Source organism: Argentina anserina, chromosome 5, assembly GCF_933775445.1.
Source record: "Argentina anserina chromosome 5, drPotAnse1.1, whole genome shotgun sequence".
Lineage (NCBI taxonomy): Eukaryota > Viridiplantae > Streptophyta > Magnoliopsida > Rosales > Rosaceae > Argentina > Argentina anserina.
In genome coordinates, this window is record NC_065876.1 from 15,463,173 (window position 1) to 15,746,443 (window position 283,271).

Consider the following 283,271-nt stretch of genomic DNA (forward strand, 5'->3'; position numbering starts at 1 on the left):
CATGGAGAACTAACAGAGGAAGTGTACATAGATCTTCCGCTTGGATATGTGTCTGCTTCTCCAAGTAACTTTGTATGCAGATTGAGAAAGTCTTTGTATGGTCTTAAACAGTCACCTCGTGCTTGGTTTAGAAGATTCTCACAGTTTATGAGAAAAATTGGCTACAGACAGAGTAATTCAGACCACACATTATTTCTCAAACATCAACAAGGGAAGGTAACAGCCCTAATTATATATGTTGATGATATGATAGTTACAGGGAATGATACTGTTGAGGTGGATAGATTACAGAAACAGCTAGCCATCGAGTTTGAGATGAAGGACCTTGGTACACTCAAATACTTCTTGGGCATTGAGGTAGCCCGTGGAAATGATGGTATCTATCTATGTCAGAGGAAGTACATCCTTGATCTACTAACAGAGACCGGTATGCTAGATTGCACTCCCATTGATACTTCTATTGAGCAGAACCATCGGCTAGCAGAATATCCAGATCAAGTGCCTACTGAAAAACCTCGTTATCAGAGGTTAATTGGACGTCTGATTTATTTATCACATACCAGACTAGATGTTGCGTATGCAGTAAGTGTTGTGAGTCAGTTCATGCATAATCCCAGTGTAGACCACATGGATGCTGTTGTAAGGATTTTGAGGTATTTGAAGTCAGCTCCAGGAAGAGGAGTAATGTTCTCTAATCACAATAATATCCTTGAGGTTTGTGGCTTCACAGATGCAGTCTGGGCTGGAAATATTACAGATCGGAGATCCACATCAGGGTACTTTACCTTTGTTGGAGGTAATCTTGTTACATGGAAGAGTAAGAAACAAAAAGTGATAGCTCGATCTAGTGCTGAAGCAGAATACAGAGGTATGGCTCAGGGAGTGTGTGAATTGTTATGGCTTTCAAATTTGCTACAAGACTTGGGTATTAAGCCTAAGGATGCTATGAAGCTATACTGTGACAACAAGGAAGCTATTGATATCTCACAGAATCTTGTACAACATGATCGTACAAAACATGTGGAGGTTGATCGTCATTTTATAAAGGAGAAGCTAGATGCAAAGATCATTAGTTTTTCTTTTGTTCATACAGAAGAGCAACTTGCCGATATGCTCACAAAAGGAGTGTCTAAGAAGGCCTTTTATGACTCACTTAGCAAGTTGGGCATGGTTGATGTGTATGCGCCAACTTGAGGGGGAGTGTTAGCGTGATTTATGCCAAAAATCACGAACATGATTTGTGGAATTAGTGGAATGTGTATTAGGTTATATATAGGATAGATCATGATGTAATTAAGGAAGAAAGTAAATACAAGTTCATTCCTTTCCACTATACCCAAAGTAAAACGGAATGATCTACCAGTTGGAATAGTTTAGGTACCAGACTGGATATCTACGTCCTGCCCGACACCCACAGTAGGAGTGTGATCCCCACTGCCCCACAATAAGAGTGTGCGTAACAGTTCCAGACCCAGCAGCTAGCCCGGACCCAATTGCAGGCCCAAAAGCTCCAAACCTCACCCAGATCAGTGAGGCCTAGACCCTTGCCCTACCAGCTTCACTACCGCCACCTCCGACCAAACCATCGCAGGCCAGCCCCAATCCAACTCCGACCAGATCCGGCCACGCCAACGACCACTTGACAGTCGCCACACCGATAAAACCACCACCAACCATCAGAGTAATCCGCCTAAGCCAAAAGACCTCCGACAAGAGGTTTCCGCCTACGGCAGCACCCAGAAACACGGACAAGGACATGGACAACAACCATAGCAATCCGGCGTTGAAGCCCCAACCTGCCACCAAAGAACGACCACCACCTCGGTGTGGTCAAAACTAACATGCGGGACTTTTGATCATTCATTTCCATTGCCATGTTCTGTTTTGCAGTCGGAAATTTACTGTTCTATTGCTAGTTACTACATGACTAAAAACAGTGATAGACTTTATTGGTTAGTTATGTTTAACTTTCAGTAAAGTCCTTTGTCCATGACACTCAGCAGTCTCAAACCTTCTGCTAATAGTGAAGAATCAGTTGGGTCCATAGCTCAGTGGTAGAGCATTTGACTGCAGATCAAGAGGTCACCGGTTCGAACCCGGTTGGGCCCTAAACTATTATCATCTATAGATACTTTTTGTTACTTTATCTGTAATTTATCTTCTATTTTTTTATACCAACAATTGCAAGAGAAAAAACAGCTGAAGGACAAACTCTTGGCAAGTTGTCATTGATGCATGATTTCTAAGTTTGTCAAGTTGTGATCAATTTTAATTTAAAACGAGTACGAATTACACATTGATAAACTATAACTGCCTCAGCTTTTATAAAACTATAAATCATGCAAGGTACCAATTGCCTCTTCTAAACAAATAGGTGCTACATTATATCAGATGTGCTCACAACCAGAGAGGTTAACCCTCTAAATTCTAATTCAACTTCAGTAGTCTCAGAAGCAGCTTTACAAAAAGGAATAATTACATCCGCCCTGAGAATATCTGTCTACAATCTGACATAAAGTGGCAGATCATTGTCATCTTATACGCCTACAAAGAACAGTATACACATCCCTTCACTGGACCTCTGCTTTATAAGTAGCGACACTCGATTAGTTTCAGCTGTAGATATGAAGAAATCTTCCAAAAGCGGATATGCGCCACCATAAAATTAAAGTTCTCTCTCTATTCCTTATTCATCTGCTTCAGGAACGTGAGGCTCTTCTAGGTAGTTTGAGCTGCAGAAAAGCAAACCCCATATTACGACTGCGCTACTAGGGATTCAGAATGGCAACTTTGTTGACATTGGAACCATTAACAGGCAAGGAATCCTACAAATAAGATAGAACGTGTAACTTACAATATCAAAATCAGTTTCTGTATACAAGCAATTCTTAATAGATGATTTTAGCAAGGAGAAATTTACTGTTGCATTTAGTGTTGAGTCTATTGACTAACTCTTTGGGATTATCCAGTATTCAATTTTGTTCTGTATTTTGACCCACATTCTGCGACAACTCAACCTCAGTCCCTGAGAGGTTCCATAAGAATTTGATACCCAATGGTGGCCTGCCTTATCATGCTTTGGGTTTTCTTTTTTCCTTTTCAAATACACAAGAACAGTTGGACAAAAGCCTACCTAAGATAAGACACCCTCCTCATTTAACAAGTCGAAAAACAGAAGTCGCTGAGAGAGGCAAGGACATAGAGCTATGATTTGATTAATGGACACGAGTACCAATACTAATATTTATCTCTTTTGGTACATATTTCTCAAACAACCATGAGTGAAACGACTAAAAAAGTATTTACAAACTTACCTTCTCTTTTGAAGCCTTTACCTTTTCTTTTGAAGCCTCGTCACTAGATTCTTGAAGATTTGTAATTTCCAACTGATCTAAGTACAGCATTATCTGCATCGCATATAGTAACAATAGGGTAAAAAAAGAGTGCCAACAAGACCTGGTATAAATATGCAAATACGCCACAGCTAACATCAAGCAGTCATGAGATTGTTGAATATTCTTTCATTTTTTTGTGAAAGCATTTGTAAGACTTTAAGCAAGAGGAAACTCAGTAATCATAGCTAAGTTCTATGAAACAAATTTGCAAATTCAGGCACAATATGAACTTTCTTTTTATCTTTTTTGGTACTGACCAGCGTAATTTCAATTTGGCATCCCAGTAGTTTCCCTAGAACTGTACCTTGTTGGGTAAATGCGCAGTTGAAGAATCAGTTGCTATGACCTGTACGCCAAGGAAATTATTGTGGCTAATCTTGTGGTACTGACAAAAGGGGCACAAGATGGTACCAAAAACACATCCATCTTCATCACACCATTCACCCTGTCCAAGACTCGACAATCAACTGATGACATGTCAGTTATCAGTACACGTATGCCTGCTGATGTCTTCCCAGTCTGAGACTTCAATATTTCATTATGAAGAGATTCTGAGTGGTTTTGATGACGACGATGACGAAGTCATTGAGCATGTTACATGTAGATTATTCTCAGGTAGCCCCAATGGGCTTCTGCAGAGTGAGCAAGAAATTTCTAGTTTCTTGTCCATGAAAGTACCAACTGACACAGATGAAGCAGCACAACTACTCGGGGTCAGATCAACTTTAGAATTACATTGGTGTTCTGAATAATCAGTCTCGCTGAATTTAATTGTGTGAATGGCATCTCTATCTGTTATTGTGTCTTTTATGGAACCCGGACAATCATTAGAATCAAGAGCACCACCAGATTGTACCTGACTGGAGTTGACCAAGGATGAATACATGGACTTTCGCCATTTCTGGATATGAGAATTTACACTCAAATCCAGAGATGATTCTGTTTCTATCATTGAGCTGTAAGAGCTCAAAGTTGCATTCTTTTCAGGAGTGGTGGCTACAGAACAATGAGCCCTTGGAGAAGAATTTCTATAATTGGTTAACAATGCCGATTGGAATGAGAATTGGTCTGAGAAGAAAGGAGAAGATTCAACAGTAGTCGAAGAAGAACAACAGTTCTCATCCTTAATAACTGATCCTGGACTACATGTGGAAAAGAAGCCATCTGTATAAGGGAATTCCTTGACAATTGAGATGTCTGGATCTGCATCAGAGAAGGCCATGGACAAAGATGGCTTAGGGTACCTGCAAAGAGATGGTATCGATCATGTAAAATGTTCAACTGTTTAGTTATATCGACAGGTGGGAAAAGTTTCTGCTACCTAGCAATTGACTACAGAAAAATAGTCCTGCAATAAAATATTAAGAAAATCCATCCTGATTAAGACAAGACTCTGCAGGCAACTGATATATCTACAAATAAGGTGAAATATATAACTTCAACAGTTCAATTTCCATCAAACAGGTAAAACAATATTTTTCCTTAAGAAGATGCAGCAAACTCAACCCCCTAGATTAAGCAATGTTAGCCAACCCTAGCTGGGCTGGGACAGAGAGAGTATAAGGCCATAACTACATGATCATCAATATATAGAGCTGAGCCTGTAATTAAGCTGCCTCAAGTATCTGTAATCATGAAATGAGTAGAAAAGGTATATATTCTCTCTTAATTGATATGAACAATTACAAAGTATTTATAGAGATCTAAACTACTGTTTATCTAGTATGAAACCAAATACAGATTTGTCAATTAGTATGGCTATAGATTTAGTTGGTGAGATTGTTTGTTGTTTGTTGACTCATGCTAACACTCTCCCTCAAGTTGGTGCATACATATCGACCATGCCCAACTTGCTAAGTGAGTCATAAAAAACCTTCTTAGATACTCATTTTGTGAGTATATCTGCAAATTGCTCTTCTGAAAGAACAAAAGGAAAGCTAATGATTTTAGCATCTAGCTTCTCCTTTATAAAGTGACGATCAACCTCCACATGCTTTGTACGATCATGTTGTACAAGATTATGTGAAATATCAACAGCTGCCTTGTTGTCACAGTACAACTGCATAACATTCTTAGGCTTAACACCCAAATCTTGTAGCAAATTTCTAAGCCATAACAACTCGCATACTCCCTGAGCCATACCTCTGTATTCTGCTTCAGCACTAGATCGAGCTACCACCTTTTGTTTCTTACTCTTCCAAGTAACAAGATTACCCCCAACAAAAATAAAGTACCCTGATGTGGACCTCCGATCTGTAATATTTTCAGCCCAGTCTGCATCTGTGAAACCACAAACCTCAATGGTATTGTTGTGATTAGAAAACATTACTCCTCTTCCTGGAGCTGACTTCAAATACCTCAAAATCCTCACAACAGCATCCATGTGATCCATACTGGGATTATGCATGAACTGACTTACTACACTTACTACATACGCAAGATCTGGTCTGGTATGTGACAAATAAATCAGGCGTCCAACTAGCCTTTGATAACGAGTTTTGTCAGTAGGTACCTGATTTAGGTGCTCTGCTAATCGATGGTTTTGCTCAATAGGAGTATCGATTGGAGTGCAATCCAACATACCTGTCTCTGTTAGTAGATCAAGGATGTACTTCCTCTGACACAGATAGATACCATCACTTTCCCGGGCTACCTCAATGCCTAAGAAGTACTTGAGTGTACCTAGGTCCTTCATCTCGAATTTTGTGGCTAGCTGTTTTTGTAATCTGTCCACCTCAATAGTATCGTTACCAGTAACTACCATATCATCAACATATATAATTAGGGTTGTTACCTTCCCTTGTTGATGTTTGAGAAATAATGTGTGGTCTGAATTACTCTGTCTGTAGCCAATTTTCCTCATGAATTGTGAAAATCTTCCAAACCAAGCACGAGGAGACTGTTTAAGACCATATAAAGACTTTCTCAACCTGCATACACAGTTATCTGGAGAAGCTGCCACATATCCAGGAGGAATATCCATATACACTTCCTCTGTAAGTTCTCCATGAAGGAATGCATTCTTAACATCAAATTGTCTAAGCGGCCAGTTTAAGGTAGCAGCAAAGGAGAGCAATACCCGAATAGTGTTCATCTTTGCAACAGGTGCAAAAGTCTCATCATAGTCTATGCCATATGTTTGGGTGAACCCTTTTGCTACTAGGCGTGCTTTACTGTAAACACCCAACGACATCCCACTACCTTCTTGCCATGTGGTGGAGATACAAGCTCCCACGTATTGTTCTTATGTAATGCTTCCATCTCTTCCTCCATCGTTTTCCTCCATTTTGGATCTTCTAATGCATCCATGCACTATGTTAGGTATTGATACAGCAGAAATTTGATTCACAAATGATTCATATGACTTAGACAATCTTTTAGTAGACATAAAATTTGCCACATGATACTTAGCTTTAGCCTGAAGGGTAGGTTCATATTTTTTTGTTGGCTGACCCCGAGTAGACCTATTTGGCAGGATATATTGTCTACTATTAGCTTCACTAGTACTAGTCCCAATAGAATTACTAACCTCCGATAAGTGATCTTCTGTACCAGGGGAACGTTGGCCAGGGGTATAAATAACAGTAGGGGAGGCAGTTGTGCTCTCAGCTTCCGGTACCTGAATCTCTGGAGTGTTTATACCAGAATCATCTGGTGGTGCATGTGCAGCTGACACATCAGTAATCCCAACCGAATCTGGCACCATATCTCCTGGCTGACTTGTCTCCCCCTTTCCATGATACAGTTCTTCAAAATATGAAATCTCCTCGTGAAGAGCAGTATCAGAAGATGTAAAATAACTCATGTCCTCAAAGAAAGAAACATCCATAGTGACATAATACTGTCTGGTAGGTGGATGAAAGCATCTGTACCCTTTTTGATGTCCTCCGTATCCAACGAACACACATTTAACCCTCGGGCATCCAACTTAGACCTATGATGTTTTGGAAGATGGACAAAAGCAACACAACCGAAAACACGGGCTGGAAGATTATGAAAAGAGGGTAAGGAAACATGGGAAACAAGCACCTCATATGGAACTCTGTCTTCAAGGACACGAGATGGAAGACGATTAATGAGGTGAGCGGAAGTTATGACAGCATCACCCCAAAGGTATTTAGGCATATGGGCACTAAAGAGAATACACCGAGCCATATCAAGTAAATGACGATTTTTCCTTTCAGAAACTCTATTCTGCTCAGGTGTGTAAGGACACGTTGTTTGATGAACAATTCCGTGTGTGTTAAAAAAACTCCTGAAAGACACGATTCACATATTCCCCCCCCATTATCAGAACGAAGAATTTTAATTGTGGCATTATATTATTTTTGGACAGTGGTATAGAAGGCTTGAAAAGCTGAAAAAACCTCCTTTTTGGTTTTTAGAAGAACAATCCATGAAAGACGTGTGCAATCATCAATAAATGACACATAATACCGCATTCCCGACACAGTAGATTCTTTGGAGGGTCCCCAAACATCAGAATGAATTAATTCAAAAGGAATAATACTTTTATTAGAAGTACTAGGGGAATAAGTAGACCGATGACTTTTGCCCAAAACACATGTTTCACAACGAAAAACTGACTCATCCACACCAATAAACAAAGTAGGTATGGATTTTTTCATAACACTAAATGAAGGATGCCCTAAGCGACGATGCCATAACCAAACTTCACTTAGCTTATCAGAAGTGGAGAGCAAAGCAATCCGGGACTGTGCCCCTGGTTTTTCCCCCGCATATGTCTGATCCAGATGAAACAACCTGCCCCGTAGATACCCCCGACCAATTAACTCCTCGGTGAGAAGATCCTGAAATATCATATACATCGGAAAAAATGTCACAGAGCACTTAGCTTCAGTGTTCATTTGTGGGACAGATATCAAATGATGAGATAAAGCAGGTACATATAAGACATTGTGAAGCTCTATTGTGGGAGTAATACGAACTGATCCTTTTCCTAAAACGGGGAAGGCCTCACCATTAGCATTAGTAACATATGGTACTGGTGGGGGAGATAATATAGTAAAATAAGATTTGTCATAAGTCATATGATCAGACGCACCAGAATCAATAATCCATGTATCAAAACCATCAAAGTGAGAAATATGTAAAGCCATACCAATCTTACCACGACCAGCTATTGATGCTATGGGTGTTGCTCCTCTGCTGTATGATGATCATGTCCAACCACACCATAAATATCTGATTCCTGGACCAGTTGAATAGCTGCTTTTGTCTTAGGACGATAATTAGGCCTTTGGGGCCTAAGGTGTGGATACAACTTCCAACAGGTTACACGAGCATGGTTTGTATCATGGCAATAAGAACAAGGAGGGCGGGGCTGGTTCCCGAAACCTGGTGGTGGTTCTCGGTGATGAAGTGGAGATGAAGTGGCCTGCTGAAGGGGTGGTGCTGAAGATCTAGCATGAATAGTAAGGCTTGAAACTTCAACTTGTGTCTGATGAAGACTTTCCTGGTGAGATTCATCCTTACGGATATAGGTGAAAGCTGTAATTAAGCTAGGGGGTTCGGTCTGGCGGAGTAATTCCCCTTTCGCACTGTTATGTTTAGTATCAAGACCTTTCAGAAAATGGTGGACTCGCACAAGCTCCTTCTCACGTTGGTACCAAACAATATCCTCCTGATGTTTGATCATGCAAGGACGTTTCACATCAATCTCTGCCCAAATATTTCTTAGTTTGGTGAAATATTGCGCCACCGGTTGCCCATCTTGTTGCATCGCCAAAGCGGTGCACATTAACTCATGAACCTGTATGAAATCAGAATCATTAGTGTATAAACCTTCAAGTGTCAGCCATATTGCCTGCGCAGTGTCACATGCCTCCACCAAATCAATTATTTCGTCATTCATAGCTTTCCACAAGACGGACATCACAAGGCTATCATCATCGTCCCATTTAGTGTAGGCAATAATATCATCTTTACTAGGAGCCTGAGTGAGTCCGGTTACATGCCCCATCTTGTGCATACCGCGAAGATGAGCCGCCATAAGTCGCTTCCATTTAAGGAAATTGGTTCCATTGAGTTTAGTACCCCTAAAGGACCCACTGTCAGAACTCTTGACAGATACTTCAAATTTCGGAACATCAACTTCGTCTCCAGAACCCATTGGAAAGGAAATAGAAAAACAGAATCAGGATTTATGCAGCGGAAACACCAAAAAAACTGATAAGAACCTGTCTTCGGTGCACGTTCACTGTCAGTGCACCTACACAGATATTAAAGAGATATGAATTCTGGGCCGGGTCGGATCTTGTGCGGGTCAGATTTGAAGTCGGGTCGGGTCAAAGCCGGGTCGGGTCGTATCTGGGTCGGGTCGGACCCGGGATAAATCCGGGTTGGATCGAGTGGGCCGGGCCGCACCGTTTATGGGCTGGGCCGGGTCGAGTTCGGGCCGGGTTTTAATTGAACCGGGTCGGGAGATCGATTTAGGGTTGATTTTCTCCGATTTGGGGTTGATTTGATTTTCTGCGATTTGGAGGAGAACACGTCCGGTGAAGTGCGGCGACTGAGGAGCGGCGACTGAGGAGCGGCGAGCGACGTCGGAGCGGGGGGCACGGAGATAGCAACAGCGGCGCAGCGGTGACGAGAGGACGACGTCGGGGAGAGAGCGGAGCGGACGGCGTCGGGCCGAGAATCAGCGGGAGCGCTGGAGGAGTGTCGGCGACGTCGGGCTTGGCTCAGGTGAAGGACGACGTCGGGGAGCACCGGGGAACAGCGGTGATGGAGCGCCGGAGGGGAGGAGGCAGCGGCGAGCACGAAGGCAGTAGCCTGCCGGAAAAAAACGGGAAAAAATTGCCCAGAAAAACAGAGCACGGAGGCTCTGATACCAAGTAGAAAAGGTATATATTCTCTCTTAATTGATATGAACAATTACAAGGTATTTATAGAGATCTAAACTACTGTTTATCTAGTATGAAACCAAATACATATTTGTCAATTAGTACGGCTATAGATTTGGTTGGTGAGATTGTTTGTTGTTTGTTGACTCATGCTAACAAAATGCTCATGAGCCCAGATCTGTAGTAGCTCAGAAGACTTGAGAAATACACTTCTCTTCTGATAATGCAATAATATAATCGTAATTGGAGGCATCAATTTAGCGAGTATTCTGCGAATGGCTAAAATGGAGTGACAATTTTCAGAGGAGAGAGCTGTCGAGCTCATGGAGAGACTCAGTGCTTATCTTAAATCTTTCTGCGAAGTAGATTCAATACTGATAAAGTCCTTGCTAGGTTCAGCATCAACACCACCTTGAGATGTCAGTAGAGAATCGTGCCTGCCTTCATAAGTTTTTGTCTGTCCCTCATGATCAGCTTTATTCAAACTCTGATTTCTCAAAGAAAGAATGACTCTCTCTAGTGTCAGAACTCTGTGACACATTGACCATATTATTGCTTACCCTTTCTTGCAATATTAATACGTAATTGGTCATCCATGACAAAGAATAGAAAAATAAGAATCAGTTAGATATAATTGGAACATGCAGCTAACCTTGACACTGCTGAAAAAGGATTTTAATTCCTCCATTGACGTGTTGAAGCTTTCATACTGTCTCATCGATTTCTTAAGCCACTTTGACACATATGCTGTATTTCTTCCTACCTGATAACGTTCATCTGCTTGCAAGAAAAGATAAAACTAGTGAAGAAAACGTGAACAGATAGATATGAAAACAGCAAAAGATTCAGAATTGCAATCAAAAGATATATCAAAGAAATTGTATTTGAAGAGCTCTTATATATAATCTGAGGACCGAATAGATTAAAAAAGCACTGCTGGAGTAACTTGTGAAAAGACATGATTGAGGGTTAGAAGTTTAAACTTTTCTGCAAAATATATCCAAGATAACATTGTCAATGATTTAAGACACATGGAATTATATTCAGGAATATGTACCTAATATGATGACAGCTCCATAATCAAATCTATGTCGTATACAACGTCCTACAGAAAAAAAAAATTAATAGTGTACCTGAAGAATTAATATATCGGATAGTGCACAACAGGCTATACAATTAGGGAAAATTCCACAAACTTTAGATGATATTATAAAATTCTCCCAAGCACAAAGAAATGTGTGAGCTGATTACCACCATGAGATTGAAACTAAAGTTAGGGTACCTGCAGCTTGATTTAAAGCTCGGAAAGCCTGATGACAGTACCATTCATTTCCACTCAAAAAGCCCTTGGATGACTTATATGCATCATTGTATTTCTTCTTTAAGGAAACCTTAATATCATTCCTGAAAAGAAGTTGAAGGAATGAAGATTTAGCCAATTGCTACTTACATAGCACATTTCGGCTCCAACAGCATTTTAATGAAAGGAAAGTATCTTACATGTTGGGAAATGGAATTCCCACAATTATCTGAGATGGTTAAGATAAAACTGACGGTTGAGGATCTTGTAAACAAACCCATAATACTACTATACTTGTGTGGTTAATTTCCCCAAAAATTATCATGCCTGCACTGAACAAGTTCCTCCCTGATGTATTTAACACCTCCACCAAAGAAAAAAAGATAACACAATAGGACGAATACTTATTGCAGAAAAGGATACCACTGCCCGAGCATTGTCATCTGTGAAGTCGATTCCTTCAGAAACCTGCACGCACAATGTAAAACTTGTGCATGTCAAATTCGACAATATGTCCTACATATCAATATTTATCTTTAAGACCAGAATCGTGTTCACCTTTCCCCGGCACACAGCCAGTAAGGCAGCTCCATCAATGTTATTCTTTTGGGCACACTTGACTGCAGTGAAGCTACTTTGTGTTAATTTCTTGTTAGCTCCTTTAATTCTGCCAAAAACAGGCTTTTTGCCCCAACTAATTGAATCATAATAACTCTTCAGTACAAACTCAAATTCCTCCTGCTCTCCTCCACCCGGCTCTGCAATAAGTTAAAGATTCTCAACAAAAGAAAATCACATGTAGTGAAATGAACTTTCAGTATCGACATAAACTATATACATAGTCTACTCGTATATACCAATGCAGAAACGTTAAACATATGGCATGTCAAGTAGATAGATATAATCTTAACCACAACTTTCAAAGAAGCATGTTAAGCCTGCTTAACATAAGAACTACATAAAGAACAGACAGCCTCACCAACAAAAGGGACTTTCTTTAGTTTAACAGAGACCGTTGTCCTGTTTCACGCCAACGCTTGCATAACTTCCCCATTTACTTGTAACTTGGGAAAAACACAAGGCACCCACCTGGCACACTTCTGAAAATTTCTTCTAAGGATTTTCCAAGTGCATCCGTCAAAATATAATGAGAAAAACTTAATGTTGCATGGGAAAATAGCCCATTTAAAATTAAAATTAATATAATTTTTCCCAAATTACCTGGGAAGCATATTCACCTGCTGTCTTATAACTTGCATTCAATGGCACATTACCAGGGCCAGTAGAAATAATAGTAGGCCAAACCTAGAGAGGCAAAGTTGATACCTTGTAAGTTGTAACTATATGAGCTGTGCAACCAAGAATCTATAATCAGTAAAAGAACAAAGAAGTGACATTGAACATTCCTGTGATTCAACATCAATGACATGAGGAGCTTCCAGAGTACTTCCAAACTGAAGGCCAAGCTCAGATGAAAAGGAATTCATTGGTGACAATGTCCTAAATTCAATAAAGAATAGATTATTATTGCTGTATTAGATATAATACATAGGGGAATGTCATGAAACTGAAGCTTGGGGTGAAGATATCAACAAGCAGAGGTAGAGATCTTTGGTCAATTATGAGTATAACAGCACAATGTATTTAGTTCAACAGATCATGTATATAATGCTAAATATGCAAATCTAAATATCACAATATAGAAATAAGCAAGTTCCAGTAATATAAATTTTATAAAACTTACCCTTCTCAATTGCCTCCAACTCCAAGTAGACTTTTTAAGTCATCTTCTGTAGGAGTATCGTACAAACTAAAGTTTGGGGGTTCAGCCCTTAACCAATCAGCATAGCAAACTAGAGCCTCAACCGTTCTAGGTGTCAATGAAGTTCTAAAAGGATCTACAACTCTTGACCCTAAACTGAAGGCATTTTCAGAAACTACTGTTGAGAAAGGAACAACAAGGATATCCTTTGTTAACTTGGATAAAATTGGATATACAGATTCATTACCCTTCCACCATTTAGTAATGTCAAAAGTTTTAGCAGTAAGGCTCACATACCTATCCGAAAAGTACTGATCAACCTCATTCTAAATGCATTGTGATTGTGCAGTCATCCTCTCCCTTGCTATCTCCCTACTGATTTCATCCAGCCCTTCTAATTCATCCCCTCCCAATCCTACATCTTCATCAACGGACTGCTCAGCTTGATCGGCGCCCGCATCTCTTTTATATTCTTCATACAACCTCATCAATATTCTTTTCAAGTTCTCTTCTATTGTCTGAATTTTCGCATAACTTGCATTAACCTTTTTCAAACCTACATGTGCCCACTGCAACTTGGATCTAGGGTCCAGGACATTCGCTATCATGATGATCTTGTTAATTGACTCAAAAATTCCCCAATACTTGTTGAACTTGGTCTTCATTGAAGCTGCAACCCTCCTCAAAACATCATCCTCTAAAAGCACAGCCCTGCCAATCTCAGTTTGTAATGTGATCATTTCAACAAACAATAGGTTTGTAGTGATGCTCTTCCTTGCACCAAGTTTCAAGGTAGCTTCATAAAACTTCTTCAGAAAGACACAAAAGGCTTTTGCATTCCTCCAATCATCATAACATGGAGATCCAACCCTTTTCTTTCCAGCTTTGTCTTTTTCTTCAAACTAACTCTTGAATGCAGAGTCCTCTTCAGCCATTCTGGTAAAAGTTGCCTCATACATCAATGCAGCTTTAAGCATAAGATATGTCTTATTCCATCTTGTAATGACATCTAATAGAACATTGGTGTTTGCCTTGCATTGTTCCAAAATAGCAAACTCTCTGAACTTGTCAAGTCTTTGAGATGAAGATCTAACATACTTAGCACAATTCTATATGGCTGCAACTCCATCCTCTAACTCCTTTAGACCATCCGTCACTATCAAATTGATAATGTAGCATGCACATCTCAAATGCAAAAAGTCTCCATTGAACATCAAAGTTTTGTAAGTTTTAAGCCTTCTTTTCATGTATCCCACAACCACATCATTGGCACTAGCATTATCCATAGTTATTGTAAACACTTTGCTGATCTTCCATTGCCTCAAGCATTGCTCTATCATCCTACCAATATCATCCCCTTTGTGACTAGTGATATTGCAAAAGTTAATAATCCTTTTATGAAGCTTCCAATCGACATCCATAAAATGCATAGTCAAAACCATATAGTTTATGTTCTGAATTGATGTCCAAGTATCGGTAGTGACAGAAACCCTTGTCTGACTCTCCTTTAGTTGACTCATTAGAATAGTCTTCTCCAAGTTGTACTTGTCTAGCACACCCTTTGCAACTTGCTTCCTGTCCATGAGTGTCCAATTAGGCTCTAACTCTTTACAAAAAGCCAGGAATCCTTCTTTCTCCACAAACCAAAATGGGAGTTCATCCTTGATTATCATTTCAATGCAGCTATCATCACATATCTTCTTATTATACTTGTGGTATCCACTGCCACCACTAACATTACTCCCATTCAACTTTAATAGCTTCGGATCCCTGTTTTCATACATCGGGTGAGAAGTGCACTTCTTGGCATGGTTTCACATCGAGCTAGTCCCATTTTTTGATGACTCGCACAACACTTTATCATTACAATGGTTACAGATGCACCATTTTGGATCCAAGGTCTCTATTCCTAGGAGCTTGCACCTCGTAAAATGATTCCAAAGAGGGCTTTTGTTGGCATGTTCCTTCCTTTTCTTGCCACAAACTTGTGTAGAAGTTGCTAGAGCATCAAATGGAGGTGGTGGAGGTGCAGCTAGTGGTAGATGCTGCCCTGACAAGGGTGCAATTGTCTCTACATTTGCAACAGATCGACTTGATGGGGTCGAACTGCTTGCTTGACTCATACCATTCTGTGACAATTGCGTATCCATATCCTTGTACCTAAAACATTTGGATATATCATTCAGTACCGTAACAATAATCAATTCATCAATTCATCAATTCACCACAATGAACAGAAACTAATACCCTTGTCACATATATAGGATAAACTAATACCCTATAAAGAAGCAAAGTCTATGCTATGATTTTCCACAGGAGGACCCTATTTGTCCTGGAGATATCAAAGTTCTGATATTCTTATTTTTGGAACAAGAACTAACCTGTGATAAGAAATTACCTATAGTTTCAACCATTCAAATATGACGATCCCATATAAAGGAATTGTAAATAGAAGCATTACACCATAACAAAACATTGGTAAATAGAAGCATTACACCAGAACAAACATCTAACAGAGAAGCATCATATATTATTATAGATGTGAGAAAATCCTAATGAGTTCTTCCCTGAAAGGTTCATCGGTAAGGATATTGATGTCAAAGACCAAGACTTTGAGCTATTGACATTTGGGTCAATGAGGAGGATGTGCCCTAGTTACAGTCTTGGCATTAAGGTCATTCAGTCGAGTCTGGAGAATATCTTGCATAGTTTCAGATGGAGATTTCCTGACGGCATGAGGGAAGGGGATTTGAATATGGAAGAAATTTTTGGGCTTTCGACACCCAGAAAGTTCCCCCTTGTCGATGTCGCCGAATCTTGTCTTCCTGCTCTTGTTTACTCACTGTTATTGATCCAACTTCTACTAAATTTAAGTATCAGTTCTCTATAGCTTTTCTTGTATGCTAAAATTTCGTATGTACTGTCATCACCCCATTAAATAAAGTAATCTATATATCTCTAAATAAAACTATTGGTAGAAGAAAGTATGATAACTTATTAATCTACTGTTACACTAACTCACTGCAGATATTGATCAATAGCAATTATAGCATATATATATATATATATATATATAATCTACCATAGTATATATATTTGGCTGCAGTTTAGCAATGTTACTTAAAATTTGCTTCAAGCATATTATCCTCCTCTTCTGACAAGCACAAGGATACAACCAGCAACAGCTGACCAATAGATCTGGGAAAGGCGAAAAGGTTATGATCTCTTAGCCAGGAGGCCTGCAAAGATATTGATGCAAGATAAATGCATATATTCATACACACAACGCATCATACCACTCACTCAATTTCAAATTGATTATAATGAAAATAAATGGAACATTGGATGCAACAACAGAAACCTAAATGCAATCAAAACAACTTGCTTGAATGAAATCAATGAATATAATTGGATTGTTGATGCAACTACAGATACGCAATCAAACTTGCTTGAATCAAGGGAAGAGGTTGGTCAAGTTTCGGATTCACAAATTGAAAGAGAATGAGAGATCGATTCAGTTTACCTGGGCCCTGATATGGAGAAATGGAGAACGAGTCTTTGTCTCTCTGATTCAGTTCAAGAGTTTACGTCTTCACTCGGGCTGGGTGTTCGAGTCTTCGACGAGAATGAGGCGCGCAAGTCCGCAAGTGTGGGTTGTGTGGTATTAAGATAGGGTGGGTGAGTGTGACTGTGTCTGTTTGAGAGAGATTTGTGAAGGTGTGAAATCACTGAAATAGGGGAGAAGAGAGGTGAAGTTTCAAAATGGGGATAGATGCGGCAGACAAGAATATGAGTTTGGACTTGGAACTTAGGAGTAGGGCTGAAATGTTCGAGGGTTGAGATTGTGGTTGGATATATCAATGGATAAGATCAATATATGTAATAATAAATTAAAAAATAAATAATTAAATATTTAAAAACTCGGTTGGTACAGTATTACCAACTTTCGCTAAAATCATTACCGTTACCGTGCCAACTTATGGAAGTTGGTTCGGTACTACCGTACCGAAGTGTCGGTTACCGATATACTTGGTAACCAACTTAGTTGGTTCGGCTGGTAATGGTTGGTTCGGTTTTGTTTGGCTCATTTTTGCCAACCCTACTAGTGATTGTTTGTTAGATAAAAAATATACCCCGCACTATCTTTGGCTGTTAGATAAAAGCTAGCTAGTAAAGTCTTAGAGCGAGTTGAGCCCCGAGTTTTTCCAATATTATGAGTTTAAATTCTCAAGTAATATGACCAATGTGTTTGATAAATGAAAATTGTATGAGATTATAAGTGAATCTCACGCACACCAATGCATATTTTAGAAGCTGAGATTTGGAACTTCTGATTTTAGAAGCAGTTTTTTAGTATTTATCTAAACTCACCACACTTTTATACCAATATTCACTAAACACTTCAAATGCTCACAGCTAGTTATAAAAAACGCACGGCCAAACTCGCCATTAGCTATCAATTTTAAAGTCGAGCTAGCTAGCAAGTTGGCTGTTTTGAACTTGTTGGCCAAGGTTGAGATAAGCCTTCTCGGGCAAGTTTGAGAGAAAGTGATTGACATGTAGACAAACAAAGAGATTCGTACGGAAAGCGAAGAGTTGGCATGTAAAGTAGCTCTTATTCGACGAGGCTTGTGAGTCTTTGAATCTGAACGAGACTTTTTCCAGAAACAAATGAAACATATCAAACAATGAGTGCATTTCCAAGTAGCAAAGTTTCCCTTTAGCTAAAGTGTGAGATTAAAGATGGTGATTTTTGTCTCTTATGTTGCACAGATTAGTATGCGGTAGAGAAAAAGGTAGAAAACCTTGGGCTTTGGGCAAAGGCAAATGTTCCATGCCATCAAGACTGAAAGGTGAAACCTTCTCAAGGTAGCAGAATGCCTTCACCAACAAGGAAGAGTAAAAGAAAGTGAAGAGAAACATTTCATGGAATAATAGTGAGATTTGTACGAGAAAAGCTAAGACTTGCAAATTGATTAGACTGATGATCACCGGACTCTTTCTTCACTTGTTCGTGCATTTTCCTGAAAGAACATGTATACCGAAAATGAGATATAGTACGTGAAGACTAGCTTTCACTCGTTGATACTACTTTTTGAGTCTTAGAAGATTCAGAACAAAACTGATCGAAACGATATAAAAGAAAGAAACTTCAGGCACTCAGGACATAGGAGAAGGCGATGGATAATGCAACTTTGTTTGGGCAATAGATACTGTGAGACCCTAACAACGTTTACTTCAAGCTGATATTCCAAAGCTATAAAAAAAATGAATTTATTCAGAAACATAGAAATGATGAAATTGCAAATTTTATGGAAAATACAAATTTGAGAGAAAATGTTGATTGATAGCACGAAAGAAAGCATCACTTGTCCATGGAAAAAGCAAAAACAAAGAAAAGCCTACAAGGAAAGCAAAATGGAACTTCAAAAGATCAACTGATAGAGACTGAGGATCCAATTTATTGTACAGCATAACCAGCCAAGAAGGTAGCTAGCAGTTCTGAGAAAATCCTCATCCTCCATGAAGATTTGCAAATTCTTGGACTTCATCAAGAAATCAACTGATTCCTCATTGAAGTTTATCAAAGCAGCCACCTTGATCAGCTCAGAGAGTGAATCTATATGATCCATGCTATCCCAAAACACAGTCTCAGATATTGCTTGACAGAAAAAAGTAGCAAACTCAATGATACACTTCTGCCCTCTAGAGTCGTATTTCCTTATCTATACTATTAATTAACTCAAACATGGTTTGTCAACCAAAACACCAGTGAAATTACATTAACACATTTTCACCATATGTTATTTGAAAATGAAATTATATAATTCAGGGACAAAAATGTAAAAACTAAAATCAGAATTAGAAAACAATTTTTTAAAAATCATCTGTATATAACTTCCACTATAACTCTCTAATTCATGTGCCCACACACGTAGTGGGTGGTGGTTACTAGTCTCTATAACTCACTAAGTCACTATACCTCAATTTATGTCAGTGTTGCACACATGACGAGATAGATTATCAATATTAACTAAAAACCATGTATTATAAGTTTATAACCTTTGATGATGTATGTCACAATTCCATTCACGGGGAGAAAGACTCGGTCATTATTGCAAACCACTCCACCAAGCTACCACCAATCAGTGCCAATCCGCCGAATCATTTCACTTAGAGATTTATTTATACTTACCGCAATCTAGATCCAAATCAATATGTTCTCGTTTGACCAGGCAGTGGTCAACGAAAGCATGGCAATGCAACCGAACGAGAAAAAACACAAAAGAAAATATGTGCAAAATTAAGTGTGCGCAAGACACATTACAAAATATTTTGGTTAACTATTTAAGAGTAAGGATTACAAATGTTTGCATGAATATAGAACGTGTAATATCAAATAACAAATTTTCAACCTAAGTTGCTAGTGAGCGAATTCCCGTTTAACAACATAGTATCAGTTAAGGATATCATTGCACCCATGTCTTAGAGATGTTTCAGTCTCATAATTAGTGACAATTTTCGCTAGCTTATCCGTTGTGGAAATGATTTATACGTTATTACCTAGATATTGGACGATTGAGATGTGAAAAATCAATCGAAAAGTTGGTCAAAAATAAAAATCCATACCACAAGCTTAGATTCCGGCTTCTTTGCTATAGTGGTCCGCACCGTGGGGATTCGCCGATTTCAGTGACAGCAAGACGCAACGGTGGGGCGGACCACGATAGCCCACTACCCACCTCCCGACTATCTTGTTTGTGCTGACCATAGCTCTATTAACGACCCACGGCAGCCGGAATCTACAAAAATCAATTTTCAGGGTAGATTTCGGCAATTTCGCGATTCTGGCCACTGTGAATCGCCGATGGAGCTCCGGCCGGCACAAACGAGATCGCCGGGAAGTGCGACTGTGCTGGTCCGCGCCACCGTCGCCATAATCGGTAAATTCACACGGTGCGAACTACCGTAGTAGAGAAAAATTATATATATACATACAAATGCTCCAAGTGGCTTTTAAAATATTTCCACTGCGAGGGGAAAGAGATTAACAATACAAAATTGAAAAGTGCTAGAGGTCTTTGCCCCTCAAATCGAAATATCCAGAGTATGTTTCCTTGGTTTGTTCACTTGTTGGTAATTACATTCCAGGTTTCGGACATTAGCTATTTTGTACGATTGAACATTAAAAGTTTCTTTGGATTTTAGTTTTTTTGCGTAGTTGTTTGCTGTCCTGGTTTGGTACCTCTGGATTAGGGGGCTCTTCGGATTTAAACTAAATTGACCGACATGGCCGTATTCTTAGTATTACTAACTAGATTTGCTCCGTTACCTTTGAATGAAAAGCTACATTCCAATAGTTGTGTTCTTGTGTCATTTAGCCGATATTGTGCGAATTTAGTTGATTTCAAAGCATGGAAATAATATGAAAGACGGTTCTAATATGAGTATTTTGATTTTTTTTACCAAAGCTTTAAAAGAAACTGGGTTCTAAGGACTTGCTGCAGTTCTCATTGATAGGGAATTTGGGATATGGAGTAATATCTTGGCTTTATCTAGCCAGAACGATTTTGTATGCGTTCATCGCGGTTCTTGTCATGCCTTCCATTGCACGCAGGCATTTCGACGCTGCTCTTACAAATTTGGCTGGGTGTGCTTGCGGATTTCCCAACTACGGTTATTCAACTCAATCTTCACTTGACCTTAAGCAAATTCGCTAATTTTTTAAGTTGAAGACTCGTTTGAAGGAATAGTATGAAAAGGCAAACAAAAAAAATTCGATTTTCCAGTTGAGAGAAAGTTCTCCAAGTAACTTGAAATATTTCCGAAGTAAATCAGAACCTGGAAGCAAAGATGCAACCACATAGCAAGCCAACGAATTCTGTATACAATCGCACCATTAAATTCAAGGCATGTTTTGTTAATTATAATTGACGTCTCCTGTATATTATTAAAGTTTGTGGACTATCAGCTTGTGCAATACTAGATGCGAGTCTTGGACAACCATAAGCAGAGTACTGCCCAAGATTTGACAGAACCATTGTAATCAATCAAATTGAAAAATTGCATGAGACAATGGTGCTGCTAGCTTGGAAATTTAAAATTCCATGTTCTTTTTAGCTACAAACTTGTAGGTGAACCTTCATTTCCCTACCATCAGTGTCAATTTCTATCATTTACTAAAACTGAAGAAAAACATGTACATATCAACTCACACAAATGCAATATGCCGGGCACTAGGAACCGCAACCCCTCCTTGAAGCTCACCAAAAAATAACAAAGCCGCTTTACACAATAAATTAGGCACAAAAAAGAACTGATAGGAGGCGCCCTTCATGCTCACAAAACTGAACCCGAAAAGAAAAATGAGCATGCAAGCAAATTAAGCTTAATTGAGCGCACATATCACTAAGCTCCACTTGCAGTAGTACATAAGATACAACGCATGCGAGAGGCACCCTTTTGGGGACCGTCATCGTCATCATCCTCATCATCCTCGTCACTATAATCATACTCATAGTTTGAGACTCTCTCCGGGGTTGGGATCCCACTCCCATTAATCCCAGTAGAATAAGTGGAATCCATAAGACAGTTCATGTGATAAGCATGACAGCAAAAGAAAACAATGACATTCACACTTTGTATAGAAAGCGGATCGAAACAGATGCAACACCTTGCACCACCCTTAGGTTTTGATTTAACTTCCATACTTCTCACACCAGGTGACTTCTCAAATGTTTGAGGAGCCCTACCATCATTTCTTTTTGCCCGTGCCTCATCTTGTTCATTGCTCAAATAAATCCCATGTCTTGCCTCATTGTAGTATTTGACTAGGAGGTTCACGATATCAGCCTATTCCCCAGTTACACAATCAGAATTTTCAGACACTGCTCTATTCAAATACAGCAGAACAAATTTACAAGGAAGATTAGGGTACCTTAAGGATATCATTGCACCCATGTCTTAGAGATGTTTCAGTCCTATAATTGGTGACAATTTTCACTAGCCTATCCCTGAGCCTGCAAAGTAATACAGAAAGTGTTAATGGAAGTTTCTACTCAAAGGATACTTCACATTTGAATTTATCCTACACGACAGTCTGACTTTTGTTTATGTCATGGTAGCCTCTTTAGTTTGACCACAGAACTGATGTCAATGCATAAATATATACGTAATTTGTATGTGACCATTTCAATGCACCCAATTTCTTATAGGAATCCTCATACACCTAGACATTTAAGACAGAAAAAAAATTGTTGACACAAATAGTGTTGAAATATCAAATAATACTGCTCAAGGACGCATACATATGATTATTAAAACTATAATTACTAGGTGGTTTGATTATTCTAGTTTTGTAAGGGTTTGTTTCATGTGGATTTCTTGTCCACTGCTGCCTGTCTTTCCTTTCAAAAACAGATATTTGCTAGGATGTCTAGAAAACAATGGATTTGCTGGTTCAATGGAGGGGGTATAGGAAAGTAAAATCTAAAAAAAAAAAGATAAGTATTTTAATTAACTGACCGAGGAATCTCCAGTCCATTAGGAACCATATTCACAATATATAGAGGATCAAGATTTCCAACTGTGTGCTCCAATAGCACACCGACCTGTCAATAAAAGTTCAGAGTATCTTGATTAGGATTTGTAGATATGTCCACATAGGGACTTTGCCAAAATGTGCACAAACTACAAACAAAAACAACTGACTGGCTAATATAATACCATCTCAGGTTTATGAAGACACTGCTGGATCAATTCCTCCCATAGATCATCATCATGTTGCATATTCACAAATTCTACAGCCTGTATAAAATTACAGTTGCCATCATCATCAACTATGGATAAACAGGCGAGAAATAACTGAAGAAACGCTTAAGGTTTAATGCAGGTTTCCAGTAAGCAAGAGGTACCTCTTCAATGTCCCCTAGCTTATCAATGATTAAAGCAAGGGCTTGCTTCGCATTTCCCATTCTTCCAAGAATGAAAACTTGCTCCTTTACAAGATCCCTTCTGGTGCAAATATCATGTGCCTGAGGTTGATTTCTAAAAGTCAATTTATGACAAACATTCAAATTCCATCCTAACTGCTCATTCATGTAACTGTTCAAACCTTCTCGAGTGTATAATGTTGGCTACTGCGAAGAAAAGGAAGCAGCATCTTTGAATCATAGTCTGCATAAAGCTCTACCTACCACAGTAAAACAGGACAGCATATGTGTTAGATAAAATCTACTCAGTCAAACATGTAGATTAAAGTCCATTGAACAGCACATGTATTACAATAGCCAATCACAAGAACCTGAGGAAGTAGAAAAAGATTTACATTCAAAGAATCACAATTTTTTTCCAGAGGAAACAAAAATGAAATGGCCAAATGGATTAGTCTTAAGGTTCCCTCTTGCCCTCTTCTAAAAGGTTTCATAAGGAAATGGATAAAGAACCATCTAAATTTGTTTAGCGACAAGGTAAACAAACTATAATAAGACAAAATCCTGGAACTTGTTTCTTTTGCTAAAAAGGAAATTTCTGTGAGGAACTGGAAAGTATGTCGTTATGACAGTTAAGTTCCACCGACAAATGATAGGGAAATATTGTTGTGAATTGGTCAACAAGTGTGTCAGAGAACCAGAACAAGCACAGCAAACCAAGAGAAACAACCACAAAGTAGAGAACACAAGAACACAGATTTAAGGTGGTTCAGCAAATAGCTTTGCCTACATCCACCGGACAGAAACACACACTTCCACTATATTAATAATGGGTACACAAGAAAGACTAAGAAAACAAGGACTCTCTTCTCTTCCTATCTCTCTCCTCTCTGCCCTCTCTCACCCTCTAACCGAGAATGGAACACACTTTGCTCTGTCTCTGCGATGCCTAAACCTAGAGCATAACCTCTCCTTATATAGCCATAGGGACAAACAAGTTTCCTCACCAAATAGGAATCCTATTCCTAATAGTGGTAGGCTGTAAAGCCTCCTCCTTCTCTGTAATCAACAAGGATTACATGTAAACCATCATCAATAAGGATTCCCTATCCTTACCGGAACACCATACTCTAAGAAACCATCTTAGGAAAAACACATGGGCTGGGAACCCAACAAATATAAGAATTAGGGCAGGAGGCATACTGGATCAAATAAGTGAACAAGACTAAACGCAAAACATGCAGGAGGTTGTATTGAACAAGTCACACCAAAGAGCTGCAAAGACACTAATCAACTTACTTGCAGAACAATTAAGATACGTCGTACAAAAAATTGGTTACGTCAATAAATCATGTATAGGCTTCACCGAATTAACTATGCTACGTCAAGCATACAATTAAAAAAATAAAACAAGTCAAGCCTTATACAATACCTGCATATCATGGAAATCTCTTCCGGCATGAGGGTTTGCTTCAAATAGTGAATGCAAATATAAATACAAGTAGTATCTGGAATCGCACTTATCATTCGCATTCAAAAGTTGACTGACAACTTCAGATGGAGTAATCAAGTCTTTATTTTGAATCAACAAAGGAACAGCTTGCTTGCAATCCAGTATCATCAATGGGACAACCTGCCAAAGCACAGACAACAAACAACCGCATAAAAAATCGGATTGAGCAAATAAGGCCTAAAGAGAAATAACACACCTTCCAAACCCCCCAAAATAGATTTAAGTCCATTTCAATTGTCAATTTGTCTACTTTAGAATATCATTTAATTTACTGATCTTATAACATAAGTAGGATTCTAAATATGAAAGTAATTACAGACACTAGAACAAAAACCATCTCAATATCGAATTACACACACATACACACACATATACATATACATATATATAAATATATATATATATAATGTGATTACATCAGTATACCTTTTCCCGAATCGAATCATAAAGATTGTGTTTCTCAATGAAGGCAAATACATTTGGGTTCATAAGCTGAAGGAAAAATAAAGGAAGTAATCAGATATCAGGGGTATTATCTTGTAAGAAAAACTTAAATGTAAGGTAAAAACTTCTAATTAAATTGTGGTTTGCAAACAAAGTTGTCAGTGCATCAAGAACACTTACATCAGCATATAGTGAAAAGGCTTTCTCATATAGCCCATCAATGACATACAACTCTGCTAGTGCCTGAATATGAGAAAATGTGTTTAATACAATCCTAAATGCCATTTTATCGAGCTATTTCATACAAATGATAACTTTCTTACCTCTTTAAGAGCATCTGTCATGGAGGATGTGTTGAGCTGTGGTTCTATAGCAGAGATCACCGGTAATGCAGAATAAATCACAGGTGGCCAAGATCTGACAGTTGACAAGAGCTCCTTATGAAAAGAGGGATTTGTAGCAATAGCTACAAGAGCAACCTTTGCACATCAAAAAGAAGATAGCATGATCTTCTGGATTGTATAATCGATAATGCTACAAATGAAAATTTAGTTATTGACACAAATATATTTCCTCACAAACCTCATATGCAGTATCACGTAATCTTGGGTTTTCTGTCGGCATATATGGAACTAGTACTGGAAGCTGACGCAAATGAGCAAAGTGGAAAACCCATCTGTAGAATACAGTCTACTATAAGATTTCGCTAAATAGTATGACAGACTTGCCAGTTTAATTAAAAGTAGGAGATACAGAACAGACGAAACACCTTTCCCATGCAGAAGCTGATCCTCGCAACAATTTGGGACATAAAGATGCCGCTTCGGCATATTTTCTTTCCACAATCAAATGATCAAGGTATCTCGAGCCAACCTACAGGTAGCAAGCAAAAAATTGACCAGAGTTTTTAATTAGATATAACAAAGTTACACTCGATATAATAAAATGAAATATAAGGATATCAGGCCAACACAACTACTAGAATACAACCATGTGAATGAAAGTAGATGAATACATCAACATGCTTACATAAATTAAGAATGAGAACTACTACATGTTAAGGAATAAGATAGCCACTACCAGGCATAAAAACATAGCAGAGACATCCATATGTTTTCTATAATCAAATGTGAAAATGAGAAAACCTATCAATTACCTCGTCGATAAGTTCACTTCGTCCCTGGCCAGCTTCAACTGCAGCCAAAGCTTTTTCGTGTGCACCATGTTGAAGAAGCCAAGCGATGTGATCTTCAGCGTCTCTGAAAATAATATATGCATCCATGTATTCATCAAGTTTGCATGATCCAAATTAACAAATACTTAAATTTCATAAATATTCTATTCACTTATGATACTCCCTTTAAACACAAACCTATTAATTCAACTCATCTCAAAACATAAATAAACACAACCCCATACAAGATCGCCAATGGATAGTCATCCAACTAAGCTTAGATCATGATAAGTGTCAAGTGTCAACATAAGGAGGAAGATTCCATTATAGATGTTTAGAAGGAAGATAATTCAGTTCAACTAAAACAGAACTTAGGACTGGAGTTTGCTTGGAAAATTCAAATAGAGATTTTAATTATGGTTTTGCATTGCAAGTTCCTATTGCATATCAAATGATGGCCGTGTATTATATTCCTCTTCACCTGATGTCCGGGCTCATTTCTTCATAGGGTGTCTTAAATTCCACAATCCCATAACTATAGCATGGAAACTCTTCTTTGGAAGGACAAGCATATAAAAAATGCTTTCAGCAGGATGGTCTGATACAGGTGAGCCTGATAGAAGAGAGGGGTCAGCCTAAGCAGTTCATACTTGTAGCAGTTAGTCTTTCTAAGCACTCTCTATATTGTGTCCATTCCAAGGTTCACACTTGACAAATGAAAGAGGCTGAGCTCCATATTCTGATTTAAGGAACTCTCCTGATTTTGGTTAGATAACTGGTGGCGTGATGGTGCTTTTGACTCCTTACTGATTTCTCAATCCCTCACTTCCCTTCAGTCAAGGAACTCAAGAGGGGCTATAATTGGCACTGAAAAGAATCCAATCTCTTTCAAACAAGTTATATAGGTTTTCGATAGTCATTCTGTTGTTGTTTTTTTAAGCAGTTTCTTTGTTGAAAACAAAAAGCAAAGTACAAGGATGGCCTTCAGCCAGCTTTGAACCTTAACATCATGTTAACTTCATCCCAATTGTTAATGTTTATCTAAACCCTTTGGGAAGTTGAATCATAAATTGTATGTTGATTATGAACGAGTTTGAGGCAATTTAGTTAAAACACATACATCGGGAGCATAATATGGCTGCCAATATCCAAGCCGAGACTAGTACCTTATGCTAACGACATCTGCACTCTCAGATCCTCCTGCTCTAGTTTTAGAAATTCTCCTAGATGATATTATTGGAATTCCTAATCAATACCAGCAATGCTGGTTAGTTTTATTTTGCAGTTGTTTTTTAGGGTTGTTGCCCATCTGGGAGAGAAAGAAAAGAAAGCAAGATACAAGGAGGCAGACATGGAAGCCGCTTAAATAGCTAAAGAGGGCAGCTAGGGCTAGCACCTCATCTATTAATGCTAAATCAAAGGGCTTATACTAGAGCTTTCCAGTTTAAATTCGAGTATGAAAGATTATGATTATTAAGATTCTTTGATATATAAGCCATTCTGTGGGAATAACCAGTTTAGGAAGGTACTGACAGAATGTAGAAAAGACTGAAAAAAAAGTAATAGAAAGCTTTTTTTTTTTTGGGGTACAAAGAAAAAAGAGAAACTAGAATAATACAGTAGAAAGCTTCTTTCCATTACTATGTTCAACATTTCAGATCCACGAGCCAAAAGTTCAGGTATACTTTTCACTAGAGAAGTACTTCAGATGCTCATGCATATATTATTATTATTATTATTATTATCAAAAAGACAAGCTACAATAAAAGAACAGAACTGACCTGGGTTTTGCTATGACCACATCCTTTGGGGATACAATATAGTAAAGTGGTTCATCACCTTCAGCCCACTGACCGCCAGCATAGCTGCTACCTAGATTCACATTAAAAGGGTTTCACAACTATATAAATGTAGATTATTCTTCTGTACATAGACATTGAAATTTGATGATAAGCATGTAACCTGAGAAAGGAGCATGAGCAAGTGAATAGTCATTTGCCTTGTAATGCTCAAAGCCATGTACAGGTAGGGCATCTGTCGAAAGTTCATCATTATTCCATGTAACAATGCGTACTTCTGGTCTCTGTGCATTTCCCTGCTACAAATAGATTAAATGAGTTAAAAAGCAATATCAGTTCCGTCCAATTAGACAAAAAGCAGAAAAATTTGAATTTCTTTTATAGTTAACTAGAAATAGATCCCTTAGTGGGTTAATTATACTTTTTTCGAGGAGCTTGTCTACCCCTTAATTGTAGTTGTCTCTCCCATTGGCCACCATATTGATTCCAATTGTCATTACGATTCAGGCTTTATAACTTTCATTGAATATTTTATGGCAAAATCCTTTAAAGACTCAAGACTATATTCATACACAAATTAATGTTTAGGACAGATGCACAGTGGGCTTAATGGTAGTCAGTGACCAGAACACTGGCAAGGCGTTATGGGACAATAGTATAACTTTGAAAATCTTATATAATCAAATTGTCTTGCCAATTATTAGATGTTAGTCAATTACTATGCTAAAAATTTCTACAAGTCTGTTTTTCTCAACTTTATATTCTAAAAGCATTCTTCATCTATCTGAGCTTCCCCATATCATAATCAACTTGCATAAATAGGTCCATTATCAAAACATAAATGCAAAGAAAATTACACAAGCACATTACCATTAAAATTAAGACATTAATGACAAAATGATGCTTTATCCTGAACAATGTATTCGAAAATGTAAAAGCATCTAATTTTTCCAAAAGTTATAGAAAGCAAATACGAGATATAGAAGGCAACATGGTCATTGCAAAGGAGCAACAAAAAAAACAGGAACCACAAGATGCTTGAAAAAAAAAAATCAGAGATTAGAAAGACAAAAGTCAGTTCTCTTCAACAATAATCATCACAAATAATTCAGCTGCAACACCTTACCCAAAAAGAAAACTCTAATAGCAGTAAGAAGAGAGAAACCCCCCAAAAAATGGTGCAAATTCAAGAATGCAAGGAACAAAGGACATCAACAGCACAGGATGGAGAAAAGTACCTGGCGTGATGGAACAGAACTACTAAATTCCTTCTCCCCATCTTCTTCACCAGGGATATAAGCTAAAACGACCAGAGTATCACCAAAAGGGGCAATTCCCGAAATGAAATAGCTGGTACTAAAGGATGCCACAATATCGACCTGGTTCATAGTGGAAACTGAGACAGGCCTATACGAACCATTGGCTGCTCTAGATTGATTTGTTTTTATTGATGTAATTTTGATTGATGTTCCCCAAGCAATGACCAACAGAGTGTCATCCTGAAAATTACAAAAAGCAGTGTAAATGCAAGAATCTATTGCCCTGCGACCAAGACACCATGCGAAGTAAACCAGAGGTCCGACACATTACGAATCACAGAAAGTTCAATTGAAAGAAATTTGAAACATAACTTCCCATCACCATGATAGCCAATTAAGAGAAGTCCCTGAAATCAGATATAATTGATGCCCAAATTGAAGCCTAAAAATCTACTCTGTCAATCAATTGGTTCAGCCCTAACCTTGTAGAATACAAGTTTCTGACTTCTTCCCAGTCAAATGATAATAACACCAAGTACCAAAAGACGCACAAAAGTTTGGCATTGTTCCACTATAAAAAGCTTTATCCTTTATACTTCAAAACAATAAAATGATCCCCATGAAGAATCTTGCTATCAATCACCCCACCAAATAGATAGAAACACAATCTCGTTGCACCCTTTTTCTGTAGAAAACATCATTTTATCATAACAAAAGGAAAAAAGAAAAAAAAACAACAGAGAACAAGACCCATCAAGAGCACTAGCTACAGCAGAGACAACCAACCCCACCAAAGGCATATACACAAAAGAACTGTGGTTCAGCGAATGCAGAACAGTTGCACTCAAACTAAAAACTTGCAAAAGATGAATTGATGTCGTGAGTCTGAAGAACTTGTAGCCCACAAAGAAGCCCAGAACCAAATTATCTACACATATATCCTAAAAAATGATTGGGTTCCTCTCCCACATGAACATCTCCATCATAATCATGCTACCTCTTTATCCAATTATAGACATCCTCCCCCATAACCCTCAGACTATGATGCACCCTGAAGCCCACCACAGATAAGCACTGCCAGAGGGTTTTCTATACACCATGTAAATTTATTAGAAGTGCGGTCACACCTACTATCAGCATGATTCACTTTAACTAACCTGCCAAACCAAGTGAGGCAGCAAAAGCTCAGGACGTGGGCTTCCACGTGGTCTTTCTATAAATGTGATGCGCTGATCATTTGCAGTATCATATACTTTCACGCCTGCATCATTAGCCCAAGCAATGAGACTTGATCTCCACTTCACCACATGTATTGGACCCTCACCAGAATGCAAAACCTAGCCATACATATATATTAGTCTTCAGATTCTAAAAGCATACTTGAAAGTTAACATGATATAGTATAAGTTATGTACAAACCTGATCTTTAAACCCTAGCCATCGTTTTGCATTCAAGTATAAGTGGCCTGCGAGCCCACCAGCTACAAATCTTCTAGATGATTTTCTTACATAATCTGGATCCAGAGCAATAGCCTTCATGGGGCGATGATACTCAAACTTCATTTTCTCATCTGTAAAAAGGCTGTTTATTACAACAGACCCATCATCTGAACAGCTTCCTATATATTCACCGTCTATGTCAAAGCTAAGATCATTCACAGCAGCAGTATGAGCAGAAAATTCCTTGACCTGTAAATAAGACAATCAGGTAAAGATCCACGTATACCAGAGTAAAACTCTCTCAATTTAACTGTATATTGTCCAGAAACTCCACAGATGACAACATCACTAAAGAGACCAAAAAAAAAACTCAAAATGCTTGATGGATCCCTATTGCAAACACTGGTAGAGGATTTTTATTACTTGATCCTTTTGTAAACTATACAAAGTTACAAACATCCAATCATAAGCAAAGTTGATGTGCATATATTACTTGATTTCAGGTTGCAGAAAGAGGACAAGTTTCAAATCCCAATTTTTAAAAGGGATGCAAGTCACGCAACAGAATTCAAGATATCAAATATATGAACATGGAAAGACATGGGAGCCAAATAATTCGTCTGTTGCTTGAACATTAAAAAATCCATTTTTCTTTCCTCTTAAAAAAATAGAAACAAACAAGAGTCTTAATAATCACAAAGAATGATACTACTGTATAAAGTGTGTAGTCCACAAGCATAAAGAAAGAAAACCAGCAGAAACCAAAATTCTACATCTAAACAGAAGCTAAAAGCAACTGTTCTATGCTCAGACTATGGCTGCCATCTGGTAAAGCAAAATATCAGCAATGTCTGAGCTCTCCAGAGGCTGCAGAGCTGGCAAAATACTACTTCAACGTGCAGACACTTTTATAAACTTCAAATTTTTCAATTTCTTTCAAAAGCACCTCCTTGACAGCTAGAACACTACATTCCTAGAGAAATTAGCCTTCTGCCAAAATATTCCACTTCATAGAGCAAGACTCCATGCTACGCCCTCCCAAATCAAACTAGCCACCGGATCCAACTCTCCCACAAGAAAATAAGCAACTCCCGGTCCACACAAAACAATATACATAATGGCATCAACTACTCCATTTTCGGTCCTTTAACCTTATGAGAATCATAAACTTTAAGGAAAATGAGTCGTATGGTCCTCACTTCCCCTACCACTTAAAACGTTTACGATCCATTCCATTCACCTTACACCTATGTTGCAGTACTTAGTTCTGAAAATGTCAAACTCAACAACTAGCTAAAGATTTCCAAAGGTTTCGTGCATTATGTGCTGAAGGAAAGAATTAGTATGCCTAGAGTTAAATTAATCAAAGTTAAAAACCTACTTCTCTAAGCTAAACATCATTATGAGATTCAATTTAGAAGGATTAACAAGCTAACCCACTAAATTACTATATTTCAGTTTTGCTCAAGAAATTCAAAAATTACCAGCAAAATTAACCAGATCCACATCAAAATTCAAACGAATCCAACTTTGAATGCAGCAACTCGAATCGAATTAGAATCCAAAGCTGAGTCTCTCACTGACCTGATTGCCGAGGAAATCGAGAATATGAATCGCCCCGCCGTGCGTCCCGAGCGCGATCATCCGCTCCGCGACGGCGATACACGAAGCGACGTCGTTCGCTAGAAGCGCCGGAATGCTGCCTCCCATTCGCTGGTACTTGAGCCTCGGCTCCTCCTCTTCCTCTTCCTCTTCCTCCTCCTCATATTCTTCTTCTACTTCTTCTTCTTCTTCTTCTTCTTCCTCCTCGTCGCGCTCGTCGTCTCCTTCGACGCCGTTGTCCGGCGGAATCGGAGCCATTGTTATGAAGGTCTTCAGCTTCGTCTCTCAGAGCGGAAAGTGAAGAGAGAATAATTGAGAGCCTCGCTGTGTTTTTATTTCTTTTTTTCTTTTAAAAAACTAACTAAATGAAGAGACGGTTTGTACGACATAAATAATTCATGTGCAAGACGACAAAATGGGTAGTAACGAAGTAGAGGATGTCACATTTCACTTGGTAACTTGGTTACGCTTCCAGCCTTCTAGACACACTGAACAAGTGAACATAGAACTATGATCAATTATTTGGTATTATTACTACATCATGTATGGTGTCAAAGTGTCCACAAGAACAAGACTCAAAAAAAAAAATGTGTCCACAAACACCACTATGGATTTTTTTTCTTTTTCTGACAAATTAGCATTGTGTCATTTCATGAAATTAATTGGTACTAAAAGAATAATTTAACTCAAAAAAATTACAGTATAACTTTTATGAGTGAATAATGTATAGGATCATGATCATGAAAAGTTATTACTTTGTCAAGTGCCATAAGACTCTCCTCATAAGTGAGAAATTGTGAGTTCGACTCACAATAGTCACATTATAACATATTAATTCTTGTATTTGATAAAAAAAACATTATTACTTTCAAAAGGTTATATATATTACTGTATAAAATCCTATACTGTATAAGATTTGAATTCTATATATTTCTTCCCATACCATCACGGTAACCCCACCACCGTATATTGATCTTAATCTGTCATAGAAAACCCAAATTTCTATTTCAATGTAACTCTAATGATTAAGTCTGTTTCAAGTAGAAATATAATGTCTAAAATTCATGGTTACTCTAGCACTTATATAATTGTAGAAAAAAAATTCTTATCGTCTTCTCTCCCAAACCCTAGCCGCTAGGGTTGTTTTTTTAGAGAAGCTCAACAAATCTCAGATCTCCTCTGCAATGGCAAGTCAGATCAATCTTCCTTCCCGTGGTGGTATGTATATCCGTGGGAGTGGCTCTTCCTCCGTCCGTTCGTCAGGCGGTTCTTGGGCAGTGTGGTTAGGTTGCGGCATCTAACAAGTACTCTTATTTAGTTGGATAAATGGTTGGTCCGAATTTGGTCGGCATCAAGGGAACGATGCCGACGATCTGGGGTCTTCGTCATGGCCTCGCAATTCACGGCGAGGGGGATCGTCTTTTGTTCCAATTTGACAATATGGCGGATCGGGATCAAGTTTTCAATGGGGTCAGTGGTATTATAGTAACACCATGCTTGTTTAGAACAAATATGGTGGTATTACCCTAGTGGAGGAAGTTCCATTGTTTGAACTAGTTAACTGGGTTGCAATTCATGGTCTCTTGGCCAATCTCCGTTACAATGAGGTGTTATATTGCATCGGTGATAGCTACACTTTGTGCGGCGTTCTTAACATGTTTTTATCTCCAGTTGTACTTTGCTTAACTCTTATTGTTATAGTATTGAGTCATTTAGTCGAGTCAGGAGTCTATGGTGGAGTTGGTTGCATTTTGGTGTTAAAACAGATTGAAAACACATAAATTGTCGAGTCTTATTTAAAATAGGATTCCTTGTGTAACTAGGAAACCTAGTTAAGTTAGGAGTCTTCATTAATCGGCATTTCTATAATATTTGTGATATATTGAGAATCCTACTTACATTAGGAATCCTTTTTAGACTAGAAAACGTACCATTTAGGGAAATCTTACTTGAACTTAAACTTGTATTCCGTAACTTTCCTAATCTTACTCTCCTATTCTAGTAACTTACTTGATTTTTTTATATGAATTACCTTGTCTTTTATTATTTTCAGATTGTACAATGAAGAAAAAAAATAGAGGAAAAGTCAAGCGAATGAGGAAAATAAAGAAAGAATGAGACACCTACAAAAGAGAAAAAGAAGGAATTTATCAAACGAGATTGCACCCACCAATGACAAAAATAAGTGAAAGCAAAAGAGAGAAAGAAAAATGAAAAGAATAAAAAGAGATAATGCAAAAGAGAAAGAAGGAGACACCTAAAAATGAGAAAAAGAATGAATTTATCAAAAGAAATTGCACCCACTAATGACAAAAATAAGTGAAAGAAATTGAGGAGAAAGAAAAAATGAAGAGAATAAAAAGAGATAATGCAAAAGAGAAAGAATGAGACACCTAAAAAGGAGAAAAAAAAAGAATTTATCAAAGGAGATTGCACCCACCAATGACAAAACTAAGTGAAAGAAATTAAGGAGAAAAAGTTCAAACTATAATATTCAAGGAGCCAAAACTCTTATATAAATAGCACATCATTCACAAAGAAAAGTAATCATTTATCTGTTGCATTCAAGAGCCAAAACTCTATTAAAATACTACCTCAAACATCATTCACCAAAACAGTAAGCCGTTCTCCCCCATACCAATTCCATCTCCACCAAAATCACCATTGAAGACACACCTCCAAGGTTCCTACAACGTGTGATTCTCGCAACTCTTCTTAATGGGTTTGTTCGTTTTTTTATTTTTTACAATACTTTGTCTATGAAAATTGTAGTATGATGTTTGTGTGGAATTATTATTTTGTATTAAGAATCAAAATTTTCAGATTGTTTTATTGTATTTTTGGATCTTTGCCGAATTGATGGTTTCCTATAATTATGGAGTTTGTATTTTATATTATTGTGTTCTAATCATCTTTCTCATACTTTTAGATAATTTTCAGATATGTGCATATGAATTTAGTGCTTGGATGCAGTCCCTAAGATTGTGTTTGAGTCCTAGATTCATCAACCATATTGATACAAATCGAATCGTGCCCTAAGTAGGTTCGGTTTGTGTTGATTAAAAGTGGTAAAAATTCTGGAAATTTGCATGTGAAACCATGATGGGTGACGTCATACATGAAATATGTCTCCAACAAAGATTTGGTGCTTAAAATGTAATCTTGTTTGATTTCTACTCTAAGTGTTATTGAATTCGATTGCATGCAAATTTAGTTTAGGCCCTAAGTCAATCTAAATGTTAATTGAAATCTTGCATGATTAGATGATCCCCTAAGGCTCTAATTGTATTGATGTCTAAAAAGTATGTAATGCATGATAGGTTCGAACTTGTAATTATGTGGTGTAATGGTAAATTTGGTTTAAGTTTGTTAAAGAGAAGTCGATCATGTAAATAGTAATTTAGGTTTTTTATTTTAGTAGTTAATAATCAATCTCAAATCCCCCATTATTTGTTAACACTAAAAGTTTAGAGTTCGCTTCAATTCCCTGGACTGAACGATCCTTGCTTATCCTATACTAACGATGACATTTTACAGGGTTTATTATAGACGTTTTAATTAACGCTCTATCAATCAGTGAATCGTTAGGGTAGGTGGTGCAACCGGATTTTTCTGCTATGAATCGTCGAATGGTAGAGCAACATGTTAAGATTCGGTTTGATGTGCGAGATTGTATTCGTACATGGATGTTGTTTGAAGCTTCTGATACTCTGAAGATTAAATTGTCACTCTTCTTTGAGAAAGATTAAGGGTTTTTGCAGAGCTTGTGGCATTTTTCAACATGATGCATCAGGATGTGCTGAATTCCTTGTGCATGAATGTACAAATTTGCTTCAAGGTTTGTCTATTGATTTGGTTGGGTTTTCCCTTGCTTCTGGTTCTTCTCCGACTCGGTCAAGATCGGAGGAGGACGAATCTAGGGCTTTGGCGGAAGGACCGGAGATGAGGCCGCCTCTAGTTGCTATGGATACGGGACTGGCAATTTGGAGGTGTACTGTGCTAAGCCATCGGCGGAGTTAAGTGGTAAGAAGGTGGAAACAAATCCCTTTGGTGATTCTCAATTTCATTTGGATTCTATTGGTCATACTGCTTTCAAATAGGTGGCTCCATTTCCTGCCTCGGTGAATCATTTGAAATGGTTAGCCATGACTGAACTTCGTTGCCCAAGGAAGAAATATATTCAATCCAATTTTATTTTGGTTGAAGAGAATATGGCCATTGTTGTGCAACATAAGGATGGCAAGTTGTGGGTGTCTCCTAAGGCAAAACGTAAACTTGGTCGTCCTAAGGGTAGTACAAACAAACTCATGGCTGCAATGGAGTTGGGGGGGCTTCTGAAGATACCGAGAAGAATTTTCTTGAATCTGAGGACAAGTCTAAGTTAGTGTGGTTGGTAACTTTTAATCTTTCTTCTATATTAGTTTAAGCTTATTATTTAAGTGATATAAATAGTGGTGAAAATGTAGGTGAGTCGTGGCCATATTTGCTAGTTTTGTCTAGACTTTAGGGTCAAAATATTGCTCTTTCTATCCGGTCCTAAGGGGTATGTAATCTTAATTCTGCTTACTGAATATATTTCCTAACCTTTTGATTAAAAAAAAAAGATTTGAATTCTACACCGAGGGGAACATATTACTTAAACTCGTAATCATACAACTATAAACTCTCCTCAACAAGAACGTCCTTCAATAATATGTATTTCATCTATCCAAAACTCATCAATTAACGACCAATTAGTAAGGATACCAAATCCGTGCGTCCGCGTGCTACGCGCCGTTTACTTCACGATAAACATCTCTAAGTGAAACAAAATTAAAAGCTTGAAAAAAAAATTAACAGCTTGCATATAGTACCAGCAATCTTCAAATATCATTCCAAGCTCAGACAAGTCCTCTTCCTCCTTTACTAAAGCTACAAGCACCATGGCAATGTCACTCTGAACCTCTTTATCTTGCCATTGATAGCTATAAGCAGCCCAGCTCTCACAGCCTCCGCCTCCGCGAATAGATCATACTGAGCATGACCCAAAACCGACTCACACAACCCGCATGTTTAACCAACAAAAATTTGTTTTTATTCCGAGATCGACGTGTCATATCTTCCCGCCAAAATAACCGAAAGCCCCCACTCAGATTCTCTCTCTCTTATTAAAAAAGAAAGAAAAAGTTTGAGATTTTCTTCAACCCAGAGCAACCTTCCATTCCATCATCAATGGCGTCTTCTTCTTCAACCTCGCTCTTCTTCTCTCTCCTCCTCCTCTCTCTCCTCTCCTCCTCCTCCTCCTCCTCCGCACAGACCATAGCCAAAGCCGCCGTTATCCTCTCCGATTCCGGCTACAACTTCATGTCCCGCACACTCACCCTCGCCACGGCCTCTGTCAACTCCCAGCCGCCGTCACTCACCATCTTCGCTCCCGCCGACGACGCCTTCCCTTTTTCCGGTCAGCTCAGCTCGAACCGCCTCCGCTACCACCTCCTCCCCACCGCTTTCCACCTCCGATCGCTCAAGTCCCTCCCTTACGGCGCCAAGATCGCCACTCTCCTCGCCGGCCGGTCTCTCACCGTCACCAGTCTCCCCGCCGACGGCGTTGTCTCCCTCAACAACGTCACCCTCGCGGCGTCGCCAATCTACGACGACGGGTCGTTGATCGTCTTCGGAATCAAGAAGCTCTTCGACCCGAATTTCCAGATCTCGGGTCCGATTCGGAGCCTCCGCTGCCTGGCGCCGCGAAACCCTAACGGCGACGAAACGGCCGCGTTCTACCCGTTCGATGAAGCAAGCGAGGTTCTGAGATCGAACGGATTCTCTGTTGTGGCTTCGTTTCTCGAAGTTCAATTTCTCAAGTACCACACGACGTTGACCGTCTTCGCTCCCGTTGACCAGGCCATGGTGAGCCGAATCGGAGACCTGAGCCAGTACTCGTCGATCTTCGGCCGCCACGTGGCTCCCTGCAAGCTTTCTTGGGACGATTTGGCGAATCTTGATGACGAAGCTGTGTTGGTGAGGACCAATCTGGAAGGGTTTATGATCAACATTAGCCGATACGACGGCGTTTTGGTCCTCAGTGGAGTCCCTGTGATCATGCCGGAGATGTATCGGAACGAGTGGCTTGTGGTGCACGGAATCAGTGGTGTTCTTGAGTTTCCGGTGAGCTCGCCGGAGCAAGTGGTGGCTTCTACACCTGACTCTGAGCCTGAGGCAGTCGATAATAACAGCTCCGGTGAGGAAGCAGAGCCGGCAGAGAATGTGATCGAGAAGGAGCCTGCTTCACCGGAATTTGAAGACGGCGGCGATTCTGAGCTAATTGGTAACATGAATGGGGATGGAGATGCCATTTCATACAGGGTTCTTGGCCGGCACACATTGACAATGTTGGTATACCTTTTCTTTCTCTGTGTTTAAAGGCTCCATGATGAGGATCAAATGCTAGCTCTTATATCATTGCAGAAAGATTTAGGCTTGAGGTTTTAGAAATGTGGTTCAGAAATGAGAATTTTGTAGAGTTTGTTCATAGTTGAATGTGTGTTTGAAATGTTGATCTCTAGGTTTGATTTCCATAGTGGGTTTCATCAATAGATACCAATTCTGTTGTATCAGAATTGTGCTGCAGCTAGATAGATAGATCAACTTGATGGGTTTTCATGTCTCTATTTCTCTCACTATGAAACAATGATTGGAATGAGTCTCTGCAATTCAGTATGTCTATAATTAACTGGAGAAAACAGATTGTTGATCACTGTTTGCGCTTAATATGCATGTGGAAGTTTTAGGCTATTGTGCACTTATATCCAAATTAGAGGTAACTCTCTCATTTTCCAGTTTGTATGAATACAAAACAAGCAGTTGAATCCTTTGTCTATAACTACATGTGTAATGTATATATTGTCCCAAAATGTGACAGAACCTTCCTTGTTTGACTTGCCAGGAAATGAAAGTCGTACACATATTTTGTTTTAAGATCCAATTCATATTTATGTTCACTACACACAAAAGTTATTTCTACTACTCAATTTGGCTTTATATATATAATTCATGTTTCTGTTTCTCAGTTTCTGTACGACATAAACAGAAATATGAATTTACTTATTTTAGAGGTCACAATATACCGAAAATAGGATCCAAATCCAATATGGTCTACACCACCCCTTTTGAATTTGGCTGCTTTATTTGTTCCATTACCCAGTTTCAATTCTATGCAAAAACAAATAGTTGATGGTGTGGCTTGCTCTCAAAGCTGCTATAATTAGTACAAGCCTATGATCCCCTTTGTTTTAGATCCGTGTTTGTTCCACTAGTAGCAACCCATTCTGTTTCTACACCTTATTTTGCTTCCAAGAGGACCCCCAAAGAGGGTCGATTGTTGGTGAAGATAGTTGATGGACATGCTAATTCTGATGGAGGTACACTGCTATTCAGGGAGAGCATCCTAAACACCAACTTTCTTGCAGCTCAGGCAGAATTAGTGTTGCACCGTTTAATTAGTCGGCATGTCCAGGACCTTTTATGGAAACCAACACTCCCTTACTGGTAGGACAAGAACTTGAAAAGTGATGTGAGTGCTATTCATCAACTTCAACAGTAATGATCTGAGGATTTCACCTTCAGCATAACGCAACAGGTCAGCATTTTCATTTCCTTGACTGAAAAAAAAATGAGCTCCTTAGATCAGCAGGTTAATCCTGAGAAAATGAGCTCCATTTTTTTTATCTGCCATTGAAAATTTCTAAAAAGTAACTTACAATAATCATCCATCGCACTGAGGCTGCAATTTGGAACAATTGAAGATCAAATTATTATTTTCAAAAATATTTCCCAGTATCTAATATGCCCCCTGCTTCCATACAGGCAGTCATCTTGTTGCTTTTATCTTCTTTATATTCATCATCCTAAACTACTCATACTTGTACGCAGTCCTATTTACTTGATCATGGATAGTCTATGTAATTTAACTCGTGAGGGAGTATCCATGATGCACACTAGAATGGCTTACTGTAGTGGCAATCAGACTACACCTTAATGCTGTTGTAATTAAGGTTGATCCTCTTAAAGGGGATAGAGATGCTCTATCATAGGAGGAGAATCCAGTTCTCCAAGCTTAGTTTACCACATGAAACAACCCCAACTTCAAGCACATAATCAATCCCGACATTATCAGAAAAGCCTAGAATACCATTCGAATCGATGTAACACCCCATCACTAATGTTAGAACAAATTTGTGGGTATGAGATATAAGAGAATTTATGCTTCTAAGGCACGTTGTAGAAACGCTTTCCTTAAGAGAATCATCCCTGCATATCTACCAACATCAGAGTTGAGCTTAGAAATGTGATCAGTAGGAAGGCACCTGCGCAAAGCAGTAATCATTTTTGTGATTAATTTAAAATGAGCAATTTTCCCAGGATCAATTAATTGCATACTACCATACTGAATTGTATTGCAGTCAACCGTGGAAGACAAAAATCAAGCACAATTATACATTGACATTTTCAACGCTGACAGTAAAAGCAAGAAATCAAGGTGAAGATGTAGAGCTGTAGAGCAAAAATAAATAAATAAATAAATATATATATATATATATATGTTTGAAGAGGAACGAAATGAGACTAATAACAACGTAATGGAACAAAACGTAACCCTTTAATGATTGATAATGAGGCTTATATATAGGCATTACATAACCACAATCCCGTAGGATTCAGCGTCTTAATCTATTATAGAGATGCGAATTTATCTCTAACAAGAAACCTAATAAGGCTAAGACACACACAAGGATAAAATAGTAATTCTTCCGGAACACTCCCCCTTGTGTCGTATGCCTAGGTTGTATGGTGCACATATCGTTACCTCGGTAAAAACCTTGTCAAGCAAAATAAAAACCTCTTGGGTAAAAACAAAAGTTTGATCGAAGGGAAAAAGAGCACAACACACCGTCTACATTTGATAGTATCATGTGAGGTAGACTCCCCCTAAAGTCTACGAAACAACTCCTCCTAATTAGTGTCATAATCATGGAGTACAAAGAACAATGTATCCAACGTTCATTACATGCTTCTCAAAAGTAGTCTTGAGCTAATGATTAATCATTAATCTTGCCACACATCCTTAGATCATATTGTAATAACCCGAATTTTTCGGAACTAATTATCGAGTATTTTCAATTTGTTAAATTTGTGAAATTAATTCAAAACGACAATTGTTGGTTCACGACATTTTGAAACGAAAACGGAAACGTTCTCGGATCGTTTAATTAGAAAAACGTTATGTTTCCGCAACGTATATATAGACTTTTATTCCGTCGCTCGGTTGCGAAAACTTCCTTCATGAAAGTTGTAAAGCTCGACGATACGAGTTCGTGGACATGTCACGCGTTCGAATCGGACATCGTACATAAAAGTTATTAATGATGAAAGTTAGTTTCCGATTTAGAAAGGGGTATAAAAGGAAACTTATCAGAAGTAGGGTTTCCATTTTCGGAAACCCTCTTCTCTCTCCAAACCCGCGCCTCCCTCTCATCTCTCTCTCTTCCCTCGAGCTCTCTCCCTCCGAACGACCCTCCGCCGGTAATCTCGCCCTTCAGCCCTCTGTGGCTTGCACCGCCTAGCTAAGAAGGATCGCGCGACCCTCCTCTCCAAACCCCGAGCTCACGACGCTTTGTCTCGCCGCCGAGAGCCTTCCCTCTCTCCCCGAGCCTCCCTCTGCATCGCACCACGATCTCCGCCTCCAAGCCGCCGGTCCCTGGAGCACTGTGTGACCCTCCGCTGCAACCCTCAAGCTCGCCGAGCCTCGCACAAGCTCGCCACTACTCGAATCGACGTCGCCGGCCTCTCAAGCATCACCAACGACGAATCGAAGCCTCCACCGTTCGATCTAGGTAAGAATTGATGAAATTGATTGCTGTGTGTGATTGTGTGGTGTTTTTTGGATCGATTGGGAGAATTTTGGAGGAGGATCAGAGGTGTAGGTGGAGAGTTGAGCACCGCTGCCTTGTTGTGTGTGATTGTGTGGCATTTTCTATCCGAAAATTTTGAATTTGTCTCATCTTCAGTATCTATACTAGCATATGCATTAGGAATATAATCTTAAGTATTAAAGCTAGTGAATACAAGGCTCAACTTACTTCTTCAACAACCATTGTTGTTAGCAAGAGTGTATCCCAAGCCTTCAACACGAACTTCACTATAGAAATCATACACAAACAAAATATTAACACCAAATCAGCCCACATGCAAACAAAAATTTAAGATTTCTTGCAGAATTTGTACTTGTACTGGTACACCAAATAAAACAGCCACAAATACAGTCACACAAAATATGTAGAATCTTATTATTCGAATAGATTTACCTTGAGAAATAGATGAAGTTGTCAAAGTTGATAGTAATTAAATTTCATCAGTGCCTTTAGTGTCTTCACTATCTTCATCAGTCTATTTAGTAAAGAAAAATTGATATAATCAATAAAGCATAATGTCTTGTGTACTACTAAAGTCAATTCAATTGAACACAAATCAAAGAGAGCTAATAGATTCGTCAGAATATCTAAAAATATAACAATAAGTTACCGAAGAATAATTTGTCATTTCAGCACTATCACATCTCAGACAATCTTCATCATCAAGATTGTGGCGGAGTTGGGATATATCAAATGGAGCACATGGTATGTACTCTATCTCTGTAAGGTCTTCACTCTCGTAAAAACCTCTTGGTGGCGTTTTCAGTACTACATACCAGTTTGATGTCTTACTCTCTCTTGAGTAAAAGACTTGTTTTGCTTGTGATGCAAAAATAAATGTGTCCATGTCAAACTGATGCTGCACCTTCTCCAAATTAACTAATGTAAACCCATCTTCCACCTTAACATCGTTCCTTATGTTTGCACAATCACAATGAAACGGAGGCACTTTAAAGTCATTAATAGTCTAACAAGATAATTTCCCTTATAACATCGTAGTAGTGTACCATCTCTAACCTTGAGCAGTATCTCTTGCACTAGCTCAACAATATGTGTCCCCTTCAACAAAAACACCGTTGTTTTGTGTAGCATTCTATGCTGTCTTTGTATGAAATCTATTTCCATTTACAGTGAAACCCAAACAACTCTTCACCTCTCACCTAGGTCCACAAGCAAGACACCTCACAATATTTGGCATATCACCTCTCGCCTAGTTCATTATTTATGTGCTAGCCAGCTATCTCTCAATCACTCTTCCCGTTATAAATATTCAATATTCTTTCTTTCCGTTTGAAAGGGAACATAGACCTGATCGATGAAGAGTAATATGAATCACTAGCTTAGTAAGTAGACTTAACATGGTCGGTACTGAGCATTCGAGGGCCTAGTGCGAAACTGGAAATCAGGCTTACATCTTAACTTCTATTAATAAAACAAGTATGAGAATCTAATGGTTAAATTTTTGAACTACAAAAAAAATTTCATAATTTATTAACTTTCACAAAATTAAACCTAATGTATAAATAATATTATTGTAATTTAGACACAAAACTGAAAGTAAAACCATCCAGCAGATTGTGAGAGAGTAGAGAAGAATTGGAAGCTTTTGCACGCATGTAGATGCATGTAGAAATGTTAGTAAAAATATTTATTAAAAAAAGATGGTATTTAATTTTTCATTGAGATTTTGCTCTAAATTAGCGGCTTCATTGGCTAATTTTTGTGGTTCCTTAATAAGAAATTATCAAAAACCCATTTTTAAGATATGAATTAGTTCACTGATTCTTCTATTTTTTATGTGTTTAGTTGATATTTTCTAGTATCGGCAAGCCATTGAGAATTCTATAGGTAAATAACAATAATATGATCAGGGGGGTTCTGGTGTTTCTACGCAAAAGTTAAATTAGGGTATCAAATTATTGATTGAAAATTATAATATATGCTTATTTAGAATTATTTTTTTAAGTGTGAGTGTTTGTAAACTTAGCCAAGAAAATGTAAGCTTTCTTGTCAAAGAGACATAAATGCATAATATGTATAAAATGATTTTAATAATTATTTATTAGATTTTTAGTTTTTGGTAAAATCCAAATTTGGGGCATTTTCCATATGTGGGGCCCTTTGAGACCGCACCAGTGACACTCCACATGGCCGGCCCTGAGACTTAATGAGAACTAGAGGCTAAATCCACAACCAAACTATATTACAATCATTTTGTGGCAGTGCCAAGTCCTTTGTTGTGGAATAATACCGAGAACAAGTCCCTCTCGAAACTTTGTTTGGTGATTTATATATTTTGGGTCATTGACATTAAATACTTTCGCGTATCTATACTATACACATATACAAAGCAATGTAATCATCTAAACCTTAATCGATACTTGTATTGTATAGGCAAAGAAACTGATGAGCAATCAAGGAGTCCCGCAACACATTGAACATAGAAAATTCTATATGAATTCACAAACAATAAAATAAAGCCAACACCAACATTTATTTAGCTAAATAAAACAACTTTGAACTCAGATAGCCAGCATGCAGTCTTGATCGAGAAATAAGCACCAAGATACTTTATCGATCAGACATCACCACCACAGAGACGGAGAACAAGATGAAGAGTAGACTCTTTTTGAATGTTGTAATCAGTTAAAGTGCGGCCATCCTCCAACTGCTTTATGGCGAAGATCAACCTTTGCTGATCTGAGGGAATCCCCTCCTTGTCTTGAATTTTGGCATTGACGTTATCGCACTACAGGAAAAATGACCATTTACGACGTGCATTGCACGTCGTGAATTCAATTTACAACGCGCAAAAGCACGCTGTTAAAGACCGCGTCATAAAATGTCATTTTTAATTGTGATGCGCAATTGCACGCCATAATTTTTTCATTTACGGCGCACAATGCACGACGTAGATGATTATTTACTACACGCTTTGCACGCCGTAAATTTCTCATATACGGAGCACAATCTCTATTACTATAACTAGAAGTCTGACTTTGGTGTCAACAGCTTCACCAAAAAATGGATTTGCCTAAACTACCCATACCAGAGAGAATGCTAAGTCAAAATAATAATATATGAAAGGGTCAAAAACGTAAAATAGTAAAAGAAAAACAAAATACAAAAGATTAAAAGGATTGCGGCACTAAGAAGTGTTGTTGTTAGTCCTATTTTAGTGGGTAGTGCGAAGTTGAATCCGTGCAAATGCATGGGCTAATATATTTAAATAAAAGAGACAAATTAATAGCTTGAAATCCAAACAAAATAAGAGAACAAAGGAAATTTCCTGAAAGTTAATATTCCACTCCAATGAACTAATCCATTTAAATGTAATGATACATATCTAAATATTTGGTCCTAATCGATCCATATGAATCTACATTCCAACCTAATGAACCTAAAATATAAGTTTTATCACCGATGAACGAATTGGTTGAGTGGTACATCATCGGTAACTTCTTTTTAAGTCCTCTTTCCCAATTTTTACCTTAGTAGCTTGATGCATAGGATAGGCCAAGCCACTATGCTTCCTTAGCTGCAACAAGCATATCAAGCCCTGGGGTTAGCTGAAACAAAACAAATAAAATATTAATTTTTCACATAAATCAACGAACATACTAAGTCATTACAAACTTAATTGTAATTAAAAAACAATTTACTATTTCCCATTGAGTTGTGAATCTATATTACAAACTAATCTTGACCCTATATTCAACTAAATACATTAGTAAGTTGAGACTAAAGACATTATTAGTACATGTAGAATGACACAAAGAAGACTTACATACTATTTTAATCCTTGACCTCAACTCATAGGTGATAGATTGTAATCTCCAGTAGCTTTGCTATTTGTATTCCTTGACAGATGTCCGCAGTAACTTCACATCATGCACTGGCCTATATTTTAAACAGAGTTGAGAAAATGCAGACTACCAAAAAAAATACAAACTACAAATAACGTAAGCTCGTAGGATGAATTCAAAGTCTTGTGTAATCGGTAACCTGAAGTGTATAAAACGAGGGCAATTGAGAAAATGATAAGAAAACATTCTGAAAATTAATAAACTTAATTACACTAAGAATACTTTGAAAAGTCTTTAGAGTTGACCACAAGTATGCAAATATGTGATGCATTTCCAAATCTTGAGAAAGAATGAAACTGAGGCCTGATTTTAAGAAACAGACTGACTTATTCTCTTTCTAGGGAGTATATCATCCTCAAGATAAAGGTAAGATGAACTGAAGTGCTGGAACATGTATATGCTTTCATGTGAATCAAAAACAATGCAACAAATCCATTAAATCAAGGCCAATAATCTCACTGGGGAATTAGCCAGAGTGTTGGGGCCCCAATATTTCAAGCCATAATCATGTTGAATTTTCCAGTAACCGCAATATATGTTTCCGATGATGGGAAAGATTCAACCGGTCGAAATTTGAAGCAAAGTAATCAATACCTGCAAATTATGAATGAAGTTGAATACAAATGATGTGGATAGATGAAGGCTAACGATGGGCTTAACGTCTGGTTTTTTGAAAGGGGCTTGGAAGAGAAATTATTATATATACCCGTCACATATCTCACGTGGCGTACCCTCTTAATGTTATTGGTCCATTTTTTACTGTGATTATTTTTTATTGGTTATTATATATAAATAAACTTTTGTCATTTTCACCGAGTGCATGTTAATTATACCATGATGTAATATGAGTTGATAAGTACACCACATGACAATGCCATGTGGTGTGACAGGTACACAGAATAATTAGTTGTGGTGTTAGTCTAGCATGTCAAAATCTTCCACATGGCTACATCTTATTGGTTGGGTAGATCACTTGGCAATTAGCATGGGAACATTTCTCGTATAATACAAGATGGGATGTGAATTCTTAAATTTATTAACTTATATCAATAAAAATATACCAGACACAAACACACCCGCCATGTGTATTTGAATAACTGCATAAGGTGGTTATTTAGAGATATATGTGGTTTTTTTGGAGATATAGGTCGAAACTGTTTAAATATTTTTTATTTTGAATTATTTATTTATTTTGAAAATTACTATTATATCCCTCACTATTTTATGAGTACTAATCTTTTTTAATCTTTGAAGGTTAAAATTATATATTTTTTAGAAATGGTTAGCAAGTCCTCTTTTGGTTATTAGAGTATAGATTATATACTTCCTTAAGAGATTAAATTTAGTGAGTTTATATTCATACCTTTAAAAACACTTATCAAATATGTTTACTTAATAGACATTCCTATTACTTTTCAAATACTTAAAAATGTTATTTAAATCTCCATACTTTTCCTAAAAATGCCTATATTAAATATATCATTATTAGATATCAAATCAATTTACTATCCATAATCCTAATATCTTTCAAATTTTACTTTTATTCAATTATTATAAACAACTAAAAAATTCTTGATAATACATTTTCTCAAATTAATTAGAGATTAATCTCTTTCACTCCTAAATTAATAATTAATAATATTGTTCTTTTTATCATTCATTGATTTGAAACTCACCAAATAGTAAAAGTAATACAAAAAATTATAACATCTACTGAACAATTCTTTCTCTCAATCCTAACAAAAGTTTATCAAAATTTGTTTTCAATTTTTCAATTGATACATGAAGACTAATAATATTATTTATTATATTTTAACAATAAAAAGAGAAATTAATTAAATAATCTTATTATATTTATTTTTATGAATTAGGATTTTCCTAAAATAAATAAATAAAAGATCCAAAAAATAATCTATATCAGCTATTTTAAATTAGACAGGTTAAAAATTCTTTTTTTTTTTCATTTTTTGTTACTCTTATATATTTATTTAGTAATTTCATATGCGTTGAAAAAATAAAAACAAAGATGAGAAAAAATTGAGGTTTAAATACTGATTTAAGAAGTATGAATAAAAATTCTTTTATATTTAATTAGTTCTACGAAAAGTAAGCACAGTGAAGTAAAAATATTTCAACACCAGTTTTTACAGTAGATGGAAAATTGAAAATAGGCACATTTGAAAGGGATTACGGGGCAGTTTCGTAATATACATATATATATTTCTTCAGTTATTATTACATATAACTGTGTGTGATTTGCAACGACGAAGCCTTTCTTTTCTGGTCTGAGAAACCCAATTCCTTTCTCTCTGACCCGATCCACCAATCCCTCGATCCCACGCAGCCACAATTCGATTCGCCATTGCCGCCTGTAGTTTCCATTCCGGTGAGAAATGGCGGCCGGTCCGTATACGGATCAGCTCGAAGCTTACTTCCGGCGAGCGGATTTGGACGGAGACGGCAGGATTAGCGGCGCTGAGGCCGTCGCTTTCTTTCAGGGCGCCAATCTGCCCAATCCAGTTCTTGCTAAGGTTCGTCACCCCCTTGCCTCTCTATTCCAATTTGATTTGTTTCTCTGCATCTGTTATTGTGGATTATAGAGCTTGAATATCGAATTATCTCGCTAGATTGTAAGTAGGGAGAGTTGGTTAGATTTTGAATCCGCGGAGTAGAAAGCTTACACATTTTATGAGCTAGATGAGTGGAAATCAATGCCTGATTTGCGACGAGTTGGCTAATGGCTTGATGCTGTTGCCACTCAGTATCTATGTTTCGCTGCAATCTCGGTTCATTTTTTTTTGTCTTGATATTGTTATTGTGGACAAGAACTGAAATACAAGGCGCTAGGGAACTCCGGTGGAATGCCACACCAAGGACACTAGCAGGAATACGAGTAGAGTACTTTACAGTAGGATTCTGGATAGAAGAACAGCATTAAACAGATTTCCGATATTGCTCCTTATGAGTAACCAAGCAAACCCCCAAAATGTGTCCAACACAGCACATCCATCTATCACAACGCCCTTGCTCCGGATAACTCTATTGTCTTTTAGTTAGCAAAGCCTCACAGGAATCTGGAATCACCTAAACGAGCCATACCTGCTAAACAACTTTATTCACTAGGAGAAATCAAGTGGACTCGATTAAAATGTTGAAGCTTTCAGCATTATTTTCACATGGTGGCCACCACTTAGGACTTGAGAGAGAAACAAAAGTTAATGCTTTCTCCATTGCACTATGTCAGACTTACCTTAGGTTGTACTGTAGCCTTCCAGCTTGAGAGGGACCAAAAAGAGAAGAAAATACATTCATTAGTTTCTTTAGTAGGACTTGCAAGGAGAAAAACGTTCTGATTCTGCTTGGATGGGTACGACTCAACTTTTCTATAACTCGATGATCTCATTCACTCAATCTCACGATAATACAACAGAGCTAGGATTCAAATAACAGCTGCTGATGGATTTATAGTATGCAGATGCTATAAACAAGGAAACAAAGAGTATAAAACTGCTTTCCAGACTCCTTTCTGGATCCCCTCCCACTTCCCTACTAAGAATTGTTAAAAGAAGACGTTTTAGGCTTTCAAAGATGTTATTCTCCAACCCCTACTTACCATATAAGAACCCAACCATTTTGATGCACCCCATATTTGCTTTTGATGACAGCATACCAAAGAGAATCGCTTTTCGAACAGAACCTTCAAAGCCATTTTCCAAGTGAATTGTTTCTCTTTATTTCCAACTCCTTTTCTTCCACATATAATTTATTAAGAGTAATAACATAGCATGCTGCTCAGAACTGCTCTGGTTTATATGAAGTCTTTGAATAGTTTCATTCCATTCCAATTTAATAATTAGCTTGCTTGGCAAAATCTAAACTTCTAGTTTAGCGTGGAACTAATAGCTGATCAAGTATTGTTTGTTTATCACTTGCAGATATGGATGCATGCGGATCGGAACAAAACTGGCTTCCTTGGTCGGCCAGAGTTCTATAATGCTCTTAGACTTGTGACTGTGGCTCAAAGCAAGAGAGATTTAACACCAGAAATTGTCAACGCAGCATTATATGGGCCAGCTGTTACAAAAATTCCTGCTCCACAAATCAATCTTTCAGCCATAGCTGCACCTCAAGCAAAACCCGTGCCTGGTGTGCCTGTTCAACAGATGGGTATGGGGACACCACCAACATCTCAAAGTTATGGGTTTAGAGGACCTGCTCCTAATGCAGGTAACTTTCAGCCACAGCAAAACCAGTCCATGAGACCTCCTCAAGGCATGCCCCCTGGAATGCCTCCTAGTACCCATTCCCATCCACAACAGGGATTTGGAGGTGGTGTAGGGGGTTCCAATATAATGAACTCAAATAATTGGCTTGGTGGAAGCACCGCTGCACCTCCTTCTGTTCCCAGAGGAATTAGTCCTTCCATGCCCTTGTCTACTGCACAACCACAACCCCCAGTCTCAACCTCGTCCCTGCCTACTGTTATTGACAATAAATCATTAGTTCCTTCTGGAAATGGGTTTGCATCCAATTCGGGATTCCCAGGGGACGTATTTTCTGCAACTCATACTCAATCAAAGCCAGGAGTTTCTGGGTTAACATATTCTGCTAGTAGTGCCCCTACACCATCAGCCGTTGTTCCAGTTTCAAGTGGGTCCCAATCTTCTAGTAAGCTCAGTGCACTTGATTCACTGAGTGCATTCACAAAGCAGCCTTCTGTTGGCCAGTTTCAACAGCCCCAGGCACCTTCAAACCAAAACCAGCAAGTTTCAGCCGTGGGTTCTACATCTTTTGCATCACCTGCAATTTCAGTTGGAGTTGGAAACTCTGCTTCAGAAAATTCACAGCCTGCTTGGCCAAAGATGAAGCCATCTGATGTTCAGAAATACTCAAAAGTCTTTATGGAAGTAGACAGTGACAGAGATGGGAAAATTACTGGAGAGCAGGCACGAAATCTATTTCTCAGCTGGAGGTTACCAAGAGGTAAGGGTTTTCACATTTGGAATTTTGCGGACAATGTACAAGGTTGGATGCTCTTTGATTGGTGATTTTGATAACTTAGTAACATGACAAGGCAGTTTTGCTGAGTTTCTTGGTTGTTTGATCAAGTGCATCTCGTGAAGGGGTTGATTTAAATGATATCTCTTTGGTTGACTAAGGGATTATAGAGTGATGTTGTGTGCTTCTTACATGTTCTATCTTCTAATTATCATAATAGGAATTCTGGGTAAACATCTCTGAAAGATTATTCTTCAATTTGGCTACTTTTGTTCAGATTCCCACTCACTTCCATCGGGAAGATAATGATGCTTATACATGTATGCATGTATTATTTTTGGATAGATGGTAGCCTAATTATATGTGATTAATTAGAAATTATCCTAAGCTTTCCATTATTTAAAAAATTACATCTGGACACCTTACGGATTTTTATTTACTTTTGGTACTTTGAACTTTGTCTAAGATGTTTGTGACACCCTTAATAAGTTGGGATCAGTGTACTCTTACCTGTTGGAGAATTTTTTCAGAAGACTTTTTTTGGTTATGCAAATACTGAATAATATCCATTTGGTTCTTTCTCAGAGGTTCTCAAGCAGGTGTGGGACTTATCTGATCAGGACAATGACAGCATGCTTTCCTTGAGAGAGTTCTGCTTTTCACTCTATTTGATGGAACGTTACAGGGAAGGTCGGCCTCTTCCAGCGACACTTCCAAGCAATGTGATGTTGGATGAAACTCTGCTGTCGATGACAGGTCAACCAAAAGTAGGTTATGGAAATGCAGCCTGGAGTCCCCACCCCGGTAATATTCTGGGTTTCCTTTTCTATTCTTATTTTCTCTTCTTAGTTTACTCCTTAGGTTTGTTTGGTTGATATATTTCTTTTATTTGTATTTAGGCTTTGGACAACATCAAGGAATGCAAGGCTCCCAGATGATGCCACCTGGTACTGGTTTGAAGCCACCAATTCAGGGAAATGTTCTTCAGAATGATCGTTCAATGCAACCAAATCAGCAAAATTTGAGAGCGCCAGGAATGGAGGGTTTGTCTCCAAACCAGCTTGACAATGGAAAGCAGGAACCAGCGAACTCAAAACCACAAGACCATAATGATGCAGGGAAAAAGGCAAGTTCCTTTGTCCGTTTGGTTCTTTTAAGTTTCGGCAGCCTTAAGAGATGCTGTCTTGTTAATATCCCTAGTCAGGTTTGTATATAATAATGAATTAGTCTAGGCCATGTCATCATACTGAACAAAGTTCTTTGCTCGTCTTTTTGCTTTTTTACCGGATAAAGCCTTTTTTTTTGTCCAAATAAGTCAGTTGTACCTCAGAAATTCAAATCCCAAGATTCAAAAGATTATGTCTAGTACTTTGGAAAAAGTGACGTAATGTATCCCAACTAAATGGATATAATAGGAAAATCTATTAGATTGAATCACCTGCTATATCCTCCATGTCAATTACTATTTAAAATATTTTGGTTGCAAGTGTAGAGGAAGTGCAACATCCTTATTAAGATTTTCTTTATAGTTGAACATATTAATCTAGGTTTGATCATGTCATTCAAGATTGACACCGTTTTGTCTTATTGGTCGATGCCTGCCCCTGGTATTTCCTGTGGCCTTGCCATATGCCTTGCTCTTGGCATTGTATTGGCCAATAAGATGAAGCGGTGTTATTCTTGGGATTGTAATGGCCATCTTGGCATTTGAACCCTAAGCCCAAAGCTTGCTTGCGCTTGGTGTTCAATTGGCCTTGTGGCTATGACTGTAACTTGTGCATTGACTAGGATGACCTTTCTCATCTTTAATCTTTAAATTTATACGTGTTATCAAGCTCGCCCAGCCTTGTGCTTGGGCTACGAATCAGGAGCTTGGTTTCTACACAAATCTAGATATTTAAGTTGACACCAAATTCTTTTTTCCCATTCCTTTTTCTGATTTGTTGTTTCCCTGAGTCCTATATGGGCCTTTTGCTTACTTGCTTCAAGATCATTCATATTGATACAATACTGGATTTGTTAGGTCGAAGAGACTGAGAAAGTGATTTTGGACTCAAGAGAGAAGATTGAGTTCTATCGCACAAAAATGCAGGAACTTGTAAGTAGCTTCTATTCTTTCCTATTTTCCTCGCCTTCTCGTCATTAGCGGCATGCTGTTTATTATTATTATTATAATAATTATGTTTATGTACAGAGGATTTGAAATGTGTGTGTGTGTGTGTGTGTGTGTGTGTGTGTGTGTGCTGTTCTATAAAGACAGACGCAAGCATAATCAGGCCTCGCTCATGAGGTTATTGGTATGCAAAATTGTTTATTTCCATGTGTGAGGTTCTGAACCCCTCACAGTATCTGCCTAGCTATTTGCTAGATTTTTCCACCTCCTATCTATTGTGGTGTTCGGGAAGGTGGTTTTGAGCCTTGGTCTGTGATGCAGGGTTTAGGATTTCTGGGTATCAAAAGATTAAGTAGTTGAAATGCATGGTTCACATCTCAGATATCATTATCAAGTGTCTAGTGGTTCTGTAATGTTGGTTGTCGGCATAGGGTTCCTGAAAAAACAATTTTGGTAGTTGCAAACCTCTTGGTAATCTTTCTATATGGGTAGAATTTGAATCATCTCAGAGCCTGAGTTAGTCTTAAGACCTGTTAAGTTATGAGGTGAAGTACATTACTTCATTGCCTTTGGTAAGTTGGCTATATGTTTGTATGTTTCATTCAGAATATCACATGCTGTCTTCTTTTCTTAAGCAGTAGAATTCTGGTCAGGTCTGACTCTTCTGTGCTTCATCTATTTTTTGTCCATATGCTTACAGGTGCTGTATAAAAGCAGATGTGATAACAGATTAAATGAGATCACAGAAAGGGCACTGGCAGATAAGCGTGAGGTATTTGTTAATACACAGAATCACATTGCTCTCGTTTAGCAAGAAATGATTAGTTTGTCCTAACAAGTACTATTGCAGGCTGAATTACTGGCTAAGAAATATGAAGAGAAATATAAACAAGTGGCAGAAATAGCATCTAAGTTAACCATTGAGGAGGCCACATTTCGCGAAGTTCAGGTAATAGCATTTTTTTTTCAAATGGGTAGTAACTCTGTCAATATTTTCCATGTTGTGAGCTCAGAAGCATGCATCTGTTTCACGCATGGACATTGCTGTCCTTTCCTTTATCTTCCTTTTTTCCAAGCTTTCGTTTCAACAATCTCTTTATGGGTATGTATGAGACATTAGGACATCCTTAGATCAGTGTTCCCGTTCAATCTCCCTCATACCTGCAGATTATTCTCAATGCTTTCTTTGGTGATTGCCTAGACGTGTATCTTCTTCAATTGCCTACTGTTAGAAAGTGTTTCATTATTTTGAGTTTTATTTATTCTTCTCAGGAGAGGAAGACTGAATTTCATCAAGCAATTGTTAAAATGGAGCAAGGAGGTAGCACAGATGGTATCCTTCAGGTATAATTATCTGCTATTAGCTATATGGGCATAATACTATATGTTAATTTGTTCCCTGCTGATGGATTACTGCTGCTAGGTCCGTGCTGATCGTATACAATATGACCTTGAGGAGCTAATAAAGGCTCTTACTGAACGTTGCAAGAAACATGGGCTAGAGATGAAGTCGGCTGCAATAATTGAGCTTCCGACTGGTACGCAAGTCCTCATATCTTTTTCAGACTTTTTTCAGTGATGTTTCAATTGAGCAAGGACCCACATTTGAGGAACATAAATTGGTAATAGTTAGAAATGAGGGAGTTGTTAGATGAACATGGAATTAAATGAAACTTTGGCAGAGATATTTGAAGACACTTCGTTACATGATAATGTGAGAATTAGGATGAATATTATGTGTGCTGATAAACAACCTCATTATTCTTGAATATTACTTTATTGCATTGTTTAACAATTTGGCATCTATTTCCTAAAACACATTTTCCATATGATGGTTCTTAAGGCTGGCAACCTGGAATTCAAGATGGAGCAGCTGTTTGGGATGAAGATTGGGACAAGTTCGAAGATGAAGGTTTGTCCTGATTTTTCTAGCTGATTTTCTTGTTCGTATTCCTCATGATTGTTCTTTTTCGTTTTCAAATTCGATAATCTGCATACTTGTTCATCCTCATTGATAGGAGTACCGATAACTTTTTTCAGGATTTGGCAATGATCTCAAAATTGATTCCTCAACAAAACCAGACTCTGGATCTGTCGAGAGAGGACATGTTTCCCCAGATCGTAGTTTAACTCCTGATTCATCAGCTGTTGCTAATGGGGTCAGCAATGGTGATCATGCACATGAAAGTGAATCTGTTTTCACCCACAGCGAAGATGAACATGTCAGAAGTCCCAATGGCAGTCTGGGTGGACGGACTGCTGTTGACAGCCCGTCGCGAGAGTTCTCAGATATCCACTATGGTAAAAGTTCCGAAGCAGATGGAGAAACACATGGGTAGGTGTATATATAATCCTCTCCATTCTAATGTTTATGCTACCCCTGGCTAACACTGTATCTCTGGTCACAGAAGTTTTGATGAATCGACCTGGGGTGCCTTTGACAATAATGATGATGTTGACTCTGTATGGGGTTTCAATGCTGACAAGGGCAAGGTGAGACTAAAATCTGAAGTACTTTAGCTAGTGATTAGAAGACAACAGCTGATACTTTGATGTTTTTCCCTTATTTTATGTCAACCTGCAGGATGCTGATTCTGAGAAGCACCGAGATTTCTTTGGATCTGATGACTTTGGTGTCAACCCAGTAAGAACTGGATTCCCGAATGCAGATCAGAAAAAGAGCATTTTCTTTGAGGAGTCTGTTCCTAGCACACCAGCCTCAAGGTTTGCCAACTCCCCAAGATACAGTGAGGCCGGGGATCAGTACTTTGACAATTTCTCAAGGTTTGATTCATTTAGCAGCAGGCAAGACAGTGGTTTTTCTTCTCAACCTGAGAGGTTCTCAAGGTTCGATTCCATGAATAGCACTAGAGATTTTGGCCACTCAAGGTTTGATTCCATAAGCAGCAGCAGAGACTTTGGCCAAAGTCATGGCCTCACAAGGTTTGACTCCATAAACAGCACCAAAGATTTTGGCCAGAGTACATACTCTTTCGACGACACAGATCCGTTTGGCTCTTCTGGCCCGTTTAAAGTCTCATCAGATAGTCAAAATCCTAAGAAGGGTTCTGATGATTGGAATGCTTTCTAATGGGCAATCCACTATATTATTGTACCTCACAAAAACCCCATTTTTCTCCTCTTTCCCCGTTTTGTTCGAGGGTTGTGCATTAGCCAATTTTTGTGTCTGTTGTATAGCTTAGAGACAAATATATCTGGACATATTTGTGTTGTTTGTATGCCCTTTTATTGTATTGGATTGATGACGATGTATAATAACATACGGAGATGAAATGAGTAAAGTTGATTTTTGTTCTGTTTTTTTTTGTAGATTATGCCGTAAAGTTAAACGTGTCATGCGATGTCAATCTTTTCCTGTTACCTAATGCAAATTATAACCCCAGATTACTTCAATCGGTCCTTTCCTTATTTTTCGAAGTAATTTTTGAGGTGGGTCAATAAAATTCATTAAAATCTAAGTATTCAGCCAGGATTTGAATTTCACTCTTTCTGGTCGAATCTCCAGTCCAGCTACTAAAAAGTGGTGGATGTGAAAAACCATCAAATCATACTCGCGATGAATGCTATTTTGGCCAAAGACTCCAGCTAAATGTTTGGATTTCCTACTTCAAAGTAATAAACTGGTATTTTCCCAGAGGATGATGATAAAAAATTCAAGATTGTAGTCCTGCATCAGCTTTACCAGAATGGAGGAACCAGCTTCAATCTCCACTGTTTATTTTACAATCAACAACAAATTTCAGGCCATAAAACAATCCTCAAGCTTCTGCATTCAAAATGTCTCCGTTGCCGGGATTAAATTAGAAGCCTTTGGTCCAATTACCAGTAAAATTTCTCATAATACCGCCAGCACCACCAATCTTCCCTGAAATATACCATTTCTTGTTCCTCAATTGCAGACACCATGATGCGGTTTACTCCAGATGAACTTGTTAGGACAATAATCTTTATTATCAAGACTATACTTACCTGGACTCTACTCCAGTTCCTCACGGTATTCCATATGATCAAAAAGGCACCCTCAGATGATTGAACTTTGGTTATTAAAATGTGCTTGTTTCTCCATATCCAGATACACCAGCTAATATAAATAAAGTAGCAAACTGCGTACTGGATCCACATAACTGAAACAATGCATGTGAGCATAAAACCACAACGTCCAGTGCATAGCAAAGCCATTGGCAACTAAAAAAAAACAGGATAGAAAAGGCATTTTCCATAATCATTTTACATCAGGGCACTCTAAATATAGATTCTGAACCCTGGGCAAATAGGATCTGCTTTAACAAATCATAACTATGAGGAACAGCGAAAACTGGATCAATATTGAGGCAGCCATGTAATAGGTTAACATCCAACCATGTACCCAAAGACCACATTCCAAAGCATTAGTATCAACAGCAACATCAAATGCAACATCTCTATAGGAACTTTTTATGGGTTGGAAACTGATTCAATAGTGAGTATAAAGATCATCACATGCACTCATTGGGAGCTCGACAGTTAGCGGCACATATATATCAATAACAGTGTAAAAAAATATTCCTAGCCGTAAGGTGCAGATGCAAGCTTAGAATGGATTTTGTAAGGTTTGATCAGGTGATGTTCTATCTGGTTGTGCCCTGTACCAGAAAATACAATTATTTCCGTGTGACATATGATCACTCTGTCTGATAAACTAGTGGAGTCCACTATCCATCTGCATTCTTATAACTTCAAAGATAAAACTACCAATCCCACACAAATCAACAAAACTGACTACATAAAAGCAATATCTACCAAAGCATCATTGGATTATCCAGTCTACCACATAATGCATAAATAGCAGAGAAACAATTATTTCCGTGTGACAAATGATCACTCTGTCTGATAAACTAGTGGAGTCCACTATCCATCTGCGTTCTTATAACTTCAAAGATAAAACTACCAATCCCACACAAATTAACAAACCTGACTACCAATCCCACACAAATCTACCAAAGCATCATTGGATTATCCAGTCTACCACATAATGCATAAATAGCAGAGAAAGAAGACCCCTTCCACAGCCTATTGGCATCATTGCTTCAATTTGACCAAGAGATACCAACGGGCAGCGACTTAAAATTTTTGTATCATGAAAGTGAACAAAAGTACAGGAATAGGGAGAAGATGAAAAATCTCCGACCATCAAACCTTATCCGTAGAATATAAATATTTGCACCTTTCCAACTTAGGGAATCTTATTAACAGGGACATACAAGGCCACAATCTCTCAAAGATATCCCCAACACTTACGCCTCAATAAGTTCTTTGCTGGAACCTCAAGTTGGTCAAAATCACTTGGGTTTTGTCATTCCAACTTTCCAAGGATGATAACATCTTTGAAGATTGATATATCAGAATTTTCAAAGGCAACCATTTTGAAAGAGCAATCCTGAGTTCCTGACTAGTCTATCCGAGCACTCTACTAATAATTTCTCAGAGGCAACCTTTATAAGAGTAAACCCCACTAGTATTTTCAAGCTCAATGCTCTGATGACAATTTCTCCTGTCAGATACCCTTATTCATATGGGAACTATTGTCAGCTCCGTCTCGGGTCAGTACTCAACATATTCAGAAATAAGATAGCAGCAGCAAATGAAATCCCTCGGCAATTTCTGCTTGATTGCCGCAGACAGAAGGAATATGATGAAAAATAGCCTCTTAACCTCAACAAAAGAGGGAGCACCAATGTTTCAATTGTAGTATCATGCATGTCTAATTACAGTATTCATCATCAGAAATAGGCCTGACCAGCAACACATTATTTACTAGAGGTGAGGCCACTGACCTTGTGAGCAACCAACCTATTACCCTATTTGCTACTAATACAATCCTCACCCTCATATATGCATATTCATGTGCAATTTCTGAAATAACAAGATACTACATTATCATACGGAAACACTACGTAGCATCAAACCACCAAGGCATGCAATAGCTTTGAAATTTGATAGATTTCATGCAGACGTGCAGAACACATACATTACAGTGATGTATCACCTCTGTTGGGATGCTTCCGGACAAGACACAAAACCAAATTTGCGATATTGCATTTGGAAGTGGCTTGGACAGTAAAACAGTGCTAACTTGGAACTTAAGTACATATTCCACTAATACTTCAAAACAAACCAAAAAGTCTCCGATCTACATCTACGCCTACTTTTTAATCCCGAAAAGAAAATTGGACTGGAAAGGGAAACATACTTCATAAGCAACTGAAAACTATATAGCCAAGATGATAGGTAGCGATATTAATTCTAACAAACAGAGGGCAACAGAGAACCTAGCAATATCATAAGTTCATGTTCTAAGAGCAGAACTTACCTTGAACCATGCATGAAAGAAAGACAAGAACATTGTGAAGACTAGACAAGATACCGCACACATAATCCCAAATATATTTGAACTGATTGTGACATCTTATTTCAGGGCCAAGAGTGACAATACAGCACAGTGCATTCAAACATATTTTTGTCATTGAATTTTTTAATTTACCTCAAAACGGGTCTCATGAAAGAAAAACACATAGAGAAAGGCAACTTCTGTTTTCAAGAAATAGAATCAAACTATTTCATACTTTTTCACCAATGAACAATTGATAGAATAAACTCAGAAGTCATAACTATACAGAAAACTGAGGTGATCTAATCTATATATATTATACCTCAATAAACTGATGAGAACACCCACATTCTGGTAAATTACCCCATTATAAGGACAAGATAAAGCTAATATCATCGCATGATATCAACTTGATAAATAAACTCTGAAGGAAACAGAATTATCTCTTGAAAACCAAAATTTTGAGATAACAATTGTCCACCAGAAATAAGTATCTCATAAAACTGTCTGAAAACAACAATTCAGCTTTAAAAGAACACAGTATCTGATGAAGCCAAAATAGCACAAGGTGTAAGTAGCAAATGCAGCGGAATCAGTTGCATACTTGCATATTAGGGACAATTTAGCCATGCAGAAGCAGGTCTAGTTACTTTGAAAGGCTCTAATAGATGACGATCATCCAGTGCACATGATACCAAGAAACTGACATGTAAACATTCCTTGTCATTAAAAAACTAAAAGTACCAGCACCAGCAGCTATACGTCTGGCAAAAACTTTGAACAAGACCTCACAATCATATCATGTATTTGACATTAGCTTGTATAATAGGATGAAGTATGTGTGGCATTATTAAAACTTAAATAAGGTCAGGTAGCAGCTAACAACAACAAACATAACAAACCCAAGATACATCTTTATATTTTATTGAACATAAAGCGACAAGGCAACAAACTCCGTAGTATGGACTGGTCTGAATAGTTTATATACCTAATACAGTTTCAAACTAGCAGAACACGACCTTATAAGGCAACAATCTTGTAGCTATTCCCAACAATATGCCTCAATGACTTCTTTGTTGGAACCTCAAGTTGGGCAAACATCACTTAATCATGACATTCCAACTCTCCCAGGATAGCAATAGTTTGAAGATTAATTAAATTATCAAAGGCAACCGGTTTAGAGGAGCAAATACCGAATAGAGTTTCTGAGCCCACTGTCAAATAAAAAATTCTCAGAGGCAACCAGTCACATGGAACATTCCGAGTAATGTTTACGAGCTCACTGCTCTAATAATTAAATTTCAGAGGCAGCAAACTTCAAGGACCAATCGAGGCAACAAGTTTCAAGAGCAATGCTGAGTCAGAAACACTACCTCACTGCTCTAATAATGAATTTTCATAGGCAACAAATTTCAAGGAGCAATCGAGGCAACAACTTTAAAGAGCAATAACGAGTAATGTTTCTGAGCTCACTGCTCTAATAATGAATTTTCAGAGGCAACAAACTTCAAGGACCAATCGAGGCAACAAGTTTCAAGAGCAATGCTGAGTCAGAAACACTAGCTCACTCCTCTAATAATGAATTTTCATAGGCAACAAATTTCAAGGAGCAATCGAGGCAACAACTTTAAAGAGCAATAACGAGTAATGTTTCTGAGCTCACTGCTCTAATAATGAATTTTCAGAGGCAACAAACTTCAAGGACCAATCGAGGCAACAAGTTTCAAGAGCAATGCTGAGTCAGAAACACTAGCTCACTGCTCTAATAATGAATTTTCATAGGCAACAAATTTCAAGGAGCAATCGAGGCAACAACTTTAAAGAGCAATAACGAGTAATGTTTCTGAGCTCACTGATCTAATAATGAATTTTCAGAGGCAACAAACTTCAAGAACCAATCGAGGCAACAAGTTTCAAGAGCAATACTGAGTCAGAAACACTAGCTCACTGCTCTAATAATGAATTTTCATAGGCAACAAATTTCAAGGAGCAATCGAGGCAACAACTTTAAAGAGCAATAACGAGTAATGTTTCTGAGCTCACTGCTCTAATAATGAATTTTCAGAGGCAACAACTTCAAGGACCAATCGAGGCAACAAGTTTCAAGATCGAGGCAACAAGTTTCAAGAGCAATGCTGAGTCAGAAACACTAGCTCACTGCTCTAATAATGAATTTTCATAGGCAACAAATTTCAAGGAGCAATCGAGGCAACAACTTTAAAGAGCAATAACGTGTAATGTTTCTGAGCTCACTGCTCTAATAATGAATTTTCAGAGGCAACAAACTTCAAGGACCAATCGAGGCAACAAGTTTCAAGAGCAATGCTGAGTCAGAAACACTAGCTCACTGCTCTAATAATGAATTTTCATAGGCAACAAATTTCAAGGAGCAATCGAGGCAACAACTTTAAAGAGCAATAACGAGTAATGTTTCTGAGCTCACTGCTCTAATAATGAATTTTCAGAGGCAACAAACTTCAAGGACCAATCGAGGCAACAAGTTTCAAGAGCAATCTCGAGTCAGAAACACTAGCTCACTGCTCTAATATGAATTTTCATAAGCAACAAATTCCAAGGAGCAATCGAGGCAACAACTTTAAAGAGCAATAACGAGTAATGTTTCTGAGCTCACTGCTCTAATAATGAATTTTCAGAGGCAACAAACTTCAAGGACCAATCGAGGCAACAAGTTTCAAGAGCAATGCTGAGTCAGAAACACTAGCTCACTGCTCTAATAATGAATTTTCATAGGCAACAAATTTCAAGGAGCAATCGAGGCAACAACTTTAAAGAGCAATAACGAGTAATGTTTCTGAGCTCACTGCTCTAATAATGAATTTTCATAGGCAACAAATTTCAAGGAGCAATCGAGGCAACAACTTTAAAGAGCAATAACGAGTAATGTTTCTGAGCTCACTGCTCTAATAATGAATTTTCAGAGGCAACAAACTTCAAGGACCAATCGAGGCAACAAGTTTCGAGAGCTATTCCAAGTTAGAAACACTAGCTAGCTCACTGGTCTAATTATAAATTTTCATAGGCAACAAATTTGAAGAAGCAATCGAGGTGACATGTTTAAAGAGCAATTCCGTGTAGTGTTTCTGAGTTCAGTACTCAAATAATGAATTTTCAGAGGGAACAAACTTCAAGGAGCATACAATGCAACAAGTTTCAAGGAGCAATCGAGGCAACAAGTTTCTAGATCAATACCAAGTAAGCTCAGAAACAACACTACTCTCTAACAATACATTTTCATAAGCAACAAATTTCCAGGAGCACTCAAGGCAACAAGTTTCTAGAGCAATTCCGAATAGTGTTTCTGAGCCCAGCGCTCTAATAACGAATTTTCATAGGCAACAAGTTTCAAGGAGCAACCGAGGCAACAAATTTCCAAAGCAATACCGAGTAAGCTCAGAAACACCACAGCTCTAACAATGATTTTCATAGGCAACAAATTTCCATGAACAATCGAGGCAACAAGTTTCTGGAGCAATTCCGAGTAGTGTTTTTGAGCTCAGTGCTCTAATAAAGAATTTTCATAGGCAACAAATTTCAAGGAGCAATCGAGGCAATAAGTTTCAAGAGCGATTCCGAGTCAGAAACACTAGCTAACTGCTCTAATAATAAATTTTCATAGGCAACAAATTTCAAGGAGTAATCGAGGCAACAAATTTAAAGAGCAATTCCAAGTAGTGTTTCTGAGCTCACTGCTCTAATAATGGATTTTCAGAGGCAACAAATTTCAAGGAGCAATCGAGGCAACAAGTCTCAAGAGCAATTCCGAGTAGTGTTTTTGAGTTCACTGCTCAGATAATAAATTCTCAGAGGCAACGTTTCAGAAGAAGCAATGCAAACTAGTGTTTTCGAGCTCACTGCTCTGATAACATTTTTACATTCCGAAGGAGCAATTCCAACTGGTGTTTTCCAGCTCATTGCTCTAATTTCACATGTCAGACATACCCTTAATTATAAGGCATCAATTACCAACTGTAATAGTAATTCTGAATTTTGTCATCCATTTTCAATTCACCATTTAATTTTCTTACACGGCAACATAAATTCAAAACAAAACCACTCACAAATCTGTGCTCAATTTCGTTTCTTAATAGCTTTGCATCATTGGACATTTAAGCAGAGACAAATGGATGACAGAATTCATAAGTATATCACAAACAATAGACTCAACTGCATCAAATTGATGAGACTATAACAGAGACCAATTAAACCGACAGAATGACGATATGAAATTGAATTAAGCAAAAGAACCCTAGAAATTGAAATCGAAGGGAATCACGATGGAATTCGTTATAGGTGAGTATAATAGGGTCCAATTACACCGCCAGAATCACCATATCGAATTGAGTTAAGCAAGCAACACAGTTACCCAACCCCAAAAATTGGAAATTGAAAGGAATCACGATGGAATTCATTACAGGTTCTTGTTGAAGCGATAAAGACGAATCGAGAGTGAGAGAGCAACGTTTACCTCAAGCGGACGCCATCTCTCTCTCTCTCTCTCTCTCTCAAAGAATAACCAGACCGTTGTAGAAAGCAGAGAGAGAGAGAGAGAGAGAAGCAGACTTGAATTTCAAAATTGAAATGAGAGAGAGGAACCCACACTCTTCCTTTAAAGACGGCTTAACAAAATTAACGGCTTAAATATCTCTAGTTTCAAAAAATAAAATAAAATTTGAAGTGCGACACTCCTTACTGAGTGAGTGAGTGAGAGTAGTTTCCCCAATTTACCCTCACACTCCTTTCGCGTAAATGTGGTTTCCCTGACCGATTTGGAGTGATAAATCATATTTTCGATCTAAACTCACGTAGAACGAGAATCTGAAAACAAATAAGAGTGCAAACACGTGTATAAATAAAATATAATTTATTGATAATCAAGCGCGAGGTTACAATCTTTGTGAACTCCTCTGATTCTATCTCCGCATGTAACTTGGCTCAAGAGTGACGTGCACTTGATCTTGAAAATTTGAGTTTGATTTGGATTTTGATTTGATGAAAAACGATCGATTTAGTGGCTTGATGATTCTTCGTGGACTTGAGTTTGAATTTGAATGTGATAAAAAACGAGCGATTTGGTGGCTTGATGATTCTTCGTGGACTTGGGAGACTTTGAGATTTCTCGAGAGTGATCTTGCTCAAGTGATTTTTCTCTCTTCTTCTCCAATATAAAAAATCCCCCCTATCTTTATGTCGGACGGGGTATTTATAGTGTTAAAGCTTCTATTTTATGTAATATTTTAATGACACTAAAATAATAAATTTCTTTAATTGTATAATTAAATCAATATGTATTTTCTGATTAATTTAAAATTAGTTATGAGAAGAACTAAATTAAACAGATTCAAATAATTGATTTAATTATAACCGTAAAGGAATTTATTAATTTAATCAAATGTTCGATTACTATTTCGATCGTCAATAACATTCAATTTCTAATTTAAATCAGAATCACGTAGCTTTGATTACGATCATCCATTTATGTGCTGATACGAGTTTTATTCGGATCCGGACCAACTTTGTTGACTTTTGGGCCTCGTGTGCAATTTTGTCGGGTTATTAGTCGATTTAATTATTTAATAAAGATGATTTATTTCATTAAATTTCTTGTGTCTACGACCCGATATAAAACTATGGATTCAGACTGAATTTGAATTAAAATTCAGTTTTTTCTCAGTTCTACTTGTGACACAATGGCTTTGTTGTGTTAACTGATGTTGTGTGTTACATACATGGGTGGACTTTCAAAACCGGAAAAAAAAAAACAAAACAAAAAAACGAGCCGAACCGTTGTTCGGTTTTAGTCCGGGCAATACCCAATCCGAACCGAGCCGGAGAAACCAAAAGTCTTAAGAAAACGACGACGTTTGGTTATACGATAAAACAAAACCCGACTTTCGTTTGGTTTACTCTCTCACCCTATGGAGGCGATGGTGAAGAAGTACCAACAGAGGTTCCGGAAGGTGAAGGACGAGATGGACACCTGGGCCCACCTTCAATCCCTCCTCATTTCACAGTTCCGGAGCGTCTCCTCCATCATCCTCAGGCTCCAGGTACCTCTCTCTCCATCTCTTCTTCTCTTTTGTTTGCAAGTTTCAGTCTCTCTTTTTAACTTTGGGATTGATTATTGAGGTTGGGATTTGATCAGGTGCTTCAAGACTCACACAACTACGGTGGCGGCTTGCGTGGAGTTGCCCACATTCAAGAGGCCGTCCTGCTCAAGCAGATGGAGTCCTTGCAAAAGCTCCTGCTTTCTATGAACAATACCGTGTAATTACTTGTTTCCTTGACGTTTGGTTTTGTTGTTTAGTTTCTGCTGAATTTAAGGATCCTAGGTGAAGTTTGTGTTTATGAATATCAGGGAACAGTTTCATGGTATTGTGTTGTCTCTTGGGAGGATTCATCGTGACGCTAGGCAGATGATTAGAGGTGGTTCTAGTCAGCTCAGTGTCAAACAACTGCAGCAGCGAGTTGGTGTGAAGCCGAGTCTAGCAGATTGCCTAGATGGGCTCATGCTTATTCAGGACATGCATTGCTCTGAGTATGTCAGCTTTTTTATGTTTTTTATTTATTTCTGCATTGCTAGTTTACTAGAGAATAAACTTTAGTGAGGCTGGGGAAGTTTACGCTTTAAGAAACAACCGGGTTGGGTTACCCATCTATAATTTAAATGGCTTTTGCAAGAATCAGTTTGGTTACGTTACATCCTAATGCCACGAAAGGTCTTGTGGTGATACTGTGTTTCAGATGAGGGTACAAGCTATGGTATCAAAGATTATTATTGTTACAGCTTGGAGGTGGACACCTCTCATTAGTTCCTTCTGAGCTCTAACTAGGTCAGTCTAGTATAAATTTGTGACAGCATTTTCAATGCTCATAATATAGGAAAAGATGGATGGAGAGTATGCTTCAAAAGTTGGACTTATTAAAAGCGAGTGATTGATTAATTAAGATGGGATTTCATTGAAGAAGCTGTCAAGGTGGTTGGTGTTTTGGTATCTCTTTACTCTTGATCAAGAACTGTGTAGGATCTGATATATGTTAGATTGAGGTAGATTGATTGACTAAGATGAGATTTCATTGAAGAAGCTGTGAAGGTGGTTGGTGTTTTGGTATCCCATTACTGTTGATCAAGAACTATGTGATATCTGGTATACATAAGATTAAGGTACTGAGGATCTAAATCCTTTTAGAAGACTGAAGCAAAGACATGCTTCATCTCCATATTTATGTGTGTGGTGCATGGAACACGTGAGCCATAATCACTCAGAATTGTATAAGAAAGAATAGCAAGGCAGTGACTCAGTGAGACTGTAACTTGGGACTCTCTTATTCCTCACTTTCCTATGTAGGTAAACTTATTTCTATGGTGTAGCCTTATTGATCTTCTGACGTATCAATATATAAGGAATCGTAAAGACCCTTCCATATACCAAGAAAAAGTTTTAAAAATGATGAGGGGGCTGGAAAAAACTTGACTATCATTGCCAATGTCATATATGCTCTCTCCGACTGGGGTGATAATGAGTACCCCTTTAACCCAAGTAACAATATATTTTCTGTTTTTTTTTCCATATAAGCACTCTTTATGCCCTCACATGCACAAACTCTAATTAACTAATTTTTTTATCTCTTCCTGTTAAATTGTTGGTCGTTGAATCACTCTTTTTTCCCCTTTTTTATCAGGTACCTTTTAAAGTCATCATTGGTTTCAGCACTATCAGAACTTACTTTGAAACCCAGGTGTGAGGTCCTCATCTATAAGAATTGCTGTTTAGTGTTTACCTTATGATTTCGTTGAGGGCATTGATCCTCTAAAAAATAAGAGTATTATCTGGTACATCAGATCATTATTAGGAATATATTCTTCATATAGCTTACTATACAACATGTTAACACGACCAATACAGAAAACTATCAATATAGAGGCCCCCTCCCCCCAACCATTTGTTTTCATCTCCCTTCCTTGATTCTCCTTATCAGACTTTCAGGGGCAATCTGAGATGAGTATGCCATCTTTAGTATGACTACGTCATATTTTCTCTCTTTTTTGCCCTTCCTTTTTTTTTTTTGGTTTTGACGTTTATCCAATTAATGTTTCCTATATCATACCGTTTGTATACTTATCCTGGACAATCACTTTTCCAGCGCCAGTGATCTGGGTTCCCTCCAGAAAATCTTGATTGATCAGCCCAACATCCCCAAGGAGGAAGGTAAGAAAAACTGTTTACGGTTACATAAACTTTTTCGGGCTATATTATATACTCAGTTGAGCCAATTTAATTATGTAAATGTTCTGTTATGCTTGTCCATGAGAAGTTCTTCTTTTTGTTTGGAAATATTGGATATGTCATCATAAGAGAAACCATTATCTTGTTCATTTCATATTTGGTGCCAACTTATCTAGGTGAGATGTCAAATAACATTTGGTGTATCAACTAGCCGTAAAGGCAATGTGATTAAATTTTTTTTATGGTAATTGCTGAGCTAGTATAGCATTTATTAAATACTGAACTAATGCTCCGACTGATTAGCCTTTCATTTTCTCCGTGCAGTTCAGTTCATCTTTGATATCATATTCGCTGAAGAAATTTGTTGATCCTTTTTGTGAAATGAACTACGAATTTTCCCTGCTCAGAAAATGAGAACCATTTTGAAAGCAGGAACGTCTAGGTTTCAAAGAACGGTGAAGAAAGTTCTTCTCGGGTCCTTCCGTTCTGGCAGTTGTGCTACTGAGACTTCGAAAGGTGCTATCGACTTTCATTTCTGGAAACCCGCTCATGACGAAGATGAGAAATCATGAAAAATCAAATGTACCTGTTAGATTTAGTGTCAATGCATATTGCTGGAGAAGGGGATTTTGATGTGGTTTGTTTTCACTCTGGTGAGTAGGGAGTGTTGATACTCTTCCATTCTTCATCAGAGTCCAAATCACTTTGACAAATAGAGGTTTCCATTCAATGAAATTATACTCGATTCCAAAACCTCCAGAGCTGTTTGATTTGACATTCTGGTCCTGCCGTCCAAAGTACACGGTTTTACTCGAGTGTTGAGATTTGAGAATGAGAAGAAGAAAACGACGTCGTTTTGAAGTTGGTGTTTTTAACCGCGTAGTTAAAAAAACTTGTTGGCACGGGGCGGGGGTAAGTGGGGTCGGCGGCTGGTGAAACTGAGAGAGCTGTGCTTCCTTCACATTCACTGTTTTTTTTAGAGAGAGAAAGAGAAAGAAAGACTATTCTCTCTCTCTCTTTCACAGTCAACCAACTTTCTCTCTCTACAACATTTTACTAAGAAACAAACAAACAACAACCCCAAATGATTTCTTCTTCTTCTTCCTTTCTTGTTTTGTTCCGCTCTGTTGCCAAGAAGCCCCTCCCTACTCCCTTTTTTGGGTTCTCTCTTTGGCTTCTTTTGCCTCAATTCCTAACCCAACTTCTCCACAACATTATCTTCAACTCAAAAACACTACTTGAAATTATCAAACACTAGCCATACCCTAGTTTGGGCTTCTCTCTTTTCCATGGAACAAGATGAGCTTTCTATGCTCTTCTGCTCTCAGATGGACCTGAATTGAGATTCAATTGGGTTCTCTGTCTTCCCAATACCAACTTTGACTACAAGTCTTTAGACAAGGTATGCTTCTTGTTCCATTCTTAGCTGCCTTGATTATATAATTTTTTCATAATTGAGATTATTCCAATCAAATCACAATTTGCTTTGACCACCCTATGTTGCAAGATTTAGTTTTGCAGTGTTGTTGTGCTTCATTTTTTCAACCCCAATTATTTCATTGTTGGTTTAATCCATACCAGTTATACCTCTTGTTATTCAGTGCTCAGGAGATCATATCAAGTGGTTGATTGATTATTAGTTTAGTACTTAATTAGTTTCGACGGTCTGCTAGAAATTAGGGTATGGAATATTCAATTATACCTTCAAGCTCATGGGTCTAACTGAAGGGGTCTAAACTCTTTAATTGGTTGAAACATTACATGTTTGAGTAAGCATCCCTTATTAGTTTTTATCTGTAATGTTCATCTAAGTAACGCAAATTTCAATCTTCATTACATGATAATAGACACTTTTCATTCATTTCTTATAACTGTCTTAATTTGAGGTTGATTTAGTTGTATTGATTCTGGTTGCTATATTGCTATGCTGCAGTTGGTGATTAGCTGAGATGGCTGAAAGCTGGCATGGGAATTATGACAGCGGCAGCCAGTCAGATGACAGCTATAGATTTGAGAGACTGCACATTGAGCCTATTTATGATTCATTCTTTTGCCCTTTAACCAAGCAAGTTATGCGTGACCCCGTTACCTTGGAAAGTGGGCAAACGTTTGAACGGGAAGCGATTGAAAAGTGGTTCAGGGAGTGCAGGGAGAGTGGAAGGAACTTACAATGTCCACTCACACTAAAGGAACTAAAAAGTGCTGAGTTGAAGCCTAGCATTGCTTTGCGAAACACCATTGAAGAGTGGAGTGCGAGAAATGAAGCCGCTCAGCTTGATATGGCTCGTAAATCACTCAATTTGAGCAGTCCAGAAGGTGATATTCTTTTGGCCTTGGAGTATGTCCAGCAAATCTGCAATAACAGCAGATCAAATAAGCACATTGCACGCAATGCCGGACTGTTACCCATGATCATTGACATGTTGAAGAGCAGCAGTCGTAGAGTTAGGTGTAAATCTTTGGACACCCTAAGAATTGTTGTGGAAGATGATTCCGAAAATAAGGTAGTTTTATATCTTTTACTTTTCTTTTTTCCAAATAACTGGTTTGCTCGTTTATTTGCTACAATAGAGCCTCTTATTAGATTTATTTTTTTTTGTTATAGGAAATGTTGGCAGATGGAGACACTGTACGCTCAATAGTGAAGTTCTTGTCTCATGAACAATCTAAAGAGAGGGAGGAAGCTGTCTCTTTGTTATATGAATTATCCAAATCTGAAGCCTTATGTGAGAAGATTGGTTCGATTCCCGGAGCAATTCTTATTTTGGTTGGAATGACAAGCAGTAAATCAGATAACATTTTGACTGTTGAGAAAGCTGATAAGACACTAGAGAATCTAGAGAAGTGTGAGAACAATGTGCTACAGATGGCTGAAAATGGTAGACTGCAGGCTCTTCTGAATCAAATCCTTAAAGGTACTTACATTTCTCTTAAGGTTTAAGCTTTCCTCATTAAGTTGCTAAATGAAGGACAGCCAAACAGGCAAAAATACTCCTTGACTAATGTTTTTTCACATCCAACAGGTCATAGCTTTAAATATGGTACATAAGCATATCCCATTATTTTTGTAGAAGAAGTCAAAAAATATTCTTGATTTGAAATTTTTAATAAACACCCTTCTTATGGGACAGCTTTTCGTTAGTTTTACCTTAGTAGTTCTATGGCTGTCTATCCCCTCACTTCTTGGTCTAACTCTTGTGCCAATTATTAGATCTCTGCCTTTTTCTGACCAAGTACTAACATACCATCATTCATCCAAAAGAAAATGACATTTGTATCTATTGAGGGGATAATTTGGAAATTCCTCCTTGACTTCTGGTTCAAGTTTCAGTCATCCTAGTCATCAACCTTTTATTTTGATTTTGACTGCAGGCCCTCCAGAAACTAAACTATCGATGTCTAATTTCCTTGGTGACCTAGTTTTGGACAATGATGTAAAGGTCCTAGTGGCAAAAAGCCTGGGTTCATCTTTGATAAATATCATGAGAAGTGGTAATATGCAGTCAAGAGAAGCTGCTTTGAAAGCTCTAAGCCAAATCTCCTCTTGTGAGGCAAGTGCCAAGGTGCTCATAGAGGCCGGAATACTTCCACCACTCGTCAAAGACCTCTTTACAGTTGGCCCTCATCAGCTTCCTATGCGACTCAAAGAGGTTGCTGCAACAATTCTTGCTAATATTGTTTCCTCAGATTATGATTTTGATTCAATATTGGTTGGACCTGATCACCAGACACTAGTCTCAGAAGAAATAGTCCATAATCTACTACATCTAAGTAGCAACACGGGCCCGGCAATCTCATGCAAGCTTGTCCAGGTTCTTGTTGGACTCACTAGCTCTGCCTCTACAGTTCTGAGTGTGGTTTCTGCCATTAAAAGCTCTGGTGCCATTATTAGTTTGGTGCAGTTTATCGAAGCTCCACAAAAGGAGTTGCGTGTGGCTTCCATTAAACTTCTCCAGAAACTCTCCCCACACTTGGGTCAGGAACTAGCTGACGCTCTACGTGGCACAGTGGGCCAACTTGGCAGCCTAATTAAAGTGATATCAGAAAATATTGCAATCACTGAAGAGCAAGCAGCAGCCATTGGCCTTTTAGCTGAACTTCCAGAGAGGGATCTGGGCCTTGCCCGACAAATGCTAGATGAAGGTGCCTTCCAACTGGTGTTTTCCAGAGTAGTTAAGATCCGACAAGGAGGGGCTAAGGGTGGTCGCTTTGTCACACCATTTTTAGAAGGACTCGTACGGGTTTTAGCAAGGGTTACTCTTGTGTTGGCAGATGAGCAAGCTGCAGTTGCTCTCTGCCGTGAGCTTAACGTTGCTGCCCTTTTCATTGAACTTCTTCAATCCAATGGACTGGACAATGTACAGATGAGTTCTGCCGCAGCATTGGAGTACTTATCACAAGAATCAAAAAATTTGACAAGATTTCCCGAGTTGCCTACCCCTGGTGTTTGTGGCTCAATTTTTCCATGCTTTGGTAAGCAACCTACCATAAATGGACTGTGTCAGCTTCACCGTGGAATGTGCTCGCTTAGAGAAAGTTTTTGTCTCTTGGAAGGACAGGCTGTGGATAAATTGGTGGCTCTTCTTGACCACACAAATGAGAAGGTGGTTGAAGCAGCCTTTGCAGCATTATCTACTTTGTTGGACGATGGTGTTGATCTCAAACAAGGGGTTTTGGTTTTGTGTGAAGCAGAGGGAGTGAGACCCATTCTGGATGTGTTACTAGAGAAAAGGACAGAAAATCTGAGGAGGAGGGCAGTTTGGGTAGTTGAGAGACTATTGCGGAGTGATGAGATAGCCTATGAAGTATCTGGAGATCCAAATGTGAGTACTGCACTTGTTGATGCATTCCAGCATGGTGACTATCGAACCCGACAAATTGCCGAACGTGCTCTGAAGCATGTTGACAGGTTACCAAACTTCTCTGGAGTATTTCCAAGTGCAGGATAGCAAGCTTCAAGTAATTTGTTGTGGTTTCGCAAAGCTGCAAATGGGAAGGTATATATTTGCTTTATACAGATTTTTCATTTGTTTTTCAAAGTTGTTCATTTGTTCTGGAGGATGATATGGCCATCAACTTTGATTTTTGTTCATATACTGCATCTTGTGTAGCATTGGGGGTATTCATCTCTAATTGGTTTAATAGTTGTCATTTTTGTAATAATTTTATAGTAGGGTGAATATTATTGTTGTACCATGTTTTGAACTCTCGCTTTCTCCTCCCTATGTCACCAATGCATGCTTCATCCATCTGTTTAAAGCTGTGTTATATTGATTTTGGTCGTGACCAAAAGATGATAATATGCCTCACATACTATAATGCACATACCATGTCTACAAACTAAAACCTTGTAGTGCTGATAAGTGACAAAAACATTGCTAGTATATGATTCAGATTGCTTAATATGCCCAGTAAGCAACCTACCAGATTGCACACCCTTTATATATATATATATATATATATATATATATATATATATATAACTGAAAAGTGTGTGTTAAAATTAGAACTTCATGCTGTAATTTCCGAGTTAAGGTTCACTATGGAGGCATAGCCTCGGCCTTTGTAAAATATAGCGTCAGTGAAGTTCATCAAATTGCCAACCAGAGTCCAAGACTCTGGTTAACAATATCTGCTTAACAATATCACCACATAATCGTCGGGATTCAAAATCGGATCAGCAGTTAAAACAATCTTCAACTTGCTTATGTATCTTGACCGACCTAAGCGACAATGTGGGAGAGCAATGGACGACGTCGTCTCGTGATCTGAAAGGGTTCAGGAGAGTTATGCATACTCTTGGGGGCTTCGGAAAATTGTGGAACTGGCGGCGTAACGGATTAACAACTCTGGCCAGCCAACCATGGCCGGCGCCGAAATAATGACCCTTGATTTTGCCCCATAATGATAACTACATCATGGAAACAGGAACGGGAAACTGTTGTACACTTTGCCTTCAGAAATACTGTACAGTACTTCTTTTCTGTGTACATCCGAAGCAAATTTATTGCCCACACCTACCGTGCTCACCCTATGTCCACTTCACAAAAAAATATCAAGTACTATTTTTCTAACAAACTTATAATTATAGTTATTATAAGGATCATGAGCATGGAACCTAGGGCTCGTCAACGGGCCGGGCCGAGCCCGGCCTGACCCATGAGTGACGGGCCCGAGCCGGGCCGGGTATTTTTAAAAATACGAAGATCCAAGCCCGCCCACCTAAGGCGGGCCTTGCGGGCTTTTGCGGGCCGGGCCGGGTCGGGCCTTGCGGGCTTTTACGGGCCGGGCCTTATGGGCTTGTATTAGAAAAACAATATAATACTCTAATTTAAGGGTTTGAAACAATAAAAGAATTATTAGAAAACATTCTAAAACAAAAGTCACAAATAAATTCTAGTTTCAAAATATTGTCGATCGACACCAATAGATGTGATCGATAGATATATTTAGGGACCGTGTAAAAAATTCACTCAATTCGGACCTCGTTTAACCGTCGTAATTTTCGGTCAACAAAAAGAGGCGTTTTCACATAATAAAATCTCGTTGACATGGGCTTTGCCAAATGGTTTTCTCATTGCGACAACGCACGATCAGTGAAAAAAATTAGGTGATTTCAAATATGTAAACAAATTTCCACATTCGCATCTTGGTAATTGGTCCCCCCTTAGGGCATATTAGTGTTGTTTTTGGTTTACCGAAAATTCTGACGGTTAAACGAAGTCCGAATTGGATGAACTTTTATAATGATCATTAAATATATATATTGATCACATCGGATGGTGTCGATCGATTCCGAGAAATTTCCTTCATATAGTCGCTTCATAATGTGATTGTTTTATTATAAACCTAATATAAAGGTTATAATACATTAGTTGACACTTCGGCGATCGACAACTCAAATTCAAAATATGGTCGATCGACACCAGTAGATGTGATCAGTATATATATTTAGGGAACCCGTAAAAATTTCTTCCGTTTTGGACATGGTTTGACCGTTCGTACCAACGGTCAACTTAAAAAACGACGTTTTGACATATTTAAACCTCATTGACCGGGGCTTTGCCAAATAGATTTCTTCAGTTCGACCACGCACGATAGGTAACAAAAATTAGGTGATTTCAAATATGTAAACAAATTTTCACATTCGCATCTTGGTAATTGGTCCCCCCTTATGGCATATTAGTGTTGTTTTTTGTTTACTGGAAATTCCGACGGTTAAACGAGGTCCGAATTGGATGAAATTTTAAAATAATCATTAAATATATATATTGATCACATCGGATAGTGTCGATCGATTCCGAGAAGTTTCCTTCATATAGTCGCTTCATAATGTGATAGTTTTTATTATAAACCTAATATAAAGGTTATAATACATTAGTGGACACTTCGGCGATCGACAACTCAAATTTAAAATATGGTCGATCGACACCAGTAGATGTGATCGGTATATATATTTAGGGAACCTGTAAAAATTTCGTCCGTTTTGGACATGGTTTGACCGTTCGTACCAACGGTCAACTAAAAAAGAGGCGTTTTGACATATTTAAACCTCATTGACCGAGGCTTTGCCAAATAGATTTCTTCAGTTCGACTGCGCAAGATAGGTAACAAAAATTAGGTGATTTCAAATATGTAAACAAATTTCGACATTCGCATCTTGATAATTGGTCCCCCCCCCTTAGGGCATATTCGTGTTGTTTTTGGTTTACCGGAAATTCCGACGGTTAAACAAGGTCTGAATTGGATGAAATTTTAAAATGATCATTAAATATATATATTGATCACATCGGATGGTGTCGATCGATTCCGAGAAGTTTCCTTCATATAGTCGCTTCATAATGTGATAGTTTTATTATAAACCTAATATAAGGTTATAATACATTAGTGGACACTTCGGCGATCGACAACTCAAATTCAAAATATGGTCGATCGACACCAGTAGATGTTATCGGTATATATATTTAGGGAACCCGTAAAAATTTAGTCCGTTTCGGACATGGTTTGACCGTTCGTACCAACGGCCAACTAAAAAAACGACGTTTTGACATATTTAAACCTCATTGACCGGGGCTTTGCCAAATAGATTTCTTCAGTTCGACCACGCACAATAGGTAACAAAAATTAGGTGATTTCAAATATGTAAACAAATTTTCACATTCGCATCTTGGTAATTGGTCCCCCCTTATGGCATATTAGTGTTGTTTTTTGTTTACTGGAAATTCCGACAGTTAAACGAGGTCCGAATTGGATGAAATTTTAAAATAATCATTAAATATATATATTGATCACATCGGATAGTGTCGATCGATTCCGAGAAGTTTCCTTCATATAGTCGATTCATAATGTGATAGTTTTATTATAAACCTAATATAAAGGTTATAATACATTAGTGGACACTTCGGCGATCGACAACTCAAATTTAAAATATGGTCGATCGACATCAGTAGATGTGATCGGTATATATATTTAGGGAACCTGTAAAAATTTCGTCCGTTTTGGACATGGTTTGACCGTTCGTATCAACGGTCAACTAAAAAAGAGGCGTTTTGACATATTTAAACCTCATTGACCGGGGCTTTGCCAAATAGATTTCTTCAGTTTGACCGCGCACGATAGGTAACAAAAATTAGGTGATTTCATATATGCAAACGGCTTTCAGCATTCGCATATTTGTAATAGATCCTCCCTTAGGGCATAATAGTGGTGTTTTCAATTTACCAAATATTCCGACGGTCAAACGAAGTCCGAATTAGATGAAATTTTTATAGGGTCACTAAATATATATACCAATCACATCGGCTGGTGTCGATCGATCCCGAAAAGTTTCTTTCATATAGTCGCTTCATAATGCGTTAGTTTTAATATAAACCTAATATAAAAGGTTATAATACATTAGTAGACGCTTTGGCGATCAATAACTCTAGTTCGAAATATGATCGATCGACACCAGTAGATGTGATCGGTATATATATTTAGGGAACCCGTAAAGATTTCGTCCGTTTTGGATATTGTTTGGCCATCCGTACCTACGGTCAACAAAGAAAAATGCGTTTTGACATATTAAAATCCTCATTGACCGGGGCTTTGCCAAATTGGTTTCCTTGGTGCGACCACACACAATCGGTGACAAAAATTAGGTGATTTCAGATATGCAAACGACTGTTAGTGTTCGCATTTTGGTAATGGGTCTTCCCTTATGACATATTAGTGTTGTTTTCGGTTTACCGGAAATTCCGACGGTAAAACGAGTTCCGAATTGGATGAAATTTTTACAGGGTCACTAAATATATATACCGATCATATCTACTGGTGTCGATCGATCCCAAGAAGTTTCCTTAATATAGTTACTTCATAATGCAATAGTTTTATTCTAAACTTAATAAAATATGTATGTATAATATTTTATTATTTGGCGGGCTTTTACGGGTCGGGCCTTGCGAGCTTTTACGGGCCGGGCCGGGTTTCACACCTCTAATTTAAGCCCGGCCCTCTACTCACGGAAGCGGGCTTTGGCGGGCTTTCTCGCTGGCCGGGCCGGGTAAAAACCCATCGGGCTTGCGAGCCTCCGCGGGCTAAATGATGAGGCCTAATGGAACCTGTGCACAACATGGCGATGGCGAGTATTTATAGTAATCTTTTGCATCAGAATTCCATATCTTGCAGACGGCAGAAAAACGAATATGGTCAGAAAGGAACAACTTATCGAGAATCAAATACATCACATCTGAAGCAAGCTCTTTCTTGGTTTGTTATGATTTCCAAACCGTTTGCAGGGAAGGTATATCTCTGATTCTTTGCTCTGTACATAATTATTAATTGTTTTCGAAGTGGTTCATTTGTTCTCAAGAATGATATGACCATCAATCAACTTTGGTTTTTTGTTCACGTTGGGGTATTCATCTCTCATTGGTTTTTGACCACGTCCATATATCCTAGAAGAGATGTCTTTGATTAGATCTAAGCATGTAGCTACTGATGTAACATATAGATCTAGGCATATGTATATCTAAAATTGTGTACTTGCAACCTAAAATTCCGGTTGAAAGTAACAAAGCTGTTAGATTCAACCAACGTTTTACCAGATACCACAGATCCTATAGTGAATAGTCAAGTGCTTAAAAATATACCACTTTTATTGCAAGAAAGACACCAATAGAATGCAATACAAGTAAAGCACACAATTCAATTTGGTTTCAACATATGAGGTGGAAAAAAAAAGGGCCCGACTGAAATTACAGAATCGATATTTGCATGTTGGTCAAGAAATCGTATCCAAGAGCACATAAGGATGAGCATGGGCATACCAGATCGTTGTCTTCAAAATTTTCTTGAGATGCTCCACTGAATCTATCACCAAGGTACACATCAAGGGTACCCAAAGAATAAAGGATATAGGAAGGTACGCCCCAAAATGGTGTGCTCTTAAGTTTTCCAGTAGCAGGTACACCCCAAAATGGTCTTTTGGGAGAGAGAGATCACGATCATGATTCATGTGTAATTTCCTGTTTCTGTGAGTTGTAACATACAGAAGATACAATCATCTGTAATCTACAGATGTAGCACAGCCATTGATTTTGTCATGCAGGAAGAAGCATCCAGTTCACGAGTAACATGGTTCCTTGATATATGACTCCATTTCATCTCCATGTCAGACACATCACATACGGTGAAAAAATCCAACACTTGACCAAATATTTTGAACATCTCAATGCCAAATATCAGATTTCTATTTGCAACAAACCCAGCATTCCAATCCATTGGAGCATCAGGATGCACAGAGACCTCATACCAGTTGAGATACATGAGATCTAGCTCCCACAATTTCCTAACAGCCTTGTTTCTCCGGCCTATTTGACCATCCCCTTCACACCACAAGACAGAAAGCATTAACAGGCGTCCGCTACAAGATACCAGTTTTGGGTAATATTCTTGAACACGGGGTGGAAAGAGACTGGTTTGAATCCCAAACCAGAAATCCCGTTCAATGTCATAGCCTGCGAGTTTGTCAGTTTCAGAATAGACATAAAACATCCCATTACAAAAAACCCCAGAAGATATGACTCCAAAGTCCAAAGGCAACCTTTGAATTTCTGTCCATTTATTTGAAACGGAATCATATATCTCTCCAGAATCCAAAGGCTCTTCCCATTGTCCATGACCGCCTACAGCAATGAGCACAAATCTTCTATAACCCTTCATGCCTGAGTGATCATTTTTTTGTTTGATAAACTTGTATGACCTTCTACTAGTCAAGATTGAAGATTCATTTCCATTAACTGCATATCTGCCTTGACGTCTCTGAGACAGCCTGTGAGGATCTTCATAAATATCTGATACCCCACCAACCCGGGACTTGTGGATACGCCTATCTTGTCGATTGTGGTGGCTTTGAATGATTGAAAAATCAAAACTAATCTCAGAAACTCCTAAAATAGGCCTTGATCTTGCATGCTTCATAGATGCAACTTTACGCCAAGACTTAGTTAAGGGGCTAAACATCATTACCCCTTTGTGTGTCTTAAATGAGCTCCTATCCAGCATTCCAGAGTTGTTCAAGCTAGAACAACCCCCAACCATATAAATATCATCCTGGATGCTAGCGACAGAAAACATGAACCTTCCATTTAGAATACCAGCATCTATCCTGTGCCATTGGTTTAGAGACACGTCTAATGCATGAATAACACCAGAGCAATAGCCATCTTTAACAGCACCAAACAGAAACAACCACGGATTCTGATGTGAACCTTCCCGTCTCATATGAAGGAATCGAGTAGTAGTAGTCAAGCATTTCCATTTCTTACAGACAAGGCGTGCGGTCATGAGACTGGTTAGAGGGAGCCTGACTAAGCAAAGTTCCAGGATATCATCTGGAAGAAATATATGCATTCTGCTATGTCTTATTGATTCTTCAAGCTCAAATTCCTTTCGGTTATGTTTCTTCCAAAATCGCTCCCTCACCCCATATGAGAAGCAATCCACTCCAGATTCCTCAGTGCCACATATAGGTCTGTATCCCTTTCCTTCATCACTGGCATTCGACCTCCCCCTGGTACTCGTATCCCCAAGCTCATCACATGTGTCAGCACCTACTTTGCACCCCCCACCCCTACCATAAAGGGTAAGACATCTCAATGATAGCCCCTTCAAATCATCCTCCTCTCCCCTTCCAGATTTTTTACCCTTCTTCTTCACCTTCTGGCTAACACTTCTCATCAGACGACTTGACACCCTCAAAGCTTCAAAGTCTTGACGAAGAGTTTCTTCATCAGACAGTCTCTCCGAAAACATTCTGTTCTCTAGTCATCAAAAGGAAAAACATACACTTGCACAAGTCATGAACCCTGGTGGAAGAGAAACCATATGCATAAGTTTCACACTAAAAATGCACATCCGGATTGGGAAAGTAAAAAAAAAAAGAGCATTTCTCCATCTACTCATAAGTTTCTAAATCGGAGCCATGTACCACACACTCAATATAATTCAAACAATATCATTGAAAAACAAGGAACAAACACAATAAGATCGAGACATTTCTACTTTCGGCATAGTCAAAACTCAACAAACAATGGGCTTTATACCAACTTTTAATCCAATCACAAAGCCCACAAATTTGAAACCTTGGCATTCTCAACATTCATAATTAAGCTCAAAGAATGAAACCTACGAAGTAAAACACAATCACAAGTGGCATTATTTTGATCTCTCCAGCTCTCTTAGGTTCCCAGCAACCAAACCAACAGCAAAAGATCACATTTCCCAATAAACCGACACAACCGATACAAAACCAAACCGAACAAAAAGAACCATGAACTTAGACGAAATCAATGACTTCTGCTATACCTACTTCTCCAATAACAACACATAAATCCAAATGCAAAAAATGATGCAAACTATATGTTTTGGGTTGCCCAACAAAGTTTGCAGCTTACTGAAATCAAAACCCATGTCAGATTCAGCACCATTTTTTTTCACAGATACATATGCAGAGCTCTCTGAAGTGGGTTGCAAAGAAATAAAAAAAAAGGACTGAAATGAAAGCTTAAAAGAAGGAAGAGGAGAACTTACAAGGGCATTAGGGGCAGCTGCCAGAGAGAAGAGCGATCTGGGCCAAAATGGAAAGAAGGTAAAGGGAAGAGAGAAAGATAAAGGAGCTCAATCAATGTGAGAAAGATGGATTCTTTAGATGGGGGAATGAATTTTTGGAGTTTTTTTAATGGAAAAAGAGCTTGTTCATTAAACAATGGAAGTGACCCTAAAAAAGAAGGTTATAGAGGTTAGTGTAACTAAAGTGGTCTATTCGGCGAGGTTGGTCGTGCCTATGGTCTCAACTCGACTCTCTCTCAAGTCTCAACCATCAAATGTTACTCTCTCGTATAAAGCTCCATTTTTTTTGTTAGAATGCCATAATATCTAGATTACATAGAAGTGAATGGAAGCTCCATATGCTCCATACCATTTGGTTTTTAGACATGTCTAAACACATGATTACAATACATATTTAGAGAAAATATTGAAATTATATTGAAAATCTCTATAAAATACAAGTATTTTAACAAGCAGCAGCTAGCAGTGAATATTGTTGCAATGAAATATTAATTTGATTTACCATATAATGATACAATGTAAAGTTCACTAGATAAATCTTTACATATCCTGATATCCAATAAAAAGTACTAGAAGGTTGAGACCATTTGATCATGTTGTTGCGGGATAATGAACAATACTTAATTAATCATTTGATCATTAGAATGTTGAGACCATTTGACCATATAAATGTTGCACTTCATACCTAGAGCATATAAGACATACAAGATGCATAACCACGGGGTGTGGTGTAATGTTTTCTGACCGCGGTAATTCTTTTACCAGGGCTTAAACGTGGCATTGGTCATGAGTTCGATTGTTGGCGGATACATTACGCACCTTTTTATTTCTAACTTTGCCAAAATGGGTTTGAGTTGGGGTATTGAGGACATTATTGTGGCCAGGGCACCCGGTTTCTAGATTACCGGGTTGGAACAATTTCACATGGGCCCCGTTAGGGATTAGTCACATGCCTAAGGAATTACCTTCGACTGTGTGGATATCCTGATGCCCGGTTTCTAGACTAGCCCCTCCGCTTCGGTATGCAACGGTGTACCATTGTGGAGCATTCAGACCAAAGGTTAAAAAAAGACACACATAGAAAATGTCTTGGAACTAGAAATAAAATAAAAAACACACAAGATGCATAGACCGAGATCAAACCTGTAATGTCCTACCAAAAAATAAATAGCTTATTGCCTGCATAAATTCCTACTAGTTACTAAAGGTAAATAAAACAAAACAAAAAGTTGGGTCAAAGGTTAAAATCCAACCTCAAATACCTATATCCCAATTTGTAGTTAAACATTTCATCGTTTTACTTGTGACACCCTTATCATCCATCCACGATCTAAACCATATCTCATGTGAGGAGAGATCACACATCTAAGAAGTGACAAATAAAAAGTTTATAAGTGGGTGGATAATACCCAATTGTACCGAGACTTTTTGTGATTAAAACCAAACACATATGAGGTGGCTAAGTTGGGACAGTATTTGTACAATTGGTTCACGGGCCACGTTTATCGATGTTTAACATAATATCAGAGCGGGTCCCTCTGCAGTCGCGTCTCCAATCTATCATGGGCCCAAGTTGGGTGTCACTTTGTCATTGGTCCAAGTTGGGTTCCATTATCATGTCATCGGAGGGGTTTTCAATTGGTTACTGGATCTTGGTTTGTTTCGTCTCAATGTGTTAGATGTTAATCTGTCACGTGCAGACCTAAAAATTAGGTTGCATGTGAGGGGGCGTGTTGGAGAGGAAAGATCTCACATCTAAGAAGTGACAAATAAAATAAAGTTTATAAGTGGCTAGATAATACCCAATTGTACCGAGACCTTTTGTGATTAAAACTCAACACTTATGAGGTGACTACGTTGGGATAGTATCAGTACAATTGGTCAACGGGCCACGTTTGTCATTGTTTTAACAATCCCTTACATAATCTCCACTCGATCAGGATGTCAGCGTACACCATCCAACCCTCCACCAAGCCAACGCACGTCTAAATGCTACGTCTTTTGCAACCAGTTTATCAAGGTCACCACCACGGTGGGTTGTTGGACAAGTCATGGCTCAAACAATTTTACTATATATAGGGTTTCTTTTCTCTCTATGCATGTTGAATTACCTGTGTTCAATTATGACACTACCCACCTCAAATATTATTCTCACATTTATAGAATGTACACCAAAATTTCGGCATAATCTCCCTTTAAAGTAGCTAACTCAACCTGCACAAAAAAGACGCTTCTAATAACTCGAGTCCAATCTCAACACCTAGAGCCACCATGCTCCTCACAAAATCTCAAGCTCCACCACCACAACCAATATCAAGAATTCAAGATACAATAAATTTCAAGGTTCTTAGAGCAGTCTAGTGGAAGAAAATTGAATAAAGTACAAAGAGGTTGATATAGAATTGCGGCAGCAAAAGGAAGTAGTCATGTCTCAACTCCTACTAAGCTTAACTGAATGATATGCGTATTTGCTATGTCAACGCATCAGTTTTTTTTCGTCGGCGTCTGATTTGGATCTAATCACCGGCAACAACTGTGTGAAAAGTTGGAGGTAGTGACAATTTGGAGGAGCCGAAGGCGGCGGATGTGCAGCTGCTGATGCAACGGTGTGCTGGAAGGAGAGGACAACGGTGGCTATGCTGCTGCTGATGCAAGGCTGGCAGGAACGCCAAGATTGAAAGACGATGGTGACCATGGGTGCCCATAGCAATTCTTTGGGTACCCAGAACAATTTTCTATTTTTTTCTTCTCTGAAGGAGAATCTAATCATTCTTATTCTTCTTCTTCCTCTTCTAATCACAACAGTCACATAAAGCACCGTGACAACGGTTGTGACAGGTAGGGTGCTAAGGGATGTGACAGTAAGTGTGACAGGTAATGTGACAGTGGTTGTGAGAAATATTGTGACAACGGTTGTGACAGGTAGTGTGACATAAAAGATAGTGTGACAGAGAATATGACATGCCAAGAAATTGGTATGAATATGCTCAGAATGAAGAGAATCACTAGAATTAGAGAGCCTTGAGCTCCAATTTTGCCAGAATAACTTGGAGCACCACCATTAACGACGGCAGCCCCTTGCGAGGGTTGCTGCGCCTTGTATGGTGGTCGGTTCAGAGTGGATATGGTATCAAATGAAAAAGGGGAGAGAGATCTTTCCAACGGTACCAACCACACTCAAATCCATCACCATGCGACAAAATTATGGCTAGAATTCGAAGAAAAAGGAAGATGATGATGAAGAAGAAATTTAGAAAATAGGCAAATTGTCCAGAAAATATTTTAAAAGTGACTATTTTCTAATTTTTGTTGCCTATTTTCTAATTTCTAGTTAATTGAGATGACTTTTTTTATAATTGGGAAATAAGTGGTGATCTTTTTATAATTTATTATGGGAAATTGTACTTTTTTCTAATTTGTCCTTTAAAGAAAACCACATTAGAGTGAGTGGACATAAAATAATAAATCAAACTTACAATTTTGGCAAGAATTGAAAACGTTTAATACTTTTCCACTTAGATAAATATAATAAATCATGCATGTGTATAATGAGTTTAAAGTAATATGATTCCAAATTCAAATATGATGAATGATAATACTATCAATCACCATCCCACGTTTCTCCACAAATAGTAACGATCAAACTCCATACTCATGTTCGTCACATCCCTCACAAAACCAGTAGTACAAGTCTACATCAACATTATATGTGTCACCAGCGCTATATCTTAGGTCTACTAGTGTCACACCCCGGTCTCGAAGTCGGTGGCTTTTACCGCACTGAACGCCAGTCCCGACGCGTGAGTAAAATGTTATAGAGTGGAATGTAAATAGAAAATAAAAGACTTGCTTCTAGGATCTTCTTTCTAGGCTTGTCCAACCCTAGCTCAGTAAAAACTAAACTTCTCTGTAAAATAGTAAAAATGGGTGGGTGGGCAAAACCACATGCTCAGTGAGTAGATCATGTGTATGTCAGTGAAGTAGTATCATTTTTAACACACGCAAAAAAATAATATTTATCGTATACACATCGATCACATCAATTCACCACAACGCATATCATTTAATTTAGTGATCCCCACGGCTCACCTAATGACATCTTGCTCTATACATCAGTATGCCACATCCTTACTTCGGCATAACTCAATCACATTCACATATTCCAGGACTAGTCAAATAATTTTTTCAACAACATAATACGTATAATCCAACACAATTCACAAATCGACATGCTTCACTTGAAAATAAAATAGATTTTATATAAACATAATAGAACCATACTTTTGGACTATTTTAAAAGCATATAAGACTATTTGCAACACATTACATAAATCACTCATCTCGATACACTACCTTGTGTACCAAACGTAAACCTTAAACCGAGCATTCTAAAACTCATTGTTGGATCTAACCCAAACTTCTAGGATAACTTGTAGCCGCTCGCGGATAGAGAATTGAAGTTACGGATCAAAAGTTATGACCCTCTGAAAATTTGAAGTACAAAACCTAGAGAGAGAAAATATAGAGAGAGAAGCTCCAAAACTTTTGTGGAGAGCAAGGTTCAAAATATCGGTATCAGTATATATATCGTTTTTAAAAAAATATCATAGATATATCAGGAATATTGGAAAAAATATATCGTTCATGTTATGAAATTATTTATTTATTATTAAATTACTTACAAACATATACAATTGTTAACTTTATTTAGTACCAGAAAAAAAACTCTAGGTGTTTGCAAAGACACACGTTGGTCAACAAAACTACAATACTCTGGTCTTTGCCTAAGACATACTAGCCATATAGTACGAATTGTAATAGTTAACATGATAGACACATATCTCTTTCGAGCTGCTAATAGTTTTTTCCGAGAATGAGATAGTAAGGATAAATCCAACTTGATGATTGATCATATACTTCTACAAACTGATTATAACGTAAATATGATAACCAAATTGATAGTTTGACTTCATGTGATTCATTTGACGTCCCACTATGCTCGGTGCTCTATCAATATAGAATAAAAACTTAAGGCAACTAAAGTAATATCAGATGAAATACTTTGATCATCAATGACTATTCTTGTCCTCCTCCCGCACCTATTCTGTTGTTGCGCACCATGACTACCTACTCTAGATCCATGATCTTCATATTGGGTAGCATGATCAAAATTACTTTCACAAGTAAACTGTTCAAAATACTCCACTTACATAAGATTGTCAATGTTCAAACCTTGTATCTTCACCACCTTATCGACTTTCACCACCATCATCATCATCTGAATTGTCTGGAGTTGCTACGCCTCCCCACACACTAACATTATCATAATCATTTTCTGAGTCTTCAACTTCATCAAATAATGCATTTTTACATTAATTCCAAAATTAGTTGCATTTTCTACGACGTGTGGAGGAGGGTTGTAATTTTCATCATTGAGGTCAAGAAAAACATTTGTCACTGATATTTCTCTAAAATATTAAAGATGGATCTGATATATCGTAAATATCAAAGATATTTTATATTAACAAAAAAATACCGCAGATACGAAAAAATTATTCTTTAAGATATATCATTTTTTTTAAACCGAGGAAGAAATGCGGGTCAGTTAGCTATATATACTATATAGGCATGCTTCACCGACATTACGAGTCGGTTTGGGAAAATCCACCAATGAGAATTAGCCAATGGTCAAATAGTCATGTTCTCTATAAATTGACCAACTAGACTTCAACACTTGTCATGTTCTTATTGCACCACATCCATCATTATCTGCCACCTGCAGACCAAAGTGGAAAAGTTGTCCCCCTCACGAGTTCGTTTTCCAACCGTACATAAATAAATAGGAGAAATCGATATGCTTATTCATCTAATCGCTTCTAGCTTCATAATTCTATGAGACCATTAGTTCATCTTCTCTCTTCTAGTGTACCAATATATCACATACAGTCTCAAACATACTCTGACAACACCTCCAAGTCTCATTCGAAAAGATATGACTAGCACCCTTTTCAAACTCAATAACAACCGCCATAACCTACCAAATTAATCAACCAATACCACATTATTTCCACCAACAAGAACCTAGAATAACAACCACATATCCATTTCGACAAACATAGCTCAAACGCATCATCAAAATCAACTCAAAATGAATAACCGAATGTTTTTAAAAATAGAACCGCATGCATATATATATATATATATATATATATATATATATATATTTTTTAAAAAAAGAACAAGGTCCACTCACAGAGCATAGCTAGTGGCGTCCAATGTAAGGATCATTGTCAAAAGAAATATAAGTACGTCGTCGTGAATCAAGTGACATCACGTAAACAATAAACTCAATATTACACGTAACTATTAAAATCTTAAATTAACTCAATAATTTGTACGATAACCAAAATCAACAAACTATATGTTGTTAGGATTGTATCGTTAAATGCAACATAATGAAGTAACCCACTGCTCCAAACACTACCAGACGCGCTTCCCAAACAACTACGCATGGCCCCATGCGCCATCACCCCCAAACATCTCCAAAATCACTCGATCCCAACACCAAACATGTAGATCAAGGGAAAGTAACATCTTTTGTACCTACAACTCAACCCAATTCGGCCAGAAAGTCGCTGAAAAGCGGCTGACAAGTTTCTAAAAAGTTCACACTTCACACCTTCTCTTAACTCACGAATCCAAGCTCTAACACCTTTAAATTCATGCCTGAAAAGGAAGATTTGGGTAGAATGCCTCAAAATGTTTTTAATTCGTAATTTTTTCATACGAAATCCAATTTGAGTATGCAACATGTCTGCAAATTCGTATTGACGAGCTCTATCACTTCCGTGAATGAAGTTTTATTGGAAAACGTATGTATCGAGTCGCTAGACTTAAAACAGTTTTCAATCCGAGAAAAAAGGGTAAGAGTAAAAGTGTATAGAAAGTTACAAGGTTCGGATCATAACAAATTGTCATTTGGCTGGTAACCAACTTTTTTAATGGAATGAAATAGTGATTACTTTACCCTCTCATCCTATTTATCTCCACAAGTAATAAATTTTTCAATTCCGAATTAGTAAACGTATTTCTAAAACCAATATGCTGGGATCCACACAAATGGGCCGGGTGGTCCGGACCCGGCGGTTGACCCAGGACACGGTACCTAAAGTCTAAACCACCGCACGCTCTGAAAGTCATTGCGAATCAGAGAGAGAGAGAGAGAGAGAGAGAGAGAGAGAGAAAGAGAGAGAGAGAGACGAATCGAAGAAGATGCAAGGGTCAACAGTCGCCACTGTGATTCTGATATTCACCATCCTCGCCGTCGCTTCTTCCATCGACGACAAATGCGCCGCCTGCAATGCCGTCGCGGTAAAACTCTCGCCTCTTCTTCTTCTCCCGTTCGTCTCGTACCCCGATGGATCTGGTGGATTGACAACTCATCTTTGATTCTTTTGTCAAATGATTTGCAGGAAGAGCTGGAGTTGGGAATTTCCAAGGTTAGAACTCTGAATTCTCTGAATAGCTGAGCTGGGCTGAGTTGAGCTCGCTGTCGTTGGAGTTATTATAAGGATTTTGATTGACAATGTGTGTTTACTATTTACAGGAGAAGCCGAGAAATCACTTGGATATGAGGCACCGGTTGGACTCGCAAGGTCAACGGAGAGGAAAGGTAATCGACTATAGGTACTGCCTGCATTGCCTCCTCTCCCTCTTAGTGTCTATATCATAATTTGAGATCCAAATGTCGCACATTGTAAAACTCTAAAACCCTAACAACCTAGGCACTAGCTAGCTTACGTGATATAAGAGAATGATCTGAATATTTTGCATTGAAAAATTGGATATTCTGTAAGACTATAACTAGATGAAGTGATGAGTCAATAGTCGGTGTGTGCAAGTTTTAGTTATTCTGGTCTAGTTTTATTACATATGGTTGGTGACTTTCTTTTTTAATTGTTATTAATAGAGTCAGTGAGCTCAGAGTTGTTGAACTCCTCGATGGACTTTGTGACAAGATGCAGGATTACACTCTTAGCAACAAGGTAATTGACTCGGGATTTTAAAATTAGCCTCTCTTATAATCATTTTGAAGCTTGCTGTATTCACCAATTCTGTCTCTGTCTTTTAATTGCAGAGAGATTCAAACAGACCAGTGTGGATCAAAGTGCGTGATTGGGATAACCTTACAATAGGTGTGTATTTCTTCATGAGAAATTGTTCGTATTGAAACTGATACTTGCATTGAATAGTAATTGTATGTTTCTTTGTCAGTTCTATTCATTAAGCAACAGACTGATGTGCTGCTTTCATTTTAGGCAAATAGATTTTAATAGTGTAAATAGTTTGTTTGGGAAGTTCCTAGAATTGGACAATTTTTGTAGTTCTTGAAAGTTGCTTGTCATATTAAAAAAGTTGTTTCATATATATATGAAATGTTATGAAAGCTGTGTAAGCTTGTACTGAGTGATATGCCTCGTATTTCTTGGCGGTAAACTTTCAGATAAACAAGAAGCTAAAGCATATTCAAAGGATATATCAACTTATTGTGGAAGGTGAGAACCTTTTTTTTTTTTTTTTACGAGAGTTTGTTACCAACCTTAACTGATTGTCTTTGTCATTTGAAAATGTGACTTTTCCAAACCAGTCAAACTTCATATGAGTCATAAGGCTAATCAGTATATTTATTTTCTACAGGTTACTTGAGGAAACAGAAGATGAGGTGAGTAATAATTCTTGATATCTATTAAATATATGAAATGATTGTTTGCAGTGCGCCATGATGATATAATGGCTGACTCCTCAAATCACTCTTGCAGATTGCAGAATTGATAAAGAAAGGATCTTTAGGAGTAGGAGATGTAAGCAAGGTTCTATGTCAAGATCTGAGCAAACACTGCAGCAAAACAAGGTAAGTTACTCTTGGTTTCTAGTTTTGTACTGTTCCCCTCCCAGGGCATGAACTTTCATTGAAAAGACCAAGCGGGTCATACACTTGATTATCAACAATCGTCTTTTACATTGGACTGTGTAAATTAAAGTTTATATCACAGGCTTCACAGCAACCAAAAAAATTAGTTTTGAAACCGTCCACTTGTCTGTTGATTAGAACCTCAGGGTCTTGCTCTACAGCCAAGGATCTCCTTTGTACAATGCCCTGATACTAATTCTGGTGTTTGTATGTGCAGCATATCGGATGAGAAAAATGGGTCTATTGGTGGATCAGATGGGGAACTCTGACTGTCTAAAATCACTGCTATTATACAAATTCACAAGAGGTTAACTTTTATTAAAAGTCTGGTCAGCTTAGTTGGCATTACCTTAGAAGTGTAATGCTTGAGTGATGATCATTCTTATACGAGCAAATTTTGCTTCCATATGCCACATATGCTGTTAAACTAATACCAGGAGATGGATTTTTCATAGAACTCACGAGTGTTTCTATTTTTCTTGTCTTATCTTTATTTTCTTTGAAGAATTCCTCGTTTTTTTTTTTGGCTAGGCAAATGCATCAATTCTTGCTAAAATTAATCCTTTTTTCAGTAATTTCACATTGCTATTGCCCTAAAGTTCAATGCTTCCACCTTCCAATCACTTGACTCCCTCTCGCCGTAAGGGTGAAATCCCTTACAGAACATCCATTTTTGGATTATTACTTCATGCTGGATAAGTGGAGAACGAATCGCATATTGTAGTCGAAATCAAGTAATGAATAGAAGTATTCACAATGGTACACCACAGTCCACAGAGCTTGTTAGGTGTACAAAATATACAACATCACATATAACCCCCCTGTATAAGTAATGTTCCCTTGAATGAGGCTGAACTCAAAGAAATGCTACACGAACAGCAAAAGCATCTACTTGGGGTACAACGTGACCCCCTCACCGATTTTAAACCTTTGCAAATCTGTACATAACTCACTGGTCAGTTCCTTTCTATCTCATGAGTTGCACTCCAGTACACCCTTCAGCAAATTGAGCCCTTCTGCAGAGATGCTCCTCCGGACTCGGCTCTGAGGAACCTCAATCCGAGGGGGTGCATCTGGGGAAAAACAAACCACAATAACAGTTACATTATCACAGGTATGGCGCTTGAGTGCCTCTCTGACCAGTTCTCTTGAGCATCTTTCAGGATCATTATGGATCATCAGTTCTTTCCTTGCGATCGTCACAGCACACTGGCTACTCATTACATCCCACAAACCGTCACACCCCATTATCAAAAACTCATCTTCCTCGGACAGGCATGTCTCCTGCAACTCAGGCTCTGCACTTAGAGGGCATGCAGAGCCTTTTGGTCCCTTCATGTGCCAGTCTCCTAGAGCACGAGCCACAGATAATTGTCCATTGAGGTACCCGTCATAAATCACACCACCAAGTTTCTCAATTCTTAGCTTTTCAGATGCACAATTTGGTTTGTGGTCTTTTGACATCTCTATTGCTCTACCTCGTTTCCCCATCACAGCTCGACAGTCCCCAGCATTAGCAATTATCAGGGTCCTGTTAAGAGGAACCGAATGTAATATCTGCAAGAAAATCCTGACTCCTAAGTTCTATGTCTATGAAGAAATTAAATTAACATAAACAATAATAAGACAAGTCAATGATCATTCCTTATGGTTCTTCCTTTTTTCAAAAATTCCCTAGAGCACTATCACAAGTGTAAGGTACAATGATGTTCCAATACAGTATCTAGATGAATCAATATTTTTAAGAGATGTCCCGTAACATGGGAGCCAAACTTGTGGATAATATATCACCTGCTAAAAGAACTTTAGCAAATAGTATAGATCACCAGAATTATCTGATGCAAAATAATGGAAGTGAAAGAGCTAATTACCTTCCTGAAATAAGGGCGGTCAGAGCGGTGGTGCCAGAGGAGATATCAAGAGAACTTGCATCTGCAAATGCATGGTCAGCTTTCATGTAGGCACTCTGAATAGCCCTCTCCAAACAAGTTGGAAAATGTGAATCCTCAACTATGAATCTAAGAATGTGGTTTCTGATAAACGATGCTGCATCTGTGCCTCCATGGCCGTCAAATACCTGTTCAGATGTATCTATTAGTCCCTGTGAATTACAACGAGCCTCACTTCCTAGGGTAACTGTAAAATTTACAACATTGAGTAGAGGCAAGATCAAATAACAAGACAAGTATGAAACAAATACAAACAGTTATGATCAGATACAAGTTAACTGGTCTTGTAGTTTAAGACAGAATACCTACATGCCTCTACCACAAGTCTCTCTTCAGCTAGTTGATTAAATTAAGTAAATAAATATGAAAAAGAAGATTGAAATGAATTCTGTCCTAGTGCAGGTCAGTGATATTAGAGAAGCTCAAAGTAAAACTAGATCATAGATGTCAGGAGCCCTTCCAAAACAAATGGATCGGATAATCCAACTTTGATACGATACTGTATGACCACAAGGGTTGAGTGCAACTAAGCGGAAAGAGTAATTAACTAACAAAGTTACAAGTAACACAATACCACATACAGAGCCACAAGATAACGCAGAGAAATTAATTATGCTTTTATAGTCCAATTTTTTTAAGGTTTAAGAGCGCTATTAAATTCTCCTGTTTAACAATAGGTACTAGAAGGGAAAAGGAGCACAGGTGAGGTACTCACCCCATAGAAAGCACCAGGTGATGGGAAGCCAGATGTTTCACCCAAATGTTCAACAAGATTATCCACGCAAACGTGTTCATCCTCCATATACTGCTTCGGCCCTCTCTCAGCACAGCTTCCTGATCGGAACACTGGGAGAAAGTTTGTGTTTTCATTCGACGGTGACTTACTAGCTACAACCCCAACTTCCAACTGGATAAAAAATCAAACAAAAGGACTGAAAGGAATAAGTACAAACTGCAATCCCAAAACTTCTGATGCAAGGGCAAATGAGATATCGATCCAAGTACAACGCCAAGCAACGCAATGTGTAAAGTTACAATTTTTATAGCTTCCAAGTAAACAAGACAAGGGAAAAAAATCAAATTCGCTTCAACATTCCTAGTTAAATGCAGAGAACAATCATAACTAAGAAAGGGATTACACATGCATCTTCTAACCAACTAAGTTTAATATCAGGATGTAAAAACACATATCATGTTAATGACAATGCATATCCTCATGCATAAGCCATGAATTTACCAAATCCTCAGGTGAGAGAATCCTCATGGAGCTCAAACTGTGCCGCATTACCCTCGGCGGCTTTCCATTCGGAAAATGCTTCAAACTGTGGACATCATTCTCATCATCATCATCCAAGGCAGACATGTTGTCATTGTAGCAAACACCTTCAAATATCGTAGTCGGCGGCGAAAAATCCGTACTTGCTGCCATTTTCACTCGGATATCATAAAAAAAAAAAGACGACCTGATCACCTCGCTTCCACAATGTGCTGACAAAATCAAACCCACCGCAGATTTGCTCCGGATCACAAACCCAATCCAGGCCTATCTTATCTTATCGGAATCAGGTTCCTTCCCATCCAAGAATCAATTACACAATCAGCAGTAGGAATCAAACCTCCTCGAAATGAGGTTGAAATTGGACATTCTCACGGCGCAAGAATGAGAATGATTCTGGGTGGTGAAATAAATGAATGAGTGAAAACCCTAGAAAGGGGAAAATGTAGGTCTGGGAGAGAAAGGGAGGAAGAGAATCGATGGCTTGTTTTGTTGGTCACCGGCGATTCCAGGTAATCCGATACGTGGGGGGAATTGGTGGTGACGTGGACGGCGTTGAGGTCGGGGTTCGTTGAGAGAGAGGAGCGGGTGTCTTTGGATTCCTTAGAGGCGTACGTGTTCGGTTGGGATTGGAGGGGAGTGGGTGTTGCATTTATGAGCGTGATCTGGGGGGAAGCGGGTAATGATTGAGAGTACCAAAAGAAATGATTGAGGGCGGCTGGAGTGCTGTTCGGCCTTATTAAACTTCTAATCTCACTTTCTTACATTAATAACAGATGCAATGACCATAATGTCCTGATAAAATAATTTTATTTTGAAACACAAGGGTATTATTGAATTTTAATAAAATTTTTGGTTGTCGGAGGGGAACTCCCTTGTAATTTCCTTCGGGAATAGAAGTTAAAATTACTGTCAAATTTCCCTTCGAATGTTTAACCGGTGCATAAACCCTTTTACATGTCTTTTTTGATAAAAGGAAATACATATTTCACCAACTTTCTTTTACACGTCTAAACTCTAAACTAGGGGTCGACACGCAGACCCAAGACTTGAACAAAAAAAATATATATATGATCCCAAACTAAATTCGAAAAAAAAAAAACGAAAAAAACCAAACCAAACCGATATTATTTGGGTTGGGTTTTGAGTTCAGTCCCTCATAAAATCGAATGAAACTGAACCGACCGAAATAATATGAAGTCAACGGTCAACGTAATCGTCATCATTTTGATATATTTTTACTTTTCTTATAAAAGAGAGAGAGAGAGAGTAAAATTAAAGCGTAAACCTAATTGACTTGATCAATTTTGCAACCTCTCTGTCTCTTAGACAATAAAATAAAAAACTTACGGCCCCCTCTCTCTCTTTCTAATTTCGTACTCCTTAGTTTAATGTTATACTACAAATTCAATTCAATCCATAATACCAGTCCACATAGCTCATCCCTCCCTCCTCCCTTGACCTCCATCTCCCGTCGCCTCTTTTTAATTTGTACCGTGACTCTAGAAATGCATTCTCTTATCAATGATTCTATTAATGTTTCCTATACTGTAAGTTCCTCTCTAATTTTAATGCAACAAAGTTTTTTGTACTTGAGCTAAATATGAATTGTAAAGATGCTAGAATCAATTAGGATTGGAATAATCAATTGGACATTTTATTTTTCATATTGATGTTAAACTTTATACTTTGAAATTAATGTCTAATATTACGTATTTTACATACGTGTAAAACCGAAAAAAAACAATTCGTGCAGGTTGGGTTAGATTGTGGGTCACAGTCTCTATAATGAAAAACCGAACCGAATAGAACTGAATTAAAAATTTGAGTTGGGTTATAGGTTTCACCTAAAACCGAACTTTAGTGACATGTGTCCACCCCTATTCTAAACTCTACTATAATCAGTTTTGCCAACAATATAACATCTCTCAAAATTAGTGAGTGTTGATAGTCCATTAACAAAAACATCAAAATTGATCTTAACAAAGAAACCAGGGGATACTTGCCGCAATCATTGGGACCACCATGACCTTTCTTAACATTAACATTCGGAAAGCATAGGAATAAGACTTTCGTTGACAGTAAGGTATTACTATTTTGTTGACACATTCAGACCCTTCATATATAGTAGCAATAGGGTTAGAGTTGAGCCTATGAAAACCAAGTCATTCCTAGTTTTCTAAGTCTACCAGCAAATTTTTATAATCTTTGCAAAAGCCTCCACATCATAAGGCCGAGCAAGAACTAGCTCCTTAAACACCCATTAAACCTTTGCATCATAATCTTTCCTGATTGACCATAATCTCCATATTGACATTTTGATGCCAAACTACTATGTCAGCAATAGCTCTTTAACTCAAAGAAATAGCTAAAATCCAATTGTAGAACGAGAATCTGAAAACAAATAAGAGTGCAGACACGTGTACAAATAAAATGTGATTTATTGATAATCAAGCGCGGGGTTACAATCTTTATGAACTCCTCTGATTCTATTTCCGTATGTAACTTGGCTCAAGAGTGACATGCACTTGATCTTGAGAATTTGAGTTTGGATTTGGATTTAATAAACAACGAGCGATTTGGTAGCTTGATGATTCTTCGTGGACTTGAGAGACTTCGGGATTTCTTGAGAGTGATCTTGCTCAAGTGATTTTCTCTCTTCTTCTCAAGTCATCTTCTCTTCATGTTGAATGGGGTATTTATAGTGTCACGGCTTCTACTTTGTAGGATATTTTAATGACACTAAAATAATAAATTTCTTTAATTATATAATTAAATCAATATGTATTTTCTGATTAATTTAAAATTAGTTATCCTCATAACTAAATTAAGTAGAAAATAATTGATTTAATTTATAACCGTTAAGGAATTTATTGATTTAATAAAATGTCCTATTACCATTTCGAATCGACAATGACATTCAATTTCTGATTTAAGTCAGAATCACGTAGCTTCGATTACGATCATCCATTTATGTGCTGACACGAGTTTTATTCGGATCCGCACTAACTTTGTTGACTTTTGGGCCACGTGTGCAATTTTGTTGGGTTCTTGGTCGATTTAATCATTTAATGAAGATGATTTACTTCATTAAATTTCATGTGTATACGTGTTATAGATATGTCGTCGTCACGTGCCGAAAGTGCAGCTTGAAGTATGTACTTTGATTTGAAAAATTTATGGAGCTAGCTTCCGAGGCTCCGTAAATTTTGTAGTAATATTTCCTTATGACTTATGAATGTCTTCGAAAATATTCATCCCATGGACCTTCTTACAATATTTATGATGTCTGAATCCACCGATATCTTCAATATGCATCAAATTAACACAGTCTTTGTTCAAACTTGATGGGGCAGCAAGAGCTTTTAACTTCATCACTCTCCCAAGATGTCATGCTAAAATCTAGATGAGTAAATAGAAACCCCAACCCCTTGAGGTCTACCATAGAAAATGGTCCAGGCGAAAGCATAGAACATATTGAAGAACTCAGTTGGATGTATATACCATTCATATCAAAGGAACTGACAATTGGACGACCTTCAAATAAGTCAAGATGATTGCAAACTTTACAAAGTTGTATTATTATACTTATCATTCCAAAGAAGTTGGTACTCGCCAGAGTTGCTTGTGTTTCCGAGCTAGCAATAAAGTCTTCATACAAGTTTCATTGCCTCTTGGATAGTCTACAATATATCACATGCTCATGCTTCATAGGCAGCTGTTTCTCCACTGCCTTCAATGATTTACCTTAAGACTAGTTCCATCATCACCTTTAACATAGCCTCAGCGTTTTCTTTTAGTCGGCCAAAGGCATAATGCCTAGCATGATAGCTTTAACAGTATATGTCAACTTTTTCTTTCAGTCCGCCAAAGGCATAATGCCTAGCCATGATAGCTTGAATATTGAGCACGGGTATGCTAGCTTTTTACATGTCTGTTACATGTAATCATCTCATCTCTGTTACATGTAATCATCTTCAATGCTAGCTTTTTACAAGGCAATTCTAACTTTCTATAAACCCTTTTTTACAAACCTTTGAATATTGAGCACGGCTATGCTAGCTTTTTACATGTCTGTTACATGTAATCATCTCATCTCTATTACATGTAATCATCTTCAATGCTAACTTTTTACACGGCAATGCTATCTTTTTATAAACCTTTTTTTTACAAACCTTTGAATATTGAGCACGGGTATGCTAGCTTTTTACATGTATGTTACATGTAAATATTCTCATCTCTACTACATGTATTCATCTTCAATGCTAGCTTTTTACATGTCTGTTACATGTAATCATCTCATCTCTATTACATGTAATCATAATGCCTAGGAATGATAGTTTGTCAGCAATGTCATTGGCTTTTGGTTATGATTGATTCCAGCAGATAACACATGGTGGCGTGCTCACTTTCTAACTCGATTTCTACTCTCTATTTTTTCAGTCATCATATGACCAAGCTCCAAGCAACTCCTTAAAATAACTTTAAATCAGTACACACTAGTGTACCATATCTACCAGTGCACGGATCGCACCCTCTGAAAAACATGTTTTGGTCTCCATCTCTTTGATGCGGTATCAAATCGTGCTAGCAATCTGTTCTCTAGTTCATTGCAGTATTCATGAAGATTAGCAACTGCAACTTTTAATCCTCTGCTAGCGGCTGCATTGCCCAAGACTGATGGTACAGTTCTTCCAATATCTTCCTCAGCAAATGCCCGCAGGTTTTGTGCAATTTTAGCAGCCTCTGCAACACGACTATCATCGGAAAATAAAGGTGAAAGCTCCATTAGATCTTCGGGGCTGTTATTAAACTCCATCAAGTACTTTATGAGTTCTATCAATTGACTAGCAGTCTCCCGCTGATCTCCTATTTTTTGCAGTTGTCTGTCCAACACTTGATATACGTGAATCCAACTTGGCGAAGCTACCAAACAAGCCATCTCCTCATTTTTCAAGCTAAGTAAGTGTCTTTCGTTGCTTTGAATCTTGTGTAGAAACATTCTTTTTAAGATTTAATAGCTTTTCCATCAATCTGTGTCTGGAGATCAACCAACTCTTTACAAGAATCCTTGAACAGAGATAAGATCTTATCTACTTCAGGAAATAAAGGGTCAGACACTGCTTGCGCAAATCTTGTTGCATTTGACGAGGCTCGCATATGTCCATTTGGCAAATTGTCAGTCCCGCTGATGTTGCTATGACCCTCAGATGAATCTGCTTCATCTTCTTGAAAAGACGGGAGGAGACTTGGCGGGGTGGTGACGCGGCACGGTCTTGACGATGAGGACGATGAGACCGGCGAGGAGGCCGGTGTGGGAGGCAGATTGGTTGGAGTAGAGGACGTTGTTGGTGGGGGCGAGGGTGATGACATCGGTGAAGTGGGAGATGGCGGAGGTGCAGTCGCAGCAGAAGCCATAGTGCTCAAAAGCATAGCATGGTGGTTATTAGGAGACATGGTGGTCATGGTTTTGGCAGAAGAGGAGCAGATGATGAGAGAGATCGTTTTAATGATAAAAGCAGTCGGCTCGGCTCCTGATCGGCTCCAGCTCGGGTATGCGATCCTTTTTTTTGTAGGATATTGACAACAATTTGAGAGTTGCGATCGATCTAGCCATTTGACTGCTTTTTTTTATGTTTTCAAGCATGGTACTTTTTCAAGAATTTTCCGTTAATGGGACCGATCCTCATACCGTCTTCCACCACAATTTCGTAAGCTCCATTGGTGTATACTTCTCTGACACCGTAAGGACCATCCCACTTTGATTTGAATTTGGGGCTAGTCTTGTGCGTCATAATGATGGGTCTTCGAACAACAAGAACTAAATCATCAACTTGATATGACCGTGGTCGAACACCTTTGTGAAGGCGTATGACATCCGAGCTTGGTAGCATTCTAGGTGTTGTTGTGCATCAAGCCTCTTCTCGTCCAAAGCTTCTAACTCTTGAAGGCGCAACTTGACATTTTCCTCATTTGTGAGACCTTATTGCAAAGCGATTCTCAATGACAGAATTGTTTTCTTTAATGGTAACACGACTTCGACACCATAGACAAGAGAATAAAGTGTAGCATTTGTGGATGTCTGATACATCGTTCTATAACCCCAGAGAGCTTCGCCTAATTTTTCATGCCAATCCCTCTGCTTGCTGATAGTTTTTTTCAGAATGTTACAAAGCGTTTTATTGAATGCTTCTGCCAAACTATTTGCCGGAGCGTTGTACATCGAAGAGAAGTGAAGCTTGAAGTGGAATATCTTGCTCAACATTTCTGTTGTGGTATTCGAGAAGTACTTGGCGTTGTGTGTGATGATGCATCGTGGTATACCATAGCATTGTATAATGCTTCCCGTAATGAAGTCCACAACATTTCCTTTCTTTATTTCTTTGAGCGGTATCGCCTCTGTCCACTTTGAGAAGGAATCCGTGGCTGCCAGAATGTACATATGAACAGCCGATGATTTCGGAGTGATGAGTCCGATTGCATCCATTCCCCAGACATCGAATGGGTGCGAAGCAATTGTCGGATGCAACGGCTCAGGTGGCTGATGAATGAAGTTGGCATGAAACTGACAAGCTTGGCATTTTTGTACATACTCCATACAATCTTTGACCATGGTGGGCCAATAATACCCTAGTTGTCTTACTTGGAAATTTAACTTCGGTCCTGACTGATGTGCTCCACACACTCCAGAATGAACCTCTTCCATGGCTTTGACCGCTTCATCTTTTCCCAAGCATCGAAGGAGTACTCCATCAAATGACCTCCAATATAAAGTTTCTTTGTAGTAGAGGAAGCGTGGTGCTCGTCACTTGATGCTCCACCTTTGCTTCGAATCTTCGGGAAGCTTGTTGTGCTCGAGATAGTCGATAAAAGGATGCCTCCAATCTTCAACATCAATATTGTAAACTGACACTACATGAGAACTGACACACTGGAGTAAAGGCTTTGTTGTCATGACCAACTTTTGGCAAATTGGGATGTCCAAAATTTCGTTTCCAGATAATGCCAAAGTCTCCGCCAAGTTTGCTAATTTGTCTGCCATTTGATTTTCTTTCCGTGGCACATGTATGAATATAACATTATCAAAGCCCTTCAAGAGTTGTGTGGCGAGTTGAAAATAAGGTACCAAATCGTCATTCTTGACCTCGTAATTAGTGAGCAGTTGATCAATCACCAACTTCGAGATTCCATACACTTTGAGACTTTGGATTTCAATTTCTAACATTGTTTGAAATCCCATGATCAATGCTTGGTACTTTGCGACATTGTTAGAACATAGTTCCCCAAGAGTGAAAGAATAAGGCAATATCTGTTTTTGTGGAGATACAAAGATAACACCATCCCCTGCTCCGTCTGTCCTAGCTGAGCCATTGAAAAACATTTTCCAAGTAGGGAGGACCTCTGCAAGGAAGACTTCCTCGTCCAGGAAGTCATCTGAGATTTCCTAATCCGCTGGAATAGGGTGGTCTTCCAGGAAGTCAGCCAACGCCTGTCCTTTCACTGCTTTAGCGGGCACATATATGATGTCGTATTGGTTCAATAGTAATGCTCACTTAGCCATGCGCCCGGTTAGAACTGATTTAGATAATATGAACTTAACCGCATTGGCTCGCGCCACCAAGTGCATTGTGTAAGCTTGCATGTAATGCCTCAACTTTTGAATGGCGAAGACGAGTGCAATACACATCTTCTCTATTAGCAGATAATTTAGCTTAGGTCCGGTGAGGGTCTGACTTAAGTAGTACACGGCTTTCTCCTTTTTGGCTTCATTTTCTTGGGCAAGAAGGGTCCCAAGTGATCTCTCTTGAGCCGCGATGTAAAGGGTAAGAGGTTTCTCGGCGATAGGTGCACCCAACACCGGAGGATTCGCCAGGTATTTCTTTATGCTCTCAAAGGCATTGCGACAAGCTTTATCCCATACAAATGGAACATCTTTCTTCATGAGTCGACTGAATGGTTGGAAACTATGAACCGTCTGATGAAGGCAAGTCATCCTTGGAGACTTTTCAACTCGCGTAAATTTTTTGGCTATGGCATTTCCTGTATGGCTTTAATTTTGGATTGGTCTACCTCGATGCCTCGGTGCTTCAAGATGAATTCAAGAAATTTTTCAGAACTGACGTCGAAGGTACACTTCAAAGGATTCATTTTTAACTGGTATTTGCGTAACCTCTCGAACACTCTTCGTAGATCTTGCAAGTGATAATTTCTTTTCTTTGTTTTGACAACCAAATCATCAACATAGCATTCTACATACTTGTGCAGCATGTCACCGAAAAATTTCTGCATAGCACGTTGGTACGTTGCACCGGTATTTCTTAACTCGAATGACATGACCTTATAGTAATAAATTCCTTTGGGAGTTCGAAATGCAGTGAGTTCCTCATTCTCTAAGGCCATCCTTATCTGGTTGTAACATGATGATCCGTCCATGAATGACAAAACCTCATGCCCGGTTGTCGCATCCACCATGAGCTCTATGATTAGCAGAGGGAAATCATCTTTTGGATATGCCTCATTTAAGTCACGAAAATCTACACAAACGTTGATTTGTCTGTTCTTCTTCTTGACATGAACAATGTTTGCGATCCACTTGGGATACTGAACCTCTCTAATGAAGCCTTCAGCAATCGACTTATCAACTTCTGCTTTAATTTGAGGAATAAGTTCTGTTCGAAAGCGTCTTTGTGTTTGCTTAGTTGGCCGAGCTTCCATTTTGACAGCAAGTCGATGAACTGCTACCTTTGAATCCAGGCCGGGCATTTCTTTGTACATCCAACTAAAGACATCTTTGTACTCGAGCAACAAATCAAGATATTCTTTTTCTTATTCGGAACTTGAAGACGCACTCACAAAAATAGGTCTTGGATCTTCTTTTGTTCCCAAGTTAATCTCCTTAAGTTCGTCCATAGTGGCTTGCCCCCCGTCTTTAAGTTCTGGAGGAGCTTCGTCTACTTCAATTTCAAAATCTTCATGATCGTCTTCCTCTACGGCATCTGTTTCTGCCACCGTGACATGATAAGAGGTTTGACCAATCTTAACCTCACCGCCATTATCGAGGTTGCTATCTCCTTTTTGGCCAGTGAATATGATGGTATGTTGCTTCACTTTGAGTTGATCTGTTGAATTCACTTTCAACACACAATGCCTCTTCATGTGTGACGCGATAAGACTTCGGATTTCTTTGCTTTCCGTTTGACTACAAGTCGTTTTCCTCTCGTTTATTTGTCATTCCTTAGGTGCTTGGATCCTTTTCCAATGTAAGCTTTAACGGAATGAGGTTTGACTCTTTCTTATCTTTGTCTGAACTTGACATTCTTTTGAATACGGAATGCCGAGTGGTTGTACCACCGATGCGATTGAAGACTGAACCTCTACTCGCTGTCATGTTCACACGGTTAAAAACCGACATCCTTTTGATTGGTCATTAAATACGTTCAGATGTTTCTCTTCGAGAATCTAGACGAATGCGATCGAACGACAAAATGATAGGGGTTGACTGAATCTCTTGACTCTTCTCTTCAACTACCTCGACACTGATATGTTGCACATTGGCTCGCTCCTCCCTTCTTCTTCCTGAAATTTTGATTGGCTTACTCGAAGTGAAACCGAGACCAGCTTTAGAAGAATCAATGGTTGCCCCTTGCTCTCTTAACTTCTTTTGTGGCTCATCGAGCTCATGCGCCATCTTTGCCGCAGCTTGGTCGTCCTTTTTGCTTGAAGAACCAAAGTCGTATCCCTCCTTTTCTAACAGCTTGTTTGCGTTAGGATCGAACCCTTCACTTGTTCTTTTCTTGGGCAGCAATCCATGTTCCGTCTTACCTTGAATTGGTTTGACAAACCCCTTTAGTGGCTGTTTTGTTGGATTTTGGTTGCTCACCTTTATTAATGGCAATGTTGATTCATCCCTCAACAATTTCACATCATCATTTTCTAATTTTCGTGGGCACTTTCGTGACTTTGTCCCCACAAATGGAGACTCCCGCTCCCTTAAAACACCATCGGATTTCAAAGTAGCACGGTCTAATTCAAAGATATTTTATTTTACTCAGATTGGAATTTGCAACATATGGAAAGGTTTCATATCTAGACGTATGCTGCCCTAGGCTTCTGGAAAATCTTTGTATAACCAAAAAAGGATCTCCCCATACCTTTTTGGATGGGCCGAGCCAATAGGATTTATTTGGTCTAGACTTCGGAACATAGCGAAGGACCGGAAATACGTGACTGGTTTTTCTTTCCGCAGACGATGTTGCCGCTTCAAATGAGACTTTTTGCGACACTTCACCATGAAGCTTAATGTCTTTTGATTTGGCATCATTCTCCCTGACTTTAGCGGCTTTCCTTATAGAGGGTACTCCGACCGGAAGGACTTCTTTCGTTGACTCCTCATCTGTGTAGAATTTAGAATCCGCGAAGTATGATTCAGCTTCTGTGAATGGTTTGGTTTCTCCTACCATGGTTTTCACACCTCCGCGATAGAACTTGAAGCATTGATGTAAAGTGGATGGAACGATGCCATTTTCATATACCCATGGTCATCCCAACAACAAGTTGTACGAGGTCTTTGCATCGATGACATATAACAATGTGTTTGATTTTAGCTCTCTAATGTCCATGTCTAGTCTGATCATCCCTATCACTCTTTGTCCTCCTTGGTTGAAACCTTGGATCATGAGATGACTCGATAACTCATCAACGTTGATGTCGAGTTGAGATATGGTTGACTTGGGCATGATATTTACTGCTGACCCTCCGTCTATGAGCATACGATTCAACTTCCGCTCTCACATGTACCCTGTCACAAAAAGAGGCCGATATGTGGCTTAGAGCCCAATTGGAGGTCATCATATGTGAAGTGAATGGTATCACAATATGCATCACATGCGCCACATTCTTTCATGCTTGTAGAGTGTTTTCCTACGTCGATAAGCAACTCCACAAGTGCGCATCTCTTGATTTTGGCAATTGCATCAAGTTAAAGAGGCTCAGTTGGAAAGGTAGACTCTCCAATTGTTTCAACTCCTCATTTTTCTTTAACACTTGACTTGCACCTATTTCCCTTGATTTAGGTTTCTTGTCTTCTTTAGAGCTGACTTCACAACTTGTGGCCATTGAAGTGACCTTCGGTTGTTTTGTAGGCAAGTGTTCTATTGACAAGTTCCGGCGAAGAGGTTTCCACAAATATGGAACGATTTTCGTCTCAAAACGTCCTCGTCCGTTCTCCTCTCGTCGTGGAGGTGATTTCTTATGACTTGGTTGGGCAATCGGTGAATTTGGCATCATACCTTTGCGAGTTCTTCTCCGGGTGATCAATATCCATCCTTTATCATTGGCATTAGAGGCAACTTGGAGGATAGGCGTGGAAGCATGACATTCTTTAACTTCTTTAGTCTTCTTATGTTCGCGTGCCTCATTTGTGAAGTGGAACAGTGCTTTCAATGGGTGAAAAGGGAATAGAACTGGCCCGAACGATCTGAATGTTACGATAGTGCAATTGACTTCAGCAACGTTGTCAACGTCCAACTCAATCTTCCCTTGCTTGGCAAGATTCATTATCAAATCCTTGAGAACAAAACACTTCTCTATAAGGTGACTAACGAGGTGATGATATTTGCAATACTTCGGATCGTTGACACGATGCATTTCTTCTGGACGCTTGCACTCCGAAAGATCTATTATCTTGTTTTCGAGCAGATCCTCTAACATGCCCGCCACATCAGAGTCTGAGATCGGGTACGTCTTTCGCTCAATCTCCTTCAACGTGCGTTTACTCCTATCGTAGGTTCGAGGAGATTCCACCATACTGAACTCCTTCTTATCCCGCGTAGAGATCTTAACAGGTGCAATATTGATGACCATTGATTCTTTAGAAGGCTTCATCACAACCTTGTCAACCGCGATGTAGTCGACCGCGAGTTCATCCTTCCGTTGCTTCGTGTTAGTTAGCTCCATTATGCTCATCGTCCGCCTTATACTATAGAATCGATTGAGGAACTCGCGCTCGATTTGATCCCAACTGTCAACATACTCCGGCTCTAAGTCTGTACACCACTCAAAGGCATTTTCCTTCAACGAGCGAACAAACTGTTTGACAAGGCGATCGCTTTTTGTCCCGACGTTACTGCAAGCCTCCACAAAGTGGGCGACGTGTTTCTTTGGGTTCCCTTTACCTTCAAATTGTTGGAACTTTGGTGATTGATACCCCAGCGGCATCCTTAAGTTGTCGATCCTCTTAGTGTAAGGTTTGGAGTAAGTGAGGGAGTCACGAGAATGACCTCCATATTGAGCCCGAATTGAGTTGGTGATGATGTCCTGCAATTGCTGGAGTGATAAGGAACCAAGCGAGTCGCCATTGTTCTTGGAAGTTTCTCATTTTTCATTTACTTTGCTCCTGCCAGGCGACCCTTTGGTGGAGTTCTCAGCATCGTGATCTTCCAACTTGCTATAAAGTTCAGCGATTTGCACATCATTTTCTTCAACCGTTCGGGTGAGCTTTTCAATCATCTTCAACAGATTGGAGAGTTGCTCCTCGATTGTGGATGTCCCCATCACCAAAACCTGCACATTGTCATAAGAGGATTCATGAAAGTTATCGCCATCTTCTTTGGGACTTCCATGGTATGATGCCGTGCTTGATTCGTCATCAGAGAAAACGTCTTTCAAGATAGGGCCATCACCATGAACAGATAGAGGAGATTGCTCCTTTGTCTCCTTTTTCTTTTGACGCTTGCTTCTTCCCACTCTGAGAGGCATGCTCTATTGCTCCCAAGCTCTCCAAGGGGATGACTGGTTGACAAGGCTTACTAGCAAGTGTCATAAATGTTGTGGGTTGAGCTCTAGCCACGCTCCGGGTGACAAGGGCAAGGTTCACTCTTTGATTTGGAGAATGTTTGTTTGGATTTCTTGACCGGTTCGGCCTCTCCGCTTAACCTCGCGGTTGTGGACTTAGATTTCGTCGATGGAACGGCTTGATTGTTCTTGGAAGCCATCGCACAAACGAATTTGAAGATTTCTTCGAAGAATGAGATGAGAGGCCAAAAAGGTCCCACTGGGCGTGCCAACTTGTAGAACGAGAATCTGAAAACAAATAAGAGTGCAGACACGTGTACAAATAAAATACAATTTATTGATAATCAAGCGTGGGGTTACAATCTTTGTAAACTCCTTTGATTCTATCTCCGTATGTAACTTGGCTCAAGGGTGACATGCACTTGATCATGAGAATTTGAGTTTGGATTTGGATTTGATGAAGAACGAGCGATTTGGTAGCTTGATGATTCTTCGTGGACTTGGGTTTGGATTTGAGTTCGATGAAGAACAAGCGATTTGGTAGCTTGATGATTCTTCGTGGACTTGGGAGACTTCGGGATTTCTCGAAAGTAATCTTGCTCAAGTCATTTTCTCTCTTCTTCTCAAGTCATCTTCTCTTCATGTTGAAAGGGGTATTAATAGTGTCAAGGCTTCTATTTTGTAGAATATTTTAATGATACTAAAATAATAAATTTCTTTAATCGTATAATTAAATCAATATGTATTTTCTGATTTATTTAAAATTAATTATCCTCATAACTAAATTAAACAGAAAATAATTAATTTAATTTATAACCGTTAAAGAATTTATTGATTAAATCAAATGTCCGATTACCATTTCGAATCGTCAATGATAATGAATTTCTGATTTAAGTCGGAATCACGTAGCTACGATTACGATCATCTATTTATGTGCTGACACGAGTTTTATTCGGATCCGCACTAACTTTGTTGACTTTTGGGCCACATGTGCAATTTTGTCGGGTTCTTGGTCGATTTAATCATTTAATGAAGATGATTTACTTAATTAAATTTCATGTGTATACAGAAATTCAACATCAATAAGGTCAATAACTGAGTTCTTAATTTCCACTTTCCATCTAGAATCAACTATCGTTAACCTAGTTAATCAGGACATTTTTCGAAATAAAGGTATGAACATAGGAAATTCAGGGAACTCCCAATATTAACGAAAACACCGTTACCCACTAATAATATGATACCTTCCACCATAATCCTCATCGTTACTTTCATAATACCACCCCAACAAGCATAAGGAGAAGAACTTGTTAAACTCTTTAAATTAGTTAAAGGGTTATTACGGGCTTTAAAACGCCTTGTAATAACTGAATTTGGGTACTTCAAACTTCTCCAACCTTGTTTAGCTAAAAAAAACCAAATTTTGCGTATATAAGTACTGAAATCTCATGTTCATTTCCTCTCTGAACATATCCATTGTGAAGTGAATTTTGTAGCAAATTGTTTAACTCGGGTGACTCACTCTTCTTACAAATCATACTCTTTGTTAGTTTATTTAGTTCTTTTCCCCATCATTGTCCCCAACATTATATTTGGATCAGTTGTGAATGAGTGTAGATCGTGAGTTTCTTTTTAAATAAATTTTGCTGGTTTCCTTGTTATATTGAAAAAAAAAACATAAGAATAACCCGGAATTCGTGAGTCGAACATACCATTTATACTATATATTATTTGGTGATCCACTATTGCTAAGGTTTGTGTGAACTTGCGATTTTGCCCTTATTTTGATTTTAATTACAGACTTGCCACTATTTTATATATAAAATTCGGTAGTGATGAACACGCGTCATAATTTTTCTCGGCTCTTGCACTAGCTGCTTCACTCTACATCCTGGAGTTTCCATGCCAATCTGGGTTTTTTCCTCAATGATCTACTTCATTGTAAATCTGGTGAACAAATAATTGGTTGTTTTATCAACGGATCTTCTTCTTCTTTATCTACATTCAACATTATTGATCGATTTTGAACTGCACATTCTTGTTTTTTTTTTCTAAATTGAAGATGCAACCATAACAAGTAACAAGAGGTTCTAGGTCGAATGATTTAAGTGACAACCATTAACAAGATGCAACCATTAACAAGTAACAAGTAACAAGAAGATGCAACCATTAACATAACAAGTAACAACCACTATATTTTATAGACTCGCAGCAGTGTGATGTACTTAAGCTGGTGAGGTGTAGTTTGAGGCCTTACATCATCAATGGCCGATAGATTATAGATAGTTTAGGTCTTGAAGTAGCCATTTGAAACATATATCAAATATTTAAGCTCCCATGTACAAGATAGACTGATCCACATAATTTTGTTTTAGAAGAATGAATAGAATTCATTTGGCATTAGCCATACGACCACGAGGGCTAAGCAATTGATGTTACATGCCACACCAAAGCTAATTAACCAACTAAGGGAAAGTAAATGCGCACGAGTACTTATGCAAACTAGGGAACTAGAATCTAAAGTACAAAAAGCAGACAATCTAAAGTCTGAAAAATAAGTCCAAACAAACGGACAAACTAGAATTGAGAATGCAAAGCAAAGATGTAATCACTCAAACACCAAGTTTTGATAAATCCATTAACCAATTCGGGCCTAATGCATCAATTGCGTACCCGAATAGGAAGAATAGTCGAAACCTCTCTATTTAGGAGGGTCTTTCCCCATGAAGGTCAAAATCAAACCAAACCCACATAAAAGAAAAGATGAAAGGAATTGCAAGGCATAGTCCATCAAGCATAACAGCCCAACAAGCCAAAGCCCATAAGCCCATTTCTCCTCCAATTTCACAGACGGATCTGGTCGAATTCGAACCCTTTAGGTTTTCCGCCACCACCTTAATCCGGCGACTTGGCTGGCCTGGACGCCATGAGAATCGATAGAGACTTGAGAAAGCTGATGCCTCTAGTAACACGCAGGGGATACGAATCTGAAAAAGTAAAACACACCAACCAACTATCGCTAGAATCGATTACCAAGGCCAAAACAGAATTTCAACTCTCCACCGATTTGGATGATGCTGATAGGGAGACTCAACCCCGCCGCCGCTAAGAGGATGGAAACGCTGCTGCTAGGTAAACCAAAAACACCGCCCTACAAGAGCAAACAAGGCGTTGTAGACTTGCCGCTGGGATTGCAGATCCGTGCACTTGTCTAAACTCTCCACCGAATCGAAACAATCGAAGCCCAAACCATTGCCACCATAGCAACCATTGGTCCTCGTCCTACACTGAGCCTGAAATTGAACCCAAAACCCACCATAGCACCTTTGCCTCCACTTCCTGTCAACCCAAACCAAACCCGTGTCGAAAACGATGCCTGCAGGCAGACAAGGAAGCGATCCTGATGCCACCAATAGCTACACGAAACCTAGATCTCGGAGATAGGAGCTCCTGAAAAGATGGAGCTACATTAGAATATGTTAAAAGAAAGATTTGGAATTTCATTTGATACTGATCCGTATAAATGATAATATATCATATTGTAATATTGACTTAAAACTACTTACCCCTTTCCCACCGCAATCCAAAACATCTTTGCTTCCTGAATTAAGCTTATAAGTATATTTATTGACTTCATATGAATCACAGTTGTAGCCGTACTTCTTATATACAACACATGCTCCATGTGCATCTTACATAAGTCGAAGAAAGAGATGGCCACATCGGACGGTCAATATTCATAGCACTAATAAAACCAGAACGAGCATCAACCTCAAGTCTTGTAACTCAGTTTCATTCGAAGTCTGAGAGCTCTGTGCTTAACTTTTTCCTCCGCTCGAAATGGAACTTTCTCGAGTTCTGAGATTGCAGAAACTTCAGGTTCTTTTCTGTCGCCAGCAACAAACCCAACAGCCCACATTTGCAGCACCCGCCAGAAGACCAAGTCAAGTAATAGTCGCAGCTGCCAAAACCAAGAGAAGGCCACCCATTGAAGGTGTTAGCGAGGAGCTCAATTTGATCGCCGATCAGAGCCTTGACTTTGCTCCGGCCCGGAGAAGAGTTCGATCCGCGTTTGTTGAGCTGCAGCAACAACTTGATCACTGCTTGTTTAATGTTGGTCGTCTTTGATTACTTACAAGATATGCTTTTTTTTTTTGTATTCTTGAATATAATTTCCTTATGATTTTTACCAATTTCTATTGCTGTTGAATGGGAATGGATTGGTGGATAGTTGGCTCCCCCCGGGATCAGAACAGAGGAGGTAAAGATTGTTCCTTCCGCAATTTAAATTAGTAAAGTATGGTAGAATGTGTGTACAGTGTTATTTACTGTAATTGTTTCTGGGTTTCACCTTGTAGTGGTATGAAATAAATTCAAGGGGGCTTGGAATTTTCTGTAAAAGCTGGAAGCCAAAAGAAGGTGTTCAGATTAAAGGCGTTTTGTGTTTCTGCCATGGGTATGGTGATACTTGCGTTTTCTTCTTTGAAGGTTTGTTATGTTCTGTCATTTGGATATTCTATTCTGAGTCAAATTCTGGAGCTTTCATGTATGTTCTTGATTTTGGTACATTGTTGTACTTGAGAGCCATACTTTAAAGGGTTAAACAGAAGGGCTGATATCAGTGATATTTGGATTCTATAGGTATTGCCAAGCAAATTGCTGCGGCTGGGTACGCTGTGTACGCCATGGACTACCCAGGTTTTGGCCTTTCGGAAGGACTGCACGGTTTTATTCCGAGCTTTGATCAATTAGCCGATGATGTTATTGAACAGTATACAAAGATTAAAGGTGTGGCGTCAGTCTTAACTCTTAATGTTTTTGTTATCAAGGGTTGCACATCACCTTCTGTACTGAATAATTGCTTGAAATTGGATTGACAGAAAAACCAGAGTTGAAAGAGTTGCCGCACTTCATATTGGGGCAGTCTATGGGTGGAGCTGTTACTCTCAAAGTTCACTTCAAGCAACCATATGCTTGGGATGGCATAGTTCTTGTGGCTCCAATGTGTAAAGTAAGTCCATCCTTGATCCTATATATACATCTATTGAACTACATTTAACATTCATTGACTTCAACTTCAGTTTCTTCCTATATGATACTTCATTAATTTCTGTCTCATTGGTTCAGCTATATGGTTTTCTTGAGATAGCTCCAACTTGAGCGAATTGAAACTTGTAGGTTTCTGCTATTAGTTAGCTGTGTAAGTAGTAGTGGTGCTAACTATTTACCTCTTACATGGACAATCTTGATAAGTATTAGTCTTGTGAATGTCTCTAGCTTTGGTCAAGTGAAGTTAATTTTACCCTGTCTAACACGAGGTGCATGGTAAGATGGTAAAATATGTCTGTAATGGTGAGAATATAGTGGTCATTCATCGAATAATTAGTAAAATTACAGAAGCCTAACAGACGAGCAGCTCCGCAGAAGATGACATTGATTTCTTGTCTGCAGACTTTGCGTAACAAGTTGAGTCCAGAAGCTGCAAGACCTAATTTTGTGTGTAGACCAATATACTTCAGAATATAATTTTTTTATCTGACATTGAGTTACTGAAGATTGCAGAGGATGTAGCACCTCCACCAGCGGCAGCGAAGCTATTAACTCTTTTGTCCAGAGTTGTCCCAAAAGCAAAGCTTGTCCCCCAGAAAGATTTGGCTGAGTTGGCATTCAGAGATGAAAGGAAGAGAAAACTGGTTAGTTATACTTGGGGGGCAAACTGTTATCTTGTCGAGAACTCAGTATTGAATATTTGAAGATAATCAAGTCAATAATGCATTGCTTATTTCTAACAGGCTGTTTACAATGTGACGTGCTACAATGGCCCTGTGCGATTGAAGACTGCTGTGGAACTTCTAAACGCTACTAAGGAGATTGAGATGAAAGTGAATAAGGTCAGTTTCACTTTGTGATTCCTAAGTTTACTTAGTCAAGCTTTAAAGTAACAAATAAGATGGATTTTAACCAAATGGGATATGCAAATGGCACAGGTTTCATCTCCGCTGCTTATTCTTCATGGAGCTGCAGATAAAGTGACTGATCCCTTTGTCAGCCAGTTTCTTTATGAGAAGGCCTCAAGCAAAGACAAAACTCTAAAACTCTACCCAGATGGCTTTCATTGCATTCTTGAAGGAGAACCTGATGATAGAATTTTTTCAGTCCTTGAAGATATTATCACCTGGCTTGACCACCGGTGTTTGCCCAAGTAGACAAAGTTCTCTTTTCAGTTGGAGTTTATAGAAATGATCTGAGATCAAAGTTCATCCAATGTTTAACTTGTAACTTCTCGTCTTCTCTTGTATGCAACTGGAAATGCCTTGTCATTTTTGACCCGGCCAAGGATAAATTGGGATTACAATATCATCTTCTTCTCTAAATCTATCCTACATCTTTACGTTTGAAAACATTGAGATTCTCACCCCCAATCTTCTCTATTGAAGCATAATAAAAAGACTAATGCAACAAGTATATTTAGGATTTGGATCGCGGCTTCATTTTCACATCATCTCTAAATATGATGGTAAATCTCTATTCTCATTGGTCCCCAAATTTGTACTCCTAACGATCAAGAGACTCATTAAGCTCGACTGTGAACTTCTGAAGCTGGGAGTCTTCATGGTACCCTAACATTAAGAAGAAATTAAAAAGAAAAGAAAAAGAGAGTAAAAGTCTGAAGTGTAAATGTAAAAAGTTAAAATGAATCTCGAAATATGCCCTTAATCCCTCGGGTATAAAAGCCGTCGCTCTCTGGGTTTCTTCCTTACCCATCAATTGGTTTTTTTACGGGTAAAGCTTCAATTTCATTTCATGCTCCAAATTCGGAAATAGCGGGTGCTATTATACTCTCAATTTATATTGCATACTGATTATAGCTTCTTCTGAATTTTGAAGCCTGCTTTGCTATCGGTTTTTGCAGGTCAGAGTTTTGTTTGGAGATTGAAACTTCTGCACAGCTAGAGGAAGGTTCGTCAATTTCCTTTTTGGTATTGGATACTCAGCTATACCAAGTTTTGTTGTTGTTGTTGTTTTCTGTAATTTGTTAATTTGTTTTCTCATTGACAGGTTTCATTTGGTTTCTGGTAGGTAAAGTTTATTTGAAAGAATTCTTGGGTAATTTATTCAACTCAATTCTCATTTAAGATATTTCTAACTTCTTTTCCCTTTGTGATATTATGTTCCACTGTAAAGAATATATGCAACTTATATGTTTGCTGCATTAGTATTTTCTTCAGTATGAATTAATGAAATTGTGTGAGGTGATAATTAGCTTCATTCAATATGCAATGGTTAGGTTTCCACGGGAAAGTACTTGGTGATGAGATTAGACTTGATAATATGCCTTATCTGGTCCTGCTTGGATAAGCATGAAACTAATGATATACATGTGACTTCAACATTGCAATTCGTATGGACTTTTGTAATACATATCAAGCTCCAGAAATTTTTCTACATGGCTGTTGTCTAGGTAAGCTTTTTTCCCCAAATTGATAAGAAGAAACAACAATGATATAAACTGTGCGTTTTTTTTTTTCTGAAATTGAGTGGATATAAACCAGAATGATATAAACAGTAAACAGGAAATACTTTGATATATATATATTTTTTTGCACCTTCTTTTCAGTTTTCAGTTTTCACACTTATTTCATACTGTGATTTTCATTCTTTCTTTTGTTTTCTCTTTTTGTTAAGGTTCGTGTTTTGTTTTACATGGTGTTGGGAAGCATAATTTTCTCATGTTGCATGATAGTCATCAATGTTTGTGTGGCATTGTATCTTCCCTAATTAATTTGCGTTACTCTATTTCTATATAGGTTGTGGCTACAGTAAGTTTGTGCATCCTGTTACTGGTTTGGAATCAAACAAGGCAGGATCAAGCAACTGTGCGTGTGCATTTTGTTGGAGGCATTTCAGATGCAAAGTTGTTGATGTTACTCTGATATGTAATGAACCACTAACCCCTTTTGTATAAATACTACAACATTATATTTTGGCTGATCAAACTTCCATCTTTATATTTTGCTCCATTGATTGAATTTTCAGTGGTATTAACCCTGCAGCGGACCGTGGGCTACATGCCTAGTTACTTAAGAATATGATTATCAAGATAAAGAACTGTGGAGAAAAATTGGGTTTTCTCTGTCGAAATTACTGTTCTAGTGAACCATCAAGGCACATTACTGATGATCCAATCAAAAGAATATGCAAAATCATGATTTCTAGCCCGGCACTCATACTTGATACTGCCCTCGACCAAAGCGGGGTCAGAATTACACCTGAAATAGTAGAGGATGTTCTCATGAGATTCAAGAATGCCGGGATGGTTGCATACCGCTTCTTTGAGTGGGCAGGGAAGCAGAGGAACTACACACACAGTGTTAAGGCGTACCATGCTATGATTGATTCTTTGGCCAAGATAAGACAGTACAAGATCATGTGGGAGCTTGTGAACTCAATGAGGGCCCAAAAGATGCAGAATATGGAGACATTTGGTATAATTATGAGGAAGTATGCCAGGGCGCAGAAGGTAGAGGAAGCGCTTTATACTTTTAATGTTATGGAAAAGTATGATTGTGCTCCGAATTTGGCGGCATTCAACAGCCTGCTGAGTGCTTTATGCAAATCCAAAAATGTGAGGAAGGCTCAAGAGATTTTTGATAAAATGAAGGACCGCTTTCAGCCAGACTCAAAGACATATAGTATATTGATTGATGGTTGGGGGAAGGATCCGAATTTGCCCAAGGCAAGGGAGGTCTTTAGAGAAATGGTTGATGCCGGCTGTAATCCTGATATAGTGACTTACGGTATCATGGTTGATGTTCTATGTAAAGCGGGAAGGGTGGACGAAGCCATTGAGATTGTTCGGGGCATGGATGATAGTGGTTGTATGCCTACATCTTATATCTATAGTGTTTTGGTGCATACGTATGGGGTGGAGGATAGGATTGAAGATTCTGTTGAAACATTCTTGGAAATGGAAAGAAATGGAATCAAGGCTGATGTAGCCGTCTATAATGCTTTGATTGGTGCTTTTTGTAAGGTTAACAAGTTCAAGAATGTGCACAGGGTCTTAAATGATATGAATTATAAAGGTGTTGCACCCAATTCAAGGACATGCAATATCATCTTAAACAGCTTGATTGACCGTGGAGAAACTGATGAGGCATTTGGTGTCTTCCGTAAAATGATCCAAGTATGTGATCCAGATGCAGATACGTATACAATGATGATAAAAATGTTATGCGGGAGAAATAAATTGAAAATGGCTCGCAAAGTGTGGACATACATGAAGTTGAAACAGTTTATCCCCAGTATGCATACATATTCAGTCCTTATAAATGGATTGTGTGAAAACGGTGATGCTTCAAAGGCTTGTGTCTTACTGGAAGAGATGATAGAGAAGGGAATTCGGCCATCAGGTGTGACGTTTGGGAGATTAAGACAGTTGCTTATAAAAGAAGGAAGAGAAGATGTACTAAAATTTCTTCAAGAGAAAATCAATCTCCTGGTCAAAGAGCCATCTTTTGATTAAGGAGTCAGACTGGCAACTGAGAAACATGTGCTGTTTGGATTCTTAATGTATATTCCTGTTGGTGCTGCTTGCTTACAGGAAAAAGACTCAGCTTTTGCAGGTCAGATACTTTCCAGTTTTTATGTTCAAATCAAATACTTATCAGCTTGCATTTTCATGCTGTTTGTTGAGAAACTAGATTGCCGTAGGGTTTTGTAGAATCAGATGTTGCTGAGATGATACAGTTGTCCTTATTAACAGCACATATTTTCTGGCAAATCCCTGTTCACAACATTTCAGTTAGTTTGCAAACAATGGTCCATAACAGCAGATCATTATCAGGCATGAGTGTCATTGAAGTTATTACTGCCCATATGTTCCATACTTCTACTAGTCTTATGTCTAGTTTAGTTTTTTTATAACTGGACTGGCAGCGGAAACCAAGTTGTTTCAACATATATGAACATCAAAATGTTATTTGCTGGACTACAGAAAGCTATCTTTTGTTTTAGATAATGTAAACAAGAGAAAATGCTACTATGACATCCAATAGTAAGTGATTTTATCAATTACAACATTTAACTGGATTAGCGGCATTGAGCTGCTGGTCATTTGGCTGTGGTTTCCACAGAAGCTGAACCAAAAGCAAAGGGTATGACACCGAATGACTTTGTACAGATGAATCAAAAGTGACACGGGCTTACTTGTATGTGTGCTTACTTATACAAGTACATGGAGGAAGGAGCTGAAGATGTGGGACTGTTGGATTACATAAGGAATTAAAGACTTGCAAAAGGCTTGCGAGGAAGTGTATGCTGTCATGGTGATGCTGTCCCGCCTCTCCGTTTATAAACCAAGGTAGCTGTAGAATTTTTTGGAGCTAAATTTTTTGTTCCAACTGAAGAAAAGAAAAGCCTGACTATTGACCAAGTAGCAATCCTGCTATATGAGGATGAAGGTGCATGTGCCTCAAGTTATTCTTAGGGATTCTATGTGGTTATGGTTGTAAGTACATGTATTTATTTTCTCATGAACTAGCTGGGGTGTTGAATATAAAGGCAATGTGGGTTAGCTGGTGAAAACTGAATCAAACAATTTTACTATTTTATAAATTGAATTTCAGTGTCAACTAATTGATTTCAAAACACAGAACTTAGCATTCTGCGCAATCAATACTCGGTTGTGCATAGATTCAATGTTAATAACTTAGCCCATTGTTTCCCTGATACTCGTGAAAAAAGAGAGCCATTTTTGCTTGCTAAATCTCTGCAATGGACATTAGTGCATGTGGTTCTTGAAAATAGTACATGCTTGTCGGGTTTAAGTCCAGGTTTTTTGTTTCATGGAAAGTTCAATTTCAGGCTAGCATGTCAGAATGAATATGAACAGGCTTTTTCTAATTTTAAATGTCAGTTGAGATGCTAGTGGCAACAGCGGGAATTACAACTCCACACTGAAGACTTCAGTGTTGTTCATGCATGTCCGAAATGATGAAAAATCAAACTCCGAGGAATATATTTTTTACGGAGAATGTGTACGTTATGGCTTATGGAAGGTGGAAATTCATATATGAATGTGTACGCTTTACCCTGCAACATACTCAAATTTCCGTGATTAATGGAAAACTGACTTAGGAATGCGCTATCTTCTATAGTGTAATTATTGCGGTCGAAGCTTAGGAATGAGCTCTCGGCATGTTCAACGCAGCTCTAACATATATTCTATAGCAGCCTTGATCTCGATCTGTTTCATACATTCCGAGGCTACACGTATCGCTTCATTCGCTTGTAGTTAAAGGCAATCCTTGCACCCTATATACCACGTACCTTTCAGAGATCCTTTGTATTTAGAGGAAGAACTTAGTTGACTGCTTCTCGCACGAATAGATCGGATGGAAAGGCAGGTCGGCACAGGAGGTAAGTTTCGATCTCCCATGCACCACTTTCTCTATTGTGACCCTGAAAAGAATGAGGGCAATAATTCAGTCCTTATAATTTCATTACTTCATGATCAAGAAACAGAGTAAATATCAATAATACCCTGGTACGTAAGTCGGTATTGCACCAACTCGGTTCCTTGCTTTCTATAAATTCATTAGGGTTAGCGACCAACATTAGTTTCTAAAATACACTAGCTGCACTCTTCTACTTGATCATCATCTTTCCTCTCGATCAAAACCCTACTTATCTTATTACGCCCCACTCTCTTTAATCGATTCATCAAAACCTACTCATCTTCTTTCCCTCGACGATTCTAGCTTTCTTTCTGAAACCAAGAAAAGAAAGATCGAAAACCTTATCATGGAGGAGATCAGAGGCAATCAACTTATTCCTGGCCAGAGGTTCTGCCCTATGGACGACGAGTTAGTTCTCTTCTACCTGAAGCCGATGTTGTGTGGGGAGAACGTGCCCGGCAGAAACCAAGTGGTGTTCGATTGCGACCTCTACGGTCAGCAAGAACCTTGGGAGATATGGGAGTCCTTCAAATCCAAAAGACCACACGACTTGAGGCTTCACAAGGACATTTACTTTTTCACCCGACACAAGAAGATGAGTTCCACGGACAAGCGCATTCGCCGGAACGTGGGAAGTGGCACCTGGCATAGTGACTCCGGCAAGCCGGTAAGATCTGTTGAAACTGGTGCTGTTGTTGGATTGAAGAAAAGATTAACTTACAAGAACGAAGAGTCGGTGCAGGACGGCTGTTGGATCTTGCATGAATTCTTTCTTGATCGATCACTAAAGGGCAAGAAACAGATGGTCAAAAACTATGTTCTTTGCCTTTTGCGAAAGAATGGCGAACCGAAAACCAAGATCGGCAAGAAGAGAAAACAACGTGAAGAGAAACAGTTTCTTGAAGAAAATTCTGCCTGTGATGATGGAGAAATCTCGGGCGGGGAGCAAGAAGTGTTGCTTGACACGCAAGCCAAGAAACGACGAACCGTACCATCTATTGATGATGCACCAGAAACATCAGAAGATGATGATGGAGCATTCGTAGCTGATCATGAAGAGTCTTTGGATTGCATTGAAGTTGAAAATGCACCCTCTTCAGAAGCACCACAGACAATACCATTAGAAGATGATGATGCGGCGTTCGTAGCTGATCTTGAGGAGTCTTTGGAATGCGTTGAAGATGAAAATGCACCCTCTTCAAAAGCAATTTACTTTCAAGGTGGGAATAGTGGTGAGCAACCATTAGCAGCCAATCATGGGATATCTAATATGCTGCCGGAGGAAGATTTTCTCTTGGAGATGGAGGAATTTCTTCTTAATGGTGTGAGTAGTGATATAAATGTGGATGCGGCCTTTGATGGCAGCAGTAATGGTTGTGGAGGACTGATTGGCTTTGAGGATGGTGTATGCATGCCTGAGTCTTTGGTGGAGGTACCAGCGTATGAGAAACATAAGCATACTGATGAAGATTTGTCAGATTGGTTGGGGTTAATCGATTTCAGTCCTGAGGCGAATGAGTTTCTTTGCAATGAAACGCAGCCAGCACCACTAGAAGTTGAAGCCTCATGTGAAGTTTATGTGCGTGGAGGGAACGACTCCGGTGACGCTATGGTTGGTGAAGACTGGCTTATGGCTTTTATGGAAGGTCAAGAGAATGAACAGATGCAGAACACCATGGAAGTTGGAGAATGGAATTCTGCTGCTTATGTAGATTTTGGCTATAATTTGACATTTTAGTTTATAATTTTCTCTGTTTAAGAGAATTGAATCATGTAAACTTGATGGGGTTCAGGCTTAAGTCCCCCCGTTGTATATTCAACTTATGAAAATATGGGTGTGAGGGCCAAACCCCCCAGCTAGACTGGGTTCCAGCCCTCGTTCAAAACTGTCCTTGGCATAAATTTACTAGTCTTGAGGATAAAACTGAATTTATACTAGTGTGTGAAACAAATTATACATGATATGATTCTTCCCATTCTCGATTATTTTGGCTATTCCCTCAAACTACAGTCTCCTCTGCATCATCGATATGAAACAGAAAATGCCCAACACTTGCATCCACACAAGCGAAAATGATATATATACATGCAGGATTAAAGAATTTCTTCCCTGATTCTAGTGAGACCTGATTGTATCCAACTGCCCTTATTTCCAGCCAGTATGAGATTGTACAGATTCCAACATTGCGATGTAGGAGAACAAATTGCGAGGAGAGCTTGATAGCTGATCCCTGTGAAGCATCCCATTTGAATTTTTTCCGTGTTGGTTGGATCGTTCAGAAGAAAAGCTTTGTCTCAACCAAAGCAGGTAACATGACATAACATGCCCCTAACATTCGTGTAACTCATTAGAACCAAAGTTCTGAGTAGCAGCTCTAAGTGTTAAAGAAATAATGAGCTACCATTGCGTACCGAAAAATACATTTATGTGACCACTGGTGGTCCTCTTCAACATGCCTGAAGCTCCTTAGATGCCAATTTCGCAGCAAATTTATGAACTTTATGAATGCAACCATTTGTGAAGGAATGTGCTACTTTCTCTTCGTTTTTATAAAATGGCAGATAAAAAGACAACAGATCGAGTAATAGCTAAGAAAATTTTAAATGATATCTTGGCTTCATAAATGGGATGGTTAAGCATCAGTGTTTACTGTTGTTCACAACAGCTCTTACAAGTATTTATTTGGCTTCCTCGTGTTTCTCTTTCAGCATATTGCATATCTGCAAAGGAAAGAGAGACCATTATACCACATAATTGCTTATATTACAGTACTACACACTGGATTAATGATCCCTGCATAAACATTAAGAATGATACCATACATAACTGCAAAGAGTTATTGCAATGTGAATGTGTAAAGAGCATATCTATAGATGCGTATATTTTCTCCCCATATCATTAGCTAATACATACAAGCCACAGTTGTGATCAATATGCCTTTAAAAGACATAACTGATGGTCACCTGAACCCTGCAACAAATTAACAGATGGTCAGAAAGCTTATGACAATTATGTACATTTAAGTGCACAAAACAGAACGAATTGTCTGTGCTTGAAGAAGATGAGCAGTCTCATCTTTCAAGGGTAGCATCATCTGAAAGCCCCCCATTTTCAATAAAATGAAAGTTTAAGAGTAAGTATAAAAATATATGGCAGTCTAAATGTCTAATATCCATTGGAAGAAACTAAGGCTCAATAATATAAAGACTCATTAAAGTAGGTGGAAAATAAAATAAAATCTGTCTTAAATAAAACTGAACCGTAAAAAAGTCATAGGTGATACTGAAAGACCTGCATATACAGAACTACAGAAGTCCCACTTCAAACAGTAACAGCAGTGTAAGATCGAAAAGGACCATATTAAGATCGACTGATCTACTGATTTTTTTTCTTTTCTTTTTAACATTTTACCTTTCAGTTATTACCGGTCTGACTTTTCTTTCTTCATGAACTAACACCGGTCTACTGAGCAATTTTGTTCCATGTTGTGCATCATTAGTAGTAACACTCTCCCTGTCAAAGGTAAATGAAACAGTTTATAGATTAAATATTAACTACTGCAACTGTTATGGGAGAGCATTACTTACCCTCTCTCAATTACAGGGTGTTGATACATCATACATGGAACCAATTTTGTTGTTTCCAGACAGAGACTTGGCTCCAGTTAATGGTGGCTAACACAGCTGAGGTCCAGTCTCCTCCAATCTCTTAGAAATCTTCGAGCAGTGTTCGCCAGCTCTGTGCTTTCCTGTCTCACAGGAAGTTCATCAGTTGTGGATTCACTGCAGCAAGCAAAGAGGGAAAAACATAATCAAATGCTATGACACTAAACCTCATATGATGTTTTATCAATGTTATCTACACATGATGAACATACTTATTGAATGCAATATTGACTCTGTTCGTCATATGCATTCAGAGTAAAACAGAAAGTTCTACATTAATTAATTCAGACGTAAAAATGGTGGAATGGCCTGTGTGATCATAACCCGGATATGAAAGACAAAAATTCCTATTTATTTTTAGTTCCTAGTACAATATCAAAGTGATTGTTCTGAACAATATATTCAATATTAAAAGGTTGCAACTTGTAAAGGTTCACATATTTCTCTAACCTGGCCTGTGTGGACAAAGGAAGTATCAAAGTTGAGTTTTGAGTCCCCTCGATACTTCTGATGTCATGTGGCGTCTTCCTTGAGACCATTGTAGTGGAATTCTCTCCATAATCTAAATTACCATCAGATGGTTCATCATTTTCTGCCAAAGCAACACTCGCTGAGATACTCCAATCAGCACTTCTCCCCAAACTACCAATATCTAGTGGAGATGAATTTTTGACAGGCGAGTCTTCATGATTAAGAGCATCTCATACCATCACTTTCCCATTACCAGCTTCTTGTTCACTTGAAATGGCAATTACTTTTTCGATCTCAGGATCGCCACAATTCTTTCCATCTACACTATGCGCATCCCCATTTGAATCATGAACTCCTACATGTTCAGCAGTCAGATCATCATGTGTTGTCTGTTCAACATAAGGTTCTATGGACATTGCCTTCATAGGTAAATAACTTTGTTGATTTGACTCGTCTGTGCTTTTAGACATTAATTTTTCTTGACATCTTGGACCAGGTGGCAATTCTGGATTCCTAGAGCTCTCTGATTCTGATGCACATTCATTCATGGAATCAGTATTCCCCGGATCAACTAACATATTTTCAATCTTTGATGTGGCATGGCCATTGTCTCAGATAGACCATCAAGTGTGCTAATCCTTTCAGCTAGATCGATTTTAGAGCCTTCATACCCATCTATTCTCGACAAAGTTGAATCGAGATCAAAACTATTTAACCTATTAACAAGAATAGAAAATTACTTAATAGTACTAGACAACATTTGAATTAACCAAAAACTCACTTTTCTATATTTCTTATACAAATTAGGACATAAACTCAAGTCCAAAAATGAGTGGGCAAACCTGATTAATTAATTAATGCTGAAATGTTCAAACTACCACTATTTTCGCGAAAATTACTAGCCTGCCACTCTCAAATCTAACAAGTTTATCTCTCCTCATTTTTTAGTTTTTTTTTCGGCAATTTTAATTTTCCGGTCAAACCATTGGCAATTTAGAGGTGAGCCAATATATAAATTTGTTCTTTACGTTATGAGTTTTCATTTAAATACCATATTGCCTATGTTTTGAGAAACTTTGACATTTCAAATTTTGCTCATCAAAAACCACAGTAGCAGTTAATTCTCTAGTCAATAATAGCAACTAAATTCATAGTCGACAGTAGCATGTACATTTCCAGCCGACAGTAACACATTTCAAGTCGGCAATAGCAGCTAGTTTCATACTCGACAGTAGCGGGTTGCTTAATTAGATAGTAGTTGTTAGTTTCATAATCGACAGTAGCAGCTAGTTTCTCAGTCAACAGTAGCATGTAGCTCTTTAGTCGATAGTAACATGTAGCTTCTTAGTCAATAATAGCATGTAGCTTCTTAGTCGGCAGTAGCATGTACACATGTAGATGTGATATGTGATAGTAAAAATGAATTATGAATTCTGTTAAATGTGATGAGCTAAAGAGGGGCAAAAAAGTAAAATATCATATGATATGTGGCAGCTTGCCATTATGTGGTTCTTATTTGTAACTTTTGGTTCTTATTTGTTCTATCAAATTAGAAAGTGAGTTTTTTATAAACTAAAATGTTGTCTAACACTTATTAGTAGTTTGTTGTAACAAGAAGTCATAGGTCATATAACTTTCGTAAAGTCAAAAGTTATTACACATTACATATAAGAACTACAAGGGTCAACGAGCTTATGATTCTCATTCTATAACTTTACTATATCACCATTTCCACTTTTCCAATTCTATGTTGCATACCCCATCTTAACAGTTTGGTTGCTACCTAAGACCATGTACTGGAGCATCTTCAAGTTTTTTTTTGGCTTCTTATTAAAAAAAGTCACATTTAATACATAAAATTAGAAAATAGTCAAGTAAGGTTTCAAAATTTTAAAAAAGTCAAGCAATCAAATCTGTTTGACCGTTGCCCCGAATTTTTGATAAAATTACGAATATTGCCACTAGATCTGATCCTAAACTCGGTGAATCACATCACCCGCGTCACCATCGTTCTATGACTTCACCTTCCTCGATGCCGGTCTCAAACCTTACCTGCCGCTGAATCTTTGAAACCACCTCAGAGGTCGAGAAGCCTTCAAAAGCGACGTTGATCCAAATCGGAACGCGAGATCGTCCAAGAGCTTCGTCGATCCAAATTGGAGTACATTTTGTAATCTTTGTTATATAATTCCGACTTGGCAGAGATGGCGGTTTTGTGAGAGGTTCCGAGCCTTTTCCAGTTAGTCATGGCTTGAAATTAAAGGTAGGTGTTGGTGACAGTGATGGCGCCGCAAAAGAAGAAGGCAGAGCCAGGAGACCAACAACGAGGTCTTTATCCGGCAAGAGCTGCTTTAGGGTTTGGAGGTCGTCCTCGAGGTTATGGGCTTGCGCTCCAATCGATTTGGGTGGTCTTCTTCTCGAAGATGGCAAGCATGTCGTTGGTGGTGGTATAGCAGAATGTTGTCGACGTGATTCTGGGTTTGTCATGGGTGCCCAGATCATTTTTCTGGGTGCCCAATAAGACATTTTTAAGGCTCAATGGTTGAAGAACAAGGAATCTAGCAAGGATGAAGCTATGGACATAGTCAAGGATGGCGATGCAAGAAACTACCATTAAGTTACATGTCACACTACCTATCATAATACCCGTCACAACACAAAGTTAGTGTGGTTGGTAGTGTGAGTATCATTTACCTGTCACATTACCCGTCACACTACCTGTCACACTAACTTTGTACTGTGACATATGTTGTGATAGATAGTGTGATAGGCAATGTGATAGCTAGTGCGATAAGTAGTGTGACAGACAGTCTGATTGGCGGTGTCTGTACTACAACATAAAGTGTCAATATGTAATAGTTCAAGATCACAAAAGTTTGTTATTTCTAGTCATTTTATTCATCATCATCTTCTTCTTCTTCTTTTTCGTTTCATAACATAGTTGTGATTTTTGTGTGACAATAGTGTAATAGGTATTGTGATAGAAGTTGTGAAAGATAGTGTGACAAGGGTTGTGACAGATTGTGTGACAGGGGTTGTGATATGTAGTGTGACATGGGGTGTGATAGGTAGTGTGACAAAGATTGTGACAAGTAGTGTGACAGGTGGTGTGATAGATAGTGTGACAGTGGGTGTGATAGGTAGTGTGACAGGTAGTGTGACAGTTAGTGTGACAGGTTCTGTCACAGTGGGTGTGATAGCGGTTGTGACAGTTAGTGTAAGAGGTAGTGTGACAGTGTCTGTGACAGTAGTTGTAACAGTAGGTGTGACATGCCGAGAGGAAATGTGAAAATATGCGAAATTTTGTTAAAATTCAAATGATATTTGTATAAGTATGCTCAGAATGAAGATAATAGCTAGAATTAGGGAACTTTGAGCTTCGGTTCTGCCGGAATTTTTTGGAGCACCACCATCGATGGCGACAACTCTTTGCGATGGTTGTTGCGCCTTGTACGGTTGGTCAATTCGGAGTGTGTAGTATATCAAATGAAATAGGGGAGCGTACCAATTTCATCAAAATTTATCGTCGGACGGGAAAGTTATGACCGAAATTAGAAAAAAAAAAGTGAGAAATGGCAAAACAGTCAATAAAATATTTTTTAAGTGACTTTTTTCTAATTTTGTTGACATTTTTCTAATTTCCACTAAAATGTGATAACATTTTTATAATTAATTCATAAGTAATGACATTTTTCTAATATAAATTGAGAAATTGTACTTTTTTATAATTTTTTTTCGAAAATATTTAAACATGATAAAGAAGCATCATATATGAAGAAACTAAAATAGAAAAGTTTAAATTTTCTTTAGTTTTTAGCCTTTTAGGCTCCAACACTTCGTGGGCTGCAAGTCTTTTATAGTTACAGCTCATTTTATGTAGATCCGACGAAGGCTAGGTTAGTCATTAAGCCTTAACCAACTTAATTACAACTCACTCTCTCTTATCCTAAACTGACTTTAAAACTTAAACCAACTATCTACAACGGTAACATTATGACCTTCCATGTAATTTCCCTTTACCTTGTTTCCGTCTCCCATTCGGATTTGGAGTCTATAAATTCTAGGTTACAGACACGCTCCTCTCCCATTCATTTTCAATTTCCAGCGATTCTTTCATTTCAAACCCAGTTCTGAGTTTACCCATCTTTCCTCCATATTAGATCCTCTGTTTTGCTCTGTTTTCAACCCACTTTTGTTTTGTCCTGTTTCAAAAACCCTAACCAACTTCAGTTTCAAGAGAAACTCTTCAGGGAAGAGAGCTGCAATTTCCTTCCTTGCCAGAGATTTTGTCCCAAGGAGGATGAACTAGTTCTCTTCTACCTCAAACCCTTGTTGAGTGGGGAGAATGTGTCCGAGAGAAACCTTGTGGTGTTTGACTGTGATTTTTACGGTGATCAAGAGCCTTGGGAGATATGGGAGGAATTTAAGGCTAGAAATCCACACGATTTGAGATTGCACCAGGATATCTACTTCTTCACTCAACACAAGAAGATGAGTTCCACTGGCAACCGAATGATGGGTCAGTCCCTCCTTAATTGGAGGTAGAAATTCATGTGGTGATTTACTACAAGAGAAAAACATGTGTTACAAGAGCCTTGATGACTCATTGACTTACACAAGGCTAGTTTGTTATTCATATAGCATGGGGGTGCAACTTAATTTGAAAATGAAGAAACAAACCTATAAACATAGGTGGGAATGTGACAACACTTTTTGAAGATGGAGGAAACATGCATTAATGAGCATGCAAACATTGAACCATGAAATGAGAAAGACACTTGACTTTGCTTCTAATTGCATGTTACGTGCATGAGTTGCATGACATGATGCATAAAGCCATTTGCCTATATAAAGGCATGAAAGATTGCAGCAAAAACATCAAAGGCAGATATACAAACCTTAGAGTGTTTGTATAATAATGTGATCCTCACTTAAATAGATTGAGATAAAAAGTGTCTCAATTAGTGAGAAGAAATTCCTCGAGAGAGAGAGAGAGAGAGAGAGGTGTGTTACCCAAAGACTAAAATTTCGGCGACAACAGAAATATCGAGGATCTGAAAATTGAAATTTTCGATTTAAAAAAAATAATTAAGTAAATTGATGGAAATTTTGGATGAAACTATAAGTCATAAGAAGTTATTATATAAGTATTAGTTTATAGTGAGTTATAGTTATTTGAGGTGAAACAATCGTCGAACATTATTAAGAATCTACTTAATATATATATATATATGTTTACCCAAATGAAGACTAGTTCATCACGTTTTATTTACATATGATACATCAAACATGTAATTACATGAGTGATTTAGAACCACATAAAGGATCTATGAGGTACAAAATTTTCACTATTTTCATCATTTCTTTGAGTAAAATCCTAAGTATATTATAAAAAATAGTCATTAAATGATACATCCCCTTTCTAATTTTGCATATATTGACTTATATGCCAACCATATGGATCGTGGGTGATTAACTATGGGTTGTAGCACTGGTAGTTTCCGTTTAGATTAAACATTTCTTGACTTTGACCATAACTATGGCTTTGTGAAGATTGTGCATCAGATTGTGTCTATATGTTTTCACTTGATTGTATCTCATTAGAGAATAAATATGGTGGATAATGCATGTTGAATTTCCCCCATAAAGGTAAGGTTCATCATTGCTTCCTCTTAGACCAAAAGGGTTCGATTCCCCTCAACAACTAGTTCGGTTTTATATCAATTTTAGGTGAATGTTGAGACATAGAATGCAATATATAATAAAAATATACACATATAACAATAAGTTAGTATAGTAGAGTTGACTATAACTTTGTGCTTGCAAAATGATGGATCATAGGTTCGATTCTCATAATCAGTGATTATTTTATTTTATTTGAAGTTGGTCTGACACGTGGCGATAAATTATGAAAATATCAGGAAATTTCGAAAAGTTTCCGGATATATCGGGAAATTTCAAAAATCTCCATCGAAAAATACTTGGTATGTAACAATTATATCCATATGTCGAAAAATAGACACTTTCACGGAAATTTCGAGGAAATTATGGATATTTCAGTCCTTGGTGTTACCACTTTAGTTAGTCTAGAGTGAGTTGTTTCTTGTAATCCCATTATTTAGTATAGTGGAAGAAAGTACTACTACTGCCCCGAAGACGTAGGCTTATTTGCCGAACCTCGTTAAATATCGTGTCTTCTTTTTGTTGTTATTTCGGCTATTCACACCAGGTGTGAGAAAAGTCAGATCCTAGGATAATTATTTATCTGGCAGTCTTGTATTAGGCGGCCACTACTTTCCCAACACCGAATACGGCGGAATGTCGGAAGAGGCTCCTAGCACGGTGATGACGCCGGAAAGCCAATACGATGTGTTGAATCTGGTGTTGTTGTTGGCTTGAAGAAACGCTTAACTTATAGTAACGAATACTCGATGCAGGACGGTTGTTGGATGAGTTAGAATGAGGATTGAGCACGGAGGAAATGGAGAAGTTCCTTCTGTCGTATGAAGGTCCAGCTGAGTCTTTAGTGGAACTCCCAACTGACGGGCAACAAACGATAACTGATAAAGATTTTTCAGAATGGTTGGGGTTAACTGATTTCAGTCCTGCAAACAACTTCCTTGGCAGTGAAATGTAATCATGTTCGTAGCTGAGATTGACATCAAAAGCTTTTGCATTTGCCTCGTCTAAGACAAGTTGTACATACTATTATTCTAAAGTAGTCAAGATATGCACAAGTGTACCTGAGTTATTATGAATGAGAAAACGACTTCATACAGTTTTCGTTATCTAGTTAGTTATTTGACGCATTTCCTTCAGTGAAATTTTAGTTTGATTATCAAGAAAGTTATTATTACCTCAAACGCCTACTGCCTCTTTTGAAAAAATGCTTAATTAAGAAAGGCTGTTCATTATTGTGTATTAAGTAAATCTATGTGTTTTGTCAACTTAATCTACATCAAAGCAGAAGAAAGGCTGTAAATATACAATGTGAAAATCACCCTGATCAGTAGGCAAATCATAGGTTGAAAATGTCAATACTAATGCTCCAGCCATTTATGGATGCAATATTGCAGTCTGTCAGTTATCAAGAGGCAGCAGATGAATAGTGACTCCTATGAACTCACAAAACAATTTGTCCAAATATACCAACTCCATTTTGATCTAAAATAAGTGAAATTTTGTCTCACGATCAAACTTAAGGATCAGAACCTGGGTGTGTGTTCACTCTGGAATTATAGTGTGAACCTCCTCTTCTGGCCTTTAGATCGTTTCATTTAAATCTGATGGACCAAAACTGATATATATATATATATATATATATATAATACAGTCTAATCATCATCAACTGTCTTTGCTGTCTTGTCTTACTGGAAGCAATGGAAGCATACTTGTCTTACTACAAATATTGAAGTAACAGTCTGTAGTTGTAAACCAGGACTTACCTTATTACTCGTTCAATATGCAGTCATTAAAAAGTAATTTGTTATTTGTATCATCAACCTGGATCATTTTTCGCTAATGTATCTGCCTGAGAGATTGTAAGTTGTTGGTCTACTGTGCGTTATGCCATTATGGATACTCACTCGCACGCCAAATTACATGGCTTGTACCTTTCAAGATAAAAAAAAAGGTAAGAGTAATTTAGGATGAAGAATATAAAAAAGATAAATGCAAGATGACTGGGAATTTTTTTGAAAAGTACAATGCAATGTTCTATTTTTTAAACTAGCAGCTTCAGAGCGATAGATAAGTGAAGTTTGATTCAAGAAAATTTTCAATGGCAGAGAAAAACATGGAGCTCATCAAAGCAGGATTAGCCAATGTTCCTAATCTTCAGACCGAAAATATGTTCCTAATATACTATTTTAGATTAAGTAAATATGAAAATTGATGTCCAAAACATAAACATAACTGAAAGTAATCAAGTGAATTTCAGCTGCTTCTCTCTAAGTTTCAATGAATATGAATACTAACAAGGATAACAAATAAAACAAGGGGTCAGGGTCAATATGCTTTGAAGCTTTTCTTGTTTTACCACTCACAAGCTATAACTTGGCAAATTGATTGAACCAACTCTAACCTGTGGATTGTGATTTCCCAACTCGCTGAGTCAGGAGACAATTGTTGATCATCCACTAATCGACACACATCTTGTAGTTTCTAGTTGGTCAGCTGAGACCCTGAGAGATATACAAATAACTGACTAGGTTCAGTTTACCATTCTTCGTAAAATAAGTAAACCTGAGAGGCCTCGGAAAATCTTAACCATCATAGAAAAGTAACTAAAAAAAAAGTTCATTTAGTTCATGAAGAAACAAAGATGACCAAGAACTAAATGAGCTATGAGCAGTCTATCAGGAGAAGAGACAACAAAGAAGACATTCTGAGGTTTGTCTCAAACAGCTGGTGTTCACAGTTTACTCATATCCCACCTTATTTAGAATGATCCAATATTAAACCAATAAATCCAAGCACTCAAACTTTAGTCGCTCAACCATAAATTATCAATGAATGAATGAATAAAAAAGAGCAAAATTGTGAAAGAGGTATTTCATCCAACAGGTGAGCAACATTATCAGTTTCTGATAAGCATTCACCATATGAAAGAATTAGAGCCACTTGTTAGTCTGTTAGGTCCAATGGAAGCAAAATGAAAACCCAGAACGCAACAAGCTTTAAAAAGTACCTGGGATTGACAAGAGTCAAAAGGAGAGGGAAAAAAGAAACAATGGTTGAAATCGAAAGGGTTCTTGTTACTTAACATATATACAAGTAACAGTACAAATTCTGGTTGATTGTTTTCGGCACAATTAGTTCTGCTATGATGAAGCTTGTTTGATGTGAAAGTGACATCAAGTATTTAGTTCCCTTTACATTAGAGGTTTGACTAATTGTCTTGTGAGTTTGATTATGGTTTGCATGGTAAGATATACTAAATGATTCATACTTCTCATACTCAATATAGTGTTTTAATTTCTATATATCTGCTTCTTTGTAAATTATGCAGATCTAGCTTTACACCGAAGATGCTAATTAAGATGTCAAAGAGCATTAGCTGAGGCACATAATGCCAGACATGAAACAACTTTGCATATCTTGGCTAGAATGCCTACGAAATTCACTGGAAAATAAAGTGCAGGAAATGTGGAGTAGAGAGTAATCAGCTTATGTGAGTTGGTCCTTGAAACAGCTAAATGGAAGATACCAAGATATATGAATCATAAAAAAACAGGGCAGCTCATTTCCTTGGTAGAAAGCCATAGTGAAGGAATTTGGTTTTGGAAAAACCATGGCATTCTTGGATAAATAACGAGGTCTTTTTCTTCAAACCTGCTTCGATCTAGCACATTTTTAGTGAGCAGCGGTGGCGGACGAGGCAGAAGAAACGAAAGATGTCCGGCGGCTGTTCTTCTAAACCACTGCTCTAAGTATACACAAATATAAATGAAGTTCATTTTGTGCAAGGCTCATTATTGGTGCATTGAATGGAACAGAATATGTCATGCTGCTATAGTATAAAAGAACTCGAATACACTACAAAATATTGTAGATTGTATAAGCATCCCGGAAAAAACTATATTCAAGTTAATAAACCCGGCATCCTTCATCTCGAATCGAGCATAAAGACATGCTATCAAATAAACTGCTGTTTTTAAATTCATTCCACATCCAAAAAGTTGCAGAAACTGAAAATCTAGTTGCAAATAGACTGCAGACCAGTTACACGACTTGGTAGTTTTCTGTGAGCAACTGTGTTCTCTGAGCGAACTTGGGAGGAGCACCGCCTTTCAGAGGTATTATATTCACAACCTACAAAAGAGGAACTGGCATGAAATAACCTTTGACTTGCGAGAAAACAATAAAAAAACATTTTGGCACATCTTGCATGACAACTAGACAACTAGCACAAGTAAAAAGAAGTTTGATGCAGGTGATATATTAAAATAAAATTCAAAGGGTAATTCAAGAAACTATCCAAAAAAAAAAAAGTGAGCTACATAAACTCGGATGTATTGGTAGACCTAGGTCAGCAGACCAATCTTTACACGCGTTAATCACTCCTATGGAGGACTAACCCATGCAACCAGACTTCTCATTTAAGTTTGAGGCAGTGAAGTTAAAGTGGAATTCTAATAGAGGTAATAGGTAGATAATAACAACCCGTGATGCCTGGGCTAAAACTTAAGGCAACATAGCACTTCCAAGACTCTTGAAGTACCTAATAACAGTCATAGTGCCTAGTAATAGAAGGCTAGAAGCAAGGTATGGATTATCCAAGCTCAAAACTAGTTAGTTATGATTTTGCAAGCATTTTCATCAAGACGTGGCATTCATAGTAAAAGCAGTTGGGCCCAGAACTTACCTTCAGGTCACTGAATGTGCTAGTAGCAGAGAAGCGCACAGATATGGGAAAGAACATATTCGAATCTGCTGGGGGCACAACAAACTCCATTGATCCACTGCCAAGAGATTCAAAAATAAAATTTATATATAAAATCATCAAGATTAACTCTAGAATACAAGGAATATGTCACAATCCAAAGGATTCTGTACGGTCGGTATTTGCAGACCTGCGGTTTGAGTTATCAATAAGAAGTATAGACCACTCCAATACCGAATTTCTTGCATCATATCTGCAATTGAATAGTCGATATCAGATTTGAGGAATTTTAGTACCAAACAACAAAGATATTTCAAAGAGATGGTTTGGACTTTTGAGCAGATATAAATGATGGATAGAATCACGTAGAAGTAAAAATATCAGAAACGTAATGCTTTGTGAACCAATAATGATACATATTGACACTTGCCATCATAGAAACCTAAAGTCCTAACCAGGCTTTTTTTTTTCCATTACACAGGTAATTGCACAAAAACTACAACATAAAACCTCGAGTAACTCCCCCTCCCAGCTGATCCAGATGGAGCACTGGGGACAATTCCTAACTAGACTTGTTACCAAAAACACAATCTGAAAGATAGTGCTGACATATACATTCTTCACCATGAATGTCCCAAAGAAAAGCAAAAACAAAAACCAATAAAACTAAAGTTCAAATCTCTAACCTCCATTCACCATGAATATCCTTCACAACTGGAGCCTCTCTGAGAGCTGGGAGCGGTACTGAGATGACAACATTTCGCAGATCGAACAGTGATGATGATTCATACTCAATGTTGACGTAAGTTTCATTTCCAGAAACAGAGGGCCAGCAGTTGACTGAAACAAAGACAGATTAAAAATTAATTATCCAAGAATACATGATAATTGTAGACCCCCAAAAATAAAAGAGAATAAAAAAAACTGTAACAAGGTAATAAAAAGACTTGAACCCACTTTGTAGAGGCACCATTGATTCATCTTGACTCTGCATTCTCCACTTTAGAAGACCTACACCTCCTGCTTCACCAACTTGACCAGTGGGGAAAGGCCTGTTAGGATCTTTCAAGCCTAGAATATTTTCATTGGAAAATAGTTCTTTGTTCATGTTAGGGTGCGTTTTGAAAATGGCACCAGAATTTCCACCGGTTTCGATCTGCAAGAAAGACAAAAACAGTTTACAATAAGAAAAACGCGGAACCTACAATGCAAGCATGACCAAACAGATCACCAACGATGTGCCAATGACAATCAAAGCAAGCTTCGAACGACAACAATCAACATATATGAGGCTCCAGAAATCTTCCATACCAAAAACTAGGAATCTTCTATCTAAGTCAGACAACCGATTACCAAGTCAGCTGCAAGATGTGTCACACCACATCACAATGACCGTTGAAATATTTGAATAGACGTACCCACTATGCCCACTAGAATGTTTGATAGACATGCAGACAGTCACAGTACCTGGACTTGGATATGCCCATCTTCTTGGTTAAGAATTTGCAGGGATAATGTTCCTTGAACATCAAAGTTACTGACTCCACCATCACGTTTGAGTGTTACATTGAGTTTCTCTTCAACATTCAGAGTGACAGGATCAGTTAAAGGTGGGGCAACTGATTTGGACAGGCCTGCTTTTGGCTGAACATCTTCAAGAATCACCTCTCCCTCCGCTTTTAAGGACTCTAAAAATTGGTTGGTCCTCTGAGATTTTCCAAGCTGCATACCTAAACCCTTTGGGGGAGCTGTAGCAGATGAAGGAGGACGACCTGAGGATGAAAATGTACATGGTCAAATCAAGTGGTCGTTTTACAAAAAACTTGTCATACAACTAGAAGATAGATACCAAGAGAATAATGTTAACAAAAAAATAACCTTTGGCCTTCGAAGAAAATGAATCAAAATCGGTAGTTGCTCCCAAGCCAGAACCACTTCCAAACCCACTTCCACTACTGGATATGCTCATTTCACTAAAGGCATTCTCAATTCTTCCAGAACCCATTGACTGAGAAGGCCCAAATCCTCCCTTTTCACCTCTGCTCCTATCAATCTGCAGGAAAATATCACATGAAGTCATAAATTGCTAGAACCATAACACAAGGGAACTTAGCAAAACACATAATTAGTACAAGAGGCATCACGGAGGCTTAACAAATACCTTGCTTTTGTCAATCTCACTGGCTTTGCGCTTCATAACATCCTTGGTCTCATTTATCTTGCTCTGCATTACAAGCTTGTGAAGCTTCTCTTCATGACTCTCCATCTCACAGTACTGCTTCACCTGTGCAACAGTCACGTTTTCCTTGTGTCCAAGTGAGATTACTTCATCAAAAGCAAAAATCAACTCAAAAGCTGTCCTGCATATACCCTCTTCATCTAGAGACATTGCATATTCAGGTACCTAAGAACAGTTCAGGAATCAACACAATGGTTCTGTCTGACATCTTTGACACATATATCTAGAAAAGAGACCAATGACTCGAAAAAAAACATAAGCAACAGAGTATAATTAGTTCACAGTTTCCCAACAGTTGATTATTTCCAGTACCATTAGGGTTGGGAGTAAATTTTTTGGAGTGCAGTTGACATTCTCATGCTTATTACTTAAAATAAAATACATCAGTACAACCAAACATATGGACCGAACTGATTAAGGACCAGCATGCACAAAGACTCCCATAGATGCCACGCATGTAAACAGCTTTTTTTCAAAGGTTCTTTACCCAACATTTTTTTCACCCATCTATTTCCCTTTGATCATGGTACATTTTGGACTACAGTTTGAAATATAAAAAAATAGGCAAATACCATGACTCAGAATATGTACCATACATGAGAACAAAATAAAATTGAAAAGAGGGACCCAGATTAGCGCAAACCAGTCACCACAATTCTAACAACTATTGTGATGATTAGACAACTGCAATGACTAGTAAATAATAAATCAAAGTCCGTCATCGAAAAAAAACATGCAAGTAATCAAAGGATGGGAAAAAGGATACAAGCTTAGAGAGCAGCCTCAAAGTCTCCAAATCTTCCAAAATATTGCTCTGCTTGTTTGTAACAAGAAGCAAATACAAAGCTTCTATTGGCTGGTAAACATAGCGCACATTTTCTGTCTCAACATACGTATGTTGTTTGCCAGTGCCTACCAACTTAGGGAAAGCCGCAAGTAGACCTTCAATCCTTATACGGGACATATCCATAAACTGCCTGGAAACAAGCACTGCCAAACAGAAAACAAACATAAACATCAATATAAGCAACTACAATGTTGAGCAACCTTCAAAAATTATAGGCATGTAGAAATGAAACAAAAATGTGATGGTATGAACTATAGATCGTAACTGATGGGCCCATATAAGTGTGAATACATCTTCTAAACACTAAGTTGGATTTACTGACAAGGAAAGCTTGATAAATATCCTATTATTTGTTAAGCTTATCCTTATATATCCCTCATGAACTATAGATCGTAACTGATGGGCCCATATAAGTGTGAATACATCTTCTAAACACTAAGTTGGATTTACTGACAAGGAAAGCTTGATAAATATCCTATTATTTGTTAAGCTTATCCTTATATATCCCTCATGACTACCAAAGTTCTGCTCATCTAATGTTAAATTTAACGTTTCCATATCTGAAACTATTCCAGCAACTAAACCAGTGCAAATTTATCTCACTAATCCTTGGATTATATACAAAACCTTATGGGAGGGTTCGGAGGGAGTGACAGCTTGGATGGCATCAGACCTAAAGAAAGCACCCCATTAAGAGTGTCTGACTTTGGTAGGCGGTATTTCTATCAGGACAGTACCTGGGATGGGAATGAGGATAGTTGAACTTTTGCTTTCCCAACATTTGACAATCAAACGTAAGATTCAAATTTACCAAGAAAGGTTTGGTTATCATATATGCATAAAGAATATACAGGGTCTGTGTTGCCTGTTAAAATTTCTAAAAACCTTGCAAGAGAAATACATTTCAACGATGTTGAAAGCTTAAAAGCTATGACCTTTGTTCAAATCAAAGTAACAACAGCCAAAGGTGTTTAAGCTATTATTCGACATTATAAATTGTCTATGGTCTAATATCTTCAGTAACGCATCTACCAGGTCTCATATGTTATATTTATGTTGTCAAACTCTTGATATGAAAATTTGTCAAGTCAACTTGTGTGAATTTTCTGTTCAGAATCACACAGTGCCTTGGTGGCCTGACATTAATGTGTTCGTGCTGATGCAAGGGATATCTAAATATGTATGTATATCATCTCCAAATACACAATTTAAGTATCTAACTAATTAATGGCATGAATTCTAGTACACGAGATCTTTATCTACAGCAAGTGAAAAAATATGACAGCAGTCGAAGTAATATTTTGGGAGTGTTCTAATTTGAACACTTATATCCTTGCACCTCCCTATTTGAACTACAAAGTAAATTACGTTTCATCAATGCATGTACACACCATGTGAAGTTTATATGAATGCATCTCAAAATTCATATGAAATCATGCAACAATGAAGCATGTCTCCATCTAATTACTGATTAACCAAGTATTGATTAAAAAACCTCCCTATTCATTGAATCTTATGTCAATATTGTCCACCGCATTGTTCTTATGTGCAAATTACTTATGAAACTGATACATCAAATTCCTATTTCAATGTCAGTCTCATTTTATATTTCTCCACCGACCTTTTCAAATCTACCCAAGGAAACATTCGGTATAGCAAATATAAAATGCAAGATTTTTTCATTCAAACTGGCAGTTAATCGCGTAAGCAAAAGAAACCAGGTACAGAACTCACCTTTCCCAGACTTGTTTATAACGGACGCCGCAAGAACAACCTAGATAACAGATAAACAAATGAAGTGAGAACTCATATTCCAATATATTCATACATTCTAACACGGAAGAGCAACAAGGAAACATTTTATGAAACAAACCATCGCAATTGTTCAACAAATCAAAATCGAGAATGCAAACAATAAAAAACATACCATCTTGATTCACCGGTAGCTTATTGACAACCAGTACGAAGAAAAATTGCACAGATCGCCTGAGAAACAATAACCTCATCATCAGTATCAAAAAATTAAGATCAATAAACTCAAACAAACAACAGTAATCAATAATGCTTTCAAATCTAATCAGGTTCCCCGACAATCTCATTCCGAAAGCTAAATTTCCACAAGTAAAACTGAAATTCAAGATCAGATCCAACAGATTCAGCCTCCAGGTGATTGAAACACGAGGTTAATGACGAAATCTAACCGCATTACTCTCAGATCACATAGTAAAACTGATCAATTGAGAAAACAAATCGCAGTGCATAACAGTCGAGAAGAAACCGAAAATAAGAGAGAGAGCAGAGAAGAAGAGTCGATCTCTGAGAGAGATACCTGAACCGGTTCGTGCTTCAGATCTTGGATTTCTTTCTTTGCGTTGTGATGGTCTCTCAGTGCCCGACTCTAATTTATGCCAGGACAAAAAAACAAATATATATATATATATATATATAATCTCAATTCAAAGTAAACCTTCGCTCTCAAATTACATAGGGAAGTTTTAATTTTAGCACATTTTTCGGTCAAATTTTTTTATATTTAGGTATGCTATTCAAGATCATCTCTACAAAATTTCATCCAATTCAGTTATTGTTAAAGTATTGAAATTTGATTAAATCAATGAACGAATTAAATCTATTCAATTTAAACCGTTAATGTAAATCTTAATTTTGAAAGCTCAAGTCATTGTCAAATTGAATGAAATTTTGCAGAGATTATCTTGAATAACATATCTAAATATTGAATCACTTGTGATGAAAACATTTGACCGAAAAGTGTGCTAAAATTGAAACTTCACTTTGTAATTTCAAAATAAAGGTTCACTCTCGATAGAAACTATATATATATAGCGACGTCGTTTTTATAAACTACTACTATTTATTTTTAGTAGGGGTGGCACTTAAGACCGAAAAACTGAAAACCAAACCGAAAAAACCAGACCGAAACCGGAAAAAAAAACCGAACCGAATTAATCGATTTGATTTCCGGTTTAGGCACATAAGAAACCGAACCGAACTGAAAAACCGAATTATTCATAAAATAATGTCGTTTTACGTTTATCTTACTGAATATTTGATTTGATTAATGTGATTTTAGGTTTATATTATATATAATTATATGTTTCTCTTTTATAGTGTTTATATTATATATATATATATATATGTGTGTAATTACTAAATCCGCCTCAATATGAAGCAACTATATGAAGGAAACTTCTCGGGATCGATCGACACCAGTCGATATGATTGATATATATATATATAGTGACCCTGTAAAAATTTCATTCAATTCAGATCTTGTTTAACCGTCGGAATTTCTGGTAAATCGAAAACAATACTAATATGTCATAAGGGAAGACCCATTACCAAAATACGAACACCAAAAGTCGTTTGCATATCTGAAATCGCCTAATTTTTGTCACCAATTGTGTGCGGTTGCACCAAAGAAACCCATTTGGCAAAGCCCCGGTCAATGAGGATTTTAATATGTCAAAACGCCTATTTTTTAGTTAACCGTTGGTACGAACGGTCAAACCATGTCCAAACCGGACGCAATTTTTACGGGGTCCCTAAATATATATACATATCACATCTGCTGGTGTCGATCGATCATATTTTAACTTGAGTTGGCGATCGCCTAAGTGTCAACTAATGTATCATAACCTTTATATTAGGTTTAAAATAAAATTGTCGCATTATGAAGCGGCTATATGAATGAAACTTCTCCGGATTGATCGACACCAGCCGATATGATCGGTATATATATTTAGTGACCCTATAAAAATTTCATCCAATTCGGATCTTGTTTAACCGTCGGAATTTTCGGTAAATCGAAAATACCACTAATATGCCCTAAAAAATGACCAATTACAAATATGCGAACGCCGAAAGCCATTTGTATATCTAAAATCACCTAATTTTTGTTACCTATCGTACGTGGTAGCAACGAGGAAGCTCATTTGGCAAAGCCCATGTCAATGGGGTTTTATTATGTGAAAACGCCTGTTTTTTGGTTGACCGTTGGTACAGACGGTCAAACCATGTTCAAAATGGACGAAATTTTTACGGGTTCCCTAAATATATATACCGATCACATCTACTGGTGTCGATCGACCATATTTCGAACTGGAGTTGTCGATCGCTAAAGTGTCCACTAATATATCATAACCTTTATATTATGGTTATAATAAAATTATCACATTATAAAGCGACTATATGAAGGAAACTTATCGGAATTGATCGACACCATCCGATGTGATCAGTATATATATTTAGTGATCATTTTAAATTTCATCCAATTTGGACCTCGTTTGACTGTCGGAATTTCCGGTAAACCAAAAACAACACTAATATACCATAAGGGAGGACCCATTACAAGATGCGAATGAGAAAAGTTGTTTACATATTTGAAATAACATAATTTTTGTCATCGATCGTGTGTGGTCGAAACAAGGAAACTCATTTGGCAAACCCCCGGTTAATGGGGTTTTATTATGTGAAAACGCATCTTTTTTACTTAATCGTTGGTACGGACGATCAAACCATGTTCAAAATAGATGAAATTTTTACATGGTCCCTAAATATATATGTCGATCACATCTATTGGTATCGATCGACAATATTTTGAAACTATAATTAAAAAATTCAAAATAAAAAATAAAATAAAAACCGAAAAAATCGAACCGAACCAAACCGTTCGGTTCAATTTTCTGTTTGACCTATCAGAGAACCGTGAATCGAAGTTCAATTTCAATTTGGTTTCTGGTTTGAGCCCAAAACCGAACCGTTTGAACCGAATGCCACCCCTATGTAGAAGGGCTCCATAAGTAACTTTTTAGTTAAGGTTTTTTTGGTACAAACTTTTTTGTTAAGTTGACTGAGAGATAAATGATTTTTTTTCAAAACAAATTTAACATACACCCTTTCTCTCAGGTGAACCTTCATACGACATAAGGAACTTCTCCATTTCCTCCGTGCTCAATCCTCCTTCTAATTCATCTAAGAGATAATCTTCCATTGGCTGCATCGTTTTTGGTGCACCATCAATGGATTGTGTGTAAAACTATAGATTGTAATTAGGGTGTGGAAACTTTACTCTTGTGTTCTAGTGACTATTTGCAATGTGCCATTATGATTACCGGTCTATAAGGACTTGAATTCTAGAAATCGTCTAACCAAGTTACCGCCGATGAAACATATTATTAAGTATGCACGAACGCTCGTTGGTGTTATTATCTAGCTAAGATTTTTTTATATACAAAAAAGATTGAATTATTAGGCTATACATGTTACAAATAATTTGGTTTTGATATCTTACAAATCTATTACATTTGTTGCAATGTATACATATTTGTCTAGGGGTGCCCCACCAAGCAGATTAAAATCATCACCATTCAGTTTCAAACTTCTCAAATCTTTGGGTCCTCATTACATCTTGAGGTCAATTTTTATTGACTTTTGTTGTACACATACAAAAAACAGTCTTCATTGTAAAATTTTGATAAAATTAAACTTAAAACCCAATAAATGAGCCCATCTTTGAATCTAAGTCCACACTCATTTTTTTCTTTATTCTACACCTAAATAGTTTATTATTATTTTTTCTCATTTTTTGTATAAGTCTAATCTACCATTCTATTTAACACATAAAAAGCTATGTTAAATAATTTTCCTAATCTTAGGTTTTTGCATTCATTTTGAATGTGAAACAAATCAATACCATCCATAATTATTTCATTGTATTAAATTATATTTCTAACATCAATGTGTATATATATATATATTTACATATTCATCACAAAACTATTCAGTTTTGTAAAGTTTTCGTAGTTCTTGTTCTTCTTCTATCAATTCAATTTTGTAAAATTTTATACAGTTCTTAGTTTTCAAGCAATAAGAGCTAGTCATATGAAGATTATGTGAGAAATTCATATGAAGGTATTTAAGGTACTCAAGATCTTGATTCACTAAGTATTTTTTTGATTTTTTTTTTTACAAAGACGAAAAGATGAACTAAAGATGAAGTTGTGAGAGTTGTGCGAAGCTCAAGTATACATCTTGTTCTTGTTTAATTATCTTTTATTTTCTTCTTTTTAGGTATATTGTCACATTAATCTATTGTAAGAGGTATAATACAGTTTTATAGACAAGAATCATAAGTATATACATACACTATAAAATTTAATAAAGAGGTATATTAAACTTCCCCTATATAAATGTTTTTCTCAATAAAAGGTAGATTTCTATAGACGTGAATCATAGATATATATACTAGGAATTCTAAGTGAAGCTTATAAATAGATGCTTCTGATCCTTAGGTTGTAATTAAAGAGATACCTATTAACTAGTTTAAACACTTAAACTTCTACGTACCTTTAAATTAGGTTATAAATAGATGAATGAAACTTAAAAAAAAAAAATAGTGCAAAAGACTATGATATAACAACCTAACATTTTTCAAGTTTCATAAAAATTGACATTCAAAATAGAAATCTTAAATCACTAAAATATAAGTTTTACATTCATTATCTACCTTAATTTAATTTAATATATTAGTAGTAATGATGAGTTAAAAGGAAACTTATAAATTTACATGCAATTTATAATTAAGGTAAAGATAATTTAATACTAAAGTTGACTAATCAAAATTAAATAGTGTTCATATGTAATTTTTGTTAAAACAAAAGACACTCCAGTATCTTATTTGACAATATTTAAGTAAAAATTATAATTAAATGATAGGTGGGGTTTAAAACACTCTCTCAACCTAGAATGCGCCTCACGCGCAAAGAAAAAAGAGATAGCAAATTAGGTGTGCGCCCTCTCCCAGCTAAGCGCCCCTGGCAAGCCCGCTACCGCATTCCTGTGTGGGAGGAGATGGAAAGCCGGGCTTTTTACAAGGTTTCAAGGCAAATGACCAGTCCATGGTTGGTGGATGGCGACGGGGGATTGGTTTGGACAAATCTGTTTTGATTTGATCCTCTTCGATCAAGGCCGAGGCCATGTGAGGCAGTAGAGCTTACGACTACCTTATCACCCTCATGCGTCTTCTGCATGAAGGCATGGTGATGTAGAGTGCTATGTCGGTGGGCTGAAGAGGTGTTGTGGCGCTAGTGCGAGTCGGTAGTACGATCGGCTGATAACAACATTATGACTCATCTAGGAGAGATGATGGGTGGGTCAGGTCATTGCTTTTGGGCCATGTTGGGCTCTTGGGACTAAGCTCTTTGTTTGGTTTACTGCTTTTGTTTGTTTTCTTTTGAATCTAGTTTTTGGATATGCTTATCAGATCTTAAATAAGTCGTACTCCTTGGGGTTAGGGTTGTAGTCATGGATTTGGTTGGGCGTTTGAATTTGGCTAACTAGTTTGTTGTTACAAAAACCCAATCATCTGCCAGCTTTATGGTGTGCATGTCATTTTAGCCTATGTTGAGGATTTCAGGAGATCCCGGGATAGCCCACTTAATGTTTTTTTCATTGTGGCTTGATCTTGTCCCAATAATTGCTACTTTCTTTGGTCAAGTTAACTCGACCAGTTGGCTAATTCACGCTCATTCGATCCATTGACTGGTTAGTTCCTCCTCTTCGGAGTGAGGATAAGTAGTTTGATGTTAGTGTTGAGAGTTCATCGTTGTAATCCCCTAATGTTGGGTGTTGTGATTGCCTTGTAATTACTGTTTTATTGAATGAAGTTTTATCTGATTAAAAATAATAATAGGTGGGTTTATTCTAAAAACATGTACCAAAAATAAGTATAAACTAAAAATCCCTAAAAATTTCCCAATCTATACTATTCTCCAACAACAATAGCTAACCGACCTTTACCAGTTTGACAAGTTCATATCGTCACTACACTTGAAAATCATCATTGTACCCCTTTTAACTGAACTCTCAAATATAAGTTTTAGTGAGCCTGTAAGTTGACTCACACAAACCTAGTGGAGTAGTGGCTAATTACAATCCATAGTTGATGTAACTTCCCTATACTTTGCATACCAACCCATAAGAAATTGTTGGTTAGTTCAACATTAGATTGTTCTCAACTTCTCATAAATTATCTACGTTTACAAGCTACTCATGTCAATTCTGAAGTATAATGAGCAAACATGTTTCTCTTATTGGTCGTGATCGTGATCGTAAATTGATTCATTGTAATATATATATACTTCTGTTTTTTTTTCTTCTTATCTAAAAAGAAGATACTATTAAGATAAGTGAGTTTGTTACCCCACTGTTTTATCCACTTGCATTCAATTATTTGCAACACTCATGTGGAAGGCAAATGAGTATTAGTGCTAGAAGGGAGCAGTATATATATAGCTCATTGCCTCATTCCTTCCTTCCTTCCAAGTGACCCGAAAGCAAACAGTGTACCTACTACAGTGCCCATTACTGCACAGCTGTAACTGTAATCACTCTCTTCCAAACCAAGCCGACATTTCCAAGCAACCCATGTGAGTAGTAAGACTCTTCCTTTTCATTCATTTTCGTATATGTTATCTCAGTTACTACTATTCACTGCCAAACCTTCTCTGCTCATTTATTTCTGTGCCTGCTCTGCTCTTAATTGTAACCTCTGACGTACCTCAGAAGTTAGAAGATCAAATCTTTCTGGGAATTTTCTTCAGAATCATGTGGGAATCAGAGAGTGAGTCAGTTGCAGGCAGAGACTATGGCAATGGAGATTTTAGTTTAAGCAAGCAGAGTGTTAAGAATGATGGCTTTGTGCTAAAAGGCAATTCATGGTATGTATATATGAACAATACTGATACCAGTTGTATATATATTTGTAGTTTACATGCTGATGTATATGTATTTTTTGAACTTTGAATAGTAATAGTTCTTTATTGATGTAGTAGCTATGTCTTCCTTGATTTCTAGACCCCATAGTTCTTTTTTGGTGTTTGACCAGAAGGCTAGTTAGCCTAGTTTTCTTGTTTCTTGTTTTGGACAAATAAGAAAGTGGGATTTCAATTTCTTAAGGCTCCTGGTAGTCTTTGTGCATGCAAAATAGTAATGGAATTGTGTGGTTTGTCTTGATAGGTATGTAGCAACTGATATCCCAAGTGATCTGTTGGTTCAAGTTGGAGAAGTCAATTTTCACTTGCATAAGGTAACTAATTCTCTAGAAGAACGTTAGAACACTGAGTTGGTAGTTATTTATTTATTGAATTACTTATAAGATTAGATTATAATGTCTATGTTTTCATTTGTTCATTCTGTTGTCTTAATTTCTAGTATCCCTTGCTGTCAAGGAGTGGAAAGATGAACAGAATTCTGTGTGAGTTACGAGACCCGGATATAAGTAAGATGGTTTTGGATGACCTTCCTGGGGGACCTGAGGCCTTTGAGCTGGCTGCAAAGTTCTGCTATGGCATTTCTGTTGATCTGACAGCAGCCAACATTTCAGGCCTTCGATGCGCTGCAGAGTTCCTTGAAATGACAGAAGACTTGGAAGAAGGCAATCTTATTTTCAAAACTGAAGCATTTCTCAGCTATGTGGTTTTGTCCTCATGGAGAGATTCTATAGTGGTGTTGAAAAATTGTGAGAAGCTCTCTCCATGGGCTGAAAACCTTCAAATAGTTCGGCGATGCAGTGAGTCCATTGCTTGGAAAGCTTGTGCCAATCCAAAAGGGATACGATGGCCATACACCGGTAGTAAGCAAGCTCCAAAAGTTTCAAGCCCAAACTGGAGTGACATGAAGGACTCAAGTCCAAGTAGAAACAAGCTGCAAGTTCCTCCTGATTGGTGGTTTGAAGACGCTTCTATTCTTCGGATTGATCATTATGTCAGGGTTATTACTGCAATCAAGGTGAAGGGGATGAGATCTGAACTTATTGGAGCTGCAATAATGCACTATGCAGCTAAATGGCTCCCTAATATGACAAGTGATCATGGTTCAGGGTTAACAGTTGACGAGGGAAGCCATAGCAGCAATAGTAGTGGAGGCAGTTGGAAGGGTGGACTTCACCTGATAGTAACTGGAACTAAAGATAATGAATCCTCAACTGTTCAGACCAAAGATCAACGGATGATCATCGAGAGCCTTATTAGCATAATTCCACCACAAAAGGACAGTGTCTCATGCAGCTTCCTTCTTCGGCTTCTGAGAATGGCAAACATGTTGAAAGTAGCACCTGCACTGGTTACCGAGTTGGAAAAACGGGTGGGAATGCAGTTTGAACAGGCTACATTGGCAGACCTTCTCATTCCATCTTACATCAAAAATGAAACAATGTACGATGTGGATCTTGTCCAGAGGCTTCTGGAGCATTTTCTTGTTCAAGAACAGACTGAAATGTCAAGTCCAAGCCACCAATCTTTGATTGAAAAACATTTTGAAAGGGGTACATGCCCAAATGCTAAGATGAGGGTAGCTAAGCTTGTTGATAGTTATCTTACAGAGGTGTCAAGAGATAGACGCCTTTCCCTAACAAAGTTCCAGGTGCTAGCAGAAGCTTTGCCTGAATCTGCAAGGACATGTGATGATGGACTATATAGAGCAATTGATTCCTATCTCAAGGTACTTTTAACTTCCTATTTCCCAATTAAATTTGTCCTAACAATCTTAAGTATGTATGCATGCACACTTAGAATACAAACCTGGATACATATTGTTCATTATAGCTAGAAGTGTTTCACTCACATGGAAATTGCAGAAAACAAAGAAAAATAATGTTTGCTTGTGATGCATGTTTTCACCATAACAAAATAGTATTGATTATTTAATTTCATCAGATGAACCATTTTCTATAGCTTGGTGATGGCCATGTTCTTCTTATTGAACCATATTTGATGCCATAGAAGCTCAGTTAGCATAGTAAGCCTGCTCCTGTGATAATTAGCGTGCAGCTTAATTAGAAACGAAAATGGTAACGTATCTAATAATCTGTTCGATGTTCGGTTTCATGTGATTTTTTGTCAAATTAACAGGCCCATCCAGCACTCTCTGAGCACGAAAGGAAGAGGCTATGCCGGGTGATGGATTGCCAAAAACTATCTATTGATGCTTGCATGCATGCTGCACAAAATGAAAGGCTCCCATTAAGAGTGGTGGTGCAAGTTCTTTTCTCTGAGCAAGTCAAAATAAGCAATGCATTAGCCAGAAATGCTCTTAATGAAGCTGGAGGACACTCTAACTATCAGCCAATGGTTCCAAATCGGAAAACACTACTTGAAGGGACCCCGCAATCCTTCCAAGAAGGATGGGCAGCAGCTAAAAAGGACATCAACACTGTAAAGTTTGAACTGGAGACTGTAAAGGCCAAGTACCTTGATCTCCAAAATTCCATGGAAAACTTGCAGAGACAGTTCGATAAGATGACCTCAAAGCAGAAACATACATCTGCTTGGAGCAGCGGGTGGAAGAAACTTGGCAAACTCACTAAGACTACAGCGGGTGAAAATCAGAACATTGGACCGGAGCATCCAACAGATGGTGGTGCAGAGCAAACTAAAAAGATTCCTAGGAGGTGGAGGAATTCCATTTCTTAGGTGATTTTACAGTTCCTACATTTGTGTTCTAAAAGGTTGTGTTACATCATTCGTAAATTTTTGGTTTCTTCTCCAGTTGAAGAGCAATTGCTTGAAAGCCTATGAAATTTGAATGTTTCAAAGCTTACATATTGAGTTAATGTAATTGTGTAAGGTTGATGACTACATCACCAGTGTGTAAACGAATTTGCGACGTGATTACAGCATACTAGCTAATTAGAATGAAGAATGGCAATGAGAAAATACATGAGAAGAACGTACTATTTGCAAGTTTATAAATGAACACAGAAAGGCAGGAACATGGGAAGAATTTAATTGAAGACGATATGTGATCATGGATGTCAGCTAATACTCAAGTTTTTTGTTTTGTTTTTTGGTTAAATGAAAGAAATTTATAGAATACACATTGACTACAATAGGAACGAAGCTCTAAAACCAGTAATGCAGTATATCCCTCATAGAGAAACTTCTTTTTCTGTGTTTAACAACTTCTCAAAAGTTATATACTAGCAAAAACTCATCACACACAGATTCTCCATTCGACAAGAGTGGCAATATTAGAGGGAGAAGGAGGGACATGCATGGGCACAATATCGGATGTACTTGACAATGAAGTTGCTCGAATTTTTTTTTTCGGATTAAATTCAGCTTAGCCCCCTGAGCTCTCCATTCACACCATGTAGCAGACACAACTGCTTGCAGGGTTAACTTCTTGGCAATAACAGCAAAAGACATGCCTTCTCAAGAGTGGGAGCCTAAGATATGAGCTCAGACCAAGTCAGATAGGCAACAAGAGAACTCCATACTTGGGAAGCAGATGAGACCATATACACATTGAAAGGGAACTGAAAGAGAGATGGGCAAAATGTTTTAATACCAAGTTGGGACCCTGGCTAGCTAGTACCTTCATTATTTTTAGGGGAATTTTCGGAGAATGTCTTAAAAGGATGGGTCGCTACGGGTTTGGCTGTTGTGCAGCGCTGCATACCATACATACCGAATCAGACGGTGGATATAGAGCGTCTTGAAATGCACGTGGGGTCTGTGGGATGTATGAACGGTGAATTAAGGACGCTGTACCATAGAATTTTTCGAGTCAACGTTATGCTAAGACAACCACACACCAAGTTGCACGTTATTATTATTGTTTCGATAAGAAAACTATTTAGCATCAAATACACGAGCATGCAAAAATATCTGCAACAAAATATCTTTTTCTCTAAAGGAACAAATATACTAATTGGTTAATATCGAGGATATAATTTTTATTTTTTTAATAAATAAAAAGTAAGTGCGGCTGCTCAACTCGGATATAATCTTCAGCTGCTGGTAAACTTTGCAACTATTAATTACATCATTTGTTTTTCAGACATTCTACTTTGCTAATACCATTTACCATTCACTTTCTAGTGTGAGTTGTGAAGTGAAGCTTCAAGAACATAGAGAAAGAACTTCCTGCGATCTAACCCTAATTTTTCAAAGTTGTAAGTTGTTTCAACCAAACCAAGTTGTTCATCTTCATTATTTGGGGGAATGCCACCATAAACCTACATTATTTACACACAAACTTTTTTACCCAGCAAAGCAAGCAAGTGAAAAAACATTACCATCTCCTTTATCCCCACGTGAAAAACATAGCTTTCAGGTTCATTTTAATCATTTATGTTGTTGTGCAACATGTTCCTTTCTCCCCAAAAAGGAAATTCCTTGATTCCTCTCTGTTCCTGTTTCTCCTATCAGGTGCGTTTTCTCATGTGGGTCTCTTTCTTTCTCCTACTTTCTTTGCTGCATCACATTACTCTGCCATAAAATATATGCTTAGCTCCATCAAATGAACCTCCGACGTTCAGTATACATGGAAAGATAGTTGCTTTGAATCGATTCTAGTTGATTTTGGAAACAGTTGTTTTTTATTCACAAAGATGGTTACTTTAGTTTGTATTGCATAACTTTTGAACAGTACAAGCAATGTATCTGGTTTGGCATTGCATTTTATCAAGTGAAACAACCCAAGAAGGAGAATAAATGAAATGATGGAAAGAAAAAATAAAAAAGAGGTTCTGGGTTGCTTATTGATGTTAAACCTAGAGCCTTGGGTTCTGATAGCGCGTAGTTCGCGGTTTCTCTTGGTATTTTCGACTTTTCGAGAATAAGGTTCTGGGTTTTACATTCTTATATTGTTTTGTTTTGATTTTCAAATGATGAAATAGTGTTGATGCTCATGAGGGCTTTAATGGGCATGATTGAATTGGGAATGCAATGAGGATGTTGTCATTTAAGATGGATTTAGTTTGGGTTTTTCCCTTGGTGTTTCTATATCTTGGGGTGCTCTCGTTTGGGTCTGGTAAGAATGTTTCTTCAAGACCAGCTGTTGTCAACATTGGGGCTCTTTTCACCATTGACTCTACGATTGGTAAAGTTGCCAAGGTTGCTATTGAGGAAGCAGTAAAAGATGTTAACTCCAATTTCAGCATTCTCCATGGGACCAAACTCGTTGTGAAAATGCAGAATACCAATTGCAGTGGGTTTCTTGGAATGGTTGAAGGTACGTCACATTTTGCTTCTTACACTTTTGGCTTGATTTTGGTTTTCTGTTTGTTGATTACCATATTCGAGATTATGTTCCAGAAAGTCAATCAATGATAATTATGCATAACATTAATTATGTGCATTGCAGCTTTGCAATTCATGGAGACTGATATTGTCGCCATTATAGGGCCTCAATCTTCTGTAGTTGCCCATATTGTATCCCATGTTGCCAGTGAACTCCGAGTACCTCTATTGTCATTTGCAGCCACAGACCCAACTCTGTCACCCCTTCAGTTCCCATATTTTGTTAGGACAACACAGAGTGATTTGTATCAAATGACTGCAGTTGCTGAAATTGTTGATCATTATGGTTGGAGAGAGGTTATTGCCATTTTTGTAGATGATGATTATGGCCGTAATGGCATATCAGCTTTAGATGATAAGCTCGCTGAGAGGCGCTGCAAGATTGCCTACAAGTTGGCAATTCCACCAGGACCGGCAACTAATCGGAGTGACATCATGGATCTGCTTATTAAGGTTGCCTTGTTGGAATCTCGGGTTATAATTCTCCATGTAAATCCTGATTCAGGTTTCTTGGTTCTTTCTGTGGCACAGTATCTTAAAATGACAGATGATGGTTTTGTATGGATAGCTACAGACTGGCTTTCATCTGTTTTAGATTCTTCTTTTCCTCTTGCTTCTGAAACCATGGAAACACTGCAAGGAATTCTTGTTTTGCGGTTACATACGCCAGATTCAGATAGGAAGAGGGGCTTCTTTTCTAAGTGGAACAAGCTAACTGGTGGTTCTTTGGGATTGCATACTTATGGGCTTTATGCTTATGATTCTGTTTGGCTGGTTGCTCATGCTATTGATGCTTTCTTCAACCGGGGTGGGGTTATTTCATTCTCTAATGATTCTAGGATACAAGCTGTAGAACAAGGTGGTAGTCTTCACCTTGACGCAATGAGCATTTTTGATGATGGACCACTCCTGTTAGAGAACATATTGCAAAGTGACCTTGTTGGTTTGACAGGTCCCATTAAGTTTGATTTTGAAAGGGCTCTTGCTCGTCCAGCATATGATATTATTAATGTGGTTGGAACTGGGTTTCGACGAATTGGTTACTGGTCGAATTATTCTGGATTATCAACTGTACCTCCTGAGACTCTCTATTCAAAGCCACCTAATCGTTCAACTGAAAATCAACAGTTATATAGTGTTATCTGGCCAGGGGAGACATTAACGAAACCCCGCGGTTGGGTTTTCCCAAACAACGGGAAACAATTGAAAATTGGTGTGCCTATTCGGGTCAGTTACAAGGAATTTGTTACATCAGTTCCAGGAACTGATACTTTCAAAGGTTTCTGCGTAGATGTATTCAACGCTGCTGTAAACTTGTTGCCATATGCTGTCCCATACAAGTTTATCCCGTTTGGAGATGGTCTGAAAAACCCAAGCTACACAGAGCTTGTGACTTTTATCACAACTGGGGTGAGTAGACAATTCCACATTACTGACAATGTAAATATCAAAGGAGGCATGTATGATTAATCAACATGTGATGCATGTCTGTGGGGTGCATTCATTGACTATCTTCTTACATATATATTTTACAGGTATTTGATGCTGCAATTGGTGACATTGCCATTGTTACAAATAGAACAAAGATTGTGGATTTTACACAGCCATATGCTGCATCTGGACTTGTTGTAGTGGCCCCGTTTAAAAAACTGAACTCTGGTGCTTGGGCCTTCCTTCGACCATTTACCGCAAACATGTGGATAGTCACTGCTGCTTCCTTTCTTGTTATTGGTATAGTTGTATGGATTTTGGAGCATAGGATAAATGATGAATTCAGGGGTCCACCGAAGAAGCAGCTTATAACCATCTTGTGGTAAGTTCTTTAGTTAAAATCCCATCAGGTCTTTACTAATTTGTACAAATTGTTTATGAATATTTTCCCTTAAAATCCTAAAGTGAACAGTACCTGAATACCTTATTCCCAAGTGGCAAAGAAATTGATTTAAAATGGGAAATCTGGCCTTCAGCGAAACCTTAGTTTTTTGTCCATTTATCTTTTTAAGTTATTGAATCTGTTTGCATAGTATATTACATATGACCATGAAGACAGTAGGGTTGAGCTAGCAGCATAATGCTGGTCTTGTAGGGATTAGAAGAATTGGTTGTTATCTCAGTCACAACAAATTTAAATGACATTTCTGCTGGAAAAGATGCAGAGATGGGAACTGGTTTTTAATTGTGATCAAATATCCTATAATTGGATTACAATTGTGAAATAGAATAGAAGGAATCTTTGTTTGAAGCATTTATCATGTTTCCTTGTTGAAAGTTTTTATGTTTAAGGTAGTGCCAAAGTTCTTCCATACTCATACTTTTGATATTCGGCCATGTTTGGCATCAATTTTGACCATTAGATTGTTACTTTTAATGACAGTCAACGGTCCTTATATTGCCAACACGTCAAAGTACTGATACTTTGAGTGTGTAAGACGTTGTCAAGGTAGTCCAACTTTGAGTTTCAATGGAGGTAGTCATAAATCACAGAAATAGAGAGAAAGGCTGTCATAGTTAATCTTAAAGAGAATCTAAATAGAGAGAAAGGCTGGCATAGGTAATCTTAAAGAGACTCTGGAAAAGAAATGGATTTGTGTTTAAAAAGTTTTTTGTTTTTTTTTGTTTCAATTGGAAGAGGGCTGAGGTCAACTTATGGTTCAGAGCTGTGAGAGAAGAAACGTGTACACACTTGACCAAGTTCCCTTTTACTCTATAAATTTCTATTTTGTCTGTATGATGCATAGTACATGTAGGTATGAATTGTGTGATATCCTTACGTGCTGCACATGGGACTCCATTCTCCGTGTCTGTCCAGGGCACATTATTGCTATATTAATAGACTTGCTATTTCACCCCACAATCCATGAACCATTTTGGTAAGGGGGCCCAAGAATATGATCCAAATCTATTTCTCACAATTATTTCTTTTGAATTTTAGGTTACTCAAGTCTGTTGGATTTTAGGTTTACATGATGACAGATCTTTGTCCTCTTTTTGTAAAAATTTGGCTTCTAATACGTAATCTTATTTCTTAACCCTGCAGGTTTAGCCTTTCCACTCTATTCTTTGCCCATAGTAAGTGAGACTTAGATTTTCGAATCATAATTCTGTCTTACTAGGCTCGTTTTTTTTTTCCACCTAATTATTTAACTGAGTTGGTCCTTTTGCCCCATCTGCAGGAGAGAACACTGTGAGCACCCTTGGTCGAGTAGTGCTACTTATATGGCTGTTTGTGGTTTTGATAATTAACTCTAGTTACACTGCTAGTTTGACGTCAATCCTCACAGTACAACAGCTATCATCTCCTATCAAAGGAATTGAAAGTTTGAAAAACAGTGGCGAGCCAATTGGGTATCAGGTGGGTTCATTTGCTGAGCATTATTTGAGTGAGGAGCTCAGCATATCCAAGTCCAGGCTCATTCCCCTTGGCTCTCCTCTAGCCTATGCTGAGGCACTTCAGCTTGGCCCTAAAAAGGGAGGTGTTGCTGCTGTGGTTGACGAACGTGCTTATGTTGAACTATTCCTCTCAACACAGTGCAAATTTCGGGTTGTTGGTCAAGAGTTCACCAAAAGCGGCTGGGGTTTTGTAAGTCTATTTTCTTAAAGCATTATTATTGTGAACTGGGAAGACAGGTGCATTAGATCTTCTAGTTGTTAGCCTAATGTAGATGATTAGTTAACTTTCAACTTTCTTTTCCATCTTGTCCATAATAGGCATTTCCACGAGACTCTCCTTTAGCTGTTGACATGTCAACTGCGATTCTACAATTATCAGAGAATGGTGATCTGCAAAGGATCCATGATAAGTGGTTGATGAAAACCACTTGCAGTTTTGAGAGCACTGAATTGGAATCAGACCAGCTTCATCTCAGAAGCTTCTGGGGCCTCTTTCTTATATGTGGAATCGCTTGCTTCATTGCTCTCCTCGTATATTTTTTCCAAATTGTGAACAAGTTACGTCGTGATGGACCCCCGGAGAGTGTTTCAACTAGTCCTGGTGGCTCACAATCTGGACATCTTCGGCGATTTTTATCATTAATTGACAAGAAGGCTGACCAGTCCAACAGTGGAAGCAAAAAAAGAATAGTTATTAGATCACTGTCAGACAATGATAAGGATGGGAAGCTGGGTTGGACTCCCAACAAGAATCAAGCAGAAGTGACTGATATGGGCGACATCAAGTCCAGCAGTTAACTGATTGGTAGATCATCACAATTGTATCATTATAGGTAAGTTATTATCTAACCTTACCTAATTATGCAGTAGTAGATTTTAGTGTACTTTGAATCATCAATTCTAGGAACTTGGGCTAGAAACATATTAGTTCATGGAATTTATAAAATATAGTTGCCAATTGAAGCATAAAATAAATAGAGACTATTGACCGTCGTTACTAAATATTTTACATTCAGAGAAAAAATTCAAGTTGGTATTTGGTTGTATTTCATATCTTGTACAGGCTTTTTGAGTCCAGTTTCACTGCTTGCTGCTATTAAGTTGAACATACTGATGTAGAGCCAAAAGGAAAAGGAAAAACAAAAGTTCAGTTTCTTATTTTTATTTTCATCTTTTGCTGTTTTTGTTAAACAGTTGATGCATAGTCACGTCTGCAATGTCATACATAACTGCGAGACTGAATAAATTGAACAATTGTACTGTGAATTTCAATTTAAAGAGATTTGGTTATCTGTTTATATCTCGGAATTCTTTTAATTTACCAAATAGTAAATAAACACTCCATTCCTGGAAACTCTTTTGCTTGAAAATATAGTATATGGACCTTTGGATGACAGTAACGATTCCTTTCTTCCCGTATTGAAGACCAGGAGCAGTAAGATATATTGTGAGCTTGGCAAGCAGTTGTAGGGATATCTGTTGGGTTTCATGAAAGTGTGGTGATGAAATATGATGCTTCAGTTATGATAAGCTTATTGCATAATTTCATAGGTATCTGTATGGTTCTGAGAAAAGTACGATCATGACTTAGTACTGTGCATTTATGATGTAGCTCTTTGGTTTACAAGTTAGTTCTTATGCTTAACAAGTGATTAATTAAAATTCTAGCTTAGTTGTATTACTTGTATACCGAATTGCCGATAATGAAGTATTGGTGCCTTGGATGAATCTCCAAGAAGAAACTAACAGTAATGACTCATGCAATCAATATTAACTTCGTTAATTGTATCATTACATGTACATTCTTGAGAATTTTGATTTCTTTTTTAAATTCTTTATTGTGTTATTCTACTTAACTTAAGCTCAGTGACTAAACTAGTATATCCTCTTCCCATTCGAGAATAACTGTGGTGTGATAAGAAACCTTGGGATCTATTAGGTTCGGTGAAAGTATAGTCATGACTCATGAGAAAAAGAAAACCCCATATTGCAGAGATGTATCGCATGTCTCTTACACATTATCATAGCCTCAAAGGTGCATATTCCATTGTATTAATGAGTTCCTCAGAGATGAAAAGTAATACACTAATCTGGAGCTTTGACACAATTAACCAGTTCTCTATATTCTTTCTTCTTGTCATGGTCAGTCATCTTGCATAGATTTTACACACGCAACAAATTGTTCACTCATTTCCCCGAAATTGATTGTTATTAAAATGGCACTTTCTTAGTGTGTAAAAGATGTAATACCAGTCAGGGGATCAGTATTCTAAGTTCTTATTTATCCATGCCCGCCTAAGAATTTTTAGCTATTAGTTGTGTTTGTGGGAGCCTGTAGTTTAATTTTGAATTCTCTATGTAAATTCCTTGTCTTCAGAACTCAATATCTTGCTCCTTTTGTATGAAAGTAATGCCCAGATTTTCACTATATGTGAATGTGTTCATGACCTAAAAGATAGCTGCTGTCATGTATTTCATATAGATGTTAATTTTTTTTTTAAACAATAGCGGTGTTTATTAGTACAGCAAGTGATGGTGCATCTTATGCTTTCATCTGATAACTTGCCAATTTCTCTGATATGTGAAATTAACAGTGACTACTAACTGGGTCCTTAGATCAGGAAGAAAACTTAGGGCAGAAACAGAAGAAAAGATTCCATATCCTAAAAGAGGGAGAACTTTCTTTGTTCAAACAAGAAAGCCTTTGATTGTGGAGACATATCACTTTTCACCATGTCCACCCAAAGAAAAAAGACTTATCCTTTTCAGGAAACATACCATCCTAAAGTTCAAAGTCCTTGAGAACCACATTGACACTTTTCTTTCTTTTACACTGGGTACTGACAAACCAAGACTACATTCTTAATTCGAACACATTAATCTCAGCTCTTGCTTCCATGACAATATTGAAGAGTGAACAGATCTAGGTAGCTGTCAACCACCTTAAGTCCTCTGTCATTCTTCCTTGTATGATCTACTGTTGAGGATACCTGCATCTCCCATAAGCTGATAGAACAGATGACGGAAAGTAAATTATGGTTAGCATTGATCACTAGTAAATAAGCAATGACTTGAGGATGATGATATATGTAGTTATTCATCTTCGCAAAAGAAATTCTACGATGCTTTAACCTATCAATACATTAGTAGCAGACTAGTTCATGGTTCCGAAAAAATTACTCTAGTTTCGTTGGTAAACTATAGACGAAGCCAGAAAAAGGTTGAGATGTAAAAGCTCAAAGTAAAACATGAATGAGAGTTGGTGTTTATGCTTACTTGGATCACTGAAAGTTACTAAGCCAGTGCCCTTGAAGTCACAGTTCCAGTAGTTCCTTCCGTGCATCTGATAATAAGCATTCATGGCATATGATGCATGAGCAAGCAGCTTATTAGGCTCGAAGCAATCGCCATTGTCATAGATCTCTCTGCAGTCCACACCGCCACCACCACAGCAAAAATCCAACACAGCCTGAAGAACCTTCTCATCAGCATGAGGCTTAGCAATGCACCAAACCGATGGTCCCCGAACCGCACCGGAGAGCTTTTCACCAAACCCTCCATTACCACCATTACCACTATCACCACTGCAAAACTGGCAGCTCAAATCCACTTGATACACCTTTGATCCATCACCATTGAAAATCCCAAAGTTCCTCTCACTTGCACCCCCTTCTTTCTTGTTCTCATTAAACAAGGCAAACACAAACACCTCAACCTTGTCTTTAGGCTTCATGGGTGTGCCTTTGTTCGACTGAGCGCGTTCGATGAGCCTGGTGTTGTAAGTCCTGGCATTTTCCGGGGTGGCAGCAATTTCACCAGTGTCTCCTTTGGATGGCCACCCGGATTCGGATACCATGATCTCTACTGACCGGTGAGGTCCTAGTCCTAGTGCATCAACCGCAGACCGAACGGCATCAATCTGTGCGTCCAACATGTTGGTGTATGTGTACCCCTTAGGATCACGCACACCAGTTGATGTTGAGTTTCCCAGTAATGCATATTGCAGATTAACCATGTCCGGGTTGTCCCTGTATGCGAGTTTACAATTAACATGTTAGAAAAGAAACAGTGGTATGTGATCGAAGTAGTAATAACATTTAGAAAATGAACTAGAAGTATAGGGTTCTCATGATACCTGTATGCGAAATAAGGGTATGCATTGATCATAAAAGGGGAAGCAGTGTCAGCCAAGAATGCAACTATGGAAGTCATAGTTGGTACGAGATCTGTAGCAAAAGTTGAAGCTGAAGGAGGGAATGAGGAGGCTAAAACAGCCATGCTATGTGGAGTTGTGATCTTGATCTTTCTGTCGAGTGCTCTGGCTATGAGCACTGAGTGCAAGTTCTGCATTGCTTGGACAAGAGTGGCAGGGTCAAGTTCTTGGTGATCACTGTTTGAAGTTAGGTACTCATTTCCCACCGCAATGGCTGTGATTGAAGTGGCAGGAATGAAGGGCAGGACCCGAGTGGCAAACCACTCATCGGCCGAGGACACATCGGAGCTAATGTTGGCCACCCGGGAGTTCTCCACGGCGACAATGAGGTCGATCCCAGTGTTGGAGAAGGCCTGGAGGATCTCAGGGTTGGTGTCATAAATTTTGACCTTGTCTATGAGAGTGGACTGGAGGAGCTGAGCTACTCTTTTTGGTGGTGGGAGGTTGTTTCCTAGCGTGCCGTAGTTAATGCCGACCCCGGAAACGGCCACATTGAGGAAAGGGTTTAAAATGAAAGGGAGGAAGAGGAGAAGGAGTAGCTGGGTGGTTGCCATAGTTGCACACGTTCAAGTTAAAGTTTTGTGTTTGATACTTGAAGGGTGAACAATTATATATGTCTATCACTTTGGCACTTTCTACTTTCTAAGTTGGAAATGGTCTGTCATTGGTGTCGTCTATAGCAAATGACTAGATTGACCCAGTACATAGTGGATGAACATCTCTTTACTTGATTGAAGGACATGGTAAACTGTAGAAGTAAAAGGACAGCAGAGTAGTAAGTAGAGTCACTTCAGCCATTTCTAAGTTGAGGAAAGTGAATAGTGGTGGTGTTCATGTGGTAGGGATGAGGGAAACAGAAAGAGGTAGTGGAATAGTCAGAAAGCAAATCTTTGTTGCAGGCTCTTCAAATGTGTGAGCTTGACTGGTTCCACACTGAGACTAGCTTTGTTCGGTGGAAATAGAAATATTGGAAAGAGAAAAGAGATTCAATAATTATCAACCAATCTCTGTCATTCTCGTAGTTGGTATATTTTTGAATAATTCCTAAATTAGCATATTTCATTTTCAAGGACATACTCTTTTAATACTATTAATCTATTTTTTATTGTGTTTATTTTTATCAGTTATTCATATTTAAATAATATTTCTTTTATCACTATGAAGAGGGACTCAGATTCTCTGATCATAAACCTCTCCTCATATTACCTCATGATAGGATCTAAGCCATTGATTCTAAATGGAAGGCTGTGATTTACTTCACTTTATTTTCAGATCTCTCTCTCTCTCTCTCTCTCTCAATTTTCAGTGACTATGTTCAGAAAAAACTGGCGATCAGGTTTTCTGATTTTGTTTCATCAATTTCTTTTTGTCGCATTCAAAATGTAATCATCAAAATTGATTACAATTTTTTTTTATTTCAATTTGAATTAAAGTCACTCAAACTCCATTGTCTCCGCAACACAACCATACTAGTGGACAGTGGTTTTATGTCCTCCTCCTTATAGACTTATAGTAGTCTCGGTCACTTCATCATATTCATAATCTTGTTAGAGAGAAAACGGGATATAATTAAGTGATCGGTGATCACTTCATCATTAAACCGCAACAAAGGCCAAAAAATAATTAGTAATCAGCATACTACTACTGGGTTTATTCTCTGAAGATATAAACATGAAATCCCAAAGGGTCCGTGCAAATCTAGAATTTAGTTCACCATGGATTGAACATATGATCAATTGATCACGGTCCTGTGTCTTGCACAGCCTTAATTATCAAAGGTTTGGTACACCCATGTCCCAAACCGACGCTTGTTTTCTGGAATCATCCATGGAGAGAGAGAGAGAGAGATGGCGGGAATTTGAGTAAGAGAATGAGATAGACGAAAACATCTATGCATCTCTGTAATAAAATGAAGGAAATCATAGCCTTTTATTTAGAATCAAAGACTTGGATTCTCTTATGAGGTAATATGAGGAGAGGTTTATGAGCATAGGATCCGAGTGTGAATACCACATGACAGTACCAGACGGAACAAATAATTGTATTACAATAGGTTTTCTATTTGATGTACAATTGAAATTTTTTAATACTTATCTAAAATGCATTTTGTTGTCATCTATAAATAGAAGCATATTAAAATACACATCTTATAAATCTCTCTACTTTATCTATTATTCTCATGAAAAGAAAAGTACGTTGTGCCTCGTGTAATCAACCTGAAGCTCGTGTCATCTAATTCTTCCGTGTTATTTCTCCTCTATTTTCCTTAACTAGAAGGTTTTTGGCCTCATGATAATCGGCATCTTCCTTGAGATCTCCTAACATCAAAAACCTCTTTGTTAAGAAAGTAAGGAGAAAGTTTGTCAACGAAAAATTAGATGATTCGGACTTTAGCTTGATTAAACGAGAGTCAGCAGACTTTCGCTCTTCTACAATTGTTGTTCCTCAGAACCTGTCACGATGTAAGTGAATCAAGCAAGTTATGATAATAATGTGACATACTATTAACTAAATCCTTACCTAAATTTATTTTTGAGAAACATTTGAAATTGCTCTTCGGTTGATGTGAGATTGAAGGGGCGGTACATGTCATTTTCAAATTCGTTGGTGCGTTGAGATTTCAGAAAAAAAAAACACTTTGTCTGGTCAAATTTTGGGATTTGCCAAACTTGAATGCATATGCTACGAAGAACAGTTGGGAAGGAGAGTGCGAATGAGCAAAAACCATAGAGCGGTATTGGAGAATACATCTAGAGTTCTAGACAATTTATGACAAGTAGGCTTTTTTTTTTAATATACTGTTACACTAGCAAGTACAATACATTCTCAATTACAAAAGTAACTTGAGTCATAGAGATGAAGCTTATACAGTGAGGTGGCAACTTAGACCGGATTACCTTTGATATATTTACGCAAAAAATCCTCCTCTTTGCAGTACTTGTACAACACTTTATACACCTCGATTAGTAATTTAGGAAATCGACTTGAAAAATAATTGTCGAAGCCCTCAGGAACTGTCCCCAATAATTCCTGGATCTCTTGGGGGAGTTCTCTGTAGTGATTTAACTTGTTCCTAATTACACGCAGCAAGTCACGGATGCTGTCAAACTTGTACCGCCTGTAGCGACCAATGTTATTGAGGAACGCAGGTTCCATCTTTTCATCCCACTTCCCATTTAGAGCAACTGCTGCAGTACTTTCTAATGAACTAAAGAGTTGGGATCCAGTCTCCCTATCCTCCAATTCAACCCGATCACTAGCATCGCGCAGAAATGAAAGTCTTGTCTCAGAATTCCAGAAAAGGGGATGATGCAACACGTCCACAGCTGTTGGTCTAGCAATATATAAAATTCACATCATCAACTTCACCAACTAAATACTCAAATTCAAGATATCAGGCACCTATATAATAGAGAGCAGAGAGAATATTTTGATGATGATAAGTGTTCAAACATATGACTCGGTGTGTGCCATTGTTGTGGTGTTGTTGAGAGGGGGGGGGGGGGGAGAGATACTGCACGAAGCTCTAGGTGACTGAAAATGGTGGAACCACTAAACTACGGTATATCCATCTCAAAAGAACCTTACCTCATGTCAGGGTTGGGATCCAATAGACGAGTAAAGAGATCCACTGCTTCTGGTATATTCTCTACCAAGAATAGGTCTTTCCGATCATTCACTATATTCACATCACGCTCGATACTATCCCCGTAAGGGTGTTTACCTCCAGTCAGACAGAAAAAAAGGAGACAACCTAAACTAAATAAATCAACTGCACGTGTTTGGCGCTGATGAAGAAGTTGTTCAGGTGCTTGCCAACCTGAACTCCCATAACCTGCAATCAACAACATATAAATATTAGTGCATATTTAGAACACAAACACACACACACACACACACAAATTATGAAAACCTAAAACCAAACGGCAACAGAAAACAAATAGAAAGAAAATTACCAACTCATTGAACCAGCACTAGTATAAATCTGAATTAATAAACATCAATGATTCAAAAAGTTTCCAATGATTACCAGTAGCATGCAGGGTAATGGACGATTTGTCCCCTTGAAGGCGTTTGCTGATACCCATATCTGAAAGCTTAGCGTGTAACGACTTGCCTTTGATAATCAAAACATTCTGAGGCTTTAGATCTCGGTGTATAATTCCAAGTTCATGCAAATGGGCAAGTCCAGAAACAAGATCTCTGCATATATAATAGTACCGTCAAATTCTTAACTAACTTTTTGAACTATTAAAAAGTAAATGAGCATTAGTGAAAGCAACATAAAGAAGACAATCCAACAATAAAGAGCCCAACATACATTGAATGAAATTGAAAATGTCAATTCAGATATGTAATGTGAATGATTCCGCGAATGTAAGTTGCTGGAATTTTGTGACTTTAAATAGAGATCTGTTAAATAAGAATATTTCTATAAAAAATTTATCACAATCCCTAAGTCCAGTACCAGAACTCCTCTAAACTACAGAAAATGTGGTTGAGAACTAACAATCCTAATCCCAAAGGGCACGCGGACCAAGTTTGTGATGAATGCATAGTACCTTGCTCAGTATTTTACCACTTACGATAGGATTTGTGTTGGTATTAATAATAGTACTGAAGAGATTCAATCAATGTTTATAACACAAAAACAAGACATTCAAATTGATAATTTTTTTTTCTGAGAGACATCACACTAACCTCATTAGTTCTAGCATCTGAGGTGAAGGGTAACCATTTGTCTTCCATAATTCAACATTCTTGTTCTTACCCATGATTGCCTGCAATTGAATGTGATACTCGGCCAAAAAGTGAGGATCCTCATCCTTGTTGATGATTTGGCCTTGAAAGGACTCCGAGTGATAATAAATCAGGTCATTTAAGCTACATGAGCAGCGCTCCAAGGACAGATAGACAAAATCTTGATCATGCTCTACGCCATACCAGCGAACAATATTTGGATGTTGATCAGACGCAATAAGATTCTGAATCTCTTTCAAAGCTACATCATGATGAGTTCGTACGAGGCGTTTGACAGCTACAGGACGACCATCATAAATTCCCTCAAGTACAACAGTACCGTTACTCCCTTTAGCAATTTCATTACTGGAAACAAGTAACTTGCCAATTCTGCGTCCCTCTGTTGATGAGGTCAATAGCATTTTTGTTTCATTTAATTCCCCATGTGCAGGTCCATGAGATTCACCATACTTAAATTCATATGACATATTTCTTGCATCTCTCTCATAACTGTTATTCTTCTTATTATTTCCCAATCTTCGAGTCTTCTTCTTTTTGGGAGCCCCAGCTTGCACTTTAGGTTCCTCAGCCACCACTTTGGGTTTACGTTGTTTTCCAGTCAGAGAGCGGAAGACATATCCCAGAATGGATAATATGGTGAGAAGAAGTACAAAAAGAGATTGTATGGGGAAGTGAGTAATAGATTCAGCCACTGAGCTTTTACCGACCTCTCTACCGGGGAGAGCCAAGATCCTAGAGTCCACAAGCTCATGAGACGGCAAAGCAAGCATTTCTCTGCCTTCGTTATTGAGAAGAGGAAGAGCCAGATGATTGTCATGAGGACCTTCCAGTGGGAGAGGTTTGCCTCCATAATACCCATCAGTTAGGCCGTCAATTACAGAACGAGAGTTTACCGAGCTAGGATACGGAACCCTAATGACCACAGGCTTCTCCTTGAGATAAGGCACTGTCGAATTAGCAATGAGCCTGTCCTCTAAACCAAGCCCATTTCCAATCTTAGGATATCGAAATTGAGCATCAAACTCTGCAGTTTCCAATTTCCACAAAAGATCCCCCTCCACTGTACAATGCTGCAGCGTGTAATCCGTTCTCTCAAGATAAAGCACCAGTCCAGACGTTTCCAACCCCTCGGCACCACCGCGCTCCACACCCAAGCCATCCGAACCAATTCTATCACCCAATTTAAAACTACGAATCACTTCTCCGGTCACAGCATTAACAGCAAACACAGTGGTCTTCTTCGACCCCAACGTGACCCCTCCATCCTCCGAAACTACAGGAGTACTAGCCACATATTCTCTAACACTGGACGACAGTTTCTACAGCAGCAATGCACACCAACAAAAGCCACTATTAAGTATTAACTACCTAAAAACTCTCAACTTTACATAAAAATCTTGACCACAAAATCGCCTCGTAAACATTCGAAAACTTGATAAAAAATTGAGCTGACTAACCTTTCTCCCGTCGCTGTTGCTGTGCCTATAGAGAGCCCAGTCTTCACCAACGTCAACGAAAAAGTGATCATCGCTCCTGCAGTTGTTGAAGAAGGAAACATTCTGATACGAAGAATGAATTCTTGGGCCGGACGACAAGGCCCACTCGATCTCCATCGTCTTGGGGTTCACAGAGACGACCTTCCCGTCCAATGTGACCAGCAGCGCTCCATTATTCCCACTGCCGTCAAGTCTCAGAAATCAAGAAACTAGAGAAATGAAGGAGAACGAAAAAGGAGTAAAGGTCAGAACTTACAGTGCAGGAGGGAGGAGAGAGCTGTAGAGCTGAAGAGCGCCGCCGCCGGAGTCTGGGTCGGCGGAGACGATGGAGCTGATTAAGGGAGCGAAAAGGAGAAGGAAGATTACGGATCGTCCCATTTGATTCGGGAATCTAGGGTTCGGGGAATTTGGGGATTTAGGGAATTGTGCGGATCAAGTTTGGGGGAAGACAGCTACAATAAACGCACGCGGGGGTTTTGTTGTTTGACTTTTTTTGAAGGGTAAATCAACCAATAGTATTAAATTATTCTTCATTCTAATTTTTATTACTTCAAATTTAAAAACGATCGTATTATTATCTCAAATTTGTATTTCAAATTAATTTTAATTCATTTAATCAATTAACACCGTTAATAACTTTATTTTTAACAATTTTTAATGACATTTTCGTCACTTTATTTTTCACTGATTTCACTTAGTTTATAGCTAACATTTTATACCATTCAAATTATCCAATTGTTATATAAGCATTTTCTTTTGTTTTTGAAAAACATTTAAATGTTTATGATCAATGGTCTAAATAGCGGTTATCAGCATCATATCGGTTTTGTAAAATAATGATATAACATAGATATATCAGATTATATCAGATTTATCGTTTTTGCTAGTTTTTAATTAAATTTAATATATTTATTAACATATACTTCAAAATATACCAATAAACTTGAGAAAATTAAAACTTATAGTTCAAAATGTACCCAATAAACTTCATAAAAGAAAAAAATTTGATTGTTTTGACAATTAAAATACATAAATAATTTTAATTAATAAAAATAGGTGCTTAAAGGATAAATTGAAGTGATCATTCATCATAAATTCCCTCGTCATCGAATGTTATCAACGATTCTTTCATTGTCTTTAATTTTTTTTTCAAAACGACATGGTTTTAAAAAAAACAAAAAAAAACATTGATATATCGCATTTTGACTTAATTTATCGGATTGACTGATATAATTGAATTATCGTTTCGTTTTATAAAAATCAAAGATATATCGGGGATATATCACCAATATATCCCTATATTTAGAATATTGCCTATGATAGAGTTTTTGAGTATATTATTATAACAATATGGTTGTTAGTTGATGGACATATACAATATGAAATATAAGCTAGTTTATTTTGTAATTGCGAACTTTAGCTTGTTTGTAATAGTTATGGTAAATAAAAAATACTTATTAATTTTATAATAAAATGATATTAATTAATTAACTTGGTTTTAAAAATAGAAGTTGAAATTTGAGGAAAATGAAAGATGAAATGGAAAAATAATGAAGTGACGAAAATGCCCTTAAAAATTGGTGGGAAATGAAGCCACAAACGGTGTTAATTGATGGATAAAATAGACACTTGAAGTATTAATGCAATAGTTTTCAAATGTGAAGTACTAAAAGTTAGAATAACTAATAATTGAAGTACCATTTGTAGAATTCTCCCTTATTTGAAAGCCGCGTGGTGTAGCTCGCTTTCTAAGTTAATAAACTGTGGGATGTTATTCCGGTATCAGTAACTATCGAGGTAGAGAGCAATCATACATATGTTAAAAATCATAGTTACATTAGCAAGAGGAGGATTCAATGCACCACGGTGCTCCGATGAATAGTTATATAGTATCAAGACGATCTCGGTCGTTAGATGCTACTAGTTTGACGCAAAAATGTGAACATGAATACATGATCACATCACATTCACTTGCACAATGGAGAAGGATCGTTTAAACCTCTATCAACATTAGGACGAGATAGTTAAGGTATGTGTATGTACTAGTGTTTTTTTTCCCTGTTATTGATACTCATCCTGAATTGACTAAAAACTTGTGTCAACTTACTAGAGCGGCGGAAAATGATGGATGGATTGAGTTTTGAGAAACCTTCAGAAGCGTGTTGCTCCTAACAGGTTTTCTTTAAGTTAATTTTAAGAGAGAGTTTTCCGAAATTCTTTATCTTTAGTCTTTCATTTTGTAGTTGGGCCGGATGATCATCCAATATGGTTGTACAAGCTTCGTAGATTAGTACACCCACATGCTTAAACCCTTTTCGGGCTAGATGAACCTGACAAGAATCTTAGAATCTGTGTAAGTTTAGGGTCCTAACTGGTTCTAATAGAAAGGAGTCTCGACGAGCAACGTAAACCTGTCACACCTAATAGAGCCAGTTCGCTGGCACTGGTTTTAGTCACTACTTATTGCTCGTTAAGGGGGGGTGTATTGAATCAAGAGTCTGTGGGATTGTGTTGTATTTTAAGAATTCTTTAAAATCGGCAGGTATTCAATCACGATTTTAAAAATTCCTTTAGAATCTTGAGGTATTCAATCATGATTTATAAAAATCATACGAAACCGGGTGGTATTCGAAACTCCAGCGATTTTGGATGATTTATCAGAGGGTTGATTTCAATTGATTTCAAGGGATTCTAAAGGGTTTGGTATAAATACCAAAGCCTATCAGAAATCACAAGATAAGTGGTCTGATTTCACAAACACGGCGACACTGCAGCTTCATTTCCTCTGCGACTTCTCTCCTCTCTTCCACCCAAGGAATTTCCAGCCATCTACGGTCATTTTCGACTGTCTCCAACCGTCATGGATCTCATTTCGTTATTTTCAGGTAAAATCTACTTCACAGATAAGTCTTGTTTGTGTTTTTAGATCTGCCATTGTTTGTAGAACATTCAACTTCATCCTACCAAATGATATTTCTCTCTAATTCGATGGGTCCTCTTCCCTTATGACTTGTATTATGAATTTTAAGTCATGGGTGGTATGAAATTTGGATTAATTAACATTTGAGTTCTTGTGGTTACAGATTTGTGGCAAGTTCTTGTATTCGTTAATCTTCTAATAACCTTCATATCTCAATGTAGTTGAAATTGATGTCCTTCTGTCAATGTAGTTTGATTAAGAGATACCCTTTGTCTATTTTCAGTAATTTGATTGTTGTTAGCGTATTGAGGTTCAGTTTGTGGATTTTAGATCAATTGGGACTTTGGAGGCACTATTTTCATCTAAATCGTTCAAACGTCTATCATTTTTAGGAGGCCTGAAGATATCAATGAAAAGCCACCTTTTATCAGGGATGCACTTGAGAAGATGAAGCCTTTAAAAGCCACCACTGGCATAAGTGAACATCGACTCTAAAAGTATTTTGATAACAGTTGTATGTTCAGACAATCCTTCATGTAAACATATTACATTTAATAGAGAAAAACAAAATCAAGTCATGCTTCATATACAATAAGAACTCCACATTCTAGGCTTTAGTTGGTGAAATCTTGTACATCCACCAAAAATTTTATTATTGTTCAATGTACATGGGTCTTGGATGGGATATCTGACCAAATGACTGAAAAGATTTGTGTCCCAATTTTTATGTGAGAATTTTGATTTATAAATATGTAGTTCAATCATTTCTCATGTAGACATAAATCAAGATACATCACACGTCTAAGACCGTGTTAAAGAAGAATGATCCCACATTTAAAAAAACACATAAAATATAACTTGTGAGTCAATGAATCATTGACTTTTATCCATACAATGGTGAATCACGGGTCATGTAAGTTTTCTTACAAATTATTGTGAAAAAGCCCCATTTTGTTTGTATCGGTTTTGATTGTACATTTGAGTTCTCACCAATAAAGAACAAATTTATTTGCCTCGGTCGTGATTACAAAATAAGCATTTCCTGATAAACAATATACTGCTGAGCCCCGGCTCCTATACAATTAGCCATATATATATATATATATATATATATATATATATAATCTAAGCTTCATAGACTTTGCACTCTTCATCAGCAGGGTTATCCTTGCAGAAATCCTCCAACGGGTCTCCGCTTCCCTCTACCGGTGTCCCTGGCCACTTGCTTGCAACCAAATGTGCCAAATCCACAACCCTTTGGCTGCAAATTACATAACAAACAATCCATTTCGTCAGATCAAGATTCAATTAACATTGTCACTTCACTTGAGCAAATAGCATATCTGATGTGTATTAATGTATAAAGTGAGCCAGATGAAGCCATGAAGGTGCAATACAACAGTAGTTTTCGTTTCTTTTTTCTAGTACCAATGAGTGAGCTCACCTGTATCCCCATTCATTGTCGTACCAGGCCACAACCTTGACCATATCATCACCCATGACCATGGTCAAGGAAGCATCAATGGTGGAGGAAACATCGGTGCACCTGAAGTCTACAGACACAAGAGGAACGTCACAGACTGCCAATATGCCCTTCAATGGCCCATCAGCTGCCTTTCTGAAGGCTCCATTGACATCTTCTGCTGTAATGCCCTTCTTTGCAACATTAATAACAAGGTCGACTACTGAGACGTTAGGTGTTGGCACACGGAGAGCAATGCCATTGAGCTTGCCTTTGAGCTGAGGCAGCACTAGAGATACTGCCTTAGCTGCACCAGTGCTTGTGGGCACTATGTTCAGTGCTGCTGCCCTTGCTCTCCTCAAGTCCCTGTGTGAAGCATCCAATAGTCTCTGCATACACACACAATAGGCCAGGTCATATATAAATTAGTGTGTCATCTTCTCCACTATGTAATGAAATATTGATGCCAAGATGAAATTAAATTTACAACAGATTAAATCAATTGTTTCATTTTAAACATTTTTTCATGAATGAAGAAACTTTTTTTACCTGGTCTCCGGTGTAGGAATGAGTTGTTGTCATGGTTCCCTTCACAATACCTGCAAGTTGTCATTAGAAACAAATGATTAGTTGTTGGACTCCTTGAGTTAAATTAAATTCATGCTGCTACAGATGTCTGCTTACCGAATTCTTCATCGAGGACCTTCACAAAAGGAGCCAGACAATTTGTGGTGCAAGAAGCATTGCTGCAAGCAAACAAAGACACAGAACGGAAAGATTTATACCAGCAGAAGTGGTATTATAGTTATAAATATATAATGAGTCGATTAACTAAAGCAATGTTCTAATATTCAGATTTGATGTGCTTCTTTCCACTTGAGAATACTGACCTTACGATGTCTGCGACGCTATGGCCATAATCTTTTTCATTTACTCCAACAACATAGGTAGGAATATCGGCACCTTTTGCGGGAGCTGTAATGATAACTTTCTTAGCACCAGCTTGGATGTGTTTGCCAGCACCAGGGCCATCAACAAAGACTCCTGTTCCCTATAGGTTATGCAAATCTGATATAAGGAACTATGATTTTCGGTACTATTGAAACTACTTGACTTTTCTCTGAGTGATCAAGTATAGCAGTCATTTACCTCAATAACAATGTCAATGCCCATCTCAGCCCATGGAAGCTTCAGGGGGTCTCTGTTAGAGACAACCTTGATAGGCTTACCATCAACGCTGATAGTTTCATTGTCCACTATTTTTACATCTGCTTTGAAAGTACCCAGCATAGAATCGTATTTGAGCAAGTGGGAAGCCTGCATTTAATAATACTCAAAGTCAGTATTAAAAATGGAATTGATCTTACTAATCAGAATTCTCCAAAACCATCTTAACTATATTCTTAGTCTTACTTACATTCTTGACACCACCACTGTCATTGACAACAATGACCTCAAGGGGCGAGTCCTTCCGACCATGCCAGCAACGCAGAAAGTTCCTGCCAATACGTCCAAATCCGTTGATTGCCACCTTTAATTTGGCCACTGTTTCTCCCTTAACAGGAGCAGATCCTGAAGTCTGATATGCAAAAAAGAAAACAGAAGTTTTAAGCATCAAACTAACGTTGGAGAAAATCTACCCTACAGAACTTGGAGCACAAGCATCAAAACGTAATTCTGTACATAGGATATAGTTAAGCTTTAGAACTGCTTTGCTAATGCTACTTTTTTACTCTTAAATGATCATTTGAAGCTTCAAAATATTCTCCAATTTAGAAGCTTTATAACAGCAAAATTCCTTAACGAAATGTAAAATTTGATAATTTCCATAGAATTATAGATGAACACAAGCATACACAGCATATTTGCGTATATCAGCTAATGGAGAAGCGCTATACCTTGGGAGTGAGTTGAGCAGCCACAGCATCAAAGAATGATGCCTCCCTACCATTGCTTGCATAGGTCAAACATGAACTGGATCTCAAGCCAGAGAATTCAGCAACTTCCAGCCTCTGCAGAGCCAAAAAGACAAAAGCATTCTTATATAATGCAACGAAGATATATCATCAGATACATAAAGCAAGCTAAAAGAAGATGATTATGTTGAAGACATAGAGAGCAAGAGAGTGACACCTTGGAGAAGCATTGAGCGCGAAAAGAGTGGGAGGCCTTGGTGGGAAGCCTGGTGTTGGCTGGGATTCTTGAAGAAGCTAGAGCTGCGTGGGAGGCCATGGTTTGTAACTAAAGCTTGACGAGTGACTTCTAAACTTATATAAAAAGTTTGTATCTTTAATCCTCAACATTACCTTCTTTAAAGTTATGGTAGCCGTTGAATTATAGGAACCAGTGGTTAGCAACTTAGCATAGTATAGGAAGTAGATATATAAGATAAGATCATGTTCTTATGTATGGGGTTCCATAATATGAACCACAGATTATCCCCCTCATTCATTTTTCCTGGAATGCCCTTCCAAATGGGGATGTCAAATTATATAGAGGTAATGTGCCGAAAAAAAAAAAAATATATATATATATATAGAGAGAGAGAGAGAGAGAGAGAGAGAGAGAGAGAGAGAGGTAACAAAGTGTCACATATCCAATGATGACCTATCCCATGATGACCTATCCAAAACCCAAATGCAAGAGGTTTTGCCATAGCCGAGACTACTGGCTCAAATAAAAACATGGTGGATGGTGCAGACTGCTTCAACTCAATGAGATTATCATTATCTCCCACATTTCACCCAACAGAGACAAAATGTCAAGTCTCAAAGCTTGAAGCAGCCCCACCACAACAGCACCGGCTTTTCAGCGAGGCTGAGATTGAACTGAGCACAAAATCACTTTTAATGTTATATAAATTGGGCTAAGAAAGAAAGAAACGGTCGATTATATCACTCAAAACTATATATCATGACAAATCTTTGATAACGTTAATAGGCTACATTGCAGCTGAAAGAAATATGGTTGTCAATGGTGTCCAAGTATTAGAGGTACAGTTACACAGACCATAGTAAGGTCCCTCACATCAAAAGAAGACAACTGCTCTTGTTATTAAGGAGAAAAGGGGTACACTGAAATTAGTGAAAAACGTCTATCAGAGCGATCTCATAGGGCAGCTTCAACTTCATCTCCGTTCACATGCACTTCATCTGGGTCCTCTTTGGTTTGGAGCTGACCAGAAACCCCATCAATAGCAGAGTTCAGCTGTGCAATCTTCTCAGCCAGTATTTTTCGTGTTTTCTGTGAAGAATAAAAAATAATGCGACTTAGAAGAGGAAAGCACTGTGGATTAGAAACATGACAGCCATCTATTTTCAACAATTTAAGATTTGGGCCATTTGGCACGTAATGCTTGTTAAGAGAGTGGATCAAAACTGAAACATCACTTTGCCAAAACAGCATAAGTGCAATTTCAGTAACTCATGAATTAGTGAACAACTTGTGGCAAAGCAAACAGCATAAGCCCGTTTGAAGTATCACTGCAAGTGATAATGAAAAGATAAGGTAAACCAGGCAAGAGCTATTTCTCACCTCCACTTCTTTTTCTTCATCATATAAGAAATTGGGAAGCTTTCTCATCAATTCCTTTCGGTCAGCTCCAGCGAGTGTTTTACTGATCTGTTGTATATTTAATAAGTGAGAAAATATTCATTGGTTTAGTGCATGGGGATATAAATAATGAAATAAAGTAACTTCATGGCAACAAACAGATAACACCGCATCAAGCCATCAACAATTCCGTAATGTTGAGGTACACCGTACACCAGTGAAGATATACATACATTTAGAATTGGAACTCATTTGCCACGAGCCCACGACATGTAAACATTGAACAATTGATAACAATCAACAATTGTGCTATCAAAATTGTAATGGCAATTAAACAATTGTTGAGATCATGGATATTTCTAGAACAATTTGACTTTCTTTTTTAAGCCACGTACTTCTATCTACATGGGTTGTATATAACCAGGACACATGATTTTAAGAAACTTAATAGTGTATATTTTGGGTAGAGAAACTTGGACCTATCTGCCAAATTTTGACATGTATAAGCATTTGTATCCTGTAAGTAGGGATCCAACAAAGAACAAAAAAAGAAAAAAAAACAGCCAAAGCAATGACAGCGTGTATATTTGCTCAAAGAAGCATATCAAAGTCATGAAGTTTGGAATATGTTTGGTTGCCGAGAATAAGATGCATAACTGCAGAAACAAGAGGGAGGAAGGCAGTAATTGAGATTAATATAAAATGTTAATAATCTCACTTGTACATATTACAGCTGGTCGTTTGCAACAAGTCTGATTGTGATTTTAGTAATAGTTTAAGCCATTTTCATCTTAGTACAGAGAACATTTAGATGTCAGACATTGACTATGGAATCATCCATTATTCTAGGCTAAATTTTATTGGTGAGTTATCTGGATAATAAGAAAGGCACGACTCTGGCATAGTTCATGGGCATCTAAGAGCACTCGTAGTTTTTTCATTTCACTGCCAAAGCAGCAAAGATGACAGCTGCTTCTCTAACCATATGGCTGAGAAAGATATATAGAAGATACTGGACCAAAATAAGCTACATAGATTAAATGCATACAATAAATCTGTTATTATTACGCCAAAGAGTCAGTTTATAATAGCCACACCACACATGTTGAATTTGATGCTATCTGAAACACAAATCACATATAGCAAAGCAACTTGCTGATAAGTTCACAAAAGGCAGTTTCACCAGAGACATTTTAGCTGCTAAAAAAAGCTTAAAGAGTTAGCGATTAACACATTAAGCAGCAAAGTACATTTACAAACTATTAATGTGTTATTTGTTACTTGTTATTTTGTAGGGTTCTCTTCACCTACTCAATGAATTTTCTGCCCAGTTGTGCTCAATGGACATTGCATCCAAGTCACAGTGGATATTTGAAGTTCATTTATTATCCACGCTGTATCCTAAAATCTAGGGAAGTTGAGCACAAGTGCACAACTGAGCAAGAAATAGATCAAGTAGCTGAACAAGACTCACTGTAATGAATTGATAGAAATCTTAGACCTGATTTGGAACATCAAAATTCTACTATTGCATTTCCATGCACATGTAATATAATGATTATACGAGCATTTGCAGGAAGAAAAATGTACTCGTTGAAAATGACAACCTGAGGAGCATATACACAACCCAGAGTGCCAACTATGAGTCCTCCCAAAACAAAGCCACTGATAAAGATGCTTCCACTGTTTGACCTCCCACCATCACTGTCATTACACAAGCAGAGACTGAGATTACAATACCATTGCATATCGTAATATTGCCACACACAAAAAAAGTACCACCGCCAACTGACACCTCAGAAATCAAAATAGGATCAAGTACATTCATATAGAAGCCTCGTGATAAATCAATAGTTTGTACAGATATTGTGCAATTCAGGAAGGCAAAAAATAGACTCATAATTAGTCGCAGTCCATAACTTTGTTTCCCTTAATTTATCAAATGCTTTATATAGATAATTACAATTCTGAGTTAGTTGAGCTATAAGAGGTCTTATACTAAACAAATAGTAAATCACAACAAAGACATAAGAAAGTATGATTTTTGTTGTGTAAATTAATTGTTAAATGACTGCCATCATAAGCATATGAAAGCTACATTTATCGTAATCCACATTATATGCTTTTAATGGCAGCAAGAACATTCTAAGAGGATCAAACTAAAAAGAAAAAACAGATCTTATGGATTCATAACATATCAGCCAACAGTCTTGCTGCAAGTTTATTTTACTCTCAGAATGACTCTCAATTTGTATGTACTACTAGTGTCAACATTTTTAACTTGTGATAAACAAGACCGTCAAGTTTTATATTATCATGTCCTGTAACCCAAAACCCCATATCCTATATTTCAGAACTCAACTAAACAACTCAAGCTCAGAGCAATTAAACCAGTAGCTGCCACTTGGTTTACTATATACCACAAGCACGCCGTAATCATAAATAAGGCGAAAAAATGCATAAGGATCAGCAAGGTAGGACAAAGATAGTACCTGTATGAGGCTTGAACAGCAAAAGACCTCTTGGAGCTCGAAAATTGAACTTTACCGGCACGGTTTGTATAGAGTGACAAGTTCTTAAACCCGAGACATTGTTGGGATTGCTTCAGAGAAGATCCTAGTATATAACATTCAAAATGATAGTCAGATTATATTCCAAAATCTTACTGCTATAGAATATGACTAATTACATTAAACTCCATAGTAGCTATTATCATAGTTGCACATTAAACCCTAAACTCGACTGGGAATCAAATGTGAGGGATATCCACATGAAAAGACTAATTAAAAAATCAAAATAAAATCTTTGATAACCTAATAAACAATCTTTTTAATCATCAGCTGAAACTCAGAAACAGTTGCATGAAAGAACATTGATTCAAAGGAACATAAATCAGAGACAAGGATTGACAAAAATGAGCAACGAATCGAAGAACCCAGTTTGAGTTAGATCAAGAGGGAAATTACCAGAAGAAAACCGGAGAGAAGTCAGCGAATTGGAAATAGCAGTCATCGTTTCAAGGAAGGAGTTTGCAGTTTGGAACAAAGAAGGTGGAACAGAGTTTGGAGTCTTGGGGAAGAGAAGAGTTTAAACTGTTTAATGGGTTCGGTAATACTTATGCTGTGCCTTGTTTTTATATCCCAATTCCGAAGCTCGATTGAAACCTGTTTAGAACTTTAGATATTTATTTCAAAAAGATACAATCGCACAGAAAATATTAATGCATCACACAAAGTCACAGACCACCGGTTATATTCTCAAAGACTCAAACTCATCTCAAAGAGATTTGTAAAGCACCAACATGAATAGATAGGAAAATTCTAATTTACATCGATGTATGTTATACATCTCAAGTTCAACGATCGATATTGTTTTGTGAATGTGGTCAGAAAAATAATATCAATTGTCAAACGTCGGATGTAGAATGTATAGTATACATTGATGTATAGATTAACTCGAATAGATATGTATTTTTCTGTTATCTCTATTATGAGAAGTTTTAAATACACACTTATAAACTCTTGATACACACCATTATTATTCAATAATTCAAATAATATTTTGCATGTATGTTGAATAATCAAAATCGGTACATGTAATAATTCATAAAATTAAATTATCAAAACTAATAATTTATTTTTAGAGAAACAATTAAAATAAGAAAATTTACATAAAAATTTAAATTAATATATATTTTGATTGAAAATTAAGTGGGAGATTCAAACAATTAATTCATTCCTTAATTTTCACAGAAAAATATTATTTCTATTTTTAGAGTCTCAAACAAAGTAATTCATGAAAAAGAATTATGATTTTTTATCTTTCATTAAATTTCATCTTCATACATTCTTAAAATATAAATGTTCATCTTCTTCAAACAATCAATTCATCTATTTCTCTTATATATATATATATCATATCCATATTGAAGCTTCACTATGAAATTACTGAGTTAAGTTTTAATTTTGACACACTTTTCGGTCAAACGTTTTCACCATAAGTGATTCAATATTTAGGTATGTTATTTAAGATTATCTCTACAAAGTTTCATCTTATTTTCGACAATGGTTTGAGCTTTAAAAATTGAGATTTACACGAACGGTTCATGTTGAACAAGTTTAATTCATTCATTGATTTAGTCTACTTTCGATACCTTAACGATGTATGAATTTGATAAAATTTTGTAGAGCTGGTCTTGAATAACATACCTAAATTATTGTATTGCTTATGATGAAAATATTTGACCGAAAAGTGTACTAAAATTAGAACTTCACTCATTAATTTCAGAGTGAAACTTCACTTTGGATAGACACTATATATATATATATATATATATATATTCTTCATGTTGTTTATTATTTTTATGGTTAAAGAATTTGAAAAAAAAACAATTGCAATCTATAATGATTCGTAAGAACAAACAAGAATCGATATAAACATTTATACGAAGTTAATATATATATATATATTATATTAATATACTAATCACTGTAAAAAGTAGCATTGTATATCAAATAATGACATATTTTGTGATTTTTTAATTCAAGGGTATTTTAGGTTTTTTATGTGGTATATTTAGTAAAAATATTGGAATGAGAATTGAAATAGGTGGTGTATTAAGTATGAGTGTGTATTAAGAGATTTAGGGTGTGTATTTAAAATCTATTCTCTACTATTATAAAACATTAGAGTACCACTAAATTACAAACGGACATATTTACTCTCATGTCATCAATTTCTTACAAAACTTAGATCCCAAATAACGTGTCGTACGCTCCATGTCAGCATCTTTTCTTACATATATCAATACAGTGGAATTTAATTATGTTTCATTATTAATCAATAATGAAACCAATGCCCAATTAGTTCCTATATCCATCTTTGCTATTGAAATAACAAATCTTGTTGGAGACCAAAAATAACCGATCAGTCTCGATCCTTTTTGTTTCAGTATTCAAAAATTATTCCAAACCTTGTGAGTAGTCTGAAACAAGTGTTGGTCGTCCCTCAATTGCCATCATATCACCCCCACCTCATATTATTAGTTATGTAAAATCAACAACTGCAACCAGGAAAGCTTCACCTGTAGGAGCCCACTTTATCATTGGCCTTGTTAATTAAGATTTCATAGTTGTAATAAAAAATTTATGGTAAATTTCTAGACCGGTACATTCTGATTTAATGTATTTCAATTTGGGGTTTTCTCCTTCACAATCATGATATATAGTAATCTTGATAGCCTTTATGTTGCCAATCTAAATAACTTTTCTAGACCATAAACTAGAGGTATGTAGATGATCATCTCCTCTCACTGAGAACGGCGGCGGTACACTTCAAAAGATTAGGAATGTTCTCATTCCAAATTACTGTAGAGGTTTTATTTTAATTGATTTTAATTTGAAAATCTATGTTAACAATTGGTTGATGAGTTGGCACCCACCACATCATTAGGTATCCCATTTTGGTATAATTATTTTGTATCTCTAGCACTACTCTAAATAAAATTAAGAGAAAATTATTGAAATGGGATTTAAATAGTGGGTAGTGGGAAATTAGGATCAAAATTAATTTACGTGATATGCCACTAGGTGATCAAATTTACCTTAATATAGCAGAGATTCCCGTGTTCCACACGTAGTACCACCAACACCACCGTACCCTTCGCCGGAGTCATGTACTGATCACCTAACTATACTTGTATATATCAACACCAACAACAATGCACACCCATGCTGCCATGCATGCGCACGTACGTACGTGCTACTCAGATCCTCTAACTGCGTACAAGGATCCATTTTGCGTGGATACCAAATTGATCTAGCTTTGAACGTTCCTACCGTCGAACTAGAGCGAAAACTAAGGCACCACTACAACAAAGACCCACCAACTCAAGCAATTTAACTTTCTCTTCCTTGCATGAGTTCCATTAATATATGCATATGTTTCTTATTTTCGTTTTTGAAGTATTTTTATGTATGTATGCATATGGAAGGAGTTCATGTCTTATATTATGATGTGAACAATTTCTGCATAGAGCTAATAACCCATTTGATGAAGTCCTGCGGCAATGGACTCGGCCAACGCCAAATAGTTGCAACTTCCAACTGCAAAATTTGGTCAAATTATCCAATTTACAGATCATTAGCTACCTACCTTGTTGATCATGATATCCTAGGCAATTAGCCAGAAACTCAGAAAGTATACAAAGTTTGGGTCAACAAATGACTTTATAAGTAAGCAGGCGGTCGCAAACAAACAAAACATAAAACATATATTGGAGTGGCTCAAGAAATCAACGTACTCATCGATCGATCACTTCGCGATCGGTGCGTATGTTCTACGAATTATAACGTTATATAGATAATCATACTCCTTAGTTATCTACGCCTCGCCTTATGACGATCGAGATTCCAAGTTGTTCCAAGAACTCTATTCCAAACACCAAATATTGACGTCAATACGTCATTACATTTTAGCTAGCTTATGTCTCGTACCATTGGCTATATGTATACCAAATTTGAGGAACTACTTATGTCGATCGAGTACTATCTGGTTTATTATTCTTTAGGAGTTGGAGCTACGTTGATCTACTGAGGTCTCTCGACCTCTTCCTGACAAAAAAAAATCTATTTAATCTTGTGTATTGCATCAGTTATACAGCATGTATAGTATTTGTGATGTCTCTAAATTGGCCCAATAGCCGGCCTAATGTTTAAACATGTTTTAAATTAATTCACTCGATGAATGATGATGGAAAAGAAGGGCTTCTTCCACAACCGCACAACAGATTACCTAACCATTCCAGACAAGGCGCAAAACTACATCCTGCATATGACAATTAAGAAGTTTTATAGGGTGTGATATGATTCATTATTATTTATTCGACTTAAAACGCGCAAAATGTGACCACTAGGGTTTCGTTTGCTCGAGATAGAAAAGCATTATATATATGTGCATGTAGCTTCCTCAGCACCCAAAGACTGTTAATTCTCCTAAGAAAGAAAATTAAGTAAAGCCATGGCTCCTCCTGCTGGTCCGGGAGAGAGGACTCTAAAAGAGACGCCGACATGGACTGTGGCGGCCGTCTGTGCAGTTTTCATACTCATGTCTCTAATCATGGAACATGGAATTCATGCTCTGGAAAAGGTACATATATACGTCGAAACTCTTAAGGAAACTAGTGTAGGTGTGTCAAAATTCTTGTTGTCCTATAGTTTTATCTGTTGAAATGATGCAGAACAGCAAGTCTTTTACTATTTATAGTGTCAATCTAGCTAATATGGTATGCTTCAACACTCGTGATTACAGTGGTTCAAGAAACGCCATAAAAAAGCCATGATTGAAGCTTTGGAGAAAATCAAAGCAGGTTAGTCGTCTTACCTTTCTACATATTACCATATACAGTTTCCATATACCTGTATCTCTATACAAATCCCCATTCGCAATTACCTTTCTGTAAAGATCAATCAATAAGAACCGTCCTTCTTTGCAAAGTTCGTTCAGTTCATGCATGAACTACAAAACTTAGGGCAACTTTAATATCATATGATTCATATCCATGTATTCTTTGGATGTTTTCAGAGCTAATGCTGTTGGGGTTCATATCTTTACTACTCACTGTGGGAACTCGATATCTTCCAAAGATATGCGTCCCTGCAAGTATTGCAGACACGATGCTTCCATGCAACTCAAAGGGCCATAACTATTATGATGACGGGGAGAAGAGCGGCGATGATGAAGATAAAGGAGGAGGCGAGAAAGACGGTGACCGACGGAAGTTACTTTCGTATGCCGAAAACATGATATGGCGTCGAGTCTTAGCTCCCAGTGGAGATTCCGGTTCTTGTTCATACGTAAGTATCTACTATATGTCACTAATAATTAGCCAAATTAATGTAAATTTACATAAACTGACGTTAATTAGATGCTATGAACTGACATGATGAATGAGTAAACTGTTAATTACAGGGTAAAGTGCCGTTGATATCAATATCTGGAATGCACCAGTTACATATATTCATCTTCGTGCTTGCTGTTTTTCATGTTCTCTACAGTGTCCTCACTATGGCACTTGCCAAGGCTAAAGTAAGTTACCTAATTCGTTTTCATGCGTCTAATTAAATGATACCTTTTAACGTTGTTTTACAGCAGATTAATGATCACATATATGTTTGCCTAAAATTCAAGAGCTGAACCGGTACCTCAGTTCATTGCATCAGCCAAATAATTATTATCTAAAGTTTGATTTTACATTGTTACATACGATGTATATCAGTATATGATACTAACTATGATACTATTATAGCATGATTTTGAAGTTTGATTGGTAACTGCTGATGCAACATATTGTTTGTAATAACCGATGACCTGCCTAAATTTGGATCCAAAGATATCTAATTTGTTTTTCTTTTCTTTCTTTGTCCTTTTTACTTGTACTTTATGTCGCGTTTAGTATACTACGTACGTACCCTTATGGCAAGAGAAAACGATATGAGAACCAGCCTTAATGTAATGAAATAATGAAGATGAAAAAGAAAGGACAGAACCGATTTATTTATTGATTTGGTTTTGTGCTCTTGTGGATCGACTTGACTAGATGAAGAAATGGAAGGCCTGGGAATCTGAGACAACGTCCTTAGAATACCAATTTACAAATGGTATTCTTTCCTGTATTTGTCTGTATAATTTGTAGTGAACATTGTGATTGTAACTTGGCTAAACTTATCGATCAGATAATATTTTATATATGCTGCAGATCCTGCAAGGTTTAGATTTACTCGTCAAACATCGTTTGTGAGGCGACACTCGGGCTTTTCTACAACACCTGGAATTAGATGGATCGTAAGTTAACTGATTCAATTTGTAATGTATATATATATATAGTAAATGTACAATGCATCTTCGTTTCTTGCTTTCATCAAGTACATTATATAACATTGAGGCAGTCTAAAATTAGTCATAAACTCATAATTAACATAATAAATCGTTATCGATATCCCACAGTCATGCAGTGTGTCCGATAATCTTATAGTGCGTAGTTTCGCGGCTATAGGTGTAAACAAAGGACTACATACAAGGGTTACAACTTACAAGATGATTTACCAAGAAAACTTGAATATAGCATTGCCAGGAGCTCCTGGCATTTATCATTATGTACTAAGCTATCGATCTTGAATTTGTACATTTTTATTGTAGGTGGCATTCTTCAGGCAATTTTTCGGTTCGGTGACAAAGGTGGACTATCTGACCATGCGCCATGGATTTATAAATGTAAGTTATCATGCTTCAATCAATGTAAATTACTTGTAAGAGTTAAGACAAATGACAATTCAGCACCAAAATTCATGCATAGTATATGGGGACCTTAATTATATACGAGTCTGTGAAGCTAGCTCATATTACTTTATTAACGCAAGTAAACTTAAAAAAAAATCCATGCATGTGTGACCATTACAGGCACATCTTGCTCCAAATAGCAAATTTGACTTCCATAAGTACATCAAGAGATCTATGGAAGATGACTTTAAGGTGGTCGTGGGTATAAGGTATATTACGTCTCTCTCTCTCTCTCTCTCTCTCTCTCTCTCTCTCTCTCTCTATTTTTCGAATTATTTTTTATTTAATGATTTTGAATTCCTTACGTTGCTTACTCATTGGGTAATCATCCGAACCTTTGTGACTTGATTTCGCAGTGTACCACTATGGATTTTCGCGGTCGTCTTTTTGCTTCTAAACGTCTACAGTACGTGATAAATTATCTCTCTCTCTCTCTCTCTCTCTCTGTATTTATGCTACGTACTGATCAAATATTTCTACTCTGGTTTACACAGATTGGTACACGCTCACTTGGCTATCATTGGCGCCGCTCATTGTAAGTAGAGAATGAAAGAAATGACCATCACATATAGTTGGATTTCATTTACTTGTGGCACAAGCTTGCATTTGCATATATATATGCATGCATGATTGCATGAATGTGTGTATATGTAATTGACAACACTATTCTGGATTGCAGATTCTTTTGATGGTGGGTACAAAGTTCGAACTTATCATAATGGAGTTGGCTCAAGAAATGCACGATCGAAATACAGTTGTTAAAGGGGCTCCAGTAGTAGAGCCAAACAATAAGTACTTTTGGTTTAATCGACCCGAGTGGATTCTCTACTTGATACATTTCACACTATTTCAGGTAATTAATTATTAACCTAGCTAGCTAGCTAGGGTAGTAAGTTTAGTGATCGCGTAGATGAATATTCACACAAATACGTACATATATAGTTTCTATCTTCTAAGTATCTGCAGAACGAGTCCATCATAGTTTCTAAATTCTAATAAATGTTCTATTTAAAACCTGCTGTGCAGAACGCATTCCAAATGGCGTACTTCTTGTGGACATCTGTAAGTAATTTTCATGAACATTCATATATACATATTTTTAATTATTCACAATTCCCTTGAATTGTTACCAACTTGATATATATATATATGTATACAACATATATATGCAGTCTGAATTTGGCTTCAGTTCATGCTTCCACGAAAACTTGCCTCTTCTAATCACCAGGGTGTGCCTTGGAGTTGCCCTACAATTCCTATGCAGTTACATTACCTTCCCTCTTTATGCTTTGATCACACAAGTGAGTACATTCACTTTTAATCCATCAATAGCCTTGATGAATGGGACTTTTCCTTACTTAAACATGCATATATATGAAATTTACAGATGGGATCTCACATGAAGACAGCAATTTTCGAGGAGCAAACAGCAAAAGCTCTCAAGAATTGGCAGAAAGCCGCAAAAAATCGTAAGAAGTTACGGAACAAAGGAGGCGATACTTCTGTTAATTCATTTATGAGCCCGGAAAATACACCAAGCCGGGGTTCGTCACCAATGCACCTCCTCCACAATCAGAAGCACAGGTCTAATCAATCGGATCTTGAAAGTGTCCTTAACTCCCCGACATCGGCTGTTTCTTACCAATCTGATACCGATTTATCTGAGATGGAGGGAGGCTCTTCACATGGTCGGAGCAGTATTAATGTTTTACGAAGAGAAGATCATCATCGATCTGAAGGGGAAGAAGGAATACATAACATGGATTTTTCCTTTGTCCAGCCTTGAATTTAATTTATTAGAAAGATTAATTATTGTTATCCAGATTAATTATTTCCTCAGCAGCTAACATCAAAATGAACACAGTGCTGACCCTGCAGGCAGTACTTTATTACATGCATGCTTGCACATGAAAAGAAAATACAGTACACAAGTAGTCCCAAATAACAATGATAATATTCATAATAATCAAAATTATTACAGCATTATGATTGAGATACATTTTGTTCCTACTGAGGTTCCCCTAAGGTTTATGTATCAGACACTAGCTACTTTTGGTAGTAGCAGACTAATTTTCAATCCGCAGAGGCAGTCTAGCTTCTTGTCTTCTTGATAGCCGCAGAGGGTTCTCCAATGATATTCTTGAAGTCTTGAAGATCAAGCATGCAATCGATCGACCGCCCTGCCAGTCCTTGAAGATCTTCAAATCCCGTGGGCTGTTTCGATCAAGATCCTGAGACTGAACTGATGGAATATGAACGTACAACATAACAGTACGTACGTATCTTCTAAAAAACAGTACGTACGTATGAGAAAGCCAAGAAAGTAGCAGAATTAATTCAAACCAAACAGTACGTTCAATATTGGAGCATGTAGCTACCAAAGTCATTTGGTATATGATAAAAGAAATGGGATATAATTCTCTGGGTTTCTACGATTTCAGGATTCATGATTTGCTGCCTGATACCTGTGCATGTTCGCCGGGGTTAATTACCAATATATATAGTTAATTACTTGCTTTAATATATATGGCTAGCTAGGAAGATTAGGATTATTAGGAACTAGCCTTGTCTTTATGCGATGCCCGTATTATTTGTAAATCGAATTTGTGCATCACACCAGTTATTTGTTAATAGAAGAAACACGTTATTTTGTAATCTTTTTGTTAAAGTGTAATCCTTTTGTGTAATTGTGTTTGATACAAAAGGTATTTGTGGGTAAGAGATTAATATTTTATTTGTCTTTTACAGTTTTAACTCTCATTAATTTTTTTTATTTTGAGAGATCACATTTTCACATGGGTAATATAAGGAGTTCAATTTTATAGTGAAACTGTTGACACTAAAACTACGCTTTCAATTATAGTAGTAGATAGTGGAGATTTGCTTGGTCGCGTTTTTACATGGCCACATGGGTGTATGATAATGGAAGCTTGATTATGTCAGTTTCAGAAAGGGTGACGACTACAGGATCGGAAAGATGTTGCATGTATATAACAGGAATTTGTATAGTAGGAATTCAGTAAGCATGCAATTATATTTGACACCATTGTCATCTCAAATTCTATTCGAGTCTTAAACCAAATGGGAATTCCCCTAGATCGAAGGGAGTAGAAGCAAGCGTACGTATTGAGACTTTTCGTAGCATGTCATTCAATATTATTGTCGAAGGGAGACATCAGACATTTCCTTAGAGTTAAGACTTAAAGTATATAATCTATTTCGATTTGTACATTTGGGAGCATTAGATATGTGAAGGTAGCTGAAGAGATACTTAAGAAGCCGAAACCAAGAACCAAGTAGCAGTCACTTTGAGGATGTCCTTTACATCATGTTGACTTGTGTTATTTTACACAACATGATAGCTGAGGACTAACGCCACAAAGATAGTACGGTGAAGACAACTTAGAGTTCGACAAAGAAGAGGAAAACATTAGGAGGCTTAAGATAGCCGAAGTTTGGGAAAGACCAATCAGAGAAGAATTTGAACCAGTTGGTAGAGACGGTCACAAATTCCACGATTTTATGGAGCGATACAAAGTAATTAGATGTCTGTACGAGCATTTATGGGAAGTTCAGGGCAACCGAGATATCTAGGTTGTGGTCTTTCAATATGTTGAGTGTTTTTCTCTGCAAATTTCAATTAATTGCATTTTTGTAACATGTAACCTTCGATCAAATGTTATGGGTAAAGTTTAAGGGGTAATAAGTATTTTGTTCATAAAAAATTTAATTTTATTATGTCGATTATAGTCATTATTTAAACTTTTTAAATCATAGTCATTATTCACAGTTAAAAAAATTGAAATGAAATAAACAGTCATTTCCATGTGGCCGGTGACCCAAAAACAAATTCAACAGGTGGAAACTGTTGCCTAGTTTTAGTGACCCAGAGTCACCGATGTCACATTTGTTACCCAAGTCTTTACCTATGAGGACTCAACGGGTGAACTTGCTCTTATATCTTGGAGTTGGGGCGGCTTGCGGTTATCGCAAAATTCAGAGAAAACTTCACTCATCAGAGATGGCTAAGCACGGCCTAACCCGGAGCATCGCACCCAACTAGTTGGACAAGCGGCACATGGGTTGCCTCCAATGGAGTTTCTTGACTCTACCTCGACGAGCATATCCCCAAGTCAAAGATCAACATCGACCTCCTCAACAACACCAACATGGTCGACGACATGGACATCGACAAGTTCCTTTACCACACCAAAGACGCTCCCCAAGGTATTCTCTCTCTCTCTCTCTCTCTCTCTCTTCCTCTCACTCTATCTATTACTATCTCTATTGATTCATTGTAATAATGTTGTGATTTGCTTTACATGGATCTGAGAATGGTAGAGATACAGGCTGAGGAGGGCCAGGCTTAGGCGGTGGCCCTCCTCAACCTCAAGGCTCTCGAGTCTGGACTAGCAAAAAGTATTATTTTAACGAGATTATTAATTAATCCGATATTAATTTAACGAGGTTCTAGTATATGTTCCTTACTCAAGAGCGGACACTCAATTGCTAATATATGGTGCTCACCCCATGACTAAAAGGGTTGTAGCAGCCCCCAATTCCATACTATACTATAGAAAGAAAGTCCATTCTACATGAAAACCGTGATCATGAGCCTTGCTGAGGTGTTCTAAAACAAGGTCCCCTTGCTTGCTTTAAGGAAGCATCATTTCTTATTTATATTTTCATAGTGTTCTCTATTTGTCAAATTATTTCTAATTTATAAATAATCCCCCAATATACTAGTGTTTTACTTTACAACCAATGTACGTAAATATCAAACTTTCCCTATAGCAAAAAGATCCCTCCAACCCAATGAAAGAATCCACCGAGAGAAGGAGAGATGTGTGGCCAAATAACTTTACAGAGGGAAACCTTAGTGGTGTGTTTGGATGAGGGAAAGGAAGAGAGAATTTAATTAAAAATGAGGATTTTATAATTCTAAAAGACAATTTCCTTGTCACATCCCGGATTAGAACATGGCCAGTATAATAAGATTAAAATAGAAATTCGCAAGCGAACAAAGCGATTGAGTTTCGCTTAGACACTCACTAACGTGAACAAGTGAATAAATTTTTTTGACAAGACAAACACGTTCACAAAAATAAATTATAATACTTTATATTTCCACAAAAATAAATAAATTTATACAACAAGGAACTCATAAGGTAGTGTTAGTGACTTAGGGCCACCGGCCCAATACTAAACATATTTGACAACCCAAAAATTAAATAAAAAGTGGCAAAATACTAAGAGGAGACCTCAGAGAAACTGTACTCGAAAACATTGGTACATAACATGAGAATGAGATGCATAAGGGTGAACACGAACGCTGACTCTCAAATGATGCTCCTAGCTCCAGAAATCACAATCAAACCTATAAAGGAACTAAAGTAGGGGTGAGCGTTGTCCTCGCTTACCCAGTAGGGGCCAGCCCACCCATGAGGTTTGAAAATTGGGTAAGGATAAGTTTTATAAAACTTGAGGGTAGTTTTGAGTACTCAGAGTAAAACCATTTAATTAAACTAATGCAAGTTTGGGATACAATCATGTTAAAATAGTTTGTGGAGCTCCAATGGTAGGGTAAGGCAAATTCAACATAGGAGCAGTGTTCTAAAAAATGGCCTACGCGGCGCCTAGGCGCTAGGAGGTCAGTTACCGCCATGATTTTTTCCTCGGCGTTATGCGAATTAGGTGGCCGCCTAAGCAGTCCTAGGTGGTTCTAGGCGGGCCTAGGCGATCAACAATAAAGTTGACTAAAAAAAGTCCTAAAAGAGAAATAGACTAGATCCTTCAAGATTGAACAAATTTTGTCTATGTTCAATTTAATGCTAAGATAATCAACAAAAAGAGAAGAATACAAGAGTTAGGAGTAGATGTATTACTTGGTGAGGAAGCTAGTAAGGCTCAATGGTGGATTGTTGATGGTGGTGATGAAGAAGAAGAAAAAGAGTCAGATATTACTAGTGTGGAGGGAGAGACTTTAAGAGTGGATAATGCGCCTACCAGGCCTAGGCTAGGAGTGTGGAAATAAGAGAACTTCATGATGAAGATTTTATTTCGGATGAGAACACATAAGATGAGGAAGGAGATATGAACTTGAGATTTAGGTATGCATTTGTCTTTATAATTTGTATTTTGTTCTAATATTTTTGTATGAACTTTCCATTTAAGTTATTGTGAATTTAGACTATTTTCAAAATTAATATTGAGAATCATTATATATTTTTAATCATAAAAAATAATATAAATACATGTATAAAAATATAAAAATATTTAATAATTCGAAACCGCCTATGCGCCGCCTAGGAGGCCGCCTAGCCGTCTAGGCGCTAGGAGGTGGATGTCCGCCTACATACCGCCTAACGCTTTTTCGAACCTTGCATAGGAGGGTTAGCTCCCCTACCTGGAATGACGTGCAGAATCCTAACCGTTATCCAAATCAATAGAAGTAGTTGCTGCTTCACTACCCGATCTCGTAGTATCAACTCTGAATTTATGAATTATATAAAGAGTCAATTTCAACATGAATATCATAGATAAGTTGACTCGATCCCTTTTTCTAGTTTGACAAGGAAAGTCAACCATTGACTTCCTGTTGACCAAGTCTTTCCTGGTTTGACCATGTTGACCAATTATCGGAAAATCTGAAAATAATCCAACTTCAATAGTTGATTGATACTAAGCATACGTTATGGATATAAAAGTTACTCAGAATCATATCGACGACTTATTTATTATACTGACACATTTCTAAGTTAAATAGTTCTCGATTCTTGAACCGGGCGAGAATCGAAACTAACATTAGTCGTAACTAAAGAGTACCTTCATTCGTCGCCTTTTGAGTTAAAATTGGGTTTTCACTAAGTTATCGTAGGTAAAAGTAAAACCGTTAAAATCATTGAGTAAATGGTAAAAATGTAACTTAGGATAAAACCATAAACCAGTAAAAGTTAAATAGTAAAATGGTAACTTTTCAATCAGGGGCATTTTGGTAATTTCACATTACAGTAAAACTATAAAAAGTACAAGTAAAATGGTAAAAACAAGGGAATTCACCCCATTGTCTCCGATCACTACTCCGGCCTCCAAAAATCCTATTCTAACACTCCTAAATCGACATTCAACAACATCAAAGCCTCCACAACAACAAAGCAAGTCGAAAACAAGATTACAATGCAATAAAGATGAGTTTCTACCCATCAAATTGCCCAGAAAAGAGAGAAGTGCAGTGTCGGACTTCTAGACTTCCAACCAAGCTGCTGCTGCCCCTAGGATGGCTTTTGCTACTCTAAAGTCTCCCTTTTGATTTCACCAAAGTCGCTAAACGCCACACAATGAAAAGAAACGTCGAGATTTCTCGGCGGAAAAGAAAAAGAATGTCAAATTATAATCGAGTTGGATTTGAACTCGGAATTGAAGAACAAGATTGAAGATTTTGAAGTATGGACTTACCAAGAGTAGACGGGTTGGTCGTCGCAGCTCTCAACTTGCCGAGAAGGAAGAAAACGATGGTGGAGGTACGACGGTGATGAAACCCAGAAAATGAAGAGACTAAATTAGCTTCAAATCAATGAAACCAAAGGTAGAATGGATTGGGTTTACAAGATAAAGACTTGACTCACCAAGAAGGAAGCTGGAAAGCTCGCCAGAACGTTGAAGCCTCGCCGGAAAATCCAAAGGCATCTCACTGCCTCTGATTCGATTTCACCGAATACGATGGTGAAAAGATGATCGAGGTACATGGTTGTGAAGGGTAAGAAGAGGCGGTCAAGATGGTGGCGGTGCATGCCCCAGTCTCGCCTGAACAATGACGGTCAATTAAGGTGAAGTTTTTTTTTTTTTTTTGCGGTGGTTTGGTGGAGGAAGAAGAAACATGAGAAAAAGAAGGAAGAGAAATGAGGGAGAAGAAGAAGACGCGAGGAAGAAAAGAAAAAGGGAGAGAGAGAGAGAGTTGGGCTCGGACCTTGGGCCCGGGGTCAAAAAGAAAACTGGGCTCAGAAATAAGAGGTCCAACAATTTTAAAACCCAATAGAAAAATATTTTAAAACAAAATACAACTTTAGAAATTTGTAAAAACAAAATGAGCGTCAAAAAAATATTATAGGAACACTTTCGTGCTCTTGGCGACATGTAGTCTAATAACGACATATTAAACTACGTTTTCGACACTTAACATAAATATCGATTAATTATTCCTAATGTGCCGGTAATCGATATTAGAAATCTCAAGTATTACATCTCTTGTTTGACAACTATAAATTGGAAATTCTAAATTTCGGTGGAAAATTAAAGGAAGGAATTCATTGTTTGAATTCCCCACAAAATATGTGTCATTTGTAAATTCATTTGTACTGTTCAATTATCTTTCCAAAAAAAAAGTATTTTTTAATATTTTATCTCTTTAATTTATTTCAAACTTTCTTAATCTATCACAAAGTTCAAATTCCACATAAATATAACCAAATAGTAGAATTCACAATTAACGGATTTTATATTGATGGATTCTAAGATGCTATCATTTATAAACTCTTTATATTTTATAATTTTTTCATCCAAACGCGCTGTAGCAGAGCACGTGATAATTTTTTAGCGTAGGTTATAACCATATAACTTTCTTGTATGTGTTCGATCTGCATAATTGAAGACCAAATATTAGCTTAACTGGACAACATTATTTTAGTTCTAGTTTGTTCTTCTTCTATCAATCCAATTTTGTAAAATTTTACACGAAAAATCAATTGTGGCTAGTTAGACAAAAATATATTTCACTAAATATAAAAAATAAAAATAAAATATTCTATCAATAAAACAAGGGAATTCCAACGGTTAAAGTTTTGAATTATAAAAAAAACCCATAATTTATTAACTTTCACAAAACTGAACCAAATGTATAAATAATATTATTGTAATTATGAGACAAAACTAAAAATAAAACTTTTCAAAAATTTTTGGGAGATTTTGCACTCGTGCAGACTAGTAAAAAAGAAAATCAAAACTATTTTATATTGTTTTGTGTTTGTCCGAGTTTAAATTCATCTCGTTTCTTTGTTTCTGCCTTCTGGGCAAAACTGGACTCCCTTCTTTTTCACCTCCTCGTCGTCCCTCACCCTGAAGGCCGCCCTTTACCCCGTCGGAATCCTATTTCCCCTCAGTAAACGACACAAGCCTTTTCGTCGTTGAATCAACCTGAAAATCCCCCATAACCCCATTCCTCCCTAGAATCACTGATCCCATCTTCATATTCTGTTCCCACTTTCAATACCTCCATTATTTATACATCAAGCTTCAACCTTTAAGCTTCAGAATCATCCCCACTTGCTTCAATTCGACTCATTCAGGTCTCCCCTATCTTTTAATTCCATTTTTTTCTGTAATCTGAGTGTAATTTGTTTAAAGTTTTCATCTTTACTGCTAATTCACACTGAATAACTCATCAAGATAGTTAATTGCTTTATTGAATCAAACTGCTAGGTGACCCTAATTTAGTTCAGCTTTCGATTATTTAGGGCATGATTTATTAGCTTTGGAGTGGCGAGTGGGCAATATAGAGGTGGAAGGAACCCTAAATTAAGCGGTGGGATCACCGGCTTGGTCTGTTGTAGTAAAAGGGTATACATTGCCTCATTATGGACCCGTCGATGATGAAGAAGCTCCTCGAGGACGACGAGGTGTTCTATCTGTGTGTTACTGTGTTATGGTCACAAATGTAGGTTTTGGGGTGCATTTGATGCTAACTGTTTTTGTTTTTGTGTGAAGGATGAGACAATGCATTCGGGGGCGGATGTGGAGGCCTTTCAGGCGGCATTGAATAGGGACATTGAAGGAGATTTGGCTGCTTTGCAGCCGTCTGATTCAGAGTCTGGTAATTTTTTTTTGAAGCGAATCTTGAATCATGAAGTATATTTATGTTAATAGTAATCTACTTTGGAGTTTGGTTAGATATCTGAGAGAAGGAGTGGTTTGTATGGAAGTTGATTTCTAAGAATTTGTCATCATCTTGTTTTATTTATGGTATATAACATCTTGGGTGTGTTGGAATGGATTTATTTTTATATTGTTTATCCTCGAAGGATACATTATTCATTTCAGTTTACTCTTGAAAGATGTGTAAGGTATATGAGTTAATTGTCTTTTGACATTTGGGACTGGGAATGCATCACAAGCAACACATTTGTTCCAGGATAATGGTAATGAAATTTTCGTTGGAGAGAGAATCTTTGTGGGTACATGAAAATGATTGAAATCACAGGGGTTCAAGTTGGAACCTTTGATAGGACATAGCAGCTGGCCCTAACTGTATTCCCGATTTTACCAATCAGTTGTTTAAAGCAATGTTTTCCTATGCTCTTCAGATTTAGCAGATTTTAAGTTGCAACATTAAACAAATTTAGCTAGTGAGCTGTCTTATCCTATATGCTGGGACTTGGGTTAAAGAAAAAAGAATCTAAACTATGGGAGACAGAAGAGGTACCTTCAATCATGGAATTCATAGATGGAGTCAACTTGGTGAAGGGGAGAGCGAAATTTAGATGCTAGAAGATGAAAGCTAGAGTGTTTTGAGGATTCTCACGGATGTCTTTTCAGCCACTACTGCACATACAAATTAATGGCAGTGCTTGTTAAAGGTGAAAACCGAATAAACTCCTTGTGAGTAGACTTTAAGGAGAGAAATCTAATCACGTTTTCTTGCATTGTGTATTGTCATCAAATTTATCACAGGGATTTTTAGAGGATAGGTTGAGCTGGGCATCTCTAGCAGAATAGTTTGTTCAGTTATGCGAAATTTGTACTTTGTCAAAGGGAAAAAGGCTAGAGCTCTTGGCATTGCAGTGGCTGTATTTTGGGTGATTTGGAAGGGAAGGTAATAATTGAACTTCAAAGATTAAAATGGTGTGGGGTGGAGGACCTCTTTGAAAATTCATTTCTTGTCTGCCTTGTTGGCTTCAGTTTTGATTAAAATCTCTTTTTTTTATAAAGGGTTTTGGTTGGGTTAAAAAACTATAGTCTCCCTCTTTCTACGCTCGAAGGCTCAGTGGTTGAGTCATGTTGTTAGCTATAGATTTTGTAGTCTTATTGTCCAGGGCTGATCTTTCTTTTCCGTTCAGTTATTTTCTTAGTAAAATATGTTTAGTATTGGAAAATTGTGTTATGCTTGCTTATGTTCATAACTAAAACGCCTCATTTAAAATACTATGATGGTTACGTTGCTTTATATATTTATAAATTTTATTTTTTGCATTATATGATGCAGCTGTTTTGTCTCAAGGAAGCAATAATACTTCCAGTCAATCGCTATCACAGTTGCATACTGCTAACCAGGATGAAAGTACTGTTGGTCAAATTCAACATGACCAAAATATTGCACAACAGAGAGAACTGCATTCATATGAAATGGAGTTAAAGCAACAACAATCCATTTCTGAGAATATGCCCCAACAGAATGATGCATCACAGGAGCTTAATCATTTTTCTTTGCCCCAGAAGCAACCCCACGGTGATCTTCAGCAAGGGCAAGCAGATCAAAAGCCTCTTCAGACTGGAATGTTGATGTCTGGAAAACATCCAGTCTCAACTCAGGAGCAGAACTTAACACCTAAACCAGAAAATGACTCTCAGTATGCAAAGCTTCAGAAGATGAGTAGTCAACAGGCAATGCCCGCTGAGCAGCCAAGCACCCCAATGAATCGCAGTAAACAAGTACCATTTGGTCTGTTACTACCTGTCTTATTACCCCAACTTGATAAAGACAGAGCCATGCAACTTCAAACTCTTTTTACTAAACTGAAGGTGGGTTCTACTGCAACTTGATTGTATAGTAGTTTTGCTTTTTGACAATTTTCCTTTTCTCTGAACTGTCTGCTGCTTATTTTAGAACAATGAAATCTCCAAAGATGCTTTTGTTCGACACATTAGAAGTGTTGTTGGGGACCAGATGCTAAAAATGGCAGTATACAAAGTACAGACACAGGTAAGAAATACAATTGTTGTTCTCTTCATTAATTAATATATATTGATAACATAGCTAACTGTAATCGTAAAATTAGCAGCCTGCTCTCAAACAACATTTAATGACTCAGGCCTCATCGCAACAGCAATCTCCTAGGATGCCATCTATTAATGCAGGTGCTACTCAGTTCACTGGTCCTCGTTCATTTGCAATTCAACAGAGAGGTGTGAACCCTTCCACAAACCCGTCACACATTCCCACAGTTCATATGCAGACTGATTCAAGCCATTCAGCCATTGAAAATAGTGCCAAAAAATTGCGGGAAGCAGAACGTCAGTCTGATCCTCATGGAATGCAAGTAAATCAGATGTCTGCTTCGAGCACAGGAGCTTCCAATCAAGAAAGGGAGCGGTCCTCAGTTCCTATGCAAGTACATAACAAGCAGCAGCAGCAGTTGCACTACCCACAATCATCCTTTGCCATGTATGGATCTACTGGCAGTAATTATCACCCATATCCAGAGACAAATGTCAATACAATGCCTCTCAAACAGCAACCTCATGACCCGCATTTGAGGCAAATTCCTCAACATCAAAGCATGGGTTCAGCTCAGTCAGGTGGAGGGGAAGCCCAGGGAACAAACATCATGAGTGTGCCTAAATCAGAGAGACAAAATTCTGTGAACGAGCCAAGCAGACAGCAGGGTGGATCTCTTCCTCACTTCACAAATAGTTCAACTTTACAACAAAATTCAGTTCCTTGGCAGTCTTCAAATAAAGAGCAGATTTCTGGTCCTATATCATCAATGGGTTATGTAAAACAGGAATCCATTGACCAGAGTGCTGAGCAGCAGCACAAGACCGGTCTATCTAATTCTCAGCGTTTGCCTTATGCTTCTTCTGTGCAACTTGAACATGGAAATGTGTCACCTGGAATTGCAGTGGATGAGTCTTTAGAGAAGCAGTCTTCAAGAATGAGATCTTCAAGCACAGGGCCATCTGGGAGCATCGTTGCTTCGTCATCTACAAGCACAGGCCCCGTCTTGAATCCTGTTTCTTCTACCACAACAACACATACTGATCCTAATGTAAAGTCATCTTCTCATCTCTCTTAAATTTCCAATTTTAGGTACTAGCGTGGAATATGTATGTTCCATTGGTGTGCTTTTTAAAATTTATCTACTTAAGTAATATAGCAGCTACCCAATGGTGGTAGAGTAAGAATATTTATAAAAAAAGTATTAAAGAAGAAGAGATATTCCTTTAGTAACTGTGTCCTGTTGTATGTTTTCATGTGGTCATGAATTGGGAGATGATTTGGATATGAGTTGGGGATTGGGCTGCAATTTTTGTAAAAATAGTGATAATATATTTGTTCCTCATCATATTTAACTTGTTTTATGATGATAGGCTTCAACTGTAAGAATACAATTTTTCTTGAGGGCCTGGTATCATGCTCTTCCAGTTTTTTTTTTCTGTATTTTTTACGCTGCAATATATTTGTTTGATTATACTCTGTCCTAATAAGAATATTTTTCAACACTACTCATAACTATTTTCTTCTCTAATTCTTCATTTTACCAGTTAGGCTCTAGGATACCTTCCGGAACTTCTCCTTCTGGTATTACTAATAGAATACCAGCAAAAAAAGCTTCTGTTGGCCAAAAGAAGCCTAATGAAGCACTTGGTTCGCCACCGCCGCCTTCAAGGTAAACTTAAGATTTTTTGTTATATACCCCAGTCTCTGGATGATTTAAAATCATGTCCTCCATATAACTTTTTGTTAAATTCATTACACATTGTAGCGGTAAGAAGCAAAAAGTATCCGGGGGTTTTTCAGATCAAAGCATTGAACAACTCAATGACGTCACAGCTGTTAGTGGAGTTAATCTGAGGGTACAGTATCTTATCATTTTTAATCCATTCTAATGCGTAATATCATCAGATTGAGTGACGTTAGCCATGTAATAAAGCTCAGAACCTTTTGACATTCTTGATGATATAGGAAGAGGAGGAGCAGCTGTTTTCTGGGCCCAAAGACGACACTCGAGCTTCAGAAGCATCTCGAAGAGTTGTGCAAGAAGAAGAAGAAAGGTTGATTTTGCAGAAGCATCCCTTGCAGAAAAAATTGGCAGAAATCAGTTAATAATATTTTATATCTTTCTCATTCATGTGTTCAAGTTGTTTTTGGCATGGAAGTAAATATCAGACACATGATGATGTATGGTGTTTTTACCTTTTTCCTTAGCAGTGTTCAGAAATGGTTTGAAAAGTATAAGCCATGATGTGGAACGATGCTTGTCTCTGGTGAGGGGCTACTTTTTTTATTTATATAATTTTGTTAATATAAAGTTGCATACTATCTTCTTACTGTAACGCACTTGAATTTCAGTGTGTGGAGGAAAGAATGAGGGGACTGATAAATAATTTGATAAGACTGTCAAAGCAGGTTTGCTTTAAATATCCCAGAAATAGTATCAAAATACTGAATTATATATGTTCCGACTTTGAGTGAATCTCCTTATGCTAGCGGGTTGATGCTGAGAAGCCAAAACACTACACAATAATTACATCGGATGTTCAGCAACAAATTATGATTCAGAACAAGAAAGCTAAGGAAGAATGGGAAAAGAAGCAGGCTGAGGCAGAAAAAGTCCGGAAGCTTAATGAAGTGAGTGTCCTTTTGTAGTCCAAATATTCAGTTATGCACTCATGGTAAATTACTAGTGGCTAAACATGTGCATATGCTCAGTTGCATAAACACTGATATTTTATGTTCATGTGCATTTAAATATGACTGCCTACAGCCTGAGACTATCAATGGAGTTGATGGTGATAAAGACGATGGTCGTTCAAAATCATTTAAGGTATGTGGATACTACTTAGCAATATGTTTTTATTCTTGAACGGAGGGAACAATTAATATTTTGAGTTTTTGGTTGTTCAGGTAAACAAAGAAGAAGATGACAAAATGCGGACAACAGCAGCAAATGTTGCAGCCCGCGCTGCTGTTGGAGGAGATGACATGCTGTCAAAATGGCAACTTATGGCTGAGCAAGCTCGCCAAAAACGTGAAGGTGGGAGTGATGTGGCATCTGGTTCCCAGCCAGGGAAAGATGTAAATCGCAAACCTACATCAGCAGCTGGAAGAATTATGAAGGACAATCCAGAAGGAGAAAAAAGAGGGGCTGCGGCTCCTGTTTCTGCAGCTGGTAAGTGTCATTAAGATTGCTGGTCAAATTCTTTATATCATTTCTGTACTGGCTAGTGTGGAGTAATTAAGTTATAGGAGTCTTGAAAACTTTTGGGTCAGGAGGAAGTGATGACTTTCGTGGTAGAGTTCATAGTGTATGTACTGGTATTCCATGAAAAGGAAATGCTTTCTAAAGTTGCTTTAATATTTTCCCATGGACTTTTGCCATTTAAGTTTCAGATTACAGGCACAGCATATTTTATTTATTTATTCGTATTAGTGGGGACAAGTTGTCCACCTTACTCTCTTTCATCATAACATCTATTTGTTTCTGTTTCGTCTCAGTGAGATTCAGTTTTGCAAAAATTTGCTATATGTACTAATTCTCAAATTCTGATATTTGACTGTTCTTAATTGAGACATCTTGTCCAATGTTCGTGGAGTTGAGTAGAAATGGTCTGATATGTTTTATGCATAAAGATTCTCACGTCTCGAGAGCTAAGCTATGAATATATACCTTAGATGGACGGGATACAGTTGGTCATCTTTAGCCTGGTTAAAACTTTTCACAATAGAGTCGTATCTTATTTGTCTGGGGTCTACAAGAGCCATACTGGATGCCAATTGTGTTGCACTTGTGTGGGATCAAAAATTTATTGGAATTCATTTTTTTGCCTTCCTAATTGTAATTTTTCATTTTTTTGTTTATTCTCCTTTTAGCAATCTTACACCCACATTCACAATTCATATTAGTCATTTTTCTACTTGCAATCATCTCATGCAACACTTTCATGGAGAAGTCTTGTTGAGTTAATTTTATTACTTTTGGTAGGAAGCTTATGCAAGAATCATTTGATTTCTTTCTCGAGTATTTGCTGCTTTGTTAATTGCAATTTGTTCTTTCCCACAGGGACTGTTAGAAAGTTTGGGAAAAATCAAGTTATGGTGCCTCAGATGAGGGTAGCTCGTAGTATATCTGTCAAGGATGTGATTTCTGTTCTGGAAAGGGAACCTCAAATGTCCAAGTCTCCTCTGATATATCGCTTGTATGAGAGAAACCAATCTGACTCTGCTGGTGAATAATCAAAAACTTTGAAACACTGCCTACGAGATCCTTAGAGAAGGTCTTTCGACCAACCTAGCCAATCTGACTGCTGTATATGGTTGGTTTGAGTTACTATTCTTCAGGTGGTTGTAATTATATTTATTTGGGTTGTGTACGTTTTTTTAATTTACAATCCTATTTTCAAAATAGCGTAGTAGCTAACCCTGAGGAGCAATAAAGTTCAGCCAGAAAAGGGTTGAACCACTGCATCCTTCAGTTCTAAGATTATGGTGATATCTGAATGTTTAAGTCTGATGGCGTTGTAAATTAGTTATATTGTATTGAATATAGAGGAATTTTGAGGCTGGAGAAAATGAATGTACGCCAGTGAAATTCTGTTCTGAAGGCTGGAATCCTTAACATATATACGTACGATGCATGTATAGGCCTTTAATCCTTCATCATCACGGATGAATTGCTGCCCATATTCAGCCTCAGATATCCAGTCTACAACCTTAACACGCAACTCTTCAATATCGACGAGAAGCCGTCGTCAGGCAACTCCGATGGGAAAGATCACCAACGTTTGCTGGTGTACCATGGCCTGAAACAGCCAGCAGCCCCGGTTTGTTGGCCGTGGGAGGCCAAGCGTCTGTCACTTTCCAAAACTGCAAAACGTACCAAGTTTTCTATTCCTATAAATGGGAATCATGACAATGATTAAGGCAACACACACCGAAGATGTTCAAAAATTATTCATGTTTTTTTTTATATGAAATCAACGTCGGTATCTTCAAAGGCTTTTTAGGTCCAAAAACTAATCCGTCTTAAAGATTTATGTCAAAACGGTTCCTCCCCTTACCACCAAGAATAATGGATTTAAACTTAAAACTCCAACTAGCATCGGAGGGATTCGAACATAGATATGAGGGATCTCATACTCACACCAAGACTCTAAGCAACTCGACCACATGTGATGGTTTCATGCATGCTTTCATATTTAAGTTGGCGCATAGTTAGATCAGGGGAGTCAGATTACTAGTAAAATTTTAAGTAACTTTGGATCATATGAAACAAATTAATATCCACTAGTGTATAAAAGATTATATACAGCATATCATTATCAAAGCATTGGCAATAGAAAACACGAGCTTTTAGGCAAAACCCCAAACATGCTGTTGAACAAAACAGTAGATCCAGTGCTTATATAGTTTAATGCTATATAAGTATATATTGATGCAGCTCACTTGGCCAAAGTATCTAGCCAAGTCAAACTGCTCATTTGTATAATTGTTTGGATCATCATTAACTATTAAATCCCATTCGTTGCTTTGTTATAATGATGATAATTTAAAGAAGCCAACTTCTTTTTTGGCCAAAGGAAGTGTTTGTCCTTGGAATAGATTGTTCTAATAAAATGGTAATCATTGAGATTCTTAGTCTCACTGCTTTCAGAGACTTCTCAAATCTTCCATATGTTTGTTTGATAATTAAGCAGACTCTTAACCTCTTAGGACATACCACATTATGATCAATCATCTTCATAAGTTCAATCCAAAATGATTTGAGGATCAAAATTCACAGTAAGTGTGAAACCACTTCTTTTACCGCAGTAAGAAGGAAGTAATGTAGAGCGTTTACCTTAACGCCAAATGACTGCTCTATCGAGTCCATTCCATTCTGTTATTTTTCTTTGGCTAAGCGATTACCTCCATATTTGGTAAAAGATAATGACTACTCACTAGTAAGCAAAAAGTAGCAAAATTTTTGGTACGTGGACCATACCAAGATCGTTTGATTTTGACTGTTGAACATAGTGAGTAGCAAAATGTACCATCACTATTTTGTGAAATTTTGCCCTTGAGACTTTACGGATAAGTTTTTACCACCATAATCACTCTCATTTAGATAACTGATGCACGAAAAGGTTCTTCTACAATTGGTACAAACCACACAAGACTGATTCTTTCGAATGATAATAGGAATACAACTAACTTATTTAATTACAAAAAAGTAGGTAAATCATTATACGCCAAAAGAAGATCGATATTCACAAATCATGAGTTTATTAATTCGATAATTTTTAATGATAAAAAGAACGCAATGAACAACGAAACTTCTACATTGAAATGAAAATATTAGAGCAATACTGTCTAGGGCGATTGCTCTTGTTTGTTACTTTCCAACCTTCAAGTATGACTGAACACATAAATTATACGAAGTTATTGAATATGTAAATATCACTATCATCCAGAATGTCAAGCATAATATCGTTACGGACAAGCCCTCTTTTAAGACGTATAAACTAGCTAAACAACAGTGTTTAGGACTTTAGGCCGACTCGTGTTGTTTATTACTTCCGAACCAGGTGAACATCGCCGGCTCACTGCTCATTGAGGATGTAAAATAAGAGGGTAAATTCCGCGGAGAAATTTTTCATTATAAGGTAAGTTATATGGGTCAGAGTAATATTTGGTTCAATTTAATCCTATAAATAAACAAATGTAATGGAGGGAGGAGAAAGGGTCACCACTTTGATGGCAGAGCAGTCAGAGCACTAGTGCTTAATTTGGTCTCGCCGGCACAAACAGTCTCCTCAGAGTAACTACCCACTTCTCCATCTCTACTTCAGTCTCTCTCTCTGTTTCTGTGTCCTTTTACTCCTTAAAAACCAAAGACCACACTAAACTACATAGAAGACAACTTCTTTCTTTCTTCTTCTTCCCTTCTTCTTCTCTGACTTCATCTGATCTCAACTCCTTCCACAAGCACTTGAATCCAAAATCAGACCAAATGGGTTGCCTCGAAACCCGTTTCTGCCATCGGGTCTGCATTGAAATCTTAAAACAGAGACCACATATTTGTTATTTTAGCATTGGATTGTCTTATTTGTCTACTGTGGTCTGAACCAAGAAACGCTAATGCGGACGCATCTTTGAACCAGTCCTTCTCAGAATCTGGTTAAGATTTGTGTCCATGGCGGTTTTCGTTGGTTTTAGAAGGTAGTATTGACCCTCTTTGAATTTGAAGGAGTCTGTTCTTGGTCATGGCTCGTCGTCATGGATGGGAACTCCCTGCTCACACTTTTCAGGTCCTTATATATTGGCTCTTTTAATCTTGTGTATATACTTGTGTGCTCTTTGTGTTTCTGTATTTTGGTGGCCATGATTACTAAATCATTGTTTGTCAATATGTGTTTAGGCCTCTAATTCTTTTGCTTTTGGTCCCTCTGTCTCCCACAATCACTTTTGCAATAGTTGGAAGAACTTGCACTATGTTGGATTGGAATAACTTGCACACCCCAATTGCATTATATTTTGCATCCATCAGAATAAAGGAGCAACTAACATTGCTTGTTTTCATCCCATTGTATTTCTGATCTTGGCTTATGGATGTTCATAAAAAACAAGCCAAGTATGTGACTTTTGGAGGATTGGAGTTTAGCTTGAACTTGAAAATAAACACTGATAAATGGAATAGGGGGACTATATAAGCCTCACTTATAAGTCAAGGATTGTGGTGTATTTAGTAGATAAGCTAAACTGATTTGAACTGAGTGGTTTGTAGTACAGCAAATTATTACTATGGCTTGTTAGGTCCATGTTTTCCAAGATCTGAGAGCCTGTTTGACGGTATCTTGCATTCCTGAAAAGTCACCTTTATTTTTCTTTCTAATGTGCACAGGTTGTGGCTATAACCGTTTTCTTCTTGTTAACGGTTGCATATTATGCCTTCTTCGCTCCCTTTCTTGGAAATGAAATTTATGAGTACGTGGCAATTGGTGTATATTCTGCGTTGGTGAGCTAAACAGTGCCTTAAATTCTTACAGTCCATCAGTCAGCTACTCAGCTCTTCTTAGTAATGTCTAATATCATATTTTTGATTTTCAGGTGCTTTCTGTATTCATACTTTATGTTCGGTGTACAGCAATTGATCCTGCTGATCCTGGAATACTACTTGAAGCGGACAAGTCATTTTCCGGGAAAGAAAACAATAACACAGATAATCATGGTTAGTGTATGAAATTGAATTTATATATCTAAAGCATGCACGTAAGTACACATTGGAGCCAAAAACAGGCTTGTGATCAGACACCGAATTAAAGGTTCATGTAATTGGTACAATATTGTTATTTAAAGGAGATTGGATATCTAAAAGATGACAATGTAATCACCCTTGCTGGTGGAAAATAGCATTTCATGGTTTATTTACTGTACAAATAAATACATAATATTCCACCCATGTGAATTATAGATTTCTTTTTGGTATGATCAATCAGATTGGCTCTCATTTGTTCACCTACCTGAGTAATAAAAATAATTTCAACCGGAATAAAAAGACTAATTAAGAAAGGGAATGCTTGCTTAAGCAAAGCTTCAGAAATCTATTAGAGAACCATCCACAGTGAGTTTAGAAGTACCATAACAGGATGAGTCCAAGTTGAGAGAACTTGACTGCCAATAGGATACTCATTCCATAAGTATTCACTGCAGCATAAGCTGTAAATGTTAGCAACTCTTCATGCCTTTGTTCTCTGAAATTTGTGATCGTACCTTATGTGTTTTTTTTAGGGAACATGTCATTCAGTAATAGAGGAAAAGTGGACAGCCATAATTCAAGTTGGTGCTCACAATTTGGAGGTTTCTTTTGTGGATGTTTTGTAAGAGAAGATTGCCGCAAACGTGAAGATCTCTTGCAATTACAGCAAGAATCTGGAGAGGATCCTCTCTTCTGTACTCTGTGCAAAGCTGAGGTACAAGAGTTCTCGTGAAGTTCACATTACCTATTTTCTTTAGAGTGCACTGGGATGTATACCTTGACAGATGTGCTACTCACAAGAGTAATTCAGTGGGCGTTAATACTATTATTTAGTTGTGGGCAAGGTTCAAGTTTTATGCTGCTGAAAGATTTCTGGAATTCTTGCCTAATTTCATGTTACAGATTACTAATGTCACCATAGTTTCTAGACTAAAACACAGAGGGGATTTATCATTACCAGGTCACCTGATGCTTTTATGTTCTCATGTAGGTTGGCAAGTTCAGCAAACATTGTAGAAGCTGTGATAAATGTGTTGATGGATTTGATCATCATTGTCGGGTAATTTCTAGACCTCCAATTATATAATAATCTCTGTCTCTTCATGGCCTCTTCTGTCATACTCGGGCCATTACTGACTGTTTCTGGTCTTCCTGTGTCTTCACTTATCATAGTGCTCAGTTGCATTCTCAGTAACTTGTCCCTTTATTGGAAGAACACATTACTTTTGTTTTATTGCTAACAGCACCAATGTTGTTCCTGTAGTGGCTAAATAATTGTGTGGGGAGGAAAAATTATATCACCTTCGTGTCTCTTATGGCCGTGAGCCTTGTTTGGGTAAGATCTTCAATATCAGCTTTTTAAAAATAGTTCCAAGTCTCTATACCCAAACAAATTATTCTCTCATATTTCTGATGTATGTGGATATATGCGCAGCTTATTGTTGAATGCGGTGTTGGCATTGCTGTCCTTGTTCGGTGCTTTGCTGATAAAAACAGTATGAAAAGGCAGATAGCCGATAGACTTGGAGCTGGTTTCTCTCAGCCCCCTTTTGCCACCGTGGTGGTACATTTTCTGCGTTGTGTCTTTGGCTTGTTTACTTTTTACTCTCAAACACTCTAGATTTCAGGGGCTATGTCAATCTTTAAATCCTTTATGATGTTTGCAGGCCTTATGTACTGCTATTTCCTTCCTTGCCATATATCCTTTGGCAGAGCTGTTCTTTTTCCACATAATTTTGATTCGAAAGGTAGGGTCACTCTCTCAAACATTTCAGTTCACCAGTGATACTGCACTAAAAATTACAACTAGTGTATCCGTGCAGGGTATTACAACCTATGAGTATGTTATTGCCATGAGAACACAAAGTGAACCTCCTGGACCATCTGTGGACGGTGGCGATCAGCAGAGTATGGCATCTTCACCAACAAGTTCGGCTGTGACTGCCTTGAGTGGAAGGAGCTCTCTTGGAATGAATTTGCCATATAAAGGTGCTTGGTGCACCCCTCCATGGATCTTTGTGGATCACCAGGTAGTACTACTTTTTCATAGGAAAGAAACTTTCACTAGAAGGAACATGGGATACAATAGAAAACAATTTGGTAGGCAAGATATCCCCTAGAAAAGTGGGAGAACTCTATAGGATTGAACAATAAACCAGGAACACCAGGTACTACCATACATATTATTTATGATGTATATAGGGATCTTATCTCGATCTACTGCAGTTGCATAAGAAATTTAGAAACTCGGTTAAACAAAAGGCATCCATTTTATCCCTTAGAAAATGAATTTTGAAATACCACCCCCCACTGAGAGTATAACTGATTTGATGATTATTGTTTATGAACAACAGACAGATTCTTCTGTGTGGTGACTAATGATTTTGTTAGACATTGGTTATAAGCACAGCAATGGGATTATGCCCCAAGTTCCTTATAACCCTAATAAGATCTAACTTGATTGTTTTGTGGGTCCTCTAGATGCAGGATGAAATTATTCCACATTTGGAGCCAGGACGTGTACCATCAACACTGGATCCAGATGAAGTACAGCAGCCTGATAAGGCAAAAAAATTACCCCAACGTCCAGTACGAATAAGTGCATGGAAGCTTGCTAAACTAGATGCTAATGAGGCAACCAAAGCAGGTGCGAAAGCTAGAGCCTCATCATCTGTGCTTCGTCCAATTAGTTCTCAACATCATCCGTATGACGCTGACTATGTATTGAGCAGTAATGTGAGTGGAAGAAGTAGTCGAACTAGTACTGATCATGGGTTTAGCAACAAAAACACCAGAGCTGGGACATCAAACTTATCTCCTCTGAGCTCATACCCACCCAGTTGTGCTAGCAGAGAAGATGTTGAAATTGGACGTTACACTGGTAGTAACTTGAGCAGTCCTCATGTCTCTAGTCTTGCGCCTTCTCCTCTTGAGCAGAAAGCTCCAAACATGGATCAGTTCAATCCCATTTATCAGTCATCATTCAATGAATCTCCATTCTCAGAAAAACAAAGTGAACGGAATGTAACTGTAGGACAGATGCGTACAGAAAAAGGTGACTCACGCCTTCAGCAGGGAAATAAGAGATCCTCAGTTTTTTGGGATCAAGAAGCGGGACGTTTTGTCTCATCTTCGAGATCTACTGGTTCCTCCTCAGGAGCAGAGCTGTTGTACACGGGTCAATCCATATTTTTCGGAGGACCTGTTCTCAATGAGATACCGGCTAGAGGGACAAGGACCACTGGTTCACTGGTTTCTGACCATGACAGGTTCTACTTACCAACAGGGTAGATCACAGAGAGGTGGCCAGCTTCCCGTGTTTGTTCCAAGCGATTCAGAGAAAAACCAGTTTTCTTCTAGATTGATTTGAGTATCTAATTAGAAACACCGAACAACTTTCTTCATATAGAATTTGAGCCAGGATGTTTCTTCCGGCCAGTTTGACATCGCTTACATTGCATGCAGAGTTTGCATCATATTTTACTTTACTAACCCAATACATAGTGCAATGCTGGTATCATAATGTTGTTCCTCTACCACCTCCATTTTTATTACACTTGAAACTTGTAAGATTCACTGGTGACATGAGTGTGACCGTCGATGAAGGACTTGGCAATACATATGGCCAACCTTTCAGTTAACTGGTCTGCTAAAAGCCTAGAATTAAATCAAAGTGTATCACATTCAAGAACATTGAGAACAATAAACTTTAATTATCAGCCTGAACGTGTAAACTAGTTGTATCGTGTTCCAATGGTAAGCAGATGCTCAAAATTGTAGTCTTCAGCCTTCACTACATCCCAGACTGCTACATGTACCTAACATAGCTATTGCTCATTCATAGTAAAATTAATTAGACATCTCTTGGGATTTTTTTTCCTATTATTTTCTTCATCGGTTAAGTTTCAACATCTAGGTACACCAGGATCAAGAAAAGCAGAACTGAATGCGAGTGAAAAATTCAAGCTGCCAGAGACGTAGTATGAAAGCCAGGAGAGTATTAAAGAGCAGATGTCTTTTCCGTCACCGTCCACGATTCATGGCCGCAGGTGCCTTGCCGTCACTATAACCTACCAGGCAATACCTTGTGGTTGTAAATGAAGATGAAACCAGATTTTGAAGCATTTCTGGCACAAACTGGCTTTTACAAAAATAAGAAACCACCCCCCCCTTTTCACCCTTTTAAGTCTTGTACTATTCTGTTCAAGTGTGCTCCGTTGGTGTCCTAATCAATCATTTCGAGCTCAAACCCAATTCACTAACCAAATTGTGCCCAACTATAAACACTACCAGGATATTTTGCTGCTGAGTAATCCAGTGATTGTTACCCGTGTGGCATTAATGCTCTAGATAACAAGTGTAGAATAAATTTGCCACGTAAATTCCACGATTCAATTTCTGATCATGATGCGACAATGCACTATCAAGTACAGAACAACCAAAACTAAGGGAAGTTAAAACAAGAATTGAATGTTTACACCATTCTAGATCACCGCACACGACGCGCTTTTTCCTCTTGTCCTATACCGAGTGACTTCTGGACATTTGCAACGCCCTCCGGATCTGCATACAAAAAGGTATACATTAAGCAGATTCCTACATCATGAAGATAACAAGGTATACATTAATCAATTATCCACATGAAAGAGTGAAGTACCACTGTACCAGTGCTATGGCTATACAACCTGTAAAAGTAACAGATATTTTGGCCGGAATATTAATAAACTAGTTCTTGTATAAGAAAAAGATAAGTAGTTGTATAGTGTGCTAATGAGAAGACGACCATATATAACTGAAGGAGCATTGTGAGCTACAGCCTAGATATATACTAGTAGATTACTATTGCTATTGTTCATCCACAGCAAAAATTAGGATTATTTTCTTTTACCATAAGTCATGTTTCAGTATCTTGGGGCCCATGAATACAGTAAGCAGATTAACTTACCAAAAAACTGGGTGAAAATGCGAGTGAAGAAGTTCAAGTTGCGGGAGACATTGTAAGCCATCATCGGTGGAAGAGGTTTCACGATAGTATCAACGCTAAAAACTCGTTGAAGAAACTGCCAATCGAGATGCCATATATGGTGTTAGATTTATTATACAAAGATATGATATGATCACGGGCACTAAATGCCACTAAGGATAAACACAGCGGGAAGAAAGTTGTAAAAGTCACGTAACTTTTAGCACAACTGGGCAATTCAACTTGCACCCACCATCTTCTATATTACTATAACATTTGTAAAACAATATCAGTATGAACTAATGCTTCAGTATATGCAAGATGATACGCTTGGCAAGCTGCTGTAAGTTTTCGATGATATTTATAATAAAGTACCAGTCAAATTCATGATGTAATCTTTATTTATTTTTGAAAAGGCAAGATGACAAATTAATCACAGAATACATTTAGTCTTAAACGGGCAGTGTTTCGAGAACTGCACTTTACAGACCTAAAAGTAGGGTGAACTATGAAATTTAGAGCGTCAGAATCACTCCCAACTTTTAGAACTACTCAACTTGATATCATTACTTCCTATAGCATATAAAGTTCACAACTAGAAAATTGTTAATACCATTGCAAAGAATGATTCTCACTCCCAAAAACTATCATTAGACAAGTAGAGATAGCTGACTAAGTTTCTAATACCAAGACTGGTCTGTATATCAAACAGTTTAAAAAAACAAACACATAAAAGCAGTGTGCAATAGTGCACAGACCAAAATTTGACAGTTGCGGTATTCCCTCATCTATTCCTGCAGTAACACAGGCATCATAATTTTGAGAGTCTTGCAAAAGCTAAGATGGACCGGCGTCAATTTATGCACTCTCCTAAGCCTCTCACATCACTTCTGTCAAAAAGATATCTCAAGTATATCAAAGACACAGTAAAATGGGACGGTATTCACTAAAGGATATCTCATTCTAAACAGCCCCAAACAGAAAGACATTCTACGCGTTGGAAATTGCATTTCTCTGACTCCTCCCCACCCTTGGGGAAATAAAAACTATTAAGACTACGTCTTCCAGTAAGACAACATTCAGCAAAAAAATCTTATTTGTTTTTCATAATCCACCAGCAGCCTTGTGATGTCAAATACAATATTTCAGTCATTTCACGATCTCCTCACACAAAGACCAAACAAGTGAAATTCGATTACAACATTCCGAAGAAATCGGTCTTTCTTAAAGCTAATTCGGCCTCTACATTTACAAAAATGTTCTCAGAGCCTCGAAATCACACGAAACACTCCTAAATTTCCTTTTGCTCTAGTTTGGTTCAGAGTTGAAACAACAATATAGTTTCACTATACACATAGAACTTGTAATTCAACGGTAATTTCCTCTTTACTCCTTGAAAATTACTACAATTCTTCAGTCACGAGCACAATGAACAGCCCTAACATACATTCAATCAGTAAATTGGGAACAATTGAGAGCAAAAAATGAAGAGAACGAAGATTTTGACCTGATAGTTACGGTGGAAGCTGTAACGGAGCTCGGCGTCGATCTCAGTGAGAGAGTCGTCGGCGTCTGATTCCTGAGCACGGCGCTTGCTTTTCTTGCTAGGGACGTGCATGGTGGACTCCGCCCCCGCCTGCTGCCGCGTCACCTTCATCTTCGCGTCCGCGAACTCCTCTTCCTCCGCAACCCTCCACGGCGCTGACGCCATCAACTCCTTCTTCGACTTCGACTTTGACATCTCTCTCTCTCTCTCTCTCTCTCTGAACCAACAAGAATGAAGAGGAAGAAGAAAGAAGTGGAGGATTTTTATGTACTTTGGAGATAGGGATCCAGCAGCTAACGACGTCGTTTCACTAGGCACAGCAAACCCTACAATACGACGCGTCGTTTGTTGTCGGTAGTGGAGATTTTGAAGAAAAGGTGAGAGGGAGAGAGCTCCGCAGCCAAGGTCTGTGTCTTCGTCTTCTTCCCCGAAAACTAAAGCCCTAATTTCTAAATTAGACTGACTGGCGGGACCTTGGAATGAGGTGATGGAATTGAGGTTTTACTTTGGACCTTTTGGTTCTTACGATTTTGCGTTTGGGTTGGGTACTTAATTGAAGTCTTGAATTGTGTTTGCTACTTTGCTTCATTTGTTTTTCGTTTGTTGCAGAGTTGCAGTTGGGCGGTAATATGTGATCTCCCTTTCTTTCGTTGTCTTGATGCATTTACCAGGTACATTGTCTGTCATCTTATACTCCTTAAAACTGCCATGATCTTCTTCTCATGAATGCCTCATGTTTATGAGAACAAAGTATGTACACTAATCATTTTGGAATGTTTAAAACATTACAGGGCAGGTTCTAAACACAAAGGGAAGAGAGGGAGTAATTTGTTTTCTCGGGCAATATGTTATACTAGTCTAGGGTGAGCAGATAATATATTTCCAATAAAGAGGTGTGTGCTATACTGCTATTCCATCATTTCGTCCGTATCATGAGATTTTAGGTTCCATTTGTATTTACTTAAAAATGTATCGCTGGTAGGTTCCATTTGTTTAAATTTTTGTAGGTATTGAAGGACCTCTCCTGGGAACTAAGAATGGATGGTATTCCTGATGAATGGAAATCTCTTTTCCCAATCTCATCAGTCTTCAAGCCTCCCCTTCTTATTTCAAATCCTTCAATATTGGGTCCTCTAATTTTCAACCCAAAACCCAACAGCACTACTCTCCTTTTCTCTTCCCCCACTCTCCTGCCACCTCTCACTCCTTCACCTCATCTCTCTCTACCTCGTTTCCTTTTGACCTCTTCACCAGAATCTGCTCCTCTTCCGTCCACCTCTTCCTCCATAGCCTCCTCCTTGGGCCCTCATCAGTACAAAAATGACCTACTTTCCTCTTTCCGAAACCGTCTAGAATTCCTTCAATGCCCACAAGCTAACACTATTCTCATATTTTTCCCTACTGGTGAGAATTCTGACCAAGTTGGGTTCTTGAAGCTTGTCTTAAAGGATTCTACTTTTGATGTTAAAGTTGGCGGTCTCAGTATGAGGTGTCCGTTCAAATATCAGATTTTAAGGATTTCTGTGAATGCCCTTCCTAGCTTATCCAATTCAACAGGTAATGGTCCTGTTACCATTGGATATATACTGGCTTCTACTATGTACTCTGTGCATTGGTTTACTGTAAAGCTTGGAGATTTTGGATTGAACTCAGACAGCGTGAGGTTAGTGTATGTTGGTGATAGGGTCTTCAAGGCTTGCTGTGTTGTACATGCTTGTTGGAGTCCACATGTTCTGGAACAGACTCTGGTTTTGTTAGAGAACGGTGCTTTATTCTTGTTTGACTTGGAATCTCATCTCAACAGCACTGTTTCAAATGCAAATTTTAAAGGGACCAGATTGAAAGTCCTCTGGGATGGTGATGATTATGGTAGTTCTGGAAGCTATAGATGGTTGAGTGTTGAGTTCAGTTGGCATCCTAGAATTTTGATTGTTGCGCGTTCAGATGCAATTTTCTTAGTTGATTTGAGGTTCAATGAATGTATTCTGACTTGTTTGATGAAGATTGAAATTTTGCATATTTATGCCCCGATTGAAAAGGAGCAGTTCCGTGTTCTTTCAAGGACTAGTTCTGATAGTTTTCACTTCGTTCTTGTTTCTGACAGCTTCTTATTTCTTTGTGATGTGCGCAAGCCGTTGATGCCGGTGTTGCAATGGGCTCATACAATCAACGAAGCAAGCTACGTTGATGTTTTCAGACTGTCAGAATTGAGGTCATACTCAAAGGATGATGCATATATGTGGCCTTCTGATTCTGGCTTTTGCATATTTTGGGTTCATTTTGGAATGGTGAGTTCAATATCTTTACCTATGGACCTTCCCTCCCAATGCCAATAGGATCAGTAGCTTCAAAACTTACAGAGCTTAGAAAATCCTATTATGCCTGGGAGCTTCCTTCAGATCTTTTACTGTGTGGCCGTGAGTGTCATTGTGGAAACTGTCTTGAAAGAGAAGAGTTTTTTAAAGATTCTCTTCCTGAGTGGATAGATTGGCAGCACAAGAAAGAGATAGTTTTGGGTTTCGGTATTTTAAGCAAAGACTTTTCTTCTCTGCTTTTCGAGCCAGATGTATTTGGTGGTTTTACACTGATAAGGCTCATGTCCTCAGGGAAGCTAGAATTACAGAGATATTGCGCATCATGGGATTCTATAAAAGAAGTTGAAGAATCACATAAGAAGTTGTTGCATTTCAAGGATCATTTGCTGTACTCCCCTGAATATGATGAATACAAATTTCCTAGGAGGTTTAAGTACATTGAACTTGACTACCTCTGCAGTTATCTGAAAGGCAATCTTGATGAAGTCTTGGAAGAAAAATTGAAAAAGCCCTGTAAGGTTCCTCAAGGGAATGAACTCTTTAGCCCCGAGTTTCATGAAATATTATGCAAGAAATTACATGAATGCGGTTTTGGTCAGTTGAGGTCATCTCCTGCAATTACTATTGTTTTAAATGACATCAGCTTGCCAGCAAGCATACATGAAGTTGTTTTGAGGAGATTGTGGTCGGAGTTACCCATGGAGCTTCTGCAATTGGCTTTTTCCAACTATCCTGAAATTCTTGAAGTGCTTGTGAACAAAAAGAGGGTGGCTTTGGAATTCTCTGCTGTGCCAGACCTATCGCAGTTGCCTCCATTCATTTTAAGGAGGCCTAGGAAGCCGTATTGCCGTAGCAATAAGTGGTCAAAGAAAGTGCAACCTGGTGATGCCCTTGTGGGTCCGGTACTTCCTGTTCCTCTATTGCTTACACTTCATGAATTTCGTAATGGGTGTCCAAATTCAGAGGAGCAATCAGGCCGATTTTCAGTAGAGGCAGAGCTTAACTGCAGATTTAATGAGGTCATGCAGGTCGCTGGGGAAATGACCTTTTCCAATTCTGAACCAGAGGTTCTTGATGATCAAGTGACTTCCCTTGCTAATGATGGAGAAGAGAAATGGTGCGAATCTCAAAGGTCTAAACCTTTCTTTTCTTATCAGCCGGTTGCAACTAAACGCACAGCAACTCGTCGCAGACAGGGAAAATCTCTTTATAAGGATGACAAGTTTGACACCTTGATTTTTAAAGTGTCAGAAAGGAAGCAGACATCCAATGACATTAGCGGTAGCGTTGGACTGGAACTCTTTGATGATCTTTGCCCTGTAGAATTGAGATTTGATGCTTGTTCCATGAAGTTCGAGTCAAAGGAAAAAAAGGGATATAATGTACTAAAGAGGCAATTAGTGGATTGGCAAAATAGATTCAAATTGTATAAAGACTTCGGCTCTTGGATTGAATTGAAATCCAGTATTTGATTCATGCATACGTTTTCCTTTATGCCCTTTAGATTTGCTTAGATTCAATATCCAATATTAGCAGAAGAACTCTCCAAGCTATGCAGGAAGAGTTGAGGAATCCACTTGTACAGGTAACAAAATAAGTTGTTTTCTGTTTTTCTTTTTCTCCAGACTGGTGTAGAATTGCTAGAGTTCAAACTATATAATCCTCGAAAGTTCATTAATTGACTGACCAAATAGATACCGCCAGTACTTCTAGGACTTCCGGCCGGTGTGTTGGGATGGTGGGAAAAAAATGTAGAAGCATTAAGTAATTCGTATTCTCAATGTAAAAAACAAGTTTAATTCAATTTTTTCCATAAAAGAAGACAACGAAAGGAACTGATGGATCAAATTAAAATGTATGTATGTCCATCGACTTTGATGATGAACCTAACCATCAACTCCTTCTAACATTTCAATTTGCATATGCTATATATGGTAAGCTAAACACCCGAAAACATGGCAGGCGCCGCCATCTGTTGAATAGCAAAGCATCCCCTACAAAAACAAGATTAAGAAAGAAACAACAGCTCACCATAATTAGCAGAAACCCGGATTTATAGTACTCTTTTCTCTTCCAGTCAATATCATCGTGATCAATCACGATGATACTTAAATAAATGAGTGATGTTTCCTTTTTTCTTTGTCCTTGTTTCTTGACAATAATAAGGGCCAACTTTTTTTGAGAATCATCGAGGCGTGGCTGGTCGGGTTCAACGATGGCTGGTGGTGCTACCCCTGGCATGAGGGAGCTCGATCAAACTCCGACGTGGGCTGTCGCCGGTGTCTGTTTCGTGATCATTGTCATCTCTATAGTTTTAGAAAAGTTTCTTCACCTGATCGGACATGTACGTCAACAAAAAAAAAATAATGTTTTTTTCTGCATGCTGATTTGAATTCGATAATTTGCGTGCATGGTTATTTAACGCGCGTCTTTGCTGGTTTCAGTACTTCCAACATAGAAAAAAAGCTGGTTTGCTTGAAGCTCTAGAGAAAGTTAAAGCGGGTGGGTCAAATTTATTGTTCTAGATAGATTTGTTTTATTCTTTAAACTGCAAGCAGTTTTAATTGCTTTTTGTTGTTGTTGTTGGATTGCAGAGCTTATGGTTTTGGGATTCATTTCTTTGATACTCACATTTATGCAAACGACCATCGCTACTTTGTGCATTCCAGAGCGCTTTGAGGATACAATGTTGCCTTGTCCTATAAAAAGGCATCATGGTGGTGGTGGTGGTGGAGGAGAAGGAGGACGAGGAAAAGAAGGAGGAGGAGGAGGCGGTCATCGCCGGCTTTTTTCGTATGAGCCGGAGCGCAGATTTTTAGCTGCGGGTAGCTCTGGAGGAGGCTGTGGAGCGGTATGTAATCCAACAATATAATGCCAAATGATTCAACATCTTATCTTTTTGACAGATTCATCAAGGGGAATGAAATCCATTCTCCCATTGAAATGTCAAGTGCTTAATTTGTAATTACCATTGCTTTTTCAATCCTCTCGAAACACCCCTCCTCAAATGTGTTCTCTCTCCCCACCTGAGGTTTGCATTTTCAATCTCGAGTTGTCATAGAACTAAGAATGATTTGTAAGTGTGCCTCTGTGTCATGAAGACCTAGCTAGTTCCTCTGAGATTTGCTTAGCCACCTGATAGACGATGGCCTCATTGACCACTGCATGAGACTGGGAACTAGTTTCCCTCCCTTGGTCATCAAGAAGAACGAGCGAGACTACTGTTTCAACCCTAAACAACTACCATTTTACACTTAAAAACCATTGTGTCATGTTCATACAATCCTCCTTGTCTTCACAATAGAGGGAGGGCCGGGGTACATGGTGTCATAGGTACCTCTCGTAAAAGATAAAATGTTATATATGTGACTTATGTCAAATCGGTCGAGAGAGAAACAACAAATGTTCTCTATTAAAATGTTGCGACATTTTTCGTGGAGAACACAACTCCCTCTTTCTAAAAACTCTGCATGGAGATTCTGAAACTAATTAACAAAGCTTCTGTCTGCCTAATTGTTATTTTGATGTGATGCAGGGAAAAGTGCCGCTTATCTCTATAAATGGATTGCATCAGTTGCACATCTTCATCTTCTTCTTAGCAGTATTTCACGTTATATATGGTGCCGTAACCATGACACTAGGAAGATTAAAGGTCAATATGCTCATTTCTTATTTGGTTTTCTTCTGTTTCTGAGTCAAGTTCAGTTTTCCTAGAGGCTTCTCAACTTGTGATGAAATCCCTTGATGTGTGCAGATTCGTGGGTGGAAGCAGTGGGAACAAGAAGCTGTAGTTGATCAGGAATTCAATGGTAAATCATTGGACTCAATATATATACCAGTGCTGGAAAATTTATATAGCTGCGTTTACTGATGCTTGTATATACGTATTGAGTTCTGAATTGGAGTTCCTACTTTGAACAGATCCTACGAAGTTCAGGCTTACTCACGAGACATCATTTGTGAAAGACCACACAAAAGCTTGGACTAAAACACCAGTGACCTTCTACCTTGTAAGAATTCTAGCTACTAGGAGTGAGATGCTAGACATTCTCATCGATCACTATCGTCTGGCTTTTGAATATTCAATTTCCTTTTCTCTTTTTAGGTATGCTTTTTCCGACAATTCTTTAGGTCAGTTCGTAGGGCTGATTTCTTGACCATGCGGCATGGCTTCGTCTCTGTGAGTTTCATCGGTTTATTATGACATGATCTTCATCTGATAGTAGTATTTTTTATTTTACAAAGCTGACTGTCTTGTTGTTACTATAGGTTCATTTGGCACCGGGAAGCAAGTTTAATTTTCAAAAATATATCAAAAGATCACTAGAAGATGACTTTAAGGTAGTTGTGGGAATCAGGTATTATAACTAACCCTTTCTTTTTTCATGTTTCCATAATTTTACAGCAAGTTTCTTTCATTCTTGACATATATTTGGTAGTGTTATATGTCATATCTTATGAGTGGCGTTTTTTTGCTAACTATTCTGATTATGCTGGCAGTCCACTGTTATGGACTACAATGACACTCTATTTGCTTCTCAATGTTCAAGGTGAGAGTCTTCTGAAATTAAGTTGGCCTCCTCTATTATCATTTATATTTGATGTTGTTTACTTACTCGATGCCTCAATCTCAGGATGGGAGGCTATGTTTGTCTTGTCCATGCTTCCTCTCGTTGTAAGAATTTTACAAGAAAAGTTCTGCTGGTGCTCAATCTCTTAAGATCGTTTCTGACTAATTATCGGTTTTGCAGATCATCTTAGCTGTTGGAACAAAGCTGCAAGGAATTATAACGCAAATGGCAATTGAAATCCAAGAAAGGCATGCTGTAGTGCAAGGGATACCTCTGGTGCAAGTCACTGATAAGCACTTTTGGTTTAGCTGGCCGGAGCTAGTGCTTTATTTGATCCATTTTGTACTGTTTCAGGTAGCCTCAGACACCAATTTTTCACCGTTGTTATTTGTATCTTTATGATTTTCAGTCATCTGGTTGTTGATATTTTCATTATTTTCTATCTCCAGAATGCCTTCGAGATAACATACTTCATTTGGATAACGGTAATAACGACTAAACTGAAATGCCTCTGCGTTATTTATATGACTTCATTGTGGTTATTTATATGTCACTGCTGGAGCCTCTAATTGCTATTCTGGTGAATCATAATGCAGTATGAGTTTGGGTTGCATTCTTGTTTCCATGAGAACTTCCCGCTTGTAATCCTCAGAGTTGCCCTTGGGTATGTCAATATCTTCTCCTACGTACTCACATATACATACATGGAAGTTCTTGTGAACACATGACTCGATCCCCTACTAAATCATATGATCATCTTTATAAACATATACTTTGTCGTTCCTGTATATACGATTTGAGTCATTTGACACATGCTTTCATTAGGGTCCTAGTCCAGATTATGTGCAGCTACATCACACTTCCGCTATATGCATTGGTTACCCAGGTACAATCACTAAACATTATAAGAACGCATGCACTCTCATGCATGTTATGCATTTCATAAAAGTAATACGTTGGTTCTTTCCCAATCTGTGAACTTACAGATGGGTTCAACAATGAAGAAGTCGATCTTCGATGAACAAACTAACAAGGCCTTAAGGAATTGGCAAAAGAATGCTCACAAGAAGAAGACCGAAACCAGCTCAAATAATAAAACATCAAATCCCACACTAGGTGGAACTCCATTAGGGAAAGGACAGACTGACATGGAAAATGATGGAGCAACTCCACCGCAATCGGCAAATCATGACCTCTTGACAGGACCGTGATTATTGTGTCGACTGAACTGAATGTGGAAGAAGATACTGAGAGGATGTTGAGGTTACAGATGCAGATTGAGGCAAAGACCTTCCATTTGTTTCCTTCTTGTTTGTGACAGGGAGTAGATTTTCATATGAAATATATCGCCTCTCCCTGGAATTGCATGTGATTAATTTTAGCATGATATGAGCTGAATCAGCTGCATTCCAGGCCATGCAAACTTTTAAACAAACCAAGCATCAGCTTTTATATGACATATTGCATCTTCTTCTATCCATTTTTGGCCAATGATATTTTCTTCCAATTACATAATACATCTGCTAAGTTTTAGTGTAACAATGTAGACTAATTTCCACTTGTATCGAAAAAAACATTTCACTATATATTTTTGGATTCTTACGCCTCACAGTGTATCATCTTTAGTCTGTACAATTCTCAATCAAAGCAAATTTCAATCTAGATATAAAGAAATTACATTAAATTCACTTGGTATCTCTTGAACTCTTGCAATACCATCCAGATTTTTAACCATAATGTACCCAAAATTGCAATGCAAAAATGCAATCCCAAATATCTACATAATTCACCAAATTACACAACAACATTTTGACCCAAAATTTTATTTTATTTATATATATAAAAATAATAATAAAAGCATGGGCATTATAGTAACATAACCATCCGAAATGGATAGGGGATAGTTGGTATTCAGATACCTATAAAACGTTGGCTTTCCAGAGTCTGTTACTCCCAAGTCTCCAACGGCCATGGCATCATCACCAATAAGGTGCTTGCATCTGCCGTCACAGTTGCACCACCAAACCCAGTTCGCTGGCAGTTCAATTTGGAAACCCAGCAACACTAGGAGAACCCAAGTCCATGTAGTCAACGCAGAGCAGCAAAATGAAGCAGCAGCAGCCATTTCAAGAAGATCATGCGCCAATATTCTCATCACTTGGCTGCCGGCTGCTCTGACCCTCATTTCGGCGTCTCCAGCATACTCCGAGGCCAGACTGAGACGCAACAGGAAAGCCATACCTCTTGAAGACTACAAAACTACCCGTAATTACTTAGTACCAACTCAACTCTCTGTTTGTGTCTCTCTTTTTTGCTTATGTAGGATGATTGCTTCTACAGTTTGCATTGGGATTTGGATTGGTATGTTATGTACTGAATGAGCATACAATATCTTGTACTCCAAGCAGGAGAGCAAAACCAAGAGAAATTGTTTGTGGTCATAAGTCATTGCAAGCTGTACTCGAGTCATATTGCTGATCAGTTATATACTCAATGCATTGCTTAAGTCCCAATTTGATGACACTCTTTTTTCAATTGTTCTACTGAAACTTTAATTGTGTTGATCTCGGAATATACAAGAGTTAGATGACTTTGCAGTTTGGACCATCTATGTTTTTTTTTAATCTATCTGATGGACCATTTGTTATATAGATTATATTCATGACCAATTTGAAGGTTGTGGAAGGCTTGTTAGTACTGGTTGAATTTGAGTTTAACCGATATTTTAATTTCTTTTTGCTATCTCAGCAGCTGATGGATTGAAATATTATGATCTGGTCGAGGGAAGGGGTCCAGTAGCTGAGAAAGGTTCTACAGTTCAGGTATTTATGTTTTCTCAATTAAGTGATAGCTGGAATATATATATCTCCAATGTAATTAGAGAGATGTTTTTGTATCATGTAGTTTGACATGTAAAGGCATGTATTGCACTGTGTGGTTGGTAAATGGATATATTTTTCCTCTCCGGTTAGGAACAATTATACTACAAGCTGATAGTTTATCCAGATGAACCTGATTAGGCTGTTGGTCCCCATTCCCCAAGTCCTAACAATGTGTGTACTGCACCAATCTATTTTTGAAATTTTGACTTGTACTTCACAATTGCAGGTTCACTTTGATTGCTTATATCGTGGGATTACAGCAGTATCAAGCAGGGAATCCAAGATCCTGGCTGGAAATCGTATTATTGCCCAGGTAATTTCTCACCTTACTTTTGATGACATATATATTAACACTTTTGCTCGTTCATGCACTACTTCTTTCCAACCAAATCAACTTGCTAGCTTTTCATAAGGTAAATTCTAATTGATAAATGAATTCTAAGGCACAGTTCCTTCTTTTCTAAATAGCCTTACATCTTCAAAGTTGGCGCTCCTCCTGGGAAAGAACGAAAGCGAGAGTTTGTGGACAATGCAAATGGTCTATTTTCTGCACAAGCTGCTCCAAAACCCCCACGAGCAATGTACTCAGTAACTGAAGGGATGAAAGTAGGGGGAAAGGTGAAACACTTCTCTTTTATTTTGTTACATACATACATGCATGCATAATACATCTATATCATTGTCTTAGTTATCTCTATGTCAAATCAGCTTTTCCATTTAGTTTTGCAACTATTCATTCCCATATTGATATTGTACATTTCTTTTCCTTCTCTCTCCTTTCCAATTGTATGCTCATTTGTCATCATATTCTGGTATCCTTGCAGCGAACTGTGATTGTTCCTCCAGAGGCTGGATATGGTCCAAAGGGCATGAATGAGATCCCTGTAAGCCACTTTAATCCTCATTGTCTTGCACTTTTACTTAACATGGGCCTACAGACACACACACAAAAACATACTTTTCACTCATTTTTGTCAAGAAAATTTAAATTGCAGTAGTTCTAGTTCTGTTAGCTTGTAATATGTATCAAATCATTATTAAGTCAGGAAAACAAAATCTAGAAAGCGAACATGTTTCCACCTTATAACTAGTCTTGCAATAGTCCTTTTTTACGCATAATTTTATCAGATCCACTACCCTAGCGTTATTAAGATGATGTAAATATAATATAAACACGATTAAATTTGATATGTATAATTGTATATACATCCACCTGATACACCAAGTAGGGAATGAAATTTTTCACAAAATATATTTGCTGCAGCCTGGAGCAACATTTGAACTGAATCTGGAGCTTTTGCAACTGAATCCACCTTCAGACTGATGAGAGTGATCGAGCAGCCTGATACAGGTTGCGACAGTAATTAACCTCCAATTTTTTACTGTAATTAAGAAGAGGCTTCTTTCGAAAAAAAAAAAAACAGAGAAGAAGAATAGGCTGTGTTGGAAGTTGAAACAAGTCAAACAACCTTATTCAAAGAGAAGTTTTGATCCTGAAGACGTGAATATTTTTTCTTAGTACCTAATTAAAAGATAGCGAAAAAGCTATATATATACATATATATATATATATATATATATCTGCATTTTCTGTATGCAGTTGGGATAGGAAATTTTACAGGTTTGATGTATGTAACAGGTTTCATCAGTGTGCAACTGTGCATCTTACCATAACTGTCCATCTATGAAGTGACGGGTTTTGTTTTGGCATGTACAGTTGACAGACTTCTTGTACTATACTGTCATCAATTCCTTGTCAGAGCATCCTAGGCTCCTATCAGCTGGTATTAGTTGATTTAGTTTCCAGGTTCAAACTACAGAGTACAGAAGGCTGATTATTAACTCTATATGTATCACTGCATGCGTGGGTTTTACTACAGCTAGAAGTTATTATTAGGGTTGCATGCTAGATGAAGCTCTAGAGTTTTCTAAATTTTCAGAAAACAATTTTAAGAAAGATTTATGATTTGATCGCATTATCATAGCTTCATTCTCACAAGAAATTAATCAAAGATAGGTATATATATAATATATACTTGTATGATTATTCTGCTGTTGTGCTGTGTTCGATGATGCATGAAGACTGTCCTTAGTTGTTTCCTACTTTGTCCACAATGTTTTACGTGACTGTACCACTAGGTAAAAATTGCAGCAGTTCCCATGCATATTTCAACTGAGTCTCGTTTATATTTCTACTTTAGATCAATGTTGCATAGCATTAGAAATCTAATAGAGCCTGCAAGAAAGACAATATTTCAGTCATTATATCTAAAACATACAATCATAGAAACCTGCCTGAAGCAAATTGTCTCGGATCTCCGAGGTTAGCCACTAATGGTAAACAGAAAGCTTTGGTTATAATGCCAACATGAACTTCCAAATGTCCACGAGAGGCCATGTATATTATGGAAAGCGGCCGAGATATTCTGGCCTTCACGTTTATTTGATGGGAAATGTACGGATGCATAATTGATAATTATTTCGAACCAGTTCACTTGTGAGTGACATCCATATGACTCGGTTACTTATACAGAGAAATTTATTCGTGAATGTCTACGTTTTAAGTACCCTGCAACATACTCAACTTTCCTTGATTGAATACTGACTTTGGAATGCGCTCTCTTCTCTAGTGTAATTACTCCGGTGGAAGTTGAGGAAATGAGCTCTCGGCATCGTCGTCACAGCTCTAACATATGCCATAGCTGCCTTGATCTATGTTTCATACATTCCGAGGCTGTACGTATCAATTCATTCGCTTGTAGTTATAGGCAATCCTTCACGTACCTTTCGGAGGTCCTTTGTATACAAAGGAAGAACGGTGGACAGCAACGATTAGCAGCCAATCATGAAATATCTAATATGCTTCCGGATGAAGATTTTGTCTCGGAGATGGAGGAGTTTCTTCTTAATGGTGTGAGTAGTGATATAGAAGTGGATGCGGGCTTTGATGGAAGCAGTAATGGTTGTGGAGGACTGATTGACTTTGAGGATGGTGTGTGCATGCCTGAGTCTTTGGTGGAGGTCCCAGTGTATGAGCAACAGAAGAATACTGATGAAGATCTGTCGGACTGGTTGGGGTCAATTGATTTTAGTCCTGAGGCAAATGAGTTCCTTGGCAATGCAACGCAGCCAGCACCACCACTAGAAGCTGAAGCCTCAAGTGAAGTTGATGTGCGTAGAGGGAGCGACTCCAGTGATGCTAAGGTTGATGAAGACTGGCTCATGGCTTTTATGGAAGGTCAAGAGAATGAAGTAATGCAGAACACCATGGAAGTTGGAGAATGGAATGCATGCTGCTGCTTATGTAGATTTTGGCTATAATCTGACATTTTAGTCTATAGTTTTCTCTGTTTAAGAGAATGAATCATGTAACTTCATGCCCCCCCCCCCCCCCCCCCCCCCCCCCCCCCCCCCCCCGTATATTCAACTTATGAAAATATGGGTGTGAGGGCCAAACCCCCCAGCTAGACTGGGTTCCAGCCCTCCTTCAAATCGTCAGTCTCCAATCTTCAGTCTCCTTGGCATGAAATTACTATATCTGACGAATACTATACGCTTGAGGACAAAACGCAATTTCGACTGCGATAACTTAGAATGAACATTGGGTTTGTTTTTAACGTTCCTAGTCTGTACAGACAGGATAGTTCCCGTGTAATTGTTCTGATTTGCAGTTTTTGTAATAACCCTAAATTCAAATACATTATTTGAATTAATTTGAGTTCTATAAAGACATGATTTTCAGTTTAAATGAATATGATTGTTTGCAAACGTTACGAAACGGAAACGGAAACGTTCCGAGAACGTTTAATAAGAAAACGTTACGTTTCCGAACGAATTTATCGACTTTTATTTCGTCGCCCGGTTGCGAAAACTTTCTTCACGAAAGTTGTAGAGCTCGTCGATACGAGTTCGTGAGTATGTGACGCGTTCGAATCGGACGTCGTATGTAAAGGTTATTAACGATAGAAGTTGTTTCCGATTTTAGAATTTGGTATAAATAGAACCATTTTGTTTTAGGGTTTCCATTTGTGGAAACCCCTTCCCCTCACTCACCCCGCCGCTCTCACCCTCTCTCCCTCGGTTCTCTCTCTCTCCCTTGGTTCTCTCTCTCCCCAACCTCCTCTCCCTCTCGACCCCGCCATCTCCCATCTCCCACCTCCCATCTTCAATCTCCCTCTCCCTCTCGACCCGAACTCTCTATTTCTCCCCCGCCTCTTCCCCGATCCCACGCGGAAGATCGAAGCTCGGGGGGGCCTCAACGCCGTGCTTCCCCATCGTCGACGAGCTCGGGCAAGCTCGCCACCACCCCTCCTCACCCTGGAACCCCCGCGCCGAAGGATCGAGCCTCGAGTCGTCGTACCTCCATTGCTGCTCGACCTCCTCCACCGGCACCTCAAGTCGATTCAAGGTTCAAGGTAAGGACAGATGATTTTGATGTTGTGCGTGTGCTTGTCTGTTGATTTGAGGGTGATTGGGAGATTAGGGATTCGATTTGGAGAGATTGGGAATGAAATCGGCAGTGAAGGAGGGTGGGAGATACCGCCGCCTAGAGGCGGCGCGTGAGGAGACTAGGGGTGGCCTAGGGGTAGGCGGAGGCCGTAGGAAGATAGAGGAGGAGGAGGGGGAGAGTTTCGGCACGGCGGTGGCATCACACGCGCCTTGGTTGGCGTCGGCGCGTGGGCCCCACGCGCGGCCGGCCGGAGGTGGCGCGTGTGCCACACGCGCCGCCGTGTGCGGTGGTGCGATCAGTTTTGACAGAAGGGTATTTTGGTAAATTACCTAAATGTAAATGTAAATTTTATTTACGACGGTAAATGTAATTAAGTTTTACCTACGGTAAATGTAATTATAAATTACTTTCAGTAAATGTAAAAAGTAATTTGTAAAAGGGTAATTTAGTAAATTTTATTTACTGAGATTGTATTTACCTTTAAACAGTACGTATATGTATATAAATACGTATATAATATTTATACGTACATAAATACGTATATAATATTTATACGTACATAAATACGTATATAATATTTATACGTACATAAATACGTACTAATCATGTATTTGTACAGTAACCGTGAATAGTAACCGTGAACAGTAACTTCGTATAAACCAAAATTGCTGAACAGTAACCGTTTATTACTGTTTTGGCATTTAAAGGTTTACGAAATGTTTCTAAATTCCTTTCTTATCTTTTCAAGGTGATCTATAAAGCGAGGAAAGGAAATTATCTTCGGAAATGGTAGGATTCACGCTCAAGTCAATAAAGTGAGTAAAATCTCACTGAATTACGAATCTACCCTCGTGGTGATTCAACATTTTTGCAAGTCTGTTTATCAAATGAATTACAACATGTATATAATTTAGTGAACTACATATATACGGTATAATGGTAATAAGTATATATATATATATATAGTTCATTAAATTACGTACTGTTATTAATTCATTAAAAATAGTCATCTCGATGACGAAAGTTTGTGAATTGAGCATGTGTGCTGAAATATGACATGTATAAGATATAGTGGACTATATATATATTGTATAAATGGTAAATAAGTACGAATATATATAGTTCGCTATGTAATATACTGTTATGATTTTATTGTAATTCTATTGTGCATGTGATTTGAATTGTACAATATGATGTGAGATTATTGTACGTGATTTTTAACATTGAGATTGTTAAAATGTGAATTGTCTTCGGACCTGATTTTTGGTACAATATGATGTGAGATTATTGTACGTGTTTGGCAAGTCGAAACCTAGCCTTTGGCCGGGCGAAAGTTACGATACAGTTAGAGCTCTAGTCTGTCTGCCTTTGTACTGCATGTGAGGTAACGGGTGGTTATCTGCTCATGGGTACTCAGTTATTTTGGATGTTGGGTAGCGGGTGGCTATCCAATATCAACGGTGTATTACGAGAGGGGTAACGGATGTGTACCAGCGTTCTTGGTACCCGTATTATAAATGCATTGGGTAACCAGAAGGGTTACTTAATTTCCTCATGAGCGTTTTGTTTCACATTTCTTTGGGTCAACCAGATGGGCTGACCATTGACTCATGAGGGCATTTATATTTGTTGTTTTGTGATCTTTCGTATATTTTGATATGCGAATTATATTTTTGATTTTACTCATACGAGCTATAAGCTTACCGGGTTTGTGTTTACAATCTCGGTGCACCAATTCGATGGTGTAGGGGATAATTCCGCAGGTGCTGATTAGTGGAGGTTGAGTGACGGCTACAGAGGCTCGAAGTCGTTCGGATCCTACTTGTGGTGAGATTTTAGCATGGATTCGTGTGTGAGGATTTGTGTATTTTCATTGGTGAGATTGTGAGTGATTTGTGAGGATTATTACATTTCCATTTTGTGTATGGATTATAATTTGGGTTGTAATAATTGGTTGTCTGAGTTGTATTGAGAACTCAGAATTGATCCGCTGTTACACTTTAATGATTTCGATTTATTTGAGATTATTTGTGTTTAACGACTTTAGAATTTTGAGTTTTTAGGCTCGAAATTTTGGGGTCGTTACAGTTTTGCTCTCTGCGAGTGTTGAAATAGACGTCAGAATCGAATGTTAAATATCATAGAAGTGCAACCTATGTTGCACGGAGGACATGGATACGACGATACGACAAATCTTAAAAACACATCTTTCGATACGGTAAAATAAAAATTAATTCTATATTTTTTTAATACATAAATCTCCAAATTGGTAAACCTAGTCTTCTTCTTTAATTTCTAGTTCAATTATACTCTCAATTTTAGTTCGATTTTTCTCTGTTTTATATATGATTTACTTAAATTGTTTTACACAAATTAACTATGATCGTTGATTTAACATCGAACAATCGGAGCCGTTAGATCAAATTCCAATATCATATTTAGGCTATTAACTCTAAGACTTAAGAAAATTTTCGGTCTATTACCTCTCTCTCTCTCTCTCTCTCTCTCTCTCTCTCTCTCTCTCAGTTCGACAACACAACCACACCAACTCTCTCACCTTCTCCACCGAACTCACCACTGCCACCACCTCTCTTCGTTCTCTCCGCTGCCGTCCAGCCACTAATCATACATGCATTATCACCACGGTGTTCCTCTCCTCTTTATCTATTGAGCCATATCCATCAATCATCATCTCAGCCCAAATTACAGTTCCGTCGGGAACTGTAGCAGTATTGAGCTTCCATGGAATCCGATTTGCAGTTCTAGATTCCAATGAGCTTCTGTGGGTAAGCTTGGCTTTGTATCTTCATATGTACCTACTCGATCACCCATTTGATTTCTTTAATCATGATCTATTTTGGGTTCTTCCTTTTCTGCATCTTCACCATTGTTAATCCGCCGCAGTCGACATCCTTTCAGCGTAACTAAGACTCCTTGATAAGTAAATTGGTCATCTTTTGGTAAGCCCAACATCCTTCCTTCCTTCCCATTTCACTTCCACCTTAATTTCCTCTGAATTGAAAACTAATTCAATCATCTCTTTTCTGGGTTTAACACTGCTACACACCACCGTCGAATTCGTCTTTCACGGCGACATTTTGGGTCATTGTGAAGTTGTGGTGTCGGTTAACGTATCGGAAAGTCAAAATTTTCAAAAACGCCATGTGGCGTGTCCGATACTGAAAAAAGGTGTATCGTATCGCAGTGTCCGGACGTATCGGACACGGTGACACGCCTCCAAGTGCCGTGTCCGTGCAACATAGAATGCAATCAAACGTTCAAATTCTTGTAAAATATAACTGCCCTGATGGCTATTTTACATGTTAAATATCATAGAAGTGCATTCTGATTAAAGGGAAGCAGTCATTGCAATCATGAAGGATCTGTTATGGCTCCACCGGTAGGCTACTTTTATTTACCGGCTGCAAGACTTCACGGCGTCGTTGATTAGTGCGCTAAACTTACCACACAGCCATGGTTGACTCCATCCGTGGTACATTCCAGAATACAGCAATGTCGACAAGATCACAAAATTCAGTTTCTCAGGATGATGAAAACTGGAATCTTAACATCAATTTAGATCACGCACATGACCAAAAACGGGTAATTAAAGCCTCATCACATACCCTGATTCACTCCCAGGTTTCTACTAAAGAGGCTGTCCGCAAGCGTGGATTTAACACGAGTCATTATCAGGTTATGTCTAGATGAAGTCATGAAGCATTATAGTTTTCTGAAAAACAAAACACATGGCTTCCTCACATTTATGGTCCAGAAGGTTCACCTCTAACACAAAGGAAACACAGATGTAGGAAGGAATCCGTAATGCAGCACTAATAAATATAAACCCAGATCAGGACCTATTCCATATTGCCATCAAAATCACTGGGGATGCACAGAAGTGTGCAAAATTTCAAATAAGAGCCAAAAGTAGCTCCCTGCAATCCACATGGAATCGCTGCCCGCACACTCTTTAGCCAAGCATCACCCAGGTTTCTCAAAACCGAAAGACAAAAAAAAATTAAAAGAATCATCAAGAATCCCCAGGTCACATACACAAGTGAGCCGACCCTTTAGCACCTGAGTTGTTCTCCTTGACAAACATGGCGCTTAGAAATCTGTTTTCATTTCCAAGAGAGAGAGCTTATCAGTGGACCTCACTTAATTTCTTCCTTTCACATTTGCCATCCATATTTAAACACATCGCACGAAATTGAATAAAGACGCTCCCAGAAAAAATGTGGCCTAGGGAACAGTATTAACAATCAGGCAGTCACGCAGTGAAACAGATTCCAAACTGAGTTTTTTTTTAATACAAGGACAATTCTTTAGGACTTTCTTATAACAGAAAAAGGCTTGTTTGTTTTTACTTTATAGTCCAGAATTGCAGCAAGCTACATGCTAAGCCGAGCAAGGGATTTCAATAACTTGATTCATGGTTCATCAACATCATTTCTGGTTGCAATGTCATTGATAAACATTAAACAGATATATAGAAATTTTAAAATACAATGAAAATAGCTTACTACTTTATGTACAAAAGAACTGAATTTCGGTCGCAGACAATAAATGATAGTTTTATGGCGTTTCCTTAGGTTTATGACTTAAAATCAATTGGACCGTGGATCAATTACCAAAAAATAAACATATAAATAATTGAAAGTCACAGGATTTGGATAAGGGCTTTACAAGCTATGTGAAATGCAGAAACATCAGAAAATTGAAATTTGTCAAAGGGATCAATTAATCCTGCCCAACCACCACCCCTTGCTACGCCCTTGTTGTATTAATCAGGTACTCAGGATCAGTTCAGAAACACCACAAAATTTAAACTATAAGTATCACATATTATGCACAATTCAACAATCTCAACTGCAAAATGCAAAGCATTATAGGTGTTAAGAAAACGAACTCAATATGTGCAACAGCTGTGAATCATAACACGATGAACTATATCAAACTGAAGGAATTATATATAAGCTTTTGTACCTTTGAGCTGTATCACCATCCAATTTACAGCAGCATTGTGAATCTGTGATAGATGAACGGGATGGTAGCAAGTTCAGATTGCAGATTCTATTGAATTTCCTCTTAATGAAAATTTAATGATTCCACTTGCTAACTTACAACCATCAAATTCAAGCACGGATGATCTTTCCTAAGGAGATGCAAAACAGACTTGATGAGCATTCGAGGTCATGGTACATTTCTCACCCAATGTGCAAATGAAAGGTGGAAGCATGGTCAAACAATAACCATCCAGAATCTAGGCACATGCAGACCTCAGAAGAGTATTTGTGCCTTTGAATTTTCCATTTATAAGAATATCACAAGTAAGGTCATCAGGTACGAGGCCTTTGTCAAGCATCTCATCATGCAACCTAAACGACTCTTGCAACTTTCCCTCCTTGAAGTATCCAAGAATCAAAGTAGTATATATATGAACACTAGCAGTCATTTGCCTAATATTCATGTGTTCCAAGATTTTGTGTGCCTTCTCCAATTGTCGTTTGCTACATAGACCATTTATTATAACTGTATATGTTATGATATCAGGGACAATTCCATCCAAAAGCAAAAGCATCTCTGAGTAAAGATCTGATGCAGATTGAATATCACCCTTTCTTAACAGTCCATCGATTAATGCAGTGTATGTTTTCACATCACATGGAATGCCTTCATTTAGCATTTTCTCACTTAGCCCAAGAGCTTCTTCCATGTTATTTACACCAACAAATCCACTTATCATGGGGGTATAAACAGCTATATTTGGAGATAAACCAACTTCCAGAAGTTCCGAGAAAAGTTTGCAGGCACTTTTCATGTCTCGCCTTTTGCAAAACCCATCTATCAGAACAGAGTATGCCGTTACATCCAACTTCACACCCTTACTTTTCATCTCATGAGACATTTCTAAAGCAAGATCTATTTTATTGCTTTTGCATAAACCACTCATAAGGCTGGTGTAAGTGAAAACAGTTGGTGTGACTCCAGCTTCACACATTTCTCTGTAAACGACCAGTTCAGAATCCATGGCACCCTCCTTAGTAAACCCATGAATAATACTATTATAAGTCATATATCCAGGGACAAAGCCCTTCTCAACAAAAATCTTCAGAAGATTACTTGCTACAGATGTCTGGTCAACTTTGCACAAGCCATCAATGACAATGTTAATTGTGTAGTCTGTGGGGATTTTCTTTGCATCCACCATATCATCAAAGACATTAAAGGCACATTCATCATCACCTTTCCTGAAATACCCATGAATCAATATAGAGTAAGTATAAACACTAGGTTCCAAACCCCTTTGTGTCATCTCCAAAAATTCACTATTTGCACTATTCATATCCCCTATTCTGCAATAGCCATTTATCATGTTGTTGTAGGAAACCACACTAGGCGCCACACCATTACACATCATCTTATCCCATAAACTACGCGCTTCACTTACTTACCTTCTCTACAAAGCCATGCTAAGAAACTATTATACAAGAAGACATTTGCAATACCGTAGTCAACTGCCTCGTCAACCAACTTAGACGCATCTTCAGGTGACCGACATTTCAAAAACCCACATACCAAATCATTTACAGTGTAGATATCAGGCAGAACACCCATCTGTTTCATTTCAGTGTAAAACTCATATGCCTTTTCCATGTTCCCATTCTTACAGCAGCCTCCTATAAGAATTGCATATGTGCTTCTGTGAGGAACAATTCTATCCTCCTTAATCATCTTAAACAAATCCAAAGCAGCATCCACATTCCCTAGTGTGCACCAGCCCCTCATCAAGCTCGTAGCAACATGCCCATCAATCGATACTCCACACCTCACCATCTCATCCTTGCGCCTCAGCGCCTCTACCATATCCCCCTGCTTCACACAAGCCCTAATCACATCAGCATAACTCCTCCCAGAAGGAACCAAACCCATCTCTCTCATCTCATCCAACAACACCAACCCCAAACGCGAGTCACCACTCTTACAAACAGCCCCAATTGCCACATCATACAGCGCCGCATCTGCTGAAATGCCACTCCCCCTTGCCTCGCGAAAATACTCCACGGCCTCCTCCGGCTTCCCCTCCTTCAAACAAGCACGCATCATGATATGTAAAGTGGCATAATTACCCCCAACTCCCCTCCCAACCATCCCCCCATAAAACTCCATTGCTTCCTCAAACATGTTCCACCTAACCAACGCAGTCAACACAATGTTCATCATATGTTCCACACTAGCTAACACCCCAATCTTCACCATTCTATTCAAGCAAGCGATAGCCGATTAACTCTAACATAGCTATGCAACAAGTAACTGAAAACACGAAAGTATCAAACTCAAACCTCTTTGCGCAGTCGACCAAGACATCGACGAACACCGCCGGAGAAGGGTCGGAGACGAAGTTGTTGAGCAACGTTATGGCACGTCCGCTAACCTCGGGGACGTCCATCAAAATGTAAAGCATCACGGCGACGGTGTCGGCGGCTGTGAGAAAAGCAGGGTTGGTTTTGAAGAGGTGTAGAGCAGAGCTGGGGTCGGAATTGTGGGACAGGAGAGTGTCGAGGAATTGGGTTTGGGTTGGGACGGCGGGTTGTGGAGGAAGATGGGTTTGCGGCGGCGGCGATGGTGGTTGGGTGGAGAGGGGTTTGGGGTTTAAGAGGGAGAGGCGACGGAGGGAAAGGAGGGGAGAGGAAGGGAAGTGAGGTTTCATTGTGTAGAAGGAGAAGAGGAGAGACAAGAGTGAAGCGAAGCTGTCAGTCAAGACTTGAAGTTGGAAGTTGGAACTGGCTTCTTCTGTTTTTTCTTTTTCTTATTTTCGGAAAATAAGGATGGATGGGTTTAGGTTTTATTATTTGGAAATTATAGACATACTGTCACTCATATAATGTACTGGGAAAATTAGGATGGTTTGAACTTTGAGACTCTCATAAATTCTACAATTCTACCGGAGCGCCTGTTCGGACGAGGACCAACTTGTTTCGATTATACGAATAGTTCTCATTTTTCTCATTTCAAAAAACGAAATAAAATAATACAAAAGTGTTTCAGTATGAAATAATTGTGTATTATTGAATGATATGGGGGCCTATATATAGGCATTACAAAACCACAATCCTGTAGGATTCGGAGTCCTAATCTATTACGGAGATGCTAATCTATTTCCTAACAGGAAACCTATTAGGCTAAGACACACACAAGGGTAGAATAGTAATTCTCCCGGAACACTCCCCCTTGTGTCGCATGCCTAGGTTGCATGGTGCACACATCGTTGCCTCGGTAAAAACCTTGTCAAGCAAAATAAAAACCTTTTGGGTAAAAACAAAAGCTTGATCGAAGGGAAAAAGAGCACAACGCACCGTCTACATTTGATAGCATCATGTGAGGTAGACTCCCCCTGAAGTCTAAAAAACAACTCCCCCTGATTAGTGCATTAATCATGGAGTACAAAGAACAACGTATACAACGTTCATTACATGCTTCTCAAACGTAGTCTTGGGCCAATGATTAATCATTAATCTAGCCACACATCCTTAGATCATACATGCTATACTTAGCCAAACTTAGATCTTAGGAAACAAGATTGCATAACAACTCAAAACAAGAGTTTGCAATGAAAATCAGATTCTCGGGTAGAATGACCTTCACTCACTTAAACGGCCATAACTTCTTCGTCAAAATAGGTATCAGCGAACCGTAAAATGTTCTGAAAAGTAGACACCCGTGGATTTCCAGTGACATAAGGTTCACAACCTCATCCGATCGGAGCAGTTCACAATGCTCTGTCGAAGTTGACTGACTTGCAAATTTCCGGACAGGACTGTCCTACTTTCCTAAAACGGTCATAACTCACTCAATATGATAGCTATGAACGAATGATTGGTGTCCCTGGAAAGTAGACACATGGACCTTTCCAACGGTACCAATTTCACCATATTTCATCGAGCGAGCTGTCCTGTAGGTCTCGTTGAAGTTGACCTACGAAACTGGACAGATTCTGATTTGTCACATTTAATGTGTCTTTCGCGAAAAGAATGGGGGAATGGACCAATGAAGGACTGATTTTGGTCCAAGACAGAACCGTACGCATCCTCTACGCTATCAGTGTCGACTGCTACACCAAGGCGTACGTTGATGTTGCTGGAGCTGCTGGCGGCGTTGGTGTGGATATGATTTGTGTTGGTTCACTAAGTGTAGAACTAAACCCGTGTCAAAGAAGCAATGCAAGTCCAATGACAATGCATAGGCGCATAGTTAATCACGTCATAATGAAAGCAATAGTGTCCCAACAACACTAACATGTAGGAATGTATAGCTCATTGAATCTCTTCATCATCTATACTTAGACGGAATAGAGAATCAAGAATTAGCTTCATATGAACACATATGGGTATGAGTTCTTGCAACCGATTGTACTACGTTCTCTCGAACGTCGCAATCTGATTACATAAGCTCTCCGTGGTCTGGAGGCATTTAAAGTCCCTCGGGCACTCTCATATCTGCGTCAAGATCCCGTTACAGATATTCTATGACCACTATCATATGCTGCAAATCAGTTTTCATGGACACTACTACTGATCAAGTAGCGGAAAGCAATTATGTCCATAACGAGAGAATATAACTCATCGTACTCAATACTAGGATAATGAGACAATCTTTGCGCCATAAGTCCTGCGTATATCGCATGACTTCATCTTTCTCATTACACTTACGAACAACGACCAACATAACAAGTCTAGTTCAGCCTGTATTGATTCTTTCCACTTCGGTCAAGTTGCTCATCGTTGATGCTTTACAACGGAATAAGAGCATAAGCGAATACATTATCAATCATGGGAGATCAATACATTAAACACACGCGCGCGCTGTATACGATCAATTCGTGAGAGTTCTATTCTTCTCTAACATCAACAAAATGAGTCTGTAGCGTCCCACAGAAACTTAGTTGATACACATGTTTAGAGGATATCTCTTGATGATGGGCGAAATACTTGTGCCTACGCACTTCGCTTCTTTCTAGATTTGATTCTCGAGAATAATGGTCTCCCCCTCATCTAGGCAGGAGCCAAGACCGAAGCTATGACCCTTATTAGTCCATCTTTGCGTTTGCCGCCCTTGTTTTGTGGTGCAATGCCACGGGCGCTGACAACACCACAGCGTATGATGGTGCCATCGCCGGCTTCCTTCCCACTGTCAGGGATGGTGCCAACGGTGCTAGGACCAGGTCATATGAAATTCTCTCATATTCTGAGAGTTCCAACCTTACCGGCACATCACAGCATTTATGTGCGATCTCGTCACTTTCGCAATATCGGTAAAGTCATTGAGCATCGAATTTTTGACTTTCTGGAGGTCGATAATGCGTTGCACATTTACTCACTTTGAGTAGTGCGAGATCTTAATGAGACATAGTGCCACACCACGTCAATTCCTGGCGTTAAAACCAGAATGGGAGCATTCCATATCTCCCCCTAACGACGGGAAGTATGTCTCATCAAAGTGACCGTCTGCTAATATCGCAGGATAGAGCTCAACGGTTGTAGATTGGAAATAGCGGACAAGTGTTGGTGATTCATAAATCATAACCAACCAGAATACTTAATCGTTTCAAGTAGACCCATTGAGATAACTACAATAGAGGCACATAAACAACTTTAACCAAATAGGCGTTTAAGGAAAAGAACATTGGGATCGTATCCAGTAACCATTTGGTACGCACTAAACGCTTGGCAAGTTGTGGGTCTAAAACGAATAAGTGTCGCTGCATGCAACATCATTACATATCTCCATGCAAAAATCGGCAGGTTAGTACCCATAACCAAGTCTGAGCTCTGCTAGATCGTGCAGTGAATGAACATGAGGAATACTATGTTCAACGACGATCCCAGTAGATATGCAAAACGAAATCATCAAAGTCGTGGAGGTGAACTCTCCAACGGTATCCAATCAAATAGATTTGAGAGGATGGGAAGGGTGGTGAGCCCTTAGTATGATGATCATAGCTAAAAACTTTAGCGAATGCAGCGTTTCTTGTGGAAAGCAAAGCGACGTGTGACCAACGCGTCGATGCTCTTAACCTATACCATAAAAATACCGAAAAATGTCCGTATTCGGTTGGATAGGGTCCACTAATGTCACCTTAAATACTTTGTAAGAATGAAATGTTCTCGGTTGGAGCCTTAGCAAATAAGGACTTCCTTGAAATCTAGCAAAAAAACAAGCTTTGCAAAATGAGCGATTGGCATCAGAGATTGTCATGGAGGCATTAGAAGACACAAGAGGCATCACAAGCTCCTGTGAAGGAGGGGATGCCGCCACCGACGGCCTTAATGCCATGGAGCCGCTGAAATAGGCAGGCTCGGCCTCACCGTGCATGGCACGGATAGGCTCGGCCTCACCGTGTGGAGCATGGGTGAGGTGGTCCTCCAATCGCTTCGTGAACATGAAAAATAGATGATAATGTGAATTTCAAAGAACTCGAATCATCATATCTTGTTCAAAATGACCAAAAAACGATCATGTCAAAACCGAGAAGACAGTAAAACCGAACCCATGATTCAAAAAATCTTGAGTTACATAAAGCTACTGCTGCAGGCAAGCAAAACGATGTCTGCAGGCTAACAAAGCTACTGTCGAAGCTTGAAAAAGATACTGTCAATGAAATCTGACAGATTTATTCCTCTCCATTCTTAACACAAATATCAAGATGAAAATCCATCATTGGCATGAATGGCCTTTAAAACTTAGCAAGGCACGAATATATACAACACAATCTCCACACGAGATCCGTAAAACAACTACCTGCGCCGTAGGACAGTGTGGGTGGTTACGCAATTAGCAAGACACTCGATTTCACGGCGGGACATTCTCAAAATGAAGATTAAGAGAGTCAACAACGCGGTGAACTTCTCTACACAATACGCCGTAGGATATTGTAAGAAAGGGGATTGAAACAAATGGCAATCCCATCGAATGTATCACATGGCAATAGAACTACATTCTTCAACTCAAGAGTTGGAAAAACATGGTATTGGAGCAGTTGAATACCAAACAATTATGGTGGAAAACCTTCCATTTGGTGCGGGTGGTCACCAATAATAATAAAATCATTTGAGCTATGAAACGACTTGGAGAAAACCGGAAAATTAACCGGAAAACCATGTCAAATTAACTCAAAACCGGGTGAAATTTGGACTGGGAAAACGTGACAGCAAGAACTGCTGAAATATGCGGAAAACATGACGAGAAACGACGGAAAAACTCGTCGGAAGCCGGCGGCACCGATTGCCGGAAATCCGGCCGGCAGTGGCCGGACCTGGCCGGTATGGAGGCCATAACTTCAGGTCCGACAGGGAATGCCGTCCGGAACCGGATGGCGGTGCCGGAAACGCCGGAATATGGCCGGAAGGCGGCGAATATGCCGGTAAAACGTCAAAAAACGTTCTGGAAACGCCGGAAGAGTAACCGGGAAAAACGACGTCAATTTTGACGTTCCGAGGTCCGTTTTCCAAATTTCAAAGTCCAAAATCACAATGTAGTGCTATTGGGGTCCCATGTAACCCAAAAGCGGCCAATTTAAAAACCACGTGAGTTGCAACGTTGACCATGCATGCTAAGCTAAGGCAAATAAAATTCTCACGAGTCAATCTTGTAAACAAGAAATACGAGAGATTTTATAGAATATGCCAATATTTAATACAACATAAACAAGCTTCCAATTCCAATAGACGACTTAAGCTAAAGTCGAGCAATAATCAGGGCAATGCCAACGTCATACTTGAAAAATAGTAAGCAGAAGACATAGTCAAAATAGATTGACTAATCAAAAGTCTGTAGCAACAAAATCTTGCATATCTGATTGGGTGGAGCCTTAGCCTGAGGCTCAAAAATGTGCTTACTTGAGAATGGAAGAATGTTACGTTTCCATCTCCAAAATTTCCTCGAAAAATAGATACAGGTGCTAAAAATGGCATGCGTTTCTTGGATGTGGAATATGCATCAAGGTCAACTCTGATAATACAACGTCATAGACGTTCATTAAATCACTTTAAGTGTGTCCCATAGAATTCTTTATTTTTGGGATCTTTTGTCAGCAAATAGTGCTGCATCAGAGTAATGAATCAACTCAAATAAATGAGTACGTAGACCTTGGGATTATCGTTTATAGACATGAGTTTAAGAAAACTCAAACATTCAAATAACAGTTGCCATGTCGACGCATCCATAAGAAACGAGGGTTGTATAGGTTTCGAATAATCGAAATATTCAAGTATGTAACCGGAATTAGAAGGGTTGTGATGTATATGGTCACAAAATAATCGATGCATATCGGCGATTCTCATGATCGCACCCAAAACAGCGGTGCACTCAGGCGACCACACGAAATCGATATCTTCCTTTTAAATAATAACGTGACTCGTCCAGGACCGTCACACGAAAAACGTCGACCAAGAGGGGAATCATATCCCTCTTTGGTCTCATCGGCGTTATAAGAAAGGCCGGAAAAGAAGACATGAAAAAGGGCTAATAGCGCCCGATAATTTATATATATATATATATCTTCAAAAGCAGCAACTTTAAGAAAAACATACTTGTTGGTCTGCCAAATAGACCGCATATAATTAAATTGCACTGCAAATCGATTGTCATGCATGAAGTTGCTTGATGAATTCCTTTTCGATCTTCGTCCGATGACATAAAAATCTTGGGAGGATACGATCAAAATCATATGTAGATGACAAAAGTATCGTCCATCTCGGCATGAATGTCATCACCGTAGTACGACGAGTGATCACTTTTCCTATGCAAGCACGTGAAACATAGTTAGAAAACAAAAACGTGCAAATAAATGATTTAATAAGCAATAGGAAAATAAAAAGGAAAAAATAGAAATAGTTTAAAGGCCCAAAATGGTAGAGAAGACGGGAGTAGCTTCTCTTGAGCGAAGAGTTTGCTTGTGCTGTTCGCGTTCATTGCGTATATATGCGGGATGAGCAATTTTGAATCCTCTGATGCGGGGTTTTTCGGGGCAAAAAGATGTTTTTGCGGAGCGAATGCGGAGGATACCCTGCGGGGCTGCGGAGGCTGCGTGCAGGGGCAGCAGGGGGGGTCGCAGGGGCTGCAGGGCAGCAGGGGCCGCAGGGCAGAATCTGCGTGCGGGGCTGGCTGCATGCGGGGGCAGCAGGGCTGCGCGCGGGGCTGCAGAGGTAGCAGCAGGGGGGGCTGCAGCGACGGCGAGCAGGGGCTGCGCCGACGAGGAACGTCGACGGGAAGATGTCGGAGGCCGGAGACGACGGTGGCCGGCGGTGGAGAAGAGAAAAAATTTCTAGGGCTCTAAAAGTTCAGGGTTTTAGAGCAACGTGCTGATAACGTGTTTTAGTATGAAATAATTGTGTATTATTGAATGATATGGGGGCCTATATATAGGCATTACAAAACCACAATCCCGTAGGATTCGGAGTCCTAATCTATTACGGAGATGCTAATCTATCTCCTAACAGGAAACCTATTAGGCTAAGACACACACAATGATAGAATAGTAATTCTCCCGGAACAAAAAGGAAGTATTATGAGTTTTACATACTTGCAGCTTGCTCTGCTAGGGTTATCCTCTAGCCGTCATAGACCATGAGATTCGATGCTGGCAGTGCCTCCGATGTTGTGGGAGGAAGTTTGCGTGAGATTGCTAGACAGTGAAGACGATATCCATGATGAATTTCACTACCTTCATGGTCAACTGCTCTCTAAGAACTCGGTGGCTTTGTCATCATTGTCTACTACACTCTCCAAGGTTTGGGTTTTGCTGAAGAAAGTTATTTTGATCAGGCAAAAGGAAGGAGACTTTTTTTTTCAAATTTTATGAGATGGAGGTAAACAAACAGGTTCTTACTGGTGTACCTTGGTTCTACAAAAATTGCATGCTCTTGCTTTCATATTATAACGGTATCTCATCCTTTCTTGCGACACCTTTGCATCTATTTGATGTTTGGGTGGTGGTGATGGGATTGTCGATCACGATGTGGAGCAAGAAGGCGGTGACTCGGGTTGGACATGAGCTGGGTCAGTTCGATCGAGTTGATCATTCTTCGACGCAACAAAAAGACACGGTGTAAAAGGTTTATGTGCACATGGATGTTCCTAGGCAATTTTTCTAAGGCGTCAGTTCAAGTTTTCAGTCTCTAAAGTTGCGATGGTGGATCTGTTTTACAAAAAGTGTCAGGGAGGTGAGGGCAATCTGGCCTTTTTTTTTATCACGGAGGAGGAGTTCCAAACAAGATAGTGGCGGCAATGCTCTATGAGATTGGTTTAGTAGGGCCAATGATTGACAACTTAAACTTCGCCAACTCTGCCGGAAGGTGTTAAGTCATTGAAGGCTTGCAATGGTGCAATGATGCTAATAGGGAAACGAGAAGCGATGGAGTATCAAGATGACAAACGGTTTCAGAGCCAAAGATTACAACGAAAATGTTTTGCAGGAATCCCTAAGTCAATTTAGAGTTGATCGCTGAAAATGGAGTGTTGACTAGGCCTAGGGCTGCTCTGATTTATTAACACCTAAGAGGCTAAGACGGGATAATTCACTCCAACCTAAGTGCTAAAACCAAGTGATTTTGGAATTATTTTGTGATTTACAGCAGAGAGAGAGGAAACTTATAAACGATAAAAGGCATTATCTATTCATCATATCAAATTTGACAATAAAGGCTTGTAAGTCAATTCGACATGTGTATGACTCTTCAATAGGACTGAAATTTTAGAGTCAATTTTAGCCGTTGTGATGATATGAAATATATGTCTTATTGGTTGGGGATGCTCATAGGATATGATATCCATCAGTTTTTGAAGAGCGTAAAACATGTTCATCAATATATATATATATATATATATATATAGTTTCTATTCAGATGAAACTTCACTCTGAAATTACAGAGTGAAGTTCCAATTTTGCCACACTTTTCAGTCAAAATTTTTCACCGTAAGCGATTCAATATTTATGTATGGTATTCAAGATCATCTGTACAAAGTTTCATCCAATTTGACAATGGTTTGAGCTTTTAAAATTGAGATTTACACGAACGGTTCACATTGAACAGTTTTAATTCATTCATTGATTTAATCTAATTTCAATACCTTAACGATGTCCGAATTAGATGAAATTTTGTAGAGATGATCTTGAATAGCATACCTAAATATTTAATCACTTATGGTGAAAACATTTGACCGAAAAGTGTGCCAAAATTGGAACTTCACTCTGTAATTTCAGAGTGAAGCTTCACTCTGTAATTTCAGAGTGAAGCTTCACTCTGGATAGAAACTATATATATATATATATATACATGTATTTAGATACATATTATAAGCTAGTTTTTTTCACAGTAAATATCGAGAATTGTTGAGATAAAACTTGAAAGTATATATAATTTGTTTAATGTAAAAAATAAATATTGATAAGTTGATCATGTCTGGTATTTGGAGAACAACTCATTTAATCAAGTTACTCAACTAGCAAAGAGATTTATGTTTTCCAGAAAATAATAAGAAAAATTAGCTAATATGCAGGATCTAAGGAGCACTTACATGTATTAGGTAAGATAAAGAGTGCTAAATTAGAAAATTTCCATGTAAGTGCAAAAAAAAAAGTGAAAACGTGAATAATATGCAAGATTAAGTCACGGCAAGATCAAGTGAGAAGCTTTTGTGTTGTTGACACTTGGGAGGAAATGAAAGTGGCAACTCAGATTTATAATAGGTGGTGTGATGAGCCACAATTGACGGTTTCAAATTGCTCTGTATTAGTAGTTTGGAACTTAAATAGCAACAGATTCTATAATATTTCATAAGAATTTATATGAATCTGTAGAGTTGTTACCATAAAAGCATCTTGAACATCCAATAATATTTCATAAGAATATGTAGAGCTACCATTCCTATCAATGATGACCAAAATATAGGTACTAAGAGCATCTCCAACAGCTCATGTAAAATTTTTCAATTATAAAGGATGATATCACAAAATCTTTATAAAAAAAGTCACAAACTTCAACAGCTCCTCTATATTATTCGACAAAATTAAATGCATTCCTGCATAATTTAATAAATATCTAAAAAAAATAAGGGAATGTTATATATTTGTTCTAATTAAATAATATTAATATTTGACTTTATTAACGTTTTTCCTTTTTAGGAACAATAAGAGCGAGAGAGTTTAAAAGGCAAGTAATAAAGTTTAGAGATTGTTTTCAAAATTCTCTATTATAGAGGATGCTTTAGAGGAGCTGTTGGAGCCAAAATATAGTATTTTTCTTCTATAATAGTGATTTTTTGGATATAGAGGAGTTGTTGGAAATGTTCTAATGTGGTCTTTAATTAATAAACTTTGTACAACTACTATGAATTCGGATCAACATTGTGCATACATCTATTGATCGAGGCAACCAATTCAGTAAGCAAAAAAAAAAATAAAGGCAATCAATACATCTTCTAATCATGGAGTAAGGATTGAAACAACAATTACTAACTTGAATTTGAATGACAACAATTATTCATGCACATTCCTTCTTATAGAGGCCCCGAGTTGAGTTCTAAATCTATTAGAATTTTCTTCTTCACCAATATGATCATTAAGCCAAAGGAGAGTCTCATCATATGTCATCATGTCACGACCCCCTCCCCCCCCCCCCCCCTCAAAAATATATCAACCACTACAATTTGCAACATCATTGTCTAGACGACTTATATCTCACTAACTCATCCACCCTCAGGGCTCCTAGGAAATACATATGATTTCCCACATCTCTAAAAAAACTATGCTACTATCTGTATAGAAGACATGTATTTCAACCGCGACATCGTTAATCCTAAAACAAAACAGCTTAGTCCAAGATTTAGAAACGCCATACTCCATCATCACCCATAGTTGAGTTGGACTTCATTAAGTTATGATATCATTATTTCATATGATTGATTTTACCAAATGTTCTATTTATGTCCCTTTCCTTTTGATGTATTGGTAAACTTGTCACTCTTCTCTATTGAAAACATATTCTTATTTCTAGTCTGAGTATTATGCCTACTTTGTTTCTATTATGAGTATTCTCAACTGCTGATACTGTTTTTCTTCTTTCGACTTGTACTATTTTTTGTGGTTATGTTGTTTTTGTCTTTTTAAAGAAACTTATTACATTAGTTGGCCATTTGGTGGTTGTTTAGTTCTTTGTCTTCTATCTTCTTATGACTTTGGGAAAGCTTATATGGTGTCGCCTACAGGTTAACAACGCATACATGATTGAGCATGAGGTGTCATGTTCTCTTGAAAACAGTGAATACACACACACACCCTCCAAAAAATTCCCTAGATAGGCATAAAACTTAGATAGGAACTTAGATTTATACTTTAGTTTGTAACTAGTTAAACTCTAAAGCTGCAAAGTTATAGTGGACCTCATAGTCGACATCGTCTCCCATTTTACAAGATGATGGGCTCCCTTGCCCTCATTAGGATTATTAGGAGAGCATGGCCCTTTGTCAATTGTTGCTAAAAAATATTAAAAAAAAATGGTTTAGTTGGTAAGTAATCCGATCAAGCTGGTTAATAATGTTTAATCAAAAGGGTTGGAATCACCCGATCAATTAAACATTTTTCAATTTAGCTTAAATTTTCACACACCACCTTATATAAGGTGCTAGCACATTACACACTAAATGCATTACTTCTCTATTTTTCTCCCTCTTCCCTCAACTCAACCATCTCCACCCTCCTTCAAAAGCTGAAAACTTGGGTTCACGTTACACTCCAAATTAAACTTGGGTTCACATCAGTAAATGTGATTAATAAATATCAGCAATTATACTGTTTTCTCTAAATAAAAATAGTTATTCGGTTAAGGTTAGAGATAGATGAGAGTAGTGGGTAGTTAACAACTTCTTTTGTATTTTACTGTTTTATATTTATATTTCATTTAGTAAAATGTCCTTCCAATATTCCTTACTAAAATGAAGTTATGAAAGTAATTTCACGTCCATTTTGGTTGAAAATGTATGTTTGAGCTATTAATAATATAAATGAAAGGTCTAAAGTGCACTTATTGGAGAATTTAGAAGAAAAAACTCAGTAACATGAATATGATGACTACAACAAGAAGAGTCTGATGTAAAATTGAGTAGTATGGATTGTACACTAATTTTCCTTTTTTGAACTTAGTCCTCATACTTTGAGGGTGTCAGTAGTTTATTCCTTAAACTTTCAAATATGACTAGTCACTCCTCGAACTCTCAATTTAAATTAATAAGTATATTCCATTATCTATTTGATATAACCGTCATGTGACATTAGTCAAAATGAACAAGCCATTTGTCATGACATGAGTGCATGAAAATGCTCAAAATTGAAATACAATTGATTAAGCATTGAGAAGGGCAATAATAGGCGGGGTTTGACATCTTTTCCAAATATAGTTAGAATGATGTTCCCGCCGGTCATAGGAAAAAAAATGCGGCAACTACAATACACCGTGATATAAGGTGCTCCATGTCTATGCTACTTTAATCTGATAGTTCATTCTAAATCTCTAGGCAAATACAACTTCACTCTCTATTGCGGTCGCAAATCCTTAAATATTTGTAACCCTTATACCACCACCATTCTTCTTCTTAGATGAGATCTGGTAGACTATAGGCTCATTGATGTGTCAACTTGCAATTAATGTTTATGCTTTGCACACTTTCCCCTAATTAATTTTTGACAATCTATGAAAGCCATAGCACTTACAACTGCTACGTGAATACTTTCAATAACATTCAAACCCAAAACTATTTCAACCACCTTCTATCTCTTTACAATCCTGAAGGCCCCGCAACAATTGCCAATATTTTTCCCCCATTTGATATAACTCTATGTAACATGGAAAAAGTGTGATGCATGCGTGCCAAAATTATGAATGTTGAACATCAATTATAGCCCTGCAACAATTATCTCATCCATAAGCCCAAGATTCATATTTGTTATTTCATTCGATCTAAACCCGTAAATCACTCCTGAACCTATTTTTTACTCGATTATTGTATTGGTTGTTGATGAAGAGTACACCACGTTCACCAATGTTTCGCTCAATTTCATCCGTCTCTACCTGAATCTGATTGAAGCATTTTGATATTTTCCAATTTCTTCTTTTTCAGAGATGGCACATGCAATTTCTAATTTCCAGTTTCTAACGACATTAGTGTTGCAATGGCGACAGTGCCGTTTGACTGGAACTTTTCTCTAATTTTTGGAGAATATACCAATATAATACGTATGATAGTATATCTATTGAAACTTATGATATATAATTTAGTTAATTTCTTATTTATCAACCTCTAGTTAATGTCTATAAAGTGTAATAATATACATATGTCTCTGCTATGATGCCAAATTACATAGATACCAAAACTTATCCTAGTCATAACAATCTTAGTGCAAGTTTGGTACCCCATCCCTATTGTGTACCTCCCTATTTGTTATACTATGTCCACATGTGCTCTTAAGTTGTACTAAGTTTATCCCATATTTGGTGTCACACTGGGTTAGAGAATTTTTAAAATTCGTAGTGCTTTCTTATGTCATGTCTCCATATGGTTTGTCTTAAGTTGTATTACCTTTGTCCTTTATTTAGTGTTGCACTGGGTTAGAGAGTTTTCAAAATTTATAGTGTTTTCTCATATTTGGTTGTTCATAAAACTGGACAAACACTTTAACCAAAGAGAATTTGACTGGGTATTACTCTTCTTATATCTATGAAGTTCACTGTATGAAAGAAGCAAAATCTACTCACAACAACTTAAAAAAAGAAGAACATACCAACTACAGGGAGAAGCTGCGTCACATATGGAATATTTGATTTTCATTGTTCTTCATTCTCATTGTTAATTATGAAAATTTACACTTTCTAGTCTTTATATATGAGGATATAAGTATTTATAATATCTAGCAACTACAGATTCGTTATTGAGTTAGTAAGTTCCAACGATTAATAAAACTGTATTTTTTCATGATTATTTCCTCTCGATGAATGGAGACCCTAAATCTCCTATCCCAAAACCTATCTCCGTCCCCATATTATCATGATGGCCTTTCTTGGCCTCCCTACTATCATGGTGGTCTTTTTCAGCCTCCTCTCTTCTTTGGTGACCATCTATTGTCGTCTTTTCTCTCTATCTATGACAAGTCGTAGTATTGGTTTGGTAGCTCAGATAATTCAGATATGGGTTCATGGTGATTTTGGCTGGTATGTTTGATGAATTATAAAATATTTCATTCAATGGTTGTCTTGTTTTTACTTGTGGTGCTGATAAAGATATGTTGATGTTTACAATAACGAGTTGATTGCACTTTGTTGATGCACTTGCAATAATTGTTCTCTCAAGGATGAGGATGGTGGCAGTGGAGCGTACTAGCTAGTGGCGATGGCTTAATCTGAAACGCCGGTGGATGCCCAAAATCCCAACCTAATTTGGGCTTCTATGCGCACAACGTAATACACTATGGGTTTGGATCTTATTTTTCTTTGGGTTGGAATTTCAACTTGGGGTGTATGGGATTCGAAACTTGGATTCCATGCTTAAATCTTTAGTTAGCAGCAACTAGTTTTAAGATTTTTCTAGATCTACTTGAGTGATTTGATAGATTATAGGCTTCATAATAAGTGATATACATGGTTGATGTGTAGTCTGTCTTATGTACATAGTGAAAGCTTGCTCTCGCAACTTCTTAATCTGTCTGTAAGATTTAGTGTATATAATGATTTCATCTAGCCTTATCGTCTTACTTTATTTCCGATTAATTTGAAAGTCGTATTCAATTTGATTTAAGAACATTATACATTTTTTTTCATGCAATCTACATCTCACAATAAAAAGGAAATATCTCACAAGTAATAATAGTTCAACTTGACGAAATTGATATGATGGGGATTCCTAAAGCAAACGTTGGGTTGCCAAAAACTTCTCTAAATAGATATGGACGAAACTAAAGAAGAGGGTTAGTCGTTCTTTGACGATGCAAACGAAATTGAGAGGATAAAACCTAATAATAGGGTTCAATTCCACAAGTATAGGTAGATTGCAACAAAAAAAACAAAGAGAAAAATTCACTATGATATTTACTATGATTTCTTTATTGGGAGAATACATTTTCTGCTAATCAAATAGGAGGCTACATATAAAAATACAATTGTACTACAACTCTACATATTATGTATCATCATATACATGATATGTGAGTACTAACTTTACAATTTACATTCATAAATTACATTCTATGTCTCTCGCTGACAGTTAGCATGTGTAAATTTTGATGTGGCGATATCAAAATCTTAGATTTTGAAGTTCTTGGCTGAATATCAATACTTCAACAGTCTAGTGCGAAGTTAACGTAATGGAAAGATGTCTTGTCCCTCCGAATTCAAGTCTACCTTATTATAGTTGGACTGGAATTTTTACTAAAATTTAATGTAATGCAAAGAGGACTTGTAGCATGACTAGCATCTACTGTCACATGCAAACTGATTATTGTGTTGTCAAGTATGTTACTAATTTTGTAGTTTAACTGTTATACTGCTACGGAAGTAGGATGTTTTTGGTTAATATGATTGTTTGTAGTCTTGTAGAGGTTAGTGTCAAACAAGAAGTCACCAGATTTCGTAAGTTTATTCAGGGCAGTTATTTATAGGTTTCATAGATGAGGCATGTCACATGACTGCATAATCTTTAGTAATATACTGTGTTCGTTGCTATTTGGTAATGGGGATCTTACTTCATAACCTAGAGGAGGGTCGAATCGGTGGAATATTGGTGCATAGTAATTCACATAAAATTGTAGTGCACTAAGCTAGGAGGCATTGTTGGTGATTCTCGGATGCTATTCGATAAAGCTGCAGGCTAGTTAAACTCTAAGCTAAAAAAAAAAAAGGGGGAACTTTAGCTCAATACTCTTGCAGCCACCAGCAGCTCCGATATGGAAGAAGTGGAAGAACAAAACGGAGAAAGCGACTAAATTAAGAAGAAATTTTAGATAATTGTGAAGTCATAATAACATAGCAGGAACACGAATAGATGGAGCTGATAAAAGGAACGGAGGTGAAGTTGAAGTTGAACATATTTTACAACTCGGATATATAACGTTGCGCCACTTTGCTTAAATGGGATAAATGAATCTATTTAGTTTATTCGGAGTACTATCATCTTTCATGTATAAGTCTCAGCAGCAATTCATTATCTGGAGATAAGGAGTAGTAAGAGTACCAGGTAGCCCTAATAGTGCAACATCAAGCAGATATGATTGTTTGCATGAGAAGAATTGCAGAAACATCGAAATAAGCACAACAGGGATTGAACACGAGGACTCATTCTTGTGGAGATTACCTTAAAGGTTGCTCAAACAACAACTGCATCTGTTCAATTTGACGCCTGATTTTGATTTTTGTTCTTCAAAATCAACTAGATCCTCAAGTTTTTAGTGCAATGTACTTCGAAATAAAAATTAACTTGACTGCTACAATCATTAGGACATTAACTAGTTGTTTGTAATAAGTTTCAACAAAAAAAAAAGCGGCCCATTTCTTATATCTCATCAATATACTCGAGGAGATCATCAACCTCCAGCCTCAAGGCAGTGATTTTCTGCATCTGTGAGGCAACCCGATTCTCAATTTCCTTCCCTCCAAACTTCTTCTCATAGCAATCCACTATAGTTGAGTGCTTCACCATTACCCTTTCTTCCAAATCTCTCAGCTTGGTCACCAGCTCCTCCACCTACATAAAAACAAGCGATATTAAATACAATTACTACAGATATGCAGCTTGATATCAGCATGACATGATACCAATCATATAGAGAAATTTTAGAAGTTCAATTGGATGTTTGAGAGTAGATATACATTCTATCTTATGTCCAACACCAATAGCTAAATCAACTTTTGAGATTCACTCCAAACAACAGTTCAGTGAAATTTTATTTATTCACCCAAACCTCTACAAATGTAACAGTAACAATTAAGAAACACACAAACCTTGGGAAGTATGTGAGCAGCTTGTTGAGATGATTGCAAGGATGCCAACAAGGGCTTAATCTCTTTGGAAAGCTCTTTCAACGAACCATCAGCTGCTTTTCGTGCTGCTTTACAGGTTTGGATGTCCCCTGTCCGAGAAAGATCACGTAATGATACTTCCAGCTTATCAAGGATCACGAGGCTTCGATTAATGATATGTTGAATCTGCTGAATTGTTGTTTGCACCTAGAACAACACACGAGTAAATAAATAACAGATTTTAAAACCACAAAGCAGCAACCAGTAAAGATATTGACTTACCTCATCCCACTGTAGTTTTGCCAAATAAGAAGCAGAAGATTTGGAGATGGACAAGTCAACATGCATGTATACGATGCCGGCAACAAACAGGAAGAAAAATCCAGAAATCAGCATCAAAGGTTCCATAAGCATCGCAAGGCTGTTGAACTTATAGTAGACCTGCATATTAGGCATAGAAAGAACAACTTAATGAAGGACAACTATAACAGGTTGAACTAGAATAAGGTATACTGTTTAATCAATGAGAGCAATTAATTAAGCAAGAAGATCACTTCATTATATGTTTTGGAAACTGCTAGAATGTGATTTTTCATCAATTGTGATTTTTTTCATTAAATAAAAAACCAAACTTGTTAATTAAAAGAGTATACGGCATGCGATTGAATTTCTAAATTCTACGCTTCATGACACTATAATAGTACACTCATGAAGTCACGAACCCATCTCTATAATATTGGAGTTCTAAAGTAACCACTTCATAACATTGAATTAATATTGAAAACGGGGAAGGTGAATAAGGTGAAAGAAAAAAGACAATAGTATATACTAAAGAGTCGTACGGTAAGAGTGAGATAATTGCAATACGCGGCAGGAAGCAGCACATGAACAATATACTCTATGCTAATGTCTTTTTCTTACATATACATCTCTCTCTCTCTCTCTCTCTCTAATCTTCTTAATTGGCTCTTTAAGATTAGGTTAATCTCTACTTGAGATGATGCTCAACCTCACCCACAAACAGTATTGAGTTTTGGGTTGTGAGAAATGGAAGAGGAAGACTTAATTGTGACCCCTGTTCCGTTTGACATACCAACTACAAATTCAAAACTTGTGGTCATGACAGTCAAGGAAAGTGGAACGAGAAAGAAGCTGTAGCAAGTTGCCCAATTCTCTTGGCCCAACATGATGTGTTCCAAACTCTATGGCAATAGAAGCTTCATATGGTATCCATTCAACTAGGGTTCTTCAATTTCTTCTAGTCTTCTCAAGAACGTTTAGTCAGGGAACGAGGAATGCAGTTGAAACACAGGTAAAGAAGAATGGATTAATACATTGTATAACGAAAACACAGGTTTAGACCCTCATGTTACGAGTGTGTGAGTGCATACTGACGTAAACGCTTGACATTGGACAAAGTTGGATCAATCTATCACGTTGCAGGACCAAAACTTAATTCATTTTGAAACCGCATCAGCAAGATTAAGCATCAACCAAACCACAGGGGCTATTCATAACATCTTCCCAAAATGATAAAATATATATAATCTTCTTTCGGTAATCATCTATTGTTATTTTAAAATAGGCAAAAGTAGTACCTGAAAGTTCTGATTATGCTCTGGCACGACATTAGTCTTTTCCAGTACAACCACAGGCCTGCCAGCAATGTCCAAGTGGGAAAATTTTGTCTGCAACAATCATAATTCGCATTGGATCAGAATAATAATAACCGTATTCCACTAAAGAAAGGAAAAACAGAAAACCATCTTGATATAGATGGAGAAGAGGCAAAAGAAAACTTTTCCAAAATATTTTAAAGAGTGAATAATATAAACGGAGCAGATACCTCTTTTGATTCTTTCAGCGGAAATGGAGCAGATACAGATATATCTCTAGAACCCTCAGGCAGAACGACCTGTAGTATGCAATCTCAAAAATAAGCATAAAGAAAATGTTGTTTACATAATGATACAACAATTCTTTCTTTTAATGCATCTTACACACTTAAAGTAGTTTATACGAAAGAACTTGACTAAAGCACTCCGATAAAGTAGCCAACAGAAAGTGAAGAATATGGGATTAAAAAATTTGCAGCATTACCAACCTTCACAATGAGATTGTTGATGACCACATCATTCATAGGGCAACCAAAAGTTATGTCAATGAAGCGTTTTCCATCAGAATGAAATAGAAAATCATGAAGCGGCAACCCATATCCAATGGTAAATGCAGTTTTCCAACCACCAATCAGAGGATATCTAGGCTCAATTTCTAGTTCTGTCTGCAATCATATAGATGACTTTAGTAGAAGAACTTGAAGACTAAGAATATAGACCATTTAACTATGATATATTACCTTCTTAGAATCACTCCATAAATTAGATGTTGAAACGTTACCAATTTCATCCCTATAATAGACAGAATGAGCTCTTGGTGGCAACTTTGCAATAAGACGCCTAACGGCATACTGACCTCTCACGTGAGGTCTGGCTTGATAGTCAAGTCTGCAAAAACAATGGCCAATATTTAAAAATCAAACTCAAACTCCACAAGTCCCAACTCGCATAGTATTGATAAAAAAAATGCAAACAAGAAAGGACCTTGAAAATTCTCCCTTGCTCTGGGCACCTCCATGGACAAATTTGTAGTGCTCTGTCACTTGAACATTACCCCAATGAGAAATCTCTATCTCTCGCACCAACTCTTCAGCAACAGCAAAGGGTTGGTTGCTCTCAAAATGAACAACAATAGGTGTGTATGAAAAGGGAGGGAGATTCTCATAAGGACCGTATTTGATCTCTGAACCAACATTCTTTGTCTTATCTATTTTCGTATAAGATTCGATTCTTGCATCAGGCAGTTTAACACTGAGTGTTTGCCCCTTGACTGCATAAGGAGAGAGGTAGTGTGCAGTATCCTGAAACACCAGGAGCTGAATATCAGCCTGCGTAATCTCCTCCGGAAACGGCTTCAACGTATGGGTGAAAACAGCCAACACGTCAAAGGTTAAGCTCTCGCCTTTGCCCAGTCCCTTGGGTAAAGTCACTGAGTAACATGTCAAGGAAGCGGGCATGCCTTCAGGGACAACAAATCGAACAGCGTAACTTGTACTAGAACCTTTGGCTTTTCCTTTCCCTCCATTGGAGCTGACTGCCAAATGTGCCAAATGCTTGGCTTGAATATCGGGAAATGCCAACAAAACCTCTGTAACCAACTCGCTTCCCTCATTCTCCACCTGCATAGCATATCAGTTCAATACAAACTTTCAATCTTCAACTCGATCCCTACACAAACTTTCTCTGCACTCCTAGAAACATGCTTGTACTAATCATTTTAGTAAACCCAAATAAGTATTTCAAACATGATCTGCGACATTTTCAATCATCAATCAATGAAGAACAACAACTGGGTACCTTCAGAGTGGAAGTGATGCGCGCAATTTGAGACGTCAGATCAATCTGCAAGACAAAACCAACAAATCTCAACTTCCAACATTAACCAAGGGCCAAATGTAACCAATTACAACACTTTGCGACATGACAAAGGGAATGAGAATATGAACATAAGAGATGGGTAACATAAGAAGGATGATATCTCAATGATTTAATCATGAAATGAAACATCTGAAAAACGCAATCAATGGGAATCAGAGAGAGTGAGAGGATTACTCGTCGGTCAACTTTGGAGATGACTAGATCGGAGAGCACAGGTGCCCATAGAATGGAGACAGCTGCCAACAGAAACAACAGACCAGACATCGAACCCATCTCTGTGTTTCTCAGAGGGACATCAAAACTCGAATGCTATTCGCAAAGGTTTTGGGTTTGGTTCTCTTCCCTCTTCAAAGCGACGTCGTCACAGCTCTACTGTATAGTGATGCCTGCCTTTGGATCCTCTTGTACCAAAGCAGCCTACTTCTAGAAGTCTTATCAGTTCTTTTTCAAGCGATTAGTAGTCTATCAGTAATTAGTTTCATTTGGTTGCATCTTTGGTTTATTTTTCTCAGTAATAAGAAATGAAAAAAACTTGGGTCCAAAATTCAAACGCTCAATCTCTCTCATTTGTACACATAATTGTAAACAAGAAATTTAAATTGTTTAAAAGTTGAATAAACCATAAAAAAATCATCCTATAAAAGATTGATGCAAAAAAATTTGTTTTTTCAGTTGATTGCAACAAATAAATTGACGTAATAATGAGAATACTAGTTTTTATCGTGACTGTTTATTTATTTAATACAATTTATTAAATAATCAAGTTTTTTTCATCATAAATAGACAAAAGAGTAGAAGTTGAATAACAAACTAAAGGTAAAAAAAAATTTGAACAAACAAAAAACAAAGGGTAAAAAAAGAAAAAAGGAACACGCGATACTGTCCCCTCTAGAGGATTCTCAAGTCTCTTCTCTTCTCTAAATTTTCTCCGCCATATCTACTTAGGGTTTCGAATTTTCTCTCAACTCCAATCCAATGGAGACCTCTCTCAGATACGGTGGAGATTCCAGAGCTCTCAGAATCCACGCCAAGCAGAAGTTACCTCTCGATTCCTTTACCCGCTTGCAGGTAACCCAATTCCTCTCTGTTTCAATTTTCATTTCCCCTAGTTCACTGCAGTTCAATCGTTTCTGTTCTTTTTCCTAACTCTGCGTCAGGTTCATGGAGAGCTTGATACTAAAGTTGGAGCTCCAACTCATTTTACTGCTCTTGTCAGGCGCTTTTACCCGGATGTAAGAGAACCCTTTACTTTTGTCCATGGAGATTTCTTGTTAGATATATAAAGTTGAATAATTTGTTGATTGATTGTTATGAGTGGAAAATGACAATGTATAACTGGATTGTAGTTTTCGACTAGCATTGGGGCTGGATTGCAGTATGATAAGCGCAATAAGCTCCGGTACACTATTCGTGGGAAGAAGGCATTCCCCGTGACGAAGAATGAATCGGTGAACTTTGTTGTTAAGGGAAGTTATGATCTTGACAAAGATTTTAGAGAGGTTGGTAATCTGTGATGATAAATGCAACTTTTGCTCAAGTGTTGTTTCTGTTTAGAGATTGGTTTTTTTTGTGTATGTGTTGATGTTGGCTCTAATTTGTTTGACAGAAAGGATCCAAAGGAGCTGCTGAGTTTTCCTGGAGCATTATAGACTTTCAAAAGGACCAAGATGTCAGGTTCAAAGTTGGGTACGACTTGATTGAAAAGGTAATGTTGTGTGCTCAAATGCTTATGATTCTGTGCTTCCTGCTTTACTTTGCCGGTTCTGTTTTTTCCAAACTCATGTTTGTAAGTCCAGTTTTAATCTGACGGCCAATATATTCACAACCTAAGAACAATTTGCATAATTTTATGTTGGTTGTATAAAGCCGTGGATGGATATAGTTATTTAGAATGTGGCTTCTCCTGTGAATCACAGCAAGCACCATCTTGCAAGGGTAAACACTCCTGACTGTTGTGGATTGAAATTTTTTAAATCAAATCATCCCTTGTAGATAAAAATTTGCCTGACTTGAATTAATCTGGGATAAGTAGGGGACCTATGTATGTCAAATCCTCACTTGCCCTCAGGAAAGAAACTGATAATTTCTTCCGCCTCCCTGCTCCCTTCTTCTCTGTTCTGTCTTTTCTCATTGTTCTCTTACCTTTCTCTCTGTGTTTTCCTATCTCATGCCTCCCCTTTCTTGAATCTTCATGGTCATCTAGGCTGAGTTGGAGAGAGATAGGTTCTCAGTGTCTCATTAATTGTTTGGTGGTAGAGTCATGAATTTGGGATGCTTTGCTTAATCGTGTGACCATAGCCTTTGGGGAATGGTATTAGATTCTAAGTACCTAGGCTGGCTAGGCACAATATTGGAAATCTTGAGAGTAAAATTATAAATTAATACAATCAATAATGAAATATACATATTGAGATCCACAATAAGGGAGCTCAGATGCAAAACCTTGTTATTCTCTTTTGAATGGCTGAGAAAAGACTGGAATTACTAGATCAATTCAATTCCACGCTCAAGTTTTTTCTATGTTCAGCCATTCTTAGGGTCTATCCCCATTATGTTTTGGTGTTACCTTTCTGCAGCTTATTTAATTTGTTTCCCCATTTTCAGGTTCCATATGCTCAGATCAGGGAAAACAATTGGACTCTCAATGCCGATTTTAATGGCAGATGGAATGTGAGATTTGACTTATGAGAGGCAAAAGCTAGAATGCTATTTTTTGGAGGTGACATTTGTTTCTGCAAAACATGTTGGATTCTATTTGCTTGTAGTGAGTCTTTCTGCTTAAATTTCTTAGTGAAAAATTGAACTAGCCATATTAGTTGGCCATTATTGGTAGCTTTCTCATTAATTTTCTAGCTACAACATTCTACCATGCCATGGATGCAATAGGGATCAACATCCTTTTTTTTTCAATACATATAAGAGAAAGTACTACTTTTTCCAGGGTTCTTTTATCTTGATATCTAATTTGAAGGTCATAAAAGATCTGTCATTGACAGTTTTGTGATTCTGATGCTACACTTGCTGCATACCGATTTCTTGTTGGTGTGTTGCATTTTGCACCTAAAAGGTGGTCAAATATATAATGGTGCTAAGGGCATATCGCAATACATTGTATTAATTTGATGTATTGAGTGGAAAGGGAAGCTTATTTGAAGAAACAATTAACATTTTAAAACCAGACAAAATAAATTAACCTAAACAGAACTGTTGCAAGATTTACGAAGTACTTGGATAAAGGCTGTCGTCATATTCCAAAGTCTTGGAGTAAGACCTCACTCTGATAGAGTGGATATATAGAAAAGGTGCCAAGTGTGCGACGTGCATATATGCTTTCCACCTTTTCAATTTTCTTTGTTTTGAGAGACATTTGAGGATACTTGTAGAAACAGGCTCTTATTGAACAAGTATGCCCCAGTTTGATATTCAAGAGGATCATGATAATTAGTATTTGCTTTTCATTTCTCGTCTTTGGGGTTGGCACAAGAGTGATCGGAAATTTGGCTGAAACTAGATGGTTGGTGAGTTAGGCATATATATCAGAGATAAATCAAACTAATTGTTGGCGCTGGGATTGATTGAGCTGAATGCAAGGAGCTCCTTTTCAAACTCAAATTGACCATTTCGTGTCCATCTAGTGTCACCCAAGCTTGACACCTTTTGTTTCTTGTAGCAAAATTAGAATCTTGAGTCTGTTAATCCTTTTTTGTTTTATGTTGATCACCGATCGACTCGTGTATGTCGGCTTCCTTTTCGTTAATTAACGAGCAAAGTGGTAATGATGTTCCTTTTCGTTCCTCTAAACCCTAATTCCGGTAGCACTACCATCATCTACTCACCGCGAGCTGCCCACAATCGTACAAATGTGTGGAGGGATGCTCCATCTGCAATCTTATGTGATGTGGTTACGGCAAGAACCCAAGAGTAGCTAGCTATCATGGCAGTTTCAGAATCATGTTAGACAAGGAACCGGTGAGTAACGTAGGATCAGGTTTCTTAAGAAAATATAACCCAAGCAAGGCTATTGTAGCAGTTTCAGAATCAAGTTCTACAACAAGGAACTGGTGATCGGTAACTTGAAATCACTTTTTTTTTTAAAGAAAACTTGAAAGCGCGCTGACTTAAGAACGACTTAACGCGGGCTTCGATAAATTGTGCACCTTCATCGTTGCACTCGACGGACGCAGGTCAGCGCTTCGAAAGTGCAACATCTGAACATCATGATCACAGTGGCTAGCTGGTGATGCCGTGGTGGTAGGGGTATAGCCGTATAGATATGTAGGAGGCTTGTGTATATCTAGGTAGGACGAAGAAGTTGGCCTATAAGAGAGAGTTTTACATATCTAATGTGATGGGGAGTTGGAGACAATGGATTCTATTTGATGAGCATTCATCAATCCATGCAGTCTGATTATTGAAAAGAGATTGATTGCTTGTGCTTAATTACTGGTAGCCTCAGAAACTTGGAAAGCAAACTCGCCATTAGAGTTCTGGCTAGTATGCAGTAGTCCAGATCGACGTACTCCAAATAAAGAACAGACTATATGTACAGGTCCACTGGACGATCATATGATTCGTTGAACAATGTTTCTTTATTTTGTTAGTTAGTTGATTTAATTAGAATTTTCTAATTTTCACATGCATCAGCCAGACTGCTAGATGTTAGCATGAATTACGGGAGTGATTTATGCTTGTTAGATTATATATATGGCCAATCCGTGTATGAAAACATATAGTAATATAATTCAACTTGGCATCAGAGCCATTTTTTTCTTCTCTTTCGTCTTGCTCTGTTTTTCTGGATTTTTCCTCTTTTTTTCCAGTCGGTCGCCACCGCTACCCTCCGCCTCCTTCCGTCTGGCTCCGGTCTGCGCGTCTCAGTCACCACTGCCCTCCGACGGTCCCAGACATCGCCGTCACTCCTCCGCACTGCCACTGCCCTCCGAAGTCGCCGTAGCACTCCTCCGACACCAATGCTGCCCTCCGACGTCGCTCCCCCGGCATTGTTGTTGCCGTCCTCTTTGACGCCATCATTCTTGACCTACGGCCCTCCGACGCTGCCGTCCCTCTCCACCCGTTTTTTTCCGGCTCTTTCGGCTACACTCCGTCCGACCCGGCCCTGATTAAATTGACCCGGCCTTGATTCGACCCGATTCGACTCGACCCGACCTGACCCGACTAGGCCCGGCTCATATTCACTTCGACCCGGCTCGGCCCAGATTCAGCAGCCTTGGCTGTCAGTGCAGGTTCACCGACAGTGCAAGTGCACCGAAGACAGATTTTTATCAGTTTTTTGTGATTTTGCTGCATAATTCCTGATTTTTAATTTTTTTTTCAATGGGTTCTAGACACGAAGTAGAGAGTTCTCCAGATCCCTGATGTTCCGACATTTGAAGTATCTGTCAAGGGTTCTAACAGTGGTTCATTTGGGGGCGTCAAACTCAATGGGACCAATTTCCGTAAATGGAAGCGAATTATGGCCGCTCATCTTCGAGGCATGCACAAGATAGGGCATGTCACCGGAGTCACTAAGGCTCCTAGTCATGATAATATTGTTTCCTACAATAAATGGGACGACGACGATGATCTCGTCAGTCTGTCTTGTGGAAAGCTATGAATGACGAGATAGTTGATTTGGTGGAGGCATGTGCCACTGCGCAGGCAATATGGGAGACACTGGAAGGCTTATATACTAATGACTCTGATTTCATACAGGTTTATGAGTTAATGTGCACCGCTTTGACAATACAACAGGATGGGCAACCGGTGGCACACTATTTCACCAAATTGAAGAATATTTGAGCTGAGATTGATGAGAAACGTCCTTGCCTGATCAAAAATCAGGAGGATATTGTTTGGTACCAAAATGAGAAGGAGCTTGAACGAGTTCACCATTTCCTGAAGGGTCTTGATACAAAACATAACAGTGTGAAAGACGAATTGCTCAAAAAGACCGAACTCCCTAACCTAATCACTGCTTTCACCTATATCTGTAAAGATGAGTCTCAGCAGGAGAGTCTTCTTCACGCATCGGCTGTCGTTTCTAGCCTTACTGTTCATGCTAGATCTCCAGCATCACCTCTTCCGCATGCAACTTCTGCTCCACTTCATCAACAAGGACCACCACCAGGCTTCGGGAATCAGCCCCGCCATCCTTGCTCTTATTGTCATGATACTAACCATGCTCATGCAACCTGTTGGAAGTTGTATCCACACCTTAGGCCTAAGAGGCCTAATTATCATCCCAAGGCGAAAGCAGCTATTCAATTAGTTCAGGAATCAGATATCTATGGTGTGGTTGGACATGATCATCATACAGCAGGAGGAGCACCACCTACAGCCTCCATAACTGGTCGTGGTCAAATTGGTATGACTTTCAATATTTCTAACTTTGTTAGTTTTGATACATGGATTATTGATTCTGATGCATCTGATCACATGACTTATGACAAATCTTATTTTACCGTATTGTCCCCTCCACCAGTACCCTACGTTACTAATGCTAATGGTGAGGCCATCCCGTGTTAGGGAAAGGGTCCGTTCGTATTACTCCCACAATAGAGCTTCACAATGTGCTCTATGTACCTGCTTTATCTCATTATTTGATATCTGTTCCCCAATTGAACACTGACGCTAAGTGTTCTGTGACCTTTTTTTCCTATGTATATGATATTTCAAAATCTTCTCACCGGAGGGTTAATTGGTCGGGGGTATCTGAGGGGCCGGTTGTTTCATCTGAATCTGACATATGCGGGGGAAAAACCAGGGGGACAGTCTCGAACCCTTTTACTCTCCACTTTTGACAAACTAAGTGAAATTTGGTTATGGCATCGTCGCTTAAGGCATCCATCTTTTAGTGTTATGAAAAATCCATGCCTACTTTTTTTCTTAGTGTGGATGAGTCTTTTTTACGTTGTGAGACATGTGTTTTGCGCAAGAGTCGTCGATTTACTTATTCCCCTAATGCTTCTACTAAAAGTATTCTTCCTTTTGAATTAATTCCGTCTGATGTTTGGGAACCCTCCAAAGAGTCTATTGTGTCAGGAATGCGGTATTATGTGTCATTTATTGATGATTGCACCCATCTCATGGATTGTTCTTCTTAAAACTAAAGATAAGATTTTTCCAGCTTTTCGTGCTTTCTATACCTATGTCCAAACACATTATAATGCCACCATTAGAGTTCTTCATTCTGATAATGGGGGGAATATGTGAATCATGTCTTTCATGAGTTCTTTAACACACACGGAACTGTTCATCAAACAACGTGTCCTTACACACATGAGCAAAATGGGGTTTCTAAAAGGAAAAATTGTCATTTACTTGATAGGGCTCGGTGTATTCTTTTTAGTGCCCATATGCCTAAATACCTTTGGGGTGATGCTGTCATAACTTCCGCCCACCTCATTAATCATTTTCCCTCTCGTGTCCGTCAGGGAAAAGTTCCCTATGAGGTGCTTGCATCTCATGTTTCATTACCCTCTTTTCATAATCTTCATGCCCGTGTTTTCGGTTGTGTTGTTTTGGTTCATCTTCCACAACATCAGAGGTCTCAGTTGGATGCCCGGGCAGTTAAATGTGTGTTTGTTGGGTACGAAAGACATCAGAAAGGGTACCGGTGCTATCATCCACCTACCCAGAAGTATTATGTCACTATGGATGTTACCTCTTTTGAGGAGATGAGCTATTTTACCTTTTCTGATACTGCTCTTCAGGGGGAGAATTCATATTTTGAAGAATTGTATCATGATGAAGGGGAGACAAGTGAGCCAGTAGATATGGTGACAGGTTCCATTGAGATTACCAATGTGTCAGCTACACAGGCACCACCGGATGATTCTGGTGTAGTCACTCCGGAGATTCAGGTATCAAAAGTTAACAACACAACTGCCCCCCATGTCTCCCGTACTGTTGTTTATACACCTAACCAATGCTGTCCTGGTATAGAAGATCACTCACTTGAGGTTAGTCATTCTATTGGGGCTAATAGTAGACAATATGTCTTGTCAAATAGGTCTACTCAGGGTCAGCCAACAAAAAAATATGAACCTACCTTTCAGGCTAAAGCTAAGTATCTTATGGCAAATTTTATATCTACCAAAAGATTATCTAAGTTATATGAGTCATTTGTGAATCAAATATCTACTATATAAGTACCTAACAAAGTGCATGATGCATTGGGAGATCTAAAATGGAGGAAAGCAATGGAGGAAGAGATGGAAGCATTACAAAAGAACAATACTTGGGAGCTTGTATCTCCACTACATGGTAAGAAGGTTGTGGAATGTCGTTGGGTGTTTACAGTGAAACATAATCCAGATGGGTCAGTGAGCCGGTATAAAGCACGCCTAGTAGCAAAGGGGTTCACCCAGACATATGGCATAGACTATGATGAGACATTTGCACCTGTTGCAAAGATAAACACTATTCGTGATTGCTCTCTTTTGCTGCTAGCTTAAATTGGCCACTTAGGTAGTTTGATGTTAAGAATGCATTCCTTCATAGAGAACTAACAGAGGAAGTAATCATGAATCTTTCGCCTGGATATGTGGCCGCTTCTCCAAGTAACTTTGTATGCAGATTGAGAAAGTCTTTGTATGGTCTTAAACAGTCACCTCGTGCTTGGTTTGGAAGATTCTCACAATTCATGAGGAAAATTGGCTACGGACAGAGTAATTCAGACCACACGTTATTTCTCAAACATCAACAAAGGAAGGTAATAGCCTTAATTATATATGTTGATGATATAGTAGTTACTGAGAATGATACTGTTGAGGTTGATAGGTTACATAAATAGCTAGCCACAGAGTTTGAGATGAAGGACCTAGGTACACTCAAGTACTTCTTAGGCATTGAAGTAGCCCGGGAAGTGATGGTATATATCTGTGTCAGAGGAAGTACATCCTTGATCTACTAACAGAGACATGTATGTTGGATTGCACTCCCATTGATACTCCTATTGAGCAGAACCATCGGTTAGCAAAGTATCAAGATCAAGTGCCTACTGAAAAACCTCGTTATCAAATGCTAGTTGGACGCCTAATTTATTTATCACATATCAGATCAGATGTTGCGTATGCAGTGAGTGTAGTGAGTTAGTTCATGCATAATCCCAGTGTGGACCACATGGATGTTGTTGTAAGGATTTTGAGGTACTTGAAGTCAACTTCAGGAAGATGAGTAATGTTCTCTAATCACAATAATACCCTTGAGGTTTGTGGCTTCACAGATGCAGACTGGGCTGGAAATATTACAGATCGGAGATCCACATCAGGGTACTTTACCTTTGTTGTGGGTAATCTTGTTACATGGAAGAGTAAGAAACAAAAAGTTGTAGCTCGATCTAGTGCTGAAGCAGAATACAGGGAGTGTGCGAATTATTATGGCTTAGAAATTTGCTACAAGATTTGAGTATTAAGCCTAAGTATGCTATGCAGATGTACTGTGACAACAAGGCAGCTATTGATATTTCACATAATCATGTGCAACATGATCGTACAAAACATGTGGAGGTTGATCGTCACTTTATAAAAGAAAAGATAGACGCGAAGATCATTAGTTTTCCTTGTGTTCCTACAGAAGAGCAACTTGCCGATATGCTCACAAAAAGAATATCTAAAAATGCCTTTTATGACTCACTTAGCAAGTTAGGTATGGTTGATATATATGTGCCAACTTGAGGGAGAGTGTTAGCGTGAATCACGAGAGTGATTTATGCTTGTTAGATTATATATAGGGTCAATCCATGTATGAAAACATATAGCAATATAATTCAATTCTAGAATTATGAGTATTCTCCCAGAAGTTAATTCGTTGATAATTGCTTGCATGCATCAATATATAGTATCATTAGTTTTAACCATAATAACCTCGAACCAGAAAACACTTGTGAGTGACATTCATAATTAAGACTCAGTTCCTTGTCAAAGAGAAATTCATATATGAATGTGCATGTACGTTTTACCCTGGAACATACTCAAATTTCCTTGATTGAATACTGACTTTGGAATGCGCTCTCTTCTCTAGTGTGTAATTACGTACTCCTGTGGAAGTTGAGGGAATGAGCTCTCGGCATCGTCATCATCACAGCTTTAATTAACATATGCTATAGCTTCCTTGATCTCGATCTGTTTCATACATTCCGAAGCTGTACGTATCGCTTCATTCGCTTGTAGTTAAAGGCAATCCTTGCACCCCCATACATATACCACGTTCCTTTCAGAGGTCCATTGTATTTAGAGGAAGAACCTAGTTGGCTACTTCTCGCACGAATAGATCGGATGGAGAGGCAGGTCGGCAGGAGTAAGTTTCGATCTCCCGCGCGCCACTTTCTCTATTGTGACTGAAAAGAAAGCGAGCATTTCAAACCTTATAATTTTTTTTTGAGGACCTTATAATTTCTTTACTTCATGATCAAGAAACAAAAAGTAATATCAATAATACTCCATAAGTCGGTTTTGCATCACATCGATCGGTTTCCTTGCCTTCAATAAATTCATTGGGGTTAGTGAGGTACCAACATTAGTTTCTAAAATACACTAGCTGCACTCTTCTACTCGATACCGTCCTCGTACCCCTCAAAACCCTACATTTCTCTCTTAACCAATTCATCAAAACCTACTCGTCTGCTTTCCCTCGACGATTCGTTCTGTCTGAAACCAAGAAAAGAAAGATCGAAAACCTTATCATGGCCTCTGCTATCTTCATATGTGACCTGAAGGTCCCTTTACAGAATGGAATATCAATGGATCGCGATCTGCATGCCACTACTGCTTTTAATCCTACCAAGTGCCAATCCGGTGATAGCAATCAATGTTAGCTTTATGCATACGAGGTTTCATCTAGGATCGTACGTTGTTAGTTTTCATGCTTTAATTTATTTCTACTCAGATCGTTGTTAGTTACTATAGACCACTAAACCATCATCAACCTAGCTTAGATCGTTGCTAGTTACAATAGACCGTTAGTACTTAGTATGTATATGGTACGGTGCTGCGCAGCGAGCTAACCTTAGAGATATGCATGTGTACGTTGAGGTTGCTGCGCGCCATAGCTCCCTGCCATTATTTTGTCTCCATTGGTTTGAGCCAGTGAGGCGTGAATATCAATATAGCAGCTAGGACATGCAAGTTTTGCAACAGCTATGATACTATTGCGTGCGTAGCGATTCCCCTTATCCCCTGATCCTAAGTGATCGAGCACCATTCTTTTTGATCCATGAGATCAAATGAACCATCTCTTATTCCAAGTGCCAGTTAATCTCCATAGCTAATTCTTATTACTTGACGTCAATAAAACGTACTGCTGATTAATTATTGTCGTACTGAGGACCTGAGGTCTAGGGTAATAGGCTAAGAAGCACGGAAGCTTACCTTCAGTCGCGCTTCGCGCTTCAGAAGCGAAAGCGCGCCGGAAGCGGTCGGAAGCGCGATTCCGAGAAAAAGGTGGTTTGGAAGCGATATGGAAGCGCGAGCTTCCAAATTGGAAGCGTCAAATAGGCCGGAAGGAAGCGTGGGCAATTTTGTAATATTGATTAAAACATAATTTCTCTCTTACCTCCCTTCAGCCTCCCCGTCTCTTACATGTTATGACCATCGAAGTCGTTCGTCATCTCCAGTGCGTCAACAATCAACTCTTGCCTGATCTCAACGGATCGAAAGAGCTCATCTCTCAAGTCTCAATTAGCCTCTCACAATTCGACCTCTCCACCAGGTTTGTGTTTTTCTTCTTTAGTTCTTCGATTTCTGAAAACAAAACGTAATTTCAATCGAACAAAAATTTCATGTATTGTAGATTCGTAGTGGGTAGTCAGAACTCAGAAGTTTTTCTGTATAATCCGACGATGAGTCCGTCACCAAAGGCTCCTCACCTAGATCGCAGTTGCATACTAGAAAGCTAAGAAAAAGGCAAAGTGAAGGTACGTGCCTTTGCCCACAATCCGATCTCAAATTTTTCTTTTTAGTATGATGATCGACTTTGTGTGCTTGATTAAATTGAGTAGGAGAGTTTCTATTACTTGCTTAGTTAACTTTAATGCTGAATGCATGAACATGCTATAGACTGGGGTTTGCTGCATTGAGTATTGTTTTGCTGCAAAAAAACTGTTGTTTGCGGGGTTTGAAGTAATGTAAACCCATTGGCCAATATGTAAATTAGCAGTTCCAATCTTGTGTGTATAATTCTTGTGAAGACATCATTTTTATATCATGAACAATGTGAAGCTTATATATATTGTTGTATGTTTCGAGAATTAATAATTTTACAAAGATGAAAGAAAATGGTATGATGTGTGCAAGCCTAAATAAAATAATGAAAGACCACAGATGATGAGAAGTAGTACCGGTTGTATGTTAGTCTGTGTTGATGTTGTTTCTTTTTCTTTTTTTTTTCTATAGAAATATGAGCCACCAACCTAGTAGGAGTAGTAGCACTGGTTCTGCATCTGCTGCAAGTATTAATGCCGAACAAGGTGATGTGGATGATAAAGCTCCTTTGTGGATTTATGCAAATAAGATTGAAAAGATGCATGGGGGAGGATCTTGGAGGTTACAGTGTAAGTTTTGCGAAAAATCATTTGTTGGATCTCACAATAGAGTGGCTACACATTTGCTAAAGGATGGTGGAAAAGATATTAAACATTGCTTGAAGGTCACTCCTCAACAACATCCTAATATGAGCAAGTTACTAAATGATTACAAACAGAGAGTCAAAAATGCAGCCCCTAGACCAGTTCCATTGCCTTCATCATCGAGGAATGCATCAACTTCTTCACTTGATTATGATATGAGTTATCATTCTAGTATTCTAACATCAAGTGCAGCGGAGTCAAAGAAGAGGAGGGGAATGGGTACAGCTTTGGAGAAAGCATTTCAAAATAACTCTAGGGAGCAATGTAATGGTGAAGTAGCAAGAATGTTTTACATAGGTGGTTTGTCTTTCAACCTTGCAAGAAATCCTCATTATCGCTTGTCGTATGTGCGTGCTTCTAGCCTTCCAGGATATGTTCCACCTGGTTACAATGCATTGAGGACTACACTTCTTCAAAAGGAAAGGAAGAACCTTGAGCTTCATTTACAACCGATCAAAGACTCATGGAATGTTAAAGGGGTGAGTATATGTAGTGATGGTTGGTCTGATCCGCAAAGAAGACCCATCATTAACTTGATTGCTGCAAATGCAAATGGTCCGATGATGTTGAGGGCAGTAAATACTCAAGGTGAAATAAAAACTGGGGATATGATTGCTGATTTGATTATAGAATGCATAAAGGAGGTTGGTCATGAAAATATTGTTCAAATAGTCACCGATAATGCTGCGAATTGTGTGAAAGCCGGTGCAATTATTTCATCCAAGTATCCTTCTATCTTCTGGACACCATGTGTAGTGCGTACCTTGAACCTTGCTGTGAATAATATATGTGCACCTTCGCTGCAAACAAGAAACAATGACGATGTGTATGATGCTTGTAAATGGATATGGCCTCTTGCAGATGATGTTTCTTTCATCAAAAACTTCATAATGAACCATGGGATGAGGTTGGTGATGTTTACTGAGCATAGTGATCTTAAGCTCCTTACAATTGCTTCAACCAGGTTTGCCTCCACACTTGTGATGTTTAAGAGATTTAAGAAAATAAAGGCTGGTTTGCAACATATGGTAATCAGTAATAAATGGGATGATTACAAGGAAGATGATGTGAGGAAGGCTGCTGCAGTAAAATAGAAGATTCTAGATGAGATTTTTGGGATGAGCTTGATTATGTTATATCTTTTACTGAGCCCATATAGAGTATGATTAGACGTTCAGACACCGATAAGCCGTCTCTTCATTTAGTGTATGAATGGTGGGAAGATATGATTCAGAATGTGAAGAAAGCCATATATAGGAAAGAAAGGAAGCAACTATATGAGGATTCAAGCTTTTGGAATGCTGTGCATAAGGTGTTGATGTCTCATTGGAGCAAGAGTAGCACACCTCTTCATTGTATGGCGTATTCATTAAATCCCAAGTAAGTTTTCCCATATGATTTGATTAGAGTTTTCTCATATAAATGTTATAATCTTTCGTAAGTCTTAATTGCTCATGCAAATGTGTTGATATGTGAATGTGAATGGAGTTGTTGGACATGTGATAACTAGTTACTGCATTATGGAATGTCTCTTGATATGTGAATGTCTATAAATTCCAAATTACACTTTTAGTTGCTAGATATGTGAATTCATTACATATATGGTGTTGATAACTTGATATTTGAATTTACTATATTTTTGTTACTTTTCAATATGATATGGATTATGATTGACTTTGTCATGGTAATTAATTAGGTATTATAGTCCGGAATGGCTATTAGAAGATAGCACCCGAAAAGACTCCTCATCAAGATATTGATATTACTAGAGAAAGAAAAAACTGCATCTTGAAGTATTTTGATGATGCAGATCATCAGAGAGAAGTTAATGTGGAGTATTCCAATTTTTCCTTGTGTATGGATGATTTTTGTAATGTTGATGCAATGCATGATAGGTCCATCTTACACCCTTTGAAATGGTGGGCTGTTCATGGAGCTTCTTCACCAAGGCTTCAAGCCTTAGCATTCAAGTTGCTTGGACAACCATCTTCATCCTCTTATTGCGAAAGGAACTGGAGTACTTACAAGTTCATACATTCGGCAACAAGAAACAAGATTACTCCACAAAGAGCAGAAGATTTGGTGTATGTACATACCAATCTTCGCTTTGTATCTAGATGTAGTGACTATTACAAGGAAGGTCCGTTTCACATATGGGATGTTGGAGGTGATCAATTTGATTCATTGGATGAAACTAATCTTGGAAGGCTTGAGTTTGAGGATCTTTCTCTTGATGAACCGACTTTGGAGGGTGTTTTGTTTGATAATGTTCAGGAGAATGTTCATGAGGATGACGTCGTTGATGTATAAGTAGTATTGTCTTTATTTTTATTGAGTTTATTTGGTTGTGTAACAATAACATTGAATTTGCTATGAATCGGATAATGACTTTGAATTTGCTTTTTTTTTTTGTAATATTATATATACAAGTTAATATCTTTAATTATATATTATTTTATTCCACGCTTCCGAAACGTCCCCGTTTCCAAGAAATTTTGAAAAAAAACGCTTCCGCGCTTCCACGTCCCCGCTTCCGATACCATGCAGCCTAGGTAATAGAATTAGATTAGTTCGTTAATTTCTCCATTAGGGCCATTATTGCTGAAATTTAAAGAAGTATTTTGGGGTTAATAAATTAAAATTAATGAGTGCTAGCTGGAGAAGTAAAGAGCGACGACGAGGAAGATCATATCTGTGTGCAGTTTCATTCACACGATCAATAGTTGACCATGAAATTTATGCTCAACCACCATTGGATGTAAATCCAAGGGTTGAAAACAAAATAACTTAATTTTAAAAAGATTCTCCTTACTTTTGGATTTATATCCGATGGTAGTTGAGCATGAATTTCATTTGTCAACTACTGACTGTGTGAACGAGACTGTATCTGTGTGACTGTATGACTGTGTCCAATGTGTACGTACGTGAATGTATTAGATGAGCGTTTTACAATGGTCTTATATATATATATATGTATGATTTTTCTCAGCTAAGGAGGTCCGCACCAATGGTTTTGGTACAGATTTCCATTTTTTCACTACTTTTCCATCGAATCTCTTCAACTCCCATGTCTAGTATTTAGATAATATTGTGTAAATCATCTATGCAAATTTTCAGCCAATTTGGTGATCGTTAAGACTCTCAAAGTAAATCACCTTAATTTCAAAGTGAACATTTACTCTGTAATTATTATGGTTTGTTTTTCTTTGATCTGCTTGATAGATATTAATTTTCCAATTGTATGAGTTGTTCATGTTTGTGGTGTTTGTTGCTATGGGATTCTTGTGATATAGGGTATGACTCAAATTTGAAATTTGTTAAATAGGCATATGTGATTTGTTGTTGAGTTGAACATGGAAGGCAACAATGTGGTTAGGCAACAATGTGTGAGGGTTGAACACGTAAAGCATGTGGTTTTTTACGTAACTTCTATTCAGTATGTTAATTTTATGGAATGTGTAGATTTATCCTTGTATGTAGATTAATTATTCTTTCCACGGAGGTAAATCTTCTGTTGTATAGGACCCTACCTCTAAGGAAGGAAGTGTGGGTTCTATAGGTAGAGGGTGTATGTAGCATATGTACGTAACTTCTATTCAATAAGTTAATTTTGTAGGATGTGTAAATTTGTCCTTGCATATAAGTTAATTATCCTTTCGACTTAGGTAAATCTTTTGTTGTATAGGATCTACCTCTAAGGTATGAAGTGAGGATTGGAAAAAGGAAAATTAGACAACTATAAGAAAGAAAATTGTGTTTTTGAATAAGAAATAACATATATGTTGAAAAATATAATCAGATAGTCTTGCAATAAAAGACAACTTGTAGTTTTTACGGCATTCATGACTTTGATATATTAAGACAGTAGTAGAAATAACATAAAAAATTATTTCGTTTGACTATTCCTTAAGAAAAGGCTGATTTACTAAATTAAATATTTAATTTATGTTTATAATTGTTGCATGTTTATAGCATTTGAAAAATTTTAAGAACTATAGTTATAGAGATATTTTTCATTCATAACTAGAAGGGCCAAAAAGTGAACTCGATTAAATAATTTAAATAAATTAATTATAAAACAAAACATATAAAGAATGTTAATATATGTTTTGGGTGTAAATTTAAAAAAAAAAGGTGTAGGTTTATCCGAAAAATGAACTTGAAGAATGAGTTTAGCACTAATTATCTCGGCCTTTTAATTGATGTAATTAAGTGAATAAACACATTCTCAGTACAAGACCGTGACCTTGTTGTTTGGCTTAATTATCTGATTAATTGTGTTTGCTAATCGATCGACTTTTCTATATACATGTTATGCAGGTGTACATAACTACATATATCTTCTTCTGTTTTTTTATACTAAACGTTTAAATTACAAGAAAAGACATCAAGGGCACCATGCCCTAAAGAGGTCAAAATTAACAATTTTAGCTACACTACGAGATAAATCAACATCTCATTCCGCGTCAATATCATGACACTGACCAATAGTTGCTGCAACATTAACAACAAAATTAGTTTCTCAAAAGCTATAAGTGAAAGAGATACGATCAAATTCTGATACAAGCACCTGAGCATCTCTGATAATAACACTTAGTGGCGGAACGCCTTTAGGGTCGGCAGGGGCCACAGCCCCCTCCCCAAATTCCAATTTCTTCACCTAAACACATATAATTACTCTATAATTATTATAAAATCCACAAATCCTATTCTTTGGCCCCCGGAAAATTTAAATACACATTTAGTCTTAATATATGTTACTCTTTCAATTAATTCAATTCCTATCTAGCAATCTAGGATTTAGACAGAGGCATGACAATCTCTTCATCTTCTCAATTCTCACTCTTTCTGAGAAGACTTCCTCGTCTTCTCCAACCTTAATGGCTCCAAATAGCAAGTGAGCAGCATAAGTAATCCATCATCTAATTTTAATATAAGATGAATTGGTTTATGTTGCTCACTTGCTCTGCGCTTATATGGTTCTTCATCCGCTCAATTGATAAAATTGTGTTTTGTAATTCTGGGTTTTATAGAGAGCTTTAATACCAAATTAATCAAGGTCTTCGCTTCTTGGGTCAACGGAAATTTGCGGGTTTGCTTTTCCTTTATTGGTTCATCTTATCATCTATTGTTCAATTTTTTTATATGTTCAAAATTTGTGATTAATTCATTCTTTTTAGCCCAAAAAAATTGTGTTGTTCTTTTTGGCCCCTCCATTATTCATGGTCTAGTTCCGCCACTGATAACACTTAAGGATCTTCAAGTTCCTAGTGCAGTTGTATATCGGATTTGATGGGATTGAAATGATTTTGAGAGTTTGAGCGTCTCAAATTCTCCCATCACTACCTAATCTCATGCATGGGCAAGTATCTTTTGTTGTTTCTGAATTCAATTGCCATAGGCACATAGATGTAGAATTAATATCTACATAATATTTACTTTTCTTGTATGTATAGGTTTACCATATATAAAATACTTGTATCTCTATATACATCTAATACATTAGAGAAGAATACATTAAAGCATTGAACTCTTATTGACTCCTTATTTAGTATTCTACTAAGTTCAATCCTATGAATTTATAATCCGAATCACACTACAAACTGTTGCGTACCCAAAATCCATTCCCGAATTCACAAAATTCAAAACCTCAATCGCAAATCACACACCATTATCAAAAGCATAATGTACCTAAATCCCTGAATCTCAAAATCTACAAAAATTCAAAAACATACATTCGTACCAGAAAGCAGAAAGTAGAAAACAAAAACAAAATCACAAAAAACAATCAATCCCCTCACATGACTTGCCTTTCAAACCATTAAGAGCCAAGGTGTCACATTAGAAAGAAGAGTACATGCAGTATTCTCCATTGAGAATTAAGGTTACTCAATTTTCAAAACCATCACAATGGTACATGAGGTTGAAATCTAGAGCCAATATAACTACATAAGTACATCCTTTTTCTTTTCCGTTAGTTACTATGTTGTTAGACATAATTCTGGGGGCAAAAAAGTAAAACAAAGTACAGTAAAACCTCATTAAACTAATACCTGATTAATTAATAACATCACTAAAATAATACTTTTTACTGGTCGTGACTTAGGGCTAACATGCTAAATTAATAATTCACTAAATTTATAAGATAATAGAAATTCGAGAAGCCATATGGACCCCATCAAATATATAAATTACATGTATGAGAATTTCACTAAAAAAAGTTATAATTCAATTATCATCAAATAAAATAATATAATACATCGAACAACATAATACTTTTGGATAATATTTTCCTTGATAAACTAATGTGGTGCATGAACAAAGTAAAACTTTTTTCTTTTTCGAAAAAGTAAAAAAAATATTTATTATATCTTGATAAATTGATATGTTAAATCGATAAATTAATAGATTATTAATTTATCGATATATATATCTCATTAAAATAATAAATTTTGTTAGTCCTGAACTAATTAATTTTTAGAAGTTTTACTGTATGAGATCGTCTCTTCAATGAAGAAGATCACTGTTAGGCCCCGTTTGGTTAACAGAAAATTATGCTATGGAAAACAAATCCATTTCAATTTTCATCTTTAGGTGTTGTTTGATTGTCATTTGATATTGGAATGGAAATAAAAAAAATGATTTGACTATAAATTAACTCTCTCTTAATTCTTAAAGCCTCAAATGAATTCCCTACATAGGGGTGGTATTATTTTAAATTGTAGTTTTTTTCTTTATAAATGAGTTTTATTGAAAATTTTGATCAAATATTCCATTCTAATGACTTACCAAAATAATTCTAAATTTTAGATTTCATATCTAACCAGTACTCATATGGAATTAATAAAACCTTTTCCATTTCCATATAAGCTTGGAAATGAAATCAAATCATTTTCCTTTTCTCATATTTCATTTAAACAAATGGGGTCTTCGGTGTCTGAGGATATGATTGGGGCCTCAGGGCTTGACCTCCGCACGTGAGGCTTGGTTGGTCGGCGCAACAACACTAATGGTGAAGGATGGAGGAGAATAACAAAAAATGCATTTTTACCCTTTACTTATTTGATAAGGGATAATGACATATTCCGTAACTAAGGAGTTAACGAGATGTATATCTAAATTAAGTCGAAATCGTTAATTCATGTACAATTATGATAGTTTTAAAAATTAAATAATTTTAATTCTCAGTGGGCAATACTAAATGAAGTACTTCTTAAAATTAACACGTCACATTATCATAACAAACAAGTATTATCATCATCACATTATCAACATCACCCATGCCACAACGCACCATATCAGATTACAAACACCATCATCAAATTCTTCAAGGCACATCACGTGCAAATTAGCGAGCCTCACATACTTTGAAGAAATAAAAATTCTTTATTTTTTCTGTTTTGTTCCTTGTGTCAATGGAGATCAAACGAAACCATTACCACACCACACCGCAATGTCATATTTCAAACTCACCAAATTCATATGTAAACACAAAGTGTCCGCTATGCGGATATTTAGATTACACTACATAACGATGATTTGAAGTAATCAGATACCCTAATCGGTGGAATTTCAGTAAAAAGCCATATAAAATTTGGAACAAGCTGTCATGACTATTATAGAGTAAGAGCATCTAATGCCTCTGCTGATGTGGCACAGTCAAGTAAATGTACTTTGAATGATACTTGCATAATTGACATATGTGCATCTAATCACATGACAAATGACCCTAGCCTCTTGACAACAGTTAAATCTTCCTAAAAATTTTGTGTGTCTACTGTTGATGGTACCCTCACTTCATCATTAGCCTATAATCGCTTGTCTGTTGTTCAGATTATTCAATCCCTTACATATATTGTCACCTTCTATATGTCTTTCTGTGTGTTTTAAGACATTCTAACTCGGTGAATTCTTGGTTATGGTGTAACTATAGAAGCTTCTGTTGTCTTATCTAATACCTTAGCCCTTGAATCTATTTTAGTTGTTCCATTATTAGCCTATAATTTCTTGTCTGTTGGTCAGATTATTCAAGCCCTTGCATATATTGTCACCTTCTATATGTCTTTATGTATGTTTCAAGACATTCTACCTCGGTGAATTCTTGGTTATGGTGTAAAGAAGGGAAATTTGTACTACCTAAATTTGATAGAGACTGGAGAAAAACATAAACCTTTTGAAGCATGCTAACCAAGTTCATGGCGTCAAGAGTGCTAAATAAGAAACTATATGGCTATGGCATCATTGTCTTGGACATCTAAATATTCACTATCTCAAGAAGCTGCAACCTTAGTTGTTTTGGGTGTTGATGCTTCAGATTTCCATTACGACATATGTGAATTAACAAAGCGCCACCATATATCATATTCACTAGGCTTACACAAAAGTCTTATTCATTTTATGAAAGTTCACTCTAATGTTTGGGGTCATGCGAAAATTCCTTTATTTTGTGGTGCTCGGTACTTTGTCACTTTCATTGATGATTATACTCGCATGACTTGGGTGTCTCTTTTGAAGAACACAAAGTGATGTATGTTCCAAATTTAAAGAATTTCACGAGATTTTGTCCACACAATATCAACAAACTATTCGTATTTTCCAATTTGATAATGGTGGAGCATATGTTTATGGTCCTATGCAAGAATTTACTCAATCTCATGGAATCCGAAAATCAGACTTTAAATTCTTATACTCCTCAACAAAATGAAGTGGTTGAACAAAAGAATCAACAGTTGCTTGTAGTAGTTCGTTCATCATTATTTGGCACTAATATTCCTCGTGAATATTGGTGAGAAGCTATGAAGTATGTTGCTTTCTTATTAACCATACTCCTTCTCGGGTGATTGAGTTTCATGTTCCTCAGCAACAAATTTACAAACTTCTTTCAGTTCCCTTGATGCCTAATTTAATGCATAATATATGTTCATAATCCTAAGAAACAACGTACCATGCTGATAGGAGCACAAAGTGTGACGTTCTTAATGTTTATATGCCCTATTCTTATGCTTTGTTACTTCTTATTTAGTTGTTTTAGGTTCATATTTGTCATATGTATGTTTTGAGTAGAGCTATTTCGAATTTAGATGATTTGATGATGAAATTGTGCTAAGTGTTCGAACTCCTTATTGAGCTAGGATTCCTTACTCGACTAGGACTCTACTTTCCTATTTTCATTCTTTCCTATTCCTTAATCGACGATTGCTTTTCAGGAAAGACAAATCATATTTGGAAAGGAAGAAGAGTTGCCGAGTTGCATTCCTAGTTGAACAAGGAAATCATATCCGAGTTGAAGAAGGAGAAGAGGAGGCCGGCCTAGCTACTCCTAGTTGGACCAAGATTGTTGCCGTGCAGCCCTTAAGTGATCTCCCTATTGGACTTGGTTTCCTACATCAAGTTGGATATGGAGTGCATAAATCAAATCCATAACAAAGAGGATTTCAGTTTCCCAATTGGATTCTATTTCCTTATGGCACGGCAAGAGGCTTCCTAGACTCCTATATATAGAGGCTCGGCCTCTCCATTCAGAACATCATCAGCCCTATACACAAACACAAGCCATAGCTCTGCCGAATTCATCCTTCACCATTCCAAGAAATCCTAAAACCGATTCCATCATTCTTCACCTATCAATAGCCTTCAAGCACGCTTGTGAGGAAGGTTTCATCCATAGAAGTCTCGGCTACACTTGTGGATTGCTTGATTTATAAAGTGTAACCATGATTCTCTCTTTGTCTATTTCGGTTTTGGTTTTGTTCTTGTTCTTGGATGGAGCATGCGATTTGTGTAGAGTAAACTTGTTTCAATTTTGTCTATGAGATAGTTACTTGTTTCAATTTATATATTGATACGATTTTAGGTTTTTAGTTCTATGATTTTGGTTTCTGCCGTGATCTATTCTAGAATGATTTCGATATCTTTATGTTATGTATACGCTTGTAGCATGATATTTAGGTTGTTGGATTTATGACTTATGCTATGAACATGTTTATCTTTTCTATGTGATTTTCGAAATTGCATGATTGGGGGTTAAGTAGGTGACATGCTTAATGAATTCAATATGCGTGGCTTTGAAGTTGCATGGTAGGATAAGTATGTTAGATTTCGATTAAGACCGCTTGGAATGAATCGAATGTGTTAAGTGTCTATGTGTTTAGGTTACTGCTTAGGACCCTAATTGCATGATCCAACCTTAGTTATTAATGATAGTGTCTCGGCATGACTCCTAAAGGAGAGCTAGAATCTGATTTTCGTTAGCTTTGTATGATTTGTTTTGGTGATTGTTTATGTGTTGGTTGGTTGATCACATGTATATATTAGCTTAGGTTTTATTTTCTGTTTTTATCTTTGATACCGATCATATAAATCAAATCTTTTATATCTTTATGAATTCGTGTTAATTGATGTGATCCTAAGCCCTGGATGGATCCCCGGTTTGTGAACGATACCCTCTTTCTTTATACTACTAACGATGCTTACAGGGTTAAATATTGATGTCGAGTAATCGAGCATTCATCAAATGGCGCCGTTGCCGGGGATCCATAAGAGATGGATCCCTAACTTTTAATGCGAATTCACTGTTCATATTGTACATTTGTATATTCTTATCTAATTTTCTTCTAACATTTTGTAATTTTATCTTAGGATGTTGCTTTGATGATTGAGTGAATGATTGTTGTAGGTTGTAAATCGAACGGAATAGGTAAAGTCCCTTTTGTTAATATTAGCCTTAACCCTTCATGCTAGCTCTCGAGTTTGCATGAGGTTGAGGGCGGCTTTTATTAACACTTGGAGATTTGTCTAACACCCAAGTTTGTTTCTAGCTGAGTAAGGGGCACGCTTTTTCATTACTCTGGTGCATGAGACCAAAATTGGATCTCAGAGAACTATTGACTGACATACATCTCGGTGATGGAGTCGATAGAGGGCTTGCCCTCCGTAGTTCAACAAATGAGTCCTACCATGTTCACTATCTCTGAATTAGCTATCCGGCCTTCTGAAACAACGATTCAAACTTGTGTCTAGACATCCATACTTAGGCCGCACGTCCACCTTGGTTTACAACTTAGAATCAATCGATCATTTAATCGTTTGAATGACAACTTAAGAATGTAGAAGCATGAAATCGATTGAAAGACTCTTGTAAAAAACTTTTTGGACGAAATCTTGTATGTTTCTTGTATGATTTTTGTATTCTTTTATGCGAAGAAGTGAGAGAGTTCGACACTCTCATGCCACCACCAAAGAAGGCCGTGCCTTCTCAAAGACAAGGATGCCGTGTCCTTGTCCCAAGTTGATCATGCCGTGCATGATAAGGTAAGTTTTCTAACTCATGTGGAGTAGTTTCAAACTAATGTCCTTGCTTGTGTACATTTCCCAATAGGTTGAAGCTACCACCGATTCTTAGTGGATCCATGGAGTAGATTAAAGTGATGACAAGATCAATTCCTAGTTGGATTAGGAGAGGAGTGGCCATGACACTCCTAGTCGAACAAGGAAAACGTGCGTGTGTCAGCAAGAAGGAGATTCCCATCCGGATTGGGATTTCCAAAGTAGAGGGAGAGATGGATTCTTAGTTGAGTTAGGAGAAGGAAGTTGCTGTGAGAAGAAGTCATAGTGGACGTAGGAAAATCCCATGCCGTGTGTCATCAATGGAGAAGTCCCATTCGGACTTGGATTCCAAGTGGGAGTGGGAGAAGTTTTCTATGTCCTTGTAGGTTTCTTTCAACCTCATGGAAAAGGATTAAGATTTCTCTATATATAGAGAGCACGGGTTCAACAACATTATTCATTCTTTTTCCAACCATTCACAAGTTCATAAGAAAGAGAGGAAGCTACCACATTCGGTTCAATCAAGTCACAAGAAGATTTTCAAGTGTGCAATGGAGGTGTTTGCGTTTCGTGAAGAGAACATGTTTCCAGAGAGGGACAGCCCTGCTTTTCATCCTAGGTGCATTGTGTTGCCGGCTCTTAAGCATAATCATACTCGTATGGAGGTCACATACAAAATTTTAAAGACCATGCCGATCTTTAGAGGGTTTAAGATTGAGAAGGCTGATGTCCATATATTTCTTTTTGAGTCGAAGGTGCAACATGCTATTCAGTCCATGGAACGTGGAGACTTGGAGTTATTGTATCTTGAGGTATTTCCCTTCACTCTAGTTGATAAAGCAAGAGAATGGTTGCACTCTATTCCTGAAAATTCCATCCGATCATGGGATGAGCTTAAAGAAGCATTCCTCAAGGAGTTCTTGCTCACGGCAAGAAGAGCAAGGATGAGAGAGATGATTCAAGCATGTAAACAAGAAGATGATGAGCCCTACCACAAGTACTTAAAGAGATTTCAAGAAGTAGTAGCATCGTTAGACCATGACATGAACCAACATGCGTTGACTAGTACTTTCTACCAAGGTTTGCTAAGGGATTATCAAGAGTACATTGATTCGTTTTCACCAATAGGCTTCATGAACCTTGAGGTAGGAGATATGATCATGCATATTGGAGTACTTGGAGAAAGAAGGGATAGTTTGGTTTCGACGTCATGCTCTAGGGTGAGTGGTACTTCTCGGTTCAAGGGTGTGGAGTTGGATGGAAGGAAAGCATGGAAGTATGGGAACACTAGAGACCATTTGAAGCCTCTGGTTGACATGAAAAGGAAAGGTAGACCGGCTAGAGTTAAGACTACGCCTACAAGAGCGGAGCACCGCCGAGACAAGATGATGAATGAAATGCAACAATCGATTTTGGAATTGGCAAAATCGCATAGGGAGTTAAAGGAACTTGTAGAGGAGATTCGTGCTAGCTCTAAGGAAAAGAGCAAAGAACTTACAATTGAGGAGGTGGAGTCTTATAGCCGTGTCAATGAAGAAAAGGATGAAGACGAAGAAGATCCGAGTTTGAAGGAAGAAGTTGATTCGAGCTATAAGAGCAGTGATTCGGACTCAAGTGAAGAGGAGGAGGATAATGGCGACATCATGATCATATCTTCTGATGATGAGGAGGATGAACATGTCGTGTTCTTCTAGTGGATGGAGATGAAGAAGTCTAGGCTATAGACTCTAAACTTAAGCCAATGAAGGAGCCATCAACGAGTGTTTGCATTTTCTTATCCCTTATCTCTTTTTAATTTTCGTTGCTTATCATATTGTACATTGAGGGCAATGTAAGTTTTAAGTGTGGGGTGGGGTATACATCATTCGTTGAAGTCTAGTGTTTGATGCCTATGTGTTTCAATTTTGTTGTTTTGATTTTGTTTTGATTTTCGATTTTTAGTGTCATTTTGGTTCTGTTTTTTCGATTTTTAATTTGTTTTTGTTTTGAGTCCTAGGTATGCCTTTAACTGTCTAGGATGAGTTGATCTTTGAATTTATGGTTGATAGATGATCATGATATTGGAATGAACTTCATTGTTATTTGATGGTTAATCGATGTGTAGATTTTGTACGAACATGTAGTAGATGAGGATTTTGAAACTTAGGTACAGAATGAGCATGTTCCTTACTTGTTTGAATTCATGTAACCTATGTGAGATTCGAGCCATATATATGTGCCTTTCTTTGGAGAGTTTATTCTATCGTTTCTTGGCTATATAACCTCATTACATCTATTTTGATCAATTCATATGCCATAGAATTGCAATGAACTAGAGAATGCTAGAACTTACTTTGTGAAACTTTCGAAGCTTTATGTCATAATATACTCTGATTTTGAAAATGATTGTTGGATCTTTTTAGGATTTCCACCACTTTAAGCCAAAAAGCCGTATCCCTATTTTGAGCCCTGCTTGGGACACCTTAGTGTTAACCCCTTTGAGCCTACGTTAAGCCTTTTCTTTCATTACCAACATGTTATATCCTTGCTTAGTGTAGTTATATCTCTACCTTGTCTTTAAGGCTTGGCAGAGCCGATTCTTGGAGTTAATATGGAGTGATGATTTGATTCAAGTGTGGGGTTATGCTATTGTATGTATCTATGCCGTGAAAAACAGTATGAAAAGAAAGAAAAATATCTTGATGCCGTGAGAAAAGAAAAGATTCATAGATACACGGCAAGAAAAGAAAAAAGTATTGAATGAAGAATGGAAAGATCTCGGCATACATGCTTGTTTTTTTTTTGTGAATTTGGAGTTGTGATGTATTTGTTGAAGGCTCAATAATGTTATACTTTAGCCTTTGTTCGTTTTCACAATGTTTAAAGTGAAGGATGGGTCCAACATGATGATATTTGGCCCTTGTTTTATGGAGTATGGCGACATAAGGTGGATGTTTTGCTCTGCTAAGTCTTGAGGATGACCTTTGTGATTCCCTTTACCTTGAAAAATATGTCAATGCCGAGCCTAACCCATCCCTTCTCTAAAGATCCGCATGATTCTTAAAATGAGTAGCTCTTGATTTGTGGAGGTTGTTTCATGAGTAAGCTTATGGTTTGGGTTCATTTGTGCATATGATTGGTATCTTTCATGAGGTTTTCGATTTCACTATGTTCATAACTCTTGTGTGTGAAAAGCTTTTAAGCATATGCCATGTTCTTGAGAGAAAAGATTTCACTATGAACATGTTTATCTTTTCTATGTGATTTTCGAAATTGCATGATTGGGGGTTAAGTAGGTGACATGCTTAATGAATTCAATATGCGTGGCTTTGAAGTTGCATGGTAGGATAAGTATGTTAGATTTCGATTAAGACCGCTTGGAATGAATCGAATGTGTTAAGTGTCTATGTGTTTAGGTTACTGCTTAGGACCCTAATTGCATGATCCAACCTTAGTTATTAATGATAGTGTCTCGGCATGACTCCTAAAGGAGAGCTAGAATCTGATTTTCGTTAGCTTTGTATGATTTGTTTTGGTGATTGTTTATGTGTTGGTTGGTTGATCACATGTATATATTAGCTTAGGTTTTATTTTCTGTTTTTATCTTTGATACCTATCATATAAATCAAATCTTTTATATCTTTATGAATTCGTGTTAATTGATGTGATCCTAAGCCCTGGATGGATCTCCGGTTTGTGAACGATACCCTCTTTCTTTATACTACTAACGATGCTTACATGGTTAAATATTGATGTCGAGTAATCGAGCATTCATCAAATGCTCAAACCTCATGCAAGAAAGTGTAAGAAAGTGAATCTGATCTTATGACAATTTATCAAATTTCATAGGACATGTAAGGTAACAAATATTTTAAATTTTATTCATGATTTCTCAATTTATAAATTTTATTTGCATTTGTAAGGTACCTAATGTACGTACCTACGTTACTACTTTCACCTTGATGTCAAATTTTGGTAATTTTGAAAGTGTAGGTAACAAAATGTGCATTGAGGAATTTGAAACATAATTCAGGTACTATACGAGGATTTTTCTAATTTTAAAATGATAAAATCTATTTGGGAGAGGATGGAGTTTGCTGAGAATTTCACATATGCCCACTTCGAGTTCGATAGAATGAACTGTTTTTTTTTTTGCAAGGGTAAAACGGGATATATCAAGGCTCCGTTTATAAAGGTAAAAGGGGGGTAGGACTGGCCGCACCCGACCTAGTTACTCGGTCTCGAAAAAGAGAATAAAAGATGATGTCTGAGAATTTCAGGCAATTTTGTCGTTGTATATCTCTTGACTCATGTGACAAAAACCTTGTATCTCGTGCTGTTTAATTTCATTTGATTTTCGTTGTCTGTCTCAGTCAGGTGTCTCTGAATTCTTCCACCTCTTAATGTTTATTTTCATTTGTTATCAGAATCCCTACTCCATCTTTGTCTATCTTGGGAAGCCTTTACCCTGTCTGAATTTGCAGCCAATTTTACCTGGGTGATCCGACTCTAGTGTGTCTTGTAAGTAGAAAATGGAGAAGTTGATCGCTGAACTTTCAGAGATTGGCAAATAAAAACACAAATCAAGATGTGGTGGAGGAAATCCTATCAACTCTGCCTCCAAAATCTCTTATGCGATTGAAATGCGTCTCTAAGAACTGGTATGCCCAGATCACCAGTCCCAGGTTCATTGCTAAGCACCTCTCCCGTTCCATGCACAAAAAGCAATCTTCTACTAGTTTTCTTTTGAAGCGAAAGGACACCAACCTTGATGAGACTGAACAAGTTTTCTCATTGCTTAATTTTCACTATGACAATGATAATCATCAGGGCCGGCCCTGAAAAATTTGAGGCCCAGTACAAAGAAAAAAAAAAGGGCCTTTCTCCACACAAAAAAACAAACAGAAAAAAAAAATTGGCCCTTATACTGAAAAAAAAAAAAACAAACAAACAGAAAAAAAAAATTTGGAACTTGGCCCAGTGCGGTAGCACTGCCTGCCCCCCCTCAGGGCCGGCCCTGATAATCATGATGGCAATGATAAGATTGATGAATACATTTTTAGTTGTGAGGACGTCAAGATTCCTCATTCTATATATATAGAGACCATGGGCGAGTCACTTAAGATTATAGGCTCTTGTAATGGGATCATTTGTCTAGCTACGGCAAATTCTTGGGAGGTGCTTCTATGGAACCCAGCTATTGCGGAATTTAAGCTTCTTCCCACCATGACACCTTCTCCGGAATGTCGAATCTTACTGGAGCCTAATGAAAAGGAACTAGTATTTATGATTGTGATGGCCTATCCACTGAGCCTCACAGTACTTGTATTTATATGAGTGTGTTTACATAAATCCTACGCTAGGTTTACAAATGATAAACACTGCGTAACAACTATATAGCTAATAACAAATCAAGAGATAACTGATAGAGATTACAGATAACTATACAATTAGAGTTTCCTTTCCATACCAGGAGAAATGAGAGAGCTATCTTCTCACGCGTCCTTATTATCAGTTAGCTGTGGCTTATCACTCCCCCGCAAGTTGAGTGGCCTAGGAAGGACAGGAAGCTTGTTGACAAGGAAATGAAACCGTGTGGATGACAAGCCTTTAGTGAAGATATCTGCAATCTGATCAACTGTGGAGACAAATTTGACCTGTAACTCGTTTCGGACAACCTTCTCCCGAACATAATGATAATCAACCTCAACATGCTTAGTACGAGCATGGAACACCGGATTCGAAGCAATAGCAATGGTGGACATGTTGTCACACCAAATAGTAGGGGACTAGAGAAAAAGAGTAAGATCACGAAACATAGAACGTAACCAGGACAACTCTGCAGTCGTAAACGCGAGTTGTCTATACTCAGCCTCGACACTGCTCCGAGACACAGTTCAATGTGTTTTTGAACTCCATGAAATCAAATTAGGGCCGAGATAAACACAGTAGCCGCCAGTAGATTGTCTATTGTCTTGATCACCAGCGTAGTCCGCATCAGAGTAAGCACTAATGTAAAGCGAGCCAGGCTGATACTTGAGACCATAATCAATCGAAAACTTGAGATAGCGTAGGATACACTTGACGGCAATCCAATGCGTAGTGGTAGGGGAATGCATGAACTTACACACCTGATTAACAGAATAAGAAATGTCTGGTCGTGTAAGAGTGAGATATTGAAGCGCACCAACCACACTTCGATACTCAGTGGGATTAACTAGCTTTTCTCCAGAATGAAGACTCAGTTTCTGACTAGAAGCAGAAGGCGTGGCACATGGATTAGCATCAAGCATTTTGGTCCGAGTGAGAAGATCATGCGTGTATTTCTTCTGTGTGAGATAAAGGGATGAACCATCATATGTTGCTTCAATACCAAGGAAGTAATGAATGTTGCCGAGGTCCTTCATAGAGAATTGCTTGCTCAACTCAAAGATAAGATGTTGAAGATAAGAAGGATTGTTGCCTGTAATCAAGATGTCATCAACATAGATTAGAATAATGAGAAACACACCACCCTCTGCATATGTGAACATGGAATAATCAGAGAGAGATTCAGTGAACCCCAAGTTTTCCAAATAATCTGCAAAACACTGAAACCACGCCCGAGGAGCTTGTTTGAGGCCGTAGAGAGAGCGTTTAAGTTTGCAGACATGATGAGGATACTCCGGATTGACAAAACCAGCCGGTTGTCGCATGTAGACATCCTCAGACAAGTGACCATGAAGAAAAGCATTGTGCACATCAAGTTGACGCACCGGCCAGTTGTTTGAAACAGCTAGGACAAGGACCAGTCGGATGGTGGAGTGCTTGACAACTGGACTAAAGGTCTCTGCAAAATCCAGTCCCTCTTGTTGATGAAATCCAGTTGCCACAAGTCGAGCTTTGTAACGCTTAATGCTACCATCTGCCTTCTTCTTGATCTTGAAGATCCATTTACATGGAAGCACATTGATAGTAGGAGAAGAGGGAACCAAATCCCAAGTTTCATTATGATCAAGAGCTCGGATCTCTTCTTGCATAGCTTGGCACCATGATGGACTCTTAGCAGCCTTAGAGTAACAAGACGGTTCTGTGACATCATGAGTTAGTGTAGCAGGCATAGCATATATAGGGTTTGGTTTAACAATGCCATCTTTCAATCGAGTTAGCATAGAATGAGCATTGTCGCGAGAACATACCTGACTAGAATCTCGTGCAACCTCCGAGTTAGATCGAGGCAAAGTCACCACAGTAGGTGAAGATGGTGTGGGTGTGTGTGGTTGTGAAGGAGGCTCAGTAGGAGGAAGTACGAAAGATGAGGACACAGTAGAAGACATAGGAATAGAAGGTGAATTGGGTATATGTGTTACACGTGAGGGAACATCATGTAGAGATACAAAGTAAAGAGAGGAAGAGGACATACCAGCATCAGTGGGGGATGTGAGAACAGCCTTGCTAAAAGGGAAATAAGATTCATCAAAGATGACATGACGAGAAAGATAGACCTTATGTGTATCAAGGTCAAGACAACGATAACTCTGATGATTAAGAGAGTAGCCTAAGAACACACACCTTGTAGATCTAGGTTGAAGCTTAGACATAGTGTAAGGGTGAAGATAGGGATAACATGCACAACCAAACGTGCGGAGGAAAGAATAATCTGATAACTTGTTGAACAAGTAGAAGTATGGAGTCTGATTCTTGAGAAGAGGAGAAGGCAACCTATTTATCACATATAGGGCTGCGTTGCAGGCTTCCACCCAATATGTTGGTGGCATGTGAGCATGCACTAAGAGAGTTAGAGCAGTGTCAATAATCTGACGATGCTTGCGTTCGGCAAGACCATTTTACTCAGGGTGTTTGGGACAAGAAAAGCGTTGATGAATACCGTACGATGCAAGATACAACTTGAAAGCATTAGAAGTGTACTCTCCACCTTCATCACATTGAAATTGTTTGATAGGATAAGAAAATTATTTTTCTGCATACACATGGAACTTGTGAAAGATAGAGAGGGTATCACTTTTGTTTTTCATTGGAAACAACTAGGAATAGCGTGAGTAATCATCAACAAACAAGACATAATAATGATAACCCTGCACTGAATAAGTTGAACACGACCACACGTCGGAATGAATTAATTCTAAAGGTTTACTTGCATGAGAATTTGACAGTACAAATGGAAATTTTGTGATCTTCCCCTGAGGGCATGATTGACAAAAAGAAAGAGTCCTACTGCCGGCAAGAGGCACGGCCTTATTTGACAAAACTTGAAATAAAGTCCTAGGAGAAGTATGCCCTAATCTGGAATGCCAAATTTGAGCAGAAACTCGGGCACCTACAAAAGCAAAATGTTGATGTCCTAAATCTTTATTTGGAAGAAGCCGCAAGGGATAGAGGCCATTCTCACTAGGTCCTCTAAAGAGGATCTTCCCCGTCCGGATGTCATTGACAAGAAAAGAATCAGGGTAGATTAGTAAGAAACAATTATTATCAAAAGTAAACCGATGAATGGAAAGAAGATTCGATGAGGCATTAGGACAATGCAAAATTGCAGAGAGTTTAAAGTTGTGACTAGAAGACATGAGTGTATTAGAACCAGTATGAGCAATGTACAACTCGTTACCTATACCACCGACACGATCATTGCCCCCCTCGGATTATGCAGATTTCCCAAGTCAGTAGTAATGTGGGAGTTAGCTCCACTATCAAGCAACCAAGTTGAATCAGCTGCAATAGAGGTAGAGGCAGACATAACACTCAGCCTACGAGTGGGTACACGCCCTTCATAAGACATTTTGAGCCTGTTGAAGCAATCAAGGGCAGAATGACCAACTCGATCACAGATTTGGCATGTAGGCCGGGTGAAAGTGTTGTTGTTATGACCATGTGGAGCTGGTCCAAGAATAGAGCCACCTCTGCTCCCTGTGGGTGGAGAAACCTCGACCAGTACCGCGGGTAGCCGTTGTGTTGTTGTGGTTTCTTGGAGCATAAGGAACAAACAACCCACGACCACGACCTCTGCCGCCTTGAGTACCACGGCCAATGTGCATGGCATGGAAAGCAGTGGTGAGAGAGTTCACATCAAGAGCAGCTTGTTGATGATCTCGAAGGCGTTGTTCAGCAGAGAGAAGGAGAGCTTCAAGAGAATTGTATGTGATCGGAGTATCGCGGGCCTGCACGGAACTCACTGTTGTCTCATACACGGGTCCAACATTGTTCATAATTATGGCAACAAGATCTTGGTCTATTATCGGACTGCCTGCAAGGGCTAGATTATCTGCAATAGAGTTAATCCGATCAAGAAAGTCGGAGATAGACAGGTTACCCCATGTTGTACGTAAGAGCTCTCCGCGGAGTTGGAGAATACGATTCTGGGATTGTGAGGCAAGACGACGAGCCAGAGTTTTCCAGGTGAGTGCAGAGGAGGTTGAGTGTGACACCGTAGCTAGAATCGCAGGAGTAAGCGAATTATTAATCCAGCCAAGGACCATCTGATCAGTGGCAATCCATTGCTCAAACTCTGGATTTACCTCAGAGGTGAGCTGTCCGGCAGTATCTTGTTTGAAACAAGGAGGACATGGAATGGTGCCTTCAACAAAACCCATAAGGTTTCGACTCCTGAGCAAAGGCTGAATCTGGACCAGCCATAGGGGATAGTTATTCCTGTCAAGTTTAATGGACAGAAAATTAGAGATGGAAGGAGGTGGATTGTCTAGAGTGGTGCGAGAGGAAGAAGCGATGGTGGAGCCAGGGTTGGTGGGGACGAGATTGGTGGTGGGAGGAGGAGGTGGTGGAGGAAGATCATCAGCCATTGTTGGAGGATCGGGAAAAAAAAAACTCAGTCGTTAGACTTAAGCTCCTGATACCATAAATGAACTAGTGTTTATGATTGTGATGGCCTATCCACTGAGCCTCACAGTACTTGTATTTATATGTGTGTTTACATAAATCCTACGCTAGGTTTACAAATGATAAACACTGTGTAACAACTATACAGTTAATAACAAATCAAGAGATAACTGATAGAGATTACAGATGACTATACAATTAGAGTTTCATTTCCATATCAGGAGAAGTGAGAGAGCTATCTTCTCACGCGTCCTTATCATCAGTTAGCTGTGGCTTATCATAATGATCCTATACTGGGATTTGGTTATGATCCTAAGTCTAATAATTACAAAGTTGTTAACGTCTACACTGGACTTGACGATTATGAGTTGTATGAGGCTGATGATGTTGAAATTGGTATACGTCCCACAACAGCAGTATACACACTGGGTACTGATTCTTGGCGAGAGGGGAAGAACTGTTCTTTAGAAACACAGACTACTCTCCTACAGTCCTACAGCCTCAGGGATTCGAGATGTATTTCCAGGGATTCTGCTTTTGGTATGGATATGAAGAACTCA

The 283,271-nt window shown here is 38.0% G+C and overlaps 30 protein-coding genes, 1 long non-coding RNA gene, 1 other non-coding gene and 2 pseudogenes across 51 annotated transcripts; 19 read left to right on the plus strand and 15 right to left on the minus strand.

Annotated features, from left to right (window-relative positions):
• Positions 1-2,037: 2,037 nt before the first annotated feature.
• Positions 2,038-2,109, plus strand: TRNAC-GCA (transfer RNA cysteine (anticodon GCA)). The gene has a single exon. It is a non-coding gene; the product is annotated as a tRNA-Cys (tRNA).
• Positions 2,110-10,608: 8,499 nt separating this feature from the next.
• On the minus strand, positions 10,609-13,048 carry LOC126795593 (uncharacterized). The gene is made up of 10 exons (XM_050522404.1): positions 12,980-13,048; positions 12,783-12,866; positions 12,575-12,674; positions 12,120-12,319; positions 11,985-12,029; positions 11,762-11,790; positions 11,544-11,665; positions 11,319-11,366; positions 10,914-11,038; positions 10,609-10,791 (listed from the first exon to the last, which is right to left on the minus strand). Exons 1-10 carry the CDS (start codon positions 13,046-13,048, stop codon positions 10,738-10,740), a joined length of 876 nt encoding a protein of 291 aa, XP_050378361.1. The 3' UTR covers positions 10,609-10,737.
• An 8,284-nt stretch (positions 13,049-21,332) lies between these two features.
• On the minus strand, positions 21,333-32,815 carry LOC126796252 (vacuolar protein sorting-associated protein 41 homolog). Of its 2 annotated transcripts, none has more exons than XM_050523034.1 (19): positions 32,469-32,815; positions 30,864-31,133; positions 30,602-30,781; positions 29,424-29,684; positions 28,349-28,481; positions 28,168-28,258; positions 26,369-26,471; positions 25,982-26,085; positions 25,795-25,888; positions 25,536-25,691; positions 25,393-25,455; positions 25,195-25,260; positions 24,688-24,888; positions 23,438-23,515; positions 23,238-23,357; positions 23,050-23,130; positions 22,849-22,934; positions 22,262-22,343; positions 21,333-22,176 (listed from the first exon to the last, which is right to left on the minus strand). In XM_050523034.1, exons 1-19 carry the CDS (start codon positions 32,742-32,744, stop codon positions 21,733-21,735), a joined length of 2,889 nt encoding a protein of 962 aa, XP_050378991.1. In that variant the 5' UTR covers positions 32,745-32,815; the 3' UTR covers positions 21,333-21,732. The 2 variants fall into 2 exon arrangements, with proteins under 2 accessions (XP_050378991.1, XP_050378990.1); XM_050523033.1 differs by having other exon boundaries at positions 28,349-28,484.
• Positions 32,816-37,829: 5,014 nt separating this feature from the next.
• Positions 37,830-38,888, plus strand: LOC126795594 (putative fasciclin-like arabinogalactan protein 20). Its single transcript, XM_050522405.1, has one exon. The coding sequence runs from the start codon at positions 37,830-37,832 to the stop codon at positions 38,886-38,888; it is 1,059 nt and encodes a 352-aa protein (XP_050378362.1).
• Positions 38,889-48,567: 9,679 nt separating this feature from the next.
• On the plus strand, positions 48,568-56,731 carry LOC126796251 (actin cytoskeleton-regulatory complex protein PAN1). 2 transcript variants are annotated; one of them, XM_050523031.1, is made up of 13 exons: positions 48,568-48,833; positions 50,238-51,285; positions 51,886-52,104; positions 52,200-52,426; positions 53,324-53,398; positions 54,114-54,185; positions 54,264-54,362; positions 54,686-54,757; positions 54,837-54,951; positions 55,257-55,325; positions 55,454-55,748; positions 55,822-55,906; positions 55,998-56,731. In XM_050523031.1, exons 1-13 carry the CDS (start codon positions 48,696-48,698, stop codon positions 56,502-56,504), a joined length of 3,021 nt encoding a protein of 1,006 aa, XP_050378988.1. In that variant the 5' UTR covers positions 48,568-48,695; the 3' UTR covers positions 56,505-56,731. The 2 variants fall into 2 exon arrangements, with proteins under 2 accessions (XP_050378988.1, XP_050378989.1); XM_050523032.1 differs by having other exon boundaries at positions 55,825-55,906.
• Positions 56,732-57,087: 356 nt separating this feature from the next.
• LOC126794258 (uncharacterized) lies at positions 57,088-64,326 on the minus strand. The gene is made up of 3 exons (XR_007672130.1): positions 64,288-64,326; positions 57,404-57,558; positions 57,088-57,299 (listed from the first exon to the last, which is right to left on the minus strand). It is a non-coding gene; the product is annotated as an uncharacterized LOC126794258 (long non-coding RNA).
• A 1,411-nt stretch (positions 64,327-65,737) lies between these two features.
• Positions 65,738-68,794, plus strand: LOC126794922 (uncharacterized protein At5g43822). The gene is made up of 6 exons (XM_050521720.1): positions 65,738-65,869; positions 65,965-66,086; positions 66,178-66,357; positions 67,503-67,559; positions 67,965-68,029; positions 68,372-68,794. The coding sequence occupies exons 1-6, from the start codon at positions 65,738-65,740 to the stop codon at positions 68,413-68,415; spliced, it is 600 nt and encodes a 199-aa protein (XP_050377677.1). The 3' UTR covers positions 68,416-68,794.
• A 353-nt stretch (positions 68,795-69,147) lies between these two features.
• LOC126793265 (U-box domain-containing protein 44-like) lies at positions 69,148-73,180 on the plus strand. The gene is made up of 4 exons (XM_050519726.1): positions 69,148-69,449; positions 69,981-70,551; positions 70,653-70,962; positions 71,420-73,180. The coding sequence occupies exons 2-4, from the start codon at positions 69,997-69,999 to the stop codon at positions 72,994-72,996; spliced, it is 2,442 nt and encodes an 813-aa protein (XP_050375683.1). The 5' UTR covers positions 69,148-69,449; positions 69,981-69,996; the 3' UTR covers positions 72,997-73,180.
• A 4,995-nt stretch (positions 73,181-78,175) lies between these two features.
• Positions 78,176-81,261, minus strand: LOC126794365 (F-box/kelch-repeat protein At5g42350-like). The gene is made up of 2 exons (XM_050521064.1): positions 81,119-81,261; positions 78,176-80,394 (listed from the first exon to the last, which is right to left on the minus strand). The coding sequence occupies exon 2, from the start codon at positions 80,339-80,341 to the stop codon at positions 78,599-78,601; it is 1,743 nt and encodes a 580-aa protein (XP_050377021.1). The 5' UTR covers positions 80,342-80,394; positions 81,119-81,261; the 3' UTR covers positions 78,176-78,598.
• A 7,131-nt stretch (positions 81,262-88,392) lies between these two features.
• Positions 88,393-90,559, plus strand: LOC126794646 (uncharacterized). 2 transcript variants are annotated; one of them, XM_050521407.1, is made up of 9 exons: positions 88,393-88,528; positions 88,630-88,656; positions 88,764-88,843; positions 89,127-89,202; positions 89,295-89,352; positions 89,661-89,712; positions 89,855-89,879; positions 89,977-90,068; positions 90,346-90,559. In XM_050521407.1, the coding sequence occupies exons 1-9, from the start codon at positions 88,430-88,432 to the stop codon at positions 90,395-90,397; spliced, it is 561 nt and encodes a 186-aa protein (XP_050377364.1). In that variant the 5' UTR covers positions 88,393-88,429; the 3' UTR covers positions 90,398-90,559. The 2 variants fall into 2 exon arrangements, with proteins under 2 accessions (XP_050377364.1, XP_050377365.1); XM_050521408.1 differs by having other exon boundaries at positions 88,764-88,840; positions 89,125-89,202.
• A 265-nt stretch (positions 90,560-90,824) lies between these two features.
• Positions 90,825-94,023, minus strand: LOC126794009 (probable protein phosphatase 2C 27). Its single transcript, XM_050520652.1, has 4 exons — positions 93,315-94,023; positions 92,793-92,984; positions 92,000-92,205; positions 90,825-91,659 (listed from the first exon to the last, which is right to left on the minus strand). The coding sequence occupies exons 1-4, from the start codon at positions 93,504-93,506 to the stop codon at positions 91,101-91,103; spliced, it is 1,149 nt and encodes a 382-aa protein (XP_050376609.1). The 5' UTR covers positions 93,507-94,023; the 3' UTR covers positions 90,825-91,100.
• A 3,843-nt stretch (positions 94,024-97,866) lies between these two features.
• On the minus strand, positions 97,867-101,753 carry LOC126795595 (exocyst complex component SEC10a-like; annotated as a pseudogene).
• Positions 101,754-109,909: 8,156 nt separating this feature from the next.
• On the plus strand, positions 109,910-112,522 carry LOC126794249 (caffeoylshikimate esterase-like). The gene is made up of 8 exons (XM_050520915.1): positions 109,910-110,258; positions 110,377-110,406; positions 110,504-110,633; positions 110,787-110,933; positions 111,026-111,156; positions 111,701-111,838; positions 111,938-112,036; positions 112,133-112,522. Exons 1-8 carry the CDS (start codon positions 109,986-109,988, stop codon positions 112,349-112,351), a joined length of 1,167 nt encoding a protein of 388 aa, XP_050376872.1. The 5' UTR covers positions 109,910-109,985; the 3' UTR covers positions 112,352-112,522.
• A 527-nt stretch (positions 112,523-113,049) lies between these two features.
• LOC126793723 (pentatricopeptide repeat-containing protein At1g77360, mitochondrial) lies at positions 113,050-116,779 on the plus strand. 5 transcript variants are annotated; one of them, XR_007672089.1, is made up of 5 exons: positions 113,051-113,105; positions 113,205-113,607; positions 113,954-114,082; positions 114,200-115,771; positions 116,329-116,779. XR_007672089.1 is itself a non-coding variant. In XM_050520329.1 (5 exons), exon 5 carries the CDS (start codon positions 114,235-114,237, stop codon positions 115,669-115,671), a length of 1,437 nt encoding a protein of 478 aa, XP_050376286.1. In that variant the 5' UTR covers positions 113,071-113,105; positions 113,205-113,221; positions 113,434-113,607; positions 113,954-114,082; positions 114,200-114,234; the 3' UTR covers positions 115,672-116,779. The 5 variants fall into 5 exon arrangements, 4 of the variants coding, with proteins under 4 accessions (XP_050376287.1, XP_050376283.1, XP_050376286.1 ...); XM_050520329.1 differs by having other exon boundaries at positions 113,071-113,105; positions 113,205-113,221; positions 113,434-113,607; positions 114,200-116,779; XM_050520330.1 differs by having other exon boundaries at positions 113,050-113,105; positions 114,183-116,779.
• Positions 116,780-117,914: 1,135 nt separating this feature from the next.
• On the plus strand, positions 117,915-119,342 carry LOC126795596 (putative NAC domain-containing protein 94). Its single transcript, XM_050522406.1, has one exon. It carries the CDS (start codon positions 117,951-117,953, stop codon positions 119,340-119,342), a length of 1,392 nt encoding a protein of 463 aa, XP_050378363.1. The 5' UTR covers positions 117,915-117,950.
• A 1,191-nt stretch (positions 119,343-120,533) lies between these two features.
• On the minus strand, positions 120,534-123,504 carry LOC126795598 (uncharacterized; annotated as a pseudogene).
• A 7,728-nt stretch (positions 123,505-131,232) lies between these two features.
• LOC126796078 (coatomer subunit delta) lies at positions 131,233-137,620 on the minus strand. The gene is made up of 12 exons (XM_050522841.1): positions 137,541-137,620; positions 137,139-137,197; positions 136,946-136,985; positions 135,131-135,354; positions 134,287-134,529; positions 134,004-134,178; positions 133,593-133,897; positions 133,083-133,281; positions 132,812-132,965; positions 132,316-132,378; positions 132,108-132,204; positions 131,233-131,554 (listed from the first exon to the last, which is right to left on the minus strand). The coding sequence occupies exons 2-12, from the start codon at positions 137,139-137,141 to the stop codon at positions 131,465-131,467; spliced, it is 1,593 nt and encodes a 530-aa protein (XP_050378798.1). The 5' UTR covers positions 137,142-137,197; positions 137,541-137,620; the 3' UTR covers positions 131,233-131,464.
• Positions 137,621-143,782: 6,162 nt separating this feature from the next.
• LOC126796076 (root phototropism protein 3) lies at positions 143,783-146,936 on the plus strand. The gene is made up of 4 exons (XM_050522839.1): positions 143,783-143,949; positions 144,248-144,317; positions 144,443-145,729; positions 146,140-146,936. Exons 1-4 carry the CDS (start codon positions 143,837-143,839, stop codon positions 146,698-146,700), a joined length of 2,031 nt encoding a protein of 676 aa, XP_050378796.1. The 5' UTR covers positions 143,783-143,836; the 3' UTR covers positions 146,701-146,936.
• Positions 146,937-148,383: 1,447 nt separating this feature from the next.
• Positions 148,384-154,166, plus strand: LOC126796073 (glutamate receptor 3.3). Of its 4 annotated transcripts, none has more exons than XM_050522835.1 (7): positions 148,384-148,440; positions 148,911-149,245; positions 149,378-150,723; positions 150,849-151,126; positions 152,351-152,382; positions 152,487-152,893; positions 153,022-153,870. In XM_050522835.1, the coding sequence occupies exons 2-7, from the start codon at positions 148,960-148,962 to the stop codon at positions 153,499-153,501; spliced, it is 2,829 nt and encodes a 942-aa protein (XP_050378792.1). In that variant the 5' UTR covers positions 148,384-148,440; positions 148,911-148,959; the 3' UTR covers positions 153,502-153,870. The 4 variants fall into 4 exon arrangements, with proteins under 4 accessions (XP_050378792.1, XP_050378794.1, XP_050378793.1 ...); XM_050522837.1 differs by lacking the exon at positions 148,384-148,440 and adding an exon at positions 154,129-154,166 and having other exon boundaries at positions 148,612-149,245; positions 153,022-153,536; XM_050522836.1 differs by lacking the exon at positions 148,384-148,440 and having other exon boundaries at positions 148,612-149,245; positions 153,022-153,536; positions 153,767-153,870.
• Positions 154,167-155,364: 1,198 nt separating this feature from the next.
• LOC126796079 (glucan endo-1,3-beta-glucosidase 12-like) lies at positions 155,365-157,504 on the minus strand. The gene is made up of 3 exons (XM_050522842.1): positions 156,839-157,504; positions 155,980-156,731; positions 155,365-155,709 (listed from the first exon to the last, which is right to left on the minus strand). Exons 1-3 carry the CDS (start codon positions 157,468-157,470, stop codon positions 155,678-155,680), a joined length of 1,416 nt encoding a protein of 471 aa, XP_050378799.1. The 5' UTR covers positions 157,471-157,504; the 3' UTR covers positions 155,365-155,677.
• A 2,184-nt stretch (positions 157,505-159,688) lies between these two features.
• LOC126796075 (serine/threonine-protein kinase/endoribonuclease IRE1b) lies at positions 159,689-163,604 on the minus strand. The gene is made up of 6 exons (XM_050522838.1): positions 163,430-163,604; positions 163,135-163,354; positions 161,618-162,996; positions 160,947-161,119; positions 160,505-160,751; positions 159,689-160,250 (listed from the first exon to the last, which is right to left on the minus strand). Exons 1-6 carry the CDS (start codon positions 163,549-163,551, stop codon positions 159,800-159,802), a joined length of 2,592 nt encoding a protein of 863 aa, XP_050378795.1. The 5' UTR covers positions 163,552-163,604; the 3' UTR covers positions 159,689-159,799.
• A 3,426-nt stretch (positions 163,605-167,030) lies between these two features.
• LOC126793883 (glyceraldehyde-3-phosphate dehydrogenase B, chloroplastic) lies at positions 167,031-169,841 on the minus strand. Its single transcript, XM_050520511.1, has 9 exons — positions 169,689-169,841; positions 169,454-169,567; positions 168,973-169,134; positions 168,705-168,872; positions 168,446-168,606; positions 168,240-168,301; positions 168,105-168,154; positions 167,538-167,944; positions 167,031-167,354 (listed from the first exon to the last, which is right to left on the minus strand). Exons 1-9 carry the CDS (start codon positions 169,785-169,787, stop codon positions 167,219-167,221), a joined length of 1,359 nt encoding a protein of 452 aa, XP_050376468.1. The 5' UTR covers positions 169,788-169,841; the 3' UTR covers positions 167,031-167,218.
• A 603-nt stretch (positions 169,842-170,444) lies between these two features.
• On the minus strand, positions 170,445-174,255 carry LOC126795321 (uncharacterized). Its single transcript, XM_050522166.1, has 5 exons — positions 174,074-174,255; positions 173,600-173,723; positions 172,715-172,811; positions 171,090-171,176; positions 170,445-170,798 (listed from the first exon to the last, which is right to left on the minus strand). The coding sequence occupies exons 1-5, from the start codon at positions 174,117-174,119 to the stop codon at positions 170,664-170,666; spliced, it is 489 nt and encodes a 162-aa protein (XP_050378123.1). The 5' UTR covers positions 174,120-174,255; the 3' UTR covers positions 170,445-170,663.
• A 3,865-nt stretch (positions 174,256-178,120) lies between these two features.
• LOC126795320 (MLO protein homolog 1-like) lies at positions 178,121-182,263 on the plus strand. 2 transcript variants are annotated; one of them, XM_050522164.1, is made up of 14 exons: positions 178,121-178,253; positions 178,416-178,473; positions 178,689-178,960; positions 179,076-179,192; positions 179,704-179,764; positions 179,863-179,948; positions 180,303-180,377; positions 180,564-180,652; positions 180,800-180,849; positions 180,938-180,978; positions 181,123-181,296; positions 181,470-181,505; positions 181,616-181,744; positions 181,831-182,263. In XM_050522164.1, exons 1-14 carry the CDS (start codon positions 178,125-178,127, stop codon positions 182,227-182,229), a joined length of 1,716 nt encoding a protein of 571 aa, XP_050378121.1. In that variant the 5' UTR covers positions 178,121-178,124; the 3' UTR covers positions 182,230-182,263. The 2 variants fall into 2 exon arrangements, with proteins under 2 accessions (XP_050378121.1, XP_050378122.1); XM_050522165.1 differs by lacking the exon at positions 179,076-179,192.
• A 7,252-nt stretch (positions 182,264-189,515) lies between these two features.
• On the plus strand, positions 189,516-196,685 carry LOC126795316 (transcription initiation factor TFIID subunit 4b). 6 transcript variants are annotated; one of them, XM_050522154.1, is made up of 15 exons: positions 189,516-189,784; positions 189,953-190,114; positions 190,203-190,308; positions 191,698-192,233; positions 192,319-192,414; positions 192,491-193,480; positions 193,977-194,101; positions 194,198-194,288; positions 194,398-194,533; positions 194,641-194,699; positions 194,785-194,841; positions 194,923-195,063; positions 195,200-195,259; positions 195,340-195,604; positions 196,496-196,685. In XM_050522154.1, the coding sequence occupies exons 2-15, from the start codon at positions 190,073-190,075 to the stop codon at positions 196,666-196,668; spliced, it is 2,877 nt and encodes a 958-aa protein (XP_050378111.1). In that variant the 5' UTR covers positions 189,516-189,784; positions 189,953-190,072; the 3' UTR covers positions 196,669-196,685. The 6 variants fall into 6 exon arrangements, with proteins under 6 accessions (XP_050378111.1, XP_050378112.1, XP_050378113.1 ...); XM_050522155.1 differs by having other exon boundaries at positions 194,644-194,699; XM_050522156.1 differs by having other exon boundaries at positions 192,494-193,480.
• Positions 196,686-199,357: 2,672 nt separating this feature from the next.
• On the plus strand, positions 199,358-204,309 carry LOC126795319 (protein S-acyltransferase 21). Its single transcript, XM_050522163.1, has 10 exons — positions 199,358-199,721; positions 200,315-200,428; positions 200,521-200,641; positions 201,202-201,383; positions 201,660-201,728; positions 201,933-202,004; positions 202,104-202,232; positions 202,336-202,416; positions 202,492-202,698; positions 203,150-204,309. Exons 1-10 carry the CDS (start codon positions 199,677-199,679, stop codon positions 203,957-203,959), a joined length of 1,830 nt encoding a protein of 609 aa, XP_050378120.1. The 5' UTR covers positions 199,358-199,676; the 3' UTR covers positions 203,960-204,309.
• A 706-nt stretch (positions 204,310-205,015) lies between these two features.
• LOC126795322 (uncharacterized) lies at positions 205,016-207,389 on the minus strand. Its single transcript, XM_050522167.1, has 3 exons — positions 207,139-207,389; positions 205,614-205,728; positions 205,016-205,231 (listed from the first exon to the last, which is right to left on the minus strand). The coding sequence occupies exons 1-3, from the start codon at positions 207,370-207,372 to the stop codon at positions 205,158-205,160; spliced, it is 423 nt and encodes a 140-aa protein (XP_050378124.1). The 5' UTR covers positions 207,373-207,389; the 3' UTR covers positions 205,016-205,157.
• A 329-nt stretch (positions 207,390-207,718) lies between these two features.
• On the plus strand, positions 207,719-211,012 carry LOC126795318 (uncharacterized). Its single transcript, XM_050522161.1, is given in 4 exon segments — positions 207,719-207,848; positions 207,974-208,070; positions 208,185-209,417; positions 209,420-211,012. Coding segments are annotated over 2 exon segments (2,748 nt in total). The 5' UTR covers positions 207,719-207,848; positions 207,974-208,070; positions 208,185-208,214; the 3' UTR covers positions 210,965-211,012.
• Positions 211,013-211,707: 695 nt separating this feature from the next.
• Positions 211,708-215,274, plus strand: LOC126795599 (MLO-like protein 9). The gene is made up of 15 exons (XM_050522407.1): positions 211,708-211,836; positions 211,937-211,994; positions 212,087-212,343; positions 213,028-213,144; positions 213,247-213,301; positions 213,414-213,502; positions 213,598-213,672; positions 213,762-213,850; positions 213,993-214,042; positions 214,127-214,167; positions 214,244-214,417; positions 214,513-214,548; positions 214,660-214,727; positions 214,889-214,949; positions 215,050-215,274. The coding sequence occupies exons 1-15, from the start codon at positions 211,708-211,710 to the stop codon at positions 215,272-215,274; spliced, it is 1,524 nt and encodes a 507-aa protein (XP_050378364.1).
• Positions 215,275-216,031: 757 nt separating this feature from the next.
• Positions 216,032-218,936, plus strand: LOC126794955 (peptidyl-prolyl cis-trans isomerase FKBP18, chloroplastic). Of its 4 annotated transcripts, XM_050521754.1 has the most exons (7): positions 216,032-216,328; positions 216,812-216,885; positions 217,172-217,258; positions 217,414-217,563; positions 217,770-217,829; positions 218,210-218,296; positions 218,585-218,936. In XM_050521754.1, exons 1-6 carry the CDS (start codon positions 216,034-216,036, stop codon positions 218,267-218,269), a joined length of 726 nt encoding a protein of 241 aa, XP_050377711.1. In that variant the 5' UTR covers positions 216,032-216,033; the 3' UTR covers positions 218,270-218,296; positions 218,585-218,936. The 4 variants fall into 4 exon arrangements, with proteins under 4 accessions (XP_050377711.1, XP_050377713.1, XP_050377710.1 ...); XM_050521756.1 differs by lacking the exon at positions 218,210-218,296; XM_050521753.1 differs by lacking the exon at positions 218,585-218,936 and having other exon boundaries at positions 218,210-218,576.
• Positions 218,937-225,993: 7,057 nt separating this feature from the next.
• Positions 225,994-229,118, minus strand: LOC126794469 (pentatricopeptide repeat-containing protein At3g54980, mitochondrial-like). Its single transcript, XM_050521199.1, is given in 5 exon segments — positions 225,994-226,267; positions 226,385-227,848; positions 227,851-228,684; positions 228,687-228,725; positions 228,728-229,118. Coding segments are annotated over 4 exon segments (2,442 nt in total). The 5' UTR covers positions 229,110-229,118; the 3' UTR covers positions 225,994-226,267; positions 226,385-226,661.
• Positions 229,119-244,791: 15,673 nt separating this feature from the next.
• On the minus strand, positions 244,792-249,356 carry LOC126795334 (dolichyl-diphosphooligosaccharide--protein glycosyltransferase subunit 1A). The gene is made up of 10 exons (XM_050522185.1): positions 249,126-249,356; positions 248,871-248,915; positions 248,058-248,692; positions 247,814-247,961; positions 247,562-247,738; positions 247,304-247,372; positions 247,056-247,145; positions 245,740-245,898; positions 245,440-245,664; positions 244,792-245,182 (listed from the first exon to the last, which is right to left on the minus strand). The coding sequence occupies exons 1-10, from the start codon at positions 249,222-249,224 to the stop codon at positions 244,991-244,993; spliced, it is 1,839 nt and encodes a 612-aa protein (XP_050378142.1). The 5' UTR covers positions 249,225-249,356; the 3' UTR covers positions 244,792-244,990.
• A 523-nt stretch (positions 249,357-249,879) lies between these two features.
• LOC126795338 (outer envelope pore protein 21B, chloroplastic) lies at positions 249,880-251,774 on the plus strand. Its single transcript, XM_050522190.1, has 5 exons — positions 249,880-250,019; positions 250,109-250,183; positions 250,298-250,450; positions 250,558-250,656; positions 251,556-251,774. The coding sequence occupies exons 1-5, from the start codon at positions 249,927-249,929 to the stop codon at positions 251,637-251,639; spliced, it is 504 nt and encodes a 167-aa protein (XP_050378147.1). The 5' UTR covers positions 249,880-249,926; the 3' UTR covers positions 251,640-251,774.
• Positions 251,775-261,347: 9,573 nt separating this feature from the next.
• LOC126795600 (uncharacterized) lies at positions 261,348-262,670 on the plus strand. Its single transcript, XM_050522408.1, has one exon. The coding sequence runs from the start codon at positions 261,348-261,350 to the stop codon at positions 262,668-262,670; it is 1,323 nt and encodes a 440-aa protein (XP_050378365.1).
• Positions 262,671-283,271: the final 20,601 nt, after the last annotated feature.

Coding starts and splice junctions, on each gene's coding strand:
- LOC126794365 (XM_050521064.1), bottom strand. CDS start 80,341: ATGTTTTCGGAGAGACTGTCTGATGAAGAAACTCTTCGTCAAGACTTT.
- LOC126795321 (XM_050522166.1), bottom strand. CDS start 174,119: ATGACTGCTATTTCCAATTCGCTGACTTCTCTCCGGTTTTCTTCTG. Junction 172,812..173,599: donor GCTGTTCAAGCCTCATACAG/GTACTATCTTTG, acceptor GTGTAATGACAG/TGATGGTGGGAGGTCAAACA. Junction 171,177..172,714: donor GTTGTGTATATGCTCCTCAG/GTTGTCATTTTC, acceptor AATATACAACAG/ATCAGTAAAACACTCGCTGG.
- LOC126794922 (XM_050521720.1), top strand. CDS start 65,738: ATGGAGGCGATGGTGAAGAAGTACCAACAGAGGTTCCGGAAGGTGAAG. Junction 65,870..65,964: donor CCATCATCCTCAGGCTCCAG/GTACCTCTCTCT, acceptor GGATTTGATCAG/GTGCTTCAAGACTCACACAA. Junction 68,030..68,371: donor CAACATCCCCAAGGAGGAAG/GTAAGAAAAACT, acceptor TTCTCCGTGCAG/TTCAGTTCATCTTTGATATC.
- LOC126796076 (XM_050522839.1), top strand. CDS start 143,837: ATGTGGGAATCAGAGAGTGAGTCAGTTGCAGGCAGAGACTATGGCAAT. Junction 143,950..144,247: donor GTGCTAAAAGGCAATTCATG/GTATGTATATAT, acceptor TTGTCTTGATAG/GTATGTAGCAACTGATATCC. Junction 145,730..146,139: donor CAATTGATTCCTATCTCAAG/GTACTTTTAACT, acceptor TCAAATTAACAG/GCCCATCCAGCACTCTCTGA.
- LOC126793883 (XM_050520511.1), bottom strand. CDS start 169,787: ATGGCCTCCCACGCAGCTCTAGCTTCTTCAAGAATCCCAGCCAACACC. Junction 169,135..169,453: donor CTGCTCAACTCACTCCCAAG/GTATAGCGCTTC, acceptor TTTGCATATCAG/ACTTCAGGATCTGCTCCTGT. Junction 168,607..168,704: donor GCATTGACATTGTTATTGAG/GTAAATGACTGC, acceptor CATAACCTATAG/GGAACAGGAGTCTTTGTTGA.
- LOC126796079 (XM_050522842.1), bottom strand. CDS start 157,470: ATGGCAACCACCCAGCTACTCCTTCTCCTCTTCCTCCCTTTCATTTTA. Junction 156,732..156,838: donor TACCCTTATTTCGCATACAG/GTATCATGAGAA, acceptor ACTCGCATACAG/GGACAACCCGGACATGGTTA. Junction 155,710..155,979: donor AGTAACTTTCAGTGATCCAA/GTAAGCATAAAC, acceptor CTGTTCTATCAG/CTTATGGGAGATGCAGGTAT.
- LOC126796073 (XM_050522835.1), top strand. CDS start 148,960: ATGAGGATGTTGTCATTTAAGATGGATTTAGTTTGGGTTTTTCCCTTG. Junction 151,127..152,350: donor CAGCTTATAACCATCTTGTG/GTAAGTTCTTTA, acceptor TTAACCCTGCAG/GTTTAGCCTTTCCACTCTAT. Junction 152,894..153,021: donor CCAAAAGCGGCTGGGGTTTT/GTAAGTCTATTT, acceptor TGTCCATAATAG/GCATTTCCACGAGACTCTCC.
- LOC126795319 (XM_050522163.1), top strand. CDS start 199,677: ATGGCTCGTCGTCATGGATGGGAACTCCCTGCTCACACTTTTCAG. Junction 201,729..201,932: donor GATTTGATCATCATTGTCGG/GTAATTTCTAGA, acceptor TTGTTCCTGTAG/TGGCTAAATAATTGTGTGGG. Junction 202,417..202,491: donor ACATAATTTTGATTCGAAAG/GTAGGGTCACTC, acceptor GTATCCGTGCAG/GGTATTACAACCTATGAGTA.
- LOC126793723 (XM_050520330.1), top strand. CDS start 114,235: ATGATTATCAAGATAAAGAACTGTGGAGAAAAATTGGGTTTTCTCTGT.
- LOC126795593 (XM_050522404.1), bottom strand. CDS start 13,048: ATGAATTCCTTTTCATCTGAGCTTGGCCTTCAGTTTGGAAGTACTCTG. Junction 11,367..11,543: donor AGCTTTAAATCAAGCTGCAG/GTACCCTAACTT, acceptor TTTTTTCTGTAG/GACGTTGTATACGACATAGA. Junction 10,792..10,913: donor CCTTTTTCAGCAGTGTCAAG/GTTAGCTGCATG, acceptor AATGTGTCACAG/AGTTCTGACACTAGAGAGAG.
- LOC126796078 (XM_050522841.1), bottom strand. Junction 132,966..133,082: donor ATCAATGGTGCCTCTACAAA/GTGGGTTCAAGT, acceptor TCTTTGTTTCAG/TCAACTGCTGGCCCTCTGTT. Junction 132,379..132,811: donor GATATTCATGGTGAATGGAG/GTTAGAGATTTG, acceptor ATTCAATTGCAG/ATATGATGCAAGAAATTCGG.
- LOC126795600 (XM_050522408.1), top strand. CDS start 261,348: ATGAGCCACCAACCTAGTAGGAGTAGTAGCACTGGTTCTGCATCTGCT.
- LOC126794249 (XM_050520915.1), top strand. CDS start 109,986: ATGGAACTTTCTCGAGTTCTGAGATTGCAGAAACTTCAGGTTCTTTTC. Junction 110,407..110,503: donor CCGGGATCAGAACAGAGGAG/GTAAAGATTGTT, acceptor TTCACCTTGTAG/TGGTATGAAATAAATTCAAG. Junction 111,157..111,700: donor TTGTGGCTCCAATGTGTAAA/GTAAGTCCATCC, acceptor GAGTTACTGAAG/ATTGCAGAGGATGTAGCACC.
- LOC126795596 (XM_050522406.1), top strand. CDS start 117,951: ATGGAGGAGATCAGAGGCAATCAACTTATTCCTGGCCAGAGGTTCTGC.
- LOC126796252 (XM_050523033.1), bottom strand. CDS start 32,744: ATGGCTCCGATTCCGCCGGACAACGGCGTCGAAGGAGACGACGAGCGC. Junction 23,516..24,687: donor GAGATTTCCATGATATGCAG/GTATTGTATAAG, acceptor TTACTGTGGTAG/GTAGAGCTTTATGCAGACTA. Junction 22,177..22,261: donor GGTGCAATGATATCCTTAAG/GTACCCTAATCT, acceptor ACTGGGGAATAG/GCTGATATCGTGAACCTCCT.
- LOC126795338 (XM_050522190.1), top strand. CDS start 249,927: ATGGAGACCTCTCTCAGATACGGTGGAGATTCCAGAGCTCTCAGAATC. Junction 250,020..250,108: donor ATTCCTTTACCCGCTTGCAG/GTAACCCAATTC, acceptor ACTCTGCGTCAG/GTTCATGGAGAGCTTGATAC. Junction 250,184..250,297: donor TCAGGCGCTTTTACCCGGAT/GTAAGAGAACCC, acceptor ACTGGATTGTAG/TTTTCGACTAGCATTGGGGC.
- LOC126794009 (XM_050520652.1), bottom strand. CDS start 93,506: ATGGCAGCAAGTACGGATTTTTCGCCGCCGACTACGATATTTGAAGGT. Junction 92,985..93,314: donor TTCTCTCACCTGAGGATTTG/GTAAATTCATGG, acceptor TTTTTTATCCAG/TTGGAAGTTGGGGTTGTAGC. Junction 92,206..92,792: donor CACCTGGTGCTTTCTATGGG/GTGAGTACCTCA, acceptor ACATCTGAACAG/GTATTTGACGGCCATGGAGG.
- LOC126794646 (XM_050521407.1), top strand. CDS start 88,430: ATGCAAGGGTCAACAGTCGCCACTGTGATTCTGATATTCACCATCCTC. Junction 88,529..88,629: donor CCGCCTGCAATGCCGTCGCG/GTAAAACTCTCG, acceptor AATGATTTGCAG/GAAGAGCTGGAGTTGGGAAT. Junction 89,713..89,854: donor ATATCAACTTATTGTGGAAG/GTGAGAACCTTT, acceptor TATTTTCTACAG/GTTACTTGAGGAAACAGAAG.
- LOC126795316 (XM_050522154.1), top strand. CDS start 190,073: ATGGACCCGTCGATGATGAAGAAGCTCCTCGAGGACGACGAG. Junction 194,102..194,197: donor TCGCCACCGCCGCCTTCAAG/GTAAACTTAAGA, acceptor TACACATTGTAG/CGGTAAGAAGCAAAAAGTAT. Junction 195,064..195,199: donor AAGTCCGGAAGCTTAATGAA/GTGAGTGTCCTT, acceptor GACTGCCTACAG/CCTGAGACTATCAATGGAGT.
- LOC126795594 (XM_050522405.1), top strand. CDS start 37,830: ATGTCCCGCACACTCACCCTCGCCACGGCCTCTGTCAACTCCCAGCCG.
- LOC126795334 (XM_050522185.1), bottom strand. CDS start 249,224: ATGGGTTCGATGTCTGGTCTGTTGTTTCTGTTGGCAGCTGTCTCCATT. Junction 247,146..247,303: donor CGCTGAAAGAATCAAAAGAG/GTATCTGCTCCG, acceptor TGATTGTTGCAG/ACAAAATTTTCCCACTTGGA. Junction 245,899..247,055: donor AGCATAATCAGAACTTTCAG/GTACTACTTTTG, acceptor CCTAATATGCAG/GTCTACTATAAGTTCAACAG.
- LOC126796251 (XM_050523031.1), top strand. CDS start 48,696: ATGGCGGCCGGTCCGTATACGGATCAGCTCGAAGCTTACTTCCGGCGA. Junction 51,286..51,885: donor CAGCTGGAGGTTACCAAGAG/GTAAGGGTTTTC, acceptor GTTCTTTCTCAG/AGGTTCTCAAGCAGGTGTGG. Junction 55,907..55,997: donor TCAATGCTGACAAGGGCAAG/GTGAGACTAAAA, acceptor GTCAACCTGCAG/GATGCTGATTCTGAGAAGCA.
- LOC126795320 (XM_050522164.1), top strand. CDS start 178,125: ATGGCTCCTCCTGCTGGTCCGGGAGAGAGGACTCTAAAAGAGACGCCG. Junction 178,474..178,688: donor TTTGGAGAAAATCAAAGCAG/GTTAGTCGTCTT, acceptor GGATGTTTTCAG/AGCTAATGCTGTTGGGGTTC. Junction 179,765..179,862: donor AGAATACCAATTTACAAATG/GTATTCTTTCCT, acceptor TATATGCTGCAG/ATCCTGCAAGGTTTAGATTT.
- LOC126794955 (XM_050521754.1), top strand. CDS start 216,034: ATGGCATCATCACCAATAAGGTGCTTGCATCTGCCGTCACAGTTGCAC. Junction 216,329..216,811: donor TGAAGACTACAAAACTACCC/GTAATTACTTAG, acceptor TTGCTATCTCAG/CAGCTGATGGATTGAAATAT. Junction 217,564..217,769: donor GGATGAAAGTAGGGGGAAAG/GTGAAACACTTC, acceptor GTATCCTTGCAG/CGAACTGTGATTGTTCCTCC.
- LOC126796075 (XM_050522838.1), bottom strand. CDS start 163,551: ATGGGACGATCCGTAATCTTCCTTCTCCTTTTCGCTCCCTTAATCAGC. Junction 163,355..163,429: donor TCTCTCCTCCCTCCTGCACT/GTAAGTTCTGAC, acceptor ACTTGACGGCAG/TGGGAATAATGGAGCGCTGC. Junction 160,251..160,504: donor GATCCCAACCCTGACATGAG/GTAAGGTTCTTT, acceptor ATATATTGCTAG/ACCAACAGCTGTGGACGTGT.
- LOC126795599 (XM_050522407.1), top strand. CDS start 211,708: ATGGCTGGTGGTGCTACCCCTGGCATGAGGGAGCTCGATCAAACTCCG. Junction 211,837..211,936: donor TTCTTCACCTGATCGGACAT/GTACGTCAACAA, acceptor TGCTGGTTTCAG/TACTTCCAACATAGAAAAAA. Junction 213,302..213,413: donor AGTTGATCAGGAATTCAATG/GTAAATCATTGG, acceptor TACTTTGAACAG/ATCCTACGAAGTTCAGGCTT.
- LOC126795322 (XM_050522167.1), bottom strand. CDS start 207,372: ATGTCAAAGTCGAAGTCGAAGAAGGAGTTGATGGCGTCAGCGCCGTGG. Junction 205,729..207,138: donor GCTTCCACCGTAACTATCAG/GTCAAAATCTTC, acceptor CTCGATTGGCAG/TTTCTTCAACGAGTTTTTAG. Junction 205,232..205,613: donor CATTTTCACCCAGTTTTTTG/GTAAGTTAATCT, acceptor TTTTGTATGCAG/ATCCGGAGGGCGTTGCAAAT.
- LOC126793265 (XM_050519726.1), top strand. CDS start 69,997: ATGGCTGAAAGCTGGCATGGGAATTATGACAGCGGCAGCCAGTCAGAT. Junction 70,552..70,652: donor AAGATGATTCCGAAAATAAG/GTAGTTTTATAT, acceptor TTTTTGTTATAG/GAAATGTTGGCAGATGGAGA. Junction 70,963..71,419: donor TCTGAATCAAATCCTTAAAG/GTACTTACATTT, acceptor TTTTGACTGCAG/GCCCTCCAGAAACTAAACTA.